We start from the raw sequence: 288358 nt of genomic DNA, 5'->3' as shown, positions 1-288358 counted from the left end.
TTTAAGGCTGAAACTTTAAATTTTGAAGACCTTAGGAACATTTTTATCACACAGTGTTTCTGTGACCAAAGCTCTTGGGAGTCTATTTAAAAAAAAAAAATAGAATCTTCAGTTTACTGGGATGTCGATGCATTTTAGGTGCTTCTAAAAATGTTTTGAATCACAAAGCCACATTGGCATCCAGGATAATGACATTTTTCTTTTGTATGGCATTAGTGATGAGTAGTTTTCACCTTTGAGAATATGCTGAGTTATGTGCAAATTCCGTTAGAATTCTTCTCACCTGCGTGGAGAAAGCCGTTAAACACGTTTAATGAAAGGATTCTCTCTTCTTTCAGTTTCAGTATCTTTAGGTTAAGTTTACACTCTTTAAGTGCACACAATATCTTAAAAATCAGCTATTTAGTGGATTGCCTGTGTAGTGTTCTGACCTGGGCATGATTTCAGAATATTACTGAATTCTTGTTATTCAGTTCATCTAGTTAGATCATGAGATACCTGGCTGCTGTAATCTGAACTCTCAACATCTATCCTGTACACATTCAGGCGGCAGGCATTCCTGAACTTCAGTTACTATTTGAGTTTGAAATAAGATCTTGTCTCATATCCAAGCATCCATTTATAATTTGTTGAAAGGGTGCACTTCAGTTGATAAGCCATCGCTTATCAGAAACCACATGAGCCCAGAAGCAGGAGACTTGTAGGTAAAAGGATTTAAAAATAACCAAGATCCTATTTCCTGCAACTTAACAATCTTTCTGTTTAATAACATCAGCTGCTTTCTGCTACACAGTTCTTCAGGAGAAGGATCAGCCCATCTTTGCAGAAGCTCCCCCAGTCCTTCTATACATTTCTTCCTGTGTGTTGCTAGGCGGTTCACACAGTCATTTTTGGACCCAGAAATCAAATTATTGGTTTAGAGAAGTCTTAAGGTTAAAGTCAGTCATTTTATCAAACAAGGTCTTTGCAGTTCAGCCTGTCACTAGGTCAACACAGCACGTGTGATGTTTTCGTTAGAGCCCGTTTTCAACCACAGCCCCTTTCAAAGCCACACGGGGAGCCCAGCCGTCTTTCAGTGGGGAGGGTGGGGGACCGAAGCTCAAATGCCTGGGGCTGGGCTGCTTGGACAAGCAAGCGGAGTGGGTGGTCTGGACTGCGGAGCGGTGGCCTGCCCTGCTGATAATGGGAGGGTGGCCAGGAAGAACCTGTTTCTGAATGGCGTAGATGTGAGTTATTTTTATTATTCTTTCAGGTGTGTGACTTCCTCACTGCCCGAGTGCCACCAGTCTCTGGAGCCGTGCTTGCGTTCCCTAGGTGCACTCCCACCTGGGAACAAGTGGCTCTGCGGCTGACCTGTGGGGCTTTTGTTGATACAGTGCAGAGACGTGGAAATGTCAGTGCTTAGATGGGCTCATGGAGGCACCCGCCTAGTCCCTCCGCTGCTGGACCCTGAGCCTGATATCTGACCCCTTCATGTCCAGGGTGTGCTTGGAACCACCTCCACTTTTTATGAGACTTATACTGTGTGCTTTCTTGTCTAATCAGATCCCTCTGCTTTCTCTCTTTCTTGGCTCCTGTTTTCTAATCGATTTCCTAAAAAATGTCTTTTCTTGAATGTGTGGACACTTGAGGTGGGGCATAGAGGTCGCAGGAAGTGTGACACCTTGAACTAATGCTCGTCTACTTCTGTTGTATAGAAGATAGCCAAATACCCAGAAAACAGAAATATACTAGCAGCTGTGTTTAAAATAATCATTACTGTTTTTCTTAGCCAGTGTATAAAGACTATTCTGTTTTGCTATAGCATCATTCTGTGTACTTGCTTGTGAGATCTCCTTCAGCCCCAGTTATTCAAAACAAAATCCCATCTGCTTTCTGTATTACATAAATGTTTTAAATCATGAGCTTGCTGGGACATCACCCCTATTTCTCAGTACCGTTAGTGGATAGATTCCCCTTTGAACTTTTATTTTAATGGAATTTGTGAACAGGGGGAAGACACACGTGGATGTTACATCCGACACCTGGATCCAGGAGCTTTTACCACTTCTTGTTGACCTAAATGAACTTGGAGAAACAGGCCCTGAGTTCTTTGGCCCTTGTTCTCTTGGTAGACTTCTACATGCATGATAAGGGCAGGGCGTCCAACTGCACCATTGTCATCTGTTTGAAATCGAGCCAGGCTTTATCGAGCTCCCATCCGAACGCTCTCAGAGATCTCGTCTGATGTTGGCATGTGGGGCTGTCCTGCCAGCCAGACCCTGGGAGCTGCCAGGTGACCCTGGTAACCCAGTTCATGGCAAAGGAGGACACATCGCTGTCATCTGTACACCCCAACTCCTACACTGTTAGGTGTTAGTTCTGTGCCACATCCTGGCAAGAGTTTGCTTTGAGACTGGACCTACTGAATAGGCTCGCTCTTATTTTTCACCTTTCAAGATGGATTTTTATGTGAGATATTTCTGTAAGTAGTAGCGCACTTAGCCTGCAATGCTCTACATACAGCAGGAGCCCCACCGAGACCTTATCAAACAGATGAGCAGCGAAGTGCCGGTGACATTTCATAATCAGTGCTTGCCAGGGCTTTTGAAATTCGAAGTGGGAGAAGAGGGAAGGATTAGAAGACTCTCATTTGGATGACAAGCCTCTGCCCATCTGTAATGAGCTGCTTCCTTTCTCAGCTGGGGGTTTCCCAGGGAATAGCTGCCTGTGACCCAGAGGGGACAAGGCAGCAGCTTTCTCTCTGGCTCCTGTCCCATGAGCAGGCAGCACGCAAGCCTGGGCTACTAGTCAGTCGTTTAATTTTGTTACCTAGACGGGGGAGGTTCCCCATGAAACCGAACCCTCTAAATGACCGTGTCATCAGTCACACATGGCCTCTGCGGGAGCAACCAAGCCAATTAGGCGGAAATCAGGCTTCTGAAAAATTCAGGGAGTGCAGGCAGAGTAGCTCTGGCTTCCATTTTTAGGGGCCAGTTAACTAGGAAGCTGATTTTTTATGGTGTCTCCTTGCTCAGCTGTTGGAAGATTTATTTTTATTACTCTTACCCTGAATCAAAATTTTCTCTGGGTTGAACACTGCAGCATGCCACACTGCAGATAATAGTGTCTTTTGTGAATGGATGGGAGGGAAAGGGATGCACCCAGAGGGGAGGGAAACCCTGAGAGACTTTGTACTTTTGGTCACTATTCAGTCTTTAAAAATTTAGAAACAGGGTTGCACCCTGGAAAACTGTGCAGCTAATAATTCAGTCGTGCAAAAACATAAAACCAGGGACCCACACGAATGGATCTTAAAGGACATAGTCTCACCAGATCATTGTTGGAAATGTACTCGGAGGGGGTGGGCTGGGGTCTTGGAGGACTTGGCTAAGTCTCTTAAGCCTTCTGAGCTTTAGATTTCCCACGTGCAGAGAGGGACGGTGACCCCGGACTTCCTGTGCACATCTCATAAGAAAATAAATAACAGTTCCTCAGAAAAGCTCTCAGATGCAGAGTTTTGAATTGAATGTGAGGTAGCAAGTTGGTATTTTTATACTTTTGTCTTAAAACTTGACACCTAAAAAGTTTGTTGACCCTGGGTCACATAAGCGGTGACCCTTCGTAGCTGTTTCCCTTGCACTTTGAGCTTGTTGAAGTGTTAGTTGAAGCTGAACACAGATGTCTGTAAGAAGTTGATTCTTTTTAATCCCGGTTTCTTCTGTCATGATCATCTGATTTCACAAGTTCAACAGTTAAGGGCTGGGAAATATGGTTAACAAGAGCATCCTGATATTGGTAGGAGTTGAGTTCTTTGACTTTATCATATTATAGTCTACATTCATTTTTTTACTCACCTGTGATTTTTTCTCTTGTGGACATTTTTCTGGCTCAGAGGAAACTACAAATTAATTTTCTGCCTTCTACCTACCTAAATTCTGGTCCTTTCTTAGTTTGACCTCTGCACTTTCAACTTGTAGGGCTGTAGATTACATTATACGGTGAGAACTCTATCTGCCTTGGAAAGTGTATCTGCTCCGCCCAGTTTTGACAAATGCATGGAGTGCTCTGCTCGAAGCTTCCATGTAATCTGTGTTTCCTGTGACTAACCAGGACCACTACTGCAGCTAATTTAAGAATGGTTCTCCCACGCAGCTTTTTATAGCTCCCTCCCACGTGTGTCACTAAGAAAACAATTTAAGCAAATACCGTATCTTGAGTCCCGAGGTGTCTCATTAGAAGTCTTTGAATTTCAAAGGAAACTTCAGTATGAATCCAGATATACAACCCCCCTGAAGTTTATCAAGCTGCAAAAGTGAAAACCGGTTACTAAGCTCTTGAACTTTGAATTAAAAGGCATTGCATTTCCAGGGTCTGCGCACTCTCGGTATGAGGCTCACGACAGCCAATCACAGAGGAGAAGGGAATTCAGTGAGCCGCTGTCCAGCCCCTTCATTGAATGAATGAGAACATGGATCTCGGGGGAGATTGTCTGGCTTTCTGAACATCACACAGCTGGAATCGGAACACACGTGTCCAGCACAGAGCAATGTTTTTCCACTGTTTCATGGAACCCACCTAAATATTTGCTGCTCCATGTGCCAGGCTTTAGGAAAGCTAAGAAACGCACGAGTTTTGCCTGTTTGAATATTTCATTTCCCAATAAAGCCTGGTGTATCTATCATGGAAAAGTTGATCAACCGAGATGTAACTAAATTTGCTCCCCGTTGTGACGTTTAGGCTTGTTGAAGTCTAAACACAAATGAAAAAGTGTAATCAACCTTTCAAATTGTTATCAAATCAAATTAAAGGAAAAGAAAACTTTCCACCTCAATGAACAGCTATGTTAAGAAGTGTTAACTTGAAAATAAATTTGTGAAAAGCAAGTAGGTTCTTCCTGCTCCTCAGAACCGACTCCTTTACCTCTGTGTCAAGTGCATCTTTGTAGCTGAATGACTTTGGGTAGAATAAAGACTCTGATGATTTGTTGAAGACTAAAGAAAATCAGCCACATCTTTGCTTAATACCCAAGTCCTTTGCTTAATACCCAATGAGCTTTTTGGTTAACAAGGGGGTTTTCCTTTCTAATTAATACATCCGAACTTGTGAGAGCAAAACAGGCCTCATTCAACAGAAAATATGAGTAACTGCTGAGCAGTAACGTCAGTAGTCCCCTGTTCATTGTTTGCCATTTATTTATGGATCAAGCCCACAGAAGTTTAGAAATACTTTAAAAACGATTCGGAGGATTATTTGGAAGGTAATTTTTATTTCTACTTGTCTAGAAAGGACAGGTTAATAATGTGGGGATCTTTTTCTAGTTTAAAGATTAAGATTAAGCAGTTACTTGAAGCTGATTGGTAGTAAGTCTGAAATCATACTGTTTTCTGTGGTGGAAGCATTGTGGGGCCGTGGAAGTCACAGATTTGGAATCAGGGCAGCTGACTCAGCATCTTGTTTGTACATCTTGGGAAAGTTACGCACATTCGCTGAGGCTCCCATTTCTCATCCATTCAACTGAGGTTAAAATTCTTATCTACAGAGTTGTTCAGATGATTGCAAGAAAGAAAAGACATAACAGGACCTGGTGCATAAGCAATCAATAAATGAAACATTAATCTAACATAAAAAATTTAATTCAGTAATAAGATGAAGTAAGGAAGGCATAAGGTTAAGATCAAGTAGGTAGTGATGGCAAGCTTTTGACTTTCTTTTTTATTCCTCAGAATGTTTTAATGAGGTTCTATTAAGGTTAAGAGTCATAATGTAGGCATTTTTCATTGGCCACACTGGTATCTTTTGAAATGTGGCTTTAATTAAATGTCTTGGCCTGGAAGTGTGCTGCAAAACTACTGACTGCTGAGCATATCAAAAGGAGAAAAGTCAGAGCTCAGGTAAGAAATGAAGGTCATTCAACTTCTGTCAAGTTCAGGTAGAAGTGATCCACCACAATAATCAAATTTCTAAGAGCTTTCTTCAAAGCAAACCTACAGTAGATATTTAAAAATAAAATGACGGAAAAATGCTCCTTAAAAGAAAATAAAATTAAAGCTCAGAAAATTGAAAGGTAATTAAGCTCAGAAAAAATACAACCAACGTTGGTACAACTCAGCCAACAGCAGAAGTGGGTTTGCCGTTTCCCGGGTGCCTGTCGGCAGTGTTCTTTGCAGCAAGAGCGAGGTCGATGTGGCGGAGCAGAAAGCCGGCGCCATACCTGCTGCCTGTGTCCCTGTAACAGAATTTTTAATGGTCTCTTTCCTTACTAGATCAACTGCTTCTAAGTCTTTGTGCCTACACCTCCAATGCCAATTTATCTTCTGTTGTTTCCAGCATAAATTCTCTACTCCTGTCAAGCCTGTCCTCTCGCATGTATCTTACCTGTTTTCTGCCCATTCTTTTGTGCACGTATTTCTGTTCCCCACCCATCCACCTAAGAAACGTATACTTCCCAGGTCTCCGGTGACATTGTTCAGCCAACTCCAGCCTATCGAGTCTTCTCCTCCTTACCTGCTACCGCATGGTGCTTTCTGTCTGTTCCAGACACGTTGACACATGATTATCTTCTGACCACAGAATTTAATATTTGGATGATATGTATAAACCTTTGCTTACCCACAAACACCTTGAGGGCAGGAAGTCATATCATATATTTAGTCAATACTTATTAAATCATTTTTATTGAAGTGAATAAACAATACAGTTGTATCTTAAAAATCTGGAGATCTACTATTGCATTTCTATCTCTTAATTTCCCAATGTTTTAGTATTTAAAAATGTATTTATGTGCAGTAATAAATAGGTTTTCTGTCAGAATCTAGAAATGAGTCTTCTTACCTCTTAGTAGAAGTAAGTATATCATCAGGAAATGAAGATGCTATACTTGTTGTTTCTTCTTTTCCTTGGGCTTCTCTCCTATCTTTCCTCTATTCCACCTGCCATGTGATATCCATCACACACCTACTTGTCCTAGGCAATTTATTCGTGTGTCTTCCTTATTTTCTCCATTTTCCACAAACTTCAACAGGTCTCTGACATTCTCTGAACCTTAATTGCTCCTCCTATAAAATAGAAAAAACTCTAATATCTCAGAAAGTTAGGGACGGACTAAATGAGATCACCTGGCCCCCTGCACTTGTGGGCCATGAGGCGAAGCACCCGTATAAAACTACGTATAGTCTTTCTGGCTCACATGGCTTCTACCTGAAGGACGAATGAGCAAGTCTATGGAACAGCAGGCACCTAAGGAGACACAGTGCCTTTCTCTTTGCAGTTTCAGAATCCCAGAGAGATTTCACCTAAACTACTATCCACTAACTCTAGGATGAGTTTACTATCGTGCCTACCAAGAGGTGGCCGTGCTGGTCTGTAGCATTAGGTGGTGAACCCATGGCGGAAGCAGGTGAACCTTTGTGCTTTGAGATCCCACTGGAACGTGGGTAGATCAAAGTGAATCACTCCTGCTAGAGATTCATTCAGCTTATACAGTGACTGTGACCAAGGCTTTGTATTGGGTCCATAAATGAGTTTTAGACCCTTTGTGAGCCTCCTTACCCTCTATTCATTTTGCATTTTCCAAGAGGCAGGACCCATGGCTTTCGTCAGACAATCAAAGTGTCTATGAGCCAAAAGTTGTTTAAAATCCTACTACTTTAGGTTTCCTAAGTTATAGGTGCCTTGGAACTTCAGAACCTGACAGTCAAAACATTAAATTTAACAAAAGTATCATAAAGTAAGTGAGGGAAAACAAAGCTGTGATTTTCCAGAACATGGATATTGGTAACATCACCCCTCAGAGATGCTTCAATATTAGATGTAAGGCTGTCCTGTGCTCGGTGAAGAGTGGGCAAGTTAGCCCAAGAAGGCAGACCTCCTAGGGTACGGCTGGCCAGGGAGTTACTGATCAGGGGTAGAACAGCTTTGCGACACTTAGAAAGGGCTCTCTAGTCTGTGATGTATGTTGAAAACGGGGCTGGTGTTTTTCACTGTTATTATCCCTTGTTTTGCCTAAAGTCTGAATATGGGAGATTCATTCTTACCATTAGGAAAGCTGGCTTCTGAAAATCTGTATTAAATTACATTCTTCTATAGAAATGATTCTTAAAAGTCTGTTCTGTGATGTCTGTCCAAAATATGTATTTATCACATGGTAAACATGGCCTCTAACTTAAAAAGAGGAGTCTAGAAGAGATGTAATATTTACATAAATAAATTGAAGTCAGAGTGTAAAGTGGTAAGTACCACAGAAAATTATAGGTTAATGAAGGAGTGCAGAGGAAGAAGGAATTGCTACCTAACTTGGCAGTGGGGCTCAGGTTTTAAGAGTAGGAAGAGAATACGAGAGATGTTGGTTAAAGGATATAAACTTCTAGTTAAGATGAAAAAGTTCTGGGGTTCTAATGTACAGCACGGTGACTATAGTTAAAAATACTGTAGGAATTTCCTGTGAGACTGGATCTTAAGTGTTCTCGACACACACACACACACACACACACACACACAGCTATCTATGTGAAGTGATAGGTTGTTAATTAACTTGATTGTGGTTGTCATTTCACAATGTATATGTATATCAAATCATCACACTGTGCACCTTAAACATATATAATCTTATTTGTCAATTGTAACTCACTAAAGTGGTGGGGGAAAATGAGCATAAGTAGAGGAGACCAGGAGGATAGACAGAGAGAGGAAGCCTATAAAGGAAGCCACATATGAACTGGCCTTTGAAAGCTGCGAGATATTTGGATATGTTGATATTGGGTAAAAGGCCTCTTGGGAAAAGGAAACATAATATTTAGGAATGCTGAGACAGGAAATTTGTGGCATATATGGAGTAAGGTACCCGGGCTCAGGATGTGCCAAACGGACAGCTGGAAGTCATGAAGCTCCTCAGGACTCTTAAGGTGCAGAGCTTTTTAATCCTTCTTGAAGATTCTCCATATAGTCTCCTTTGAGACTCTTGATGACATTATGTCAGCTTGGCTCACCCTCGTGGCCTTTCTGTGCACGGCTCCTTTAACAACAACCCTATAGGCATAAATGTTATTCTGCAGGCGTGAGTCATTGATTTTTAGTATCTGGTTAAAAGATGGAGATAGACATTGGGGTTGCCAGTATTACCAGTTGCTTATAAATGAGTTTTTAATCAGAGCCTGACCTGAGGATTTGAACAAAATGATTGAAATTCCAATAGTTCAAAGGAAGTACTGGCTCTGGGTAGGCTAATGTATGCAGGATGAGGCTGGAAAAGACAACACAGTTTTGTTCAGACAGTTGGCAGAGTCATAAGTTAATTCAAGACATAGCTTCTACTCACTTTGATGTATATTTATAAGGTCTTTCCTCTTTTCTCCCATTAATGGATAAAATAAAATATTTTATTAAATTTCGATTGGACTCAGAACTGGGCAAGGATGATGGTATCTGTTGTGCGACAAGGAAGGCATTTGGAGTTTCAAGCTGTGAATCCTCTGTTTATTTAGGATTCAGCATGTGTGAGATCTTTTTTACTTTTCTCCTAAGAGAAGGTCTTGGAATAGCTCAGATGACTATTTGACCATTGAGTTCAAGAACTTGATGAGTTTAGAGTGTACGAGGATGAGACCCATTTTAAACTGTAAAACATTTGGTGAGAGATTTCGGTTTGCAGAGAGTTTTCTGTTGAAGTCCATTAGTAACTCCCCATAGAAATGCCGCGAATTAGGCCAGGACAACTTCTCCTGTTGGTTAAGAGGAGGAATTGACGTAGAGATGTCAGTGAAGCGTTTATGAGATATGGGACCCAGGAAGAAAGCTTTCAGATCACACGTAGTTCCCAGTCTGTTGCTTCCCTTCCTGAGTTCTGCTTCCTTACTTTGAAAAGTTCATGTAAAACATACATACGGGTTAAAAATAATTAATTATAATTCTCCTTTCAGTTGCTATAGCGATGGCAGTTCCTTAATGCATCCTGTGTTCCTCCATGCCCTTCTGAGTTAATTTTGCACAAAGCAGCTCAATTTTAGAAATAAAGTCCTTTGAAAATAGGTGTCAAGTATTATTATAGGAATTTTATGGTATCCAGATAAGAATATCTACAGACTTACTGAGGGGCCATGACCTGTGACTATGATTAGAAGGTAGAGACTGCTTCTCCACTGGGTCCCTCTTCCCTACTAGGAATGTTCTTTTTTTTGAGAGCAATCGGTGGGAGTACAGATTAAGAAATACATAGAGTAGCATTCAGAATCCTTTTATTATCATTGTACACCAAAAAATGGATTCAGAATATTTATTCTCTCTCTCCGCCCCTCCCCCCCACTCTTTATTGTTTCTTGAATCTTCCTGTTCTCTGGTTATGCCTAAAAGGAAAAATACGAATGTTAAAATAATTTTATTCAAAATGACTTCTGAAGTGCTGAAAAGCAAAGATTATTACTGTTGGCACTTAATGTAATTGTATGTGGTAAATGATGGGCACTCTGACCATTCTAGAAGATAAGCAGCTTTCTTCAGTTGCTAGATTTGTTCCTGCAATATTTCCAGCAGGAATCATGTAGGAAAAGGAATTCCGTGAAATGTAGTCAGCATAGCCAAGTTGACACAGACAAAATCAACACATGTGGTTTGAGATTTAAATACTTTAAGCCTCAGGAATTTTTTAAAGCCTCTAAAATGCCTCAAGCTTCTTGGATTTGATCTTTTTTTTTAAAAAAAAAATGTGATTTAAAAAATCAACCTCTAGAACTATTAATAATACAAAATTTTAAACCGTTGCCAAAATATTGCCTCTTAAAAATAATGATTGAAAACCATATATTGATATAAATCACATGTATATGCTTTGTTATTATTAGGTATTAGGAAATATAATATAATATATAATTCAAGATCTTGAAATTTGACAGTTGGAGGAGTTTGAATGCCGGCTTTGTAAGCTGCTAATTGAGTGAACTTCAGTTTCCTCCTTTACAAAAATGAGACACCATACGGAACTCTCAATATAGCTAGGAGTTTAGTTGAGATAATGTATATAAGCTCTTAGCACAGTGCCTGGGACACAGTAATTGCCCAATAAATTATAGCTGTAATTATTATTTATTGATTCACCATTATTTTGTAAACATTTTTCTGCTTTTACTTGGAACACACAGCGATTGATAGCCCTGGCTGTACACTGCAGAGCCGTGTAGTTCTTATACTACTCTGCCAAAAGGTGAATAGAGAGACACTAAGATGCAGTTTCGATACCTCACTGATTTTTCAAGTCCATGACTGTTAAAATCCCTCGTGTGGAAAGGAGCTTTCTCCTCTCAGGGCTGATTTACCTCGAATCTGGTGGGCAGTGCCGAGAAAAGCACCTGGGAAGCCAGGAAGCAGGTGCAGACTCCTGTGTCAGAGAAGGCTGCTTGTTGCCGGCACGCCCCTCCTTGTCCTCGTCATTCCGTGCAAAGCTGCTTTGTCTGCAGACAGCCAAGGGCCTGAAGTCAGATAATCAGCAAAAGCAATTAGGGGAAATGGGAGACATTTCCATATGTAAGAAGGACTTTCCATCAAGTACTCACTGGCTGCAGAAATTGTCCTTGTTTATAGCAGGACGTAATAAAAGCAAGGAAAAAATTATTCTGGTTCTATACTATAAAATGCATGAGAGAAGCAGTTTGTAATCTTTAGTGGGTCTCTTTCATCTGCCTGGTGAAGAAATATATTGTGCTTGTGTGGCATTTTAAGCCACGAGGATGAACTTATATCCCTCTCCTTTCTGTCAACAGTATCTATTCTTGGAAAGCCATTCTACGCCAGGGAAGCAAATCTAAAATTTGGTTAGGATAGAAATAGAGTTAATAAAAGCCATTCTTACAGTAAGGCATTCTAAGAGCATGGAGCTGTTCAGCATAAGCAAGATGGTGGCGAAAGACAGAATTTTATCCCTTACTTTCTCAGTAAATCTCACCAGGCTTTCCTAAAGAAGTACTTAAAAATATAGGATGACTTCAGAGGTATTTAAGGAATAGTGGAAGTATTAAACTAGGAATCAGAAGATCTAAGTTTCAGCTACAGTTTTACCTTCTGCTATTTTTTAACCTACTACTAGTCTTTTATGATTTTGGACTATGAACTCCTCCACTATGAAATAGGGATGATAACATCTGTGCTATTCATCACATAGTATTGCATTATATAATAAAGTGTTACAGAGGATGTACTGCATGTATGGAGAGACTTAGTGGTATCACTTACTCTATTACTAAGCCAACAGTTAAGAAAACACATGGAGCTAAGGAGCTGGAATAGTCCTAATATAAATACCTGAATTTATTTCAAGGCATATTGCTCTTTGTTAAGCCGGCATTTATTGCATATGGCTAATGGATTTAATGCTTCTTATTAAATGATATTTTTATGTAATACACTATGTATACAACATTATCTATAATAATTATATGTTACTTATGTTGATATTGCTTCATATTTCAGGCTCTGTATGCCTAGGGAATTGTGTTTGAGTAGATGGTAGAGGGGCCGCTCTTATGCTCTTAGTTCAGTATGAGAAATGTTTCTTGACATATGTCTGAACTAATGGTCCAGGGGGGCTGGTACACATACAATCTCAGCTACTGCGGAACAGCGAAAAACCTCTTTCCTTGCTCCCTTCGACGTTCTGGACTGCTTCCTGTTTAGTGTGCTTTTGCATTTGTGTTTTTATCTGAGTCTTCCGCTGGTCCGAACTCCACGCTCTCCATGGCTCAGGTTTGTAGTCCTACAAGCCTGTCTTGTTCTCTGCCTGTGTATCCTGGCCGCCTCCTTCTCCTCTTCACTGTCTTTGAGCAGAGGTGTTTGCTGTGCTACCGAGAAGGTGCAAATAAAACATTCACCACATATTATAAGGTGATAATGAAAGAAAACGGATTTAAAAGATAGCAGCAGAGTCTAACTTTAAATGTAGTTGTGCAAGAATGACTTTGCTAAGTGCTGAGAGATTCCACTGATAAGGAAGGTATTTGGTGTGCACAGAAGATGAGATCAGCTCTGTCTAACAGAGTTAAAAGTGGATAGACAGTCCCTGCTCCCAAAAAGCTCGCAGGTTAGTGTAGTAATTCTCAAACCTCACCGCACCACTCACCCAGAGACCCTTGAAAATACAGGTGCCTGGGGCCCAGCCTTAGAAATTCTGATTGAATTATTCTGATTGAATTAATAGAGCAAAAAGTTTTTGAAATTTCCGCACATGATTTTGAGAAGATTCTGCGAGATTTGAGAATCACGATTCTAATCAGTTCTGGTTTTAGTCTTTCATGTGCTACCAGATCAGAAAGCCACAAAATCTCCTTTCTGAATCAGTGTCCCTGACTCTAAGACATGGATGATATTGTTGGCTTTCCTTTCATTCATTCATTCATGTCATAATAAACATTTATGGAATTCATATTCTGTTAGACATAAATAGGGTCAAAGAGAGAAATGAGTCACAGGGTCCACTAGAAAGGGGTTTCGAGTAAGGAAATTTTAAAACCGCATACCCGAACAGCTTTTGACCCCAACTTTCTGTATACAGCGGACAGAAATTTTGTGCTAATTGATTAAGTTCCTGCACCTGAGCAGCTGAAACCTTCTGGCAAACCTTCATGGCTGTGCTGACAGGTGTCCCTTTATTTTAATCTCCAAGCACACTGCCCCATCTGGCAGTCCCCCTACATGTCCTAGACTAGTGTTCTTCTAGTACCACCCAGAGACTGTTCTCTCACAGTTCCTCTCCTAAAATGCCCAGTGCCATCCCACTCAACTTTCAGCTGTTGATGTGGCTTACTGTTTCTGACAAAGAAAAATAGAAACAGTTAAGAAAGAAACACATTGTTTCCCAAGTACCAAATCTACCAATTTACCTGCATGCATACCCGTGTTTTGCCTTTCTTCTTGTTAAGGTTGTTTCTGCTCATGTGTAATGGTAACAGTTCTCCCCGTGCTCCAAATCCCCCTGTGCTCGCAGCCAGGGGAGCACTTCGTTCACCCACATGCTTAGTGGCATCATCAGTTCATCCCTCTCTGCTGGGTCCTTCCCATCCGCAATCCTGCAGTAGGAGCACCTACTCAATTGCACAGAACTAAGAACATCTTCCCAGTAACTCACACCCTCCCCCAGCTCTCCACGCCACCTCTCGTCTCCTCTGTTCTGTGGGACTCCTCGGAAGTGTCCGCACGGGCTGTCTCTGCTTTCTCATCCCCCAGTCCTCCACCACATTCTGTTGGGCTGTCATCCCCACCACTCTCTATAAGCATCTTTTCGAGGTCGCAGATTACAGTCGCCAAGTCCCTGCTGGTCATCTCAGTCAGCCTCCAGGGGCACTCTGGCAGGTGGCCACACTCAGACACGCTGTTCCCTTCCCTGGGTGTCTGGTACCGCATCGTCCTTGGCTGTCCCACTACATAACCAGTTGCTTATTTTGTGTCTCCTTCCCCCCTGACTTTAAGCGGTGAGCCTCCCAGGGGTCAGCCCTAGGGCTCTCCTTTGGTGTCTAACTGAACCCTCACTTGTCAGCTTTTCTGGTTCCGGGGCTTGATGCCCCTGTTACCGGACACCCCCAGGCGCGTCCACCTTCCTTACAGGCGGGGGTCTCTCCCCACGAAGCTGCGCTCACTCCGTCTTTGGGCTTCTTATTTCAGCGAATGGATTAGCTGTTCCTGTCCTTCAACTCCGGAACTGCATGCCGTCCTCTGTCCTTTCTTTTCTTCATCCTAGTAAGTGAAATGCATTAGAAAGTTCTGCATTGTCTCCGGAATATTCTCAGTCTTCCTCTGTCAGTGCCACCAGTGTGACCCCTTGGCTCAAGCCACTGTCGTCTCTGCCGGGACGTGTCACCAGCCCCCTGGGTCTCACGGCGACCACCTTTGCTTGCCTGCGATTTATTTTTCAGAGTTGCCACCATGGCTTTGTTAAGAAGTAAATCAGAGCACGTTAGTCACTTGAATGGTTTCAATTACAATTTCAATATAATCCATCTTCTTTCAAACAAATCAACTGTAAAAAAAGACATTTTTGAGAGAATTAGGGAAATCTCGATGAGTACTTGTGGCTATGAAAGGACTGTGATTAATTTTGTTTAAAATTTTGCTTAACACCCCCCTCCCCCGAAAAAAAGAAAGAAAAGAAGAAAAACAGAAAAGATAAAGGTGTGTGGCAAATGGTAATTGTTGATTTTGATTAGTTTATTGTTCTGTAATCTGGAGGTTTATTATACTGCAGTCTCTACTTTTATACATGTTTGATGATTTCCATAATACAACATTGGAAAAAAGACAACGAAAAGGTTTCCGGGTCTCCGTCAGGGCCCTCCGTGGCCCTCTGCCCGCCCCCCGGGCCTGCACGCCCCTCTCTTGGGCTCACTGTTTGCAGCTGCACCATCTTCCTCTCCCTGGCACTTTAAGCCTCGGCGGCCTCTGGCCCCTCAGCCTGCTGAGCCTGCTGCCCTCTACCTGGCTGACTTACGTGTCCCTGCGGAGCATTTCCCTAGCCATGCCTTGGACTCCCACCCCCACACACTCTAGGTTTTAAAATTATGCTACTTTGTTTACATGTTTATTGTGTTTTCTTCTGTTAGAATTTCAGCTTTCAGAGGCAGAGACCTTGGGTCCAAAACAGGCAGTGGGTTCCTAATAAATACTTGCAAATGAATGAAGTGGACATTACTATTTACCCCATTTAAAAAATGTAGAAACTCTGGCTATAAAAAGTTAGGTGATTTCTTAATGTCACAGATATTAAGAGGCAGAACTGAGATAATGCCCTCAAGTTTCTTGGTTTGGGGGCCTTTACACGTACGTACTTCCTCCTGGAATGGAATATGCTGGCGGGAGGAAAGGACGTTGGGGAGCACAGTCCCCCACTGATAAAATGAAAGAACTGCCTTTGTAGGATATGCTTTAGGAAGGAATTCGTGGCTTGAGTTAGACTCTCAGAGGAGGTTCGAACCCCAAAGTTTTCATTATTGTTCCTTAGGTTGCTGTTAGATGCTCAACACAACATGGGAAGTTAAAGCTGCTTGCCGACCAACACATTCTGTCATCCAGTCCTGAAGACCCACACTTGTGAACACTTAACATTTTTGGATTTAATGCTTTTTTTTCACAAGCTGTTGGACATCCCTCTGTGCCTCTGTACTGGTCTCCAGAATTCCAGCTTTCTCGGTGGGGCTACAATAACACAGATGCGTTGAAAAGAATGGTTTAAGATGGCGTGATATTTCTCATGTAGCGTACTCCAAACAATTTAGCGGGAATAGAGAGGGTCAAGGAAGTCAGACAGTGCAATGATCATACTGTAGTGTACATATTTACACAGACACATATTATAGGCCATGCATGGACTTGGCATCAATTTGTGTATAATTTTCTCAGTTTCCAATGAATGATCATTTTCATTCTCTTTACTTACTGGGTAACCTGAAACTCACACCAATATTTGAACTTCTGATTATATACAGTCACTTACTCAGCTACTCACAGTTCTTGGACCGTATTTGTTTTCTAATGTTTGAAGGCTGTGTCTCCGTTGCTCCTTTGTACAGGATTCTCAGCCCGGTGATACTGCCGACAGGGACAGCGGATGGGCTTCACATATGAGGAAGCTAACTTTGCTGGTCTGCCCAAAACACTAAGGAGTTGAAAAATGATGGAACACATTATATCACTATTTTGGTAAATTTCTTTTGATGATCAAACATAAAATGTTTAAATTCATATTTTCTAAGCATTTCTAAAACTATATATTACAATTAGTGTAGAAAAAAGAATTTCCAGCACTGTTGTGTTTTTGAGGAATAAAATTTTATATAACATTTAATGAAAACTGTTATATTTTATTAAAGGATAACACATAAGCAAGTTTCTTATTATTCAGTGATACAGAAATGTCTCCAAGTAATGAAGGAATTCAGTAACACTTAAAAAAATTCAGTGCTCTTTCGAAAAGAGAACTGGCTTCTAGACAGAAGGAACAATGTCTTCCACAGATTACCCTGTCAAGGCTTAAGACTTGGCCACAGAAATCCTAGACAAACAATAATATAGTCATTGAATTAATGCAATGATTCTTAGGTTGATAAATCTTTTCTCCACGTTGGGGCATAACATTATCTGTCATTTAATATATTTATAATATATAAAAAGAAAAGTCATCTCCATAATAACTTCTAGTAGCATGAATGTTACTGAAAGTTAATTCACAATGAAATGTTTGTCTTACTGCAGATGAGATTTTAAATCTTATAAAATAATTTTTCTTTCTATTATCCTAATATAATGATAGAAAACACCACTTTGTTTTATAACACCTACATGATTTAGTGATGCTAGAGGTTTATGGACAGAGTCTTTTTTTAAGACTGGCTTGTTATAAATTAACAACTGTATCTTTCTTACCCAACTATATTATTTAACAAGAATGTATGAAGAAAAATATTTAAATATAAATATAATAGCACAAAATTTAGCAAGGGAAACAGATTTGGTGTTGGGTCAACACATGTTTGTGGAAAAAACAATATGGAATCAGAGACTTTTTTTCCCCTTGAATCATTTTAAGACTTGGCTTTTAAGAGGCACAGTGACTTTAAGAATTTCCTGACTATACTGTTTCATTTTGTGAAAGAGTAACTTGGTTCCCCATAAAATTAGTCAGCTTACCAAGGCTTTTTGTAGCACTATATATTTGCCAAACTAGCTTCAATATTAGACTTAGGTACTTACGTAACTTCTCTAGTGAAGAAAATTAGAGATTTTAATGAAAGGCAACCAATTACATTGCTGAATTAATATCACTTGAGCCCACAATTTGCAACACTAAAAATTAATAGACATAGACAGTTCTTATATTTGTAACCATACTTACTAGGTAGGAACATTTAAATGTATACAATACCAAAGATATTGTTTATATAACTATTAGAGATTGTTATTTCAAAAATTTTTGGAAAGTTAACATTTAAATATCCATTTTCAAACTATTGCCAATTACAGTGTTCTTGGGAATTTGTCAGGATCCCTTTCTTACAAAAGATGAACTGAGGGTACTGATAAGCCCTATGAGCTCGGACGGGAGATAGATCTGGGTCAATAGCCTGAAGGAGTCATGCCAGCTATTGGCAAGGTGAGTACCTTGAAGAAGAACAGATGAAGACTTCCTTCTGCATTGTGTTGAGTATTTGCTAAATCAGCACAATCATATGGCAGGAGTGAGCTGGTGACGCCTGAGTTTAGTTCAAAAAAACGATGTGTAGCTTCTCCCGCTGTGTGACCTCCTGAGCAGTTGGAACATTGGCCTGGATAATAATGACTTTTTAAGAAATTATTGAAGTCCCATAAAACTGGTGAGAAATTAAAAGGACATATTTATACATAGCATAATATACCCTGAAAAGGCACATTTTAATAATTATGGCAAAACTGTAGATAATGTTGTTACAGATAAACATGATTGGGAAATCATGTTCATATACATTGAAGAATGACAGATGTATTTCTTAGGTGAACAGAAATACCTCACTTTTTTTCTCTTTCACACAACAGAAATATCTTCAAGCCTTTGCTGACTGTGAAGGTAGTACAAAATTGTAAAAAATTGTATGTATTATTGACTTATAAGAAATAAGAAGTGACAGTCCTTCTTTTAGCCCCAAAATACAAGTTTTATCATTTTAGTGTATATAACCTCCAGACACTTAAATACATGTAACCATATATTTACATCAATGAGAAATACAAAATATTCTGTTTAAAGCCTTTTAAAAACTATAAAATATTGTGTGTATCTTTTTATGTTAATTTACATAAAATTATCACATCTTTATAAATAGTTATGTGATATTCCACTGTTCCCATGTAAAGAAATTAGTTTAACCAGCCCCTAAGGATAATAAACACTTTCTTGTTTCCAGTGTCTTAATATTATAAACATTGCTGCAGAAAACAGGATAGTACTTAGTGTTATACGTACTTGTCTCATTATTTCCATATAAGTTCTTAAATAGAATGGTTACATCTAAAAATGCATAGACACTGAGAAGTAACTGGTGGTTACCATGGGGGAAGGGTTGGGGTGGGGGGATGGGATAAAGTGAGGGGGATAAAGGGGCACAAAAATTCTCAGTCGTAATATAAGCTGGCCATGGGGATAGTACAGCGTGGAAAATATAGCCAATCATTCGGAACATCTTCCTCTGTTGACAGATAGTAACTGCAGTATTGGTGATGAGAATTTAATAATATGGGTAACTGTTGAATCAGTGTTGTATATGTGAAATCGATATAAGATTGTATGTCAACTATACTTCAACAAAAAATAAAATAAAATAAACATCATTAAATAACAAAAAACCCAGAAAAATAAAAATGCACATCCCAATTTTTTATGCATATTGTACTAATGCCCTCAAAACGTTTGTACCAATTTATACACTTACAAAATAGGCATGTCTGTGCATTCACCAACACAGGGCAACCAAAAGATTGAGAAGCATCTTCTTTTAGTGATCTCCGTATTTTTATTATGACTGAGGGAGTTTAAGCACCTTTTTCATAGTCTTTTTTGCTACTATTTCTTTGTGAAAACTCAGTATATATTTGCCATTTTCCTACTGGGGAGATCATCTTTTGATTATTGATTTGTAAAATATTAATTCTTTTCTGTATGTGATTCCAAATATGTTTCCTAGACTCTTTGTCTTGTAGCCTGTTGATTGTGTCTTTTGCTACATAGTTTAAACTATTTTTAGAGCTAAATTTTTTTCTTCTTTGAGGTTTCTGCCTTTTGGTATTCTGTTTCAAAAGGCCCTCCTCAACTCAAATTTTAAAAATAGCTCTCTGTGTATTCTTAGAGACTTTTTAAGTTCTGCAAACATTAAAATCATTAATCTATCTGCTTTAGTTTCTTAATTGCTGTCAGATTGGAATTCTATTATATTGGTATAGATTTATGTGTATGGAAGAATAGCTGAAATTATAAAAGAACAATTGAAAATATGTTTTCTTGCAAGATTTCGTGGCTGGAGGAGCACAAGACAGGAGTGTGGGATTCTATTTCTGTTCTTGAGGAACCTAGTACGTACTTTCACTATGTACAGTTGGCCCTTGAACACAGGTTAGAGGTACCAAACCCCATGCAGTCAAAAATCCATGCACAACTTTTGACTCCCCCAAAACTTAGCTACTAAGAGCCTACCATTGACCAGAAGCCTTACCAGTAACACACTTGATTAACACATATTTTGTATATTAAATGTATTATATACTTATTCTTACAATAAAGTAAGCTAGAAAAAAGAAAATGTCATCAAGAAAATCATACAAAAGAGAAAATACATTTACAGTACTGTGCTGTGTTTACTGGAAACAGTCGATATAAATGGACCCATAGAGTTCGAACCTGTGTTTAAGGGTCAGCTGTTCCTGGTTAAGTTTTTAATATTCCTGCCTCATAATTTTTATTTGCGTGATTCAGAAGGCAATAAGGCTTAGCTGTGGAGATTTCTGTATCATATTAGGTGAGCTGAATTATTTAATTTGACTGACTTATCCTTTGTAGGTCGAACGGGGGCTCCGGATGTGTGTGGACTTTGAGAGCACCCTTGATCATGAGGGGAGCTGGATTGTAAGTCCTGATTTATTTTTAGTATTTTCCCCTGGTGAGAAGGTGAAACATCCACCCATTTGTCATGTATCAGCTCTGCAGCACACCACCGAGAGTGAGAACACTTCCCTCCCCTGTGTCCTCGTGGCGCTGGCTTCCATCCCTGCACCCTGCAGGGGCGGACCACTGCCTCCTGGCTGGCAGCATCCTGTCTGCCACCCGGGTCACTGCTCAGTCTTAGTCTGGCTTGTCTATGCCTCCTCCGTGCACGGCCGCGGGGGACAACAGCTGGGGAGGTGGGCGACACGCAAGCAGCTGTGTGGCCATGACAGAGAAAGCCTAGGTCAGCGAGTGCCTGAACGAAGGGCGCTGCACCCATGCCAGCTGGACTCAAGTGTGGGGCAGCCCAGGAGAGCGTGCCAAGAGAGCTGGTGGTGAAGATGAGGACTGGCCAACAGGAGGGGGTGAGCTGAGAGGAGGAGGATGTGGGCGAGGGTAGCACTGTTCCAGGGAGGGGGAATAGTGTGGGGGAGAGGGCAGAAGAGACCCAGAAAAATTCTTGCCTTCACGGAGCTGACATCTTGGTGGGAGATACACCGAGAAGCTAAAGAATCTTGTTTCATGGTCCCTTTTGTATGATGCATTCATACGTCTATGCTGCCTGAAATTCTAGTTGTAATTTTTAATAGTTTTTAATTTTAAATAAGATAAATAAGGAAAATGTGTTGTATGGTGGGTTACAGTAACTGTTAAGAGAAAACCTAACCTGGAAAGTAGGTGTGTTAGTCTGTTTGGGCTGCTAAACAAATGCCACAGATTGGGTGGCATATAAGCAACAGAAATAATTTCCCACAGTGTGGAGGCTGGAAGTTCAAGATCAAGGTGCCAGCAGGGTTGGGTGGGTGAGGGCTGTCTTCCAGGCCACAGACTTCCAGTTGTATCTTCACACGGCAGGAAGAGATTTAGCTAGCTCTCTGGCCTCTTCGTTTAAGGGCACTGGCCCCATTCAAGAGGGCTCTACCCCTGTGACCCATCACCTCCCAACCGTCCCCATCACCTCCTAATACCATCACTGTAGGGTTTAGGTTTTAACATCTGAATTTGGGGGACACACAAGCATTCTGCCCAGTGCAGTGGGGTAGGAAATTTGGGAACATAACGTTTGGAGTTGAAATAAAGGTGGTCAGGGGAGGTGGTGACTGATAACAGAGGTGAGAGGCTGATACCTAAGGAAGACCAAGACCAAGAGCCTGAAGCAGAGCATGCCTGGCGTTTTGCAGAAACAGCACGGAGACCGGCGTCACTACAGCAGAGTAACCCGGGGACACTTGCAGAGGAAGAGGTCAGGGGGTGTAGAGGTGGGGTCAAAAATGGCCTCATGGACCAACTGTAAGGTCGTCAACTTTTACTCTGAGTGACATGGGAGACCATGGGAGGTGTCTAATCAGGGGTTATAAAAGGATCCTCTCGTGGCTTTATTAAGAATAGATTCTAGAAAGGCAGAGAAGCAGTGTGGAGGCAGAGAGGAGTCCAGGTTTTATGAAGCTTTATACAATTTGGGCAGCTCTCTCTTAAAAAAATGATTAAAAATTACAACTAGAATTTCAGGCAGCATGGACGTATGAATGGGTTATACCGAAGGGACCGTGAAACAAGATTCTTTAGCTCCCAAGTGAATCCACCTGTGGGCCCACATGGAAGAGGAGGTTTCTCGTCCATTTAAGAAGCTGTTGTGACAACCTAAGCAGGAGACAGTGGTGGCCTGGGACAGTGGCACTGCAGCCAAGGAATCATGGTCAGAGGATGCATATATTCTGAAGACAGTGGTGACAGGACTGAATGACAGATTAGATGTGAGTTATGAGGGAAAAAATTAGAAATTTAAAAAATTAAAATTATGTCTGAGATCTGTAAGTGATGTTCATTCCTTGTCTGTTTTAAGTTGTCTCCACCACACTGAAAATACCATAAACTAAGTTATTTATTTACTAACACCCTCATGCACTATGAACAGGCGGCAGACTTTGCTGGGTCTGGCAACCCAAACCATTATGCCCTGTAATTTGACTCCTAGATCTTTCTGGATTCCAGTCATTCTTCCTTAAAAGAAAGTCACACTTAAAAGAGAGGAGAAGGCGTGCCACAGTCACGTCAGAGAGTGGCGAGCGAATCGGTCACAGAAGCGTGGTGGGATTCCAGGGCACTATTGAGACTTCATTTGTAATTTGTGTTCTTGAAGCAAACGATGAGGAAGAATAATGAGAAGCGAAAGGTTGGGGAGTCTGTGAAATCACGTACACTGGTTTGAGCACCAGGGCGCCTGTGCCCCTTCACGCACAGTGGGAAGGAAGTGCTCACGTGGGAAGGCAGGTCGCCAGAGGACAGGCTGCAGTGGGACACGGCTCCCAGTCCCACCTCAGTCCTTCTCTGGCCCTGTGAGCCTTCTTTGAAGATAAAATGGAGACCTGAATACAAAATTCAAAAATTAAGGATTCAACATACTGTATGTTAAGCAGGTGAGTGATGTCCACTGGTGGACAAAAATAGCTAGTGCTGTCTCCATTACAAGCAGTCAGAAGGATATAAATTTAACTCCAAATCCTTTGCCCAATACTTCCAAGAAGCAAAGACTACCAAGAAGAAGTCTGGGGTCACGGTGCACGCCTCTAGCTTGCAGCAGCGTGCTCCTCCCGACACCAGCACCACGCCACCTGTTCCACTGGCCTGATCATTTGGTCCTCGTGGTCCCGTGGGGAAAGAGCAGACTGGGAGTCCTGCTTGCTCGCTGTTCCTCTGTGCGACCACATCACTTAACTCCAATGGCCTCAGTTCCATTGGTGTCCTCAGTGATGGTGATGGTGATGGTGACTGTCACAATTTTCCTTCATCTTCATTGCTCCAGGGTATGAAGCCAGAATTAACTAAGAGAATCCTCTTTTTTTTACCCTGATGGGGTTCATCCTTTCACAAATGATGCCGAGTAGTTACCTTATTTCTGGTTTATATTCTTTTAAAGAACAAGTCTACTACCATGTGGGAAATTGCAAAAAAGAAGGAGTATGAATCAGAGAAGAAAGAGACTGTTAATAGCAATTTGGGACATGAAAGAAAGAAACCAGGCCAGTTAAGCTCTCGGATGCATTCTTTCTAAAATAGGCTATTGTAAAAAGTATTGGAGATACCTGCATGCAGTCAGAGTGAGTGCTACCAAGATACCGAGCCTGCAGACTAAAGACCTCATACAGCAGTAGATAAATATTCTTATTCCTTGTGCTATTTTTAACCAATATTAAAATTCTTTTACAGTTCAATATCTAAGGTTTTAACATTTTGTGTAATCTCTTTGATTGGTAACCGTTTCTGATTGTATAAAGTTAGGCTTTTGAGATAATTAGAAGTTATATTCTGGTTAAAGTACAGGAGTCCTATAATTACCCACTGCATTCCAGTGGGTAATTATCTACAGTTGTTATATTTTTTTTCTTTGTGGCTGAGCAGACCAGCTCTATTATGATATAGTTGGTGCTTAAAATGTTCGCACAGGAATGGGAGAATATGATGAGACTGCTGCCTTCATTTACAGGGGCAGGGGAGGGCGAGGGGATTATTACATGGTGTCTAGATTCCCGTGTCACTGTTTCATATGTGCCACAAATGGCTTTAACATGAACTGTGCTCACTATATAGTTGAGTTCAAGCCCTAACTGATGGCCAAGCTCAGGTGACTCTGCTGTGCTTCATGTATCAAAAGTCATTAAAAGTTTCATTAGGCTTATTCTCAAGCTGTAGATTTGGAAATTAAATGTCAAGAGGCTCAGCATCTCTTTAGGAACAAGTTCTCTTCAAAGTAGTAACAGGTTGGGAACAAAAAGTTTATGGTAGAAACTAAAATGCTTTAAGTGGACATGATTCTCTCCCCTTCCTGGGGAGACCAGAGCCTTTTAGTATTTCTAATCTTATGTATCCACAACATATCGTGAAGACAGCTTTAAAGCGATATTACTGTCTCAGCTTTGAAGATCTGAAGGAGAGGCAGACCTTTCAAGACAGCAGAATCTGGATCAGAATTGCATTGGATTCCTTCTACCCTTGCTGCCATGTCAAACAAAATGCATTTTAAAAACTTGTAAAAGCTAACATGAATGATTCCAAGGGAAATGCTTAGAAGCTACAGGAAAACGAGGCTAGGGTAATTCACAGAGTGTGTCTCTGCACAGGAACCCCATTAAAGCTGCTATACAAAAAGCTGCCTTAAACTGGACTTTCTCTGAGTCAAACTTTTGTGACATGTACTGGATGAGTTTTGAAAGACTTGACTTAACTCTGGGCATCTCTGGATCTGTGTACAAAGGAGACACGCAGATGAGGGGATCTGGGAATGCTGACGCTGCTGTTCCAATGCCAGAGACACGGCCAGGGCTCCTGCTTTCCTGGCGGCACTGCCTGGGGATGTACATCCCCTGTAGCTAAACCTCCCCCTGGCCTTGTCCACTGCAGAGGTCAAGGGGGTCTGGAAAGGCAACTGTCTGACCAGGTGTTGCAACTTTTGCCCCCGTGATGCACAGCCTATAACACATTCTTTCCACTTTGGTCTTTGATGCCTGTGGTACTTTGGAAAACTATTAAGAATAGATGATAAGAAAGACCTTCATGTTTTAGGACCTTCTGTTTAGTAGGATGTTATTACAAGCACACCTCGTTTTACGGCACTTTATTTTGTTGCGTCTTGCTGTATAGTGTTTTTCACATATTGAAGGTTTGTGGCAACCCCGCATAGAACAAGTCTGTTGGGGTCAGTTTTCCAACATTTGCTGACTTTGTGTCTCTGTGTTGCATTTTAGTAATTCTACCAATATTTCAAACGTCTCCATTATTGTTATATTTGTAGTGGAGATCTGTGATCAGTGATCTTTGATGTGACTATTGTGATTTTGTCTGCCGGGGGCGGGCACCACAGACCATGCCCATGTAAGATGGTGATCATAATCCATGAACATTGCATGTGCTCCAACTGCTCCACAGACCCAATGTTCCCCATCTCTCTCCCTCTCCTTGGGCCTCCCTATTTCCTGAGACAAAACAATAATGAAATTAGGCCAATTAACAACCCTACCCAAGTGTTCAAGGAAGAGTCACACATCTTTCATTTTAAATTAAAAGCTAGAAATGATTAAGCTTAGTGAGGAAGGCATGTTGAAGGCCAAAACAGGGCAAAGGCTAGGCCTCTTGCAACAAATAGTTGCCCAAGTTGTGAAGACAAAGGAGAACGTCATGAAGAAAATGAGAAGTGCTGCTCCAGTGAGCACACGAACGATACGAAAGCAGGACGGCCGAATTGCTGATGTGGAGAAAGTTTATGTGCTCTGAATAGAAAATCAAACCAGCCACAACTTTCCCTTAAGCCAAAGCCTAATTTAGAGCAAGGCCCCAATTGTCTTCAATTCTATGAAGGCTGAGAGAGGGGAGGAGGCTGCAGAGAAAAGTTGGAAGCCAGCAGAGGTTGTTTCAAGAGGTTTAAGGGAAGAAGGCGTCTCCGTAACAGAAATGTGCAGGGAAAGCAGCAGGTGCTGATGGAGAAGCTGCAGCAAGTTACCCAGAAGATCAGCTGAGATCATTACTGAAGGTGGCTGCACCAAACAATAGAGTTTCAATGTAGATGAAACAGCCTTCTGTTGGAAGAAGGTGCCATCTAGGACTTCCACAGCTAGACAGGAGAAGTCAGTGTCTGGCTTCAGAGCTTCAGCAGGCGTGTTGACTCTCCTGGTAGGGGCTAATGCAGCTGGTGACTTTAAGTTGAAGTCATTGCCTATTTACCTTCCCCAAAATCTCAGGGCCCATCAGAAATATGCTAAATCTAATCTTGCTATGCTCCACAAATGGAACAGCAAAGCCTGGGTCACATCACATCTGTTCACAACGTGGTTAACTGAGTATTACAAGTCTACCTTTGAGACCTACTGCTCAGAAAAAAGATTCCTTTCAAAACAGTACTGCTCACTGACAATGCACCTGGTCACCCAGGAGCTCTGATGGAGATGGACAATGAGATGAACATTGTTTTCATGCCTGCTGCCCAATATCCATTCTGCAGCCCAATATCCATTCTGCAGCCCATAGATCAAGGGGTCACTTCCACTTTCAAGTCTTATTATTTAAGAAATCATTTCCTAATACTGGAGCTGTTCTAGTAAGTCCTCTGATGGATCTGGGCAAAGTAAAATGAAAACCTTCTGGAAATGAATCACTATTAATTAGATGTCATTTAGAACATTAGTGATTAATGGGAGGAAGTCAGAATATCAACATGAAAAGAACTTGGAAGAAATTGATTCGAAACCTCAGGGGTGACTTTGAGGGGTTCAAGACCCCAGGGGAGGAAGTCACTGCAGATGTGGTGGAAACAGCAAGAGAACAAGAATCACAAGTGGATTCTGAGGATGCTTCGACTGCATCTATTCAAAAACCTGAATGGATAAGAAGCTGCTTCTTACGGGTGAGCAAAGAAAGTGGTTTCTTGAGATGGAATCTACTCCTGGCAAAGATGTTGTGAAGATTGTTGTCATGATGACAATGGATTTAGAATATTACATTAACTTCATTGATAAGGCAGGGGCAAGTTTTGAGAGGATGAAGTCCAATTTTCAAAGTGCAACTGTGGATAAAATGCTGTCATGCGGCATCACACTGAGAGAGTTGTTCGTGAAAGCAGGAGTCCGATGATTTGGCAAAACTTTACTGTTGTCTTTTAAGAAATTGGCGTGGCCTCCCCGGCCTTCAGCAGCCGCCACCCTGATCAGTCAGCGGCCACTGACATTGAGGCAAGATTGTCCACCAGCAAAAATGTTACAACTTGCTGAAAACTCAGATGATGCTTAGCATTTTTTAGCAATAAGGTATTTTTAAATTAAGGTATGTACACTTGTTCTTATACATAATGCTATTGCACACTTAATAAACTACAGTGCAGTGTGACCGAAACTTGTATATGCCCTGGGAAACCAGGAAATTCATTTGACTCCCTTTATCATGAGAAAAAATTATGCCCTGATTCTAAGACTTATCTGGGATATCATTACGATACACATTCTGTGTTTGGCTACAAGCAAAATCTACTTTCTAGTGAGTAATTTATAAATCTTGAAATATGTTGTTTTAATAATCACAAATTATTATAAAAATATCCCTTCAGAAATAGGAAAATAATTTGTTTAAAGCAGATGTTACCTTTTATCATATTTTCTTAATGTTTTCAAGGACTAGTAAATAATCTTCCTCTTTTAAAATCTTATCTTGCTAATTTTTAATTTTTATTAAATGTTCTCATTGATTTTACAAGTATTTTTAACACCCTTCTGCAACAGCACAAAGCAAAGCAGAATGGCCTCAGGAGAGGCATAAAAACCTGGGGTAAGGTAGCCAAAGCTAAAATATTGATTTCAGATAAATACTAGAGAAAACAATTTGGGGACAGTTTTGTAATGTATGAAGCCTTTGTTAATGAACTCTACAGTTTTTAGTGAGTATGTACACTCACACTGCCTTTATCTTACTTTGGTCTGAGTGGAGCCGTTTGTAAGCCTGGTGGAATATGAATGGTAAAATCCCCACCATTAGGAGCACAGGTCAGGACGTGCGTCTGCTGTTACCCCAAGTGCAATACAGTGCAAGTTTGGCAGACAAATCCCTTCTTTCCTGGAGTTAATCCCAGGTCCTAAAGCACCCTGTCAGTGACCACGTGAGTCGGGCAGCTCCTCCAGATGAGGTTTGCTGGGCTACACATTTCTGTCTTTTCCCTGGGGTGTCTGTTGAGAGATTCTCCTGGCCTGCATTAGTAGAATTACGATGATGGGTTCAGCTGTAAAGCACTGTATTTCCATTTACTGTATTCTTGTTTGTCTAAAACAGGTTTTCATCTCAATTCAGGTTTATTATAGTACTTTCATAATTTGTCATAAATATGGGCAAAATTTATATGATTCTCAGAGAGTCACCTTCTTTGATTTATAAAGTGAATTCTCAGGAATACTGTTTTAAGGTATTGAGGATCAAGATAGAATTTATTATTTTGGTTAGATAAAAATATATTTCAACTTATGCTCTGGAATGTAGTCATTTTTCTAGAACTATTATTTCAGGGAACTTAATGAAATTTGTTTGAGGAACACAGTAGAAAATTTCCAAGCTGATGAAGTACCTACTGAAAAATTCTTAGGTCTTGATTTGACTGAAAAGGAAATGAATAAACCTGTAGTAGACTTGATAGACAATGTTCCAAATATACGTATTTAAAAAACATATCTAATTAAATACATCTGCCAATGAGTTCCTCTAATACTAGTAAAAAAAAGTTACCTTCAAATAACAATACAAAGCAGTAGAATCATATGTCATTGATAAACAACAGAGAAAAGTTAGGTGACTTACAACTATTTGAGGTTTATCCTATTTTATTAAGAACTTAAAATTTCTATTGATTTCTGTAGATTTTAGGATGTACCTCTTACACTTAGGTCACCCAAGAAACTGCAAATTGTGTTTAACTCACAAAGGAATTTAGGCAAGAAGATGAAGGAGGAGGAGAGGGAGAAGAAGGAAGAAAAGAAGTAAATGTCTACATTTAAACTAAACTAAATTTTTTCAGTGTTGAAAATTAATTTCTAAATACTTTTCATGTCTCAGGTATAAAATAATATGACTTCCAGATTCCAAACTTAATGAAATTCAATGAAAATTACTTCCCAGAAATGCATAAAAATAGTTTTAAGTGGAAGCATTAGCAAGATTTACCTGGACAAGGCGTGAAGTGTTTACTGAATTTGTTATTAGAGCTGCCATCATTCAATTTAATCTAACAACTCAGCTTTTCCTTTTTCCTCATTATTTTGCCCTTAAGAGACAAAAATGACAAGTCGTGGGGTTCTAGGTAAATAAAGGCTAAAACTGAGATTCAAGCTGTCCAACTAGGGCGAAGCAGATCTGGGGCTGCAACTGCTGTAGGCAGTTCACCAGGCCCGGGAAGGAAACGAGCTATGCCGTCTCCTTGTTCTAGGCTGGCTGTTGGGAGAGGTGCTTTCATATAGATACAATTACTGTTTTCAATTAATCATCACAACTCTGTGAAGTTAAGCATTATTACCTCCATTTATAGTCACTGGAGTAACATACTCAACATTATATTATGTGGAACTCCTGGATGGACTTTCAGCTAGATCTGATTGCATTATGCTTATAATTTTTGACTTATAAGTTTGGTTTAAAAGTGGTTAAAAATGCACATTAAATTCAAACAAAAGAATAGCCAAATCAAAAACTTACAGTATTGGTACTGAAAATCATAAGTATTCTTTTTCATGTACATGTAAGGTTTTACTAAGGAAGTAAATCAAAAGAAAATTACTGGCATTTTCCAACAGTACTATAAAAGCTACAGTTGAATATTAGAATCACACGGAAATTTTAAGAATGCTGAAGTCCGGGTCCCATTCCTAGGTAGTCTGATTTGATTGATCAAGGATGGTGCCTTAGCATTGTTTGTTTTGTTTTGTTTTTAGCTCCCAGAAGTTTCTGATATGTAGTCGTGGTTGAGACCCTGTGCTGCTTACACTATGGTATGACTCATTAAAGCGTTTAGTGTAAGAGAATTGGGGCTGGATGTGTAGCATTCATTTTTAACAGCCCTTTCACGAAATGTGTACAGTCATTTATGTATGATAATTGGTAAAATTCTCTTCATTCCCTCCATTTCATGTTCACACAGATTTATACTTCTGATAAAATATTTGTGCTCCATGATATCTGGGAATTGTTCGTACACTTAAAGATCATGTATTTTTTTCGAAAGAAAGGAGGGGGAATCTTTTTAGAATAATACTGAAGAAAGTGGTTCTTACGTTTTCTCCAGTGCTTCTCAGAATGCTGCCAAAAAGCAAGCATTTATTTTGAGTCATTCAACATTTGTTGGTGTGGGACACACACTAATCCCTGGCTGCGTGATAGCCATTTACATGGGAGAGACATGCACATGGCAATCACTGAAATACTAGAATTTAATCTCTTTGAAATTCTACCTATAAGTTTTAAAATTAAACAATTAACATTAAGGCCTATATATGTGTTGATATTATCTGAGGTGCAATACCTGCTTCTGTGAAGATAAAATGCAGTCCAGTTGTTTTCAAGACGTTATGAACAATGTACTTTACTTAGCCACTGTAGACTTGCCCTTAACCTATCCAGATCTCAGGAGAAACAAATATTTCTCAATTTTTATTATTATTTGTTTGTTTTATGTCACTAAAGCACTTGGTCTTGCTGAAACTGGAGAAGTTATTTCCTCTGTCACTCACCTCTACCCACCCGCAACTCTTCCATGACCTGTGATGAGGTTTGCAGACAATGGGGGAAAAAGTAAGGACAGAAATTTGGAAGCAGGGATAGAAAGTGCACTTAGAGGTGTCTCCCTCTCCTCTGAAGGGAGGAAGTGAAATTAAGCCAACAAAATATTTCAAACACACAACAAAGTATTTCCTCTTATCTGAGCCCTAGTGATAAAGAAAAAAGTTCAGCTATTAAAGAGTTTGCTGCTATGTTAACAAATTTGGAAGTTTTATTGTGGCAGATTCCCCGTATCCCAGTGAGTTTACAAGAAAAAAATTGTAGAGCAATGTTTGCCTTATTTTGGAAAGCTGCAAAGAAAACTGTTGTAAACTTTCAAATTTAGTAAGAATTGCATTTGTTTTTCAAGTGATGGATTAGGTACATTCGAAGAAGAATTGCTAAATAAATTTTGGAAAGGAAGTATAGCTTTGAGTTTGTCTGGACCAGAAACTGACAGAGGGGAAAATGTGTAATATAAGCAGCCTCAGAGGAAGAGAGCTAGACCTGGTCTTTCTCCACCAAAGATCTTACCATTTCACCAGAGTGTAGTTCACACCTCCAGTTTTGGAGAACTGACATTTTCATTGCAGTCGACATATCTTATGACTCCCTGATTTATTTCTTCATGACTTTTTAACCTACAAACTTTGACATTGATTGAAGCTTTGGGGTTAAAGAGTATATTTCTAAGAGAACAAGAGGTTCTCTGGAATAAAACAATTTGAAGACAGACAGAGGCCTTCAGTAGATGACAGGAAGCAAAGATTCTGTAACTTACGACAAGAAGGAGAGAGCATGATTAGACACAATAATCATGGAGCCTTTTGTCCTGCCCCGAGCAGTTAGTCACTAAATCTCTTGAATTATCTAAATGCACCGTGAATGTTCTGTGTCTTTCTCATAATGAGACAGAAAATTGATAGACCTGCACTTAAAAAGAAACATTTTTAGATTGGATTGTATAAAACACGCCTTGCTTACACCATGACGGAGCCCACAGGTTTCTTTTAGTTAAGGCTGGACGACAGGCACGGGTCACTATTTTATTCCATAGGTTCTTCTCAAAGAGCATATTTACACTCTCAGATTCTACAGCATGAAAATGAGATCTTTGTGGTCTGGAGCATGTTTGGCATTAAGAATAGTGTAACATGAAATATTTCAGTATGTGTTTTACAGCAAAATAAGGGATCTGTTTTAAAGTCAAGAAAATTTTCCCCAGATTAGACCTGACAGATGCAGGTTTAATGAAGAGACAACTTAGGAACTTTGCCTGCATTAGATGTAATTAGGGGCATTTTATCCCTTCTTCCGAAACCATAGTGCAATTGGAAATGAGGCAAGTGAGAGTTAATTTAAAATGGTCAACAGCTATATTCAGTATTGACCTGTAATTAGACACACGTTAGAAATATATATATATATATATATATATATATATATATATACAGATATATATAAATCACAAAAATAAGAATCAAAAGTCAAACTGTTTTCAACATAGCTATTGAAATATATGATTGGGCTTTAAAAAATTTACATATTTTTAATTTTATCAAGAACTGTGAGAGAATGAGAAGAAATACATGTTGGAGAAATAGTTTTTCTAAAATTGTTCTTGAAAATGCATCGTTTATAATTTCTAAAAGAGATTACTGCATCTAAAGGAGACACATTGCATCAGTCAAGATAACCTGTGAGCAGATTTTGCCTCTATAAAACAAGGCTTCAGAGGACACACGCATGGTACTTATGGTTATTACCCATCTTGAGCAGCTCAGTCATCTACCAAATCTCATGTTTTTGTTTTGGCAGCAGGCAGATACTATAGTATGGGCTAAGAAGGAGGCCTTCAGTAGATGGTCTAGGGTGAAATCATTCCTTTCTCAAGTGGCTATGAACTTGTCCTCCCTCTTGAGGAGAAAGTATAGAAATTATCTTTCATCTAGAAATGATTTGCAACTACGCTGTTAGCTGGGCATGCAAACTTTATGCATATTCCAATCACAGTATGTAAACTTTATGGAATGTGTTTAACTGAGAATCAGCTCTTCAGTAACTTACTACAGTGAAAATCTTTCAAGTAGAGAGAAGTAATATTAAAACATGGTCAGGTTGTCTCTAACCTCCCTCTCCCCATAAAGAAAAAAAATTAACACTTAAAAAATTCCCACTTCAGGTAGTATGTCTATTGAAATGTTTTTCTTTTATAGGAACAAGACCCTGGGGCATTTGGAGAAGAGTTCGCAGCAATTTCCCGTTCTGCGTTAAGGATTAAATACTTATTGCTGCCTTATTTGTACACCCTTTCCTTCCATTCTCATGTCAGTGGAAGTACAGTAGTCTGAAGTTTGATGCATGAGTATATAACATTTAATAATCGTTCTAGTCTTGGATCTTCTGCCATACAGATCCTAGAAGCCTGGGCTCTCCTACTGAAGGAGAGGCTGAGGGCACGTATGCAGGAGAGTGGGCAGGACGGATGTCCCGACGATGATTTGCTAACAAATCTGTGCAAACTCTTGGAACCAAATGGCAGGATTCCCGGAGGTAAAAGTATTTTCAGAGTGCCGATACATTATTTTGGGGATAAAGAAATAGGCAAATCTGTTCCCCCCACACCCCGACTGTGATTAGAAATAATTTACAAATTTGAATATTTAGTTAAAGAAAAACTTTCAATCAGTTAGCAGAAGGCAAAGGCTGTGTCTTGTCTGAAGATGTGGAATTTAGACAAAGGATGAAACATGGTCCCTGCCCACAGAGAACCAGCAAGATCACAAGGGACAGATTTGAAAGAAATTGAGTATGATATGGGACATCGTGTATTTATATCCTGATTGTGTGGCCTTGGGTAAAGCACAGGAACAATTCGAAGAAAGGCAAGGTCAGTGTGACATGAAATAGGGACAGCCCTGCGAAGGAGGTGGGATTAACAGTGCATCTTTGAATGCAAAAAAGAATGACAAAATCTTAGGCTTCTGATTACTTGGCACAGTTTTGACCTTAGCTTTAGTGCCCGGTTATCTTTTCTTCAGGGAAGAGAACCGATCCCAGTGCTTCACTTGCTAATTAGATTTTTATTCCTAAACCACTGCTTATACTCTAAACTTTTCCCTGTTTTTATCTTTTTGGTCTTGCTGCTGATCACCATAAACCTGAGGTGGCTGAGTTCAATGGTTCATACAAAGGCATTACTTTGATGAGATTAGTGGTTTTTCACTGTAAAAATCTAAGTTTACATCGGATCCTCAGGCTCATCAAATTAACAAGGCACTCCTTTGGGGGCCGGCTGTCATGATTACTCCAGTCCTTAAAGAGGTGAGTACTAGAATTTTCTATCAGCAGTATAGCTATTTATAGCAGTTTACATCAGTGCCATTTGAGACTGACAAACCAGTCCAGGTTTGCCATATTAGCCTATTTTTTCCTACATCATTTTCATTCTTATATTTGAAAATGGTGTACTGACATGTTTTACTTCATATAAAATATACCTCACACTAAGTAAATCTAAGAGAAAATTAAATAATATGTCTGCTCTTCAGAGATTCTGAAATTGGTTTCAAGATAATTTGCAGAAATAGTATATTACACCCCAAAATATATGCCTCATAAAAACAGAGAGATAAAGTCTCCTTCTCATCTCTGCCAATTTAATAACAAGAAAGCTTATACTGAGAACATCAGTTGCTCCATTAGCCTTCGATAAAAAAACAAAATTCTTTATTTAAATCCATTTTTTCCTTCACTTTAAGTCACAAGGAGAGGGGATAACATAAATGTAACCTGAGGGACCCGGGGCTGAGGGCACATATGCAGGAAAGTGGGCAGGGGGCGATGTCCTGAGGGTGATTTGCTAACAAATCTGTGCAAACTCTTGGAACCAAATATCGTGATTCCTGGACGTAGAAGTATTTGCATAGCTGCCTGTTTCTTTTGTCGAATTTCTCTAGCTTTGATGAACTTACCACAGCTACAAAGGAGCTGAAATTGGGCTTTTATGAGATTCTTCAAAGTAACTATATTCCATTTTCTGAATTGTTCATAACCTCACTACTGATGTACTAATCTATGTGTGTGTGTATATATAGAGATACATACACACAGATATACATGCCCTGTCCTTAGTAAGAACTCAAAAAGCTTTTAAAATAAATTGATGCTTCCTGTTTTACATTTTTTCCTAACAATATGAGAATTGTCATTGAGCTAAAATGCTATAAAGTAATTGTGTGATTAGTAATAAAACACATCTACATGTTGTGAGGCTAATCAATATTCTGAAATGTAGAAAACAAAATTAGGCTTTGTTGGAAAATATTATGAACAACATAACAGTAAACTCCCATACTCCAGACAGGAAATATATTAGATTCTCTTGTGCTACTGTATAATCATGTATGATTGACTAACATTGGGTTTTAATGCTAAATAATACAGGATTCAATATCCAGAGGGCTCGATGTATTTTTACTGACATATTTTAATTCAACAAAATTTTTTGAAAAGCCAACTGTTTTTATTTTTCAAAAAAAGCAAGATCCATGTGTGTGTATTCCTTGAAGCATCCTGGTTTGACTTTTATACAGTCCATATTTTAGATATTTTATAGAAAGTAATATAAATCCTTGAACTCAGATTTATATGGTATCTTTTCCACTGGTTTTACATGGCGCCTAGTGCCTTTGACTATATAATTTTGGCTTGTTTCTTTGTGAAAACCTTTGTTTAGAATTGTTTGCTCTTCTCAAAATAATAGAAGTGGGCAAGTGGGCCATATATAGACTGGCCAATATTTAAGATGAGAGACAGGATGAATTTTTATTTTTAGGAGCAGAGAAGACATTTATTCTATGTAACTATTTAAATTCTTAAAAACAAATGAACTCCGCAGTGAAGTTTCTTTACAGCAGAAAGTAATCAAGATCATAATCCATTGAATCAGCCACTTTTCCTTGCAAGAAACAGAAACCCATTTAAGCTAGTGAAGAGTGGGATTTATCAGAGGGATGTGCATGAACCGACAAAGGAAATCTCGTGGAAATCTAAGAACAACAAGTACAACAGCCCTAGATTTCATGGAGAAATTCAGGATTCAATTGCAAAAGTTTGCAAAATTTCAGCCCAGGGTTGTGCCATTACCAAGGCTGAGCATTCGGGGGACCGTCTTTGTTTCACTAACAACCTGCACCCAAAGGATCTCAGCCTGTAATGGATTCTTTGGCCCCAGCAAGAGACTTAGATTTTTTTTCAGCCTTTGTGTGTCTGTGATAAGTGGCAGGCTTTCTCCGGGTTTCATAGTTCATTCTCCCAAGAAATAGAATATTGCTGATCTAATCATCTTCCCACCAGTACACCTGGTCTCGTGGGCCCTATGAACTATGGCCTTGGTGGTGGGGAAGCAATGCGACATCTCCACTGTCAGGCAGTTATTTTAACTGAATCCACTTCTCCCTTGCCTTTACCAGCTCTTGATGAGCACTGATTGCCTAATCTCACCCAGTCTTTAAGAAAGTTTGTGGGAATAAGTTTTGACTGTAAACATAGGACTAATCCCAAACTGGAAGAAAGGAGATGTGATCTGTTCTTCAATTACCAGTTAGTTGTGACTGGGGGAAGTAGTATTAAAAATTCGCCATTCTCATGGTCAGATTATTATCTGAATTAAACCAATGTTTCTCAAACTGTTATTTTGCAGAGGTGTTTCATAAATATCCATAAATTCTTTAATTAAATTTCATTTCTTAATAAAATTGAACTTTCAAAAAGAGTATAGTAAAAAAACTCACACAAAAGCATTAGATACCAAATTTTAACACTTTGAAGCCCAATATCACATTGACTTGTATTCTTTTGATTGACTTTCTAAAAAGTAAATGTGGTTATACAGTTGAGCTTCTGCAATAAGAAGTCTTCATGTGTTTTACATATTGGAGTTTGTAATCTTTTCCTTTTTTTTTTAAACACCGAATCAGACATTTTAGTCATATTTCCTGTTAGTGAATTCCATGGATGTTTTGTTGAATTTAAACAGTAGTCTGGGTTTCAGCTTCCTGTGCCTCCTGAAATGAATTCCTCGTTACCAGGTACGTAACTGGAGGGCTTGACCCTGGCTTGTTCTGTACAGGGGAGCGTCAGGCACCACCTTAGTGGCAGTGGTTTCTTAAAGTTCCTGCTGCTCTGGGTGTGATCCCTCTCCCCACTCATGGAGGATGCGTTCCGGCAAGGCAGTTTGCAGCCAGAGCAGCAGCGGTTCCAGGAACATCCCACCGGGAGACCGAGCTTGGGATTCCACCTTCCTGTTCCAGTGGACCTTCCGGTTCGGCCTGTGTCTCAGCAGAGCTGATTGTGGCTAGGAGGCCAGTGACAGGAGAGGGGCTCCATTAGCAGTGCAGTTATTGATCTGTGTGTTTGTACGTGTGTATGCGTGAGTCAGAGCATGTGCATGTGTGCATATGTGAGAGAGAGAGGAAGGGAAGAAGTTGGGAGTGAGATTAGTCAATGATATATTTGGGCATTTGATCCATTTCCAAGCTGTCGTGACCTAAACATCTTCCTATTATTATTTTTAAAACAGCTATATTTTCTGACTTAAGAATTCTCTCCTAGGTTTTATATGAAGGCTAGGTAAGGGTCCTCAAGCTTATCCATTTAGGTTATATTTAATTTATCATTTTTCTCCCTGTAATCAGAGATTTTTGTCTAGCAAACAAGCAGATTATTAAGCAGTAATAATTCATCTTTCTGTTTTACATCAAAGATTCATAATAGCAAATCAGAACTCCTAATCAGCATTAATTGAAAGTAAAATCAGCTAAAAATATACATCATTATTAGCAATATTGGCTGCCATTTTTGAAAATTTGTAAAGTCCCTAAGGACCCCTCAAACTGGAACTAGATCTGTAGTTTTCAAGGACTAACTTGAATCATAGATCCATTTGAATTTCAAGTTAGTATATTGCTCTTGCCAAGAAAGAAGAGAGGAACTCATCTCCCTAACTTTTCATTTTCTATAGGAAAAATTTAATGAAATAAGTGTATTTTATATGAAACCAAAATGCTTCCCTTAAGGAATTTCCACTGTAACGCATCCTCTCCCAAAGTAAGGTTGTTTTATCACTCACATTGTATAATTTGTCCCTCATGATGCAGTTTTCTCTTGAGAAGTGGTCAGGATCAAACCCTTGAGCCCTGTGTCCATTGTGGGATGACAGGAAGAGGGCACAGGAGTTCAGGATGATAGGAAGAAGGCTCCTGAGAAGTTAAGCTTCCAGCAGAACAGGTTGCCCAGATTATTACTCAAGCTTCGTATTCCTGAACTCCTACTGGTCATACTTTAAAATCAGCTCCCAGGTGCCCAGGTCCAATGACTTTGGCAGTTTCGGTATTGCTCTCTCTGTAATTTGTGGTAGACAAAGAGACAGAGGGCTGCACCTTCAGTCGGTATGGTGTGATCATCATGTTAGCACTTCATGAATTACAAAAACATCTACTCTTTTCCCAGTGGAAGGCTTTGAGAGGTTGTACTATTGCAATCACTTATTTTATTTTCAAATTGAGCTAATCAGAGCAGAAATAGGTTGCTTGAGGATGTTTTTTAAGTTTCCTACCACTGGAAAGATAAACTAAGTGGACATTTGATAAAGATGTTTAAGAAAGAACTCGACATTTTTGTAAGTAGTTTTATGAGAGTTTGGCGTTAGGTATTTCTAACTAAAAATACAATTTTTGCTTTTTTCCGTCAGCCATCTGAATCCTTTCTGCCTAGATGAACAGAGAGAAGAGAGAAGCATCTGGCTCCTTTTTCTGGGATTCTGGTGATGCTGTTGGTAAGTAGACCAACATGTGCAATAGTTGAATTGTTACGAATTTCAGTATGACTTTACTTAAAATTGAAGACTGGGGACCTAGAACAATAAAGTAAGTATAATATGATGGACACTTCATGTCATATTCTGCTTCCCTCAACATTCCTGTCTGGGAACCTGAAATTTTCCTTGAATCTGGCCATTCCTCTGGAGACCATTATCTCCAGGAAGATGATAACAAGATACCCTGTAATGACCTGAGAGCAGAAATGACCTATCTTATTAGTACGCTAAGTAAAATTGTTCTCATTCATTTATTTCCACTTTGGAAGGAGTGGAAATTCCAGTCTTAAGGAATCAAACTTTCCATGGACATTTGTAAGAATTTGGTTCTGGAGCAGAGGTGTCAGACTAGAAGGAAGAAGTGTTGATATGCTCTGGTGAGGAACGTCTAGCATCATTTGAAGAATGACGTATAGTAGGGTAAGAGGTATAGCCTGGACTGAGAAATCAAGTCGAGGCTGGCTAAGGCTTGCTTTATTTATTCATTTATCCCCATTTTTTTTCTTTAGTTGAATCTCAGAGATCAGCAAACTAGAAAAGGCTTTCCTTTCATAGGGAAGATGAAAAGGGTAGAAAAAAAGAGAATGTGAAAAGGGAATATGAAAGTAAATAGAAAGATAAACTTCTAATCTTACCTATGGACAGTATGGCTAGCAGTATCTGTGGCAGAAATTAAGAGAAAGTTCAGAAGCTGCAGTATTTTCATGATAACCAGCATCCTTTTTCAACCTTTCACAGTTTTTTCTTTTCCTCTTTTTTTTTTTTGGTGAATTGCTCCAGGAAGCACTGATTAAATCCCTAGCATTTGAAAGAAATTGTTTTTGAGTATTAGAGCACAGAGATTGAAGTCAAAAGACTATTGGGAGCCAGGGAGAGAGATGGATATGTCCGTCTAGGATTCTGTGTTTGTGCACATGGACAGCAGAGAGGGATTTGAGACGCAGATGCCTATAACGTTGTTACAGTCTATCCCTTCTTACTCAACTTAAGTGTTGAAAACATGTCTGAAACAAAGGTCCTTTCTCCCTGTTTTTCCATATAAAACTAAGGATAGAAAATGAAGGAAAAAGTGGGAAGCAAGGTAAGATGATGAGGTCTACGTTACCATGTTAATTATTTTTTATGTTCCAAAGAGCATCACAAAAAAATGTAGATTTGGGGCCAGTGATACCTCTGCTATTTTTTGCCCAGTAATTGCTGAGTAATTTAGAGGATCCCAAGTGCACGGCTCAGGCCAAGACCTTATGGTCTCGGAACTTAGTTGGTCAGAACTTTAATTGAAAACAATAGTAAAAGATAACATTGACCTTTATTTTCTAATGTTAATGCTTATTTTGCAGGTTCTTTTGAAAAGGAAGAATACGTCTATGGTGGATGCAAATTCAATAATGTAAGTTTAAAGATTCAGTATTTGTTGTGATATAATAGTTCACTTTTGTGAAGAAAAATAGGTTCTAAGGGTTTTAAAAATAAGACGTATTTCCAACTACTGGCAAGTCTGCACACCACACTGTACCCTATACTTCTGCTTATCGCTATCTTTTGTTTAAAATTCTTCTCTCTCTGGAACAACAGAGAGTTCTGAAAGTAAATGTGATTATAAGTGGCTACCGTGGAATTGCTTTGCTGGCGTGTAGCACTTTCATATCCTTGTTTCGCTTCAAAGCCAAATGCCGTATCTATGAATGGAGAGGCCGTGCTAAGCCGTGCCGATCAAAGCGCAGCGTGATCTGAACTGGGTGAGGCGTAAACACAATGGACATGAAAGGCGAAATTTCCTTTGTTAACTCTCAAGTGATCATAGTTTCATTTTCTCTGAATGTTGCTTTCTTGCATAAACTACAGATCTCATTTCTAAAATAACAGTTTGCGTGTTTCTGAAGCTCAAAGATGAACAATTAGCATAGGGTTATGTTTCTAGAAAAAAGTGTGCCTGTTCAGGGCTAGGAACTTCATAGGATTAGATGTCACAGATGATGTCATGTGAGGCCAGAGTGTTCCTTGGCAAATGTGACATAAAGGAGGGATAAATAGGTGGCTAAAATAAATGAGTATAAAAGTTTATAGAAAATTGTCAGTGGTGGTGGTGGTGGTGGTGGAGGGATTCTGTTGCAATCCTTCGTTTAACAGATAAGGAAACTGAGCACCAGTGAAGTTACTTACCAAGGTCATGTACTTTAATAATCAACAGAACTTAGCCTTGACCTTGACGCTCCTGACATTTCACAGGTCTTCCCTTCTACTCTGTTCCATCTGGGAATTAAACATCTATTTATGGAGCTCCTACTAAGAGCTTGAAGTGTGTATTTGCTGTACATACATGCTTATGGATACAGGCCAGTTTGCTATCGTCACTTCTGTAGAGGGAGGGTAGTCCCCCACCCCAGAAGAATTTAATAGCATGTGAAATAGACACCAGAGCTGTGCAATGGGAGGGGGGAGCTCAAGACCTCAGAGCCTCTGAACCCCTCGCTGCGCCTCTGGTGACTTATCACACAGCACAACATAATGCTCTTTAGTACTAGGAGCAGGCGCAGAGTGCCAGATACTGAATTTTCATTTCCTTTTTTGAATGAGCGTCATTTGATATACAATCTTATATTAGTTCCAAATATATAACACAGTGGTTCAGTTGTTATCACATGATTAAATCCTCACCCCAACTAGTGCAGTTACTGTCACCACAGGAAGATGTTACAGAGTCATGGGCTATATTCTCCATGCTGTACCACCATCCCCGTGACCAACTTATATTATGATTGGGAATTTTTGTGCCCCCTTTTTCCCCCTCTGCCTCCCCACCTCCCCCAGGTAACTGCCAGTCACTTCTCAGTATCTATGAGTCTACTGCTATTTTGTTCATTTTATTTTGTTTTGTTTTTAGATTCCACAAATAAGTGAAATCATATGGTCTTTCTCTGCCTGTATTATTTCACTTACCATAATACCCTCTAGGTCCATCTATGTTGTTGCAAATGGCAGGATTTCTTTCTTTTTTGTGGCTGCATAATATTGCATTATGCATATGTACCACCTCTTCTCTATCCATTCATCTGTTGATAGATACTTTGGTTGCTTCCACATCTTGGCTATTGTAAATAATGCAGTGATAAACATAAGACTGCATTTATCTTTTCAAATCAGGGATTTCGTTTTCTTTGGATAAATTCCTAGAAGTGGAATTACTAGGTTGTATGGTATTTCGATTTTTAGTTTTTTGAGGAACCTCCATACTGCCTTCCACAGTGGCTGCACCAATTTACATTCCCACTAACAGTGTAAGAGGATTCCCATCTCCACATCCTCGTCAGCAATTATTTTATTTATTTAACAAATAACTTATGTTCTTTCTTGTCTTTTGGATAGTGGCCATTCTACCTGGTGTGAGATGATATGTCACTGTGGTTTTGATGTTTTCATTTCCTTTTTCAAAATTAAGAAATAATGGATAACAAATTCATTTGAATAATAATCTATTCAAAATTTACCCCTCTCTAATTGAGTGGGATTTCTCTGTAGGGAATTTTGTTGAGTAAATTGTTTGCAATCTCAATCATAACAGTAATTTCTTACTTGAATTTTTACAACTTAAAGAGCACTTTTAGCAACATGATTCTGTTTAATTCTCACCATACTGCTGGGAATAGATCTGTCTGGCCAATGTCACCATCCAGGTCTTAGAGAGGAAGAGACAATGCCTTAGAATTGTGATTGAATCAGACACACCTGGGGGTGCCTGCCTGACGCAAAGCCAAACTCCGACATCAGGAAGTAGTGAAAGACAGTGGACATTTACTGCAGGGAGCCATGTGAGGCAAGTAGGTGGCCAATGCCCAAGGTCCCGGGCTCCCCAAAAGCTTACAAGCTAGGGCTTTTAAAGGCAAAATCGTGGGAAAGAGTTGCAGGGTGTGTGGTCAGCTCATGCCCATCTTCTGCTCGGTCAGTGGTGAGGTGACGGCATCGTTTCAGGAGTCTTAGCTCCCAGTCTTCTGGCTGGCCAGTCTGGGGTCTGCATGCTTGTGGTTGGGAGGTGGCTGGGTCTAAGTTCCTGTACAACACCTCAGGAATACAGGAGTCAAGAGTTTATCGGTAGCCTCGAGGAGGAACTAGGAGTCCTGTGTCTGTTCAGTTTGCTTTAACTTGGTTTGCAAACTCCCATTTTATTTAATTTCTAATTACTCAGCCTAATTCCCACACTCTGTGTCATGACTGAGGGACCCCAGGTTCTCTTTGTTAATGAAAAGTCTGAAGGGCATCACCAAAGGGGTCTGCTTGTGCCGGCACAGAATGGCTGCACAGTTAATAACCAAGTAGCAGGAAACCCAAACCACCCTTCCTTTTCCCTAAACTTCTTTACATTGATTTACTAATTTATTTCCTCTCATCTGTTATAGGAAATCACTGTATGTGTATCTACATCCCCTTTCCAGGAGATGACGACTTTATGTAGGGACTGAAAAAATTTAAATACAACAACCAAACAATTGTATCGACAAGTTATCTACAACAGTTATTTACAACTGTTAAGAGTTATTTGAATATGGAAATTATAGTTTAATTTGACTATCAATGTAATTAAAATATTTCAGTCTTGGGTGTACTACTCAAATTCTTTGACAGTCTCTTAGGAAAACTGGACAAAATTCTAGAAAAATTTAATTAACTTTTTAAGGACTGATATGTAATGAAATGATGATCTGATGAGTAAGATTACTTTTCCTGATCCTCAAAACAAGTCTTTGAAAAATACACTAAGAAGTCTCTAGTCTAGTAGAAGACTTGTGAACCCAATGAAACTGGGTTTCTAGCAAAAGGTAACTTTTTATAAACCCTAACTTTTCAATAGAAAGAATTTTGTTTTGTTTGATTGCCTAAACTTTTTCATAGGAGTAAAAATATTGTAAAACTGTTGATAGTGTTTGTGGCAAAGAAATCCCTGAGCAGAAATGTATGGTGGGAGTCAAGTATTTCAAGAAGCTGTTTAACTTTGCAAACACTGGAATAATCATGTATACTGCATCAAATTAATTATTTAGTAACAACGAGGGTTTTAGGTTAGGGGAAACCAAGAAGGTGAGGTCACAGAGGCCAAGGGAAGAATTTCACGATTTTCATGAGCAGACGTCTGGGTACCTGCTTGGGTCAGTCAAGTACCTGGGTTCTGAGATGTGACCATTGACCTGAGTAAGTCAAAGTCAAAGTGTTGGTGCACATGACTAAGAGGGGGTCCGGTAGACTGGAGTAGGTCTAGGAATGTGAGGAGTAAGAGCAGACAAATCTTTAGGGAGCTTAGTTGTAGGGACTGCAGAGATCAGGCAGGGGTTGGAAGAAATGTGGTCCAGGGTTGTTGTGTTTTAAGATGGGAGCTGTTCCAGCACAACTGATAAGAAAAGTGATACAATAGATAAAAGTTGATAACAGGGGTACGAGTAGAAAAATCTTCAGGAGTGAAGTGGATTTGGGGTGGAGACATGCGGAAGGTCTTTTTTAATGGATTCTCTTTTCTCAACGAAATCAGAAGTGACACCATCAGTTGGATGAGGAGAGGAAAAGAGGGTTGCCCGCTTGAGGGGAGAGAAGACGGCGGGAGGGAGAGGGTTGGAGGAGCGAGAAGGCAGTCGGTGCTTAGCGCCAAGATCCCCTGAAGTCAGAGCAGACACGCGGCTTGGGGTTTCTCCAGCCAAACTGAGCTGCCGGGAAACAGATGGACACCAGGAGGGGAGTGGAATTGAACTGAGGTACGAATTTTGCCAGGGGACTAAAAAAGAGGGAGAGAGGGGCAAAGAAGCTGAAAGATAAGAGAGAATGATGATAACACTGGGTCATGGAATCTAAGCTTGGCAAGGGAAGAAATGAGGACACGCAGGATGTGAGTTACAGGAAAAAATGGAGAGGGTCGGGAGATGAGCCGCCCCAGTGATCTGGGGGATCACCGGAGAGACGGGGCTGGGAAGCTGGCAGCGGGAGGGGGGATTCCCGAAAGCAGCCCCATGCGGGCAGTGTCTGTCAGCCGGGCCCTGGCCACAAGTGTGCTGCACATTTGTGTATTGCGTTTTGCATGTGATTTAAAAACAAACTTGAGGTGATAATTTGGTGACGTCTAAAATCTGTGTTTAGATGTGCCCTCTGAGTTGAAGACAGAGTCAAACACAAATCCAAACCACAAACCCCACTACACTCCTATTAGCATGGCTCAGATCTTCTAAAAACCGGTAATATGAAGGGCTCTTCAGGACGCAGAGGAACATGCACTCTTATGCGGGAGTGCAAAGGGGTGAAACCGCTTCGGAAGGCAGTGTCCAAGTTTCGTGTATAGCTAAACAATGACTTACCATATCACCCAGAAATTACTCAACTCCCAGATATTATTCAACTGATCTGAAAACTTCTGTCCTCCACAAAAAACTTGAATGCAAAGGTTTACGACATTTTTATTCGTAATTGCCAAAAACTGGAAGCAACCAAGATGTCCTTCAGTAAGAGAATATGTATAGCAATCAGACTCAGATATTAGTCTCTAAGAACATTTTCAGTGAAAGGAACCAGGCATTCTTGGAGAAATGGCTGCTTCTATGGCTGGCTAGGACACACAAGATGAATCTGGCGCATAACTTAGTGCCAAAAAGTAGGGAAGTTCTGGGGGAAAAAAAAGACACAATGGGTGTATGTCAAAGGGAGTCAGGGGCCAACTTACAGGGCTCCCAAAGGCAGAAATTGGAGCTATTTAAGCAACTAAACTAATAGCATAGTTTGAATTTTAACCCTAAGTATAAAATAAATGTCCCGAGGTCCATACAGATATAAGTAAATGATTGAATAAATATGTGAATTGGAGAGAAGAGACATCTCTCTCAGAAAGAACAATTCTGGAGAATTTATGAAGTAACTGCCCCTCAACTGTGGGCTGTGCTTAGTGACTTTCTTCCAGAAAGTGTTTTAAGAAAAAGGGGGGAAATAAAAAGTATACAGAGAGGAAGCCTGAAAACACCACCTCAGCCAGGTGATCAGGGTTAATGTCATCAGTGAAAGTGATGTTGATAACACGTTCTCCGCATTTGTTGTACTGAAAACGACACTTCATCCTTTTTGGTGTTCCTCCCCCAAACCTATACTCCCAGTCTAACATGAGGAAAACATCAGACAAACTCGAATGGAGGGATATCCTATGAATCACCTGAGCAGTAAGTACTCTTCAAAACTGCCCTGACCATCAAAATCCAGAAAAGCCTGAAACACTGTTCCACAGGCCAGGGGAACCCCAGGCAGCCGTGGGGACAAATGTAATGTGGTACGTTGGATAGGATCCTGGAACAGAAAAGGCCCATTCGGGGGACGCTAACGGAATCTGATGAAGTACTGAGTCCAGTTAGTAGCAGTGTGTCGATACTGGTTACTGTGACAGATGTGCCGCAGTCCCCGAAGACGCTGCCTGAGGGAGGAGCTGGGTGCGGGGAGCGCAGACACCCTCTGCTCTCACTGAGACTGTTCTCGAAAAGACTTATTTTTCTGTAAAACTTTTCTGTGAAATTATTCTATAATTAAAAAGTTTATGGAAAAGAAAACATACGGAGCCTCACATGAGTTCACGTATTTGCCTGAACTCTGGCATCTACTTCCCAGCAGGAGCCACTGTTCAATCGTCTCTTCAGGTCATTGGCACTCAGCTTCCCATTCATTAAGTTGCTGTGATGCCAGTGTGGCCGCTTGTGACGTCTAAAATCTGTGTTTAGATGTGCCCTCTGAGTTGAAGACAGAGTCAAACACAAATCCAAACCACAAACCCCACTACACTCCTATTAGCATGGCTCAGATCTTCTAAAAACCGGTAACAGAGTGCACTTGTTACAGAGTGGCCGCTTCTCTTAAGCTTGTACACACGGGATAACGATTATGGAAATACAATTATCTTTTTAATTTCAAGAGCTTCCAGCTGTGTACACTACTCTAACAAAATTGCTGTTGGAATTCTCATTGCTTCAGTATTGCATTTGTGTTTGACCTGGGATTACACAGATGTACTAAACACCATGTGGATAGCCTTACTGACACTCCCCGGGTGCCACCCCAGTGTTGTCAGCACAGGATTAAAAAGCTCCTTTGTGCGATCTGTCCTGGGCCTCCTGCATGACATGCATCGTGCTGGCCACTGAGATGTGAGGTGGAGAGACACTGTCTCAGGCTTCTAGGACATTTATACCCTCTTCAGGAAGCCACAACAGGGCCAACTAGGAAAGAGAGGGCAGCTTGCAGTAAAGATCAGGCATCGTGCCCAACTCTTTAAAAGTCGTGATGCCAGCACCTGAGTCCAGAGCCCCAGGTCCAAAAGGCGTTGGGAGAGAGTAAACTTTTCCAAAGCCCCTTACAAAGACGCCGGGAGAGCAAGAGAGACAGTGGGGAAGTTTTCAAAACTCTGTCATGGATGACAAGGGAAAGGGATCAATCATTCTCACTGTTAAGGAACATCTTTAAGGGACACGACCTTCAGAGGTGTTTGATATTTCCAGGAGAAACTTTTCAAGAACTACATAAAACACGTGTTTCTTTTCTGGAGAGACAGACCACACCACGTGGTAATGTGTCACATGCCACCAAGACTCTGCATCCTGACCGTCTCCTAGAAGCAGCCCCTTCTGCTGTGAGCATCTTTCAAGCGACTCTGTTGAATTCCGAGCTCTTTGAGGAAATCAAAATTCCCTCATGCTGCACTTTTCAAAACAGATGTGATTTTTAGAAAGAGAATTATTTTAAAACATATCGAACCTGATCAGCTCACTATCACCTTTAAAATGTTCCTTGAACTATCCTGTGATACTTTCTTAAACCAATCCCCCTGGCCTTTTTGAAACCTGAGATCATGGAACTGAACCACAAAGTCCTTCAAGCAACATCCATCAGTAAAAGCCCATGTGGTTTCTTCAGCTTTTTGCTTCTACCTAGTATGTGTGGCTAGGGTATTTATTTTACTAAAAATAAAATATTCAACAAGAACAAAATTCTTTGGAGATACTGGAGTTGTCAAGCCTAACCATACCTAGGAAACATGACATTAATTAATTTTCAAACATATTCTGAAGACTACCACCTAATCTTAAGCCCCAGAAAATGTAAATTCAAACAAAGAATATATCAAAATAATATTTCCCAGGTCCACTTCCAACCCCAGTGTATGTAATGGGGTAAGCAATATATATCTGTACCACATTGATTATAAATTGCATATATCATATCTATTACATATATGAATTACTATGTCACATAATATTACCTATGTCATGTAATATGATGGTTCCATATATCATGAAATGAATTTCACTGTTAATTTTGAATCAGTTTTCCTTATTTGCAAGCAAAACATGACCCCCTGCTTATTTTCCTCAGTGTCTATATTAAGTTAATCCCTCACGCCGAGGAAAACAAATGACACTGCAATTGGAGGGAAATTAGTGCCAGTTAAGACAATCGTGCAGCTGTAGAAGACGGCATGTTTGCACTTAGATCGCTGCCCTTATGGTATGCTTAATAATGGTGAATCTAACAATATGTAGAAATCAAGGCTTATCATTCTCAACAAAGTTTTAACTTTTGTTTGACAAACTGTGCTATTTTTATTCTGGCTCACAAACCGGAACAGATTTGTGTGAATTATTTAAAATGCATGCTGGAGTGTTCATTGTACCATCACATTTTTCCATTTGCGTTCCCCATTCCATCTGTCTTTTTTTCCCCCTGAGACAATTCTGTACATGTTAAAATAGATCGTTTCTTGGGTGTTATTTACGTACAAGAGAAAACCCAACTGTGAATGGATTATCATCATCAAAGGCTTTATGGTTTTACTCCTGAAGGGCTTTCTTACATGTGGAGTCAAGTGTTTAGAGCTAGGCATACACAGTCATGTCAGTAGTGCGTCTAATATCCTCAGACATTCTGTGGATGGATTTGTAGGTGACTTACACACATACAAACAGGATCCCAAACACTGAACAAATATATGTGAAATGAAATGTTCATGTTGTGTAGAAGTATAGTATAGACTGTTTCTTGAATACACATGATGGCATTTGTGGGCAACCATGTTGAGATAAAGTGGCTCCTCTGGTTGGTAAAAGATTTTGTACACAAGAAAGCTTTCAGAAGGTTTTAAATGAAGAAAGTGATCTTGTTAAATTTAAGGAAAGAATTTGGAGGGGACACAAAGTAGAAGGCAGAAAGCACTTTTGAAGTAGGAAGTGCAGAAAAACTTTGTAAAAGAAGGAAAAGTGGCTTACAGGGAAGAAAGAGGAAATGAGGGCATTCAGGATGATTGGGAAACGGCTTTAAATCAGATGAAAAGGAAGTCATACACCACAATAAAATGGGAAAAATACTGTAACTGCCGTAGGAGTGGGTAAGTTAGGTTTCTTGGATGCAGAGCTCATTGGGATGCTGAGCACGTGAAGGCTCTTGGGAACTGACATGAGACAGAACCAGCATCCCACAAACAGAGCCAGTTCCTAGGCAGACGAATTACTGCAGCTGGAGAAACATCACGCCCTAGCGCCTGCTATTGCTTATGGTCCTGGGCTGTATGTGTGTGTGTCTTTGTGCGTATGTGAGGGTGTAGAGATGCACACCCCCCACAGTTCAGTTCCCTCCACACACGGACACACACAAATGCAGGTATTCAGTGGTAAGTCTGGGGGAATAAATAAATAATAGTGTGTATTTTTAACTTGTGGATTAAAAAAAAAAGATAACGATAGGTATGAACACATAAACAAAGCACAAAGGAAAGTATGGAAAACAGAATTTAGGGAGATAACCAAAGGAGCCCTCGCTGTGATCAGCAGCGTGGTGGCGAAGTGTCGGAGCACGGAGCACCCTGTGAATGCAGAGGTGAGCCGGGTGTCCGATCCTGGTCAATGTTGCCTAAGGGGGTCACCCTAAATCATTTCAAGTGCACCAAAGCCACTCCTCTCTACTGAAGGAGAAAAAAGAGGCAGTGACGTGCTTTTGGACTCGGAGGCATTGCTGGGTTTATTCTCCCATCTTAAGTAACTGCAGAAACAGTCAAAATATTCAAAGCAGTGGCTTTTAGGCAGCGCAGCAGAGGCAGTGCAGGACTGTGACCCCTGAGAGGTAGGAATCAAAGGAGCCGAGCTTTGGGGGCGCTGCAGCCTCCCGCCAGGACAGAGCTTCGGGCCAGGGCTCCCCGAGGGGCCTCAGGCGGACACCCCGAGGCAGGAGACGGGGTTTGGAGGCAGGAGGCAAAGGCAGCCAGAATTTGTAGCGCAAAGAGGCGGAGAGGAGAGGTGCCCTGTCCTTCCATGAGAGCAGCCGGGGACTGGTAGAGTCAAAGAAATCAAATACCATTTTAGGGTCGGAGTTCTTGCCTGCTAATCTACAAATCTAAACCACGAACCGATTCTGATCGAATTCTCAAATACGTCCGTCTTTCCAGTACTATTAAAAGGCACAATTTCCTTTCACTACCGTTCTTCCTCAACTCCAGTTCTGTCGCACCCTGAGGCTGAACGGGGGTCATGACTCGCCGCACGCGTCCCCCTCTTCAAGTCCCGCTGCCCCTTCCTCTCGCCTCCCAGCTCCCAGCCGTCCGGGTGTCCCTGGCCAGCGCCCACATTCCCTGTGTCAAAAGCCCAGCCAGCAGCTAAATCCTAAATGTGCATGAGAGGGAAAGCTGAGCGGCCGAGACTGACTCTGAAGCAGCATTAGAGGAACAGGAAAGGGAGGGAAGGAAATGGCTGCAAAAGAGTAAGTTTCTCTCTTTCACAGAAAGTAAATGGTCATAGATAACTTTCCATCCTCCCTGCCTAGAGTTAAACCACCTCTTCAGCGGGGTGCCCTGAGCAAAGTCACCGAATTCTGGGTATTCTGCAGAACGGCCAGTGTGAATTTGTGATCATAACCTTTCATGCGGACCCCTGTGATCGACTGTTAATAATGCAACTTTGAGTATTCTCAGTCTTCATTTGGGAAAAACAAATTGTTGGGAAAGAATTGTTGACAATTGCCGGGCAAAGCCTGAAAATATTGAATTTCTTTGAAGAAAACAAATTTAAAAGCTGGAACAACATTCAAATCCTCTATTGTTCCTTGGATAACAGGTCATTTATTTTAATCCGATTCTACACACATATACACAGAGACACCACATTCCTCCCCCATAGATTTTAGCAGAAAATAGCAAACTCTCAAAAAGTTCTCATAGCCAATGCCAAGTGAAAAGTACACAGGTGATACTGAACAGATGGAACTGCTAACAGGATTACTCATGAGAATGTTAATCGCTATTGAAAAAATAGATAATCAAATGAGATTGTTGCACATTCACAGACTGTAGCTACTGAGTTCTGAGTAAAATTCCTTGATTGCAAATTTTAAGCTGAATGTTATAGCTGAGAATAACTTAATCAGAATTTTCTTGAGGAAAGAATATTATTGAACAAGAAATAGAAGACCACATTCATATTTAAATTCTTTGATTTAAGTGTTACCAGCCAAAGACATTCATAAGATCAGGATAACCTGTTAATAAAACCTTTCCCCCCTTAGGCCCTTGATTTTTGTCTTAGCATTAAACACAGCTAAGTTTTGCTCCCACCCTGAAGCTTGGATGAACTGCATAAGCAATATCTTATTGCAGAAGTAATAAAGGTAGTTTATTGACATCTTTCTAGACGTAATTTGTAGTAAGATATGTTAAAAACATGGACAAAGGCCCAGTATGGGATCACTTCTGCTAGGCCAAGTCACCAAGCTGTGGCTTAATACCTAGCCTCACTGTAGTTTCTCCCCACCCTCCCACCCCCCAGAAATGTAGCCGTTCGGGAGTTTTCTGGTCTGCATAGATAAGCTATTGTCACATATCGCTGCTCCATCTACAAAGGAAGAAGTGGTCATCCACTAATGAAACCTTGGTCCTTGCCTCTGCTCCTACACTGATAGCATTGGCATCTCTAGAGTGATCCTTTGGGACGCTAACTAGATGTATCCATGCCACACTGCTTTGTGTATTGATAAACATAACCATTCTGCACGTATTCTCCCTGCTGCAGAGAAAGTAGTGAAGATGTCTCCAAATGAGGGGGCTTTGGAGCAGTGTATCAAACCACACTGGTGGCCACTCTAGACCTGGTCCTCAGTAGGACTATGAATAAACTTTATCTTTCTTATATATAAAAAAAGCTGTGCTGATTTCAGCTGACAGGTAGAAATAGGACTTGTCAATAGAGGAAGCAAAGACATTTAAATGGAGGCACTCTGGTTACCTAGAGTGGTAAGTAGTGTATGCCTGAAAGAGGGGTTGGTGGAGTCATTCTTTGAGTGCAGAATAGGTACTGAAAGTTAGAGACTAGGAGAATAGGATTTCCAAGAAAGGGAAGAAAAGAACTAGAAACAAAGATTTGTGAGGCAATATGTTTAAAATGTTTGTTTTCAGATTGTTAACCAGTTTCTCCTCAATGTAATTTTATTGAATACATCTATTTTTTCCCCTCTGATTTTTAGCATTACTTCAGTCATATTTTAAATTCTGAGAGGGCATGTTTACCCCGTGGGGTGGCTGGACCATCACACTCTTGATTTTTCTGCATTAGGGAACCTCCGTATCACTATGTCGATACACTGGCATCTCACGTGTAATGTCGGTAATCTGTTGCTGAAAACCGTGAGTTTTGTGTGAGAACACTAACCAAGAGCCTATAACCCATTATTTTAAAAAAGGAAAATTACAACAACGTTATACCTCACTCCAAATTTCCCAGCAGATTTCCAGATTTCAGCTAACACCCAGTAAATGCCTATATAAATAGCATCCTGTAGTATTAGGATCCACAATGCTTTAAATAAGCTTCCTGTTCCTAGTGATTGTTTTTTTAAAAGAAGCACAACAGTTGCTTTTTTAAGCAGTAACGTGGAAAATTTGCATGAAATACCATGAGAAACACACAAGAAGAAAAGCCAGTAATGAATGAATTTGTCATAAATATGGCAGACAAAAAATAACAATTAAAATCAAACATATTTCCTGTAATACACTTCATTTACCAAGTAAAATAGAGACTTAAAAGTTGGGAATGGAGAAAAGTTTAAATGCAGAAAACACTTAGTATGCTTTTCAAAATGCCTGACATGTTCTGAGCCCAGACATATAATTCTTTATGCGCTGACACCTTCCCCAGGCTCTCCTTCCAGAGCGGGCTGACCCGCTTCATGTCCACGCAAGGATCATTAACCTTGTCCTGGCCTTGGTCCTCTTTCTGGAAGCTGGTTACAGGACTGGGGGGTTGTTGGTTGATAATCTCGGTGTTGCAAAGCGGACACCAGGTGTGGAGGCAACGTGAATCCTCCCGTGGCACTAGGAAGATGGAATTCGCACCTAATTCTGAGAAGCTTCAAGGCCTTCCCAGTTTCTGCCCTCACCCCCGCATTCCTTTGCCATAGTTTGCAACCCCATCCCTCTGCCGGATGAGGCAAGGTGATTTGGCCAAGATCCCCTCCCTTCTCGTGGGCTACCCTTCTGATAATAAAATTTTCTCTGCTTTAAACCCGGTGACTCAGAGATTGACTTACTGCACGCCTTGGGCATGTGAACCCAGGTTTGGGAGTTTGGTAACAGTTCTGACAGTCTACTCAATTGTATACAGAATATAATTTTTGCATATCCTTTTTTATATGTTGTATTGAGTTTGGAGGAAATTAATATGCTTTTTCCACATAAACATTGCCTAATAAAACATGAATTAATATGTACTTGCATTCTGCACATTTGGATACTAACGCTGAAGAGGTATGTGAAAACTGGTAACATATGAATAAGGTTTGTAGCTGAGTTAATAAGGTACCGATGTCAATTGCCTGGTTTTGACAATGTGCTGTGTTATATAAGATGTTTTCAGAGGGGGAGGCAGGGTGAAGTGTAGATGAGAGCTCTACTATTTTTTCACAACTTCTGTGAGTCTTAAACTATTTCAAAATAAAAAAGTATTTAAAACAAGCTATAACTGGAAAGATAGTGTGTGGAGGATGTCAGTACTTTGTTGATGTTACTGACTTCTTGGGCTTAAATTAGGTTCACAGAATTAGAACTATTCGTTTAGTATATAGTGAAGGTAGTTTGTCTCAGAGTTTGGTAATAATATTTTGCTACCATCTGATCACATTACTCAGATTAGGAACTAAACCACTTAAGATAAAAAAAATCTTCAGTAGCATTTGTATGACTTGATTAATCAGAATCGATACAGTGAATGGATTAACAGATTCCAGCTGGAGATATTTCTGTGCTTTATGAGATGTGATGAATTCATTCAAGGTTTTTAAAGTAAAAAAGAATAACTCATATTGCAATGACTAGAATTTGTGTTTCTTTTTTCTATAGAATTTGTGTTTCTTTTTTCTAATTTTTTCTATAAGAGCCTTACCGTCATGAACTGTATGTCAAATTTTAAGGCTGTGGTTTTTCAGTGAACAAAGGAGAATGGAGTGAAGAAATTCATGTTTGTGGAACACCTATTGTGTATCAAACACTATGATAGATACTTCCATTTTCTCATTAAATCTTCCTAATGACTCTGCAAGTCAATTAGTATTATCCCCAATTGAAAGATGGAAAATTGGCTAAAAGAAGTTAATCATGTGTTCAAAGGTTTCCCAGCTAGCGTGTGTTTGGGATCATGAGAACTCCGTCTGCGGCTCTCATTCACCCTCATTCTTCCCGGATGGGTGCGGTGACACTGTCTTGGAAGCTGACTTAGTAATTACACTTGTCAGCAGAGAGAATACATCTTCAATCTATCATTCCTTAGCCTGAAAAAGTATTCTGTATTAATCATTTTGTCCCTCTAAGTTTCTTGTACATATAGGGGATACTTGTTCAGCTATGGATTAATCTCTACTTTAAATATTCCTGGGCCCCTGTGATGCCCTACTGTGTTCTACACAAGGGTTCTATCAGGGTCCTGAACTCATAATTGGCACTGACAACTCAGCACTTTCTCCTCCAGGAACACTGTCTTTGCTCCTGCCGTGTAAGCTAAGCCCTCCTGTGATTTCTCCTATAATGTGCCTCTCCTTGCAATTTAATGTTTACCTGTGTGTTTACTTGATTGTTTCACTTCTTAGGTTGTTCCTTTTGCTAAATATATATTTAAATTTCTTGGCAAAATGTCTACCACATAGTAGACACTCAACATGTATTTTTTAGGTCAGTTACTGAATAAATAAATGAAGATTTAAAGCAAAGAAGAAAAACAGAGTCATCATGCTTGTCACTGTGTTCTAATGAGTGCTGAATCTGAGCAAGTCTCTCTCTATGTATTATCCCAACATAGATTGGAAAAAATATGTTTTTTATTAGTATGCCTCAGATATTGTCTGTAGATCTTTAGAGAATCTATGATTTTGCCCTGCCTCCACTGAAGCCGTGTTGAAATAGACAACAGTTAAATTTTTCTTCCTTTGTTTTTTTGTCTCTTATACTTATTGCTGGGAATGATATATATGGCATAAAGGGACATAAGAATGAACACATATATTCACTTATAGAGCTTTTGCAAGATGAAATTAACAACTACGTCTCCCCAAAAATAATATTTGTAACTTCCTTTTCAATTTAAAAGTGATCTAATATAATCTTACATATGCACAACATTGTATGTAAAAAAATAAGTACTACATCTTTGTTTTGTAGTAGAAGACTAGAAACAACCTAAATGCCACCAGTAGAGACTGGTATATAAGGGACATCCATATAATGGAATACCACACAGCTCTTAAAATGAATGAGATAGATTTCTATGTACTGACATGGAATGATCTCTAAGATAAAACACTTAGGAGGAAAAAAAAAGTGGAGCATAGTGTATATTGTGTGTGTTTATGTAAAAAAAAAAAAGAATAAACACATATAGATGCATAATACAAATTACCTGTCCTTCTTTTTCTACTTATATCCTGTCTCTACTTCCCCTACTACCACCCCACCAGGAAATTAGTTTGGGGATGAAACATAACCTTCCTCATATCTAAGGAGATGAGGGTTTTTTTTCTGGAAAGAAAAATAAATGTGTATTTGGAGGAATAGAGTGGGAATGGGGTAGCAATCATTTTGGTGTTTCAGTGAGATGGGTGATGTTTGACTCATCCTAGCTCTACTATTCTCACATGTGGTCATAGTTGTTTCTTCAGTAAAATGGAGAAACTAGCATCAACTAGTCAACTTCTGAGAGCAAACTTTACAACCTAAAAGCTTATACTCTTTTCAAAACTATACCTTACTTAAGAGTCTAGACAGTGAACATTAATGGCTACGCAAATCACAAGGTGGACAGCTAGAGGCTGTGTAGCTCATGAATGCAGCACACAACACCAGATAGGAAAGTAGTTTTTCCAAACAATTGATCTGAGTCTGATCAAGCGTTCTGCTCTGTCAATTTATAGGACATGTAGGGGACAGAGGAGCATGCAAATTGACACAACCAAGTTGTAATCTGCAAAACTTACACTGTGGAGACCCCTGCAAGACATGGCATAGTTTCTACCATAAATTGCAAGGGTGGGGGGGCATGGCAGGGAGGATGTACACAGAAATAAATTGAGTAGGTATACCAACAAATGGCAATGTGTGGATTTTATTTTGATTCTGATTCAAGTAAATAAACATCAAAAATGTGAAAAACTGAACTATCATGGAAATGTGAACTTCACTGGATATTTAAAAATATTGAGGAGTTGTGGTTAGCTTTTAGGTAGAATGTTGATTTTAAGATTATGTTTTTAATTCCACATGTTTTAGATTCCACGTGCTGAAGGATTTATAGATGGAATGATAAGATGTCTTGGATTTTCTTCAAAATAATCCTGGGGAAGTGTAGAAGGGAGTCAGGTATGGACAAAACAGGACTGGCTTTGAGTAGGTAATTATTTACAATCAGTGATGGGTACCTGGGATTTTTTATACTATTCTTTTTCCTTAAATTCTTTAAAATTGAAGTATCATTGACAATCTTATATTGGTTTCAAATATATACAACACAGTAGTTCAACAGTTACCCATATTATTAAATCCTCACCCCCTCTAGTGTGTTCACTATCTGTCAACATAGAAAGGTGTTACAGAATCACTGACTATATTCTCCATGCTGTACTACTGTCCCTGTGACCAACTTATATTGTGATTGAGAATTTTTGTGCCCCTTTATCTCCCTCACCTTCCCTTTCCACCCACTGCAACCCCTTCCCCATGGCAACCTGTAGTCACTTCTCAGTGTCTATGAGTCTCCTGATGTTTTCTTCATTCCATTTTGCTTTGTTTTTATATTCCACAAATAAGTGAAATCATATGGCATTTGTCTTTCTCTGCCTGGCTTATTTCACTGAGCATAATACCCTCTAGATCTATCCATGTTGTTGCAAATGGCAGGATTTCTTTTCTTTTTATGGCTGAATAATATTCCATTATGTGTGTGTACCACATCTTCTCTATCCATTCATCTACTGATGGACACTTAGGTTGCTTCCATGTCTTGGCTATTGTAAATAATGCAGTGATAAACATAAGGGTGCATCTGTCTTTTTGAATCAGGGATATTTTGTTTTCTTTGGGTAAATTCCCAGAAGTGGAATTACTGTTGTATTAAGTCATGGAGACTTGAGGGTTTATTTTTGCTGCAGCCTATTTAATCTAATATTCAAAAATGGCTAACATAATAGACAATAGAATGGGAACCTAGGAAAGTTTTCTAAATCACTGGACTATAGCCAAAATGATTTTAAGAGAGAGTTTGTGACTTGGCTATGGGTGAAGAGGGAACATTTTTGGACGCCAAGAATAAAATTTAGAACATAGGGAACATGATGAGAGGGCAGATTCCAAGGCCCCAGCACGGATCTTCTGACTCAGAATTTGTGGGAGTGGCAATTTGAGTTTTTTGCAAGTGACCCAGATGATTCTTAATCCATGCTGTGAAGTTTGAGAACCCCTGATCTGTAAGAAGTCTTTAAGACATTATCCAAATAACTAAAATAGAAGACAGAGGCATGATAATTACCATGTAAGACATAAAAGTAAAGTGTTAGGAGAGCAGAAAGTACATTTCTAAGATGTGTTTGTGTCTAGGGCTGTATTAGACACTGGGGATGATTATGAGGGAGGTTTGCATTTGAAATGAGATAAAAGGATGATAAGACTTTGGCAGATGGACATCGGCAATTCAGTTGAAGGAAACAGTACAAGCCAAGAAGGGTAGAGATGGACACTGAACTTGCACCAAAGCCCATCTGATAGCTCTTATTTGTAGAAGGCCCATACGCTTTAGGATTCCTAAATATGGGTCTCCAGTTTTAATCTTTCTCTCAAGATCCTATTACAAAGACAAACATTAGAATTTTTTGTTTCATATAGATACTCCCGTACTTGAATTTACCTACAATACCTTAGAAATACTTTTGAAAATGGCAATTTAATGCTTAGGGAACTAACACCCTTCTGCTAATATTATAGGCTGATTTTTGTTATAAATGTATAATGCTCTAACAGCACAACTTAAATTTATTACTTGTTTAGACTTTTTTCTGTAAATGGATGGATTACTAATCCTTCTTGCCATGACAACTGTTGGATTTTCCTAGCCTTTCCACCAAATAATAGTTTTTAGGACTCTCCTTAGATTCTGAGTCATAAAAGATTTCCAAGATGTGTTAATTAATGACTTCCAATGGGAACACAGAAGGAGTTGTGGGGGAGTGATGGATATTTACATCCTGTGGCACTTGAGTTCAATTATACCATTGAAACCTAGAACAATGCAAAGCCTTAAAGATCAACTTTTCATATTCTTCAGTGTTCTGTGTCTACTTATTCTGGAGAACTGTAGGCTGCTTACAACCCTTGTGGGGAAAAGGCCTTTGTGTTTAAAGGTTGGTGAGGACTCCATATTCTGAGTCTATTATTTGTGATGATACCTTGTCATCTAAAGCTAACACTATGGCATTTACACAGTTTTTCTCTAACTCCTGGTTAGTGAGTTACTATAGAAACACACCTTCATATAAATATATCTTTTGACTTAAAAATCAAGTTTAGCTTAATTTGCTCATTTTTAAGTTTCCTTGAGTCAAATGCAGGGGGTCCAATGGAGCAAGTGTCGTAACATGGAATATAGTGGGAAATGTATTTTTCTAAAGACGTATTCTCCATGGAAATGCTCTGTGTTAACATTTCCTGCCTTTCAAAATAGAGAAAATGTCTTGTATTATTTCCTACAATTACTTGATAGGAACTATATAAAAAGGCACAATGAATTAAACTTTTCAAGTCACCATCTTCAATAAGAACACATTTTGGAATGAGGCCCATTCTTTCCATCTAATTTTAGGCATGGTTAAACTGTGCTACTTAACATCAAAAATGAAAGTAAGAAATAAGAGATTGCATTTCCTCCTATAAGGAGGTTATGAGGTGGGTGGTCCCTGACTTCAGCATCTGTTGGTCATTTGGGGGCCATTTCAAAACCTTGCACGTATGATACTAGCTTTCTCTACCAACTGGCCAGTAAGGTTACATTTTCTGGTTTAAATTCCAAACTTGTTAAAAACGAGTGATTTAGGAACTAGAAAGAAAGGGAGTTATTGACTTTTAGTTAATTTAAGAAACTGAAATTTCTGGTTAACTTAATTTTTGCTGAGTAAAGGTTCTGTGTAAGATGATGGGGAGGGTGGGATGGTTCACCGTTGTTGATATGGCACAATGAGCAATCATTCTGCTCTTGTTCTTCTTCCTTCCTTCATTCTTTCATTAAACAACCAGTTATGAGTACTTATTCTGTACTATAGGTACTGTCAAAGGTGCTGGGAGGACTAGAGAAGTGAATAAGACATGGTCCCTGGCCTCCAGAAATTCATGCAGTCTAGTGAGTTAAATATCACCCTTGCATACAGGGGAGATTTTTAATTGTTGACCATTTAAATTTGGTGTTTGCAACTGGCTAAATCTATATGTGAGCATAACTGCAGGAAATTTTTTCTGGTAAAATGGTATCATATCCTAACCTGTTAATACAGAGAAGAAACAAATTTCTCATTCTACAAAAAACGTGTTCCCCAAAACAACTTAATTTTTTCTATAACTGAACGTTCAGTCTCAAGTCCATGTTCAGCCCAATAGTGGATGCTTAATCTTGGCAAATTTAGGGTGAACTCCATTAACGTACGGTACACTCATCCCATCCTCTCTCCCTAGGTCACCCTGTAATTTTCTTGAGGCTTAGGCAGCGTCATGGCATTATAGGTCCAAAACCTGAAGTTTAATGTGTGCTGTTATCATTAAAATGAATAATCTGTTCATATTTGATGCCTGTCCCTGTGTTTCTGGCCTCCACTTCATTACTTGTTCTGCTATGCATTCCTTGGACATGTTCTGTGGTATTCCAGGACAGTGATTAAGGTTTTGATTTATTAGCCCTCAAGGCAAGAATCCTATCAACTAGTTGACATGGTAATGGTTCTGTGGAATGAGAAACTAGGACACCAGTCAGGCAGAGGCTTCTTATTTGGCATCTTGAGACTAGTCAGTATCCAGAAGAAACATTATTTTTGGAACAGTGGGCTGGTTTGCATGGGATTTCCTGGGTTTACCAAATACCCTAACATCAAGAAGCAATTTGTCTTATAAAGCTATAGAAGACTCGGTTACAGTGCCAACTGGGAGACAAATTCTTGTTGCAGCTGTGGTGCTGTCCTATAGGGTGGCTTATATACTGTGAATTCACTGAACGGTGCATTTTCTCCCACAGTCATTATATTTCCTTGTATGTGTACACCTCTAGGTTCTCTTGTTCACAGGTTTGTGTATACGCAGCGAAGGATGCTTTCCCTGGAGATACTGTAAGAGTTCCATTGAATTGGAAACTGAGTTGCTGCCTGGCACTTTTAGATTTCTATTGCCACTTAATGAGAGGCAAAAACACTCGGTTGGTTTGGCTGATTTAGCCTGACTCTCCAAAGGAAACAGATTTGTCACTACAGGGCGGGGACAGAAAGGAGTATAGATGGAACCGAGGATGTCTCTGGTATACTCATGTCCATTGAATGGAATAAAATGCCTAAGTGGTGGGACTTGCAGGTCATGGTTTCTGACAAACAAAGGGTTAGGCCAAGAATTTAAGGAAGGAGCTCAGGCCAGATTACATGGTGGCTGAATGAAAAGAGGTGTAAATGGATGATTGATGAGATATGGAAGTCCTAAATACTGGCTATATCCTTAAACCAGTTGTAGATACAAAGTAGGGCATACCACACTTTTTTTCTTACAGGTGTTTGCATCCAGAGGCATATTCACAAATTTTAATAGAAGAACCTCACTGGATATTTTTGGCTGCTCATGTCATTATTTCTTCCTCCATTTGGATGATTCTCACTCTGGGAGTTTTGGTGGGAAACATAACCCATTTCTCAGTATAAATGCTGGTAAATTCTGGATGCTCATTTTCCATTGCATTGACAGAATTGGCCCTTTCTCTTGGCCTCTTTTTTTCAAGTAAAAGAGACTGGAATGCTCTCTTTTTTGTGGTGGCAGTGGTGTAAGTGGTATAGGTGGTGGTGGCAATGGTGGAAACGTGGCAGTAGAGGGACAAGTGTTTGGCAAGGACGGCAGTCCAGGCTGTGGTGCTGCACGAACATTGGTTTCCAGGCATAGTAATCAAGGGGGACAGGAGGTGACACTGAGAAGCTCATTGCAGTCACCTTACAGGGGCAACACCTAACCGTCAGCGGCAGGAGTAGTGGTGCATTCCACTGGACCCCTGTCCGGGCGTGATTTCTTGGCACCGTATCTGACTTCACTGCCTTTGAGACTGGTTCTTTTGAGCTCCTAGTGATTCTGGGAGCTACTCAATACCAAATTAATTAGTTGCTTGATTGCTTTTCTGCTTAAATCAACCAAAGTCAGCTTTGGTTGCTTGCAGTTAAGTAAACTTGACTGATCAGACCTGTTGATTTAAAGCCTTCCTCTAAGAGAGAAAGGTATGTGGGGTCAGGGAGAGGTTTGTCAATTTTTCCGACAAGGACTTCATTCTTGCATGATAACATTCTTCCTTTGAATATGAGCCTTGGAATTTCCTTCCTGCTTCTAGATTAAGCTTAGAAAGAAACCGTGTCCTGTAACATTAAAAAAAAAGTGATCATTTAGAGTGACTGTAAGTTACTTTCCTAATTTACATAAATGTAAATTTACCTTAAATATAAATTTGCTTATATGCTATTTTCTGTTGGGAGTCTTTTTTTATTTTTGGTCCTAAATGGCTTACATTTTATTTTTGACCAAGATTTTGGCTCCTTGTGAGAGAGTAAAAAGGAAGAAGTCTATTTAAATGAAACTGGAAAAAGCCCTTTAATTAATTACTGTGTGCTTGGACATTGAGGGACGGCCAAATTTAACATCAGTTAAAAAAGTTAAGCTATGGTATATTTGTTACAGGAGCATCAGTGAAAACTACCTTAGGTTCAGAAATGCTTCGTGCCTCATAAAATTCTTCATGCTTCTTGAAATTAATTTGGTTCTAAAATAAAATAATCTTGTGAAAGATTAAAAAAAAATTTTTAGATACTAGAAATTTATAAGAGAAAATGATAAAATATGTCTATGTTATTTATCTTTAAACTTTTATAGTAATTTAAAGAAAATATGTCTAATACCATTTTCATAGCTTGTATTTGCCTTATTCTGGAGAATTTCATAATAAAAGCCATATCCCTCCTTAGAAAAAATATTCTTCAAAAGAATATTTCGTTCATAATTTTATAGGATTCATGGGCCATTAGAAAATCATTTACTTTTTTCTTAGCTATCATAATAAAAATCTCTGTTCTGCTCTACTCTACAAAAAGCAATTCAGTTGATTTTTTAATTACTTTGTCAGTTTATATTATTTATCTTATGGATGTAATGGCTTTTCTAGAATTTAAAATTAATTTGATCCAAATAATTTAATCTTATTATATGGAATAGCTTAAGTGTAGAATTTGGGGAAGCATACATGTCATTAGTTGTTTTTAAAACAGAATCTTACTTCTATTTGACTCAAGGAAGACTTTAAGTTGACAAAAGAGGAAAAAAAACTTCAGGAAAACAGAAATAATTTAAAAATCCTGAACCTTTTTAGTCACCGCCATTCACAGTAGCGGGAAGAAAAGGCCCTGGCATGTGCCCCCTGCTTGATGGATAGTTTGAACTGTGAATGGTCCTATTATGCTGTGAACATGAGTGAAGAGCCTGAACAGTTGGGGTGTATTTTTACAAAGCCAAACTTCTTGGGAGTGGCCTTTTTTTTGCTTGTTTGTTTTTGTTTCATTTTGTATTGTTTTCAGCTATTCTAAAAGGAGATACAATGTTGTAGCATAACCCTCAAATCAGACTTTTAATGCCTGTTAATAGAATTTGTGAAGCAATATTAGTTACATATTTGAATTAATATCCACTTTCTGCACAAACATAAACTCTAAATTGGGTGCTATTCTTCTTCCTATTTACTGAATCTCCCTTTCTAAGAAAACAGACATATTATAGAAGAATTTTCAATAGAGTTAGGAATAAACCTTGAGAGAAGACTCATCTATTTATCCGCATGTTGTGAGATGGGATACAGACTAAGGAGCCTATTCTGGCCTCTTACAATGAGGTTCAAGGATTTACAGGCAACTTCATGAGTGACCAAGTGCGAGGCCATGAAAGGTGTCTTCACAAATTCTAAGCTGTTATCACATGATCCATGTTATCTGATAATATTGCAATTATTAATAGTAAAAAGGTTTAAAGAAAGCCCTTTAGAGAAAAAAGATAAGCTCCTAAGTAATTGTTTATAGACAAGTTTAAAATGAAATTTCACAATATTTGGGATTGGACAACAATCAAAATACTAAAAGTCAGTACTTGTGGGATGCAGTTAAAGCAGTGCTACAGGAAAATTTATAGCTTTAATCTCATTTATTATAATACAAACAATAAAATATAAGCTAAGCATAAAACAATAAAAATGTAAACAGTATAAAGGCCAAAGACATACAAAAGAGCATAATAAGAATAAGAATTGAAATTAATAGAATAGGAAACAAGATAATATGACATCTAAAGCATGTAGCATCAACAGAGCTAATGAATATGAGCAATAATAAGTGCCAAGGGAGTTCAGAGGAGGAACAGATTAACCATGTGTGCTACAGTGAGAAGAATCTAACCGTTGGAGTTGATTGGAGCCATCTACCATTTACAATAGATACATGATCTAAATAAGTCACTGAGCCTCCCTAAATCTAAATTTTCTTATCTAGAAAAGGAGTAAGTAATACCGATTTTAAATAATTCCTACTTCACAAGGTTTTGGTAGGGATTAAATGATTTAGTTATTAACATTATTTAATATACTTCAATTTTAGATTTCATTGCTCACAGAGTGTTCTGATTTAGTACATTTTATTCAAGACTCTAAAATGCTTAATGTGTACACTCAGTGTACACATCAGCTTAATGCCATTCAGTAGCCTATGATACAAATGTACAATGGGAAAAAAAAAACCCTTATTGATTGAAAATCTAGATTGTGAAAACTCTCTGGATTTCATTATCATGCTGTCTTCTAGTTAACTCTGCCAGGTTTTTTTTAGCCCCACATTAAAAAAAAAAAAGAAAACACCCTTCCATTTGTACTTCATTCAATACATTTTTACCACAAATAGCTGTGTGTCAGGCCCTGGGCTCAGCAGTCAGATGTCTTGGCCCGCTCTCTGCTGATTGATAGACAGGCACAGTCTGTTGGGAGCTGGCTTGATTATTTTTTGCAGACCATTTTGTTTTGGGTGAACTGTATATTCAACCACGTACAATTGCTTCTTTAAGCAAATCATGGTTCCCAGGTAACCACTGATCTGCTACATTTCCCTCTGGGTTAGTTTACATTTTCTAAAGTTTTATATAAGTGAAATCATACATATGTAATATCTTTGCCTGGCTTCCTTCGCTTTTCACTTCTTTCATAAGGCATAATCATTTTGAGATTCATCCATGTCACTGCCTATATCAACAGTTAATTTTTTTTTTTAAATTTTGTGTGCAGGTGTGTGCACCACAAGCTAACAAACAAACGCCAAGGGTCATTTCTCAGTCACAATTTGTGCTGGAGCAAAAGAAAACGTTCTGCCCTTGAACAAAGTCCCAAACAGTGTGAAAGTGAGAACTACTTGGGAGAAAGCATTTCCATCCTATGACTATGACCAATTTGAAATAAAAATTTCAGAATCATAATAGTGACTCTACCATAATTTTCTGTAACAAAACTTCTACTGCAACAGATACGGGAAATACAATAAAGGTCCTATTGTTTCCAAAACAGATTATAACTGAAACAGGGTAATTATAGAAATATTTGTGTAAGAATTGCATATTCAGCAGAACTATTGAAAAATCATTCTTCTCAGAAACTAAGTCTTAACAGATACAGAAGAACTCTCCAGGGAGATCTGAAATGGAAGACAAGGCATATTTCTTCAATCCTTTTTTTGTTGAGTAGTATTCCACTGTGTAGATATATCATAATTTGTTTATTCATCCATTTTTTGTTTCTGTTTTTCAGCTATTACAAATAAAGCTGCTGTGAACATTCACATAAACATCTTTATTTATCTTGGGAAAATGCCTCATAGTAGAATGGCTGGGTTACATGGTCAGTTCATGTCTAACTTTTAAGAAACTGCTGTGCTGTTTTCTGAAGACGCTGAGGGTTTTAATTTCCCACCAGCAGGGTTGGACAGTTCCACATACTCCAGAAGCTTGTCAGCATTTGGAATGGCCAATCTTTAATTTTAGCCATCCTGAGAAGTGTGTAGTGGTGTCTCACGGTGGTTTTAATCTACACTTCTCTAATAATTGATGATGTTGGGCATTTTTTCATGTATTTTTTGCTATTTGTTTATCTTCTTTGGTGAAATTGTTAGTTTTCTTGCCCATTATTTTCTACTGGGTCATTGGTCATTTTTCTTTTTGTTTTAGGGCATTAGTTTAAAATGTTGAATTCTATTTGGTTGTTTTTTTAAAAATAAAATATTTTGAGTGTAACACATGACCACTGGAGTTTGTAAAAGTATATGAACATTTTAACATACGAGAAGAGTGTTTTTAAGTCTCTGGTGACCTCAATAGGAAACTATTGCTGAGTTAAAAATCGGACTTTGAAATTCGAATCTCCTAGTTCACCAAGACAATTTTCAATGACATAGACTGATCAGATCAGTATTTGTCAAGTCCAGAGACACAGTGAGGTCAGTAAATAAGCTGCTTTAATTTCAGTAGACTAAATGTCTTACTTTCTTTTGATGTCTATATTTACAAAACAAGACCACACAATACAAAACTGTGGCTCCAGTCAATACAGTATGTGTGGGTCGTCAGCAGAGGAATTGTCCTGTTGTGCCTCTCCTAACAGCATCAGTGCTGCTTAGCAAAAGTCTCACCTGTTGGGGGTTTGTCCCTCAACATCAATAGGCAAAAACAGGATGATTTTGATGATGTTGAAATTTAAAGATAATTGGTCCATGGACAGCTCTTGGTAGATGAATTTTAACTAAATAAGAACTAAATAAAATGCCATAAATTATCCTTTTGTTAAAGCAGACAATAAACTTCAACACATACTCAGAATAAAGAACTTTAGTCCCTCCTTTTCAGCCAAAGGGACCACTTTCTGTGACCGTGAAAACTTTTCCTCAATTCTAAAAACTAAAACCCCCAATTTATTTCTACAAACCTTACAACATTCTAAGGCACTCACCTGGGAAACACAGTGATTTAATTATTTGAACTTGAATAGAAAATACCCCATCTACTGTGACAAATTCTGGTAAATTTCACAGCAATTATCATGGTTGTGAAAAACCGTTTTGTTAGTTACAAAGTTCTGCCTAAACCCCTTGACCAGTTAGAGAAAAGTCCGGCAGAATTTTAGCATTTTTGTATTAAAGTAACTATTTGCCAATATACCAAAAGCCTGGATTGTTGCCAATGTTAATTTCAGCAAGTTATTAAATACTCAAGATTTAGATTATTTTCTCTGTGTGTGTCTAGTTCCCAAAAAAACTTGTATTCTTTTGCATGGTTGCACATTCAAATTGTCCAAGCAGGAAAGAACCAGAGTAGATTCCGACCACATACTAATGAACACTTACCTGCCCTGCTCTAGGAGGGATCTAAATCAGGTTTGAAAATTAGGCATCGATTCCTCACTTATCAGGCCAGGCGGGGTTGTTCCTGTATGAGGTCCTCAGCTATGCAATTGCATACTTACCTGTTTTCTGCACTGATGGCCTCTGGGGGAGGGTGGGGTTCATGCCCCAAGCAGTAGAGTGGGGCTCGAGGGGAGCTTCCAGGGGAATTTCAGCAGAAGAATCTGAAAGATAGACCTGGAATGATAACTGAAAGGCTTTAGAGGATTCTGCAATATTGGTAACTGCCCAAGAAAGAGAACAAGGCAACACCAGAACGAGGCAGCAATGTGACCTTCGCAGCCAAGGGCCCTTGGCCCACTGGGACCCACTGGGTCTTTCTCCTTAAAAGTCTTTTCTTCCTTCTCCTCAGTGTCTTGATCCTGGAGTTTTTCTCCCCATTTGTCTAGGTGCTTCTTTCCCACCCATTTCTTTGGTGGAATCATTCTTTCCTCCTCCTTTCTCCAGGGCAGCTCCTCATTAGACTTCAATCTTCTTTTTCGTTTTCTTTCCTTTTTTCCCTGGAGTGTTCATACAAATGCATGGCTTCATTACTAACTCTAAGCTACTGACTACACCCAGTCCGCTCTCCACAGTCCCAGATGCCTGCTGGGCATTGCACCTGAGGGCCCAGCTCTCACCTGAACTCAACGTATCAAAGCAGTTGCGATCCTTTCAACAGCCCCTGGCCACATAGCAGTGGCCTCACCTCAGTCAGTACGCTGGGCACAGGAGAGGAGCAGAGAAGAAGGCAGATGGGTCCTTACGCCCCTGAAGCCTAGCAGGGGAAATGGCTATCAAGCAGGTTGTCATGCAATAATTAATCTAATTATGACAGTTAAAGGTAAAAGGTGGTATGACCTAGCCTATTTGGGGACATTTAGGGAGGCTCCGGTAGAAGCAAAATATTTCAGACTCTATAGTCCTTGTGGAAGAATGTTTTCTTTTGGTAAGTTTCAGAGCTCTTAGTCCTACCCTTTCTGATTCATTTTTTGTGAATGGATTTCTATGCTAGCTTTGAAAAAAATCAAACTCTTTGAATTCGCAGATTTAGTGAAAAGGTACTTGGAAGAAACCTCTGATAAATTTGGAGGCTGAAAACATTTATAAAAAGTGGGACCTGTTCTGTGTTTAGTAACTATGAAAATATGACAGGCTCTTTTAAAGGCATCTGGATTTCAAGGAGTATAGTGTTTTGTCTCTCTAGGTTCTTAACACTAACTGGTTATCATTGGATAATCATGTTCAAGTGAATGTCTGTAACACTAGAAGAAATATTAATTGCTGTTTTTCCTTGCTAGATAAAAAAATCTTAGAATTTTATCTCTGATTACTTCTCTGTGCTTAAAGTTAGTTGTCCTGTAGGGTTATTTATTTAAAAGCAAGGTGAAGATGTTATTGCACACTTCCATGAGGAATTGGTATTTTAGATAGGCCATGAGGGATGAATAGGAGTTTGACCAAGTAGAGATGGAGTTAAAAAGATAGTTATAAAATAAAAACTTCTAGTTGGAGAGGAGTATAGTAGGCTAGAATGGTTCAGGGAAGGCCTGGTGACTGAATTATAGGAAATGTGTATCCCCTTTAGTTGTATAAGCTGTGTAAGTAATTTTAAACTAGAACTTGACTACAGGTGGTACTTCTCAGCACTACTGTGGGTAGCTTACATGAGAAGAAGAGCTCGAAGTTTCAAGCATCATCACTACTCTCATTTTAAAAGCAAAGCACTCAAGTTACATTATCTTTAATTTTTGACAACTGTGTATCATTGATGGTATGGTTTTAAAGATACAAATACTGAGGCTCAGAGATACTTAAAGATATAAATACCGAGGCTCAGAGATACTTGGAAAGGCTTCACTAAGGAAGTGACGTCTAACTTGGGACCTGAGGAATAAGTGTCCGCCTGGGGAAGAGGCACAGAGGAGTATTCCAGGCAGAGGGAATGGCATGCATGACTTGGGCCTGATTTTGACAAAACCAAGTTCATGTTTTGTAAGGTGCATTCTTGCTGCAGAAGGGGGAGCAGGTTGCAGAAGGGCATGACCAGAGAGGGAGACAAGGTAGGAGAGGGTTGCATTACCCCAGTGAAAGCAGAGAGCTGACTTGAACTAATGGTAATGGCAGAGGGGAAGTGAAAAGTGAATAGATTTTAGAAATTAGGAAGTAGAAGAGATTGTCAGCACATGTCCGTTGTCTGGTAACCTCTACAGTGCAGAGGAAATGTTCTCCCATCTGCACAATTTCGTAGGGTAGCCACTAGCCTTGGGTGGCTGTCTAGCAATACAGTTAAATTTATTTAATATTCCATTAAATTTAAATAAATTCATAAATATTCATTGTGACTTGTGGCTACCCAGTGGGATTGGGTAGGATTGGATAACTTTAGCTTGACCCTCCTTTTACATATCTTCTTTCTAATTATGAGGTCTTTTAAGATAACCTCACTCTATGCAAATTTGCATACTTCTCTTGTGAGTTGGGTCTTCTCACTGCTGCACAAGCTTATGCAATACTTATTTTTACTTCTATATTTGCTCATATTTCTGCCCTCACCTATATTGCTCTGTCCTCTCCTATTATCTCTTGGAAAATATCAAGTCCCACTTCTCCAGGAAAGTTTTCATGGTTATTCTTTCTCATCATATGTCTTTCTTTGAGCATCAGTCGTGCTGGTCTATACCACATAACCTCATGACGAGTTACTCATTTCTTGTTCTTTCATATTTTTTCTTGGTGTGTTGAGCTGATGTGGGGGTCTCACACTAACTAAGATGCTTGAGAGCAGGGGACACAATCTTTGTATTTTCTCGATTTCTTCCCCCAACTGTTCAACGTGTGGTTTAGCAAAGCCACTCTTGAAGATTAATCCTTGCTTCCTACTGTGAACCTACCCCTTACAATGTACGCTATGAGATTTCTGGTTCCTAATATAGATTTATTTTATTTTTCAAAGAAAACAAATTTAAAGAGGTGAAAAAATTAGATACTTGGTTTGTTTTTCTTTTAAATGAAGGATATATGGTTAATTTAGCAGTAAGTGAATCGACTATTTGTAGTGGATGGTCCCTAAAGATGACTGCTATCAATTCCTTCCCTCCCAGTATGTGCATGTGCTCCATCCTTTAAGTCAGCTCTGCCACCTCCCTGCCCCCTTGAATTTGGGCTTGCCTGGTAACCGGCTCTGACAAACAGGAGCCAGCGGGGGTGACGCTGTGCCAGTTGAAGGCCTAGCGGTTCAGAGGCCTCGCGGCTCCCGCCTCGGCTCCTGGAAAGCCAGTCGCCACGCTGTGAAGTTCAGGCTGGATGGCCGAATGAGAAAACACAGCAGCCTGGGAGAAGGCCGCCGAGCTGCCGACCCGGCTCTTCCAGGCCTGCCAGGCGCTAGCCGGGCACAGTCCTGTGCATGACCCCAGCCAACACCTCGTGGAGCAGAACTACCCGGCTGAGCCCATCCCGACTGCTGACCTGAAAGAACCATGAAAAGTAGTAAAACCACTGTTTTGAGTGGTTCAGTTTTGGACAGGCCATTGCCCATCAATACATAACTGTGATATTATCATTTAAAAAAAGAAGATTCACAGTAAGATGACCACCCCTGCTGTGGTCCCTGTCCTGGGCCCCCTGCCCTCCCCGAACTCCACCAAGTTTAGGGCATCTTTACTGAACAGCCGGTAGATGAGCCAATGGCTGTGATGGTGGAAAACCAAATATTAACCAAACCAACTTCAGACCTTCAAAACACACTGTGAAGTACGTTCTTCTGTATGCTTGATTGTTGAGTGTGAAGTTCTAAAACTGAAAGCACCCTTTAGTCTAAGTGCTTTCTTGAATGTAAAAATTATCAAACAGAAAAAAAATTTGCTGGAGAATAGGTTTATCTAAATGACCATCCAAGATCCCTTAGAAAGGTGTTACTTGATTACAATATTGGATTTAAAGTTCTTGGACAGTTATGCAGGACATATCTTAATTTTGTTATTATTTGTGATATTCTAAAAGTGATGTTTTTCTGACGCCTTAATCATTAGAAAGGTAGTATTTGTAAGATTGGTGAGATATTGATCTTATTTAGTCACAAAGATAACTTTAAGCTAAACATATTAGTAATACTATTTTAATGTCTGAAATGACTGAATTTTCTGCAGATTTGGTCCATTTTAGGTAAATCACCTTCAAATGATTAGCAGGTCAGAGAGCAGGTAGGTACGCAGAGATCATGGCCACTCTACAAATGTCTTCCCTCTGCTGCTATTTTCCCATAATTAAACAACTAGTCCATTCTTTGAAATTATATAAGATTAATTTGTAAATTTTGCCTTCACAGAACAGGTCTAATGGCTAAGGTGATTATACAGATACCTATAGAGGTTAAGTGATGACATAACTATTTTCTTCAATTTCCCAAGGACATTGTGAAGGTGACCATTTGGCAATGCTGGTATTCTCGCTTATCTTGGGGGTAGAATCATGTTGGGTCACATTTTCCAGTGGTGTAGCGACAGCCTGAAGACCTGCTCAGTCCAATTTGTTTTGGATTTCTGTATGCGCTGATGTGCTCCTTGCCAGTGAGCTAAATGAACTTTGTCCTTACATTGTAAGGACATCCTCTTCAGGCGACCTGATTCTATTTTTAACCATGCTATTTTGTAAATAAATGCTCCCCCCAAATAATGGACAGTTTAGTTTACAAACTGAAATATTTTCTGATGTTGTGGAACAATACAATCTCAGAAGTAAAAATAACTCCATGATTCATTCAGTCTTATCTCTACCCAATCAGGCATCGCCTTGCCAGAAGGAGTTTTACCTCCTAGATTTAGCACAATGCCTAGAATACAGAACAGGCATACACTGTTTTATGGCACTTCACTTATTGTACTTCCTAGATACTGCTTTTTTTTTTTTTTTTTTTACAAATTGAAGATTTGTGATAGCCCTGCATTTTCCAACAGCATTTATTCATTTTTCTGTCACAGTTTGGTAATTCTCACATTTCAAACCTTTTAATTGTTATTATACTTGTTATTGTGATCTGTGATTGCTGCTCTTTGATGTTACTGTTGTAATTGTTTTAGGGTGCCACATATTGCATCCACATAAGATCCATATATGTCATGTGTGTTCTGACGGCTCCACCCAACAGCCATTTCCTGGTCTCTCTCCCTTTCCTCAGGCCTCCCTATTCCCTGAGACACACAATACTGAAATTAGGTCAATTAATAATCTACAGTGGCCTCTGAGTGTTCAAGAAATAAAGGAGAGTTGCACATCTCTCACTGAAAAAATTAAAAGCTAGAAATGATTAAGCTTAGTGAGAAGGTACGTTGAAAACTGAGATAGGCAGAAAGCTGGACTTCTTGCACCAAACAGACAAGTTGTGAATGCAAAGGAAAAATTCTTGAAGGAAACTAGGAATGCTGCTCCAGTGAGCCCACGAGTGACTAGAATGTGAAACATCCTTATTGCTGATGTGGAGAAAGTTTGTGTGGTCTGGATAGAAGATCAAACCCGCCACAACATTCCCTTAAACTAAGCCTAACCCAGATCAAGGCCCTAACTCTCTTCAGTTCTAGGAAAGCTGAGAGAGGCTAACAAGCTAAAGAAGAAAAGAAGAACACAGGTTGAGTCATGGGGTTTAAGGAAAGAAGGCGTCTCTGTAACAGAAAAGTGCAGGGGAGGCAGCAGGTGCTGATGGAGAAGCTGCAGCAAGTTACCCAGAAGAACTAGCTGAGATTATCACTGAAGGTGGTTATGCAGTAAGTGACAGATTGTCAACGTAAACAAAAGCCTCTGTTAGAAGAAGATGCCATCTAGGACTTCTGTAGCTAGAGAGGAGAAGTCAATGCCTGGCTTCAAAGCCTCAAAAGAGAGGCTGACTCTCTCATGAGGGACTAATGCAGCTGGTGACTTTAAGTTGAAGCCAGTGCTCACTGACCACTTTGAACATCCCAGGGCCCTTAAGAATCATGCTCCATCTTCTCTGCCTGTGCTCTGTAAAGAGAACAATAAATCATAGATGACAGCACATCTGTTTACAACATGGGTAACTGAGTATTTTGAGCCCACTGTTGAGACCTGCTGCTCAGAAAATAAGATTCTTCTCCAAATAATACTGTTCATTGGCAAAGCACCTGGCCACCCAAGAGTTCTGATGGAGATGGAGCATGAATGTTGTTTTCATGCCTGCCACTCAACGTACATCTACAACCCATGGATCAAGGAGCCATTAGCACTTTTAAGTTTTAATATTTAAGAAACACATTTTGTAAGGCTAGAGCTGGTGAATCATTGCTGATATAAATTAGAGAAGACCCGAATAAATGGAAAGATACATAATGTTCATGGATCAGAGGATTAGTTTTGATAATATGGCAACTCTTATCTAACTAGTCCATAGAATCAATTCAATCCCAATCAAAGTCTCAGTGAGATTTTTTATGCACATTGTCAAGCTGATTCTAAATAAACATGCAAATGAAAATAATTGAAAAATGACAAAAATTTTTAAAAGATCGAAGTTGGAGAAGTCTGGGGGAGGGTGGGACTTCCTCCTCCCGGGAGGCAGTATAAACCCCAGACCCCACAGCCCTCCTTTGGACCCCTCCTGAGCAGCAGCCGTTTTCTCTTCTCACTGATTAAAAGAGCTTTGTTGATTGCTCAGTACTCTTGTCTGCTGGCTACAGTCTTTGTCTCTGGGGCACAATCCTGGGAAAAAGAGCGTTCTCAGATGGTACCATCTTCCCAGGAGCATATATGCCTTAGGATTTAGCAATGGCATGTTTTAAATATGTTCAGTTTATACAAGACAGTTATAACCCAACGAAGTGGAAGTAATTAAGTAAAAGTCCTGTGGGCTGAATACTTTTCTAAAGTTCTCAACTTTCGTTTCTTCAGTAGACTTTTTTACTGGTTAGTTTAAAAAATACACAGAGGTCTCTTCCCCCAAATTCTGGGCAGCATAGTTGAAACGTCTGTGGTTTTAGGACGTTAACCAACAGTAATAAACGACAGTTTAATCTGTGAAAGGAAAAGAGGATAGAATTTAAGAGGTGACGTGTGGTCGGTGGGGGAGACAGGAAGGGATTTGGACAAACGAACGTTTCCCAAGCCGCAAGACCGCGCCTACACAGCCTCGCCGCAGATCTGCAGAATCTCGGGCAGGTGGCTCCGGGGGCATCAAAACGTTACAACGCGCTGCAGGTCCGCGGCCCTGGGAACCGCGCCTCCCGAAGTGGGTCCTGCTGTTGGGGAGCCCAGCGCGTCCCGCGCGCCCCCTGGTGGCGGCGCCCGGAGGGGAGGGGCCGCGGCAAGGGTCGCCGCCTGGGCGCTGAGCGGCGGGGTTCCTCCCGACGCTGGGGCCGCTCGCGCATCCCGCCCCGGGCTCGCTGCCCCAGCATCCGGCGGCCCGCACGGGGCGCTCGGTGCGGTTCCTCCGCGCTTCTCTCCGTCCAGTTTCATTCAGCCATTGCCGGGGGTCGGGGTCGCGGTGGCGGAGCTGCGGGGTAGCGCTGGGACCTCGGGGCTTTAGGACTGAAGTTCCAGGAGCTGGAAAGCGAAGGGGCAGTAGAGCCCCGCCTGACGGGGACTGCCACCCTTGGACGCCCGTGTGCCCGATCGCGGGGATCCCGCACGGCGCGCCCCACTTTAATGCCCACCTTGCTCCCGCCTGGCCCGTGCGTTGATGTCACCTCGCCACCGCTCACAGAACGCTGGCGCTCGTCTTCGGGTCCCCGCACCCCAGCCCTCGGGCGGCCGACGGGGTCCGGGCCCGGGGCCGGGAGCGCAAGCCTCCCGCGTCCCAGCCCGGCGAGTGCTCCGCGGGCCGTGCGTCCTCCGCTGATTGACGGGGGGCGGTGGGGGTGTGCGGGGGGCGGAGGCCGGCCCCCAGGGCGCGGGGCGGGCCGCGGCTGGCTGTCCCCGACGGCTCGGGCCTGGGCGTGCGGTCCCCACCTCGCAGGCCGCTCGGCGGCTACTCAGAGCCCGGAGCCCGGGGGGAGCGCGCAGGTGCCCCGGGGCCGCCGCCGGCCGGGGTGCGCACGGAAGCCGGCCGCCCCGGCGCCCCGGCCCGCAGCCCGGCCTCCCCGCGGCGCCGCCTCCCCCGCCCTCGCCGCGAGCTGCCTCCGCCCCCTTCCTTCCCCTGCCTCCACCCCCCGCCCCGCGCCGGCCGCGCCGGGCCGGAGCCGGGCGCGCGGCGCTCAGTCCGCCCGAGCCGCGCATGTGGGCGCCGGGCCGGCCGTCGGCGCCCCCGGCCAGCATGGACAGCCGCCACACCAGCGCCGCGGGCCTCGGCGACCTGGCGCAGCTGAGCGCGGCCCTCCCGGCCACGCGCGTGGAGGTGTCGGTGTCCTGCAGGTGAGCGCGGCCCGCGCCCGTCCCGGGCAGGCTCCCCGCCGTGGGACCCGAGGCTTCCCCGGGCGGGTGGCGCCGAGCGCGGGCGGGACCTCGGGGCGAACGGGGGGCCGCGGGACCGGGACGGACTTTCTGGGAAATGCTGTCAAAGTTGGCCGGGCTGTGACTCAGCGCCCTTTGCGGGCCCTCCGCGCCCCGGACCGAGCTGCCGGGGGTGGTGACGGGCCCCGGGCCCGGGGGGGGGGGGGGCCTGGGGTGCCGGGGCGCGTGACCGCCGCGCAGGGCCGGGGCTCCGGCGGCCGGGTGTGTGCAGACCGGCGCTCCCCCCGCCTCCTGGAGCCTCCGGCGGGCTTCCCCCACCCTTCCGGGCGTTTTGCCTTAAGCCTGATAGGTAGAGATTTCGGCTCCAGCCCTCCTGGCAGACGAATCTGTGCTTTTCCTAAATTCTGGGAAGTCACGACTTCCCGCCTGCCAGCAGCCGCGTTTGCCTACGGACTGTAAACCGACACCCTGCCGGGACTGTACATGTCAAACTCTGCCGGAGGTTCTCCGGGTTCGTGTCCCTGTCAATACGGCGGCGCGATGGCCGTAGCACAGATTGGAGAAGATGGGGGGACGGCACCAGATTGAAAATGGCAACAGAAGGAGAGAGAGAGAGAGAATTTGCGGGTTGTAACACCGACCCCAAGCCCACTCCCTGTTTTGCACGCGGTGCCCTCTTCTCGTGGTAAACTACCGTCTCACTTGCCCACTTTCTCCCCAATGTTGGTTTTAATGTCATCATTTCTTACCTTTCCTTAGCAAAACTTGGAGAAATTTAATCAACATGGGTGATCTCCGAAGTAAATTAGCCCTAGAACTTAAAATGCTGTAAATCCAGGGGTCCTTCATTTTGCATATTCACAAGACTGAGTCTAAAGCCAGCGGAATCAAATAGTGCGTGTGCGCGGGCGCGCGCACATTCCAGCACCCGACAGCCCCGGCAGGGGTGTTAATTGGCAATAGCGGATGGCCGTTAGCTGTTCTGGAGGCACAGCCGTGATTGCTCGCTGCCTCTTAGCGCTGACCTCAGACTGTGAACACAGCAATGCTGATAATGACGGCCAACACTGAGCTCTTAGCTTATCGCGGCCGCAGCTCTAGGTGCGCCCGGAGGTTTTGTTCTGGCAGTTGAACAGGTGAAGCTATTGGGAAAACTCTTTTTAGACATTCCTTTCTGGGCCTTTTTCTTTCCCTTGACGCTGACTTTGAATGCTAGAGCGAGGTTACTATAAGTGTATGCAAAAAACACATAGCCCAAAGTCCTCCGATCACAGCATCTTCTAGAGTTCTTATTCTTTGCTGACCATCTGCAGCTCCGAATGGTATGTGGCCTGTATGTGGAATGAATATAAAAATGCTGTGAATTAAATCCGAATTTCTCAGAAGCTGTTCAGAGGTGATGGGAAAATTATGCATTAGCTGCTCTTTCTGCCAGTCGGGTTCACATTTCACCTTTTTTTTTTTTTGGTCCTTGCTGTGGGTGTGTCCCCGGAATCCTGAAGTCCTTGGCTTTAAGCCAGTTTGTTTCCGCTTGCTGCTCAGACCCTGGGGATCCCCTTGTACTAGCCTTTTTTTCATACCTTGGACTTGGTGTCTTGTTTTTAATTTTTAAATTCTCAAATAGAATAAGAAGTCCTGAAAGAGAACTCAAGTACTCACAGTCCTTAGATTGTTAAGACCTGAATCTCGTCATCGTAGATGGTAGTGTTCTTCGGGCTGTAGCACAACAGACCTGGTTACAGATTCTGGCTTTGTGACTTTCTCTTGTTTTTACCTTGAAGCCAGTTCTTCCTTAATCTAAGCTTCCTCATCTCTAAATGGCGATAATCATGGTACTTACGTTACATAGAGTGTTCCTGGGGTTTAATACGATGATGTCCGAAAAGTATTCAGAGGTGTTAGCTGTTATTATGGTATGGGAAATAGCATTTATTAAATAAATGTATATAATTTCATTATGGAGTTCTGTAAATAGTCCCTCTCTTCTGAACTTCAGTAAGTGGGTTAAAGATGACAAGGATAGAGGCAGCGATGGGATACCTGTGCTCTTTCCCCTCTTTGTTTGATGTGCATAAAGAGCCTATTTCCTGGGATGTCTGTGGGGACAAGGCACAGTTGTGTGCCCGTCAGCCTTCCTAGGGGCAGGAGGAGCAGGGAATTCCCTTGCCTTCTCTACAGAGGCCTCTGATGATGTGCGGACAGTTAAAAGGCAGCTCAGGAATAGAATCCCTTTTGATAACCTCCTTTCACTGTCCCCAGTCTAAGACTTTTTGAAAGCTTTATGACATTTTCATCTTCATTTTCTGGGAGGTGAGAAACATCGACAATTGAAGTTTGACTAAATATAATCCATGGAAATCATGCACTACTCACCGAGTGGTTGAGTGTCTTTTATACGCCTAGCGTGAGGCCAGGCTCCATGAGAAATGCAAGAGAAGTTCTCTGAAAAACGTTAACCCTGGTTGGAAGATAAGTATTGCATAACGCCCGGTAAGGTGGGAGTAAATCCACAGGTGAAACTCCTGGGCAGGAGGGAAGAGGTCCCTGTGGGATGGAGGGCTTGGAAGGCACTGCAAAGAGGAGATGGGACCTGAGGAGGGGCGGGACGCCCTGCGCAGCGCTGGAGCAGGGACCGTCCATGTATATGGAGGTTTTGTAGTGGCTACACACTTGGTATGTTTGGGTGACGGTACATTTTTAAGCTGTATTTATGTGGGGACAACTAACTCCGACTTCCCTTCTACCCATGATTGAGTTCGTATATTCATTTTTCTTTATTGTGTTAATTCATAAAATTTTTAAAGTCAATTTGGTTACCCAATTACAATGTCTATAGCTGAAATGATGGCAACCCTAAAACATAAAATAATATTTATAATGTTCCCATTTTATTCTGAAAACAGATTAATTAGAATGAGGTATAACCAATGGGAAAAATAACAGGTAGTAATCACCCGTTTGTTTCCTTAGGATCTTAAGTTTGTTGCACTCTCTCTCATACCTGATTCTGTTGATATTTTGTCATTTTCCCTGAGAAATTAGCACATCAATTATAAAAGCAATGAGAGCATTCTGTATTTCTAGACTTTGTAGATTAGCTATCGCATGGAAATCCTTTCACAGCAATAGTCCTATGATGGTGATAAAACCAATTGTCAACACTGATATGGAAGAAAGAATACCAACCGGGGATTTATTGAATGGCTACTTCATGCCAGGCCTTCTAGAAAGTCCTTCCTCACCTGGCCATAACTCTTGTGCCCCATCTCCCATCGCTCCTCATGTGAGCTCTGTGCCTGAACATAGTCTAACAAATACGTTCCAAGCTATGTGCTAAAACTTGTGCCCGATGAATATGGCTGCAAAACTTGAGTCAGAGGTGCCGCCCAAAAGCGTGTGCTGCTGACCGTAGAGTTCTCCTTGCCTGTGTGGTCATGCACATGCTATTCTCTCTGCCCTGAACCTCCCTCCTGTCCCCTCCTCTTCTTGACTAGCTTGTGTTCCTTCTTCAAGACTCATGTCAGGTATCATTTTCTCTCATGACTCCTTTCTCAAGTTGGATTTTGCTGTTTTCCCGAAGCAGCCAGTATGTACCAGTCTCATAGTTACACTACATCACCGACTCTCAAACAGCATGTGGTTACCCAGCCTGGGGCCACTTATATGTGGGTTTGTTTCAATAAATACATTGGAAAAATTTTTGGAGGTGCGTGACAATTTGAAAAAAAACATTTTATTTTCTCTAGTTTACTTTATTGTGAGAATACAGCGTATAATGTGCATATGCATGTGTAACCTGCACAGTACTTGTTGACTGCATTATCAGTATGGCTATGATCAGCATTCGGCTGTTGAATTTTTGGCTGTGCAGGTGGTGAGTACCCCTAAACTTCCACATTGTTCAAGGGTCAGTTGTAATTCTTGGTCTCTGAATTCTCCTTGAGGACAGGTTTTTTGTGTGTCTTTTGTGTCTGTGTATTCTGAGCTTTGGCACAGAATGTGAAGTCAGTGAGTGCTGGGTGCTGTAATTCTCTGAATGAATCATCTGGTGTAGGGAGGGCGGTGTGCCTGTTAACCTACAGCCACTTAGGCCCCTACACCAGATCTATGGAGTCAGATCTCTGGGAGTAGGTCTGGGCATCTCGCCTTTTATCAAGTTCACCTGTGCTGGTTGTAGACATTAAATGTTTTAACCTATCAGCTGCATGTGTAAATGACTGTGGCTGACCTGGATTAGCAATACTTGCCCTACAAAGGTATTATGAGGACAATTTTCAGTGGTGTGCTGCAGCTGGGCTAAGTGGGATTGAGATGAGAATTTGTGTGCCAGTTGTGAAATGAAATGATCATGAGAAATTAAATGATATAAACCTAAAATTAAATAATTATATTTTAAGACAGGTAAGACATTCAGAAGTTATCCCGTCCTAATTATTTTACCATCGTCGAGACTCTTTGCTAGCATCTGTGCTCTATCTTTTTAATCAGGGTGGTGAAAACACTATGTAGTCAGGTGCTAACTGCTCATCTCTTCTCAGTCCATGTTTAGTGACATCACATTGGCAACTTCAAATTGGCCATGTTGGGAATATTTACCTTCTGGAGCCTGGCTGACGCTGCGAATTAGGCTTGATATAGTGTTTTGTCTGTGTTTAAGACATGCTGTGGAGATCCGTTGGCCCTGTGGAATTTACAATAACAACATTATATATGTAATTACTATTTGTAAATTGTGTGCTCAGCTATGCATACTTTATGTCAGTAACATGTATCATAAATTACATGAATGCACACCCAGACATATGCACTCCGCTTTTTGGGGGAGAGCCTGGCGTTGAACACACACTTGCATTATCACTGTTCACAGGCCTTTTGTAAAAGGTAAAGCATCCTGCAAAGGGAAAGGGCAGCTGCTGCTAGACTGTGGCTGTCAGAAATGATGGCATCAAGAGCACTCTCTCTGGCCTTCCTTCTCTCCTGGAATAAGTGGCATTGTGGAATTTTGTGACCCACGAAAGGTTGTGATCGCCTGCAGGTGTACTGTCAATGCGAAAGGAAGATGACTGAAATTCTGTTCATATTCCACTTTCTTCTTTTCATGTGGCCCTCTCCACATCTTCATTCTTCTCTTACTTTGAAGACTTTTTTTCTGTTTCTCCATCACTGGTGGCATGTATTTTGCACATATACATTTTACAGGTCCAGTTACACTTAGCGATTAACTGACCATCTGGGAAAACAAATTCATATTCCGAGAGAGAATCTGATTGGTCCAGTGAGAATCAGCCCAGTTTGAAGCAGGTGCCCATGCTGTTCAGTTGATTTGTGGTGAAAGAGAACCAGTGTTCAATCATAACAGTCAGGATTTCCACCCCAGTCCATTTTGGTTTCTCTCTTTAGCACATTTTACCCTTCTGTAGTTAGATAAAAAGTTTGAAGTTAGTGTGTAAATAGGTTTCCAAATGATGTGGTTAACTGACAGATTGTGACTGTAAGCAAGGTAAGTCCGGATGCCCGTTACCCTGTTGGTGAGGCCTATCACATGTACACCCAGGGTCACGTTGTGGCATGGCCCCAGCAATCCTGTTCTTCTGGCCCTGCAGTTCCTGAGGTCTGTGGCTGTAGTCACCCATCGTGCTTTTATCAGCCCTGTTTGGTTTTGTCTGAGCCCCAGAATTTCAGGAAGATGTATGCTAGAGGCATTGCTGGACAGTGATTCTGGAATCTCAATGCGAGAGTTGCCCAGGGATATGTTAGCAGGGAAAAGCCTTACTCATACAGTCGTTCCACCAATTTTGGTCTGCCCTGTGTTTTTTTTTAGCATTTGGCGGTGTTCTAAATCAGCCTGGAATGTGGAAATTTTGAGTCTAGAAGCAATTCACAAAGCAAGGCCCTGAGAGAGCGAGTGTCCAGGGCTGTTCTCCGTTACCCTACTGTGGTTTAGCAGATAGGAGACTGAATTCCCTATTTGAGTTCACTCCAGGCAGGGGAGAAAAACAGCTCCTCTCAAAGGCATTTTCTTCAGTTGCTCACCCATTTTATAACCTTTAACACATGCTTATTAGAGCCAGTTTTGCTTAGCCTTGAGGCGTATGGGTGTGGAACCAGACCCGCTCTGCCGCTGCTGCTGTAAAATCCTGGAACATTACCTCATCTCCCTGTTCTTGAACTTCCTCATCTGTAAGGTGAGGAAAATAATAGTCACTACTTCTTATATTTCTGTCAAAGTTTAAATAAGTTAATACACCTACATGAGTTAAAACACTGCTTGTCATATTAGTTAAACACTCGGTAATTACAAATGGATATAAACAGAAAATATATATTACCCACTATTCCATCGAACTTGAGCATTTTGTTCATTTCTGTCTCATTTATAACATCACATTTTATAATCCCTTTGTCTCCCTGATGTGTATGTGTGTGTGTGTGTGCGTGTGTGTGCACACGCATGCTCACACACATCGTATAATGGGACCATACTATATTCTATGCAATTTATCTTCTGTACTTTTCTGTTAATATTATGTCCTGTAGATGTTACTATCATTAGTTTCTGAAAATATAACTTCATTTCTGTGTCATAGTTTATTATATGGGTATACTACATTTATTTAACTTTTCAAAATCTACTTGAATAAGTTACTATTCAAAATAATGCTACAGATGAACATTCTTATTCACAAACACTTGCTAACATCCGTGCTTTTTCCTGAAAATAGTTTTCTAGAGATTAAGATATTAGTAAGATCTCTCCTCAAGGGTGTTTTAATAACTTGTTCTGGTTATTTTCCCCTTATTCTTTAAATAAGCAGAGTCGGATCTAAACTACTGTTTGCGCATTTATAAGTACTATATTCCCTTCAGAAAGTTGCATTTAAAGAGTAATGAGAATGTGGGGCAGCAGAGCATAGCAGCAGGAAAATGGAGTTAGGAGTCAGACAGATGTCTTTAAATCCCATTTTTATTCCTTTTGGAATGTTATTTTGGGTAACTTATTTCAACTTTTGGAATCTCATTTCCTAATCAGTATTATGGAAATGATTTAAAAACAAAATTTATAGGATTATCAGAGAAATAAATGAAATAATGTCTGTAAAGTGCCCAGCACTGTGCCTGTCACAAGAAAAGCACTTCATAGCCGTTTGCATTGCCTCAGTTTCTCTTGAGTGTATTACTGGGTGGTATGCAGACAACACAGAAGAGAAGGTCCCTGTACTTTGGGCAAATTTACAATCAGTTTGGGGAGTCATAGAAACCGCGAATTCAAGGAGACCATTGCTAGGCTGCATGTTAAAGACCACACATGATAGCCCAGGTGGAATACCTAACTGTGGAGAGGGTGTGGCATATAACAGTGGTCAGGAAAGTGTGGATTTGGAAATGTCTATGCGATTTATACAGATTCTGCCCCAGAGCTCCCCGCACACCAACCTACACAATCAGACAGGTGGACTTAATGGGATTTAGGAGATAGTGTTTAGGTAGGAGGTAGTGTCGAACAACAAAGTTTTAAAATGAAAGCACGTTCTAGCACATTCTTGCATCTGACCCATAGTATCAATGGGCTGACTTTTAGACAGCTCTTCCATGAAGGACTTGATGACAGATATCAGAGTAGATGTCAGCACAAGATGAAGAAGGGCCAGCCAGGATTTATTGCCAGTAACATAATGAAAGGTATTTAAAAGGTGTCCTGCCCCAAGGGCCGGTGTGCACTGCCTGACACACTGTGCCTTAATAGTTTCAGGCTTATGACAGCCATCAGTGGTAATGCCTTGTCAGCCAGGGTCATTAGCTATCAGACATTCTTTTTCAAATTGTGAGACATTCTGTCAAGTTTATTCTATAAAGAATAATAGTCCAAATATTCAGTGAACTTCCTGAAACTCTGGAGAAACAAAGTATCATTGATAGTCCCTGGGAAATATTTCTCTTAGACAGCAGAACCATTCAAATATAAGCTGTACTAATGAGGCCAAGAAGCGAAAGCTTTGGATGTTTGCTATGCATTTTACTTAAATTAATGTCAAAATCTAACTCTATGTGAGACAATGTGTAAATACATTCAAAATTTATAATCCTGTAAAACAGGTGGTGTGATGTCCTATTTTATGGATGAGGAGATTGAACTTTAGAGGGAGTTTAAATAATTTGGTTTAAGTTGCACATCCGAGCAGGTGGTATGGCTGTGTTGGTGATCAGTGTATGTCTGATTTGTGGGTGTATGCTTCTGACCGCTGGCTTTATTCTGTCACTCTTCCTTAAGGTCTTTGTTTTAGGCTAGAAGGGTGGGGCTCATTCCTATTGGTATGGGTGTGTTGGTAACTGTCTCCCAGTACAAAGCTGGGAGACACAATTATAATAGATGATATCAGTATTATTGCAAAGGAGAATACAGAATTCTTTTGTGTTCTCTTCTGTCCCAAGTTGGTGAGAGCTGTGGGTAAAACAATTCAGATGAGTGGCATAAACTTAAACAATTTCATGTTTAATTTCCAAGTATTGATTCTTATCTTTTTTTTTTGGCTGCTGAGTTACCTAATTAAGCTGTGGGAAATGAAGTAATGATGGTAATATTTAACTAGAAGGCAGCAGGCAGGGTGAAATAAAAGCTAAAGGCTGGAGAAAGGTGATGGACTGGGTCAATGAAACGCAGAGGAAAATTAACTGAATTGACTGTGTGACATTTCCTACTGACCATTGGAGTTGAGGAATGACCTCAAGCCCTATCATTTCAATCCACTTCTTAGTAAAGAGGAAGTCACCACTTAACTTGCTGGCTTTTCAATAAGTTTCAGGGTTTCTTTTCATGACATATATGTTCTTTGGAATTCCATGTAAATAAAGTAATTATTTGGATACTGGAAATGTCACTATAGTATTCTGACTACTAGAACTGTGACATGAATTTGTAGAAGTTATTATTTTCTACTTTGGTAATTAGTTGCTTTCTCTAGGTACAAGTGACAAGTGACATTAATTTTATTAGGAATGATCTCAAATGTCAGAAAGTGTAATGAATCAGGTCCGATTATAATTGTTATAAGTAGTTGAAACCAACACATTTGTCAGCCTTAGCATCATAGTGGTTTTCGAATTATTTCTGAGAAGCTTGTTTCTCACTGCCCGTAGATCCCCATCATTGCTTCACCTCAATGTGTGTAGCTCATTTTTACGAACATTTTCTTTTATCTAATGGCACTCCTAGAAAGGGAGTATCACATTATTGGTGGTTTTCTGTGTAATTGAAAGCACACGTCATTTTTCTTGAATGTCTTCAATGGGTTTTCATGTTGCCCAGCAGGAAAGCAGATTTTGAAAGAGAGAGGACAGAGACCTAGTAAATAGCAGAGTGTGAGACTGAGCAATACCGAGAATCATACCAGAGGGATAGCTTTTTTGCTAAGCCCATCTAAGGTACCTACTCTTTCAGATGTAGCTTATTATCTGACTTAACTTGATATGTCAACTTTCAAATTAATTGCGGAAGCAGAAATATTGGAAAGTTGGTTGTAATTGGTTTTTATGCCAGTGGTTCATCCAAAGCCTCTTTATAGGCCTTGGGAAAAGGAGGCATGATCAATATGATGTTAAGGGTGAGCATTTCTTTTCATTGGTAATTCAAATTAGTGGCTGTAAAAATATTTTTGGAGAAAAGTTTGAAACATACTAGCTAAAAGGTGATTGATTTTCACCTCCAGGTTTGTCTCATGATTTAAACTAAGTAGTTTCAGTTTCTTGGTTTCATTTAAATCATTTTGTCATTTGAATGCATTCGTATGACTTCTTACTTCCGTATGGAATTTGTTCACAAAGTGCAGTAGACGTCCCCGAGCTTTCATTCTTTCTGACATCAACTCTGTGACTTTTGATGATTCTGCCACTTTTCTGGACATTAGTTTCTCTAAAAGGTTGAATCCCTGGACTAGATGCCCAGGGATGTGTCGCTTGGAGCTTGATGATTCTATGATACTGGAAGCAGGGCCTTGAAAGAAAATGTAAACATGCTCTGATTTCAGGAACTCCTGTGATGGTCAGTGCCCATTTAAAAACTTAGGCCCTAATTCCAGGGGTTGAGTTTTTAAAGGGATTTTAAGGAAGATTATTTTTAATGCCCACCACTTGCTACTTTCAAGTCCTCATTCATATTCTCAAGTTCTGCTGTTGTGGTTCTAGGTTTTTCCTCTCTGTAGGAATCTATAGCTTTCTTTCTCCTGAAAGTGAACAGAGTTTAGTATGAATAGATACCTATGCCTTTCCTGTGGTTTACTTTTGTCATATGTCTCCGTTCTCACCATTTGTATCTCTGGCAGTTAGAGTTTATAGCAGAGATGGCAAATGGGTCCAATCTTCTGTTACCTCACTAGCTGTTACCAAGTGCCCCCTGCCTGAAGGAATACTTGTAAGAACCTTTAGGGGACGTCTGGGCTTTACGGGAAAGCCCGCTAAAGTTGACTTTTGAAATGAAATAAGCCAATACTATATGGCATGCATTCTGTTCCTTTTTGATTGTAACCTTTGACTTACAGTGACTGATCAGACTCAAAGTGTTTGTCACCTCCCTTTCCAATCCTGCAGCCACCATTCTTGTTCAGGAAGTTGTTATTTTTCCCTAGACTATAAAAATACTCTGAAATGTTTTATGGGACTCCAGAATTCATGTCTTTGGTCTATTCCTTATGTGTTTTGTAGTTAGTTTCTTAAATAAGAGTCGAATTGTATGATTTTCCTTTTGCAGAAACTTTCAGTGTGTTTCCCTTTTGCTTACGGAATAGAATTCAAGCACTTAAATGTGGTGTTTGGGGTCTTCCCTTATTCTGGCCAGACACCGCTTGCTGGTCACATCTCAGATATGGGCTGTAGCCAAAGTGGAGTACTTACTAATTCCCAAATCTCTCCTGTGTGGCTCACTTCCACTATTGGTTCTTTCCTTCAGTCTGAAAGCCACCTCCCCACCCAGCTTCCTGAACCCCCGGCCTTTCCTCCTGCGATTTCTGAGCCCCTCCTCGGCTGTCACGTACAGGTATACCTTGGAGCTGTGGCGGGTCTGGTTCCAGAGCCCCAGAACAAACAAATATCACAATGATGTGAGTCAGATAAAATTTTTGGTCTCCCAGTGCATAGAAAAGTTATGTTCATACTAAACTGTTCTATACATGCACAATAGCATTATGTGTACAAAAAAAAAAAACAGTGCACATGCCTTAATTAAAATGTACTTTATTGATAAAAATGCTAACTATCATCTGAGCTTTCAGCGAGTTACAGTTGTTTGGCTAGTGGAGGGTCTTGCCTCGGTCGACGTTGATGGTGGCTGAGCAGTCAGAGTGGAGGCTGTTGAAGGCCCGGGAGGCTGCAGCAATTTCTTAAAAGAAGATAACAGTGAAGTTTTGCCAAATCAGGTGACTTTTCTTTCACAAACAAATCTCTCAGTGTGATGTTGTGTGACGGCGTTGTACTCACAAATAGAACTTCTTTCAGAATCGGAGTCAATCTTCTCAAATGCTGCCACTGCTTTATGAGTCAAGTTTATATTCTAAACCCTTTGTTGTCAGTTTGATAGTCTTCACAGCATCTTCACCAGGAGCAGCTTCTGTCTCAAGAACCCACTTCCTCTGCTCATCCACAAGAAGCAGCTCCTATCCACTCAGGTTTTACCATGAGGTTGCAGCGATTCAGTCCCGTCTTCAGGCTCCACATTTAGTTTCCTTGCTATTTCACCACATCTATAGTTTGGTCCTCTGCTGAAGTCTTGAACTTCTCCAAGTCATCCATGAGGTCTGGAGTCAACTTCTTCCAAACTCCTGTTCATGCTTAAATGTCGACCTGTTCCCGTGAGTCACAAACATTCTTTATAACACCTGGAATGGTGAATCCCTTCCAGAAGGTTTTCAATTTACTTTGTCCAGATCCCTCAAAGGAATCACTATCTATGGCAGCTCTAGCCTTACAAAATGTTTCTTAAATAATAAGACTTGAAAGTGGGAATGACCTCTTGATGCATGAGCTACAGAGTGAGTGCTGTGAGCAGGCATGAAAACAGCACCCACCTCCTTGTCCACCCCTGTCAAGCTCTCGGGGGGCCGTGTGCCTTGCTAATGAGAAGTACTATTTTGAAAGGAATCTTTTTTCTGAGCAGTAGGTCTCAACAGTGGGCTTCAAATATTCACTAAACCATGTTGTAAACAGATGTGCTGTCATCTATGATTTATTGTTCCCTGTAGAGAGCAGACTAGATGGAGCATAATTCCTAAAGGGCCCCAAGATTTTCAGAGTCATCAGTAAGCACTGGCTTCAACTAAAATCACCAGCTGCACTTGTCTCAAACAAGGGAGTCAGTCATGTCTTTTCAAGCTTTGAAGCCAGGTATTGACTTAGCTTCTGTAGCTATGAAAGTCCTAGATGATGTCTTCTTCCAAAAGAAGACTGTTTTGCTTACATTGAAAGTCTGTTGTTGAGTGTAGTGACCTTCACTCACCATCTCAGCGAGGTCTTCGGAATAGCTAGCTGTTCCTCTCCGTCAGCACTGTTTCACCTTGCACTTCTATGCTCTGGAGATGGCTTCTTCCCTGAAGCCCCATGAACCAACCTGTATCTGCCTTACCTCTGTCAGCCTGCACAGAATTGAAGAGAGTCGGGGCCTTGCTGTGGATTAGGGCACATTGTGGCTGGTTTGATCTTCTCTCCAGACCACTCGGACTTTCTCCATATCAGCAATAGGGTTGTTTTGCTTTCCTGTCATTCGTTTGCTCACTGAATAGCACTTCTAATTTCCGTCAAGAACTTTTTTTGTATTTGCAACTTGGCTACCTGTGTTTTAGCCCATCTCAGCTTTCGACGTGCCTGCCTCACTAAGCTTCATCATTTCTAGCTTTTAAAATAAAACCAGAGGTGTGTGGCTCTTCCTTTCACTTGAACACTTAGGCCACTGTAGCGTTATTAATCGGCCTAATTACAGTATTGTCTCAGGGAATAAGAAGGCCCAAGAAGAGGGAGAGGGGTGGGGAGTGGCCCTGAGTGGAGCAGGCAGAACACACACCACACACGTGTACTAAGTTTGTGTCTGACAAGGGTATGGTTCGTGGCATCCCAGACTCCAGTAGTAATATCAAAGATCACTGATCCCAGGTCATGGGAGCAAATACAATAATAATGAAAGGGTTGAAACATTGTGAGAGTTACTCAGATGTGACACAGAGACACAAAGTGGACAAATACTGTTGGAAAAATAGGACCGGTAGACTTGCCGGATGCAGGGCTGCCATGATATTTTGCTAGATTCCTGCAACTGGAATTAATCGTTCTTCGTTTTAAGTCCTACACTACATTTCTTATACTTTTATTTTCTTCTGACTTACAATTATTTTAGATTTTTGCATGTCTGTTGCCCCTACCAACTTTATATGTGCATATGTGTTTTGTCATTGATATTCATAAAACCAAGTGTGTGCTTAGCACAGTCAAAGTTTTCAATAAATGTTTGTTGCTTGATGAACCGACTGGAAGATTGAGTCTGGACAGCTGTGAATTTGTATATGTCTATACTCTTAAAAATACTGGTTTGCATTAAAATAACTTATTTTACCAGTACAATTTAATAAAAACGTAGTTATTCAATTTTACTGTTTATGTCAAACATCCTATGTAGCTTTATTTGTGGAGGAATGAGACTAATCAGTAGTTTCAATGAACTTACTTTACTTATTTGTCTATGAGTAACGTAAAGTGAATTTTAAAAGTAGACAATTTGTATTTTCTAAATACCAACAGGTGATTTGCTAAAATCTGGAATGAATAATAGGCAGGAAAACCCCACCAAAGAGTGAAGTATTAGAATCCGTATGTATGATATTCTGTATAACATATCTAAATAGGAAAGCAAATGAGCATAACTTTGATGGAAGGAAGATTCTATCTTAGGGAAAGATGCTTCTAATACATGACTTGGAAACTGATACAACAAAGCAGGACAGGATGGGTTTACTTGGGAATAGTCTAAGGTAAGAAGAGATACTTGGTGCCTGACCTCTTTAAGAATCAAAAGGTGTCTTATTTGCTAAATGTCCTTTCTTCCACATCCTGTGTATTTGTTCCACCAATTTTAATTTTGTGCCACAAAGTAGTAAAACAAAATTTCATGAAAGACTAAATTCCACTGAAAAATAAAAGTGTTGAAAATGGGACGATGGAAGGAGAAACTGCTTTCTAGAGAAAAAGGAAAAAGAAAAAAAACAGCTTGTTTGCACATGCACAGTAAAAGGTGAGCATGTTCACTACCCATAAATGATGTCATTTGTTACATTTATCTGGTTGTAAAGCTTTGTTGCAGTGCCCAACTAATTTCCTGAGTGCCTTTAACACTACTGAAGTATCTGACTGCTCCATCAGGTATATTTAACCTAAGTCGTTACATCCCGCCTGGTTACACCACATGTTTCCTGAGACACTGACCTCAATAGTGGTTCTAACTATAAAATTAGGAAAGAAAGAGAGTTACAGAGATGCTTTGTTTCAATGAGGGCAATAAATGGGTAAATCAGTTTAGTACATGGGGTCATGATGATGGTAACAAGCGGTGAACAGTCCCAGCACACGTATGAAATGCGGGGATTTCAAAATGAAATTACCGTGTGGTGGTTACACTGTTGTTCTGGGGGCATGGTCTACACCGGCTGTTGTAACGAGGGTTGGCATAATCAGAGTGGCATCAGAGACTTTTTGGACCACATATGGGCACTCCTGAGAATTCCCGTCTGCCTTCCTGAGAGGCAGTCTGTCCCCCATTTCCTCTGTGCCCCTGATGCCCAGTGCAGTCCCCGGCTGAGCCTCAGCCCCTGAGCTCTTGCTTCTCTGCTTCTGCTTTATGGCTTTAGCGTGGGTGGCCGGGCACTCCCCTCCTACTGTGTCCAGGCTGGCCGGACCCCTGCAGAAACCGGGGCACAAGGTCCTGGTGCTTCCCATCTCGCATCTTGCTCTGGCCGACCCCGTCCTCCTTGCCGTGAACCCTGCAGAGTGCGCTGCTAGACACCTGTGCAGATGCCATCATACTCTTACCCTCTGGTTCAAAACCCTTGAATTGCCTTTGCAAGGAGCCTATCAGGATCTTCCAAACCCTGACCTAGCTTTCCAGCCTCATCTCCTGCTCCCCATAACCTACCGCCGTCTCCCTCTCCACTCTCCTCCCTCAACTCCGTCCTAAACTCCAGGCCATTTCAGACCACTCGCATTTCGTGAGAGCGTCCCGAAGCCCCTTCACACCTTGGTCCTCGTGGGAGCGGCTGCCTCGCTTCACTACCTTGGCCAATGGACGACGGATGGTTTAAGCATCAGTCCCTGTGAGGGCTTTCCCTGGTCCTATAGACACAACTGATGGATAGTCAATTTCTGTAATCTGTAGTGGATTTATTATGACCTTGCACATTTTACTGCACATACTTGTTTACAAATCTGTTCCCTTAATGGGATATAAATAATCTAGGGCCTGGAGCCCATGTGTTCATATCACAGTTTGCAACACCAAAGCGTTTCTCTGTCATTTAGTAACTTAGTGCTTGTTGAACAAACATTTGAAAGAGCACCAGACAGTTAAGTTAGAAATATCTACAGGACAGGAACTGTGTTTTACTCGCCTTTGTATCTGCTTAGTGTCTGGTCCAATATTCTACATGTAGAAAGTGCTGAATAATGATTTATTGAGTGTATTGTAGAAGAAAGGAGTGTAGAGCATCCCAGATGAATGGGAACTGCGACTGAAGGCGTAATGCAGGAAGGAGTATAACATCAATTGATTTGAAAAAAAAATCAAGTGTGTGAAGGCAGGATGAAGGAGATACGGCTTAACCATTACCTATGCCTGCTTCCCACTGTTACTCTTTGGGATTTGTGGAAGGATATGTAGTGTGGCTGCACAGTTGCTACCGAGATGGGTTTTTTTTTTCTCTAGATCTAGAGGAGTGTTTTGAGTCGGGGCAGATTCCTAGTCTAATCATCTGTGACAAGGACAAGAGATGCGTATTAGAAAATTATTTTCAGCCTCCCTATCTTAGCTGGTCACTTATGTTTACAAACAGATTTTCCTTTCCAGATGAATTCCTTCTTCTGTTTAAATTCTATTGTTGATTCTGCAAAGCTCAGTTTGCTCTTAAGGACATTTGAATCGTTTGATGATCAAAGATATTACACAAGGTATTACCTGAAATCTGGAGGACCAAGTGAAACAAAAAACCCTGCCAACCTAGCCTTACCTTTACAAGGCAGATTATTTTTCTCACTGGCATAGCGTATGCATTGATGGATGAATCTTAAGGAGAGCTGACTCAAGACAACCATGCATAAAAAGGTTTTCTTTTAAAATGTTGAGCCTGAAGATTAATTCTTTTTCCCCGACATAGAAGCAATATATTGCTCAACAGCTCATAGACAAAGAAACAGAAAACCGAGTCATGTGACCAGCATGTTAGAAGTGGTGCTTGGAAGGCGGCAACGTCTGAGCTGAAGCCGGGCAGAGTAGCGCTGGCCTTCAGCCTCCTACCTCGTGTCGTTCGCGGATCTGTCACAGGCATCAGCTCTCGATCCTTGAGTGATGCTTGTCACCTACACACATGCTTCATGCAGTGACTCTGGGAGACGTGATAAACCCTGAAAGACTGTGCATCTAACTACCTGTTTCGACTTTGTGCAAGTTCATAGCCCATCTACTTGTTAGCAGGTGAACTGAAAGTAGTCTCCACTTTAAGAACAGGCAGGAAGAGGATTTGAGGAAAATGATGATATGCAAGCTCAAGAATTATAAGGGAAATGGTGTAATGCATTAAGGAGCAGAGCACAAGTTTAGAGGCTGAAAGATCTGGATTTAAACTGCAGCTCTGGATTTTGCCAACTATGAAAGTTCAGCTATGTTAGTTAATCTTTCCGTGCTTTGGTTTACACATGAGGATAGAACTTCTCATGTAGTTGCTGTGAGGATTGTGTGGTATGACCTCATTCAAGTGTTTAGAAAGTTCCTCTTATTAGCAAGGAAGTCTTATTTTCATATTGGCATTCAACAGAAATAGTTGGCAAACCATGGGTCACATCATGAAGATAACACAGGCTCTCGAAACAAAAAAATCCGTAAGTTTTAGAGAAGTGCTTTGTGCTCATTGTAAAAACAGGAAAAAAAACCAAGCAGCATTGAAAAGAACCGGAGAACAGGTCAGCCCCAAATCCATCCAGACACAGGCCTTATCAACCAGGTATCTCTGTGCATTTATTTAGAGATATAAGGCGCATATCCATTAATGTCTATGTTGCGGTCAGTGACTATGTCCAGTTTTTTCCTTGGACTTTCTGTTCGGATATGAGTACTTGAACCTGCTTTCCTCTCTGCAAGCCTGGTGCCCCGGCCTGGAGAGCAGGAACTCAGGCACTTGTCTCTGCGAATGACCCCAGCTGCCACCCCGTGATTCCCTCTTCCTCCCGCCGCCTCCACAGAGCCTCACCGCCACCACTCAAGGGCCCGGGGCCCGGGCCACTGGGCGCCGCTCGCTGCCTCCAGGGGCTGGTCTCTGTTGATTTATCTGGGCTTTGTGGTTCTGTTTTTATTAGATCTTCCCAAAGGGTCAGCTGTGTTCCTGACTCTGGGCTCTGTATTTTCATCATAAATTTTCCTTTTACAGTACTCAGAATTAAATGAGTCCTAACTCGTGCAGCTAATATTTATTTGTCTATATCACAGGAGGACACTCACTTATTATTTATTTTTTGTGTGTGTCATTTTCTACTATTGAGCATGAACTTCATATGTTCAACGACTAACTGTATTTCTTTTCTTATAAAGCACCTGTTCACTTATGTAGCCCATTTTGCTTTTGGAGCGCTTATGTACTTTTCTCATTAATTTAGAGGATGCTTTGTGTATGTAGAGCTTTAACATTTTAACATTTTATCATGTGTAGCCCATGTTGTATTTTTAACTTTATTGTATCATTTCTGTTTAACATGCATTCATTATCAAATAAATTCATCTTTTATCTGGGCTTTATGTAAAGCTTTGAATGTATTCTTTGTGCCAAGATTTAAAAAAACAGTATCTTACATTTTCTTCCAGTGTTTTCTAATTCATTATTAATATTATATTTTCTTTAATTTACTTTATATTTCAGCAGAGACAGTGTCACTTAGGTGTGCGTTAGACTGTAGAGTTAAATCTGAAGTATTTTAATCAGAACTATGTACTTTGGAGGTGAGGCATTAATATTTGAAGTATAATTAGGAAACATTATGGACTGTTATACTGTTATTATCCCTAACAACACCAGAGGGTTTTGTAATTACTGTGGATGAGAAGTGAACTTTTTTTTTTACTGGTGAATGTATGGTTATCAAATATGTGGATTGAACACTTTACACACTAGACGGTTATAATAAAAAAGAAAGACAATAAGAGGTACTGGAGAGGACATGGAGAAATTGGAAACCTTTCTCCATTGCTGGTGGAAATATAAAATGGTACGGATGCTTTGAAAAACAATTTGGAAATTCCTTCAAATGGTAAAAATAGAGGAACCATAGGACCCAGAAATTCCACTCTTAGGTATATACTCAAGAGAAATGAAATCACGTGTCTGCACAAAATTTACATGCAAATGTCCATGGCAGCATTATTGATAATAGCCCAAAAGTGGAAACAATCCAATGTATAGCATCTAATGAACAAAACGTGGTGTATCTACTATCTGTATAATGGAATGTCATTAGATAGTAAAAGCGAATGAAATACTGATAACTCACTACAACTTAAATCTTTAAAACATACTAAGTAAAAGAAACTAGTCACAAAAGGCTACACATTTTATGATTCCATTTGTAGGAATGTTCAGAATAGGCAGTACATGGACACAGGGAGACAGTAGATTAGTGGTTCCTGGGGCCAGGGGAGGGGGAATAGGGAGGGACTGCTAATGGTAAGGGGTTGTTTTCTGGGTTGGGGGAGAGGGTTGAAAATATTCCAGAATTAGAGAGGGGTGATGGTTGCACAACTCTGTGAATGTACTATGAACCACTGAATTACACACTTTAAAAGGATGACTTTTATGGTGTGGGAATTATATCTAAGTAAAGCCATTATAAAAAGAGATACGTAGATTGGCTGGAAATGCTGCCCAGGGACCAGGTACCTGCTGAGTCATGTGAGGATGCCACTGGGAGCGGTGCCCCATGCCTCCCAGCCCCTTAGGTCCTGGGCACAGAATGGTTAGCGCAAGTGTCTAGACTGTTTTGATCAGGTTAGATGAATCTTCCTACCCGGATTGTCACAGCTGCCTGGAGGCGCTGTTTGGAATGCCGTTTTTGGTGCTGACTGGAATGCACACCGTACTGGGACTTGATAAAGCTTCTGGAGCATGTTGGGTGACTGTTTCGAGCCCTACTTTCTAATGACTGTTTCTTTACCAGCATTTGGTCTGAGAGTTCCTTTCATTGGAACACAGCATTTGGAAGTGAGGTGACTGGAGGAGATTTGTAGAGCCCTCACCTCCTTGAGCAGTTAACTGAAGGTGACAGATAACTTACCAGAAGTCCAAATTGGAGAGGACAATTATTAACAGTTGATATTCAGCAATAGTATTGACCTTTATGTATTCAGCCTGCCTCCAATCACTTTACTGAATTATCTCACTAATTTTGAAAGATTTTTATTAATTAATCCCCTTGGGTTTTTTTTCTAAGTAAAAAAATCAAATATTTTACAAGTCATAATTTAATTTTTCTCTTTCCAAAACTGTGTCTCATTTTCATGTTGTATCTTATTTCAGAGGGCTTCCTAAGAGATGAGGAGTGACAACATTATTTGCAGGTCATTTCTTTTTGTTCCCAGTAATATAGGCAAATAGTCAATATGACTGATACAGAAATCGAAAATCAAAATCAAAATTACAAATCAATCACGAATTTATCAAAGTGCACCTTAAGCTTTTACTGTTCCTGTAACTTTGGCCATGTTATATAACCTCTCTTGATTGCATTATGTCATCTAGAAAATGGATTCTGATAATAATTGCTGCTTATTAAGATTACGGGTTAAATGAAATGATTTATGGAAAGTGCTCAGCACGGTGCCTGGCACGCAGCTCAGCGGTGTGGAATCTGTGACGTAGGCTGGAGGTGGGGTTGGGGCACAGAGGGCAGAATGATCAGGGCGCAGCCGTGGGAGAGGCTGAGAGGGGAATTCACATCTACCGGCAAAATGAGGTTGGTGAGGAACTTCAAGGAAGGGGGATGCTGTGGGCAAAACACTGACGACGGAAATGGGAGGCACAGGTTAGGGGACTGTGAACCACTGGACATGTTTGGAGCAGAGTCTTGATTTTAATATTGATAAAGGTGCAGCTGGAGAGAAAGCTGGGGTCCAGCCCAGGTCAGGGGGTGGCAGGTATTTAGTGCTATGGTGTGGGGGTTAGAGGTTCCATAGGTAGTGGGTTTTATGCACAGGAGCCATTTGATCAAGTTTTACTGTGGGGAACTATCTCTTGGAGGCATTTTGGTGCATGAGCTGTGAGACAGGAGGCAGGAAGGCCGGTTAAGAGCTCTAAGGTCTGAGAAGCAGTTGGATTTGGAAGCAGAAACCAAGGGTGAGGAAGCATTAGGGGAGAGGGGAGATAGAAATGGGGGGACAGCTCTGCACGCTCTCTTGGAAGAGAGTTGGGTTGGACGGCATTGCTGCATTGGTTTTATGTGGCTGTTGTAACAAATTACCCACAAATGTGTTGGTCTAAAAGAGCAGGTTTATTCTCTCATGGTTCTGGAGGTCAGAAGTGTGATATCATTATCTTGGCCCCAAACCAAGGTGTTGGCAGGCCCCTTGCTCCGTCTGTGGGCCATTGATAGAGAACCCATTCCTGGCTCCTGCAGCTTCTTGTGGGTGCTGGCAAGCCCTGGCCTGTGGCCACCTCGGGTCAGTCTGCAAGGCTCTCTGCTCTGCTCATCACCACCATCTTCTGTTCATGTCAGATCTCTCTCTGCCATCTTCCTGTACGGATGTCTGTGGCTGCAGCTCTGAGGGCACTGAGATGATCCAAGATAGTCTTCTCACCTCAGTACCCATAACTTAATACATCTGCACAGGCCTTTTTTCCCCAAATGAGCTCACGTTTATGGGTTCCAGGGATTAGGACCTGATATGTTTGGGGCGCCATTATTCTGCCTCCATGGTCGCCACTGACTGAGTGAGATAAGACACAGAGGAGCTACAGGATTGGGGAAAATGTAATGAGATGAGCTTTAGGCTTTTAAGAAGACCCCTGTCTTGTTCTCAGTCTCTTTTTACCCTGCCTGTTTTTGTTAACATAAATCTCCTATTTCTCTTCTCCAGCTGAAATCATGGGTTGGGTTTTGTACCTTTTTATGAAAGCTTGTATCACCCTGAATTGACCCTATTTTCCTTCATGCCAATGTGTTCTTTTATTTACCTTAGCTCTGACATGTCGCAGTCTGAAAAAGGCTGAGTTGCCTCTCAAGTCATTTCCAGGAATAACAATCATAGGTGAATGCCTCAAGAGAGACATAAAAGCTTTCACCATTAATCATGTGCCCCTCAGGTTTCTTTTTGTATCTAAAGCAGATGCAACACGTGCAAAAGTTGCAACTGTCTTTTTATCAGTGGTCTTTTCAGCTCAGTGGTAATAACTAAATAATTTGAACAACCAGTTTCAGCAAAAACTGAAAAACATAAAGCTTATTTTATTCCCAGTCTTTGTGGGATAATGTGGATCATTTTTTATAAAGCTTCCTTTATGCTCAGGCTGTCAGAGGTGGTGCTGAGCTGAATGTCTGGCTATTTGTGCAACTTCGAATCTGAGAGTGTGTTCCTGTTTTCTTGGAAGTCACATAGTCTTAGGTACCTTCCAGTGACCCTGTTCTTCAGAATTACTTGGTATCTTGTAGTCCAGCTGACCTCAGCTTTTCAGTATGCTTAAGTTTCAAAATACTTTAGTTTTTCACCTCTAAATCTTTGCTTCTGGCCTCTTTACAATCTGTTTCCTTTTTGCCATAGAAATGGTAGTTTAGAGAAAATTTTTTCCCTTAAATTTGCCTACTAGATCTCCAGAGTAATGTTTGTTCAGTAAATAAAGGATGAATACATGAGTCAGAGAGGATTAAATATTGCACTCAAATCACCTCCAAAGATTGGATACATTTCCTTTCAGTGGCTCAAAAAGTTTGGATTTCCTTTTAAAAGCCTTGAAATGAGTACCTTATTTTTAAAAAGCTCAAGTATCCTTTTTATAAAAAGGGTTGTCTTTATAAAAAAAAAATCTCTGAAAAGCCTTTTGTGTCTACGTGCATTAAAATATATATTTGTATTTATAGTTGTATAAATATATATAAAAATACTTATGCCAAGAACTTCCTAATTCCAGTCCATAAGACCATATAATGCCAACCTAGGGGCCCTGGGCACGGCCCTGGACGTAGGGAATGTTTACTATCCCAGTAAAGTGGTGACTCTTGGGTTTTTTCAGTTAATGGATTACCTATTAGGGCAAAGGCCCTAAATGCCACCTTCTTCTTCTCTTCCCTTTTCCACAATAAAACACCTCCCCACACCTAAAGTGACAAAAGGTTGATGCTTTTGATCGGACACTAAGCCCATTCATTCCTGCAGTGGGTGCTTGCTGAGCCCTTGCTGAGGTGCAGGACCTGGCCAGGTCCCAGAGGTGCTGAGACTACCCTGAGTAGCAGGGAAATCCAAGGCCCCTAATCATTTCTTCAAGCTCAGTTAAACCCAGAATTACACTGATTATAGAGACAGAATGATTTTCAGGGGAGACCGTGTGATGGCAGAAGTGTGGGGTCTCTGTCCACATGTTGAAAATTTTTGCTGGGCTGTTTGCCAGATGAGAAGCCTTGTTTGGCTCTCTTTATAGGCTGCAGTTTTGTTCCTATGGAAAACGAAATAGAACAATATTTTATTTGGGTCTATTCAGAAACTGTAGTTTTGTTCTTAGTAAAGATTAACTAGAACTTTCCACTCAAGCTGCAGTAGAGCCCTTAGGTTGTCTGAGCTCTGCTAGCCACTTTTCCTACCTTCGATTTGAAGATTTTTCCCCTAAAACAACTATATTGTATGTTTTGTTAAATCAGCATTTTACAAGGTCACAAACAGTAAAATTGTCTTTACTCGAAAACTCTTAACTTTAAAATTCATGACACACACCAAGTAGGTTTTCTTTTCCAAGTGCGTCTGTGTTAGAATGGCACTTGCTTCTTTTCAAAGAATTCTTCTAAAAAATTCAATATTTACCATACTATCAAAGAATAGTATTTATTAGGCCGTTTCATTTCCTGAGTAGGAAAGACTTAATAGCAGGCCTGCCCAGTTCAGGTAAGTCACAAATCACTTTCACCTTCATATGTTATATGCTCATTTATGTATGAAGAATAAGAAGTTTTAATTTTCCATGAATAAAGCTCATATAAATGCACGGAAAAGGATACTCGAGCTATTTAAAAATAAGGTTCTCATTTCAAGGTGTACATTTGTTTAGATTATTTTAACTATATAGACATACCTATACATTTTTTCTAGAATATTTTAAGAAATAGTTGGAATAAGAACTAATCATTGCACCTGATTTTTTTTTGAAGTTGTAGCTGAAGCAATTTGACTCTGTTTTTGCTGCTCCTTCTCCCCAGAATAAACCGTTATTTTCTATACCATCCAGTATTTCTATTTAGTTATTTCTGTGAGTTTGTCTTCCTAGTAAAGGTCAGGCTCCTTGAACTAAGGGAACATGTCTTTAATATTTGTTGTTTCATGATAGTGCTAGTTAGGTCTTGGGCATAGAGAATTTGATTATAAAATACAGAATTGCACTGAAGTTTAGAGGGAATTGCTATTTCCTAGTTAAAAAAAGACAGGTCTGAGATGTCATTGCACGAGGCTAACTGGCTGTTCAGTGTGGGTCTTGGAATGCCAATCAAGAATGAAAACCACCACAGTCAGGAGAACTGTAATATTTCTCATCAGCACAGGTCTGTTCTACCACACACTATATGAGAAGCTATCTTAAAATCAGAAGGTGACCTCTTGAGCATGAAATCAGAGCAGGCAGTGTTGCCAGATGAGCTAACTGACTATTGTCAGTCATCAAGGGAGGGTCAGACTGATGCGTGTCAGTCTCTGTGTAAAGAAAGGACTGCTTTCTACGAGGATGGAATTGTACAGAGGGGAGGTGGGGAGGCCTTTCTTATGCATGGTCCTGTATAGGTGTTACCAGATTTTTGTCTATCTACTTTCTTATTTCAGGCTTCATGCAAAATGATGCATCTCTTCCATTAACGTAGTATTTCTTCATGCAGGTTAGAGTTTAACTGATTTGGCCTCAGCTTTAGTTAATGCTATTTTGATGATCCTCTTTTAAGTCCCCACCTTTTAATTCGAATTTGAGGATGAGTGCTTACTAGAACAACTCGGGCAATTCACAGGTTAAAACTGCGATTAGGTTATTTCTAATTTATGCACTGAATTGCTCCACAGTTTCTTTCCAGGAATCTGCTTTCTACTTTGTTTTGGCTACATCTAGATTTACAGAATAGAAAGACACATTCAGGATTGTTAATCTAGCATAGACACAGGCGTAAGATTTACAGGCACCCTAGCAAACAACTCCACAGAGGGAAGAGGAACCCCCCGTGTAAAAGCTGATGAGGGGGTACGTGTGTGTAGGTTATTTTCTAAAATACCTCATGCAGAAAACAAAAATAGTTTTCTATAAATAAGTACAGTTATGTTTGGCTTTCTATCCTAGTTCTCTCTTCATTTGTAGGCATTGTCTCTCTTCATGTTAGTCTATGTACAGGAATTTTATTTTATACTCTAGTGGCTCAACTGATAGATAAAAAAGGAGGCCTTCCACATTTCCAGCGCTCATAGGAAAGTAAGTCATTTCTTCTGGACGTCTCCAGACAGTGTGAAATTTTGTAAAGAGCAGGGAAAGGATTGACTCCATTGGATTATTCTGTACCAGGCTGTGTGCTTCTATTCATTTACCTAATGTCTCTGAGCCTCAGTGGAGTTTTTATCTTTCTTCTTTTTTTAAAAAAATAAAACATCCTTTGCAATAATTATTTCATTTTACTTAACATGAATGTGCTTTGTATCTAATAGAAGTTAGGAAGGTAAAAATGCTACATTCTTATCATCAATCCAAACTTTATGATGCATTTTGATATTCATTGGTCTTTTGCTGTGTATCGTGTAAGAATATTTGCCTTGTCCAAACTTTTTTTTTCAGTTTGAATAAAGTCTGTTCTAGTCACATGAACAAAGTATAGATTGAAATCACATTGTTTTCTTTTAAATATGTATTTACCATAGTTTTTGGAGTCCCAGCCACACTACAGTATTTTGTGGTCATCCCTCTTTGATTTTTATGAACTCTGAAATCTGAAAGAGCTGAATTATATTTTTTCATGATAATGAGCAAAAAATTGGAGATACAAAAGAGTTGGGGAATCACCACATGAGGGGAGAAGTGCCTTTGTAAATATATATCACAGTAATTTCTCAAGTGGAAATGTTTTCATTTGCTGTTTACCAACCCTTGTTGGAGTTAGATGAGGTCTGCACTGGCGGCAGAGGATTATTTTAATTTGATTTCTGATGAGTGGTTTTGAAGCTGACTTAATTCCAAATGTAAATATGTCTGATGTTTTCCCTTATTTCCAGGAATATTTCAAGATAATATCTCCTTTTCTGTGTGTGTTGCAGTCTTCTGTTGACTATGTTTTTATTTTCTTAGCACCCAGTGATTCCATGGAAGCAGTAACTTAAGAACCTGAAGTGAGAAAGGATATCAGACTGAAATGAAACAAGGCTTTTCAAATATCGAGGGCAGTACAGATAAATGCACATGAGGATCGGTTCTGGTGGGGCAGTAGGACAGCTTAAACACGAGACTTTTATTAGAAGTATTAACCATAGAAATGTGATTTAACTATTACAAATTACTACCAATTAGTGGAAGATGCATGTGAAGCACAAATTTAGCTTTAGAACCGTCAAGTCGTCATTCGAGATAACCATATTTTTCAGACAAGGATATGGCTTCAAATCACAACTTTTTAGGAAAAAAAAATCAGTTTTAGATGGACCTTTTCCTAACTGACTGCTTTATTAATCAGAGCATATTGAACTTGACTTTTTTTCAATTCCTCAGGGTTATTGTTGTGAGCATAAAGTATAGAACGGCATTACTCTGACTGAAGGTAACAGGACACCCCAATTCCAAAGGAATCCAGACTTTCACACTTTCTGATTCAACATTTTTATTCTGTTGTAGATGTGGACGTGTCTGTAAAATAGAATAAATAGGTGCTAATCATGACCTTGCCTCCCTTTAAAAAATTTTTCCTCTCCTGAAAGAATCTGCAAGGAGTATCTGTACATTCATCTTAAATTCCCGAAGCAGCGGAGCAACTGAACCTCATCAGGGCAGATGCCAGTCAAGAGAAGGCGCTGCCCTGTCCCCTTCTGATTATATGGGCTAATGTGACCACGTGCTGTGCATCCCAGTTTTGAGTTAATAACAACTCACTATCGAAATAGTAATAACAACAATCGAAAAGCATTCCTGAGTATCAACATGCTGACGGATGAAGGGATAAAAGGAAACTTATAACAATTCTCTCAAAGAGATTTTACTCGTAGAATCCGGAGTCTTGTTATTGGCTAACTGCAGTGCAAGACTGAGCAATTAAGTCCCCCGGTCCCCCTGAACTAGTCGTGTTCAGTCTGAATAAGTACAAGCAGATCTTCAGCAAATTTTTATTCAGTTTTATGTACATCTATAATATATACATATATTACATATATATAAGATATAGACACATTTATGTATGTTCATATACATTTATATATTTACGTAAATATTTTGGCCTTGTATTCATCTATCATTTTCTGTTTTATTCAACAGAAATCTTCTTGACAGAGACACGTTTTCTAAATCTGATCCAAGTAAGTATATCTGTTACTTGCTTTTTGAAATTGTACTTACTTTATTTACTTGCTTTTGCAAAAAGTGCATGAAACTCACAGGTCTTGTTTAAATATTTGTTTTGAAGCCTGGAGAGAAGGGAGATGATCTCTAGCCCTCCACTGTCATCTAGCTGGGCCGCACTCTGCCTCAGGAGAGGGAGTTGCTTCGCATTGTGCAGTTGATTTTGGGAAAGTTCACTTTGAGATAAAACCGCATGGTGTGCCACATAGTAGAAACTGTATTTGAAGGACAACCCTTATGAGCCATAACTTAAGGGATTTAATCAGAGACTAATACTTTTCCTTTTGTAAATAAAAGCAATATGTAATGACATGTACCATGAAGTGAAATATAGAATATCTTGGGACAGTTGGATTGTTTGATTCCTAATTATAGAATATTGAAAATTGGAGATTACTTGTAAAACAAAAAAGACAGATTGAATTAGAAAGCAGCAGTATTAATGTATAAATCAACTGGTGGACCCAAACTAGTAGTATCTAGAAATTTATCTCCAGCAGCTTTTCATCTCTAGAGATGTGTGAACAAATGTGGGTTAATTATAGGGGGAAGGTTTTGTCAGGTATTAGAAGAATTCTTGAGGTAGTCATTTGGGAAAAGACATTATAATTTGTGGGTATTAAGAATTCCTGGGGCTCATTTAACCGTGGGTGGAACTTTTAGCCCCTTAATCTTCACCCTAAACCCTTAATCTGCTGTCTTGCAACTTCTTTTCATGGTTAACAGGATTTCGTACCTGTTCACAAATATGGAGGATGTGAGTTGCAAATATTAAATGTAGAGTGTGATTGGCTTCAGATTGTCCTTATGGTGGTTTTGAACATTGTAGGTGTATTAGGAAGAGGTTGACTTACGTCTTATGTCTAGTAACATACTGAAATGTTTCAAACTGCTAGACTGTACTTTAAAAACTTATCTGCCTCTGTAGCATAATGAAGATGAAGATATCAGCAAGTAATTATTACCTATTTTTTGTGCTCAGCTGAATGCATGTTAAAGTCTTAAAATCTGATACAGTTTTTGTTTCTTTATAAAAATTTTTAATCATTTGCTGATTTCCTAGCAATTTTCTGACAAGACTAAAATTAGGAATTAATTTTGATGTAGCTGTTGGACAGCTGTAATATAAATTATATACCCTCATATCTGATGTTTATAAAAGCCATTGATTGTTTTTTATTTCTTTTATAGTTTGTGTCTTATATGTACAAGGGATTGGAAATAAAGAATGGAGAGAGGTAAGAATTAAAAACCTTTGAAATACCACTGTGCTGGGAGATACGGTCTCAGTTATAATTTGATCAAGATGATACTTTCCTGACTTTAGTTATTTTAAGTCTTCCTCAACCCAAAGATTGAATTTTCTTTGTCATTTTATGAAAACACTCTTTGTATTTTATTTTGAATTATCCTCAATGTTTGGCTGATTTATGACTTTCCTATGTAATATTCTAGCCTTGAAACTTGCATTCTCCTCAGTCTAAATGCAATTTAATGTGTTGCAGTCCTCACATAATTGAAGTCTGTGGACTTGGTCTCACTTTTAGAGGTCAGTTGCTGATTTTCACAAAATATTACTTTAAAGGATTTGCAGTAGGGTGCCTGATCTCAACTATTACCTGATTTTTTGCCAGTTAGTAATTTATTATTTGAAAATAAAGTGGAAACTCATTTTCCTAATACAAATATACTCTGTTTAATGAAGTAAAAGCAAGGAGGCAGACATTATTATTTTAGTTAATTCATTTCCTAGAGTATCTCCACGTTCAAATGGGAGGGGAGGAAGCAAGTTAAAATAAAATAATAGGCAGCCATCTGCTCGTAGTTGCTGGTTAGCCCAGGAAGGTAGCGCGCTGTTTAAATGAGGTTACGGTTTCTGGCGAGATTTCCCCAGTGAGATTTGTGCTGATTATCATATATTGCTTAGCAGCCAGCCGTTTTACCAGTGTGTCTTAACTGCAGGACAGAGGGTTAGGGCACATCACCATAATTTATTCTCAAAACTGGGAGCATAAACTGATTCAAGAGTTGCCCCTGCTGATAAGGGGTCAGTGGGATACTGAGCACCAAGTTTCTCATATTCATCTGCTTCTCTACATTCCCACATGGTTATTCAATATTTATCCCTAACTCTACTTATCCAAATGTAAACTCATGATCCTCACCCTATACCTGCTTCCTCTTTTCTCCCCATACAGCTGATAACATGACCAGCCAAAATCTCCAACTGCAGTTTTTGGTTTTCTCTCCCACACCTTCCTTATTTAATCACTTATCAGTGATATCAATTCTCTCTCAATAAAAAAAAAAACCACCTCCCCTCAGAGGAGCCAACTTCTTTGTTCAGACCCATGTTATCTTTTGTCTTCCCTGTTGCAACATTCTCCTATCCAAGTCCATGCCTTTCTCTCTCTTGTTCCTCTGTCTAAATCATCCTTTGATTCTTTTGCTAAAAGACAGGTTGTCTCTTGTCCCTCACTCTAGAGTTCCCTTTGTCAAAGGCCTGGGACAACCCGATGGAAGTGGTGACACAGGAGTCAGGCCAGATGGGGATGGGCATTTACCAGGAATGCTCAGAAAATCACATTCCTTGAGGGACCAGTACAGGAACTGAGATAAGTGTCTGTAACGTGTAGGCCCAGGCATATGGCCCAATGCAAACCCCCTAATGATGAGGCTTTATTATTGCCTAGGCAATAAGATACAAATTTTTTACTGTATTTACAGGGTCTTTCATAATAACAACTAACTGCTATTCTAAGCCCTTTAGATATATTGACTCGTTTATACAGCAACCTTAAGAGATAGATGCTATTATAGTTCTTATTTTACCCAGGAGGAAACTGAAGCCCAGAGAGCTTCAGTGACATGGCCAAAGTTACCCAGTTGTGAATAACAAGGTGGGGATTTCAGCCCAGGCTGTCTGGCTCCTGACTACCTGTTACCAGGGCCGTGTCCCTTTGCAGAATCCTTACCTGATCCCAATCTTCACATTCTGTTCTTATTAATGGAAAGTCCTTTTATAAATTGATCTTTGGGGCTTAATTCTTACTTTCTTAAACTTGACTCTGAATGAAAGACAAGTAGGAGAGGAGGCCTACTATTCAGGGAAAAGGTATTATATTAAAATAAAACAGAAAATAAAGTATTTTGCCTGTTTATTTTTTCTTGAAGGAATAGAAAGAATTAGTACTCATTGGGGGTATAAAAACAAAGTAGAAATTGAGGAAGTGGTGAGAAATGGGACCCAGAGTTACAGAGAGTGGCTAGGAGCAGATGGATGAAGATGGGTAGATACCTGTTAAGAGGCAATTTCAATAGATAGCATTTCAAAGGAATTAAAAGTGTTAAGAACTAGAGTCTTCTGGAAGAATAGAAAGGAAATGCCAGATGCAAGAGACAAGCATTTTGGAGCTAAAAACCATTGTATTTAGCTGGATAAAGGAAAGGAGTAAAAAATGAAATATACTGTATGTATATTGTTAAGTCCCCACAAAACCACTTGAGAAAGGCAGTATCCTTATTTCGAGAGCCATTAGGATGCAGTGGTTAAGGGAGCACATTTCGCCTCTGTTTCCCCATTTGTAACATGGGAAGGGATGATAATAATTCCGGCTCACGACAGGGTTAAATGTGAACCATGATACAGTGTCTGTGCGTAGCAAGCATTATATGACTAAAAATACATTGGAACTCTAAGAGATCAAAAACTTTTATAAGGATAACAAAACTCGTTAGTATCAGTAAGTAAATTTCTGCATTATAAAATTCTGTGATTCTTCATTGTAAAGCCCAGCAGTTGATGGGAAAATGACCTATGGGATTTACTTGGCTGCAAGCGTAGTACGAAGCTGTGATGTTAACACAGCTGTTAAAAAGCTAATGTAATCCGAGGATGCACTGATAGGTGGGCAGTGCTTACATCAAAGAAGATAATGCTATGATGTTGAACTGCATGAAATTGTCATTTTTGTGGGTCAGAAATGGTTGAGTGGTGGCAATTTCATATGATTCAATCAAATACTATTGTATATTGCCCTGGCGGAAGCAAATCTGGAATGTTACTTTTCAATTCTGCATTTGAGGCCATCCAAGTGCCACGTATTTGAGGAGGGCTACCATCTTAAAGAAAGGGACAGAGTTCTGTGCCATATGAATGAAGGAAGGTTTAATCTGGAAAATGCAAAGACCATAACTAGTCATAATAATTGTATTCCAAACTCTTAAAAGTATTTTCACTTGGAAATGTGGGTACACTTACTTGATGTTGAACAAAAAAGAGGAAACAAAGAATCTGGCCCAAAGGCAGTTTGAATATCCTGCAGTAGAGTGGGTTCCTAGGACTGTAGGGGATATTCTGCTACTGGAAGCATTCAAACAGGGACTGGACCCATTGATCAGGAAAGAAATTGAACTCAGTTCGGCTCTAATTTCTTGCAAGTCTGTTATTTTATGAGGCTGCAGAGTTCAAAGGAGTTTTCTAGTCATTTATGAATTCTTCCAATTATTTCACAAGATAATAATGAAAACCACTCTGATAATTACTCTAAGGATATTTGAAATCAGACAAAAGAACATTATTGATGCTTTATTAATAATTTAAAACATATCCAACCTTTTGTCAATTTGATGTATTTATTGTATTCCTATTATGAGGCTGCAGTGGTAGATCAAATTTTTAAATAGTATTTCTTCCTCAAGGAGCATGTAATATAGTTGGAGAGTTTTATGAGCAACTTCAGTGTGTCTATACAATCAATTTACTGATTTAGGTATTACCACTACACTATGTCAGTAGTGTAGTCATTGTGTTTGAATTTCGATGTACTTTGGAAAAGTAGGTAGTACCTAACCATAGGATTTTATTTTCTAGGATAAATTACTTCTAGATAGTAAAGAAGAATAAACAAAGAAAAGAGAGTTTAAAATGTGTTGAAACAAATGGTGCAAATAAAGGGATAGAAAAAGTATTTAAAATTAATCTGTTGAAATTTGCATTCCAAAATTATATCTGACACTCAGAATTACCTGAATATCTTCAGGAAATTCTGTCTAATGACTGTAACCTATCAAAAGCTCTTGAAGTAATTGATTTTTTTAAACTAAAATGGTATTTCACTGCAAAACAATTTTGGAATGAGAAATGATACTTAAGTGCTATGAATTATGAAAACATGAAAACCTCTTAGTGGCAAGTGGAAACAGCAAAGTAACATGGGGTTGCACACTTAACTTTGAGAGGTTCTGAAAATGTTGCAATTAACTTCCTTGAGTTGAATTTTAGTTATATATAGGTAATCTATTTTGTGAGTTACTTTTAAACACTTGAAAGTTCCATATTCCCTGTTAGTATGTGATGAAAGAAAGCAAGTGAAGTTTATATACATATGTATATCTTTGTGGTGGGAACTTTAAAATTCTAATCTCTTAGCAGCTTTCAAATATGCAATATAGTATCATTAATTGTAGCCACTATTCTGTACACGATCTCTCCAGAACTTACTCATCTTACTTGTCTTTCTCAGTCTCACTTAGTTCACTTAGCATATGCCTTCAGGGTTCATCCATCTAGTCACAAGTGATAGGATTTCCTTCTGGTTTTATAGCTGAAAAATCATTTATTGTTTTATCTGTTTATGTGTATATTTTTTCTTTGGAAAAAATATTCGGGTCCTCCAACCATTTTTTAAATTGGATTTCTTTTTGCTATTGAGTTGTATGAGTTGTTCATATATTTGGGATGCTAACCCCTTATCAGATACAAGATTTGCAGATGTTTTCTCCCATTTGGTAGGCTACCTTTTTCATTGCTGATGGTGTCCTTTGCTGTGCAGAAGCTGTTCAGTTTGATGTCATCCCACTTGTTTATTTTTGCTTTTGGTGTCAAATCCAAGAACTCAGCATCAAGACCGATGTTGAGCTTACCACCTATCTTTTTCTTTTTGGAGTTTTATGGTTTCAGGTCTTATTTTCAAGCCTTTAATCCATTTTGAGTTAATTTTCGTGTGTGGTGTAAGAGAGCGGTCGAGTTTCATTCTTTTGCATGTGGCTGTTCAGTTTTCTCACTATTTACTGAAGAGACTATCTTTTCTCCATTGTATGTACTTTGCTCTTTTGTCATAGTTTAATTGACCATATATGTAGGAGTTCATTTCTGGGCTCTCTATTCTGTTCATTGAGCTATGTGGCAGTTCTTAATGCCAATACCATACTGTTTTCATTGCTATTAACTTTGCAATATAGTTTAAAATTAGGTAGCATGATGCTTCCATAGGTATGCATATTTTATCTTTAGTAGATACTGCCAAATCATTTTCCAGAATCTTCTATCTGTCTGTCTCATTGTAGTATATCCTTGCCAGTGCTTTGTATTGTCAGTCTCTTTAGTATTTCCATCTGGTCAGTGTGTAAAGATATCTTGTTTGGATTTTTAGCTTCCTGATAATTAATGTAGCTGAGCACCCTTTGGTAGGCCTAATGGCCATTCAGCTGTCCTTTTACGAGGTACATGTGCAGGTGTTTTTCCTATTTTCATATTGATTTTAGGAGTTATTTATATATGCAGGGTAGGAATTTTTTTGCTTATATGTTTTACAAATATCTTCTCCCCTTTTATAGTGTTTTATAGGAATTTTTACTCTCTGAACCATGTATTTTGGTAAGCAGAAGTTCTTAATTTTAATTTAGTTCAGTGTAGTAATCTGTTTCTTTATGAGCTGTGCTTTTGTTCTGTGTGAGGAATCTCTCTTATCTGAAGGCTGTAATGATGTTCCCCAATATTATATTCTAGAAGTTTTATTATTTCAACTTTCATATTTATATCTGCAATTGCTCTGGGCTTAATTTTTGTATATAGTTTGTGGTAAAATTTACTTTGATTCCCTATGGTATCTAACTGACCCAGGAGCATTTATTGAAGAGATTTCCTTTTTCTATGCACAATCCTATCGCCTTTGTCATAAATGAAATGGCTTTGTATGTGAGGGCCTTGTTAAGGATTCTACTGTGTCACACCACTCTGTTTTAGTAATTAGATCTGGTTGTGCTTTCTAGGTTTTTATTTTCCTTCATGTTTTTCTAGGCCAGTGGTCAGCAATATTTTTCTGTAAAGGACCAGATGCAAATAGGGGCTGAGGAAGTTCTTTAGATTAGGTGGCCCTTACAGCCTCTCCAGTCATCGTGATGTGAAAAGCAGCCATAGATGAGGCATGAATGGTTGATTATGGCTGTGCTCCAGTGAACCTTAATTTAAAAAACAGTCAGCAGGCCAGATTTGGCTCAGGGACTATGATTTTTTGAACCCTGCTTTAGGATGTTCGGCATCTCCACAGAAATTTGGGGATTTATTTGTCAGTTTATGCACACACACATGCTATGGGATTTGAGACTGCACTTAAACTGTAGATACAATTTGAGAGAATTGAAATATGTAAACTCATATGGCTTACAATCTATGACTGTGGCTACCCCTCTCATTATTTAAGTTTTCTTTAGTTTCTCTTCATAATATTTTAGTTTTCTATGTTGAGGTCTTTTACATCTTTAATTGGATTTACCACTAGTGATTGATATTTTTTGATGCTAATGTAACTCAATTTTTCATCTTTTTATTGTGGTATATAAAATATCATTTAGTTTTTAGATAATAACTCTGAAGTGACCTTGCTCAACTTACTTAAAAGAATAGTTGTTGATTTTTAAAAGTTCTCTTCACAAACTATGGTGATTTGCACTTAAGAATTCTATTTTTTCCTATCTAATGATAGTTATTGTACTGACAGATTTTTTTTATTAAGGTATCATTAATATACAGTCTTATGAAGTTTTCACATGAAAAACAATGTGATTACTACATTCACCCATATTATCGAGTCCCCCAATACCCCATTAAAGTCCCTGTCCATCAGTGTAGTAAGATACCACAGAGTCACTACTCTGACAAGTATTTCTTAAATAGTGTTGAATAAAAGTGGTGATAGGAGGCATCCTTGCCCTGTTCCTGATCCTAGGGGTAAAGTTTTCATATATTTGCATCTGTGGACATGATGATATGATTTTTCCTTATTCTGTTAATGTGGCAAATTACATGCTTGGTTTTCAGTATTAAGATAGATGTATTTCTGGAATAAATCCAGTTGATTCATGCTATCATTTTACTTTTTACAATTCTACTTCTTAATATTTGCTACTAAAGCATTCTGAGCTTGGCTTTTTCTTTGTGGGACATTTTAATTTCAGATTCATTTTCTTTCTTACACATATGTCTATTTAGGATTTCATTTTCCTCTTCTGTCAATTTTGTGTGATATGTTTTCCCAAGAATTTTTCCACTTCACTCAAATTTTCAAATTTATTGGCATAAAGTTGCTTATAATATACTCTTTTAATATGTTTAATTTCTTTAGGCTCTATAATAATGCCCCATTTTACTTCCTAATATTTTCCATATATTTACTCTTTCAGGTGCTTTTCATTTTTTCCTATATTTGCATGTTTCTTTCAAAGATCATTTTTTATTCTGTATGAAGAAATCCCTTTAAAGTTTCCAGTAGTGCAGTTTTGCAGTTATGTTATCACATTGTCTCAATTGTTTTTGGAGGGGTGAGTCTTTATTTTACATTCATTTTTCTCTTTTGTTTATAGGAAAAAATACACAAAATGATACCAAAAGATGAAAAACATAGTGAGTTATTATAGGGAAAACACACATATACCCATTAGCAAGGTCAAGAAATAGAACTTTGCCAGCCAGCCACCCCAGAATTTCTTTCCATGGTTCTCCCAATCAGACTACTCTCTGTTTTCAAAGAGTACTGACTTGTGTGTGTGTGTGTGTGTGTGTGTGTGTGTGTGTGTGTGTGTGGTTTTACCATCCAAGTGTACATCTCTCAATATTACAGTTTAGTCTCATATATTTAAAACAATATTGGTATGTATTTTCTGTCTCATTTAATCTACAACTTTCCCTCCATTCCTTTGTTTTTCTATAACTTACCCCCTAGAGAATCTGGACCATCTGACCTATAGTACCACAGTTGGGATCTCATTGACTGCATGCTTAGGGTGTACTTCGTCATGTTTTTCTGTTTTTGTATTTCTACAATTTGACAGATTGAATAAAAAGGTTGATCAGATATAGGTTCAATACTTTCAGCAAATCTGTTGGTGTTGGTGTGAGTCTTCATTAGGAGGCAAATAATGTCCTGTTTTCGTTCTTTTTTTTGGTGTTTAGTACCCACTGATGCTCAGTGCCTCAACCACTGGGGTTTTTCACCTGCTAGTTGGCATGTTGCACTGTGTCAACTGTGTCAGATCAAGCTGACCCTGCAGGCTTTATTGTCTCCCTTTTAGCCCTGCTGTAGTCCTGTTTATATAAGTAATGCTCACCACCACTCCATATGTCAATATCTCCCTAGTAATTTTGGTTAACTAAGCTCAGTCTATAGTAGATTCTTTAGAAAAGTTCATGCAAACAAAATTCCCCTGCTTCTTGTATGTTGATAGCAATTTGTGCCCTTTAAATAAGAAGATATAAAACCTTTGATCATATCAGTTTCTTTCCTTAGGTATGTTAAATATGTTATTCCATTTTTTTCAGCCACGAAGCATTTCTCTCAGAAAAGTCTGATGTAAATCTAATTATATTTTTCTTTAAGTCATATGCTAATTAACTGCAGTTTTTAAGACCTGTTGACTTTTTGCTTTGATTTTCTTCACAGACTTCTATTATTGTATGTTGGCTCCCCTGTGCCTGTATTCAATATTTGCTACTTTCTCTCAACTATGTTCATCCTTTTTTTTTTAAATGTCTTTTTCGTTCTTAAAAAGAAAAATGTTTCCAACTTCCATTAAGGCTTTATGTATTGTGCTTATTTCCTTTTGTGTCCTTATTAGTTTAGGTCCTTTCTGAAATGTCTTATTTCTTTTTACTTCTTTTATTTCCTTGATTTCTATTACCTCCTTTCTCAGTATTGCTAATTCTGATTCTGTTATTCTTTCCTGTCTTCTATAATTTACTGTATGTGTTCGCTTCTATTTGAAATACTGTATTACAGTTTGGGTCTGGTTTTTTAGTATATTTTTTGATAGTCTTTCATTCTTTTAAAGATATTATTCTGCTGTATAATCTGCTTTTTTAAATGGCAGTTTTGTATGAAATTGGACCTGATACTATTAGTTTTTTAGAGTTTAGAAGGAATCTTCTGTTCAGTTGTGAGTCTTAAAAACTTTGACTATTGTTGCTGAGATTTCCTGGCTCTGTTTTTCTCTCCATTTTTATCTGGATTTTCTCTTTTCTTTGTCACTGTTTGTTCCAAGCAAACACTGGGCTCACATTAATTCACTTCCCTTCTCATTTGGACTCTTGGCATCCTTACAACAATAGCAAACAATAAATTTTTGTATTTCATCTACCTTTTCTGGTTCTCAGCAGGATGTTGCTCTGTTGCCAGCATCTCTGTTAGCACTGGAGGCGGAAGTCCTCATGACTGATAATAATTGCTGAACATGTAGAAGAAGAATTAGAGATAACTTGAGACCCTGGATGATTTTTATATTTCTCCAGAGTGGGTTGATTTTTGCTTCTGGGGAGATGGCGGGGCTGGGAAAATTCACCTTAACACAATGAAAGATTGACTGACTCTCAGCTGAGCTCCATTTCTCCTGAGGACTGTCTTCCAATTATCGTTATTCCTTGGTGTAGCCTTTTGGAGTTAGCTTTGAATACGTAAAGTTCAGTATTGCCTACTTTTTAATGAATGTCAGTCAACAACATTTATTGGACATCTGTGTGTAGACCTACTCTTAAATATTCAAGGACTCAGAGTTAGTGCGAATGCATTTTATTTTCAACTGAATTTAGATAATCTAAATAAAATAATCGAATCTAAAATAATTGGTCATATTAAGAATAATCTCAATTCATTTGAAAAATAATTTTGTCTCACATAAATGAAAATCTAACTGATATGTGATAAAATTAACCTATATTTCCTAATAAGGAACTCCTAGATAAATTGTCCACCATTGCTTTCCTCTTCAGATGGTAAAACATCTCACTAATCACAGAATTAATAGTAAACAATGCAGCATGGTGAAAGAAGTTCCTTAAAATATTGTTATTTTTTAGAGTGTGACTTAATATTTAAATGCTTTAAATATTATAGCATATAGGTTTTAAAATCTATAATTTATATTCTGATTTTAAAAATTAATGGCATTTAGTCCTTTCTATGTTTTATGAATAACTATTATAGAGGTGCGATTAAGGTTTCCCTTTTTTTGATTTAGGTCAATTCCTAAAAATACAAGGTCCTAAAAAGTGAGTTGAAAGCCCCTTCTGTGAAATCCTGTCTTAACTGAGAATATTAAGAAGGAAGTTAGTACTCGTGTGTGTGTGTGCACTTCAGATGATCAATTTGTAAAAAAAAAAATGTCTTGAATAAAGAGTTACATGACAGAACTCTATTTCTTTCCCTCAGAGGAAGAGGTCCATGGCTTCTCTGGTAATTCCACTGTTTAACTCCTAAGAGGAAGTGCATAAGAATATAAATCTTCAATTTTGGTTGTATGTGTTCATGTGTATGTGCGTGTGTGTGTGCATGCCTGTGTTTACACTTTGTATCCTTTAGGCAGATTAGATATGTATAGTCCTGAACTGAGGGTTTTTTTTTAATTGAGTTTATCTCAATGCTCTGCCTGTCCCACTCAGTTTATCTAGTCTTCTTGTCTAATCTCTGGAGACAGTCCTCTGTATAACACCAATACTGAGGTTTAATTTTAATGTAATAACTGAATTGAAGATGTGACTAGTCCAGATGACCTTTTTCTTTCATCACTTTCACTTCAGTTGACAAATGAATATGAGCCTGGGTGGTTGTTCTTGGCCTTCAAAAAATACATTATACCTTTCTGAACATTTTTCTCAAAACGGAGTTCATCTGCCAGGTGCCAAAAATAGATGAATGTTCTTTCCAGTACTGCTCCTCTGAAGCAGTTTAACAATTAGTTGATTTAGGAATTGGAAATATTTCCATTCTATCATTTTCTGCAGGATTTGTTCCTAAATTGGAGAAGTCTGTATTTATCCGATTAGCTCAAGCATAAAACAAAGGGAAACTTTCAAAGACTTGATTGTGTATTGTTTTTGTGGTTTATTTTTTGCTTAAAGTTTTATAAGAAAAATGTTATGTTTGAACAAAATTAAGTTTATATACATTTTTCAAATGGCTGAAAACTTTTATACTGGGTGAGTAAGAGAGTATTTTTCTAACATTTTTACTAATTATTAGATGATGAAATATTGTATAATTACGTAAAAGTGCTTGACTGTCCATGTATTGGAATATATTCATTTTGCCAGAGATTATTATAATCAGGCTTATAGGTATTTCTGACAATCCAATTTTGTTGATATTTTGAAAAAGACTTTAGCATACAAGTTACGATTCTTTCAAGTACAGCTGTTTCTGAGTGTTTATCATCAACAAATGTTATTAATAATTATTGTTACTCAATTTTAATCCCCTCTGATTTACATAGAATTATATACAACTGTACATTTTCCAAGAAATTAGAATTTTTTTATTTAGTGATATAAGGCATTAGTTCAGACAAATTTTATTTCAAGTCAAAAAGATTAATCACTTGCATTATAGCTAATATATTCTTGCCTCTGGGAAAGAACCAACATATTTCCCATGAGCTGAACTAGTCATAATGTGTCTGTGGATTTCTTACTATTGCCTGTTTTCACTTGCCATAATCGAATGAATTAAAAAATAGGAACACTACTTACAAGCTTTCTTTCTGGTTCTACATATAAAACATACTCATTGCAAGAAATTAGGAAAACTCAGAAATACATAATGAAAAAAAACCCAGAATAATCTGTACATTCTGGTATACCTTCTTGTATTTTTATCTGTGTATATATGAATTTATATTTTAATCAGAATTGTTATTGCACCAACATAATCATTATCCTTGACTATTGTTTTCTCTGAACAATATATTGCAGGTAACCTAAAGGTAACCACTTATTCAGTTTTGTACAGGTATGAATCAAACAGGCATATATGTCCTGTGCTTTCATGGAGCTTACTGTCTAGTGAGGGAAATACAAAACAAATAGAAGTATAATTTCAAAATACAAGTTTTATGAAGGAAAAAAAACCCAGGTGCTATGAAGGAGGATAATTTTAGGGATGGAGTGCTAATTTTAGAGGGGGTGTAACAGAGCCGGAATGCTGACATTTAAATTTAAGCAGAGGCTTCAAGGATGAAACAAAGTTAGCTATGTGAGAATGGGGTTAAGAGAATTCCAAGAAGAAGAAATAACAGATGCAAAGGCCAAAAGATGAGAAGCGCTTGTTGTGTAAAGCTATCTAAAAAAAAGGGCAGCTGTCTGCAGCCGAGAGAAAGGGGGTACTGGTCCGTGATGAAGCTCAAGAGGTAGACAGGGGCCTGGTCCTATGGGCCAAAGAAAAGAGACTTTTGTCTTTTGAAGTAATATGGGAAGCCGTTTTAAGACTTTTCAGGTGGTGAAATGGCATGACTGTGTTTACACTTTTCTGGATGACAGATCAAAGATTAGCCTGGATGGAATGGAAGGCAGAACAAGGGTGAGCAGAGACGTGAGTTACGAAGCCCTTGAGGTTGACCATGAGAAAGGTGAGAAAACGTGAACTGAGCTGATGAGAGGAGACACGGAGAGTAGACGGCTGTGAGGTGTGTTTTGGAGTTGGACTTGACAGTCTGTGAGGTTGAGATGGGTAGGGCTGCTGGGTTACAAAGGATGTTGAAGAGTATGACTTGCGTGTGCGGCCTAAGGTGTTGAGTGGATGGTGGGCTCAGTCACGGACGAGGGGCAGGCTTGATAAGGACCCGGGATCGGGGTGGGGGTTGTGGTGTACAGCATTTAAAGTTTAGGTGATGATTCTGAAGGGCCTGTAAGGCAGCTGCATGTATAAGCCAAGAAGACAGTTGTATTCATGAGTCGGTACTTGGAAGCGAGTCTGGGTTGAGGATATATTTTTGGAATTTATCATCATATAGGTGGGATTTAAAGCCAAAGGACCAGATGAAATCACTTAATGGAAGAGTGAAGACAGACAGAGGAAGAGGGTCTAGAACTGTGCTCTGACCATGCCGGAGAATCTAAGAGGAGAACAGAGAGAAGGTGGGATCGAAAAGCCAGAGAAGCTGCCGAGCAGCCCAGCGGAGGGTGCAGACATGGCCGCTGCCTTTGGCGATGTTCACGTCACTGCTGAGATCATCAGAAGCGATTTCAGGGCTGCGTGTTGGAGGGCGTATTGTAATAGACGTTCGTAATTTATAGGTGATCAGCTAAATTTTAATGACTGCATATTATCTTCACTTGAGACAGCAGACCTCACTGAGCCGCCTGTACTGGTGGTAAGCCGGTGTCTCCTAAGAAACAAGCTTGTGGATGTTTTGATGGCTCACAGGCCCTGGGGAATTGCAGGCTTGCAACTCGGTGGGGCCGACCCTGGGGATTACACTCTGTTCTCTTCCCTCTAAATGTGAGTTTGGGTTACAGTCCACTCGAGGGTGCTGGGAAATGTGATGGTGGCTCAGTTTCTGAGAATACTGTGCATTTGCCAGTTAGGAGCTTCCTGGCAGTAGAAGGGCAGGGCTCTCCCTGGTTCAGACTGTGCTAACGGACCTCTGCTTTGCCCTGCTGGGGTGCGTGAGCATTGCCAGCCTCTGGCTCCTGGGTGCATGCTCTCATTCCCATTCCTTTAAAGTTAGAAACCATGGCTAGGTTCATTTCGGTATCTTTTCAGTTTCGTTCTGAAATAGAGGGGAGTCCTAGAAAGAATGTAGATTTTGTAGCCCAAGTGACTTAGGTTGGGACCTTCTGCCTCAATTTTCTCACCTATAAAATGGGACTAGTAATACCTACTTTTCAGAGTTATGGTTCAAGTTTATTGTGTGAAAATGGCTTAGAACCAAGTACTCAGTAAATGGTGCCTGTAAGTATTATTGTTCAAAGTAAATGTTCAGTATTTTGGAAATATTAATTAGTTGCCTGGGTGATGGTCTGTCTATATATGGGTCTGTGAAATAAAACATTGTCCAGCGCATAAGCCTCTGCAAACTAGTTCTTTCCTGGATGATTAGTTAGTAATAGCCGTAGTCTATTCTTTGTCATCAATATTTTATACCACAGTGTTATTATCAAAATCTATATAAGTGTGACCTTCACTTCTTAGTAGATTAGCACAGTTCTCTTATTCCTATTAAAAAGATAGGAAAGTATTTCCTTAAACGTTAATAAAAGTTGGTTCTCTGATAAGAGAGCATGCATAATGCTGTTCAGAACCAAAGGTTAAAAAATCCCCTCATTAGAATTCCATGGCGGTAGGAGGGTAAGAATGGCAGCCAAATACAAAAAAGAGATGCAAAGCTTGTATTTCTGCTCTGTCTTTGGAAGCAGTGACAGAAGGCCTTGAAAGGAAGGGAGGACTGGACGTGGAGTTTCTTGGTTTCCACTTACTTCCCCTAAAGATGGAGACACTTATTTCTTCCAAACAGAAGTGCGGTTCACCAGCTTAACATGTAAGAATCGCAGGTCCCATTTTGGTTATCTAGATATAAAAGGAATTAAAACAAAACAATAATAAATGATCGAAGTGTATAATAGGTTCTAAGAAAGCTCTCCCCAAAAACATGGCTAATGAACCCTTTTGTGTAGAGGTCTGCTTGAAGAGGAAAGCTTTGACTCTGATCGTAAGTCTATGTGTTCCTTGCCCTAGTTACACACCATTTACGAAAAATATTTATGATGAATTTAAACTTAAGAGAGAAATAACTTATTTTGACTAGAAAGGGACTTGGCTTTCCAGGAGAGAGACAGGGGGAAGGAAATGTTATGGCTTGTTATATGAATTTTCAGAAGCCGCTTTTCAAATAATTTGAATGAACTCAGTGTTCATCTGATTTCTCTGAGTGAAGAAGAGGCAATGATTTGATCTCTAGAAACATTTCTGAAGGGCTTTATTTTATCAAGGCATTTGGGTACTTATTGCTTATGTTTTCAAGGAGGTATATTAACACTAAGAGCTCTGCTGTAAAAAGTAACCGAGCAAGACTTGATTTTAACCCCGCTCTCTCATTCTCAACAGTTTGGAAGGACTGAAGTGATCGATAATACATTAAATCCTGATTTTGTAAGAAAATTTATTCTGGACTACTTTTTTGAAGAGAGAGAGAATCTTCGATTTGACTTGTAAGTTCTGGTAAAGCTTCCATTTTCAAAAATTTCATTTTTATATGCAGTTTTCATCACATAAGGTGAGGTCCTATGGTTATGCTGAATGCTAGATTCTCTTGGCCGGAAACCTAAGGTTAATTCTGTTAATCTGAGCACTGTGCCCATTACTGCTTTGCATTTTATGGCTGTATGTTTTTTTGGCTGTTTTTGGCTATATGTTTATTGAAAAATTAAGTGGACAATTTAACCATGTAGAAATGTTTTCAGACCATCCTATGCTTCAATAGGTTTCTTACGAATTCTGTGTATACTCCAAGGTGATCTCATCTCTTCCCATGGCATTACCCAAATCTGTTAAATTTCTCTCAGCTTCTTTGTATAATACATGGATCTCTAACAGTGGCTTCCTTTTATCTCTTCATGGCCTCATATTTCCAAGACCCAGAATATGAGAACCAGAAATTTTGATATTTTTAATGTTCTTGTTAATTTTGATGCTGAATCAGACATATTAAAATGTTATCATAAATTCAACTCCCTATTCACAGAGAATCTGGAGTCTGTCTGTTTATAAGATATTATTAATTATTTAGTTTTTGTTCCACAGAGGTAAACTGTGGTGATTGTTGAAGTATCTGTATATTGCTAAATGAAAATTGAGGATGAAAAGCATAATACATATTAGAGTATATGCTAATAGATCAAAATAATTGAAGAGAGTTTGTGAACATCACAAGTATTTAAAGATACAAACATCTTATTTTAAGTAGCTGAAAACAATACAGTATACCTTGCTGTCACAATTTATGAATATTTTTGATAACAAAAGCTCTCAATAGCTTACTTGAAAAAGTCATAATTGCCTCCTAATGTAAAAAAATTTTCTACCATTAATAGTTTTTTGATTAAACTGTGTAGTAAAATAATGGCACTGCTTTTGTTTAAAAAAGAAGAATCTTATTCCAGTCCCTTTCCTCCAAGAATTATAGGAGTTCTAAGTATTCATTATATTTATCAAACAAAATTTATTATGCCCCATTTTGTTTTGCTTCCTTGAAACCCCTTTCTAAATAAAAATGAGGCTCATGAGGAAAGCTTGAAGCAGAATGTAATGATTTTCTGACCACATTCATCATGAAGATTGCACATAGCGTGGGACGTGCAAACAGACCTTTAAATCATGTAGAATGTGGCTTCATTTTCCCATTGTTTAGGGTGGTCAGAGCAATTGTTTTTAAGAACTTTCCTCTCTCACACTGATATGGTACTTGCTTAATTTTCTTCCTCTGGTTTTAGACTTAACTTCATCCTAAAACCAGCCATGATTCCTTGTTCTCTCTCTCCCTCCCTTTCTCATTTATCTGTATTGTTTTCTCTCATTTAAAAGTTATAAATATTCATTATAAGCTTTAAGTATAGGCATTTAAAAGTGAAAGTTCCCCCGTTATTCCAATACCCAAAAAAATCATCAACCAAAAGTGTAAATGACTCACTTGCAGATTCTTTTTAAGATATACATGCATATGGGAATCTCAACATTTTGAAAATCTCAAATATTTTCCTGTTACTTTTATTTTTCAGCTATCTTCCTATGCCACTAATGAAATATTTATTCATTTTGGTGGCTGCATAATTTTCATTGTTTGAAAAAACAACTATTTAGTCAAACAGTTACTGATGGACATTTTGGCTTATTCTGTTTTTACTATTACATATAATTCTGCAGTGAGTATCCTTGTATGCAAATTATTTGTAAATATACTTTTTTCTTTTTGAATTTTCAGAATATGCATTACTCAGAGTCAGATTTTAGGATGAAAGGGTAGGGCAAGCCTACTCCCTGCTTGGTTCTAACCTTTGACACCAACTGAGCAATTCTCTATGCTCTGTTGGTTCTCTGAACTCCTTTGTATTTTAGCTCTGAATTTTAGAAGCATTTCTCTGTTTTGTTCTGGTTGCTCTCTGTCCCCAAGCCCCTGCTACCTGAGTGGCTGCTTCCAGGTGACCGTACTTATCCCCTTTCCTACACTGTTGTCTTTGTCTGACTCGCTCTGTACTGGTTCAAGTCCATGTCCTGCTTGTCATTCTTCACTCAGTATTCATAACTGTGGCTACTGTACACTTGCACAAGTGGGCTGAACATAAAGGAAATGGTGCTCTCAAAAGCATGATAGCAATCAAATGCCTGTCAATAGACCAGTGAGCAAAAATTAAGAGCTAGCAAGTCATTCGGAAGAGAAGGTAATGAACGACTCAAATAGGAGCTCGTGATGACTTACTCATCTTTAGTGACAATGAGCCTATGGAAGCTGATGGATTTTAAAGATCTTCCAGTGCAGCAAGTGTAATTCCACTCCAGTAATTATGTCTACCTTCCCAAGTACCATTCCAAGAATCACAGTGAGTCCAAATGAGACTGTTTTATGTTGGGAGGTGTCTGATGCGTATTTCATGTCAAGCTTACTAGGTACGCGTAGCATGGACACGAGAAGACATAAAGTAGAAAGGAAGCCAGGGCACCGATAGAACTCAACTTACTTCTTAGTATTTGATGATAAATCAATAATATTGTTTAACTGCACTGTATGTGTTTCAGAGAATGAGGAAAACAACAACTAAACTTCAATATACTTACTGGTGGGAATATGGAAGAAAGGAACAATTAGATGGTTTAATGTTTGTTACTAACATCTTCCAGTTATTTACACACTAAATGAAATGATTATAGAAGTTCATGAAGTTTGAGAGTTACTGCTATATAAATTTTGTAAGCCTAGATAAAAAGGAGTGATTTGAGATTCGAATATTACAATTGCTATTTGCAGTTTATGATGGAATCATTGACATTTGTTACTGTATTGAACCTACCCAAGAGATTTATTTTTATAAATGAGAAAACTGAGACCCAGAAAGTGTAACTAATATGTTCAAGGAAACTGTGTTCTCCAAAGTTGAGTCAAATTTTGACTGAAATAGCTTATAACTCAATGGTAGAAATCCTATCTAAAATTTTATGAAGATTAAAAATAATGCCTAAACCTGAGTATTTTTATTTTTGCCTTGGGTATCTAGTACCAATGATAAAAGTATGTATTTGAAATACTCTGCTGTGCATTGAATATAATAATATAATGAAATATATTTAATCTAAGTAAGCAAAAGTAAGAATATCTAGGGAATTATTGTGTTTGATTGGAATGGGAACATGTATTACTTTAGCTCAGTGTGACGAGAGAAACTAACAGAAATTAGTGTAAGTGACTTGATGCCTGTTAACTTCTTCAGCTTTCTCTCTTTTTCTAAAAATTATAGTAGTTCTTACAGAAATTATATAATGTACCAAATGTGAAACCATACTGTGAAACTGAATTGAATTAGTATCATTTTACCTTTTGAATAAATTGGGTTAATTTCAGAAATTGATCCAATTAACATTATTTCAATTTTATATGATCTTTGAAAGATTCAAGCCATTAAGGCCAGAAAAAGGGATACCTAGAGAAGATTGTCAAGAAAAACAACACGCGTATTCTCTTAGCTCATGTGCTGTTTTGATACCACTTCAATTCCTTTGATTTCCTTTTATTAGAATATCTCACATAACATTTCTAACCTGGAAGAGATGGCTTTCTTTTCTCTTTTACGTTATAATTTTCCAGCATATCTACCTAAATAACTGTGGAAAATGGTACAGTTTTTCACTATTATACGTATCTATCTATCCTTTATACATAACTATGACTGGTTTTTAAATTGTGTTAGCAATGTGTTATTCCTTGGAAAAAAATGTCCATTTTAGAATATTAGAAAATAAAAAAAGGGTAGAGTAGGCAATACAACCACCTGTAAAATCAGTCCATCTCACCTGGAGGACTATCGCAAGTACTTCATTTATTTACAGTAACACGTTCCTTTGAGGTAATAATCTTGAAGAATACAGTATTCCAAATTGGCCAACAGATAAATGTAAATGGTTTTCAGAATTGTTTTTTATTTAGGTAATCTGTCCATCGAGTTTACAAAAGTCTAAAAGGCAATAGAAAGGAGGCTTTGGAAGTTTGTGATCTAAGCAGTTGCGTACTGTGGAACATTTGAGAAACGGCTTTCAGGAGCTTTTTAAATGTGACTCTCAATGCTGATTGGAAATTGTCATGATGGGGAGGGAGCGAGTGGGCCAGGGAATGAGTAAGTATGTGTTCCTGGCCCCACGGGCTCCAACTCCTGTACATTCTGATTAATCCACAGGAATTATTGTTGTTGCTGTGATATGCCTGAGATATGTTTTTAAGAGTAGTTTATCAGCTATGAGTTTTAACTTTCAGCCTTTTTAAACTGATGTGTCCTTACTCGTTCAAGAAGCATGATCTCTGTCATCGTGCGTGTGTATGAGATAAAGTCATAAACTTTGGCACTTGCTTATTTTGTTATAATTATCACCCTGATAATAGTATAGGCACCTCACCCATCATTCTGCTCACAGTCACAGTCGAAAACTTCATCACGGGCAGAACAGCGGTACAAAAATGTCTTTGAGCAGGACGTGTGCATAGCCGTATCACTACCGAAGGTGTGCCGGAGAATAGGAGGAATGAGATAATAAGCCTTTTCACTCCAGTTTTTCTACTTAGACTAGAACACCAAGAAGGGAGTTATAAGCCTAGGTTTGACTTACCTAGCAAATTATTTTCCTTTTTGATAAACCGAAGATGATAATTGTGAAATGTATAATGTCATTAAAATTTATTTTTGAACCATCTCAATCCTTGGGGGGAAAAGGAGCCAGCACAGTTACTTCTCGCCTCTGCCGTTCGTCTCCCCACTGGGTAAGGGCTGCCTTCGCACTGTCCAGTGCCCATGTCTTTTGTGCATTAGATGCGCCTCATTGTTACTAGTAGGTACTCTTCACTTTAAAACTTGAATCTCAAACTTCACTCAAAGCTCTTCACTTCCTCTCCCTTGTGTCTCAGCTGCTCACCGGAGAAGGGAGGCGGAGGAGTTGGGAGGGGGAGTGGGTGTCTTAGCGGCACCAGCCTCAGCGGACCCGCATCAGGCACCGCGCTTGTCTCGCTCGTTGCCGAGGGAGGACCGCAGGTGACATTGCTCCTGCCCCTCCGCTCTCACAAGGCCCTGCCTAGGACCGTCATCGCACGGCCTCCTCCGCGGGCAGCGCAGAGTGGGCCTGCAGGCAGGCTCTGTGGCTCAGCAGCACCTGGCTAGGGAAGCTGGTGCTGGCCTCCCTTCAGGCACCTCAGATTTGGGGGGCTCCCCTTCACTTGGCTTTAGGGACAGGAAGGACCCTCCTCCCGCCCCTCAGGAGGTGGGGAACAGCCTGTCTCCTTGTGAGCAGGCTTTGTGGGGAAGGGTCCGGCCCTCGTGAGAGTGAGTGGTTGGCAGCTCTGAGCTAAGCATGAGGTAGGGGTACTTGGCGACTTTTTTTTAGCTTTGGGCCTTAGGTGGAATTCTAGAAAAACAGGGAAAATTCCAGTCACTATCTGTAATCCTCTAATAGAAAACATAGTTTTTAGGATCCACCCAAGTCAGTTACTACCAATTTAGTACTCTAGCAATAAGACCTCAATAGCAGGATGAAGTCATTTACACAACTGCCAGTAGGATATTTAGACACAGTGGGTTGTACCTTCCTAGGAGGAAACTGCTGAGCCTCCTGTGTTTCTGTCTCTCACACACACACACACGCACACACACACGCACACGCACACACACTTTAAACCATTTAGGATGTAGATACACTGTTTATGTCCGACCTGTGAGGGTGAGGAGCAGAGTAGTCTTGACAGTTTTAGAAGAGTTAGAAGGGAAATTCCATTAAAAGAAAGGCCATGGTAATTTCAAAGGTGTTATAATCCCACATACTACCTAAAGCCTGCCCAAGTAGGCTGTCAATTACCCATTTTTAAGGTCACAGTTTTAGAAAGCTTTGTTAAGGGAAGTGCGTTTGAAGATACTTACACTCTTTGTGATGAGAACAAACTCCTCCCTTTTTGCTTCTTTTAGCAGAAATGAACACATCGTGTTGTTTCTGCCCCACCCACACCACGCCCTGGATAGGAAACCGTTTCCAGGACTGACGCCTGGGAAGGAGCCGCCACTTACTTTTCACCTTTGCATTGGCTATAGCTGCTCATTTCAAGCTTACACTTACAAAATGTTGCCTTGATCAAGACAAAATTCTTGCATAAAAAATATATATTTTTTGTACTAACATCTGTAGGTTTTCAGGAGATGCTGGCAGCTTGCTGACTTAAAATTCTAGGTTGCCTTTGTTGACGGTGATCAGAGCACCGATGTGCAGGAGTGTCACGTGTGCACCTGAGGCAGGTGTCTGTCTCCTCACCCAGTTTTAAAGCCAGCTCATGGCGAATGCTCTTTGCTAGGGAGTAAGTGGACCTCTGCCTGGCATCCCGACTCCCGGGGAACTCGTTGCCTTGTATTGACGGAGATGCTTTGTTTCATTTTGAAAACATTCTTATGTGAGAGCAAAGACTTTAACCTTAAGAAAAAAACAGTTAGTTTTCGGTAGGAAGCTCTTCCCAAGGAAGGTGAGAGGACTGAGACTTGGGCAAAAAGCTGGAGCCAGTACAAATATTTTCCTATACAAGAATGCAGCAAATACAGGTTGTTTTTTGACTTTGAGCAATCCTTTCATTTCTACAAATTCTTTAAGGCGAGGGCTAAAGCGGCAGGGAGAGCTCTGTTTTTTTTCGTGGTGTCTCTAAGAAACCATTTATTTCCAGTGGCAACTGGTCAAAAACAGGACAGACAGCAGTCTTATATAAATACATTTCTCTTCCTGTAAAATACACAGGTTCCCCAGTCCTGTGATTGAGGAAAAAAATAATGTCTTGTTATTTTAGCCAAATTTCAAAGTTGACAATAGCATTTAATATATTCAGTAAGAATTAAAAAGTACACGAATGGCAGCCTGTTACCAGCACCTGTTAATTTTTTAATGGTGTCCAGAGAAGAGGAATTGCATTTGTTGGGGAGTTTTGAACAGAATTAGGATACTGTTGATTCACAGGAAGGAGAAATTTTAAGCTTGCCTTATCAAGTAGCAGAACTGATGATTGTGAAAACAGTATGACTTCTACTTATGTTGCAGGAATAAAAGGACTCAGAAATTGCAAAATTTACCATTGGCATATGGACCGCAGATTCTGAGAAACTTGCAAATTTGTTAAGGTTTTCCCCCCATTAGCACAATTTTGATTTATTTGTATGTTATTTATGTTTATTTGGAAAATACTGATATTTTTCTCTAGTTGTATTTTGTGGAACTAATTTGAATTTTATATTTTAATCTTTTAGGTATGATGTCGACTCAAAAAGCCCCAACCTGTCTAAGCATGTAAGTGCATTTTTTTATGTGTTTTACAATGATTGCATAATACAAATTATAATCATGATCTATGGTTGATATTTACACTGGTTTATTAATATTAAAGTTACATGTCATAACTTTTCCTGTAATGATTGCTATAGAAAGTAAATAACATTTTTAAAGGATCCCAGAATAATTTTGGAGGAGCTTATTAAAACAGATACCTTCAGTATGTGAAGAAGGTTGATCTTACTTATTTTTTACTTTTGTTTTTTTTCAAGGAAATGATGTCAGTTCCCTATGATGTCACTTAGAGTCACTCTTCTTTTTGGGTCACTGCCCTGCCTCCTCCTGCCCACTCCCCTTTTCTCATGAGCTCTGCTCACCAGGCAACAGCCTTTCCCTGGAGAAGCTTCCAGGTGCAGGCGATGCAGGGGCATCAGGGCATCCGAATGAGGCAGATGGAGACGCAGAGGTGGGGAGGGAGGGGTGGGAGTGGGACTCTCTGGTTAAGCACTGGTGGTCCTGACAGCCTGTAGATGGGCCTGAAGGATGGGAATTAGGCCAGGCGGCGTCACGGGGGTGCACACAGCATTCTGAAAGAGGTTAACTCGGTTCTCAGTGAAATCCGAGTACATAATCGTAGAGTTGGCAGCTGTGCCAGAGTCCAGGGGCTCAAGAAGATGAGGTCTTCACCTTTCCATTGTTTGTAGGCTATTGACTAGGTCCATGACATATGTCTATATGGTTTTCAGTACAGTTTGGTGAGGGGGATGGTCATAATTCAGAGAAGAAGGGGGATGCACGGCTGATCTCCAGCTAAGACACTGATTTGGGGAAACCAGAATCCTGGGTGTGGTGGCAGAAATGACAATTCACTGCTCCTTTCCTTTGTTGTAAAGAAAGTATGACATTTACCTTTGTTATGAAGCATAGAGCAGAATCGTTTGAAGAAGTAGCCCAAGAACAGTCTTTCTGATTGACTTTTCTACAAACTGAAAAAAAAATGCTGTAATAAGCTTATTCCTCGCCATTAAATAACGTTTTTGCCCTTGCCCCACCCGCCGACTCTTCTTGGTGAGATTTACATAGCATTGTGGCTGGACATTTAAAACTTATTTACATAGCTTTACATTGGAAATTATCCAAGTTTCATTGGAAAAATCAGAAAAAAACATGCATCTTCTAGTCAGAATTTCTCAGTTGCAAGGAATGAAAATCCCTCTACTTTACTTACCTCACATGTAGATGGTTTACTAAAGGATTGAGGAGCATCTCATGAGCATGCCATGTAGCTGGTCCTTACGAGAACTGTTGCTAGGAAACAGGTGTGGTGGGAGGGGCTGAGGATGCGGTGTTCTCTTTCTCTCTCAGTCTCTAAGGCCGCATACTCTGTGCGCTGTGACTCTTCTCTGGGCTGTTTCTCTGAAGACCAAGTTTCTCTGTTTATTTGCACATATGGAGAATGAGTCCACAACCCAGACTGGACAAAGACTTTCAAATGTCCACTGTCCCTGAATGTAATTTCTGTGCTTCTCAGTTCAAACTATTCTTCAGAGGGCATGATGGCTGGGCAGGTGAGGACATCTTCATGGGGCTGGACGTTCTGAGGATCAGTGTAAGGAAGGTGGTCACATGGTCTTTACCGATGTGGTTGCCTAGAGTTCAGGGCAGAGAATAGCGTGTGGGATAGGAAGGTGCCTCGAGCTCGTTAAGTGTATCCTCCTTAAGTAATCAGGAATGACCCCTATTATATAGGAGATACGTCTTCTAGAAGCCATGAATGTACGTATTTTTTCACATATGTTTCTTTTGCAGAATAGCTTATTTTTTTCCTATAAGAGAAGTTCATGTCTCCCTCATGGTAAAAATTCTTATCTTGACTCGACTCTACACTCAAAATCTTTATAGTATTTCTTTTACTGTCTTCTCATCACCATACTCCTCCCCAGAACAGCCTGGGATTCTATCACAACTTCCTTTTAATTCTCTCTTCAACTTACTTTAGTATATTCTGGTTTCCATTTCTGCTTAAACTTTTCTGACATAAGTCAGAACAAAATTTAATGGCCTGTCTTCATTCTTTACCTGACTTGACCTCCTCATTATTTTGTACACAACTGAGTATTTTTGAAATATTTTCTTCCTCTGACTTCCATGAAAACCTCACCCTTGCTTCTCTCTCTACCTCTCTGTTTACTCATAATCTAGCATTTTTTAAGTCTTTCTTCCTCCTCCTAACCCTTAATATTAGTGTTTCTCATGGGCTTACTTTTAATTTTAATCTCATCTCACTGTATAAGCTTTCCTAGGGAGACCTCAACGATTTCCATGTCTTATTGCAAAGACTCCCAAGTGTCTGTCCCTCTCTACGCCTCTGGAAATCCAGGTTTCCAACTGCGTATTAGATACTGCCTGGTGGGTAGTCTGCAGAAGCGGAAATCTCAAATACATTTTACAAAAATGTATGACTTTTTCCACCCTAATCTTGCTCCTCTGCTTGTATTATCTATCTTGAGATTATCATCAACACAGTGTACTTAGAACATTCACATGATTTATTAACCTCTTTCTCACACACTTCATCTAGTGAGTTTCCAAATCCTGTTCATTCTAACATAGAATTTTTTCCCTTCTGTCTTCTTTCCTTTCTTGCTGTTACTGCCTTAGTCAGATTCTCATTACCTTTCTCCTAAAGTATTGCTGAGGTCCCTATAGTTCCTCTAGTTTATATATCACCTCACATTTCTATGTATTCTTTAGATCACTCTCCATGTTAGATGCCTTAAATGTACTTAGTAAGCAATACACGTTAGTTAATAAGTGCCTGAGCTTATAAACAGGTGGGCCATGTCAAAAGAGGGAGGCAACAGTGTTTTTGAATTGTTACAAGAATTGTTAGAGATGACTGCCTTGGATTTCTGTTAGAAATCAACAACATCAAAGGCCCTTGTTTGAAAGCATCCAAGTTCAGATTTTAGGCAAAAGAGCCTATAATGCATTCAATCCAAAAGGAATTCAGGAGGCATTTGGGAGATCAGAGGAACTAGTACATAAGCGAGGTGAAGTGCCTTGGAATACAGTTCTTTAAAAAAGTCTACCTGCCAGTTTTGCAACAGGAAGTTGAAACAAGAGCCTTTTAGGAAAGGCTGTCGGGTGCCTGGCTGGCATGTGGGGTGCTGGACTTATCTATTTTTTTTTGCATTTATCTATATCTATATCTATATATCTATATATCTATCTATATATATATCTAGATATCTAGATATCTATATCTATATATAATATAGAACTTACCTTAGATTTCTAACAGTGCAAGTGAATCCAAGGTGAGTGGGTAAAGGGTCAGTGTGATTCTTTTGGAGATAGAAAAGTTTTTATGTGGAGAAGCATTATGCTCTAGGCTGAATTTTGGAATCCAGGGTCATATGCTTTTAGCAGATTTATCCATTTGATGAGTTTCTGTGGAAATTACTAAAATACTATCCCCCAAAGTGTCAGATCCTGTGAACAAAATCTGGCATTTTGAATTCCAGTTTTGTTCTCCGAATGGCTGCTGAACCCACTTATCTTCATGCCATTTTCAGAACTATGTAGCATACTTTCATTTGCATAATTTAATTGCATTAGTCAAATCATTAATGAAAAGATTTATAACAGGCCTATAATTGGTATAGCTAAGATTCTGCCTTGTGTTCTGGACCAGATGACATCAAAACTGTACTTGGTGTACTAAATTATCATACCCATCAGGCAACCCAAAATGCATTTATCTATTTGGTTGATCTCAGCAGGTACCCACTAAAATTTTCGATTTAGATGTGTCAATGGCTCCCTGGAGTATTTTGGCCACAAAATGCCAGCCTTCAGTGAAGGTGTATATGTTTTCTAAGTATCTTTTGTATAAACTTCCACATGTAGATGAATTATATTTGAAAATTTCATTTGAAAGTTAGTTGTTTGGACCATGAAATGCATTTTCTCATAGGTATAGATTTATAAGTAGGGCAAGATTCTTTCATGAGAATAAAAGCCAATGTAACCCATACTAACAAAACTGAATGTATATTCATACAATCAGGCAAACAATAAATATGTTCCGGGTACTATTCTGTGCTGAGGACTGTAACGATCGATGAGGCAGACAAGGTCCCTCTCCTAAAACAGCTTGCATTTTAGAGCTAGGGCGGTGGGATGGGTGGATTTAGTGAGTAAAAACTAAATGCAGGTAAAAGATTAAGATGACTTCTTAATAGCACTTAATATTAATAATATATTGATACTGAGAGAGAGGAACTGATGAAGCATGTCAGGTAGAAGCTTAGGTTCCCACTGCCAGGCAGCAGCCTTCTATTCCCGTTCTCACCCTGCGTGTATTTATTAAAGAGAAGTATGGAAAATTTAGGGGAAAAGCATTCGGTCTTGGCCCAGCAGGGCAAAGACCTTGAGTTAGAAAAGGAGTAAGAATGTCGGCGTGACTGCGAGTCTAGCTGCCGCATATAGAGCCCTGTGAATGAGGGGAGCGGGGAAACAGTGTGGAAGGCACACAGGATTTAGGAGGTGTTGAGATTTGTAGGCCACGGTTTAAAAAAAATGCTTGGAGGTTTTACCATGTATTTTACTAGGGGATGATGTAATCTGATTTATACATTTAACTAACAGCTGGCTGCTCAAGTGGAGAAGCGAGTTGGTAAGCGAGATGGAGTTACGGAGACTTTGGAGGGAGTCACTGAGAGGATGTAACCGCAGGTTGACCTTGAGCTTGACCTGGGCGGTCAGATGCACCTGACCCCACTCCCCTGTCCCCAGCCCTTGTTTCCATAGTCAGAGCCTTTTAAGGGACACAGCGCTGGGGGAGTAGGGTATTGTTGAGACCCCTTGTTCGGTACACATGGCTGAGCCCAGGTAAGGCCTCTGTCTGAGCTGTAAGATTCCGACGGCGGGCGTGGACATCTACCCATCTGCGGCCGCCCGAGACGAGCCTCTGGTGTGAGTTCCTCGCTTGTTAAACCTGCCCCCACCGGTTTGGATGGGTCGCCTCTTCTGTCCGCCTCTGCTTGCCCTCTGTGTACTGGGACAGTTTCAGATTTCCCCTGGAAAACTCCTGTGGTTTACAAACCAGCAGCCCAGTTATAAGGCTGCTGCAGTTTGGCTCGGCGAACAGTGTTTGGTGATCTAGCCCTTGAGGTGGTAAGAAGCAGTCAGCTTTGGAATCTATTTGGGGGCTATGATTGCTGAGGAATTGGATGTCAGATGGGAAGGTCAGAAAGGTAGAGGGCCTGCCACGTTACTGCCTAGAGTAACTGGTGAAATGGTGATACAGTTCATTGCAGTGGTGTCCACTGGGGAGGAAGAGACGGAGGTGGGGCGAGGAGAGAAAAGTCTGTGGTCACGGCAGGCTTATGTTGTTTAAGGGTCCAGTAAGCATCCGACTGGACCTACTGACTGGGCCGTGTCTGGAGGCCAGAGGTACAGATCTGGGAACCATCTGCCTGTAGGGCTGGAGCTCTGAAGTTACGTGGACAGGAGAAGAGGATAGAGCCCTGAGGCACCTTCAGCATTTAAAAGCTCTGGTGGAAGGAGGTGAGCCAGACGATCATGTGAGAAGGCCGGTCACAGGTGTCTCTCTGCAGTTTCCACCCTCCGGTGCTTTCTCTCCGCACTCCGAGTCCCAGTCCCTCCCCTTCCAGCCCGAAGGGCCCTCCCACTTTCCCTTGAACATCCCAAGTATATTTTTCATCTCGAGGACTTTTGTTTTTGCTCTTTCTCCTACCTGAAATGCTTTTGCGTCAAGTATTCACTTGGTTTTCTCCCTCTCATTATTCAGATTTCTGCTCAATTGTCACCTGAGAGGCCTTACCTGACTCCTCTGTGTAAAAGAGCTCTAATGCCTTGCCAGTAATAAGTTTCTTTTTCTATGTATTGTGCTTTCTGGTTCTTATTAGATGGCGAGAACTACCTTATAAGCACATTTAGGCTCAGGTACTTACGACTAATGCTCGATAAATGGGCTGTTTCCAGTAGCATGTTCAAGAAGTCTTTAAAAAATCTCTTAGACCTGAGAAGAGACAGGGATAATACCCCAGGTAGGTTTGGCAGTGTCCTCAGCACTCACTAAGTTATAGTAGATGGCATTGTTTGCATGTAAACCTGGCCTTTACTCAGGATTCAGTATTTAACAATGATATTGCATGATAATTTTGTATTTGGTATTATTGCTTAGTAATGCTTTCTTTCATATTATGTAATAATAATATTTAGTACGTTTTCTAGTTATTTGGCCTGTCAGCTGTCTCTCACCATGTTTACTAGCAATGAGAATATTTACTTCTTCTGTTAGCATATTTCTTATTTCTTTACCAATGAAAACTAGTATTCTGCATAAAGTGATGTGTCCCCAGAAGGTCAGTATTTTCCATAGATATGTTATAGCTGTGAAAAATATAGCTTTATTTTTAAAGCTATATATAGTATGGCTTGCAATTATTAAATATATGTTGTAGATTATTTTTTTAATTGGCTAATTTAGATCAATAACTCGTTGAGAGTATAATTTTCATTCAATGTCTTATTTATTTAATGGCCTTCATTTGGACTCTTAGCAGGCCGAATACATTTTGAAGATCGGCAGTTGTCCTGGAGGAAAATAAATAAATTCAGCTTTAGAGGATAATTCTGAAATTGTATTTGTAATTTAACAACTGATGTTGAGAACCTTTTATTAAACCCTTGGGTGGTAAAGTTAGAGGTTTTGGTTTGTAGATGGGTCAATCCATTAAAATGGCAGACCCTTGACTGAGAAAAGGAGTTGTATTGTTCTGTTGTTAAAATATGACAAATTGTTTCTACTAAAATACCGAGTCCAATTCTTTCATGTTGAGTTTGCCTTATTCCCCAAACAGTCTATAGATGTGCTATACAGCATATATGGAAAGTAGGAGTTATTCCTGGAGCACAGAAGTATCATGTTCTGTTATTATAAATAATTACCATATTAGTGTCTAATGCATGATGTAACTAAGTCACACTTCAGTCTTTATAATTGATGTGATTAGTATTAATGAATTAAATACAAAGGACATTAACAATATTAGCAGGGAGTACCAGCAATAAAATATTAGTAGATAATGCTAACAATAAATTTTCACAGGTAATACAAACTTCCCTCACCAATTATTTTTTCCCATGATGGTTAGAATATTGTGAAAGCAAGAAATTTTGTATCATTCATTTTCTCTTGCTCTTAACCGGCATAGCCTGTATGTGCTTAAAATCTCTTGTGTAGGCAAATCATTACCTTGTCAAGAAAGCGAATAACTAACTCTTGAAGAGACTGCAGCCAGTTCCTGTGCTGGGTTAAAGCTTAGCTATCAGTAAGTCTATTCAATGTCTTTTAATCTAAATTACCTATGTATTAGAGATATATTTTCAGATGTTCATTGATCACTTTATAAAACAGGAAAGCCATTTACAGATTATCTTTGTCTACTTTTTTGGAGCGAGATGCCACACTGTTGAACACTTATGAAACTGTTAATGATGTTAATGATAAAATATAAGTATTGATTAGCTTTGTATTAGTACAAAAATCATAAATTTCACTTACCATTAGTGCCTGCTGGTTCACTATACCGTTGTTTTTAAAATGTCATTCTTTGACATATGTATATTTATATGTACTAACACTACTTAACATTAAAAGTAAATTGGTGTGTAAGATACATCTGGATTTTATGACACTCAAAATGAGTATTTGTATTGACCACAAGTGTGAAGTGGGTTTGGAAAAGGAAATATAATTTTCTCAGGTAATGATAGTTTCTGCAGTACTAGAATCTTGTGACAAGTGTTAAGTTTTGAGTATAAAGTACTATTTTTTTTAACCCCAGGGAAGTAGGGAGGAGAAGGGAAGAATATATTTATTAGGTGATTATTATCCAAGCCTCCGTTCTTTGGCATCTGTTATCTTATTTGGTCCTCCCAACAATTTAATATGTATGTATTATTTATTATGCCTGTGTATAGATTAGGATACTAAGCATAGTCATTAGTAAATTGTTCAGCCAGAATAAAAACAGGCAGTGCAGATCCTCGTAATTTTCACTCTTTAGGAATATGTTATACTGCTTTGCTAAATAAATAAGTAAATACATGTATGTATGTATATTTAAAAGAACTTTTAAGAAGAATATATTGGAATCATTAATACTGGTACCTTGTAAGCAAGCAAACCAACCAAGAAATAAAACCAGTTCATTTATTGCAAAATAAACAACCATTTTATATGTGTGCAATTTAAGCACATTGCATTCATATAATTTTCATGAACAGAGATAAGTAGTGAGCTATAATATAAAATAAAATGTAGATGGGTGGTTGATCAGCAGAAATTGGAATAAAAGGAAATAATAAGGTAATACATTTGAAGGAATTAGAATTTTATACTCGTACCTACAGTTAGTCAACATTCCCCTGAATATTAATAAGAAAGGGAAGATAAATCATTATATTTGTATAATAACCAGCTGGAACCTGGTGGTATTGAATTTGAGGCAACGCTTCCTTGAATTTTGAGCTCTTATGCTAGTAATAAAACTGGATTTAGATTGTTATGGGAGAAATGCAAACACTTCCTCTGATTTGCTGATTTTTTTTTTTATAACTATGCATTGCTATGCTCTTTGCTGTTTTCTTGTCTTCACTTCCCACTATGAGATCTTTCAGCTTTAATGCCAGCATATTACCTTCAGGGTAATATTTGGATACTTTGAAAGAGTGGCAGACTGCATCCTTGATACTAACAATATGACTTACATACATTTAAATAGATTTCAAAACTATGTTCTGTGTGTTATTTAGATTATAAAGTAATAATTAACTCAGTGAAATATTTATTGATCTCATAGTCAGTTTGGAGAAAGCCCGATAGTTCATACGATTGAATAAATTGAGGCACTTCTCAACTGCTAGCCACTCGAACCTAGATTTGGTCTCAGTATGTGTTTTTTGTGGAAAGGTGCCTGGACTTATTACTGGAAATTTTATTATGACCCGATTATAATGATTCATCAGCTGGAACACAGCACCATAGTAAGAAATAACTAAGGAGTTCATGTTATAGCTAATTTTTATTTCTGTTTTTAACCACAGACCAAAATACCAAAAAATATCCACTAAAGGGTATTTATATTATAGTTATATTACTCGTATCGTGTAAAGTACACAAGAAATGTGGACCATTGAGATGACTAAAGTATGGATTCAGTAGAGCTTTCCAACACAAGGAGTAGGTGACAAATATTACGTGCCGAGTTTTGCATTGTAAGTAGTAAATGTGTTGTTTGATAGGGAATGCGCAAACACAGATGAAAAACAGCTACATAAACGCTGAAAATATTTAGGGGCAAAGTGGGCGGTGACTACAGAGATAATGTCTGAAGATGCACACCATGTCTTTTTGGTACACATTTTATCGGTTTTATTATTTTAATTTCCATTTTGTTCAGCAGTGATGGTGTTTGTGTGTTCCCTGGATGCTAGCGTCTCCCCGCATATGGATATGCTCAAATCTTCTGTTCTCTTAGGTAAACGTGAAACAGCTTTTACTGAGACCTTTTCACAGAGACTATGTTTTACTGAGTGAGACCCAGAAAAAGTCGTTACTCCATTGGCCAAATCCATTTAATACACAGTATGTGCAGCTGCCCATTGATACCAATGTCCTTAGAAAAGAGTTCTGGGTCCCCCATGTGTGCTTTTTGCCGCTGACTCAGAAGAGCAGTGATATGTTCCACATCTTCAGTATTCGACTCTAACTTTCTGCCATGAGAAAGAAATGCAGGGTTTTTTTTTTAACCCATGAACATATTTGTATAGTCTGTTTTGAAATTGGGAAAGACATACTAAGATAGTTAAACATGTCAAGGCTTTAAGTACTTTTTACCTACTTGGAAGCAACATTCAAAATAATTTGCCCTGCTCTGAAGGATTTGTCATTCTGTCAGCTGACAAGTTCCACATCCAGTTATTTTCCAGTCTCTCTTCCCCTCCTCACTGTTTCCTGCCCGCCCCCCCCACCCCCCCCATCCCACAACACGTGCAAGAACAGTTCACACCAACTCCGGTCGCCTTTTTCTGCACTGTTCCCTACCACTTGCTATAGCTTTAGTTGGGGCCTTAACTCATGGCTTTTTGTTAAATGCTCTAGCGTTCTGGTTGTTCCGGCTTCCAGATCTTTTACTCCCTCCTCCACACATTCTGCAAACTGGCACCTGAGTAATCTTAGAATGCACAGTTCCGAGGGTGTCTCTCCATTGCTGAGAAGCTTCCAGTGGCTTCTGATTACCATAGGGCAGCTTTTTTTTTTTTTTGCCTGGTCATCAGGACCTTCCACAGTCTCGGCTCCTTATCTCCAATTCTGCCCTTTACTTAAGGAAGCTCTTTTCTCATTACTTCTTGCCTGTAACTCATCTGTCTTCTGGGACTTTGTGGAGGAGGAATAGTCCTTCTCCATCTACACTTCTAGGTTCTTGGCTGAGACCCTCCAACCCCCTTATTAAAAAGACAGATTAACAGGAGAAAACAAACAGAAGTTTAATAACATGTACATTTCTAAATACCTGCAAGAAACTCAGGAAAACTGAGTGAACTCCCCAAAATGGCTAAAACCATCACCTTAAATACCACTTCTACCTAAGACAAAAGAAGATGTTGGGTGTGGGAACTCAGTTTTGGGAGGTTACCAGGAAATGCCCAGTAAACGGGGAGTGGTGGATATGCAGATTTAAGTCCCTACCTTCTCCACTGATAACAATGGAGTCATCCCCCTGCTTCCTTGTACAGAGGGGAGTTGTTCTTACAGATAGAGATTTCTCATATAAAGGTAAATTTTTCTGATGAAAAGGTAACTTCTCTCAGTTTTCTGAGCTTCTCCTGTGTCTGCGGAGTTTCCTAAAAATAATCAGCCTGAAATAGTCCTTATAACAGGCATATTTGGGAAGGCCAGTTCTACTGCCCTTCAGCCAGAATGTCCAGCTCTCCTCTTTCCGGGATCTTATTCGTGGCTGGCCCTCAAGGCTCACTTCCTTTAGGGAAATACATTCCTGACGACCCTAGTCTATCGTGCTCTTTTTCCCTCATGAAATTCTTTTTTCCTTTTTTCACCGAATAGCATGGTTTTGTTACTGAACCCCCAAATCTGGATTCACATGCTGGATGCACAGGAAGCCAGTCTCTGCATGCCTGGGTTTGAAGCAGAGAAAGCTTTATTATCGGAAGGACAGTCCGTGAGAAGGGCGGGGACCTTTGCCAAATCACCTTACCCAGTGGGGCCATGGCTGGGGGTATATACTATGGCGAAGGAAGTTAGGGCAGAAACTGGAAGGGCCTGGCAACTTCTTGGCATCATGTGCCAATCCCATCTTCCTGGAACCACTCGAGGGGCCCTGGCATGGCTCATGTTGCCTCCACACCTGGTGTCCGCTCTGCAACACCGATGTCATCAGCCAACAATCCCCCAGTCCTGTAACCAGCTTCTGGGAAGAGGGCCAAGGACAAGGTTAATGATCCTTGCGTGGACATGAAGTGGGTCAGCCTGCTCAGGAAGGAGAGTCGCCTGGTGAAGGTAGCACCGAATAAAGAAATACATGTCTGGGTTCTGCTTTTACTTGTTTTAGGCGTTGTGTTACCAGGCAGTGGATTGTGAATTCCTTGGTTCTTGACTTCGTGAAGGAAAGCAGTGGAGAGACCCATGAGAGGGTTAAGCTGCAGGAGGCTTTTATTTAGCCCACCTTAATGGGGAGGGTAGCAGTCTAAGTCATGGCCCCAAATATGTGGCAGGTTGAGTTTGTTCTCCTTGGTTCTTGTCCCCCAAAAACAAAGAATTAAAAGGCAGAGACACAACAGCGAGGCAGAGTGACCTTTCATTTGAGTGCACTCAAGGGAGGAGCAGGCTAGAGTGGAGGTAGACAAAAGCCCCGAACTTTTAGGGGAGGATCTATTTATCACATCCTAGCTGAGCGGTGCCTCTTTGACTGACAGGGTAGGTCACTTGATTGATAGCTCCAGTTCTACACCCATTCCTCTCGGTGCACGTGTCTTTTCCCAGAATGCACACAGTAAAGCCCACGGTGGAGTGGGAGCAAAATGGCACTTCTATTTTAATGAGATTACAATGAGGTGTGTTTTGGGCAGTCCTTAGTTTTGCTCCACACTGTGCCTGTGTTAGGAGCCAGTTGGAGCCAGTTTAGCCTGGACCCGTTAGGCAAGGAAGTTATCTCCCTGCAAAGTCTTTGTTGTCATCACGTGAGACCCCTACCTGGATGTCTTTTTTTTCCTTAAACATTATCTTCCCCTTCCCTGGCTGCTCATGTCTATCTTTCTACCTCAAATTATACATTTTAGTAAAACTTAAAACAATATCTTGTTTGCTGTCATGCCTCTGTTCATCCTTCTTAGGGCTTCTCCTGGGCCGGTTCACAGTACAGTTTAGGGAGGTCTTCCAACGTCTTTCCCAGGACACAGTGGAATCAGCCGGTGAGAGTCTCTTCCTGAAACACCTCCATATTTTCTTGACTCACATTTTTGGGTTGTATTGGAGTCCTTATTTTATTGGCATGTGAAGTTGCATTGTATTTATGATATTTAAATTCTTAGGCAGCATATCAATCTAGAATCAGCCAATCTGGGTTAGTCCTGACTCTGCTGTTTACTAACTGCTTAAGGTGTGGAAAAACAAGCCTCTTAGGTGCTTAGTTTCTTTATATATGAAATGAAGTATCAATAATAGACCTCTCATTTGGCAAGGTCATTCTGAGTCATGAAAATAAGATTCATGTAGTCATACATTAATGAACTTTATAATGTATTATGCTTAACCCACTTGTAGGCACTTAATATTGTTAAAAAAAGCAATACCCACCCAAGTAAATTTGAAGATCTAATTGGCTTTGTTAAGTGATTCATGAATGGGGCAGCATCCCCTCTGGCAAGTAGAGACGCTCCAAGGAATTGTGCAAAATGGAAAGTGTTTATAGGCAAGAGGAAGGCGGCAAGTTATTAGCAAAATAAAAGAATGGGTTGTTTCAGGCAAGTCTCTTTCTCTTAGGGGGAAAGGATGGGATTTTATGATCACATTGTCCCATCTTCTTTTAGGGCAGATGGGGAGGGCTTAGGTGACTGATTATTTCATCGGTGATGCTGACCAGGAAATTCCTGGCTGACTACATTTCTGAGGGAGGTTGAAACTGTAATTAGCTTTAAATATTTGGCCCTGGTTTGGTAACTTGGCCTTGCAGAAGTGACACTGTATTGTGTCTGTGTGCTTTTTTTAAACAATATATATACTCATATTAACTCAGGTGATGGCTCATTGTGTCATGGGGCAACCCTGTCCAGGAGGTCTCCCTGCGTGCTTGCTGAGACCTCAACCCGGGAGAGGTTCTTGACTCTGATAGAGAAAGAATTCTTGGACAGGTCAGAGGAGTGTAGGGAGGGAAGGAATTTGTTGAAGTGAGAGTGGTAGTGACTGGCAGCAGCCACGCAGGCAGGAGAGAGCAAGGAAGAGCAGAAGGAGGAAAAAAGTTCTTTGAACTCCTGCTGGGCACAGGGCAGATCCCCTGCCAACTCCTGGAGCCAGGGTCACCTGGTGTCGAGTGTCCGCTTGCATCTGCATGGTGTGGGAACTAAGCCCCTACCACCCTCAAGATTTGGGGGAGCCACAGAGCACTGGAGGGAGTGAGATTATATTCTGAGAACTTCCCAAAGCAAAGAAAGGAGGTTTTGGGGCAGGCTGCTAATGAACATACTCGCACAGCCGCCATCCCGTCTGGGTCACCCAGGCAGCGGGAACTTTCAAGCCCATTATCAGAGATCTTAGAAGCCCTTCCCTACTTGTCAGAAGTAGTGGGGAGAGAGAGAGAGAGAGAGGACTTATACTTAAGACTAGAAAATTGTATGAAATAGCAAAGTGACAAGGACATTTACCACTGGGAGAGGGGTCTCTTCTTAACCTCCTGGCAGGCTTGAAAGAGCATGGAGACAAAACACAATAAACTGAGCAATAAGGGGGTTTTATTTAAGGCAAAGTACTCACTCAAAGAAAGGGGAGTGTGGGCAGCCTCAGAAGACAGGTGTGCTTAAAGCCTTAGGATTTGGGTTTTTAAGGATTTCAAGAATGGGGTAAAGGGCCAAGGGACTGTGGTTTCTGATGTCTATCTCCAGTGATAGAGAATTAGCATGAGCAGTCCTCTAGATATGCTGTGAGATAAACTTAACAAAAGAAATTTATTGATCCTGTTCTTCTCCAAGACAGTGGTTGCCCTCAAGAAGTGGAAACGTATCATTTAGAACTACTTGCCCTGCCTTAAGATAGAGTCAGTTGTGTTTAAAATGAAATCTTAGCTTCAAGATGGAGTCCCTCCTGTTCTTCTAACTATAGCTCAACATTTTTCACCATAGTCAGGAAAAATGAATCATGGTGCTTGCCCCATGTTCCTGCTTTACCTCACTTGAACCCTCAAAGTGACTGTGTGAGGGGAACTGTCACATGTTAGTGATGGGGTAACTGAAGAGCTTAATGGCCCAGTCACAGGTGTTGGGGAGGAAGAACTTTCCTCTACCCTTCAAGGTGTCTCACCACTGGTCAAGAATCCAATTGACATGAGACAGATTAACAGGAGAAAAAAACAAAAGTTTAAATATGTACATATGGGGAAGCCCTGGGTTCCCAAGACAGTCAGGAAGAATGAGATACATGTATCTTCCTAAACCAAGGAGTGGGTAAGGGTCTGAGACTTCAAAGGAAAAGGAAAGTAATCCACTGGAATATAAAAAGAGTAAGTGTTTGGTAAACAAAACACTTGGTGGGCCACACAGAAACCAGGTAGGGGCACAGAGAGGAATTTGGACAGGCATAGCCCCATCCCTCCCCATCCACCATGCCCCGTGTATGCTGGGAGACAGTTCTCTGTGTTGGTGGCTCTCTTTCTGGAGTGATTCCTCCATCTAAATTCTTTTTATGTGGTTGTGAGGGAGGGAGGGCAGGTCAAAGTTTTCTTTCTGAGTCTTTTGGGTCTTGATGGTTTCTTAGCTCAAAATAATCTGCCTGTCACAATGGCACCTCTCGGGCAGCCTGCCCTTGGTTCTTGCCCTGGTATTGTGTGGTTGTATGGAGCAGACTGGGAGTGTGCCTGGGGGCCCCAGTTGTGACCGCTGGATCACGGCAACCTCTCTGTGAGTGGTAGCCAGTATTGTTAGTTACCTGGTAGTGCTCTGTGCTTCACAGAGTGTCTCCTCAGCCAAAAGTTGATGATTTCAGAGACATGCAAAGGCAAGCCCATGTGAATTGAAATCCTGGAACTTTGTTGAGTTTTCCTTTTAATTTAAAAAAGAAAAGAAATGCATGTTTAAATACCCTCAATAAGAAGCCTGCTCTGTGAGGCTTTGATAGAAGAAGCCTTCTATCAAAAGCACAAACTGTGCAAACTTAGAGGAAAATCACAGCCTAAAATTAATGCACATTGAGCTAATTTTATTTACTAGTCAAAGTTAGAGACTTCAGTATTTCAGCAATGAAAACAATGCAAATATGATATAGAAAATGCATAAAGACAGTTTGGGAACTTATGAGCTTTAATCCTTTTATCTATTGTAGGACTTTCTGGGACAAGTGTTTTGTACATTGGGGGAAATTGTTGGTTCACAGGGAAGTCGCCTGGAAAAGCCAATAGTGTAAGTATTTTTTTAAAATTCCAACATGAAATGTTAACTCTTCTGTTTCTGTTTTGTTGGTTTGGAATTGTCGAACACATGGTTGTAGACCAAAAGTGTGTTTTAAAATCTTATTTGAGACTTTTTTCTTCCCAAAATAATGTTGACATGTTTGTAAAGGATAATTTATATTTCAGCTGTCATACGGCTTGTTACAAAATGTTCACAAAATAGAATGAAATTTAAACAAGAAAATGTGCTGTTTTCTTTTTGGTTATACCAGTAATTCTCAGATTTTGTTATTTCTGAAAAAGAGATTTTACTCCTTTGGGGTAGGGACTATATGTAGCACCACCTTTAATAGTACCATATGTTTAATAAATGCATTTTTAGTGCTTGAGATACTGATAAGTTTTACTGTAAAATTGGTCTGTAAAGAAGACAGTGAGTGTGTAAGTGCCCAGAGAAGGCGGTCACTCAGAGCTACGCCATCCACCTTCTCCTTCAGTTCCTGGGATCGTGTTTTGTTTTCAGGTCAACCCCATGCATGGGACAATTCTATTTTCTCCAATTCCAAAGAAGGCAGACATCAAACTGTAGACATTTTCCCTGATCCTTCCCTCTCCCTGCCCTCCCACCACCCGCTCCCTTATCTCAGTTATTTGGGTTCACTTCACAGCTAACCACAATGTCAGAAGGCTTGGGGGATTTTGAAGTCTGTATCTTCACCAATCTTTTTAAAAATCTTAAACTCACAAAGTAAATGGGTCAAAACTCTCCAAATTTATTCCCCTGGACATCAAATAGTTGAAATGGCCAAGACATCGTTCTCTGTGTAAAACTGAACTTTATACTTAGTGTGTTCTTAGGCTACTAAGAAGTCTATGAATTCTAACTTCTTTTATTTCACTTGTTTTTCTTAGAAAGCTATTACTGAATGTCTGTTTGAAAACTTTGCCTATCAACTACCTTTTAAACATTCTTTCCATACACAATTTTCTTTCACATCTTCATAGAATTTGTAAGCTTATAATTCAAGTATATTTATGCCTACTTTAACAAGTCATTAATAAGTTATCTGTAAAGCAAATGCAAATATTTTATAACTATATAAACTTTTCATGGCATTGCCTAGTCTTTGACATAGGCCACAAAGATTCTTGGAATATCACTAAATCAGCCTTTTTCTTGCTGAACAAAAGAACAGTATATATAATGCCGCCACTAATGTCTTAACACCTTTATGAACTTTGAGGCAAACACAAAAGCAATGAAATACAGAATTTTTATTTCAGAGCAAGAAAACAGAGAACTTTTTGGAACCTGCATCCATATTTTTAAATTGGTCATTTTGCTGGGAATTTTTATCTGCTGTTATTTTCTCCATAAGAGGAAATCATAATTCTAATTTCAGAAATCTCAAATTACCTAGAAATTTTCCCTGTAGAAAATCATTTTTACAGTAGTCTTAAAATATGTTGAAAAGTTGATATTATAACAGTTGGAGTATGTGGTAAATAGAATCTAGTGTAAGATGTGGCCCTTGTTAGTCTGATTCAACAGTTCCCACGGGACAAGACCAACAAAACAAGCTCAGTCAAGGGGTGAAGACGCCTCGCCTAACGATTGGCAGCATATGCAAATGCTAGCAGCATTTGCTGGCCGTTGAGTCATACGCATTTTATGTAATCAGAAAGGATGAGATGCCCTTTAGATTTTTGATCGCCCCTGAGGATAGGGCAGCATGAAAGAGGCCAAAGCTTCAGAAACCTGTTCAGACCACATGGAGCTGTTGTAGCTACATGCTTCGCTCCATCTATAGGATCTTCTTCAGTAAAGTCAAGTTTATTGAAAGTGTTGATATTATAGCTATCTTTTAGAAAAAGGTGCAATTCATTCTGTTTTTTTTTTTAAGTGTACATACCTAATCTTTTATTTAGCCTTTGACCTTACCGAGCAGTCTTCTCAGGCAAATCAACAATAAGGAAAGGGTTAAAAGATGGACTTGCTGTGTGAGCGGTGGGAGATTTTTTGGATCTTTCTGAGTAAGTTTGTTGCTACTAAATGGATAATGATGGTAGAGCTTGAGTGCAGCAAAGAGATCGGTTCCACGAGAAAGAAGCCGAGAGCCAAACTTATATATACTGCAGAGTGGTGACCCGTTACAGGATTCTTGAGGTGAAGAGAGCAGAGGAATGAGATGAGAGAGAAAATCAAATAGGGAAGCAAAAGTAAATGTGAGTAGCTTGCTGGTGGAAGGATATTTTTGATTTATTAATTAAAGCACCCAGTAATACACTCATGTGCTCTCACCTGAGCAGTTACTCCAACCCAGGTGAACCCTGGACTGGGGAAAATAAAGCAGCATTTTTCAGTCTCCCACCCTCTTGCTTGAGAAATTACTGGCTTTTATTAAAAATGCAAACTGTGAGAGAGGCATATATGTCTAGGGACAGGAGGACATGGGGGTTGAAGAAGGTGCGCTGGGCTGAGCGTGCTGTCAGGGGCTCTTAGAAGAGACAGCTTCTATTCACAGGGCCTTTTGCTCTGTTACCTCAACCTCAGTGAAAAGGAATCGAAACCACATGCTTTTTATGTGAAAAAGCACAGTTGGGTTGAGAGAGAGATGTCAGTGCTATTTGTGTGGAAGTTTCATCTGTCTGTAATGTCGACGTGCCCCTCGGAGCAGCTGGTCATGCTGTCAGAGGCACTCAGATTCCACACTCGTCTGTGCCAAGCCCTGCTCGGTGACATCCTTGTCCATGCACTTGATTTTTTAGACCAACCTAAAGGACAGATGGTGGGGAGAGATCGGAGGGTTGGAAGACATGGGACAGTGCAGTGGACAGAATGACTTTGGAAGAAAGGATCGAGCCAGGGACAGTACTGGAGCTGACGAAGGTCAGGGAAGTGTTTTCTTTCCTCCGATGGGAAGCTTGATGACATACATAACTTATAAGATTCCATGTTTTATCACATTGTATATAAAAAATAGTGGAATATAAGAAAGCCTGGCAGCAATGATGGAACTGTGCACAGTGGGGAAATTGGTAGTTAACAGGCACGTCTCTTCCTCACGGTCCTCTCGCCCCCAGCACGTGAGCCCGCCCTGGCCAGGGGCTTAGCTTCCTAGTTAAAGAGAACATTGTAGGAAGGTCCCTACACGTCCTACTGTTTCTCATGGTCCGTTCCTCATGGCTGGAGGTAGAAACCGGATTTGTCAACTTCCCTGCTGCAGCCATTACTTTCGGCAGCCTTGTTAAGGAGGTAGGGGATTTTCCCTCTCTGGATTATATGGGATTTGGAACTGTAGCATAGATACTGTAGGCTTCAAAATTCTAGCACCATGGGTGCTGAAGCAGATAATCTAATCTACCCACAATTAACAAAATTGACTCATCTTGGATTTAGAAAGTTTTCCTTTGTCCCAAATATTATGTATCTCAAATAGCATCATCCAAGTGATTCGGTGCTTATTTATACATTTGTTTTGGAGATTTATTTTCCAATTAGTTTCCAATTTATTTTCTAAGTTATTAAAAAACACTCCCTTGTTATTCTCCCTTTAAGTGGCCTGGTTTAAATTATTTTCTGTTAAGGCATTAGAATAATTTCTTCTAGTTTATGAATTGCAATTGTGTTATAATATCAGAGACATTATATGATGGTAACTATAAAATTTGGAGATTTAAAGCAGACATACTAGAGTTTAAAATTATTTATTATTAACCAAGCCTTTGAAATTTTAAATTATGTTTACTATTACAAAGGAAAAATGGTTTCTTGTTCATAGCCTCATATACCCTATTAAATGATCAGAATTTGGATTTAAACTCATCTTTTCATTTTCTATGTTTCAGTTATTGTAATTTTTAAAAATAGATTTTCTTATTTTATTGAGATGCCCTTTAATGAGAATAAAAATTATTTTCATAAGTATCTTGTAGGAACTGAGGTGAATTTTTTTGAGTTTAATGTTCAAGAATTTTAAATTTACTTTTCTAATAGCAGTTCATGAGTTTCACAATTTCCAGCAGTCTGCTTTCTTGGATTCAGGCTTTGAGCAAACACATTTCTCATATCTTAATTCCATCATACACTTTGGTCTTTTCCCTGAGCGCTCCTAAAATGTGTCTTGTGCTACTTAATTTGCCTGCAACATTTGCTGTGTCTTCCTATGATTCATAGGCTCCTCTCTTTAGATCACCCCATTGTTACTTAGCATTATCCCCACTCAGCAGTGTGTTTTCTCATGCTGTGAGATTGTAGCCAATTTTCTGTGTGATGCTGTCAGAGAGTCTTACTTCTTCTATCTTTAGGGATCTCGGTGATGGATTCAGCAAAGCTTTCCAAAATGCTAGAATGAGCACCAGTTTAAGAAAGATTGTGTTCTCGCCTCCGGGAGCAAAGCGTTTGTTATGTTCCTCAAGTAAGAGACCTGTTTGTTCCTGTTACTCTCATCCAGGCCTGACTGGTTCCGTGGGACAGGATAGGGCAAGGAGGCAGGGGCTGGATGGGATTGAAGGATTCTTACTCCGGGGAGGAGCGTGCACTCCATGGGAACTGAACACCAGCTGTTTGGCTGAGGGAAAAGATCATGTTTGCAGGCTGGCTGTATAGCAGCGTGTGACCCAGGCAGTCCTCAGTCCGTAAGGAGCAGAGGGAGGGTCCGAGAGTGATCAGGCAGTGTCCTGACAGGTGTGAGGAGTACAGGCTCAGGGACCTGGGGGCAGGTAATAATTGCCAGAGCAGCTCGCAGTTGTCAAAGGACAGAGGAACTCGGGCTCTGACCTAGGGTTCAAGGACAGATGGCCCAGTAGATGCTGAAGTTAGAAAAGAAACTTGGGGAGTGGTACAAGGCAGAAAAGAAGCTTCGGACTAGGGCAGAAGATCAAAATAAAACAGGGCTTAAGGGTTGAGAAAAATCTGACTCCTATATGGCCCTGTTGTGAAAGCTATATTGTGGCTGGGAGTGCAAGTAGAGATGGAGTCAGTGTGAGAAGGAAGAGGAGGGAGAAAAGGACAGGAGAATGGTTAGTCTTGAAGGTGAGAAACACAACAACTTACAAAAAAGCAGTGCATGTCTCTATTGTGCAGCTTTTTGCATGTGCAAATATAGTTGACTCTGGGTCAACTGCTGACCTTCAAAATCATCTTGACTTTATTAATGTCCCTGCAAATTAGATTGGTATTATTATACTTTCTGGTTTATTTTACTTGGTTGATTTCAAGGATGACCTTCAGATTTCTTGCACAAGTAACTGGGTGGAGGGAGGTACAGTATTCTGACCAAGGGAAGATTATCCACTACTGGGCATGCACAAGTGCTTAGTAAGTTTTAGGGACAGATGAGCCATTCAACCATGTACTGCAGATTCTGGTGTTCACCCAGAGTATACATATTTGCAACAATTCTTTTGTGTGTGTATTTGTCTCACGTCATTGGGTTAGATTGAAAACTGGTGGAAAATTATAACTGAAGGAAAGAAATCATTAGACCTGGTCTGTGTTATTTTAGAAGATGGGTTCTAAATTAAATGCTACCTACATTTGTTGAATAAACCTTCCTAGTTTAGCTTAGTTTTAATATCATATGGGTTTCTAAAGGGTTACCCTTTGTATAGGCAATGTTTAGAAATCATGTTGGAATAAAGTCTTTCAGAGAAACTACAACTTCCTCTAGAGTGAAACTTATTGCTTCTTTCTCCTCTCTTGTGTAGTATAATTTGCTGATTCTGGGACTCAAAATGCAGGCTAGGAATGTTCTTTCTATAGTTAAGCAAACCAGTAGGTGAGAAAAGACTTTTATGGGCCAGTCTTGGTTGGAGCTCTAACCCATTAATGAGATGAACGTTTGGAACAAACATTTAGGCATTGTCTCTGTTCGTGTACCTACACTCAGTTTCCCACTGCATTTATGATAGAATTCAAGTACTAATACTTGCTTTGTCCTCAAAGCAAGTGAAAGTGAGCCGCAGATTATTTTTTTTATTAATACTAATGGTTAACTTGATTGGGTTCTTCGAATGCGTCCACTGCTATTCTACCTGCTTTACACAGAATGACTTCTTTAACCCTCATGTAACACTGTCATGAGGTAGGCAGGCATTGTTATCCCATTCATTGGAGGAAGAAACTGAGAAAAGGACCCTGGAGAAACCAAGCTTCAAAGAGAGGGCATTTGGCTCCTGAGTCACACGCTTAACCATAGGCACTATATCGCCTTCAACAAATGAATACACTGGAACTTAGTACGGTTCTGAAAGAAATCTAAAATTATTTCATTTCTTATTAATAATGCAAAAGCACTTGCCTAAAAATCAGGAACATCTCTGGGTGGTGAGAAGAGCTTTCCGGGGACACCCATTCATATTTCAAGATGGGGTTCCCTCTGCCCACCTCTGACCCTACAAGTCTTCCTGAGGCACAGTCCAGCACCCCAGTTTCTCCTGAGGTAGAAAGTGCTCATCCCTACAGAAGTTCCTGCTTCTTGCTTCCATCTTGGATCATGAAGACTTGGCTTCCACGGGCTACTCCAGGCTGCATGGAATGTGCACTGAGGATTTCTCTTCCCTGTGATCACTGACAAGACAGCGGTTACCCTGAAGTGAGGGGATGTGTGGCCTTCCAGTGCCAGCCAGTCTCCACCCCAGGGGGCTGCAGCCACTCTTTCTGTGATGAACTAAGTTGAAAGGGCTCTTCTCCAAGTATTTTCTCAGCACCAGCATTTTCTTTTTCTCCCTTTTTAAAATTTTATTTTTATTCTATTTTGATGTCATTAATGTACAATTACTTGAACAACATTATGGTTACTAGACTCCCCCTATTATCAAGTCCCCCCCCACACCCCATTACAGTCACTGTCCATCAGCTTTGTAAGATGCTACAGAGTCACTACTTGTCTTCTCTGTATATACTGCCTTCCCCACGTCCCCTCAGCACCAGCATTTCCTAAGTAGCAATACTATTGGCACTTAAAAACACTTCCATATCTAGTTTTGGAAAGAATTAAGTAGGTATATCTTATTTTTTCCCTGATCTTCTGGACAAGCATCATTTTGAAATCATGGTGTGTTAATAAGGAACCTGCACAGTGTTTTCATTCTTGGTCATTTCTTCCAGTTGTTTGTGCACAATTGCTTACTTCCATTTCTGAAGACACTGGGCTTTTTATCACTTTCTTCCCTTTCAAAATTCAGGAGGGAAAGAGATTAAATATAGTATTGGTAGTTTTATTTATTTTTTTTAAAAGCCTGTGTGTCTTAGCCTCGATCGGGCTATGGTGCCGGTTTAGGTACAGGCGGATTCTCACAGGGCAGCAGGCTGCCTGGAGAATAGATTCTAGTAAGTGAAGAACCTCAATGATCTTTTCAGGCCTCTGTCTGCTTGGACACCAGTATTGATTGGACCCTCTGAGTAATAACGGAGACTGATCAATTGAATCTCAACTCTTTCCCAATTTGCGTAAACTCTGATGAAAGATTCTAAACATCAAGGGCAGTTTAGTAAAGTGACATTTGCAAATACATAGAATCCAAAATATATTTTTAGTCATTTTCACAAATGTGGTCAGTTTTTAACCTAAGTATACCATGTCGAGCTAACTGAATTGTTAGCGTCTCCCAGCATCAGAAGAAAGGTTCTTTCCCCCTTGTCTTCATAATATTTTGTTTATTTAAGATTCTCTATTGTCCATTCTTAAGCAGATCTACTTAAAAAATAAAGGAATACACAACAGATTCTGTTCTGTTCTTCTGAATTCTGTGACCCAGGACAGGTGTGGGTCCCACAGCCTGCTGGTGCAGAGCACCTGAGCGGCTTCCTAAAATTCAATCAGGAGGCTAAATGCTTCCCCCATCCTTTCTTCTTTTAACAATTGTGAAAAGGCTTAAAAAGAAACCATTGTATCCTCTGTACTGTAGACACCTGTTGTGCCTTGTACATAGTAAGAATTCAGCAAATGTTTATTGAACTGAATTTACCAGAATAATAGTCACATGTGTGTTTTTCTTCTTTGTTAACTACACTAAATGTCTCTCCTACAGATTGTGTCTCAGGGTCCTGGGACTTGGAACAGAACTTTTATATTACAATATTGCTGCATTTGCATTTTGCTACATTACAAATGCACAGTATACTTTTAGTAGTACTACTAACCTAATATTTCTGTAGAGAGTTGAATGGATCTAGTTCATCACAGGCAAAGTAGTTTAAAAACCTTTTTTGACATACATGGTACTTAAGAGCTAGGATCACACTATCTTGTCACTCATGGCTTTTAAAGAAAATCTCTATCTCCAAAGATTATGAGCAGTTTACTTTGTTTTAGCTACTGAAAAACTGTGTATCAAACCATTGATTATGCTCACTATGATTCTGTACCATGATAATAATCATCTTGCTTTCCTTTTAATGTCAACATTTATATTCTAACTCTAAAATGTGATCATATTTAATTTGATTATAATGTTAAAAATTACAGGGTAACAGATGGATTTCTTGATGAGCACAGTGTTTCAAATTTTAAACAAAAGTTGCAGTTGCTGTTTTCTGGCGTGACATTTTTACTAGTGAACATAGTGTGTTTCCTTTTGTGAGAACTGGTTTAGTAAAATCTTAGAAATGACATTCTGTTAATATTTTAGAGATAAAACATATTGCAAAGAAAGATAAATGCAACTGATTTAAATGAAATGAGTAATTAGGTTTGAAAAACTGCTTGCATGGGTCCTTTATATTTGCCTTTGGAAATAACATAATTTCCTCTTATAATTAGATCTTGAAAGAAAGCTCATATACTAAAAGTCAGTTCTACTTCACTTGAATGTTAATGTTAGAATTTTCAATTATTGGGCTATTTATGTGGCTTTGATTTTTCTTTGCTTAACAAGAAAACATTTGACATCTTATGTCATCACCTCCTGGTATTTTCCTTCCCTGTGTCTGCATGCATGTGGTCTGAGCCCCACAGGGTCCCAGTTTGGAACCAAATGGTCTGGTGACACCCCGGACGCCTGGGCACCAGCCCAGCTTCAGCCTTCAGTGCTGTGACCCTCGTGGGCATGTTTCCCCTTTCTCCTCATCGGCTTTTCCAAAAGGTCATAAATAACCCTCTTCAAGGCCTCTATGTCATACACTTTCTTCTGATCACTCCCAGACAGACTTGCCTTTTTATTCTCAGAGAATCCAATACCATAAATAATATTAGTTCCTGTATTTACTCAGCACCCTATCAGATTGCACCCAGAGCTTTTGATATATTATAGCATCGGATATTTCCTCAACCTAGCAAAATAGAGATTATTAATTATATTGTACTGATGAGCAAAAGAGGCTCAGGTAAATTCCTTGCCCAAAATCAGGAGAAGGAAGACAGGAGCTGAACTGCTTTTAAAAACTCAGGTTTGGCCCTAAAGTCATTCTTCAGTTTTTTGTTGGCTACAGGTGGGATTGACATTACCCTCCTCCCTCCTGCCTTTGTTGAGCATATGGTTTCTTTTCTTCAATAAACACTTGTGTCCATCTGTGCCCTGGATTCTCCTGCACACAGGCATCGCTCGGGCCCTTCGTTTATCTGTGGCCTCCTCCCGCCACCCCCCAGACACACGGCTCTGCTTCTTTCTCAGGCTGTGAGTCTCCCTCCATTCTTCCCATCATGGCGGAAAATATTCAAGGACTTTTCTTGTACAGCTTCTCAACTACCGCTCCCTCTCCATGCTGCTCTTCCTGACCCCACTCGGATGGCTTGCTCGGGGCCAGGCGCCCTCTGTGCCGCATCCACCGGGTGCTTGCGGTCCTGATCTATTGCGTCTTTCTGTGGCATTTGGTGCTGTCGACCACCTTGTCCCTGAAACTCCCTCCCTTGGCTTCCCTGGCCCCGCCTCTCCTAGTTTCCTCCTGGCCCCCTGTAGAGTCTGCTTCTTTACAGTCCTGAGAATGGCCTCACATGTGCACAGAGTGCTGGGTGACGTTTTTCTCCTGGCAGTGTCCCTCACATTGATTGGAGTGTCAGATGTGTGTGTGATTCACAGTTTAAGGCCTACAGCCTACAGGGTGTGTTACTCTGCACGGTCTCTTTAATGGCCCTGATTTCAGCTATCACCTGTGTTGCTGATGCTCACATCTTATGTCATATTCTCTCCCTGGCCCCAGGGGCATATGTACCTGCCTATTGAACATAGACATCTCAAAGAAATCCCAAACTGAGTATGCCCCGAAAATGAATTTATCATTTATACCATCGAAATTCCTCTTGCGCTGTCCTTTCTCTTTTTCTTCCCACTGAGCTCCTGGAGGCTAGTGAGTGTACGTTCTTCAACTTTATCTGTCTCCACTTCATAGCACAATGCCTATAACAGGGTAAGCAAGCAATACATCTTTTTCAAGTGATTATATTACAGAAGCCTAGAGAGTGCTAGCTGCCATGACTTGCATGTAAGTAGGTAAATATTTGTTGTGTAAACAAGCAAAGGAATTGCTTGTTTGTATTGCAGTTCTGTAAAGCTAAGTAATCTATTTGTCTGTAGCTATTTTGCTATTTGGACCTACAAATACCATGAAGTATAAAATGTTATTTTCATTAGTATTTCACTGTTGAAAGAGCACTTTGACTATCATTTGCATATACTAGTAACATCAGAGCAAGAAATATGATCATAAGAGACTTAAAATATGAGATAGAAGACACATTCATATACTAACCAAGAAAAGACATAGTTTCATATTAGGTTTACTTCCTAGATTAAAATCATTAATATTGATGAATACAAATGAATTTTTGCATGTTTATTTCTGTATTGTATTTTGCATTTCCCTGCGGGGGCACGTTTCAGTTATTTGTATGACGTTTCCCCTGTAAGCTCTAAGCCATTTACCTTCACAATTCAAATGTACACAGAACTGATATGAAATATTTAGGTGCTACCAAATTGTGGTCCAATATTACATAAATACTTCATTGTGCCATGGGCTAACTTTAAGAATTCCATTAACATTTTTTTAAATTTAATTTTTAAAAAAGAGTTCATCTGAACCGTTTGCTTGTTGCTCCAATCAAAATAGATCAACTTAACATGAAAAAGGTGTTGGTTTACCTTTCATCCAGTTAAGAATTAGCCCTTGTTTTAGTCTATGCTTCTTTCCCCAACCCCTCCAATTCGGACGTTTGTTAACTGCAGTTAAGAGTTGGTAAACTTTGTATTGAGGATTATCTCTTTATTCCATTTCCTTTAAGGTAAAACACTTAGAATCCTTATTCTGCCCCTTTAGCTGCCTAACATTCTGTATCTTGGACTCTCCCTTTCTCTGTCTTCAGTCAATAAATGTATTGAATCAGAGAATTAGTATAATAAACAAGTCAGCACTAAGTTTGCAGAGAAGGCATGCTACTGGTTTAATTTGTTACTCTCTCATACATTCATATTGACTTGCATTATTTAGCTAGGGGCTTCTGAAATCACTTTATTAATTGCAATTCACTTCAACAAATGCTTAGAGAACATAAGATACTGTATCTCTTTAGGTGCAGTACCCAGAGCTGGCAATGCAAAATCTCCTCTCCTAGATCTCACCGCAAACACAATAACTATAATTTGTTGAATGCTTGCTCTATGCTACATTTATACACATGGGATATTTGCATTGCAACTGCATTATCTTCATTTCTGAGATGTGGAGACTGAGTTTCAAGAAGATTAAACTTGTTCAAAGTCACAGTCGTTAATTGATGTATCTGGGATATAAACTCAGCTATATGGAACTTCCAAACAGGGTGTCTGTGTGCAGAGGATCAATGTGCCACAGTAGGAGTAACTGCAAGGTAGAGAGGGAAGAGGAATCACTCCAGGTGTGAGAGTCAGAGAGGCAGCATTTGATTTGGGCTTTGAAAACTGAAGAGGAGTTGAAAAGGTGAATGGTCTAAAGATGAATCTAAGGTCCTAAATATTTTAAATGTTGAGAAAGGCTGATGAGGGAGATGTGTTGAGGCAGGAGACATTTTATGTTACCCTTTTAGTGATGAGATATTGCCTCCAGCTCAGCATAAACAGATTAATTTTCTGAAAAATATTAAGCCTGATACAGCTCTTCATAAGATTATTGAAAATGATGTTTCAGTTTTCATGTTCTTCTGCTTACATAACTAAAATTATACTCTGTATATTTTTCTGTGACTTGATGTTTTGCTCAGAATGGCTTGTGAGAGCCATCCTATCCTATGTGATGTGTGAATGTATGAAGCTCTACTTCACTCATTTATTTCAGAACCATGTTTGTGAATTATAAGTACATTTACCTGATGACAAGCTGATGGACTTTTTGTAGTTTCTAGCTTTTTCTATATAAGCAGTGCTGCAATAAAAATTAATATGTGTCTCCTAATTATATGCTTAGGAATGGAATTCTGGGATCCTCGGAGCATGTACATTATGGGAGGGAGAATTTTGGCCCTCATGACCTTTGCCATCTGGTATGTTACACCCATGGTTATGTTACTTATGTGGCAAGAGGAAGTTTGTAGGTGTTATTAAAATTTACTGATCAGCTGGCTTTAGGATAGGGAGATGATCACGAATTATCTAGGTTAGCTCAGTGCAGTCACGTGAGCCCTTAAAAACAGAAGAGAAAGGCAGAACAGGAAGTGAGAGAAGTGCAGGAGACGGGGAAGTCGCAAGGCACGGGAGGGATCTGACCGGCGTTTGATGTCTTGAAGATGTAGGGGCCACATGGAAATCATGAAAAGGATATGAATTCTGCCAACAACTTCAATGTGCTTGAAAGTTAATTCTCTCCCAGATCCTCTAGATAAGAACCCCGGCCAGTGGACACTTGGATGTCAGCCATGTGCAGCCCTTAAGCAGAGTCCTCAGATGCTCCTGCTGGCATTTTGACCTACAGAACTGCCCAGTAAAGAATGGGCGTCGTTTTAAGCCCCTGAATCTGTGGTAGTTACAGCAGCAATAGGAAACCAGTACGTACTTTGGTTGCTGGAAGTGGGATACTGCTATGATAAACACCCAGAATTGGAAAAGTAGCTTTTAAATCAAGGAGGATGAGAGAATTTTGAAAAGCATGTAGGGAAAGCTCAGACTGCTTTGTACACATTGATGACGTAGGCAACTGTCGGCTTACCTAAATGGGAAAAGACCCTCAAAGGAAGAGGTTCAATGTCAGGGAAGTGTACCCCAGAGAAATGATTGAGGATGTGACTCTACAACTTGTGCTGAAACTTCAGGGGGTTGTAAAAATCAAACTACTCAGTCACGCAGAAGTCTCTTTGAAGATGTCAAGTATGTGACCCTTAGGTCCCCTCAGCTGTGTTAGCAGGAGCTAGAAATTGAGACAGATTATCTAAGAATGACTTGTGGAGGAGCTTCTTATCTAACGGAGCGAGTCCCCGTGACATCCAAGAGACCCGCAAAGCTCTCGAGACTTATGCCAGCACAAACACTGCTGGCTTAGACGCAAGGAAAGGGGGAAAGAAGTGAACGAAGGCTGTTGGACTCCCGCTCTCCCCCGCCCCTGCCACACAACCCCATTCCGCTGGCAGAAAGCAGGCTGATAAACTACTCAGTTGCAATCTTTTGCTCCCTTTCATAAAAGATGAAGAATGACCCAGAGATCGGAGCTGCAAGCCATGGAAAGGTACTCGGGCTGGCGATTCCATTTTACCTGATCCCCTCCCCTCTGTTTGAACCAGGACGTCCCTAACTGTTCCATGCTTGCCTCACCATTGTACACGGGGCACAGGTCCCCTGATGGGAGGAGATGTGCTCCGTGATACGAGCACCCAGAGCCTTAAACGCACACGATTTAGATGATGATACTTGGCATTTTGGAGCTGATTATCAGATGCTTATTTAGATGAGGTTTTGAATTGAGTCGATGTTATAATGGAGGAGCCCTCCTGGGACCTGTGGGGTGGGTGAACGCGTTTTCATCTGGGAGGGCGATGACCATGAGGCCTTAAGCGTGGACTGTGGTGGATAAGATTTGCTCCCCGGGACCCTCGCACTCTGTCATGCCTGTGGTTAGGCTATGTTACATGGCAAAAAGAACTTTTCAGATGTTATTAAAATAGCTAATCAGATGACCTTCAAATAGGAAGATCATCCTGGATTTTGTGGGTAGATCCAGTGTAATTATATGATCCCACAAAAGCAGAAGAGAATGTCAGAGAGACTTTGTGATATAATGAGTTCTAAGAAATGCGTATTTGGTCATTCAGATGACCAAATATATATTTCCCAAGTATATTTGGTCTTCATCCACAGTTCCTGAAAATACTTCAGAGCCTTAAAGGTGAAATGGGTGTCTTGTCAGGTTGATGAGAGACTTTGGGACCCAAGGGCAGGGGCTGGAGGTGGAATCAGCCAATGGCCAATGATTTGGTCAATCATGACTATGTAATGAATCCCGCACAAAAACCCACGAGAGGAGCATATCACTCTTTTGTATCTTGCTTCTCTTTGGGAGAGAGCTTCCGCACTTGGGGAACCAGAATTCTCCCACCTGCCCCCGCGCTGGGCCCGCAGCTGCACAGACACACACACACACACACACAGTTGGAAAAAGACTTGTAGGTCAAGAAGGACTCAACTCCTTAGTTGCTAGCTTGACGATGTAGGAGGCCAACGAGAAGGAATTATATTCTACATCTTGACAATCTCAAAGATCCTGAAAGCAGGTTTTCTCCCAGAACCTCCAGGAAAGAACTCTTAAATTTTAAGGAAATTTTGAAAGAATTCACCCCTGAATTTTGGCCAGACCCTAAGTAGATTTCCTTGCTGTGCCAACTGTACTTCTAGCCTCTGTGACTGTGAGGTAGTGAATAGGTGTTGCTTTAAGCTGCTAAATGTGTGACACTTTGTTATGACTGTTATAGCATTTTCAGATTTGTTAGAAATTACCAAATTGTTTTCTAAATGGCCCTTCCAATTTGCCCTTCATGGCAGTATAAAAAGAATTCCATTTGCTTCTACTTCTTATCAAAATTTGATATTTTTTTAATATTTCATTTTTGTCAATATGTTGTATATTTCAAATAGCATTCCTCTGTTTACAATGTGATGTTTGAACATATTTGTGTTTATTGCCTATTTGTTTTCATCATCTTCTGTAAAATGCCTCTTCATGATTTTTGGTCATTTTTTTCCTTGTAGACTGTTTGCCATTTTCTTATTTTAAAGAATTTTTAAATGTATTATTGATACTAATATTTTGTTTGACTTTTGAAAACATCTTCTAGTTTGTGACTTTTTTTCTCTTTCTTTATGGTGTGTTTTGATGAACAGAAATTCTCAATTTTAATGTCAATCTTAGAATGATTTCCCTTTTCATTTGTACTTTTATATTGCTGGTTACAGAAATTCTTCATTATCCTGAAGTTACATTTTCTTCTCAGAATTTTATATTTTTGAATCATGATTTTAAGTTCTAGATTTAAAAATATTATGCAATCTGGTATTCTCAGAATAACTTCAGTTGGCCATTGTTGTATTATTGATTGATTGATTGGCTTATTTTTTATATACCATCTTCAGCATATTAGTGTACAGTTAAGTGATGTTAAGTATATTAACATTGCTATGAAACAGATCTTCAGAATTTTTCCAACTTGCAAAACTAAAATTATACCCATTAAAAAACTTTTCCTCCTCCCGCCACAAGCCACTGGTACCTGCCATTCTTCTTGCTATTTCTATAAATTTGACAACTTTAGGTATATAATGTAAGTAGAATTATACAGTATTTGTCCTTTTGTTATTGGCTTATTTTACTGAGTATAATGTCCTCAAGGATTACTCATGTTGTAGCCTGTGACAGGATTTCCTTCCTTTTTAAAAATGAATAATACTCTATTGTATGTATATATCACATTTTGTTCATCCATTCATCCAATTGGACCTTTGGATTATTTCCACTCTTAGCTATTGAGAATAGTACTACTATGAACACAGTATGCAAGTATCTCTTTGATACTTTGCTTCCAGTTCTTTTGGACATATAACCATAAGCAGGATTGCTGACCATATAGAAGTTACACTTTTAATATTTTGAGGAGCCTCCATACTGTTTCCCCAGCAGTTGCACCATTTCACAATCCCAGCAGTGTTCAGAGGTTCCAATTTCTCCACATGTTCACCAGAACTTGTTATTTTGGTTTTTTGTTTGTTTTTCTTTTTTGATAGTTTGGGGTGATACAGCATTGTGGTGTTGTTTTGCATTTTTCTGATGATTAGTGACATTGAGCTTCTTTTCACATGCTTTTTGGTCATTTGTATGTCATCTTTGGAGAAATGTATTCAAGTCTTTTGCCCATTTTTAATTAAGGCTTTGTGATTTTCCCCCCATTGAGTTGTAGGGGTTCTTTATATTTATTAACCTTTATCATATACTCTGGATATTAACCATTTTATCAGACATATAATTTTCAAATACATATTCCTATTCTATAGGTTGCCTTTTCACTGTTTATACTGTTCTATGAGGTACAAAAGTGTTTAAGTTTGATATAGTCCCATTTATTTATTTTTGCTCCGCTTTTGATGTCATATCCAACAAGTCAACACCAATGTCATGAAGCTTTCTTTTATATTCTCACCTAGAAGTGTTATAGCTTCAGGTCTTGAGCTTGAACATTTAGTCCATTTTGAGTTGATTTTTATGTATGGTATAAGACAAGGGTCCAACTATATTCTATTCTATATGAATATACAGTTTTCCCCACACTAATTGTTGGAGATGTACTTTCCTCACTGAGTGTTGTTGACATCCTTGAAGATCATTTGACCATATATGTAAGGGTTTATTTCTGGGCTCTCTCTGCTTTTTCGTAGGTCTGTTTGTCTATCTTTATGCCAATAACACGCAGTTTTGATTACTGTAGCTTTGTTATTTGTTTTGAAATCAGGCTGTTTGAGTCCTCCAACTTTGTTCTTTTTCAAAACTGTTTTAGCTATTTAGGGGTCCCTTGAGTTTTCATATGAATTTTAGGAAGACTTTTTCTATTTATTTCTGCCCAAAAAAATGCCACTGAGATTTAAAGATAGGGATTATGTCCAATATATAGATTTGTTTGGGTAGTATGAACATCTTAACAATATTAAATCCATGAACTCAGGATGTCTTTCCATTTATTTGTGTCTTCTTTAATTTCTTCCAGCAATGTTTTATAGCTTTTATTGTAAAAGTCTTTCACCTCTGGTTGATTTATTCTTAAGTATTTTATCATTTTGATGCTATTATCTATGAAATTGTTAATTTCTTTTTTGGGTTGTTAATTATTAGTGTATGAAAATACAATTGATTCTCTTAATGTTGATTTTGTATCTAACAACTTTGCTGAATTTATTAGTTCTAACAGTTTTTTCTTTAATGTGGCATCTTTAGGGTTTTCTTCATATAAGATTATGTCATCTTGCACACAGGAATAACTTTAATCTTCCTTTTCAAATTGGATGCCTTTTATTTCTTTTTCTTACCTAATTGCTCTAGCTAGAACAACCACTATGATGTTGAATAGAAGTAGCAGAGGTAAGCCTCTTAGCTTGTTCATGATCTTGGAGCAAGAGCTTTCAGTTTTTCATCATTAAGTATGAAGTTAGTTGTGGGTTTCAATATATCACTGTTACTATGTTGATGTAGTTTCCTTCTATTCCTAGTTTGTTGAGTGTTTTTATCATGAAATGGAATTGAGTCTTGTCAGATGCCTTTTCTGCATTCATTGAGATGATCACCTGGTTTTGGGCCTTCATTTTGTTAATGTGGCATATCAAATTGACTCTGATATGTTGAGGCATCCTTGTTTTCCAGTAATAAATCCCACTTGGTCATGGTGTATATCCATTTAATATGCTATTGTTAAAGCCAGTTAGCTAGTGTTTTGTTCAGAATTTTTGCATCAATATTCACCAGGAATATTGCTCTATAGTTTTATTTTCTTGTAGTGTCTTTGGCTTTGGTATCCAGGTAATACTGACCCCATAGGATGAATTTGGAAATGTTCCCTCCTCTTCAACTTAGAGTTTTAGGAAAATTGATATTAATTCTTTAATGTTTGGGAGAAACTCCTCAGTGAGGCCATTTGGTTCAGAAGTATTCGATTACTGATTCAATCTCTTTACTAGTTACTGCTCTGTTCAGATTTTCTGTTTCTCAGTGATGTAACTGGTAGATTGTATGTTTCTAGGAACTTATCCCTTCTAGTTTATCTAATTTTTTGGCCTACAATTGTTCATAGTATTCTCTTATAGTCCTTTAAATATATATATATATATATATATATATATATATATATGTATGGTTGGTATTGGTTCTAATGTTCCCTCTTTCATTTTTTATTCTATTTATTTGACTGTTCCCAAATTAACATTGCTCAATATAAAATTGCTCAACAAAAGGTGTACTCTCCTTTTGTAGTATGGTCAGTTCTTGCCTTATATGTTTTAGAGCTGTAATATTTGATGGACACAGTATTGTGATTATTCTATCTTCCTAATTGATTGAAACTGGTGTTATTACACAGTATCTATTTCTAGCAATCTTTTAAAATATAAAATCTTTGTTATTAGTGTAGGTACATTGCTTTTCATCAGGATTAGCTTTTTGCCCCATAGTATATCTTTTCATTCCTTGCTTTTGAATTTTCTAAATCCTTAAATTTTGATGTCTAATGAACTTGCTTATGGATGGATTTTATCTTTTTATATAGGATTTCAATCTGGATCATTTAGTTCACTCACATGTACTTAGTAACTATACCTCTGGGTTTATTTCTATCACCTACTGGCTCCACCCTGTTTTCATATGTTTTCTTTGAATTTGTTGTATTTTTCAAACACCATTCCACAGTTTCCTTTTCTAACCTTTAGATTATAAAGTGTTCAGAAAATTGCAGTTTCCCAGAAGTTTTTAAATATATTTACTTCATTCATCAAATTCCGTTTACTTATAGCATATTTTTGTTTTCTTCCTTAACAACAAAAGAATATTGGAAAACTTTAACTTAAATTCTCACTGTCCTGATCAGTGCTGTCATTATCATTTGTACTTGCTATTTCAGTGTTTAACATTACTATTACTGATTTATGGTAAATATTTAATAAGATGCATCCATATTCACCACGTCCTTTATTGTTTCTTCTTTCATGTCAGTCTCTCCTACTGTGATCGTTCTCCTTCAGTTTGAAGTCCATCCTGGAAATACCACAAGCAAGGGTGCTTAGCCAAAAATTCTCTCAATTCTTACTTGTTTGAAAAATGTCCGTAGTTCATGCTTGTTTTTAAAAGAGACATACACTGTGTGTACTCCAAGGGTGACAGTTATTTTCTTTCATACCATTGAAGATATTTTTTAAATTATCATTCAGCCCCAGTATCCCTTCTGAGGGGTCAGCACTAGTTTAATATTGTTATTTTAGTAAGCCATCTGTATTCTCTCTGGCTCCTTTCAAGAAGTGCCCTTTGTCTCAGTATTTGGTCATGTCCCTATCATGGGTATAGGGATAAATTTATTTTTATTTATGCTGCCTAGAATTCATTGGTCTTTTTGAATCTGGAAATATATTTTTTTCCATCAGTTTTAGAGATTTCCTAGCCCTTCTGTCTTCAAGTATTTTTGCATCTTCTCTATTCATTCTCTCTTTCCTTCTGGATTAGATGCATATTAAATCTTTTAACTTTGTCCTCCATGTTTCTAAATCTCTTTATAATAGTTCCCAGGTCTGCCTCTCTGTGCTGCATCGTGGATAATTTCTTTACATCTATCTTTCGGATCACTAATTGTTCTGCAATGTCTAATCTGTGGTTATATGCAACCACTGAGTTTTCTAATTCTATTATTATTAGTTGCTAGAAGTTCTACAACTTTTTCTCTAAATATTCTTGATTATTTTTATAGTTCTTTGCAAGTTACTCATAATTACATTTTCTTTTTTCTTTTAGGTATATAGTACATACTTACATTTTGCACACTGTGTATATTTCCAGTATTCTATGTTTGATTGTGCAGGAGACTCTAACACATGGTCCATTTTTCCTTCAGTGTTTAATGATATTTGAAAAAACTCATATATATTCTTTAATTTTTAATGTGAAAATATTTTGAGACATAGTTAGAAAGCAAACTCTTCCAGAGAGGTTTTGCCTTTACTAAGTACATATGATTGCGTTACTGAAACTGTATTCTTGCTTTGAAGTTTTTGTGACTATCCAGGTAGTGAAAATTAAGGCAGCAAGTTGAGATCTGAATTTTTAGGAGACATTTTTTTCTCTTTCATTCACCACCAAGTGTTTAGGGGCAAGGATTAATTTTGTAGGTTCTTCCAAAGTGAATGTTTGTATCTAATTTCATGCTACAATCAGGCAGTATAGTCATTGTGATTCAAGCTTTATCCTGTGAGTTGGTCATTTATTGAATCCCCTACCTGGGAGTCCTCCCACCTTTTTTGTCTCTCGTCTTTATGCCCTAAGAATTAGTAAAAAACAAGCCCTGGATCAAATTCTCCAGGATCGCCTCTGTGTTTCTGGCTTTCCATTTTCTGATTCTGACAGGCTTTACTTTTTTGTCCTGTTAGCAGAACATTTATAAAAACCTTTTTCAAATTTTATTCATTATTTTAAAGTATTTTCAGATAGATGTCCAGTCAGGGTGTTTAGTTAGCTGTGATGCTGAAAATGTCAATCTGGTGATTCACAAATAGATAGAAGGAAAAAGAAGGGTACAGCTGGATTAGAAAATTTAAATGACTAAAGATGCTGGAAGGATGCTAAAAATGATGTGTACTATTCTAAGAAAAAAAAATGCAAGGATAAATTACTTGATCTCTTGGTCATAAAGACCTGGGGAAAATGGAAGCTCCTGACATGCACAGTTCCTTGAATAGGGGTTAAAGGTTCGAGAAGGCAAGATTTTATGAGAGAGAGCTTCCTGCACATGCTATGGGATGGCACGTTATGCTCAAGACCACGTGGTGCTCCCCAGAAGAAATTTTAGAATAGGAAGAAAAAAAAAGAGTAGAGCAGTTTTACAGTAAGTTTAATTTACATTGATATATTGACAACTCAGAATGTGGTAATTTTCCAATCTCTTCCTTTGTTCCCAGTTACGACACGAAGTCTCCAGTCCCTTTACACGTGGGGAATGGGACTTATGTCTTTATTGCATACATGCTAGCTAGATTATCTGGGATGAATTATATTCTTAAGGACAAAAACACTTGTTGGGCTCTGATACCACAATTTGTAGTTTCCAGGACAAGCAGAAGAGTCTGAACTCTGATTTGTTGTAGGACAAAAGAAGCATGAAGTATATCTTTAGAGCATTAGGATTATGTTTGGAGGATTCTCATGGCCTGTCTCTCTGTACCCTTAAGTAAAGTGGGGAACCATGCACACACCTTGCATTTTCCTCACAGACTTTTCCCTTGCAGGTAGGTGTAAGAGCATAAATATAGCAGAGACACGTAGAAAGAGAATTGGGAGTTTTATTTTGCTTATGTATTGTATATTTTCCTTACATATTGAGCACCTGTTATGTGTAGATACCTCCTTTGTTGGTTTGCATGAGGTTTATGTCATAAGTGTTGCACCTACAGAACTTAAAATCAACTTGAGAAAAGAAAGGGTAAAAACATGCGATTGTAACAAGTTAGGGATAATTAAGTTCTAAACCTGTGGTACTGACTTTACTACAATAGGAGTGGGGAGAAAGCTGCGCTTTGTGTGAGGTTGACCGGGGGGAAGGTTTCCTGGAACAAATGGAACTTCCTTTGGGGATATGGAAAATTTATATTTATGTGGGAATAGGAAATGAATCACACACGATAGTATGTCAGGGAGTGGGAATGGGCACAAAGAAGGAAGAACTAAACACAAAGAATAACTGTATTGATGAAAGGAGAAAGAAAGACTGAAAATCAAGGTTAGAAATAGGCTTTAGTCACATAATAGAAATCTTACAAACCATGGGAGAAAGTTTTATTCTATTATAGACATATTGGTTTGGATTATATTACGTATCACAGTTAATATGAAGCTACTGAAATTCTTGGGCAGAGGACTGACATGGAAGTGATCAAAGTTTAGCTTCATCAGGAAATGTAGACTATAAGATACTAAATGGGATAAATTTATGGGATAAACTTAAGGTCGAAACCTGGGAAAACCCTACCTATGAATAGTGTGCTCTTTATTTGGTTATTTAAAAATAAAATATGTATTAGTTTATATTACATAATTTAAAATATTAATGGGCATAAATGTATTTTTTATGACTTTAGAGGAATTCCAGGGAAGAAATGTGGCATGATCATACTTACAGCAGAGGAATTAAACTGCTGCAGGGTAAGTAAATATTTCTTTGGTTTAAAAAGTATTTCCAGCACTTCCTTGAAATGGTATTTGTGAAACTATATTTAAATGTTTAATTTTTAAGTAATTTTAGCAAGAAATAATAAAAACGATGAGCTCTATAATTCTATTATTTATAAAATACCATTTTAAATATTTAGTACTTTAACCATGGAGGTTACATTCCATAGTCCAAAAAAGGATAATCGGTTATTTTGACAACCTTTTTAATGAATAGAAGTTATTAAACTAATACCTAATGCCAATATCATTTGGGGGGGAGCACTAATAAAAGGAATTGTCAATGGTACCAAACAGTTCAGTTCTTGCAAAAATTCTGAAGACTGACTGACGTGTGATTCTGAAGGTATATTTCTAGTCACTTGACTTTAGCCCTTTTGTGTAACATATTTGTTTTTCCACATTTCTAATTGAGTTAATTCAGAATTTATATAGGATCCCATCTTTCTTTCATTAGCTTGTGAAGCCAACATTTGAAGAAAGGGCCAGCGACCATGTCCAAATGAGGACATGGATTACACAGCATTTTTAGAGAACTGCTATTTTTAGTTGTCATTTGCTGAGTCATCATTGACTCATGTTCAGGGATGAAGCGAGTGGATGGGGGTGACCGTCCACACCGGAAGCAAGGGCGGCTCCCTGAATCTGAAGCCAGTATTGTCTATTTCATGTGGCCCAGTGGATCCCTGGGAATTATTATTTCTGGGGGAATAAAAATGTTTGCCCTAGATCATACCTCTATGGCTGCTCATTTCCAACTTCCACTTCATGATTTTAGAAATAGAAGTTTCCAAATATCAAAAACTTAATATTTTGACATTGGTCACAGTTTTCATGTAGAATGCTGTTATTATCTGAGTTTGTGACTTTAATCTCTAGAGGGTTTCTTTTTTTTTAAGATAACTACTATGGCTTCTGAGCTAGTATGGTCAGAAATCCATATGATACTACTTGCTAGCAAATGGTGGAAAAGGATTTGGGGCCGTGGGTGGTGGTAAGTGAAACAATAAAAGGAAAATATAAGAACAGGCCTGTGGAGGTAATTAAACAAAAATATTAGAATTCAGAGTGTTAAAATGCATTCAGATGGAGGCCTTCCTCTCCTCTCTCCATTGTCTGTATGTCCTGCAGGTCATGACCACTTCAGTCAGTTTTCTCACGTATAAAATGCCCAGAACTACTCACAGTGTAATGCTGCTAATGACCTTCAGACTGAGTTGAGTTCTGATTTTGCTTTAATTTGTACATGGTTTAATCAAACCACTTGACTGCTCTGTTTTACTTTCCATATTTGCAGGGGAGAAAGAAGCCAAGTCAGTAGAATATTTTTTAAAATGTCTCCCAGCTCTTATAATTGACTACTATAGCATTAAATCTGAAAATGTAATGTATGTGATAAATTATAATATGTATCTAAATACAGTACACACTCTTACATTTTGTGTATGCTGAAAGGGCCTTGCAGAATAAAAATACAATTATTTAATTGTAGATATATTTCCTACCAAAATGTTTTTAGTTAAAATGACACAATGATTTCTTTTAATATCATCTAGTCATCTTTTCTACTTCTTGTCTCTGAATGTGTATATGTGTATGATAATATGTGTTTTGTATGATGAAGGAGGAAAGAGAAAAGGATGTTCAAGGTCATTAAGATACATGTTCTTTATGGTGACATTAACATGCTATTTTGTCAAAATCTTGACATTAAGGTGCTTTGTGTAAATATTTATGTGCCAATAAACACATTATTATTCTTTTTCAAAATAGAATCAAGACTCCAAGGGTGTAGATTGAGTATGGCCATGTTGCATCTTAATTATCTTCTGCTTTGAATTCTGTTGTTTTGTTTGAAAGAACAGGAAAATTCTTCTGAAGTTTCCATGCAAGTGAAGCGGAAACTGTTCCTTAATGATTTAGAGGCATTTTACCACTCTTTCTCCTATTAATCCTTCAGAACATCTGGAATTATCTTTTAATAAGTAAACGCATTTTTCTCATTCTTCAAAGTTATAGATCTAATATTTCTAAAATAGAATCTTGATCCTATTCACTAATGTATCCTGTGTTCAGATTTTTAGCCGCAGCCTTTTTGATAATCGGCATCATTATTAAGACAAACCTTGGAATAATACTACTATACTAGTATAGCGGGAGAAACAAGTGTATTCAAAGCAATGTTCATGTTTATTTCAGAAGAGACACTGCCTTTTCAATGTACAGAGTACTTAAAAGTATTAGTGATAATGATCACTTAGAATTTCAGATGAAATCATTTCATTTCACATCAACATCACACAAATTGACATTTTTCTTTCTTTAAAACACATTGTCAGTCATAAACTTGAGCATAAGCTTTGGAGAGTCTGGACACCTCAGTTACCATCTTGTCTCTTTCATTATTCAGCCGAGTGAGGTTATGTTCTTGGCGCTTTTATTTCTGCATTCGTAAAATGCTTAAAGTCTTAATACCTCCCCCAGATGGTTACTTTTCAGAGTAAAAAAGATACGGCATTTGAAAGATATGTAAATTATAAATTTATACAAATGCTTGTTTTTAGTGTGATCATCCTAATTATCTCAACCTACTATTACATAGTTCAATTCAAATGCAACTTTTGTAACGTGTCTAGTCAAATGCCAGAGTCAGAATTAATGTAACCTTGAAGTCATATTAGGGCTGTTTCTTCACTCAGTATTTTTCAAGTAGGTTGAAATTATCCACAAATAATAGTTTCATTCTAATTGATTGAACAATATTCAACTAAGTGTACAATGATCGAGTCCGGAGAATGGCTGCTTGGAAATCCAGTAGTGGGAAATAACAGCCACAAACTCTTCTGGTCCTTGCCTTTAGGAAACATGTAGTTTGTGGGAAAGACAGACGTTGATCAGATGACTATGCAGGTAAATATATCGTGATATTGTACTTAGTGATCAAATAAGGTAAGAGTATAGTGATGAATCTAGTTTATACTGGGGAGGGGGTCCCTGCAGCCCTCTTTGAGAAAATGACATTTAATCTTAGCCCCGAGGAATGGTCTGCCAGCCAAAGGGTAAGAGTTTCCAGCAGAGTGGACAGCTTGTGTAAGGTGCTAAAGGGGGAAAGGAGTGTGTCTGGTGTGTGGTGCAAGGGACCAGGAGGGGTGGGGGATGATGGATGAAAAACTTCACCGAATGAAAGCAGAAAGTGCTGCTTGGAGCCTCTTGCTGTCGGGCGTTGTGCACTATGTTAAAGATTCCGTGTTTACGCTAAAGGCAAAGGACAGCCTTGAAGCATTTTAAGTTAGTGAGCAACATTGTTTCGTGAATGTTCCTCCTTGCGCTCAGTAGAGATTGGATTGGATAAAGTCCAAGAGTAGAAGAGGGAGAAAGGAACAAGTGCTGCCATGCATGTCCTGGTTGACAGACGAGGCTGGCGTGGACTAAGGTGCTGACAAGGTAGCGGGAGTGGAGTGAAGGTTTGAGAACCGTTTTAAAGGTGGAATGATGCAACCCGGTGGTGGACTGCATGAAGGGTCAGGAGAAGCGGTGAGTCGAGGACAGCTCTCTTCACCCTTGGGTGGACGAGGAGCCACTGACTGGATTAGACTGGGAAAATTGCAGGAGAAGCAAGTTAGACTTGAACCTGTCAGAAGAGCCTGTGAAACTTTCTTCAGTAGCAAGTTTCCTTTACTTGTGTGAAGTATTGAAGGATCGTGAAATTCTCACTGTACCAATCATTAAACATAAAGGGGCTAAAAAACACCTTTGCCAGGATGCTTGTGTAATTCTAAAAAGTAAGTAAATGCTTATTTTTTTTCCCCAGAAAATAGATTTCTTTTATTCTTGAGACAGATAGAATCCCTGCTAAGTTATTAACCTGGGTAGTTGCAAAAAATATTTTCCCCACGTTTATATAATGGTGCATTGAAACAAACTTTTATTTTGGGTCGGGCATTTGTTTTGCAAGCCTTAAGGAGTACAATTTGAAAAAGTACATCTTGCTGTTACATTTATGAGTGGTCATACAAAAATTCATGCTTTCTGATGTTTTATTTACGGTTTGAAATATATACATGTCTTCACCTATTATGCATTTCAAGTATATCGGAATGTTTTTTGAAAGCTTGTTTTTTGATCCAGGTGTTTTGGGAGAATGTCTTTTTTTCTGTGGCAAGAACAATGCCCTTTTCCCACGTCCTTAGAAAGGCCACTCTGTCCCCAGGGCATTTTAATATATGTGAAGGTGAAAGGGTGTCTGAAACTAAACCAAACAACACAAAGCCGTCTTTCCTTTTCAGTTTAGCCTTGGTTTTGGAGTTTGGTGATCAGAGAGGTTCTCTCACCACTAGCGTTAATAGATCATAAAGAATGTTTTTATCTTAAAACGTCAAGTCTGAAAAGTGTTCATGGCTGAGGGATTTGAGGTGACTGTCATGAGCACATTGTTCTTGTCTGTGCCCCTGTAATTTTCTTTAAAATGTATATTGTCACTATACCTGCTTGGAAGTGTATTTCCTGCCCTGTTACGAGTGTTTCTCTGGCAGAAGTTGTCACATCTAGATGCTGAATAACAAAGTAAAATGACACAACACCAATGCTTTTGACAACGAGAAACCTAGAGCTGTGAATTTCTTCAAGGGCAGAGATGTCTTTTGTCTGTTGTTTTATTCCCAGATTCTAGCCTGAGTATTGCTTGAGAAATGTTTGCTAAGTATGGGTATGAATTAATAAGTGAAATGATAGGTAGCATCATCTCTTGGATAGTGTTCTGGAATTGCTGACAGGAAATAATGAGAACTTTATATGGGAGCTTATTAAATATTGTTGACTCTGCAAAAATAAAGAAAACAGTGATTAAGAGAGTACCCATTCAGTCTTTGTTAACATTTTCACCAAATAGTACATAAAACTGTGACATCTACTTTGACCCTCTTTTCAATATTGTTAGCATCTCCTTTCAGTTAAAAAACCAAACATACCCAAACACTGGTTTTAAATTTAAAATTACTATATATTTTTTGCCTTTTAAAAATGCTTACCTGACCCAATGTTGAATAATGTTAAACTTCTTTGATACATGGTATTCCAGCTTGTTTACCTTTAAGCTAAACCATTACTTAAGTTTGTAGATTACAAGTGCTTGAGTATATAAATTGATAAAAATGATTGGTTTATCATAATAATTAGCATGCAAATATGTAATTTGAATTACAGATGAAAATGAGAGGGCTATACTTTTATATATGGGAGGCCCCATATATAAAAATAATTTTGAAATGTAGCTATTGAGACATTGTGGTGCACTTTTTTTAAAATTATTTTTTAATTTATGGTTATGGGACTCCCCCCATTATCAAGTCCCCCCTACATACCCCATTACAGTCACTATCCATCAGCATAGTAAGATGCTATAGAGTCACTACTTGTCTTCTCTGTGTATACTGCCTTCCCCGTGCGCCCCCTACATTATGTGTGCTAATCGTAATGCCCCTTTTTCCCCTTATCCCTCCCTTCCCACCAGCCTCCCCAGTCCCTTTTGTATAATTAGGAAGAAACGTTTTTCCCGCTTTGTACTGTGAATGGTGTGATGGGTCTGGATCTGTCTAATGCCTCATCTGATACATGCCATATATCTAGTAGATGCTTATTAAATATTTCCTGAGAAATTAAAAAAAAAGAACTTATGTTCGAAAAATGTATACTTGAATAAGTCAAGATATGAATAAATATAATATTGGGTACTTAGAATGATCTTAACTTAATATCACTTTTCTGTTATAATAGAAAATATTAAAAGTTCTTGAAAAGTAATAGTTCTGTGACTCGAAAAAAGACTTTCAGAGTCAATTTCTTAGGCTCACAGTCCTTTAAAATGCAATTTTATGTGGTTGGGGATTCTTGGCCATACACATTAAAATGGCAAATTTATTTTACTGTCAAGTCTTGCTTGTGATCTGTAGTTTCCAGTTATTCATAACCCTGGTTTTGAGCTACTATATTAATTTTGCTTGTAGGATGCTGTCCTGATGCAATTTTGTGCTAACAAATTGGACAAGAAGGACTTCTTTGGAAAATCAGATCCTTTTCTTGTGTTTTATCGAAGTAATGAAGATGGCAGGTATATTTATCTTCTATGCATTTAAACTCTATGGTGAGGATGATATTTAAGTCATTTTTTTCAGAGAAGCTCATTATATTGATAACAGTAAAATATTTTGGTATTTAAAAAATTGATGTGATTTTTGCATCTCAGTAACTGTAATCTTATAAGGATTTTATGTTTTCTTTGATATTTAAGATGAATGGTATTTGGCCTCATAGAAACATTTCCCTTTTACTTTTCCTAAAGTTATAATATTGCCTCAGTGGTGTGGACAAATTATATTTTTGTGGAAATCTAAAATGCTGAAACAAATATATTTTGTTAGAGAACTGAATTCTTAAATCATTTCCTTGGAGAAGGATATGGATTTTATGGGTTGCTTTTCTACTACTGGGCTTTTACCCCAGTGATATCTAACATTCAACAAAATATTTCATTATATTCTAGTAATATGAGTATTTTTACCAGTCATGACTAGATTGGTTTCTGTGTGGTTAGAAAACATATCCATGGGTTATAGGGTATAATTTAAAATATATGACTGTACCATTAAATGTATCTCATTATTTTTTTCAGTGATTCATTCTGTCAGTATTCATGGAAATGTTTAGGGTTAAAATTTTGGGCTAAGATTCTGTTTCTTAGATTTAATCATGACCTCACTGCTTAATAGCTATGGGACCACAGTGAAGTCTTTTAATTGGTAGGAGACTCAGTTTCCTCATCTGTCAAATGGGTTAATAACCATTGTACCTCACAGGCTGTGGAGAGCATTGAAAGAGTTACTGCCCCCAAAAAACATTTAGAAGCTTGACTAACACATAAGAATAATTAAAATGTTAGCTGTTGTTATGATCGTGGTAGTGTTCTTACTACAGTGTAATGTTTTCCTGATTTATTTTCTTTGTGCATACAAAAATATTAGCTAAAGAGAACATCATTTAGAGATAAAAATGAGAAGAATAGATGAGGAAAAAACCCTCATTTCCGTTATGCTTCTAGTGACTATGCTTTTTACACAACATATTAATGTTATGTAATAAGTGGAAAGTGTAAAAGTGTAAAATGTTACATAAAAATGGAAACTTTGCCATTTCAGGTGAATGCAACTGGGCAGTGTAACATGACGCTCTACTTACTGTGGCGTTTTTGTTGCAGCGATGGGGCAGCTGTTAGTTGTTTTTTTCGTGGTGTCATATTGTCGGATTTTGCTTACTTCCCTTCTGTTTTGGAGGAACATGTCAGTAGCATTTGCATCTGAACACTCATTTTATCCATAAGAGACATATTAGACAAAGAAGAAATAACCATATTTTCAAGTAACTTACAGGTACTGAAAAACTAAAGAGTGGCTTAAATTTCTTGAATCCAGGGTTCTTATGTTTCCTCCTTTGTGAACTACTCATTTCCTGAATTTTCTGTTTTTATTCTTATTAGTCTTCTTTATTTATAAAGATTAGTTAGTTGTACAGTTACAGAATTTCAGTCTATCACACATTTAATGCTACTGATGAGAGTTGTATTACAAAAGTGTATTATGCTTGTGGAAATACTTTCACTTATTCATTGAAATGATATCTAAATAGTAAAAGAGTACAATTAATCCAAAAATCTCAAATCATTTAAAAATAACTATTGCTATGGTTTGGTGAATCTCATTTTAGGAAACTGTCCACTGGTTTTGATGAGTTTTGAATGGTAAAAATGAAAACATTTTCTTTTGAGGGTTAGGGGTAGTATGGAACTTATGAATAGTAATGTGTAATAGTCTCCTGCTTTGACAGTTAGAGGGATCCCTGTGTTTGGAACAATTCATGACTAAGGTCGCAGTGAGAGCTGGGTTTAGGTATTGTTCTAACCAAGATCATTTCAAACATTTCAGAGCTCATTGACTACACATAAATTTATATTGGGTAAGAATGTTTCCAGGGCCAGATTGATGTCTGGAGATTAAATGGTTTGGTGAAATAACCCTGGAATTTGAATCAAAACGGAGTTCAAGGCTCCATGAAAATTCTACTCCTTGCTGTGTTCTTGGATTGCTCTCTTCCTTCTAGGAATTCCTTAGATATATAGAGTCAACAGTTTGGATAACGGATCACATGCCTAGTGGTCTCACTATAAATCCCTGATGCTCATCTTAAATAAGCCCTTGCACCTCTCCAGGAGTCCTGCTCCTTCCGCTAACCCATCAACTCTCTCTCATGCAAATGTGTCGCTCTTCGGCCCTCCTCTTTCTTTGCTGATGATCATGCTTCCTATTTCATAAGAAAATGGGAGCATTTGGAGAATTTCCCCGTGCACGCACCACAGCATGTACCCATGTTCCCTGCCTTCTGCAGTGTTCCTGCAGACTGACTGTCTGGGCTCCCAGGCAGCTCTTCCACGAATTCCCTGACCCCCGTCCACTTTCATCTACTTGAGGACGTTGCTCCAGCCCTTCTCCTCTCTCTCATGCATCATAAATTGTTTCCTCTACATTGGATCTTTTCCTTCAGCATACAACCTTCCTCTTACTCCTTCCGTCTTGAAGAAAAATTAAGAAGTAACAAAACACCAAGCCTTTCTCTTGACTAATCTTTCCCTTTATGCTACCACCAGTCTATCTTTTTCTTTTATAGCTCAGCTCCTCAAAAATGCTGTTTACACACACTGCCTCAGTTCTCATCTCTCCCCTGAACCCCTTCCAAGCAGGTTTTGTCCCCAGCATTCCAGCAGAGCCCTTCTTCTCAGGGTTCCTGGTGGCTTTCATGTTCTTAGCAACCCATGAAGGTTTTTTACTGAATCAATATGTCACCACAATTTATAGAGATTATTTCCAAAGCAGCTTTAGGATTTGTTGAATCTGCAAAAGATCATTTTTGGTAAACTTAGGACAAAAATCTCATTGCTTTATAGTATAGTGGGCTAATCTTCAAAGTTTTAAAACCACAAATCTCCTGTTAAATGACACAGCAGTAACAGAGGGACTGGCGACATTCTGCACAAAAGAAAGAGGAGAATGACTACAATATATCATCAGGGAATCATGATTATAATGGAAAACGTTCCTTTTTTTTTTTTTTTTTGCAGTTTTACTATTTGTCATAAAACAGAAGTTGTCAAAAATACTCTAAACCCTGTATGGCAAGCGTTCAAGATCTCAGTCAGAGCGTTATGTAATGGCGATTACGACAGGTAAAATAAATGGCAGCTTTTCTGAGTTTCGACATTCACTGTAGATTTTGTAGCCAACAATAATCTGTTGGACTTTTTAAAAAGGTGGCTTCTTTGTCTCTGTGTATTTAATGTATATTAACAGATCATGAATGATTTATTCAGAAATTTTTTAATACCTGTATTTTAATCCACAATGAATTGGGGAAGAGGCATAATTTGATTATGAAGGTTTGGTTAAACTGACTGATTTTCTATGAACAAAGATATGCAAAGTGCTTAAAATATATCAAATAATAGTTTGGGTTTTAACATATTATTCAAAAGTCTCCCCAGAATTTTCTTTGCTTCAAAGTTTCCATTAGGCGTTCCCTCTCTGTGGAGCAAGTAAGTGAACAAGAGAAACAAGCTTATGATCAGATATATTATCAACCCTGACATACTTTTGAAAATGCTGTTTGGCATCACTGTTCCCATGGCTTCTGAATCATAAAAGTCCTCGAACAGGGAGATTGGTTGTGGCGTTTTACAAGTAGGTAGATGAGGTGGCCCTGAAGTTCTTGGCACAATATACCTGCAGATTTCTTAATATCAAAGTTATTTTCTTTTTCTTATGAAAGTTGATTGTAAGGATATAGTACAAAAACCCTTACTCACCCCAAAAGGAAATTAAATGAGGTTATTTTATTTTTCTTGTTACTTGTCTATTAGAAAAATGCAAAGCTATTCAATTTACTGATATCATAGAAGGAACAATTGATTACCAATATGTCATTAAATTTACTTTCAAGTTTATCTGGCCCCTTGACTATCATTTTATTCATTTAATAATATCCTAACTTTATTTGCCTGAATTCAGTCTTTCTCCAAGAAAGTGGTTCTTATAAAGTGGTTCCTGAGCAGCAGCATCAGAGTCATCTGGTAAACTTCATAGACATCCAGCTCCGTATGCCCCAGGGCAGGCCTACTTAGCCAGGAACTGTGGGCGTGAGGTCCTGCAATCCCCGTTTGGACAAGGCTTCCTTGTGACTGATCCTTTCTGAGTTCGAACAATCCCGCTCTAACACAGTGTTTTGTTAGGAGTTATGTCAAATTACACATGCTCCTCACATATACTTTCCCTCTCTATTTAAAGAATACAGATTCTAGAAAACTATTTAAAGATGTAAATTGAAGTTAAGTAGTCAAATTAGCAAAATCCACCTGGGACTATTTTTGTAAAACTTACAAGCATACACTATTTTATCTAAGAAAATCTACAACTGATTTTTAAATTCTCCGTCGCATGTCATTTTGATGTACTGAGTAACTTTACTCTCTGTGTTTTCCCCACGGACAGAACAATCAAAGTGGAGGTATATGACTGGGATCGAGACGGGAGGTAAGACACTATGTTTTCTTTTATTCTCACTCTTGAAACAATACACTTTTAAGTAGCAAATACTCTGAAATGAGCCCATTTTTTTTTTCATTTAAATTCTCAGATTGCTTATTTTGTCCTGTTTTTCCAAATGCTGAGGTGCTTACATGAGATTTTAAGAATAACGGTAATGTTTTCAACTTGGAGAATAAAATAGAGGTCTTCCACATTTCCAGCAACATAGTAAAGCCGCTCAGCTTGGACCTGATTTGTCATTGCGTACAATTTATGGATGTTTGTTTCATAGCTGCCGAGCTGTGATTCTCAAGTCTCTGTATCTCACAATCTCTTGAAGATTCCTATAATTTTTCTGTCCCATATTATTCATGGAAACACACTTGAGTATCCCTGAACCTTGCACCCCCGACAACCCCCCCACCAAGAGGGACACACATTGCACAAGTAAATAACAAAACAAAGCCCTAGATTTATGTCAGGTGATTTCAGAGCTGGAAATCTTGGTCTCCCTCTGCAGACCACAGCAAATGTGAAAAACTAAAAGAGAGGGAACACACTCCTTTTCTTATTTCTTCTTCAAGAACTTTCCCCCTGTTTGTACTGCCTTAAGTAGGGTTGGTACTGAGTTGTTCTTCAATGGCGTGAAGCCGTGGGACCCAGAATGCCCACATCTCCCCTCTCCAGGTACTTCCTGAGGAGACTGAACATACAGATGCCGAAGGAGAAAGACAGATGAGAAACCAAAGGGCACTTAATTTCTTTAGTCCAAAATGTTGATCTGTATTTTAATATACAGAATTTCAGTGTGTACTTCTCTGTTACCCATGTGCACAAAAACACCCTCTTTTGATGTCAGCGGAATTGTCAGTGTGTGGCTGACATACAAAAAGCAATATTAAAACTATGATTAAATAATTCTTGATAACCCTTTCAACCACCTAATATTACTTATGAAATTTGAAGGGCACATTAGATGCCAATAGAATGGACATTAGTTTTATAATACAATGATATTATGCACTGTGTGGATTGTTACACAACTTGATATTCCAACTTGTAACCACATGTGGTATAATCACATGGTTATACTTTTTACATGCATTTTTGTTTATCTGACATAATTTCCCACTCTAGATATTCTTTACTTAATCACAGAGGATATGATATGACACTCACTTTATTTCCTGATACAATGAAATTATCAGCAGAAACTATTTCCTATTCTTTGTTTCATTGTCATTTTCAATATTTGTCATAAATCCTGTTCATGTATCATTTTTAAAATTCTCTATTGAGAACTTTTGAGTCTTCCTTTTAGAAATAATTATTTGCTCAGTGGATTCCTTTTTTTTTGTTTGGCAGACCAGCATCATCCAATAGACATCTGATGCAAGTCATATGTAATTTTAAATTTTCTAGTAGGAACATTGAAAAGTAAAAACCAACCAGTGAAATTGATGCAGTAATATATGCAATAATATAGTTTATTTAACCCTGTATGTACAAAATGTTATCATTCTAATATGGGGTCAATATAAAAATATTAGTGAGAAATTTTACATTTTTTATAGTAAGTTTTTGGAACCTGATATGTATTTATGCTTACAGCACATCTCAGTTCAGGCTGGCTACATTTTAAGTGCCCTGCAGGCATCTGGTGGTTGGGCTCTGTATATTGGACAGCACCATGTGGAAATTAATGCAGCCCATACAATATGCATCATAAGTAATTTTATCACTTAATTTGTTTTATTTTAAATCAGTTTTATTTGTTGACATTTAATAGAAGTTTAGAGTGGTCCCCCTTATAAAGTGGGGAAAAAATGGTCATATATCTATATTTTGTGTATAAATTTAACCATAGGAAACCAGTAAAATAATCTAATCCTTCAATCTAGAGAGAATATTTCAGTAAAAAATTCAAGTGAAAGATGCTTGACAGTGTTATTTGATCACAATCACGTCTTGTATTACCAGCTTGGCTACTTCAGGTAATGGAGATGATAATTGTAGTCACAGATCAGGAACTTGAACTTGAGGAAGTGGTGTGATCTTGGGTCAGAAATCTAGTGGTATTTGACTCAGTTCATCAACTTGAAATTAATTCTGCAACAAACGTTTGTGTGCCTGTGAGGCATACAATAATGTGGGAATGCTTGTGAGCAAGTGACCAGCTGACGTTGAAATGGGTACCCTGAGGGAACTGTGAATAGAAGAAATATAGTCATTTGTCCTTTTTATTTAAACACATTGACAGTGGTCTGAGAGTGTAGAGGCATTGTTTCCCCTTGGTGTGGATAATCCGTTTAAATGTACTTAATTTTCAACAAGTTAAACCCCTTTACTAAACTCATCCCCATAATTCCCACCATTTCTTCAAGGGGAGTGAAGGAAGAACATTTAATCGTCATTTTAACAATCGCAAAGCTAAAGTGCTGAGACACTGACTTGCTGGGTTTCACAGCAATCAGTGGCGGGGTATCCTTGAAAACCTTCAGTTGCTTCAAGTTGCTTCCATTGACTCTGTAGAGTAATTTAAAACCCAGCCAGCAGTAATGGAGCAGCTCTGTGTTACAAAAAACCCTGTGGCTCTAACGCGGGCTGACTGTAAATGGGCCACCAAGCAGATCGCTGTCTCCCAAAAAACGATGAACTGATGAAAAGGCTGAGCTAGTGAACTGTCAGTCACAAAATGTGGCTGGTGCCATCTGTTGAACAGAGAAAGTAAAGTCTCATTATTAACCCTCTTCATTTTATCAAATGCAGTCATCTTAAATAGTGAGACTTAATGTAACTAAGTACAAACTTCCTTTATCTGTGAAATGCTAGACAAATCCATCATGTTCTAACGTGAGTGCTACCTTTGGAGATAATATTTGATAAAAAAATTAAATGTTTCATTTCTGCGATTATGTGTCATCATGGTGTGAAATCACAGTGATTCTTCACCCAGTGTTTCATCAAGAACTTGTAAGTTGTCTCAGACACTGTAGCTCATTTAGGAGGAGTGTGTGTAAACCTTTTATATTTTTCTCACCTATTTTAAATTACCTTATTTGTTCTAATTAATCTTTTCCTACTAATAGCCTTCTCTTTGCTGACAGTTGACCCTGAGTATCTGAAATATGTGTTCACTAGACAAGATTCAGTCTCTTTCCTGTTCCATTACTTATTCCTTTTTTCAGACTTTTAAAAGATGTTGATTAACAGAATTTCATAATCTATATATCTTTTTGCTAACATACTTTTTTTCCTTCCACCTGCTGAAAAGTTTGGTTGTGATCTTTTTTTCTACATGTACCTTCTGGGTCTTTGTCCCCTTTCCCCCTTCAATCTGTAATTCCTGCCCTCATGAAAGACTGATTTAATTATCTGTATGTTCAATACCTGGAGTGGTAATCAGTGTTTTACCACGGTGTTTTCTGTGTGTCTTTATTTATTTATGCTCCAGTAGCAATTCCACGAGTTAATTTTGGAAGAAATTGTTATTGAGCATATGTGCTAAACAGTTTGCCAGGTGACATGATTAACAAAGAACTCCAATCTTTATGCAACAATATTTTAGTTTTCTTTAATCTTTTCTTTAGTATTCTTACACTTCTGCATTCATTTTTGCCTGTTGTTCTTTTGCTGTTGTTGTTCAGGCCCAATTTAAATACCATCCGTTGTCTGGAAGCTTTCTTCTTCAGACATCTAAATTCATGAAATTCCTCTCTCCTTCGTGTTGTGTTTACCATTTAGGAATGTTTACTACTATATCTAACACATTGTGACTTAAGCCAAAGTTTTGTTTTTGCTTTAACTTTCATACCGAATTGTAAACTCCCTGAGATTAAGAGCTGTATATTCCTCACAGTGTAGATAATGCCTTTACTCTAGGAGCTTCTTGTTCTGTTATTTCATATTACAGAAAGAAGTATTTGAAATAGCTGTGTTGTCTTTCTAATGAACTCTCAGTCCTCCATCAGTTCTTGTTATTTATCTCCTCATTTCCACCACTCACTTGAATTTATGAAATTATCTTGAATATTAGGGCTTTTATTTCTCTGGTGAAACTTCAGGCAGTGACTGATTAATTCAGCTGTCGTTTTCTCAGTTTTTTTCTTCACGATTTGCAGACATTTTAGATTTTATATTTATCTATGATCTTCTTGTCATACAGATTAATGTCCTGCTTTATTCCATGTTCACATACTGACAACTTTCACCAACTCAACAGAAAAATCATTGAATTCATGTTAACAGACATATTTATAGCATAAACTTTGACTTTTGGTCACCTTACTCTTTAATTCATTTGTCTCCATTAGAACATCATCAGCCAAATTTGGAGTATAAATTAATTTCTAATTTTGGTACGAGGTAATATTAGAGTCCTTAGGGCTGGAAGGGACCTTTAGAGTTAACTCTATTTTCCAAGGGGAAGAATGAGACTATTTAATTATGTCCAAGTTTGAATCAATCATCAAGTTCACCACTAAATAAAACCTTTCCTCTTGTAGGTTTTATTCCATTGTGAGATTACCAGGGGTGATACTCAAAATGTTCACCAACTTTCAAAATAGGTGATACTGTATAATAGGGTTAGTGTCCTAGAAGCCCTTTTTCTCTGCCTTTTACTTGCTGGGTTATGCAATGGCCTAAAGAGCCCAGGGAAGGTCCTTGGGAGCTGGGATAGTCGGAAGGCCCATAAGAGACCCTGAACAGGGGGTGAGTAGACAAATGTTTTTGTATTTTTACATTTACTTTGGTGCTCCTGATTTACACGCCTTGAGAATTATCTCTAGCTATCACCATAATCCCAGGCTTTGCAGACCTGAAAGAGTAAATCGTGTGGACTCCTCCACCATATCCAGTCACTTGCCAGCTCCTCCATCTGTAAGAAAGAAAAAGGAGAATCATACCATTATGGTCGCTAGAATGTGTGCATGATTTTCCTAAATTTAATTCTGTAATTATTTATAATTTCCACTAGATTAAAAGATTAAATAAGTAGATGGCTATTTATGAAAAGAGTGTACATATTTGTTACTATGCTAAAATCACTATTTATTTTGCAAGAGTATCATAATACAACAAAGTACTGGGAATAAATATTTTAAAAAAGTAAACAGATCCTGAAAGAATAGTAAAAACAGACTAACACAACCGTAAAAAATATTACAATGCAGTTTAAGGCAAAAGAAAAGAACTCAGAACTAAAGAAAAGCCTGAATCATAGTAATGAAAGAAATAGAACTTTTACATAGTCACAGAATTTATATAGTCATAGAAAGAGAAGAAAGAGACCATACTATAAAGGACTGTTGTGAATAGGACAAAACATTCTAGCAAGTTCTGAAATCGAGGGCAAGTGGACGGAACTGAGGCTTTTATAAATGTCTGTCAGGAAAGATGTGGGTTGTAAGTTCACCTTTCCAAAATGAATCATTTTATCTTTGCAGGGCCGCCATTGCTGAATGAGGGTTAACTCCTTGGCATAGAAAAGGAAGTTATCTGAACATTTTATTTTTTAATTTGGTCTGTAGACATGGTTTAGTATTAAATTCTATAGCTCTCAGAACCCAACATTATATAGTAGCTCCATCTGAGCCCTGCTGGGGAAGTAGGCTGGTAGGTCAAGGGCACCCATGTTTCTTCTTTTAGAATGAGAATAGAAAGAACAGTAAATTGGAAAATGACCAAGTGAGACTTTTCTATGATTTGACATAATTTATGTATAAGATTCAAGCTAACTAAAGAATGAATCAAAACTCATACATTGACAAAAATAATTTCTACATAAATAGAAAGAGTAAAACATACAGAACATAGAAGACAATGAAATGATCTCTGAATTTAGAAGGGTTTTCTAAACTTAATAAAAAGTAGAACTAAATGTGCATTGATCATAATGCCCCTCAATCCCCTTCTCCCTCCCTCCCCACCCACCCTCCCAAACCCCTCCCCTTTGGTAACTGCTAGTCCCTCCTTGGGTTCTGTGAGTCTGCTGCTGTTTTGTTCTTTCAGTTTTGCTTTGTTGTTATACTCCACGGATGAGGGCAATCATTTGGTGCTTGTCTTTCTCTGCCTGGCTTATTTCACTGAGCACAATACCCTTCAGCTCCATCCATGTTGTTGCAAATGGTAGGATCTGTTTTCTTCTTATGGCTGAATAATATTCCATTGTGTATATGTACCACCTCTTCTTTATCCATTCATCTACTGATGGACATTTAGGTTGCTTCCATATCTTGGCTATTGTAAATAGTGCTGCAGTAAACATAGGTGTGCACAGAAACTGTCTTTAATATACAATTTGTATACAAATGCTCCATTTGAGTCTCCTTCAGTGCACACCTGAAAGATGTCACCCTACGATGCGCTCCAGAGGAGAGGTATTACTTCATGAATGAAGCATTCATGCATCAGAGCAGGACAAGCCACAAGCATGTGTAACTCCAGAATGTCACAGCACAATACATACCAGTTCATAAGCCTATTGCATCTTCACAAGTTACTTTGACCGAAACATCTTTAAAAACTACATATATGGGTCCGAAGTCATATTCTTAATAATTACAAAAACGTACTTTAGTAGTGGCTTCTTTAAGGAGTTAAATACCTCCCATAAAGAATCAAATGAATTCTGTGGGTTTATTTTTGAAACAGTAAGTAGGCATTGCCTCCGATTTTTAGGTGAAGACATGAGGATCCCAAAGTTGGCTGACCTATTCAAGAGGAAGTGATGAGATGGGTTCCGGACGTGCTTGCCATTTGTGCGAATATGTGCAAAACTAGTAGAATGACAGTCCAGAAATAAGAATCCGTTGTCTGCAGGGCAGGCTGGCCTTCAGGAATACCATCAGAAATGCCAACAAAAAACAATATTCTCTGTCTCTTCTTTCTGTGCCTTTGATGTGACTCTGTGGGAACATAGCAGCTATCTTCTTCACTCTCAGAGTGACTTTCAAGAAGAAGAGAGAGTAACAACAATGATGTGGTTGGCACTTGTGGTAATAACGTGATAATTCACAACATTCAGCCATGCCCAGTGTTTACCAGGCCCTGAGGTAGATGCTAAGAGTACTGAGATGAATTTATCACCTTATCTTCAAGGATGATATGGGCTGAGATGAGAGATAGGTAAGCAACAGGAGCAATACAGGGCAGGAAGGGTGATGATGGAGAGATGGTGGGGTTCTTGGCGAGCCGACCGGAAGGCCGTTAAGCAGGAAAATTTTCTTGGAGGACAAAGCTAGGCTGTAGAGTAAAAGATAAATGGTACCGGAGAAGAAGATGCCCAAAGTAGGGGAGGTGCACATGTTTGTTAAGTAGGGACTCGCTTACAACTTTCAGAAGTAAATCTCAATATCCATAATATCCATTTCTCTTAACAGAGTAATATACAGATTTTATTTAACAATTAACCACTTTCCTCAAAGAAGCCTTTTCAAAGCCACACTACTAGCTAGAGAAGTAATCATTTGCTTTAAATATCTCTTTAATTTATGTCCTCAGATTTTAAGTAACATATATACATTGTAAAAAGAATGGGGAAAAAATCAGAGATATAAACAGACACAGATCAGGTGAATATCCTTGGAGTAAACTTTATTTTGTACATGCGGTCAGAGAGACTTAGAACATGGACCAATTAGTTACGATTAAATTAACAGGAAATAGCAAAGTAGTATTATTGAATTACAAGGAAATTGTTGGTTGTGATTTATTATGAAAATCTTTCCATCGTATTTCTCTGTATAGTGATAATTGTTTTAATATGGTGATTGAAAATCATGAACAGATAAAAATATTAAAGCAAATTACATTTTTCTGTTCTGGTCTAGGAAGAGCTGATGATAGGGGAAAAGATTATTGTAAGAATAAATCAGTGAAAACCACATCTAATGCTTTCTTTAAAGTACTTGTATATGTTTTTAACATACAGTTTTTGAAGTAGGACAGGTTAAAAAGGAGACTCTACAAATTTTCATATATTCCAAGAGATCTGTAACAGGCAGCCTGAGAATCCATCAGCTTATCCACCCAAATTCTTCAGATTTATTCTGGAGACAAAGCACCTTTTATCTAGGGCTGGCTGGTTTATTGCTCTGTCCACTTACTGCCTGTGCTGATGACCTTTTGACCAGTATCCTTACTTCCTGATCATCTACTTCTCTGGATCTGAAAAGACACAATGATGTGTTTTCTTTATCTCACAGAAATGTTCTCTTGGAGGCTGAAATGCAATTTGTAACTCAGTACATTTTCCCCTGTACCACACAATGATAGCACTGCTTTTAAAGACATGCAAATTCAGTGTTCAAAATAATCATCCTGAACAAGATTCAGAATGGGGGGGGGTGTATTTATTTATTCTTTTATTTATGTCCTGTCTTATTCTGAAGAGGACCCAAGGAAGCTTGTAGAAATGCATAGAATAAGATGATGAACTACACCCTGTGAGGAAGTTGAAGCCGAGGGGAAATAGGGAAAGGGGTCTGGGAAGTCTGCTGGGCCAGCGTATCACCAAGACATTCTCCTAGAAGTTTGGCTTTAGGCTGTCTAACAACTAAGTCAGGGGGAGACATCAGGGTCCTTTCTGACATTGAGCCCAAAGAGAATTGCACCCATTGTTCATCACTCAATTCTACAGAGAGTAAGAAATTTAACAAGAACAAAACAGCACCAAATATCACAGCGCCGCTTCTTAGAAAGTTTTGCGGTGACTTCAGCCTGGGTCTGTCAGTGTGCAGTGTTGTAAACATGACTATTGTCCCTGGGTCCAGATTTGCCCTCTGTTAGACTGGCCCTCTGTTAGACGGGTATATTACATTTCCCTGAGATTTGATTGAATAATCACACTACTTGGGACCAGTAAATATTGCCCCTCTGTACCAAGATTTTGATGAGTGTTGAGTTGCAGGAATTTAGCATTAAGTAAGCACGGACTGTTGATTTTAAACAGTTAACCAAAGGAGGGTAGGATTAGCACAGTCAGAAAACTACCATAAGGGCTTAAATCCAGGCAGTTTTTAAGCCTCTGTATTAAGTTCCCACCACTAGTTTGGTAAGCTCTGGTTATATAAGGCTTGTCCACACTTACCAGTATCACAGAAGTGTGTCAGAAGTGCTCTAACAGAACCTTTTATTTCACTAGCTATTAACTTAAAATATCTGAAACAGGCATAGGAATGGAGGAGGGTAGATTCTAAAGAGAATCTCTATAGCTCAGCATTTTAAAGATCCCAGTGAAAGATGTCATGATTGTGAGCTTGCACTTCTGAAGGTCAAGAAGAATTGTTTCATTTATTAGAAATGTGTAGCATCAAGTACTGTTTAAGTGATTCTCCCGTGTAAGTTCAGAGCAAGGACTAGGGGTTTGGGTTCATAAATACAAATATATTTATACAGTGTTCAATCCGCTTTGCTTTCACCATTTCCATGTGTGTGGATCTGCTTCTGGAAGTTAAATCTAGAAGAAGTCAAGGCGATCCAGGCGTAAAGGGGAATGTCCCGAATCGCATACTGTGAGATGTGTTCAAGACCTTTGAGATAAGGGAGAAGTGGGTGGCTGGATATCTGAATGAGCTGCATTTCACACTTAAACATTTCCTATTGCAAAAACTCTATTAAAATTAATGGCAATTAGTTTTTTCTACCAAATCGCATCTTCAGGAATCAGTGTTTTGTTGACTAGTTGCAACTTATCTGTTTGTTGTCACTGGTTTTGAGGTCTGTGGAAGGTTTAGGGGTCTTAGTGATTCACAGTTCAGCATTAAACCTACCTGAGGGTTGGGGAAATACCTTTCCTTAATGGGAATGCACACCTTGCATCTGCAACGTGAAGGGTCCAAGCTTAAATTCTGTGACACAAATAGCAGTAACATCCCTTATGTTTGTTACACGACTTGAGCGCCTGCAAATTTTATCTCTTTCCTCGGATGCATCACGTTTCACCGTTGCACTGAATACCAGCGTTTCTCTGCAGTGGTGGCTCAGCCTAGTGGGCCACTAAGCGAGCCCAGAGTGGTAGGAATCAAGTGCCCCCTAAACTGCTGGACATGTAACATGTTTTTTTACAGTTGCACAGGTCAGCTTCAGCAGTCACACTGATAAGGATTTTAGAGGGAGAACGAACACATCCTCATGAATCTTCAGCCCTTCCCCCACTAAACTGAGAAGGCCCCTGTAGAAGGGCTGCTTTCTGAGAAGGCAGTGAGCATTGCTTTAACGTGAAGAAATTCAGGAAAACCACATTGGTGTTAACAATGTACTTCTAAATTATTGTTGAAAGAAGGCTTGGTAGCTATTATCCATGTTTACATGGGATACCTTTTAAAAAATAGTGTCCTAGTATATCCTGGTCATAGAAAAGATGTTTGTACTTTTGTGATAATTGATATAAATAATAAGTTTTAAGTGTTTTAAACTTTCATTCTAATAAATAATTATTTGAATAGCATAGATGATGAAATGTTTTTGTGACATGAGCTATTAAAACTTACATCCCCATTTGAAATACTGATATTGGTGTGATTAAATATTATTTGAATACTAACAAAATGTAATTTTTGAGTATACATAAAGAATATTGAAATTAAATTTTATATATAAAGAACCATGAAATAAAAATTTATTTCAAAATATTATTTATGTTATGCTGATAATATGAAGCATTTTTTTATGATTAATGTATACATTTCTAAAAAGCTTTAAAACATAATTGACAAATGTGTAAAAGCTAATATATGTTCTTTGCCTTTAATTTTAGCCATGATTTCATTGGGGAATTTACAACAAGCTATAGGGAGCTTTCTAGAGGGCAATCACAATTCAATGTATATGAGGTAAGAAGATTTTTATTATTTTCTTCTGGAATAAGTAAATTTATGTTTTAAAAGTATAGATTTCACAAAGGATAATTGCCAAAGGTTAACAAAATACTAATATGTGTAAGACTCCTTCAACTTATTGAGCATACTTGTTTCTGAGATTAAATGATATTTCTCTTCAAGTCACATGGTCTCTTAGATCTGTTTTGAGAGATTTAAAAATTATTGTGTATAAAATTCAGCTTGGATTCAAGTTCATTTTTCCTTGAGCTTCAGGCTTGATATTTTGCCTTCCTACCAACCTCAACCCCTTGGACCCTTTTTCGATAAAAGAGAAAAATATACGTTTTAGTTATGTCAACATGGTGTTATAAAATGAGCTGAGGTCCGCTGTGTGTCTGAACATGTTCACTGTTTCGATGAAGACTGAAGGTCATGACGAGCCACGACTCACTCACTAAAGAAATCCAAGTTCTTAAAGCAAACACACTAATTATTTCTGCCTTAAACCTGCCTTGCCAGTTAACTACCAGATGTGTTGAGCACACAGTATGTTTTAGCACTGTTAATCCTTGAGCTATGTTATCTATACACTGTGTAAATATTTTTATTTAATATACATGGAGAGCAGAGGAGAATAGCACAGTATTTAGTCAATAATGGTAGCTCCAGATTGACCCTAAAATTAATATCTTTAAACTTAAGAGTGGAGGAATCTCCTTCAACCAGCTTCTTACTGGGCTAAAGCAGTTGTATTCGATGCATTCATTCACTCATTAACTTGTAAATGAAATATTTCTCACATGGCTTCTATATTCCACACAGTGCATAGGGATAGAGGTGAATAGAAACTTCAGTGTCTGACGAAAAAGACAAATACACGGAACATGCTGAGTGCATATTGATGAGGGCTGAATGTAGTCGTGTACCCAGGGGACCATTTGATACTGCAGAGGGAGGAAAACTCAGCCCAGGAAAGGACAAAGGTGGTAATGGGTCAGCTTCTCCATCCAGGTCTTCTGGGAAGGATTCCTAAGGCTCTAAGCAGGCATTGGCCATAATGGAAGATGGCTCGTCCTTCTGTGTTTGCCTGTTTTCTCTGCCCACCTTCAGGCTGAGCAGGAGTAACACGTGCATGGTAGTCCTCCTTGTACTTAGGACTCACCTACTGCCTGTCGCCTGTAAGCCTCCAGGGATCAACTGCTTTGAGTTCCTTTGGCATTTATAACGTCTTCTGTTCTTTGGATCTCTCTTCTCCACCAAAGCTAGTTTAATGAGATTGGTGCTACACCTGATGAGATGACAAAGAAGCTTCGTAACAATTACTCCTTAGTAAATACCCTGTATGGATATTTGTGCAATAACTTCAAATATATATATATTTTTATTATACCTATTGTCAATAGAAGAGATCAATCTGTAGAAAGTCTTGGAGACCCTTATGTATTTATATACAAGTAGTTTCAATATCAGCTCTTGGTCCAATTACCTTGGAAACTTCATTTTCTGCACACATGCAAAGGGACTCAGTTTCGTCTGGACAACCATGGGAATCGTCAGCCGCTATTCCCCCAGGGTCCTTCCTGCCCCTTTGTCCTTCCCTCCGTTTGGTGTCCCGTTATGCCTCCATTGTCGTGTCCATGGATCTCTTGGGCTCTGTTCTTTTTTTTCCCTTTGTTCTTTCTCTGTGTTCCTTCAGCTAGAAAAAATCTGTTGACCAGTCTTCCAGATCACCGATTATTTCTTCTGCCAGCTCAGATAGATATTCTGTAAAACCCCTCTGCTGAATTTTTCATGTCATTTATTGCCCTTCTCAAAATGAGAATTTCTATTGGTTCTTTTTATAATTTTGACATACTTACTGATCTTTCTGTTTGGTGAGATACTGTTTCATACTTTAATTCTTGATACATATTCCTTTCTACATATTCCTTATACATATGCCCTTAGCTCTGTAAACATATTTGAAATAGCTGATTTAAAGACACTGTCAAATCTCCTCTCTGCCGGTTCCTGGGGGGTTTCCATGATGCTTCCTTCCCATGTGTGGACCATGTTTCCTGTTTGTTTCTGTGCATATTTTATGTTCTATGTTTTTGATGAATGCTGGATTTTTTAAAAACATAATATAGGAGTGCTGGAGATCAGATCCCTGCCTTCCCCACAGCTTGTTACTGTTGCTTTTATTTAACTAGTGACCAGTTAACTGGGCTAAATCTACAGTCTTGTGTTCCTGTTGCATTGGCCGTTGAGGTCTTCACCTGGTCGGCTCGGGGACGGCACACGGGGGACAGAGACTCGTGACATGGAGAACTCCTCGCGAGCCCCGACCGTGTGAGGTCCGCCTCGGCTTCTACTTGCTGTTTGAGCAGAGACACGACGCCCCGTGAAGGATGAGGGCTTCCCCGGCCTTTTCTGGCCCAGGCCGGCACAAGCGCTCGCCCTCTAGAGCCCTGGCAGCGTGACTGAGCCTCTAAAAGGCCCCCAGAGGTCCACAGACTGGTTTTGGCAGGTGAAGACCTTCTTCTGTCCAGGCTGATGGAACCACCTTAGAATCGCGGCCATGCGGGGTCCCGGCTGGCTTCCGAGCTGTTGTAGGTCCGCAGTGGGGTCCGTGGGGGAGGTGCACACACCCACACCAGGGGGTTAGGCAGGCCGGGGTTCCGTCTGGTCCCCAGGTAGATGACACTGGCTGCATCACCGTGTTCAGGGGGTGGCCCTAGGCCAGGTTTCCTCCCAGAGTGTGCCCTTGCTAGGGTGCAGATGGGCGTGACTTCTGAGGGCCTTTGAGGGGCCCTGGACCGTGCCGAAGGGGGCCTGGGCTGAGCCCCGTGGCTGCTTCAGGTTCCATAGCCCAGACCAACATCTGCAGACCTGGCTCTGGAGGCGCAGATGGACGTGTCTCCCACTAAGTCCCTGATGGAGCTGAACTCATTCCTGACAGAGGCTGGTGGGCCTGGAGCCAGATACTGGGACATTCCAGGGCCCCCGAGGTGCAGTCTTGAGTGTTCCTGGGGGTCCCTGTGCCTGCAGGACCGCTCACAAACCGTGGCTGGGTGGAGCTGGAACCGAGTGTCAGACCCGGTCAGGCTCCACGGGGCTGCAGACAGGATTGTCCAGAGTCCCTGTGGGACAGTTGCTGGATGGCGGCTGTGAGGCAGCTAGAAGCGAGGACAGGGGCCCCCCAGGATCTCCGTGCATGCGGACGGGCGCGTCTCTCGCTGCCCCCATGTGCCAGCAGCCCTTCAGGTTCATCTGATTCATCTCCAGTCTCTGTGCATTTGCTCTCTACTTCCACCAACCTGTGTCAGTTATTTTTCCTCTTTCTAGAATGTCGTATCTGTCTGTTCCTTTTTATTGGAGCCCTAGTTTAGATTAATACATTCTAGTTCAAATGATACTTACTCATTAATTCTTTCACCTTTCTTTCCCTGTCAAAACGCATCCTCTATGTTTTGGATCGGGATGGGCTAAAGGGTCTTCTGAAGGCACTTAGGTGGTTTATTTATCCTATTAAATGAACATTCTTACTCATCTGTGTATTTCCTTTTTCCTCCAGTATCTTGTACACTGTAGAGGTACAATATTTCCTCAAGGAATCGACAGTCAAAATTTCAACCTTTTGTGCACAAAACAGACCTATACCAGTGATTATGAAGCCAGGGTGTCTGGTGGAAAGTAGTGCCGCTGTCAAGGAATTGAGCCCTTCAATTATCACATGTTTGGGTGATTTGCTATGTTAGCATATTTAACCTAATAAAAAAAAAGTTGTAGTTGTGTCTCTTGGATATACTTTTCATTCACAACTTAGTTTTTCTACAAAGCAATCATTATTGTTTAGGACCTTGGATATTAAATGATTAAGAAGAGTATTACTGAAAAAAAGGATTTTTTTTAAAGAAGATGATCACTAGTCATGTTGGCAGAGATGTTTTGTCTGAATGACCATCCAGGAGTCACCTAAAGGTGTTTGTAAATGAATAAATGCCTAAGAAGTGAAGATGCAGGTTGAACTACATGTTTTTTTTAATTTCAGTGTAAAACCTAACACATAATCGTTGTTTTATCTGCTTTTTTAAGGTGGTGAATCCCAAAAAGAAAGGAAAAAAGAAAAAATACACTAATTCAGGAACAGTAAGTCAAATTCTATGTTATTCAGTCAGAGTTCGAGTAGATAAATACAAAAGGTAAATACCATTTTGATCAAAATAGACGTTTATGACAGCTTGAGCAGTTTCACTTAAGGTTTTAATATGAAGGTTTATGATAGAAATATCAACCTGCTGTGAGAATGGTCAGACTGGGGAATACCTTACCGGAGGTAGAGGCCCAGCTTTCTGCAGGTTGTCCTAGGGGCCACATGACCTCTGAAGGAAGCGGAAGTTTTGTTAAGAATTCTCCATTCAGTGGAATACTACTAGAGAGCAGACACAAACACACTTAAGTGGTAATAAGAAATATGATACTCTTTACAGGCTACACTAAACTCTTAAGACTCATGGGATGTGAAAGTACTTGGTTATCGTGCATTAAAATAACTGTAGGAATGCTGGGTTAGATCAATACGGCAAGGTGCAGAGATAAAATATCTGAAACTGTGAAAAATAAAAATCCTCCTATTTCCATAAAAATGTACTGCATATTTTATCTTAAGATTAACTCTCCTTGGGAGACCAGCAAAATCTAACTTCTCTCCAAGTTTCCTTGTACAAATTTCTGTAAAGCATGACATTAAAATATTAGATGACATCATTCTAGGACCGTGACACAAGCACATGTTTCCCCTGGAATGGCTTAGCTCACTGATTCTGAGCTTTCAGTTTTTAAGCATTTTCCAGCTCCCTTTCATCTTCCCTTTTATCTAAAATGAGAAATAATAACACCATGTCCTTGTAGATTATTTTCATCTTGTTCTTCAAAGGAAGTAAACCGGTCATAGACAGGAGTTAGTTAAATATTTTTTGGCCTCTTTCCTTCTGGTGATGTTAAATGTAAGAATGATCAGTCCTAGCAGATTGTAATAAAGAATACTGTATTGATTGTCAGAATGCTGGGAAATACGATTTTCTCTCTACTAATTAGAAAGAAAGTCCATTTGAGATTGCAGTCAGTTCTAGCGGGTAATTCTGCTCTGTTTTCCTTACTTTTCTTTCTTTCCCCAGGTAACCTTACTCTCTTTCTTGGTAGAAACAGAAGTTTCATTCCTTGACTATATTAAAGGAGGGTAAGTCATTCTCTGAAATTGTTCCATTGCTTAAGCATTTCTTTCCATGTGTGTAGCAAATGATATCACTGGGTAATAGGCTGCTGAAATGATCACCTTTATTATATTTTGATGGGCTTTGCACTTTTGTTTCAGACCTTCAGGGATAAACTTATGTGCCAAGAGCTATTACTTTTGGGGAAAATTCGAACTATTCTTTGACTGAGAGAAAAAAACTTTACTGTGTTAGTAATAGTCATAGATAAAGCTATTATATGAACTTTCAAAGACGGTTTCATTTGCCTAACATATGGGATTCCTTAGATATACTTTTTATTATTTTCAAAATAGAAGAAAAGCTTGAGGGCTTGTTGCAAATCTATGTTCTAGCTCCAGAATATTAAAGAATGTATCTTGTCATAAAATCATAATGCAGAAACGCGTGGTGAATAGTCATTCATTTGCTTCCAGAGCTCCAGGCAGGAATACATTTCCAAAAAAAAAATGGTTGTACCCATTCTTGAAATATTCCCAAAGCCCTGACAGAATTGGTCCTGCTAACATACCATGGATTCTTATACCCTAGTATATAAGGAAGTTTTTCCAATTTTGTTCATATTTTTAACTTTGTTGTTCCCATTTTTTACCTAACCAAGCATCCCTAGAAATTGATAAAAATCACTCATTAACATACAGCCTAAAATGTCCACATATTCTAGTTATAAGTTTGCTGTCCCATTGTATTTACAACATACAAAACTGGTGAGAGGCCCATTTGAACACAGTGAGTAACTTCATGACAGGTAACAGCAGTCAGAGACAATACTCCCGTGAACCTCTTCTTAGTTATGATTTAGCAAATTTATTTTCCCAATACTGATTCACTGATAAACTGTCATGAGGTGGAAGAAAGTGATGAGAGAATGAGGGGTCCAAGGAACAGAGATAGTTTCCCAGAGAACAGAGAGCTTGTCCCATTTTGCTCTTAGTAAAGGAGACAAAACAAACATAAATGATAGTTACCCAAGTGGAGAATCTTTTCTCCACATAGTCATCTTGAACCTCTCACCTGACTGCACAGACTCCAAAATTACAGTAGTCATTTCAATAAAGTTAAAGGAAAATATACTAAGTAGAAAAAATATTTGCCAACACTCTTAATATTCCAATGTGGGTGCATATTTTTATCTTTAAAAGATGAGAAAATGATAGTTGAATTTGTCCTAAAAAAATAGATGCTTGCATAAATAAACTCCTTTGTAGCTGTAGATAATAGTTGGTAAAGAAAGATGGTAAAACAGAGGACATCCTTAGCCTACTCTTTCTAAATTAACAAAAAGGTATTTGATATATCTGGCAATAATTGCCATGTTGAAATAATGATGTGAAGCTTCAAAATGTTAAAAATTCCTTTTGCTTTTGCTTTGTGAGCTTGCATAATATGTGTGTGTGTGTGTGTGTGTGTGTGTGAAAGAAATACTCAATATGTTGGGTCAGTATTATTTTCATGTGAGTCTGTCAGTAAAAGACATTTTCACTTTTATTGGAAACATACACATATGCTACAAAAAGTATCATTTATGTTTGTTTTATTGGCAACACCCCAAAAACTCACTTCTTACGGTTAACATCCTTTTGAAGATGCTAATGGCCAATTAGAGGAAATGGGTTTTCTACAATACCTAGAACAATGACAGTCATACCTTATCACACTGTCCTATTTTTCTACATTCTTTTTTTTTTTTTTGCCTTATACTCCTCCTTAGGGCACCACCTGTGCTGAAAGAAATGCTAGTGACCTTTTTCTGCCCGAAGTCTGTATATAAATGAAGCCCAAGTTATGATGTACACTTTGTTCCAGTCCTGCCTTCCCAAGACTTTTATAAGAACTCCTTTTTGATACACAGATGGGGTCTGTGGAAATAGAGTTTGAATTTCAATACATAATTAATCTAACTTGACTTACATCAATTTTTATAAACCATATTCTCTAAAAGACAGTACAGATAATCCATTATTTTTATATGAAGGTAAATGTAATACATGTGCATCTTTGTATACATATTACATTATATTTGTAATATACAGTTATCAATATGTTGTTCCTTTTGATCATGAAATGCAAATACGTATTATGTATCTGTCTTTGCTCTAAAGGACTTGTAAGCAATTGAGCAAACAATTTAAATTGGAATTTTTAGTAATGATATTGTGAGGGATCTGGCTTTATTGTGATACTCCTCATGCTAGATAATGACAGGCAAATAATTTCCTATAGCTAAGTTTCCGTTTCCTGCAGTTCACCTGAATGTCTGTAGTTCTGCACTTCATCTGTAGATAATGGCCTTCCGCCTGATTTTCCAACCCTTTCATGAACTATGTCCCTTTGCTCTGAAGTTATTGTTTATATTCTTAGAGAAGACTGACTCTAACCTACCAGCTTACAGTACAATGTAGTTTGCATATAGTAATCGCATCTGCTGACCACACTTATTATGTGTCAAGCCCTGAGTGAAATGCCTCATGTGGATTAACATCTGTCCATTGGCCCCCTTCCCCTTCTGCTCACCCACTTTCCCCTCCCTCTTTCTCTCATGAGTTATAGTCACATTGATCATTTGCTCTTTCTCTAAAAATAATTAAAATGAAGTTCACTTACTTGTTGGACTGTTAATTTCAGTCTTTGTATAGATATATTTATATCTAATTGTTGCCAGTCAAAACTACAATTTAATTTATGTAGCCTAAGGGAAAATGATGCTTGACATGCAGAATGTCTAAGAATTTTATTATTAGATAGTTATGAAGATTAAAACTGACTTAACTGTGAATCATGCACGTTGAACAGGAGATTTACTTAATAGAATACCTGATGGGCTTTGATAGAGTTTCATATTCCTGTAGTTCTTAAACATCTCTACTGGTATGAAAGTAACAAATGATAGCACTTTGAAAAGAGAACACAAATATGGAAATGTAGCTACAAACATCTAGTCCAAATCTTTCTGTAAATAATTTTTATTTTTCTTGATAGATTTCCTGTTTTTTTTTTACCTGCTTGAGACATTGTAAGCCTTTCAGGCTTTCTGCCTTTACTATTAAGGAATCTCAACCTTCAAGGAGATAAAGGTACTGTAGTGATGATACATCATATTAAAAGCAGACCCATAACTACACAAAATTTCTGAATAATAGCAAAATAGAATAGAATTAGCTGCATTCATTTTAAATTAGAATGAAACAGTAATTGACAGTTATCTATAGTTTTGATAATGACTATTGATTCTTGTGAATGTCAGAATTTCTAGTCTCCTAGAACTAAAAAAATATTCTGAAAACTATTAAACACCCCAGTAATATTTAGTGTTCTCTATAGTAATCCTTTGTCAAGAACCACAGAATACTTGTATCTTATTAGTGTTACATTTTCAGGTTTGGGGGCAAGAAATATTATATCTCCCAGATTTTAAACAGAAATATTCATATTTTGGATTCACATTATAAACATGAAATGTGCAATGGTAAAAAGAAAAATTAGGTAAAAGTGAAAATAATTTGTATGAAGGTAGATTCCCCCATATTCATACTCTCAAGAGATCACTGTTAGAAATGTGTTTATTACCAAACACATAACATTAGTTTTTATAACTGTGGGTCATGTGACGCACAATATTCTATAATGTAAATTTTGTTCATTAAATATATTGTGCACATATATCTCTTTGTCAGTGCTGGTATGTTTACTTTATTTTAACAGTTTCCATTATAAGGATGCACATAATTTAGTTTAAAATTTTCCTGTGATACCCACTTCCATTGCGTCCACATTATTTTCCTCTTTTAAATAGGGGTACATACTTTTCTGCACCTCATTAAACACGTCTACAGGTTCACTTCCTGGAAAAAGTGTGGTTGGAGAAAATGGTATGTGTATTTTGCAATTTGTTAGATATTTCAAAATCGTGTTCCTGAAATAACAATTCACACTTCTAACATTTGTGTATGAAAGCTGACCGTATCCTTACCTTACTGAATAGTGCCGCCTCTTTTCCATTTTTGCTGATTTGTAGATAAATATTATAAACCATTGCCAGTTTTTATATTATATGTGAAAACCTCTGTTTATCGGCTATTGTGATGTCCTTTGTAAAAGCCTGTGTTTAAACAGCTGTGTCTTTGGAAACACAGATTTCAAACCCCGCCCCCCTGTTTTTTTTTTTTCTTTTCCTCCCTTCCTTCTTTCCCCAGTCCCAACACAAGAATTGAGTATTTTCAGCTGAGGATGGGAGGCAGAAAGGTGGGTGGCAGCTTCCCCCGTTAGTGTGGTCACACCTTCGGCTACACTTCCCCAGCATTCACACCTCGGCCCTTGATGTCCTTGCTCTCGGGCACCATCTGAGGAAAGTCTTCTTCCCTCGGCCCTCTGGCCTCGCCCTCACCCTGAGGTTGTGGCACAGGAGAACAGTTCACTGGGCTGCAATCAGCCAAGCAACCCAAAGTAGTCATATTAGGGCATTTGAAGATCTGTGGGATGATCAAATTTAGCTTTTCGAAGAGATGCTCTACCAGCTTTCCAAAGTGTTTTTTTCAGAAACAATTGGAACAATGTATTTAATGCAATGTTTTTAAATAAATCTACTAACTATTCACTCTGAACTTCATATGCTGAGATGTCAGCATTTATTACATCTTTTGGTTGCCAACTTGAGTGACATCGGTTCAGGGACCTGCTCACCGTATCCTTTCTAGTCCTACAGAAGAATCTGTTGTTGAGTTATGCTCCTCATACTGAATCTTAATTGACACATGAAGCTAGTGGTCTTCAGAAAAGGTGAGAAATCATCATATAAAATAGGAGTAACAACATTAAGTTGGTACTCTGGTGGGCTCTGAGCCATCCAGAATAAAGTTTAGTTGAAGTTCTCCTCCTGAATTTCATTGTGTTCTCTACATCCATTTTATAAACCATTTGCCTTAAATGGATGGGTGGGAGCGTGAGAACAGAGATGGGGCAGAACAGGTGACTGACGGGGTACAAGCACGGCTAACACATCGTGATGAAACTCTTAGAAAGAAATTCTTGATTTGCACTTTAAAATTTCATCTCCCTTCTCGTTTCATCTCACAAGAAATGATTGAATAGAAAAATGACAGAAATGTTATTTATTTTCTTGTGAATCTAAGTAGAATTATGCAGAGCTAAGAATGAACACATTTAAGTACTAAACAAAATTGTTTTCATAGTCCTTTAATATCTTTCCATTCAAAGGAATTTCTCTATGGGCCTAATTGTTAGTATTGGGCATTTGAAGTTCCCGTTACTTCAGCCGTCATTGATGTAGATATTTACATGAAAATAAAACCTTGATTGTTTGTGAAACCAATTTGTTAGCTTGTTACTTTTCATTCACTGTCCTGATTCCTAAAACAATGTTAACCGTAGTCAACAGGTTTATGGATTCAGGCACCCAGTGAACAGATGAGACAGATGCATTCTCAGCTAACCAAGATCCGATTTTTATGCAAAATATTCTGTGAAATAAAAATCTAATTTTTAGAAGTCTTTTTCTTTCTTTTTTTTGGTTAAGCAGTACCATGCTTTTCCCAGAGCATAAGGTACATTTTATGACTTGTGGGAGTAGAGTTTTCAAACTAGAAGAATAATATCCACAAAGGAATTTTAACTGTGGAGTGATGAAAACTGACTGTCTTCTGGATGTTGACCCTGGAGTCATTATTTTTAATCATACTCTGTATATTTACCCCAGGGGATACTTTCTTTACTTATAGAGAGATAGCTTTAAATTCTAAAAGTCAGATGTAATTGCCTACTAAAGATGTTTATTCACTAATCCTCAATCCATGGCATTGAGTATCCATTGACCATTAATAAAGATAATGCCAGATTGACTTAAAGTCACAGACTGTTCTGAAATCTAAAATATTCCTTTAGGGTATCACCTCATTATTATAATTTATTATTACTTGTGCAATGGTTTACTGATCTCTACAGATTTGTAAAATACATATTTCCATATTCCCAACAGCTCTTACTGTATCCAAGGGTAGAATCACAAATACCAATTTGGTTTTGTCTGCCCTTCAGTCTCTTGGTATCTTAAGTCTTTGTGAAACTCTTCACTCCCCTGCTAACACGACCAAGCACAAATATCTATAAAGTTTCCCACATCTCTTTGGCAGATAAAGGGGGAAAACAGATCACAAACCCTGCAGAGTCCGTCTAAGCTACCAGAATTTCATGTCAACATGAAGCCCTTGTCTATATTTTTATCACAAAATTGAATGTATTAGAAAGCTGCAGGTCTACAGACTGTCATTTTCTTTCTCTAAAGAGAGCCCAAACTCGTCCGGCTGGTCCCAATGAGCTGCCCACACCCCTATCATTTACATCCAGTGGTTGCTAGTTTCCCTGGGTGTCCTTCTAATTGTTCATTTGCTTGATTTGTCTTCTCAAAGAGACCGGCTCTTTGAAAATATTTTTATAGAGCTGAACACAAGTTAGCCATTGAAAAAATATGGATTAATTAGAAAACCATGTTAAGCCTGACTTTACACGCTTTTCTCCAAATCTCTTAGTGTAATGAAATGTGATAACTAAATAGGACTTTTAAGCAAAGAGAGGGAGAATTCAGTGAAGTGGATTACAAACCTCCGTGTCTGTAATCATCACGGGCTTTATCATCCTGGGACCTTCTTTGTGTGCCTCATACCGTTCCCCAAACAAAACAGAGAGGCCAGGCTTTTTTGGTGATAAGGAAACGTGCTTTTGTGTGGCCTCTGCAGAAATTATTTCATCTTAACTCTATCTGGGTTTCTAGTAACTTGGAAAAAAGACAAGATCAATATTAGATACATGAGCCACTTATTTCCCTCACATCTTAACAGAAAAGGCAACATGAGAGAGGGTAATACAGGAGACGCTTGGTGGACAATTCTGGGGATCAAAATAAGAGGTAAATGTTTCTCAAAAAATCAAGTCAATTGCAAAGACGTGGTTGCTGGTAACTGAGGCAGTGTGTAGTAGTGGCTGAGAGTGTGATTTCAGCTTTACTTGCCTAATTCAAATCCTAGACCTGCCTCTTTTTAGCATAACCTATTTCCACTTCTACGAAATGGGAATAAAAATAATAATGTCTGTCTTGGAGAGTGGCCAAGTGGATTAAAGGCATACAGTTAACCCTCTAAATGCTAGCTATCATTTTTCTGAGTAATTTCAGTTTGTTTCAAGTTCCAGTATATCTTATCTGATTTGATCATCATGATTTCATTGGTGGAAATTGTCCCAGTTATCAGAGATATGGAGAGAGAAAAAAAGCACATTCAAATTCACAAAGTCAATCAAAGTTCATTCTTTGTAGTTCAGTTCTCTTTGGTGGAAAACCAAGACATTCCTCCCATTCTGATCTCGACCCGAACACTTAACCCAGAATTTAAAATTTGTCTGAAATTACAGATAAAAGGTTTATATCCCACTTGGAAGAAGTAAGATGTCTTAGAGAAAGAAAAGAGATACCTACTTATTATAAGTTAATTTTAAAGGCTAAATGGGCTTCTTGATGCAGGCTTATTTTAAAGATGGGTTTGTGATCAACAGACTCCATTAAGATTTTTTTTCCTTAAAAATATTTAAGCAAGTACAGTGATGCTGTAAAAGGTTCGCCTTAGTTTTATATAATTGGTGATATGACATTGAAATGTTGCCTCAGGGATCCCATCCTTCCAGAACGCACAGCGCTGTGAGGATTGCTTTTCCTAATCCAGTTTCTTATCTGACAACTGAATGTGCATATCGAGCATTTTTTATAGTGCATCTCATCGTGGCACCCAAGTGTTCTGTATTCATCAACGCAGGGGAGGGCCAGACCCTGCAGCACCGAATGCGGAAAGAACTAATACAAATAAGGCCGTTCTGCCTTCTATAAATACATTCACAGAGAACGTTATCACACCGAAACTAAACCCATCTAAACTAAGATCTAGAAGAGACGCTTTTGCAGTATATTCAGACTCACCAACATGGCTCTGGCTAATGCTTGTTCTAATTTTTGAACGTGCAAAATTCACGCTTTAAAAGTAGAGATGTCCAGTTTTATCCTTTGAGATTGTGGTTTCATTGCAAGCTTAGGTTATTTTTCAAATGATTTTTTTTCTCTGCTCTGCATTTCAAAGTCCAAGGAAACTGCACGGATGAGTCACCACCGACACTAGTGCTAATGGAGCTAAACTATTGACTGTTTTGTGTCTGACGGTTTGCGTTATGTTTCATGATCAGCCTATATGCTTGTAGCCATGCTGTCTCTCTGGTGGGCAGTTGATAGGTTGGGAGATGGGGGAAGAGAAACAGAGAAACCAGAGTGGCTGACTAAGGGCAGGTGCTGGTAGAGGAGGAGAATTCATCACTGACCCTGCCGAGAATTGCTGGTGTTATGGTGATATTAAAATGTAGATTAGCATGGGAAGATTACATTATTGTTTTTAAGTTTTCTATAGACAGCGCACCCCCTACTGCCTGCTCTGGCTGGAGGCTCGCTGCCCCATCCTTGATACACCGCTGAGTGGCACTATGGGAAGAATAAAGAAGGAATATATGTTAAAGCATAGAAAGGACTGTTTCTTCTGACCCAACAGAGGAAAGGATTCCTATGCATCGGGAGAGGATGACACAGATGGATGAGGACATTAGTCCCCTGGCATGTAGAATATCCATCATGTGCAGGGTTTTATTTCTAGTAATCAGAGGACTCCTTCAAAGTAGCCGTTACCTATATATCATATGAGAAAATTGGGGCTCAGAGACTTGGTAGTTTTGCAAAGCTAGCCAGTTAGGATTCTGGGTTTCAAACCCCAGCCTGTAAGTCCAAAGTTCGTACTCTTTCTACTAGGCTTCATTGCTACCACAGCACCTACCTCACTTGAGTTCTGTATTTTTGGTTTGGGGTTGATATTTTGTTTGTTTTGATTTCATCATTTATGAGATATTTTCTAAACTGGTTTAAAAAAGATTAGTCATCTTGCATAGCTTCCTTGATAAGGAGTTCTTGAGCTGTAAGATCTTGTGAAGTTGTACTTTAGAACATTCCTAGTGCATTAAAAAATGCTGAACTCTACCTCCAAAGTCCACAGAAACCAAAAAGATTTATTGATTTATGAGAACTAGATTTAGTAACCACCAAGAATATTAGCATAAATAGTTGAAGAATCACATCACTTGTCTCTCTGGCTTCTTTTTGTTCTTATTTTTGACATTTAGCGATCCTTCAGAAATCCAGAGTGCTTGGGAAGGATAGGAAGGAAAATGAGGCCGGGGTCAAAGCTTACAACTACTTCATGCAGAGGGATTTTGTTAGAGGAAGCACCCAGGTGACCCCTTCTATCACGGTTAGATTGTTTGTGCTGGCAGCTTGGGACCTTAGCAGCTGATGTGAAGGAGAAGAAACCTGACGTGGGAGGGTCATGTTCTGAGGCACGACCTGAAGCTGGTAGATCCGGAAATTCGATAAGCACCACACCCTCCAGTTGTCAAGGAAATTGCTGAACTCAGGTCCAAAAAACTAGCATCTGTAATGGTGACAGTAGTCGTCATAGCCACTCACCCAGTGCCTACTGAGGGACAGGTGCTTTTCTCATCCTTACAACAATGCCAAGAAGGTTTTGTCATCCTGACCATTTTCCAAGATCACGTTGCTGACGGGTGAAAGAATTTGTATTTGAATTTGCATTGTGCATCTCAGAGCCTGGCCTCATTATAGCAGATCTCACTTGAGGGCTGTTAATCCTGTGAGTAGTTGACGGGCACGGGAAGCAAGAATTTTGAAGATGCAGCAAAATTTCGAATGTGGCAGCTGCCTGTGTTGTCATCCAGGTAGTTGGACAACTTTTAAGAAAGAGGGACAAGGTGGGGCAGAAATGGGTTCAGAGTTAGCCCACGCTGAGCCGGGCAGGAGGATAGTGTCTGAGGCAGGTGACCAGGCGGTCAGGGAAGGTTCCAGAACTGAAGTGTGAACTGGAGTGCACATAAGAAATCAAGGCAGGAGCATCATCTAGGAATCAGGGTGACAAGAAAGAGGAATGTTAGTCAGGGGTGTGTCCAACTGCATTTACAGGTTCTAAGTTCCAGCAGCTAGTGGATCTGACTCCGCATTTGTCAAGATGAATTTTAAACAGGATGGGGAAAGTGTATCTTTCATATTGTTAATGTTCCATTTGTACAGCTGATACAGTTTGAGGTCAGAAAGAAAGTAAAACAATCTTCCTGCACCTCCCCATCACGGGATTAGTTCTCAGTAATTAGTTCATAACGCCAGCTGTGGCAAGTCTAAGATGGTAGTCCTGGGTGTGTGCGTGTGTGTGTGTGTGTGTGCACACGCATGCATGCGTGCACTTGTGCATGCCCACACGTAAATATGTGTAGTTTTTCTGGCCCGAGCATGTATACTTGTTCTCTATGGCTCCTTGCTGTGCTAGTTTAATCTTCCATCTTGACAATCTGATTTCTCTGTCATTCTCGGCTTTTGGCAGAGTAAAATAAGGACATATTCCAAGTATGTATTTTAGTGGTACTAGGACATATGCGTGGAGAATTCTCATGAGATGTTACTACTAACTCATGAAACTTGTCAGGCATGCCTTTTTTCTACTCTGGAGTATAGCACTCCTATCGGGTTTCTTGAAATTCTGCTCTTTTTTGTCTGACACGTAAAATGACAGCTAAAGTAATGCTTCTTAAGCAAACTGTTCTGAGGATCTCTGTGTGATAGTTTTTTTGAAAACGCTGCCAGGAGTCATTTTGTGCAAATTCAGGGTTTTTACTTTGACAGGTGATTGATTTTTTTCTCCAACATCAGGCTTCAAGCAATATTAAAGAATGAAAAAGAAAAGCAGGATTACTGATAAAGGTATTTTGTTTGGTTTATTTCGAGGACAAAAAAAATGAGTTAAGAAATCAGTCTTCTAAAGTTATAGTATTGCTAGCACTTTTAAAATTGTTATTACTTAATATTTTCAAAATACATAGAATGTCACTTGGTATGTAAGCATACATGGTAATAGGAGTGGAAACTCTTAGGAATCATGGGAAAGAATAAGGTGTTATCTGCAGCAAGTGCACAGTAGAGTTTTAGGTTTTGCTGTTGATTATGAATTCAGTGAAAACTTCTCTACTGTTTTGCCATTATTTTTAGTAGTAGCAAAGCTGGAATTGTCAAGGGTAGTGTTTGGTTTGCTCCTATTTTCTTAGCACAGTGCTTGGCATTCGGAAGATGCTCAATAAAAAATCGTTAAACTGTAGTTTTTTTAAGTGAAAAAATCCATGTAGTGTGATAATAGGCTGAGTCTGTTAGAGCCATGAAGTGTTTTATGTAATGAGCTGTCATATTTCTCATCTGACTTCCATACTGCTGGTTCTGAATAGTAAAGGAGTGAGATTCTTTCTGACATGTAGAGTGAAGCAAAGAATTAATCAGATTTTGATGTGTTAACCACCATATATGTATCAAGGATTCTGTTTTACTTGCTGAGATTCTCTGATGCACCACAATTGCCAAATGACCTAAGTTGTGATTTAGTGCTGAATGCACCTGTCTTTCCTGTTCAGTCTGGGAATGTCCTAGGCTTCAAAGCTTCAAAGGGTTTCCTGGAACTGCTTCCCTCTCTCCTTGCTCTTCCTCTCTCCTTTCCTTCCTTCCTTCATTTCTTTTTTTAGCCCTTCATTATTTTCTTTTACCTCATCTACTTGGTTTTGTAATTCATTTTGTTGAGCTAACTAGAGGTTTCAGTAAGGTCTGATAATATCTCCTCTCTTATTCTCATGTAAGTATAGTTCTTCACTGCATAGTCATACCTTTTCTTTGTAGCTTGGCTAGGCACAGCTTTAGCTTTGAAAGGACCTTTGGCTCTCAGATTAGGGCAGTTTTCTATCTGCTTCTAAGAAGTTGGTGTTTATGCTATATATCCTGGGCTACCCTGGAGAACATACTAGAAACAGTCATGAAAAGAATACACTCATTCACCCAGTAAATACAGTGAGGTTTCAATATGTAGAAAGCATCATGCAGACAATGAGAGAGTTGAATAAGAGAGTCTCTCAAAAAGAGAGAGTTGAATCAAGACAAGGTGTCCACACTCTACAACCTAAGGGACCTTGAACCAAGAGTCAACTCCTATATTAGCCCTAATGATGTGCTAAATGAAATAACTGTTCTGAAAGTCCAGTGATGTTTTTCCTAAGGAATAGTCATTTGAATAAAGTAACATAAAAAGGCATTTACACCAATAATTTTGTGATTTATGTATTTGGTAACATACTTGGTTGAAGGACAAATTTGCCAAGCACAAGAATATACCTGTTTCTTTATCATTAAGGATTGTGTAGTATCATTTTTAGGTTTGCAACATAATCATCACTACCCTTTATTGTGTTCTTGTTACAGCCAGGCAGTTTACAAATATTTAATTGCAGAATTATAGTAGTATAGAGTGTACAAATATGGTCTTTGGGGTTAGATGTGAATTCAAATTCCAATACTGACATTTGTTACTTGTGTGGAAAGTATTACATTTTGTGAGCATAGGTTTCCTTGTCTGTAAAAGGAGAATAATAGTGTCGTCTCTTAAAAATTAGTATGATGTTAATTAATATAAGCTATGTAAAAACACATTTTAAATGCATGTGTGTGTATATGTGTGTGTGTGTGTATATAGATATATAAATACATATATAAATAGATGGGTAAATAGATAGAGTTCATGGAATCTTTCTGTCAGTCATTGCTTTATCTGTGCCAGGTGCCTGCCCTCTGAGGGTTTTGAAACTTGTGTAATGTCGCCAAGTTACTTGAATTCAAACCCAGTTCTTTTAGACTCAAAACTTCTCTGTGCCCCCATTCTAATGCACCTTACTGCTCTGTATACCCCAGTCGCTCTCTCACAGCAGCAGAATGCTAAGCGTCCTGCTGATGGTGGCTGTTTCAGTTCCTCCAAGGGATTTATTATCTCAGACTGTTCTCCCAATGTCTCACTGTATTCTCTCTCTCAAGGTTTTTAACTCATTTTCGTTCATAATGGTTAGTGTTATGTTCCAAATTAACCTATATTCTTAGCCTATAAACCCAATTTCTACCCTGCAAAAAAAACCACCATATAGCTATAAAGAGAATCTGTATTCATTTTGACTAAATGTGAAGCACAACAGGGTTTTCATTCCTTAGGGGGAAAAAATGGGGAGAATTTGTTTCAATACCTGAATAGTATTAGGGCTTTTCTGGATGCATTTTTCGACAAGGAAGGAAATAGCACTATACTTTATACTAAGAGGAGGACAAGGGACCCTACGCCGTATTATCCCCGATCAGCATCACCACCACTGCCACCTTGTAAACAGCAGTTCCAGACTTTGAAGGTTAAATCAGTTGCCGGGTGTCAGAAGTAATTTGTTACTAAAAATAATCTAAGCACTCATGTTTTCAAATGCTTTACTCTTTTAATTAAAATTATTTTCCAAATTAGATATGATCATAGGCTATTCCAGCAATCATATCTTGTCACTTGTGTTTTTATGCCTTCTTTGGTGAGAAAGAGGTGGAATTATATACAGAAAGAATCAGGGGTCTATCCAAAGAATGAATTTTCTATACAAGCCATCTCTTTGGTTTGTATAGAAAAGAAGAAAGGAAAAGTAAAAACTAACTCAGTAAGATAATTTTGGGTAGCTACCATGTGCTGCAAATTTAAAGTATATATAACCAGTTGTATCTATATAAACATTTATCTGTCTCTCAAAATGGACACACATATACTCAGGAATGCTGTGATCACTAAGGGATAGATAGCTCAGTATCTGAAACACTTCACTTCTGAGGAAAGAAGAAAAAAAGAAATCCACATTTTCAGGATTGTTGGAAAGAATTAGTTTAAGGAGTGATATTATTAAAAATACATGATTTTATCTATGCCATACTTTTGAGGGCATAATAATTTTACAATGACTATAAAATAGTTTTGAAAGCAAATTAGTAAGAAGTGCTACAGTCTAGCAAACAGTTATTTGAAGTTTGACTTAATAGCTCCCTTACCTAGTTAAAGGCACTATCTCTATTCCTGACACTTTATTTTTATTTTACAGTTGTATAATTTTAAAGGTGTTCTGCCAACCTCTTACCTTGTAAAACTGTCTGGTGCTATGCTGTGTGTACTGTAACATACCTGCTAGTAATTACATTTAAGAAAAATGAGTGATGTTAAAAAACATAACACGTATAGAAATCAAACTCTTTTCTACAAAGTTAATCATTAATGATTCTTATTTACTTTTTATTCTAGAACGCAGATCAATTTCACAGTGGCTATTGATTTTACAGCATCAAATGGTGAGTATTTATGACTATCCACTTGTTTAAACTATAAGCAATTCTGTGAAAAATATTTATTCTCATGAAGTTAGATATATTATTCCTATACTTCTATACTTAAGAAGTGTTTTCCAAAAAGTTCAGTTAATTTTTCTTTCTTTTTATATTGGGAAATAATTCAGACATACAAAAGACTATAAGAAATATAACAAAATGCATAGTAGTTACATTCAAATTTGTTAAATATTGAAATATTATAATTTGTTTCACATACTTTTGAAAAGACAATTAAACATCTAGTTAGGCCCACTGTGTATCCCTGTCCCATTTCTTCTACCCTCTCTTCCTCTCCACACATAGCTATAATTCTGACATGTCTAATTATAATCCCCATTTTATAGTATTTTTGTGTGTATTAATTTATAAAAATATAATGCAGGTGCATATACCTTATGCAATTTGCTTCAATTTTACCTGATCATTTTTAAGAATTACTCTTGTTAACACATTTACATTTAATTAATTCATAGGGATTATCATGTAACATCCCATGTGGGGGTTATTCATCATTCATATATATTATATATATGAAAAAAACTGGTCTTTTATTTTATTTTGAAGTAACTTTGTTTCAAATGGAACAACCATTTGAATTGAGTTCCTATGTATAATAGGAACATGAATCTCATTATTTAACTTTTACCAGAAGTTGCCATCAGTTTATGTTTACCTAGAACTGTTTTTTTCCAAATTGCTTATTGTGTTTATGGCTCTCACATTATATTTCCTTTATCTCACATTTCCTTCACATCAACTATCCCCTAAAATTTCACAAAATAATAGACATAGGTAGCAAAGCATCTTAGAGATCTCTTACTCCAACCACCCTCTTAAATAAATAAGGAAATTTAGGTCCAGAAAATCTTTTTCTAATAAATGCATCTTGGCTTGTTAGTACTAAACCTAGGAGTAGGGATGAGCAGCCCAAACTCTATTTCAGCTCACCTTGGGCTACATGTTTATACTCCACATTATTGCTTCAAGTTAATGATTTTTATTCACATGCTTTATTCAGTAAAATATGGAACATAAAAATAATATCTGAAATCCAAACAGTTTAAATATTATCTTTTGTTCACTGATGAGCATTAGCACAACAAGCTAAAGAGCAAGAATCTATTCAATAGAAAGACACAAACTACTAAAATTGACTTAAAAAGAAATAGGCAATCTGAATAGATCTATAATGAGAGATTGAATTAGATTTTTAAAAAATCTACCCACAAAGTTTATTTGGGCAGCAGCTTCACTAGTGAATTCTACCAAATATTTAAAAAAGAATTAATACCAATTTTTTACAAACTCTTCCAAAAAATAGAAAAGGTAAGAAATGTTCTCTTATCATTCTATGAGGTCAGTAGTACCTTGATAACAAAACCAGGTAAAGATATCCATAAATAAGAAAAACTGAAGATCAGTCTCTTTTATGGATGTAGATATAAAAATCTTCAACAAAATACTAGCAAACTGAATCCAGCAACATAAAGAGAATTATATACCAACCTAGTAAAACTGATCCCAGGAATGCAAAGTTGGCTTAATAGTTAAAAAGCAAATAACATAATATACCAAGTCAGTAGGAGAAAACGTAAAAAACACATGGTCATCACTTGATGCATGAAAAATGTTTGACTAAATCCAACACACTTTCAACATAAAAGCACCTAAACTAAGAATAGAAGTTGACTTACTAACTTTAGGAAGGGAAAGCTTGAAAAACCCATAGCTAACATCATACATAATGGTGAAAAGCTAGAGGCTTTCCAGCCTAAGAGGAAGAACAGATCAAGGATATCTGCTCTGCCACTTCTATTTAACATTGTACTGGAGGTCATGGCCACAGCAATTAGGCAGGAAAAATAAATAAAATATATCCATATTGGAAAAAAATGTATAAAACTGTGTGCAGATGGCATAATCTTATGTATAGAAGATCCTAAGGATTCACTTAAAATTTCTTAGAACTTAAAAATGAGTTCACCAAGATTGAGGGATAGAAGATCAATATATAATCATCAGTTCTTTTTCTATATACTTTCAGTGAACAATTTGAGAATGAAATTAAGAAAATAATTCCATTTATAATATTATCAAAAGGAATACAATACTTAGGAATAAATTTAACCAACATAAGTGCAAAACTTAGATTTTAAGACTATATTCAGAAAAAAATCATTGAAAGAAATTCGAGTTCTAAGTAAGTGGGAAAATATGCCATTTTCATAGATTAGAAAATTCAATACTGTTAAGATGTCATTGTTTCCCAAAGTGATTGGCAGATTCAGTGCAGTCTTAGTCAAAACATTGAAAGGCTTTTTGTAGAAATGGATAACTGACCCAAAAATTCATGCAGAATTTCAAGGAATCCAGAAGAGTCAAAGGAGACTTGGAAAAAAAAGAACAAAGATTCACACTTCCATTTTTTAAACTTACTATCAAGCAACAGTAATCAAGACACTGTGATGCTGGCATAAAGATAAATATGTAGTTTAACAAAATACAGTTGAGATTCTAGAACCATATGTTTAAAGTTAACTGATTTCAAGGAGGATACCAAGACAATTCAATGGAGAAATAATTATCTTTTCAACAAATGGTACTGGAGCAACTTAATAGCCATATACAAAAGAATGAAGTTGGATCTTTACCTCATATCTATACAAAATTAACACAAAGTAGGTCAAAGTCTAAATGTAAGGGCTAAAATGATAAATTATAAAACTATTAGAAGAAAACATAGGGACACATATTCATGACCTCGGATTTGGCAATAGATTCTTAGATATGACACCAAAAACATAAGGAAAAAAAGAAAAATAAATTGAGATTCATAAAATTAAAAACTTTTATGCTTCACAGGACACTATGAACAAGGTGAAAAGACAAACTCCAGAAGGGGAGAAAATATTAGCAAGTCATTTATCTCATTGGGGTCTTGTATCTAGAATGTATAAAGAACTCATAACTTAATAAAAAGACAAACCAATTAAAATGGGCAGAGGATCTGAATAGACATTTCTCCAAAGAATAGAGAAATGATCAATCAGCACATGAAAAGATCTTTGGCATACTTAGGCACCAGGAAGTACAAATCAAAATCATAATGAGATACTATTTCACACCCACTAGAATGGCTGTAATCCAAAAGTCAGAAAGCAGGTGTTGGTAAGGATGTAGAGAAATTGGAACCCTCAGAAACTGCAATTGAGAGTGTGAAATAGTGCAGTCACTTTGGAAAAACACTTCGGCAGTTTTTCACGTTGTTACACATAGGGTTATCAAGAGAGATGACCTTGTAGTTCCATTCCCAAATACATACACAAGAGAGATGAAAACATACATCCACACAAAAAGTTTTACACAAAAGTTTATAATAGCATAATGGACAAAACATGTAAACAACCTAAATGTCCATCAGCTGATAAATGAATTAAAAAATGTGGTGTATTCACACAGTAAAATACTATGCAGCAATAAATAGGATTGAAATATGAAGTGCTATACATCTACAACCTAGATGAACTTTGAAGTAATTATGCTAAGGGAAAGAAGTTAGTCACAAAAGATCACATATTATATGATTCTATTTAGGTGAAGTGTCCAGAGTGGACAAATTAATGAAGACAAAAATGTAGAGTATTTAGTGTTTAGTGCTGGGCTGGATGGAGCGATAAGAGAGTGATAGTGAATAGGTACTAGGTTTCTTTTTAAGGTGATGAAAATGTTCTAAATTTAACCATAGTGATGGTTGCACATATCTGTGAATATTAAAAATTATTGACTTGTAGATATTAAATGGGTGAATTATATCTCAATAAAGCTTTTTGAAAAATAGGCTAGTCAGGTGTGATTTTTTTTATTCAAGGCATAGTGTACCTCTAAAAATCAGATACAACTTTGATAACATTCAGGGCTTAAAGTATTTTTAAAAAACTAAGAGTTATAGCTAAGAATAAGGGCTATGGACTATGACTGCCTAGATTTATATTCTGGTTTTACCAATTATTACTGTGTGATTTGGGGCAAGTTATTTAATCTGAATAATAGGTATAGTAAAAGTATCCATGTCATAAGTTTGTTGAAAGGGATTAAGTGAGATGGGAAGTAAGGTATTCAATACATGTTAGATTCCATGCCATTATAATTATTATTGTTATTAGTTGGGTCCCAATGTCATCAAATTATTGCAAGTTCATTCTCCATATGCGTTGTTATTGATACAAAAGTAGTCCCAGATTCAAGGAGTTGACAGTCAGTGTGGCAATTTTTTAATTGCCAAATTTTGTGGTGCAGAGCACAAGAGCCATAAAAGTAGAAGAGGAAAGACAGTAAGGGCTGGTAAGGGCCGGTGTAAACAAGGAAGGTTGTCTGGTGCAAGTGAAATGTAAGCTGGGGAACAAGAAAGTGAATTTCAGGACAGGGTGGCGACCTGAGAGGTAGCGATAGGAAGCACGATGTCATTAGTGGTGCAGTGAAGAAATTGGTCTGGCAGGTGATGCTGGAAAGAGGCAGCATCTTAGAATCGGTCCTGCTGTGCAGATTGGCCAGGATGTTTAGACAGGTGGGGTGTTAACGATGTTTTCATTTTAAGTATGGTTTTCTTAGTGAAATAGAATTAGGTGCCAGATTGAAACCATTGGGTGACTACTCTTCTTGTATTTGAGAGTTGTGTTCAATAACCACTTAGCCAACTAAAGATATTGCTTATCTGTGGCTCCAGTGGGCTTTTGACCAACTGGCAACATCCCAACTTTAAACGACATGTCCAAGAAAAATCACGACAGACAAGTTCAACAGGCAAGGAAGACTTCATTCAAGACTGTTACCTTAGAGGGCAAGGCTGTTGCGATATAGGAGAGAAAACTGACCTGAACTCCTCCAAAACAGAAGGTGGGAGTTGTGCAGTGAACTAGAGAAGAGTAGCAGGGATCAGAGAGGAGGTGGTCTGTGCGCTTCCGCCAGTTCTGTTTGCTAATTAGCACTTGCTGAAGTTAGACGGCCACCTTCCCACAGAGACTAGCGGTAGGGGTGCTCTTTTTTCTTGTTGATCCCATTTCAATGGGATCCTCCCAGGTCCTTGAGGAAGAAAGACATTCCTGGGTTATAGAGGATATACATTTTAAAGGTTCAGAAAGTAAGAATTTACAATGCCCTAAGGAGAGGGAGGTCAAGGGCCTATAGTCTTGGAGAAACCTTTTGTCAAGGTCAGTAAAGCTGAGGGGAACGTTTGGTCAGGAGACAACTTTTTAAAAAATTTTGTCATGTGGAACCAGCCCTTAAATGCGGGTAACCCTTTAGAAATATAAATGCATTTATGCAATGAATTATTTTTAGGCCAGAAATGTTCTGTGTATAATTATATGTGTTATAAACCTAGGGGAGGTCTCTGCTTTATGTTGTTTCTCTCTCTGCATCTCAAGTGCTTATTTATTTATTTTTTTCCTTATCAGAAAAGAACTATTCCCTGAGGCTCTCCTTCCTCAGGCCATGTTTTAATGTCAGTTGAGCTTTCTGTGCTGTTACAAGTCCCATTTAACTTTCTATTTCCACTTAAGAAACTAAATGGACTTTCAGGCAGCCTTTGTGCTAGTAATTAGGGCAACTCGATATGAATGTCAATGTGCTTGCGCGGTAGCACATATATTACTTTCTCTCTCAAATTCATCCCTATTCAAAGGCGACATCCTACATAGTGTAAGTATATTGAAAATTCAGAGCCGTGTGGATAACCCAGGCAGTAATAACGGGAATAAGTTAAAACTTACATTTCTGTGGTGCTTAATTATTTTTAATCACTTCCTCCCATGATCTCATTTTGTTCCCCAGTAAACACTGTGGTAAGAGTTACTGCAGGCATTTTATAAATGTCCTGCCAATGGCAAAAGCCTTGATTTGGGGCCTTCTGGCTCCTGGCTTAATGTCTAGTGAGAAAAACACCGAATAATTTTTCAGACCTAGATGCTTAATTAGCTTGAATTTGAAAATCACTATGCTCTCCTCGTTTTAAGTGATTTCATTGGGATATTTCTCAAATACGGAATATATGTTCTGTGAAACTGCTTTAGGAAAACCTCACAGTTATGGAAGCCCATTAAGTCAGTTGAGTCCTCTGATTACAAGCGTAACGATTCAAGCTAAAGACACATGATTTTTTTTAAAACAAAACCACAGTAAAATAAGATTAACAGAAGTGCCTGTGTACTTCTGGAACTGAAATCCAAGAATAGCCTATATTAGGTATTAACCATGAGGAATAATTTCTGAAAAAATGTGCATAGGCTTTGGCACATTTTCTACATGCCTGTTAGAATGTAATAAATATTTCTATGCTAATTATCCATCCAAAAAAACCTATTTGACGGACTATGGGTATAGATAGAAACACATAATTCATTCTACAACAGATACCAAGAAAAGTGTTGTTCAAGAAAATCACGTTGTTAGCCTGATCGCTCATGTTGACGTGTTTTTTCTGCCATCAGGCAACCCTGCGCAGCCCACTTCCCTGCACTACATGAACCCTTACCAGCTGAATGCCTACGGCATGGCTCTGAAAGCCGTCGGAGAAATCGTTCAGGACTATGACAGCGATAAGATGTTCCCAGCTCTAGGCTTTGGTGCAAAACTGCCTCCAGATGGAAGGATATCTCATGAGTTTGCTTTGGTAAGAATGCATCATCACAAGGATTTCGTGTTTTGAAAAAAAAAATACTTGGGTCCTTTAATATCAGTTTGCTGCTTATGCTTTTAGTCCATCACATAGTAGCTCTTGTGACTCTAGAACCTGCACAATTTCTAAAGGATTAATTGAGGAGTGTGATATTAATGGGGAAAAGACAGTCACATAGATTGGCCATAAATCTATCTGACACACAGCTGACTTATAAATAGAGAGTCTGTCCTGGTTAATTATTGCCGCATAATAAACGTCCTTCGAAGTTAGACACATCTACCAATACAGTTCCTTATATCCATAACCTGTGGGTCAGGAATTTGAGTAGAATAAAATGGGGAATAATGCATTTCTTCAAGATGTCTGGGGCCTCTCCTGGGATGGCTTTGATGGCCAGAAATGGCTGGACTTGTTCAACTGGAGCCATATGTCTGGGCTTCATTCTGGCTGTCGGCTGGATTCCCCAGTTCTTTTCTGTGTCATGTCTGGGGCTCTTTTGTCCCCTGTGAAGCTTCTTTGCTCGTGTGTGATACCCACGCTAGGATGGCTGCACGCCTCCCCCTCCTTCTACATACAGCCTGTCCAGGCGGTCGCCGTGGGCTTCCCCACAGTGCGGCGCTCCGACGGCAGTCGGGTTTCTTACATGGCCGCCAGCTTCCCGCAGCAAGCCCTCTGCAAGGCAGGGGCAGAACCCGCAGGCTCTGTACACCGTCGCCTGAGAAGTCCCGGAAAGTCGTTTTTGCTTCGCTTGGTCAAGCCAGTCCCTACGGCCAGCGCAGTTTCACAGCAGGAAAGGAACCTTCGCCTCTCAGTGGGAGGGATGCCGAAGAATGTCTGGCTGTCCTTCACCTGCCATCTTCTTAGATGCTATTTCTTTTCAAATTTAAAGGATGAGTTATGGCTAGAATTAATTTTTTTCAAATGTGAAGCAGTGATTATGGTTGGAGTTAATTATGATTTCAATATTACAGAATAGATATGACTAGAGTACATAGTTCTCTAGTTAATGTTTAATTTGCATGGACAGACTCCGTGTGGTTAGATCATATACAGGCAGTGTATTCCACTCTGCCTTCAACACCAAGTCTGCACAGATAGGGCCTATAGGCCCAGCCAGCCTACTGTCACTTGCCCTTTCTGATGAAAAAATGGGAAAACCAATATAGAAATGGGTAGCTATCATTTTGGAAAAAAATTTGACTTTTCCTAATACACGTGCCTCCCTGCCCGACCCTATATATGACAGAAGTACACTCATCTGTCCCCAATATTTTTGTACATCTTCATTTGTTATTTTTATTCGTGTTACAAAAACAATTGATGATCATTATAGGGATTTTTAAAAAAACATTCTATAAGCAAAGGGTAAAAATAAACAATAATACTAAAAATAAAATAGTCTCCAAAATTGATGAAAAGAACAATGATCATTTATTGAATATATTACTAAGTGTCAAGCCAAGTACTTCGCAATCATTTTCTAAGGTAAGCTTCATCTGATTTCCATGCAGCAGGTGTATTGTGTCTGTCTTCTTTCACCACTTTAGCAAATGCCATACCTACTGGAGTGAAACGAGTGCCCCAGGGTTCTGGAGGACAGGATTTAAGACCAGACCAATTCCATTTTAGGATCCATGCTCTTAACCACTACTAAACCACACTTTATAAAAACACCTGCAACCCTGCCTCTCAGATACAAGCTTTACTAACACCACGATGTATGTGTGTATGTACCATGGTGTATATATAATATGATATGTATTATACATACTTCCAGAAGCTTTTATATAATTAATTTCACCTCCTTTAAATATATTTTAAGATCAGTGTTTTTACAGTTTTATTTCTATACTCCCTCTTGATTTTCTATTCCATTGCCCACACAATTTCTGAAAGGTTGCTGGAGGGTTTAATTCTTTCTTCCATGAAATAGCCCAAATGTCACACTTCTAGTGTCGTATAAAAATGAGTATCTGTTGGGATTTTGTTGTGTCTTAGAGTATTAAAATCTCCCAGAAACTTATAAGACCATGAACGTCGTTCATGTGATCCTAAGTCTTAAGTACCTCAGCAAAAAGGTCAGAAGCAATTTTAAAGCCTAAGAAAACTAAATGAGGTTTATTATTAATTTTCCTTCCATTACATTTGTTGTCACCTTTGTGTATGATCTTTTCCCTTTATCCCTCAAATCCTCTCTTTTTTTGCTTTTTTCTACCTCCTTGTAGCCAAAGCTACACAAATATCTACTGCTAAGGAAGGATTTTTTTTTTGCGTCTTAGCCAATTCTTTGAACCCAGTCAAAATACTTAAAGTGCAGAGACCAATACCCATTTAAATATGTGAAAAATAGTTTCCCAGATTGATGATAAAAATAATAGTGATGATGTTGATGATAATGACTCAACTTTAACACTTCCTAATAATTCTATTACTTTAATTTTTTCAAAGCATTTTTGTTTCCTTATATACCTAAGACCAGAGTTAAATAGATCTTCAGTGAGATAGTATATGATTTGATTTCTGCTAAAGTATTCTGTGTTAATCTTACCCTAAATAACTGTTATATATACCATTTTTTAATGTGAAAATGGCAAATTCAAAAACTTAAGTCCCATGTCTATCTGGCAACTAATTTATCTATCACCTGATGTTAGCAAACCTCATATGTCATGGTAAGAATTTGTGGTATTATTCATAATCATTAATCTGTTCATCACACCAAGTTCAAATAATCAGATAGCAAAGGAAACCTTTAGAAAAATTAAGTAATTCCTAGTTGGTGAGTTTTGGGCTAGCACAAAATGTTGAAATGGAGCTTTGCTTTTAGTCAAAAGGGTGTCAGGTACACCCCAGCTATTCACGTGAAATATGTATAAGAAAAGAAATCATGGGAAAATAATTCTATTTATTTTCCGGAAATACGGGAAATATACGGAATGGAAAAGAAAAGGAAAAATGTCCTATTACCACCCCCTGGGCACTTGTGTTGTGGGAAGAGTGAGTCCTGGCCCTCGTCCCGTTATGACTCTTGCTGGTTCCGTATGTTATAACTGAAAATACAACAGAGTGTAGGTGTCTGTTTATTGGACAGAAGGATTCTCTCGGCTTTTCCCCAAGGTAAGCAGCCTCTGCACAGCAGCAGTACATTGCAAAGGCTAAAGCTGTAACTCCTAAGAGCTTCTCTTCCGTGTTTTGTCAGCTTGTTAGCCTTGCGGAAAAGTGTTACAGGCTGTAGGGAGAGACAGGTACTGACAGACGGACATCTCTGCAGAATGAATCCCAGTCCCCAGCGCAGTCCGTCAGGGAGCCGAGCCGAGGGAGAAGTGGGTGAGAGCCAGACACCCCTCACCTCTTCAGGCTGCTGGGGTTATTGCTCGTTTGAATTCTTTTCTTTATACTCTCTGTATGTTCTAGAAGTTAGTGTTCATTACGTTATAAACGGAAAGGTTGTATATTACTGCAAAATACAAAGTTGGGCACCCATTGCCCTCTGCATTTAATAAACAACAAAATTAAATGCGCTTATTTTCAAAAACATCCCTGTGTTTTACTTTTGTGCTATCTCCACACATAAACTTATTTGAACTTGTTTTAACAAGCAAAAACTAATTTCCCTCATAGTAATGTTAAGGAATGAGATTTTAAACAGACTTAACAAATCTTTGTATAACTCATTACAACTTTGTTATTAAGAGGCAAAGCTCATTTTAATAGCTATAAGTTATTTTAAATAATCCTGATAAAATGCAAAACATGCATTGAAAACAGTGTATAGTTTTATGTAATAAAATATTATCATTCAGTGCATATGAGGAAATCTTTAAGCATTTATTATAGAATTAGGATTAATGCAGAAATCAGTGCTTTAAATATTCCATAATGATGACTTAGAACATCCAATGACTGTTTTTCTCCTAAGAAAAATGAAATAGAAAAAATCATAACCTTATAATTTCAATTCCAGAAGATAGAGGAAATATATAGTTTTATAGAAATATAAACCCCCCAGTCAAAAAATGATCCAAATAATGTTAAATATGTAATCATCATGTTAAAATAATGACCCAGAAGTAGCTCAGAACTGCCTTGATTTGTAATTATTCCCTTAAGGCAGATATAAAATACATTTTTATATGCTCAAAATCAATAATGAGTCTTAATTTTAATTAGCTTCATGCCTTATCAAGGGAAAAGAACACTGTAAAATTTTATTTAAAGGAAGGTTAAATGGGTCAGCTCAGGTTAACGTCAAAACCAACCATTAGCTGCTTTGTGCCAAATATTAAACTTCTACATTTTAATTTCAGTCAATTAGTCAATTTAATAACATAAAGAGGTTTTAAAATTTTTTTTAATTTACATGAGAGTAATTAATTAGAAGTTTGATGAAAAGACACAATTAAAAGCAAAAAAATGGGTATAAATCCCTCTCTCACAAATGGCAAAATTGAAGTGGTTGGTAACATCTAGGTTATTTCCTAAAATCTCCAGTCTTTCAAAATGCTCAGGATTCCATAATGTGGTGATACAGAGGTGGTGAAGCGATTGATTGGGCTCTGAAGTCAGACCACGTGAGTTCAAATATTAGCTTTCTCACTCTTGTTGTGTGACTTTGGGGCTCAAGTAAATTACCAGCCTTCCTCATTTTAAAATTTGAAAGATTTTCCTCTGAGAGAGAACCAGTATTGGCTAATTCACCTCCACGCTCTCAGTGCCTTTGTTTTGTTATCTGTAAAGTAGGTGTATGATAGTATTTTATCTACTTTTTTAGGGTTGCTATGAAAAACTAATGTATGTAAATATTTTAATATAAAGCTTGGTATATAGAATTCAATGAATTTTAGTTATAAATTACCGGTCTCTTGTGGCTCAGACAAAAACAGAACATGCTAAAATTACTGCTAACTCTATTTGAATATTGTTACCGTCCCCAGTGTTTTAAAATATATTTACACATATTTTTATATTCTCCCTCCCAGAGGTGGAGGCTCATTACCCTTCCCTTGAGGCTATACCTAGTAACTCATTTCTAGCAAACTGATTGAAATAGAAGGAAGGCACTGAGGCCTCCTCCGGGCTGTCACTCCTGGGTTGCTCGTTTCGGGAGAGTTAGTTGCCATATTGTTTTGAGAACTCTGAAGCAGCCCTGTGGCACGTCCGCGCTGGCTTCCTGCCCGCAGCCACGTAAGTGAACCTTCTTGGGAACTGACCTGGCTCTTGTCAAGCTTTCAGAGGCCCAGGTGGGTGTCCTGACTGCAAACGCAGGGAAGGTTCTGAGGAAGAATGCCCTAGCTAAGCTGCTCCTGGACTCCCAGCACCCCAAACAATGTGTGAGATAACAAATGCTTATTGTTATAAGCCACCAACTTCTGGGGTAATTTGCTACATAACAGTAGGTCACTAATGCGCAGCTTTATTTGTGTTACTTGTGGAATCCAGAGTAGGAGAATTAAATGTAACATTTAATAACAGAGCATTCAAGGTATGAAAAAGATAGACTGTGTCTCGGGGAACCCATTGCCCTCCTGGGTGCTGCCTTCAGAATAACTGGCTGCTGGCAAGCAAGCTCCATTTCCCTTGAACAACATGAATATGTTTCTTTGATTCTTTTCCTTTTCCTGTGTCTTGATATTTCCTGCACCAAATTACATTCTCTCTGACCCTTCTCCAGTAGAGATTATCAATTATGAAATTATGAATTTTACATTTTTCCTTCTATAAGGTAAAACTGAATCGGTAGCATTTTTTCTGATTTCAATACATTTTAATGCAGAAAAATTTGAAAAAATAGAATAGTTTAAAGAATGAAATCAGTCACCGATTATGTAAATATTTAGAGTTAACTACTATTAATATTTCATTTACTTTTTTTCAGGATTTTTATATATTTGTCTCTACATTACACAGACCTGTGTAAAATTAAGACACTATTAATTATAGAATGTTGTGATATTCAGCTTCTCAAGATTATTTAGTTTCCTCCTGAACTTTTTTGAAGTGTCCCTTTTAATGATGGCACATCGTACCATCATATTACAATATAATATAATGTTCTAATCTGTTGTTGACCACTTAACTTACTAGTTTTTGCAATTATAAATATACAAATGAGTGTTCTTCAAAGAAACCTTTATGAGTGTCAACATGTATTATTCTCTTTTTCAGTTGACCTTCACAGACATTCATTTTTACTGTTCTGTGCGTGTAATTTCTACAGAATGGGAATCCTCAGAACCCCTACTGCGACGGCATTGAGGGCGTCATGGAGGCTTACTACAGGAGTCTGAGAGCTGTGCAACTGTATGGACCCACCAACTTTGCCCCTGTGATCAATCACGTAGCAAGGTAAGTGGAAGTAGACAATACACTTATTCTAGTGTGCAACACAGCAAAATCATAACATGATTATTAGCATGACTCCACAGATGGAAGTTGTTTTCTTCTAACTTACATCCAAGAAAATAAGGAAAAAGATCTAGAGTAGAAAGAGTCTTCCTGGAGCTATTGCGATACTTTGTTAAGAGTATCAAAATCTCAAGTAAAGAAATACACTGGATTCTGTTAGAACCTGTATTTGTCCAGCCAGGGAAATTTTTTTGTCTTTGAAAAGACATCCATGAGAGCAATAACAAGATCTATCATGCTCTCCCCTGTGAAAATCATTCAAATCTAATATCACATTCCATAGTAGCATAGAAGTAATAAAAGACTGAATTCCGTGAAGATGGCTGAAGGCTTTCAGTGATATATAGGGCACATTATTTTAACCTGTCTGAAATTAATACAACAGCTAATTTTATAAATTCCCAGAGCTCTGCCTGTATATAGTACATAGTATTGAGATGGAAATATAATTGCTTAGGATTCCAAGTACATGTTCTAGAAAAAAAATTTTAATGCAAAAATCTATGTATACTTGCCTATCATTTTTTTCATTAGTGCCTAAATAAATTAGACACCACTTTAAAAATTCTTAAAAAGTTTGACCCAGTCACGAATCCTATGAGACCCTGCCTTATTATTTGATTATTAAAAAAGCATAACTCTCATATCCTTCTGAACATGTAACCAGATGAAAGTTGTTTTCTTCTAATTTACCTTGAAGAAAGTGAACAAAGGGATATACAGTAGAAAGAGTTGTCTTTGAGCTGTTGTGATACTTTGTTAAGAGCTTTCCATCAAAATCTCAAGTGAAGAAACATGCACTGGGTTTTTTTTAGGACCTGTATTTGTTCTATCTTGAGACAAATTAAAATGAAAACACAACATGCCAAAACTTAGGGAATACAGCAAAAGCAAGTACTAAGAGGCAAGTGCAGAGTGATAAAAACACACATTTAAAAAAGAAAAACATCTCCAATGACTATACCTCAAGGAACTGGAGAAAGAATAAACTAAGCACAAGTTAGCAGAAAGAAGGAAATAATCATGATTAGAGCAGAGGTAAGTGAAATAGGAAGTATTGACAAAACTGAGTTGTTTTCTTAAGATAAAGAAAACCAACAAATCCTTAGCTAGACTAGTGGGGAAAAAGAGATTCAAAATCAGAAATGAAAAAGGAGACTTAACAACTGATGTCATAGAAATATCATAAGGGACTATTATAAACAATTGTACTCAATTTGGTGAATTTATAAGAAATGGATGAATTCCTAGAAGCATACAACCTACCAAGAATGAATCAAGAAAAAAACAGAAAGCCTACACAGACCAATAATAATAAAAAGATTGAATTAGTAACCAAAAACCTCCCACAACAAAGAAAATTCCAGGACCAGATGGCTACATAGGTTAATTTTAACAATCACTTAAAGCAGAATTAACACCAGTCCTTCTTAAACTCATCTAAAAAAATAGAAGAGAGAGGACTTCTAAATCCATTTTTTCAGGCCAGCATTACCCTGATACCAAAGCCATCAAAGATACCATAAGAAGAGAAAACAACAGACCAATATCCCTGATGAACATGGATGCGAATCTCATCAACAAAAGTAAATTGAATACAAAGCATATTAAAAGAATCATACACCACTTACCAAGTAGGATTTATCCCTAGCAAGGAGGGTTCAACATACAGAAATCAATAAATGCAATACACCACAATAATAGAATGAAGGACAAAAAAATCACATGGTTCATCTTGAGATAGAGAAAAAGCATTTGACAAAATTCAACACCCTTTCCTAGTAAAAACTATCAACAAATTAGATACAGAGGAACTTAACTCAACACAGTAAAGGGCATCTGTGAAAGGTACACAGCTAACGTCATAGTCAATGATTAAAAAAAAATACAACAAAAAAGTTTTTCTTCTAAGAATTAGGACAAGGCAAGGATGCCCACTCTCCTAAGCAAAAATGGACACATGGGACCACATCAAACTAAAAGGCTTCTACATAACAAAAGTAACCAACAACAACAAAAAAGGCAGCAGATGGAATGTGAGAAAATATCTTAAACTATTTATCTGATAAGGGATTAATTTCCAAAATACATAAGGAACTCCTACAACTCAGTAGCACAGAAAATGCAAATAACCAGGTTTTTAAATAATGGGCAAAGGACTTACACAGACATTTCTTCAAAGAAGACACCCAGACGGCCAACAGGTCTATGCAAAGATTCTGCACACAGCTGATCCTCAGAGGAATACAAGTCAAAACCACAATGAGCTATGACCTCATGCCTGTTAGGATGGTTATTACCAAAGTCAAAAAACAGCAAGAATGTGGAGAAATTGGAACACTTTTACATGGTTGGTAGGAATGAAATTTGGTGCAGCCTTTATGTAAAACAGTAGAGAGGTTCCTCATAAAGTAAAAATAGAGCTGCCAGCAATCCCACTTCTGTTTATATCTGAAAGAATTGAAATCAGGATCTCAATTTACATTATTCATTATTCACAAAAGTGAAGATAGGAAAACAACCCAAATATCCATCAACAAATGAATGCATAAATAAAATGTAGTATATATGTACAATGGGACATTACTCAGCCTTAAAAAGAAAGAAGCCCCACCATTTGCTGTAACATGAATGGAACTGGAAGACGTTATACTCTGTGAAATAAGTCCCAGAAGGACAAATGCTGCACGATTCCCCTTAGGTGAGGCATCCAAAATAAACACACACAAGTAGAGAAGGGGCTGGTGCTCCCGGGGAGTGGGGAGGAAGGTATGTGGAGTAATGGCTCAGCGGGCATCCAGTGACAGACACAGAACATGAGCGAATCCTGGAGCTCTGCCGTACCACGTGGGTCCATAGTTAACAAGGTGTTGAGCACTTTAAAATGTATTGAGGGTGGATTTCATGTTAAATGTTCTTACCACACACGCACACAAAAGGACACAAGAAAAGTTTTGGAGGTGTTGGATATGTTTATTACCTTGGTTGTTTTGATGGTAACATGGATGTGTGCATATGCTCATACTCAATCAAATTGTACACGTTAATTATGTGCAGCTTTTTGTATACCAATTATACATCAAGAAAGCTGGGGCTTGGGGGATGGGGAGACATATGAACAACAACTGAGATTTTCTCCATAGGTTACCGGAAGCATTGAAAGAGAAATAAAAAGTAAATGCTAAAAACACACACACACACGCACAGAACACCAGTTAGACCACTTGAAATCGTATGTATACGATCGCAAAATACTCAACTTTCTGTACTGTTTCTAAGTCGGGTAGAAATTTGCCACTTTATGAGCATCATTTGGTAAGAAAAGCATAACACCATACTGTTGTACTCAGAGAAGCTTTTCTCACTGCTATTTATATCTTTCCATTAATCACATGAAATCTAAAACCCTATGTTTCTGAAGCAGAGTCAGTATCAAATGCTTTTAAAAAATAATGGTTATTTAAAAATTGAAAAATGAATTCCTGAAGGACATTATCTGGCTTCTTAAGAAAAGAGTTAAGCATAAAATGGGAGAATAGGACCCATAACTGCTTGGGATATTTTCTATTGATTGCGTTCCCATCAAATTAATACAGATTGCTAATGTCCAATATCAGTTGTTCAATACCGTGGGAGTATTTTTGACTATACACTGTGGAACCAGCTCAGCACTATCTTGACAGGGTGTAGACACACACTTACTATATTCTCTTCATCAGTCTATACAATTACCAGTCATTTTATTAGCAGCATGAGCGATTTATAGTTACTCTAGTCTATGGCAAAGTTGTAAATATTTTTCTTGTGCATGTGGTCATTAATTCTACTCTCTAAGAAATAAGTTTTGCCAGGACATATGCTGTTGGTCTGTTCCTGACCTGTTCAAGCTTCATCCCTTGGGACCCTTCAGGTTGTGAAGGAATCTTGTTAGTAATCAATGGAAGTGTTCTTGAACACAATGTTTCTATGATTTACTTGAGGATTTTCAGAAAAGTAGACCAAAAACTCAATGTTCGCTATATACATATGACCTGCATGTTAGTTATATACTAAAAACCATAAAAATTATCCTTATTAAGATAGAATCTAGATACCCAGAATATAGAACAGAATGGAAAAATAATAATAAAATAGACCATATTCCCTCTAAATTACTGAGTATTATTTGGTGAGAATTCTGATTAATTTCAAGTGCTAGAATATATTCTTATTATATGCTTAATTTTAGCCCTTGGTATAGTTCTCCTGCCTATCTTTCATCCATTTAACATGTAGTAAGAACTTGAAATATTGATGTATCAAAAAGTTTCTCCTGTTACACTTTTTTATTCAGGTGAAATTCACGTGACATAAAAGTAACCAGTTTAAAGTGTACAATTCAGTGACATTCCGCACATTCACAGTATTGTCCAACCATCACCTCTGTCTAGTTCAAAAACAAAAAGCATTTATAATTATTGCTACACTCACAGAGCTGTATTATATATTGAGTACTGTCTGTGCAGTTTCTTTATTAACAATGCAAAGGTGCGTTATCTTGACTTTAAAGATAAGAAAATCAAGCCCAATAGCTTAAATAATTTACTGACGATCATGGACATAATGTGTTTCTTAGCCAGCATGTCTGTTCCAAAAACGGTATACATTCCTCTGTGTTAAACATACCTTCATCCACCTCGCCTTTTATTCGTGAATGAATTTGTGAGGCATCCAGGCGTTTCTATGTGCTAGCATGCAGTAATGTTGCTCTTATGCTAGTGTGCTATTTCAGAACAACGTGTATTTGAGAGTTTGCATAATACAGGCTCCTAACACATGTTGAAATATTTTCTTAGGATTAAGGGTTGGTTGGCTATTCCAAATGGTATTTAGCAACCACCACGTAGAAAGGAACCATCTCATATTCTGGGGTATCCTTTACCTTTTCATTGCCTTTCAGATACGCTTCGTCTGTGAAGGATGGCTCCCAGTATTTTGTGCTCCTGATTGTGACAGATGGTGTGATCTCAGATATGGCTCAGACTAAGGAGTCCATAGTCAATGTGAGTAGGGCTTTTCAGTCTTGGGCTGGCGGAATGACAGCATGGTTGAGAAAACTTAGGTTGACTCCAGAGTTGACTTAACGAAACAAAATGCCCATGCCTTTGGAGCCAATTGCTTTCTTAACCTTATTCAGACAACCCGCCCACATTTGTACCATTCATCCATAACCACTAGGCTAAGAGGTATGGATAACTGAGATGTAACAAAAATATTTTCCCCCCAAATACATAAGATCAGTATTTATATTTCAGTTATAGAAGAACTGAGCTAATTCCTATTTCTGTAGTATTGGATAGGGACTGGACTTGATTCAAAAGTCATTCTTCTCATTATAATTCCTAATTATGTGTTTTTTTGTGATTATTTAATTGGCTTTGTTTTTAGACTATAATCAATAAAATCTACATTTACTAGACTAGTCTATCAGATGATACCTGTTTTTACTCACCATTCTATATCCAGGCTGAGCAATGTTTGGCACAGAATGGGTTGCATGAGAGAATTGTTTATCATATCTCATGATTATTAACAGCATGAAGAAAATATTAGCTGTTTGGTGTGAGATAAAAATAGCTACAGGTGGGGTTAAGAATCAAGTGCTTTATAAACATATACTTAGAAAAAAAGTAAACAAAATTCAGAAGGCTTATACATTTATTTATGTTTAACTAGACACTTGGGTTGAATTTATCTTGCTGTCCTTTATGTTCTGGTCAATGGCATTAGTGTGCACTTTAAAATATGGACTTAATAGTTTAGGTTTAAACTAACCAGACATGGTGCCCTGAGGACCAATTATTACTAATTCAGTGACCTTCAAAGCTGAAAATGTGGCTACTGTCTCTGTTGCCGGGTCCCACATTGTCGCCGTTATGTTATTTAAAGTGATGGTTTCATTTAACTGATACAGATCATAGAAAAAATGCTGCAACATCAAGTATTTCAGTATCTCTCCCAATCATGGATATTTAATACACAAATTAATCACACTAATAATAACTTTCTGTAATTACAGTTGCCATTCACTTATTTACTGTAAAAATTGCTTTTCCTAACCTTGGGCATAAAGGAGGTCGAGTAGGGCACTGATATTTCACAAATATGGTACATTTTTTTCCACTCGAGCAACTGGAAGATTTTTGAGAGGAGAGAGAACATGAATAAAGAAGCCAAATTTACCCAAAGTCAGCTTAGCAAGATTTCAGCTGAGAATAGCAAGTGAAGGCAGATGCTCAACACTTAAATTACCCAAGGCTGGTCATTCCTGAAGACACTACCACTGAATTAGTGTACGTATGGAGTTCGGAAAGGATAAGAGTGGAATCAAGTATATTATTGTGTTAATTTTAAATAGTTCTACTTTAATGAACATAATCTGTGAAAAAAGAACTTAATAAAATTCAGAATGTTATTTTCCTCTTAATTCTTAACTCTTTTCTTAAGAATTCCATTTCTTAATTGTGAACTAATTATGTATTCTTTTTGAAGGCCTCAAAGTTTCCAATGTCAATAATTATAGTAGGTGTTGGACCAGCAGAATTCGATGGTGAGTACTGAAATTTCAACAGTATTCCTTGGGGATTTGTTCAATGTAACTCCTCAAGCTGTTAGGTTTCTAATCCCTTTCTGCTTATAATATGTGGGTATGAATGTGGATTTGTATATAATGTTCGTCTACGCAGAGACACAGCTATCTCGTGAAGACGAGGAGGGTGAGCAAATCAAAAGATTGGTAAGTGGGACATTATCTCTGCATTTTTCTGAAAAACATGTAGCTTTGCATTTCATTAGAGATGGTTTGTACCTCAAAATAATATTTCTTAAGACTGGCAGAGTGATAAATTGACTTTTTATTCCCAAGGCAAAACACACTGTGGGCTCACTAAAACCCTTGAAGGATGAGCACTAAATCAGTAAACCATTAGGTTATGGAGATGTTAACACTAGCATACTATACTGCTCTAATGGGTTTTTGGACTGTGGCTAGCTGATAGGCATTGTAAATACATAAGTTCTGGCATATGAAGGAGTGAAGTAAAATGAAAGTGGAACTGACCCTCTGAGATTTCATGAGACTTTATATCATTATTGGCTTACTGGGTAGTTTTCTGTTTGGGCTCAGGCCTTGTTCAGAGGCCAGTTAAGTAACAGCTGTTGGGGTAAATAATGATCTGGGTTAAACCTCTCTAAGGATAGTCCGTCCTGGTCATCTGGTGAACTCCTTTAAGAGACCTCTGTGCTGGACGGCAGCTGCGTGAGCCCAGAACGTTCCCTGGTTCAGGCGTTCCCATGAACAATACACTGATTTTAGCTTGAGGCCTTGGAAATGAGAATTTTAGAGTATTTGGAACAACCTTTGGTAGAAATTAATTTAGGCACATAGGTGGATAACAGGTAATATGGCCATCGCTGGGGCGACTCTTGTTTAACTCTGTGAGGTTTGTATAGATGTGTCTGTCTCAGGTGATGCGCCTCAGGCTTTGATCGCTGGCCCTGGTCACTGTCTCCCTCCACGCCCTGCTTGGCTGGTCATCCTCCATCGGCATAATCTTCTAGTTTTCTGAAGCAAAAGTCATTTAGCCCCGACAGCGGCTGCTCTCATTCTCTGTGTCTGAATATTCGCACCTGTTTGCACTGCACTTCGGGTATGAATTTGAGACGCATGTCTGGAGTCAGGAAAGCTAAGATACGTCTTTCTGGTTAATGCTTTGTGTTACTTGATCAGCCACACCAATCAAGATACAATGTAATTCACAAACTTCAACATTTCCTGCGTTAAAATAACTCATGCTTTCTTCTTCGGTTATGGATGTGAGAAAACAAAATTCAACCAAACAAATTTGAGGATCTAATTGGTTTTACTAAGCGATGCATGAATTGGGCAGCATCCCCTCTGTGAGCAGAGAAATGCTCCAAGGAGGTGTACAAAATGGAAGGTTTTTACAGACAGGAGGGCAGGGCAAAAGTTTATTGGCAAAAGAAGAGATTAGGGCTTGTTTAATGTAAGGTCACCCTCCCTCAGGACTCGGGGGTCTTAGGCAGATGACCTCATGAGTAATCAGGCAATTCCAGAATGATTGGCTAAAAGTTCCCCTCCTGGGAGAGGCAGACACTGCAGCAATGCTGGGTATTAAGTGGCCTTGAAGAAGTGACCCCGTGTTGGGCGTGTCTTTCTCTTTTTAATATTAATTTGCTTTTGCATCTCAAGGGTGCACCTGTCCTTGGGGGCATCCCAGGTCTCCCAGACTCCTCTCTGGAAGTTCCCCAGTGCGTGTGCCCATACAGGTGGTAAACCTCCGCCACTTGTCACTCAGGGACCCGCACACATAGTGTGTGACTGCAGAGCCACCGCCCCTTCCTGTGTGTATTTCTGGTGATGTATTTCTATTCAGAATAGCAGGCACAGCTAATTGGGTACTGCCCTCATCCAACTGCCACAGCTGTTTATTTTCTTCATTTCTTTTGTTCCCAGTGAATTATTTATTCGGGTTTTGAGGTATGATAATTCATCATTTCCCTCTATGACTTCTTGAACTAAGTGAAAAGGAAAAATAAAGGCAGGAGCCACTCAGAGACTAGAATATGAGCTTTGTTGCTTACAATACAGGATCGGAGAACTTGGGTTAACCTGTACACAGAATCAGACTTCCACCACATTTTCTCCCCAAGATTAAAGGACCTCCTACCTGTCTCTGGGCCTCCTCCATACAAGGGCAAGCTTGGCCTGCTAAATATGCCATAGGAAGAAATAATTGCATGGCACCTGAGGGTAGGCTGCTCCAAGAGAGAGACAGAGTCAGTTGCTTCTCCCAGTCTCAGTAATCTTACCATGAGAAAAGTGAGTGAAGATTGCAGACAAAGAGGGAAGTTGCCTTCCCAGAATTCCCTCCTAGGAAGCAAAGTGAGGCTTCCCTCCGGGGAGCATGTGAACAGGGAGTAAGGGTCCCGCAGCACCTGGTTTCTGCTTTCGCCATGATGGGAGTTATAATAGAACTGTTCCCCCAGGAGACAACAGATGCTTCTCTAAAGTATTTCTCTCTCTTTCTTCTCTCCATGGCTAAGAAGAAAAGGACAGAATATTCATGTTTAAGATAGAAAAATCTCTTGACTTACAGTCAAATTGCTGCTATCCTATCAGAAGAGCATTTCTCTCTGCACTTCCAAATCTACCATAGAGTAAGTTTACACATCACATATAAACGGACGTAGGAAAAGAGTGAAATAAAACTTGTGAATTTTATCAGTTAACCCCCTCAATCCAACATCCACACATTTTTAATCAAAAATACATTATTTGCAGGGGCAAGAAGAAAGGCAGTATTTAGCTATCCATTATTCAAAGGTAGAGGGAATAGGAATAAATGATTCGATTAATGAGTATTCAAATTTCTTACCTCTGAATTTCATAAGAACAATTTAGAACTCTCTGTATAATTTTCCCCCAGTGCCTCTTTACTCCTCTATAAAGCACCTTCATTAAGAAGAAAGGTTTCTTAAGGCAGGATTTCTTTATTCTTAAGAGGCCAAACGTAAATTAAAGCAGCATCTTATTACCTGCTTTGATCACCATTAGGTGAGAATTAAAAGAGGTTCTCATGTCATTGTCTCTCCCAGGGCTCAAGAGAAGTGCAGGTCGGCCTCTCATACACCTTGTTCCCCAGGGGAGGAAGTGGGGCTCACAGCCTCAGGGCCCATGTGCGCACGGTGACCTGAAGACCCTGCAGAGTGAACATCTCCTGCCACCATGTCCATGCCATGTCCTTCCTCTTTGCTCTGAGACATGGAGCCTCCAGTGCTTGGTGCCTGCACCCCTTTAGCCCAAAGGACTCTGAAAAGTGGGAGACATTTTATAGGTTCACATTCTGATTCATTCCTGCCTGTATAACTGTCATTTTCTTTAATTGGAATGAAACAGTCACAAAGACCAATGGAGATTGTAGAGGATGGTGAAAGGTGAGAACCAGATGATGATCTAATTCTTGTTTCCCATCACAGAGGGAGTGTAGGGTAATTGTTAGGACTTATTAGCATTCTGGACTCTAAGAGACAAGTTCCTGCAGTCACCTGCCCATCACCATCACTATACATTTATGTCTCGATGTATTTGAGCAAAATTAATTCTCTTATTTGCATCCCTAATAAGTAGAGGAGAAAAAAATCATTTAATTACCTTATTATTGGTATTGTACACATTTGCTTAAATTATGACATATATGGTGTATCTAAGCAAAATACTGAGTGGTGGCTCTCCATCAGTGATGTGGACTAGCAGGGTCTCAGCCCAGGCATTGGCTTGTGAACATGTCTAGAAGTAAAACTTAAACCAGTCACACTAAGCCAAATGCATTATCTAAGCAGTGCAAACAAAAGTGAGTGGGTGAGACTGAATTCTGGCTGAACAAAACTTTTTGGAGGGTGAAGAGCAAAGATTGTTAATTGTAAGCCATTCTGTGGAGTCTGGTGAATGTCATGTGTATACAAATTGAATTATCAGTAACAGGATTATACTTGGAGCACAAACTGGCATTCCTCCTGTCACTAATGTTTTAAAGAATTCCCACTGAAAACTTAATAAACTCTGGAAAATGTTCTTAATTGCAGCATAACATTACTGCATCACCAGCTGTCTGTCCCATTATATTGCAGCATTTGCAAATACCAGCTGACCTACGTAACATCAAAATTCTTCCTTCCTTTTTTTTTTAAAGCTACTGAAATTAAATTTTTAAAAAAACTACTGGAATAAATGGTTGCTCAGACCTCTTCTAATTCTGGTTTCTTTTTTTTTGGTATCATTAATCTACAATTACATGAGCAACATTATGTTTACTAGACTCCCCCATCATCAAGTCCCCCCTCACATACCCCATTACAGGCACTGTCCATCAGTGTTGTAAGAAGCTTAGCCAACTAAACAATTATACTTAAGAAAAATCATAGTTTATCCAGTCAATGTAAGGGAAGAGCAAAGGCCTCTTTGTCTTTAAATGTATTTATGAAGTGGGAATTGGGCAATATGGACATACAGCTTTGTGGTGGTTTCAGTGGGAACAAAGTTCAGATTGTTATTGGAAATTTTGTGATGGTTGGTGCCAAGTTTCTTAAGTTAGAAATAAAAAAAAAAAAAAAGAATTAGCATCCCTTGCCCAATCAATCAATCAATCAATCAAGTAACCATATAACCCAGAACTGAGAACCCCCAGGATGGGGCGAAGCGCACCGGGTCGGCTCCGCACTGCGTCGGCTGTCCTCATCTCAAAGGGTCGCGCGAGCTCTCGGCCTGCTTTCCTCATTTGTACTCCATACATCTTTGTTTCCTTTTTGCCTACATTGTTATAGTACATGGATAATGATCCTGGATATGCAGTGGATAATGATCCTATTTTATTTTCAAGCAATGGTTGAACTGGATGGAGATGATGTAAGAGTCTCTTCCAGAGGGAAATACGCTGAAAGGGACATTGTGCAGGTAAGAAATTGAATGCAAATTATTTATTTGGTTCATTGTGAAGGGCACATGTTAGCTATGATCTGTAAGTGGACAAATCGAAATCAGGAGTTTCAGGTTCTGTTTAGTTTCATCAGCTGATTCTCTAGGAGCTTCATTTTATTATTTTTTGTAATAAGGTATCATTGATATACACGCTTATGAAGGTTTCACATGAAAAACATTGTGGTTACTACATTCACCCTTATTATCAAGTCCCCCCCCAACACCCCATTGCAGTCACTGTTCTAGGAGCTGCATTTTAAGTAGAATCTAGAAAAAATGCCCAGTTACTCTCCCCTGTATCTCAGGTTCACCATATATAAAATATAAATGTTAATAAGTGTCTTTTCCTACCTTAATATTATCGAGATCGTTAGTAAAATTACAAGCTAGAAACATAGTGATGTTTATTCTTAATGATGTTTGGTTCTTAATAATGTTTATTCATTGTTTAGTCCTTAAGAAAGACCAAATACTTTTAATACAACTGATTACCTATTTAGAGTAAGTAAACTTAGTAGAAATCAAAACTATAGATATTTTCATATTTCCCCCATGTATGGTTAGAAAAGTAGATAAATAGTTCTTAAAATTACATATAGAACATTTAAATCATATATAAAAATGTATATGTAAATGTATGTTATGACATATGATATAAAATAATATAACAATTATTATAACTATTAGTTATAAATAATTCTGTTAGAATCAAGAAAAATACTTAACCAAAGCCTCCTCATCCCAGAAGTGAAGAGAAAGAAAATAAAATCAGCAACCAATAAATATAGTTAAAATTTATCATTGAAAGCAAGGTGTTAATTCAACTGTATAGCTATGTATTTTAGAGTCGCCGTATCTTTTAGGATGTCACAAGTGAAAAAAGGCTGTGAAACACACATTTTTAATAGGAAAGTAAAGAAGGTCTCAATACCATTTAAGCACATGATTTATTAAAGTTTTGGAAGAGCACACAATGGACTTCAATATTGTCTCCTAAATATTACCTATATAATCGCCCATAAAACAGTCATTAAGAGAATCTTATTTGAAATCCAACAAAATTTGGTTCAAATCCTGGATTTGATATCTTCAACAAGATTAGTATATTTCAGTGTTCTGGCATGTTGTAAAGATTAAATAAGAGAATGTATATAAAATATATTTCTGAAATAGGACTCAATAATAAACAACAAAATCAGCTAAAATAATTTGAGAAAATAGTATAAAATAATATAACATAATTATTAATATAAAGATAAATCAAAAAGCACTGTTCTTTATTAGCCAGCAAAATTGTTTTAAAATAGAAACATCTGTATAATGGTTTTTTAAAAAGATAATTAAATATGATTTAGACTTTTTAACCCAACGATCTTGGCAGAGTAAAAAGTACACACACACAAATGATTAGGTTAAAGGCAGCTGAGAAAGGGAACATGGTGATGTGGTCATTTATTTAAGCATCCCATGGTGTTTTGTTTTCATAATTAAACACATGATTATTCATCTTAACCTTATTAGCATAATTATAGGCCTAAGTAATTACCCTTTAACTGAAAGCTCTTCATAATGTCTGGCTCACATTTTCCAAAAAATCAAATTACTGAAGGGAAGTAGAAATTCAAAGTCCTTTAGAATGTGTTTTGTTGCTGTTATAATGCATTTTTTTACAGTCAGCAGAGGCAGCCCCACAGCGCCTAAGGGAAACTTGATACCGTTTTCCCTTAAGTAGTTAAGGTTGCGCACATCACCAAGGTTTCCTTTAATAATCCTTTAATATAGCATATTAGAGCTAATAAACTAGTGACAAGCAACATTCATACCTATCACATTTATAAAATAAAAATGTCCTTGATCATGAAAGTCTTTAGTCTCTCGATGGATATATACTCCACTGAATAGAATATTGAGATAACACCCAGATCTATGAAATTTTAAAGTTGTCACTCTTATCTTGAACAAATCGATAAATTTCTCTGAGCCTTTATTTCATTATTTCTGCTCATTAAATTCCTTCATCTCTATACTTTCCATGACATTCTGAGTCTTGGAAGAAGTAACTCATGAAAACACTTCAGTACTTATCAGTATAAGGTGTCTATTAGTATAGTTATATCTCTCCTCTCTTTGGTAGAGTCCCTGAGAGCCGTCTATCACCATAAAGTGACACTGGGATCCCCAAAGATTTTGAAGTCTCCTGGGGATATAGCTCAGGGGTTTCTGGCACATAAAACTGAACTGAAGGAACCGTAGGATCTTTCTTACAGATGCTTATTTGAAGTTATTATGTCCCCACAGAATTAGTAACCTCCTGAGTGACAGTGACATCTTGACTTACATGCCTACATTTAGTTCAAAAAGTTGATGTATCCCTTTCTAATTCATGGAGAAGTTCCCAGATGGTGATAGGTCTTTTAAAAATAGTAAGCAAAGTATCCCATTATGTGGACGAATTAGCATCATCTCTCACCTTGAATAAGGTTTCAAAAACATTTCCACTGTCACAGTTTTCCAGTTTCCACCATCCACTAAGACATTTTTTTTTTGCACACTATTGGATTCATTACTTTATTTCCACTTTGGGTTTTTAATTTTTCACTTACAGCTACACTCTAATCCACTCACTAAGACATTTTTAAAATGAGTTATATTCAAGAATAACTTTTTTGCAGGGGCTTGTCAAGGATGATAATGACTGTCAGTTTTCCCATTATCAGAAATTACCCAAGCCATCCTAATTGGCGCTGTAAACACTGCTGGCTAAAATATTATCAGAGAATAGGGTCTGGTCAGCTCTCTTTCCCTTTTGCTACTAGCAGTTTCTCATGTGATGAAGCTAATCGTGTTAATATGCTGCAAATAAAACCCCAGTTCCTTAAGTGGACAAACAAAAGCCTAAGGTAGCTTAATCTCAGCAGAAAATTGGGGGTAGTAGATGGGGTTTTCATTATCATGTCAAATTATAAGTGGCTTCCAGGTTCTTTATATAATAATAATATTTAATAAGTCCTTGGTATGTTAGGCAGCTAAGAACCATAGTATCAATTCATTCAATCCTTAATGTCATGAAGCAAGAACTTAGCAGATTTTACAAATGAAGCAACGAGGTTCAAGTCCACTTGTCTAGTCACATAGCTGGTAAAAAGTAGAATCAGTATTTAATCTTAAAATGCCTGGTTCTAAAAATTCTTAACAATATTCTGTATAACTTTGATTCTGAAACCTAAATGTAGCATGACCTGACCCCAGTCTTCCTCTGATAAACACACACAGATGCACACTCACACTCACACACATACACGCACACATTTTGTATAGACAAATAGGGCTACTAATTGTCTTTGCATCAACATTTCCACTTCTTTTTATTTTTCTCTCACCATTTTACCAGGAATGCCCTTCTTTCTCATCTGTACTGACAAAAACCCTACATTTTGCAATTTCTCATTATACAGCCTTTCGCAAAGCCCTCTGTGCACATCTGAACCAATTTCCCCTTTCATTGTACTCACATAGCACTTTAAGTCTGCCTAAAAGTACTGGTCGCTCTTCATCTCATAGTAACTTAAAAATAGGAATCTGAGGCCCAAGATGGGATGTTAAACAACTTGCACACAATTGTTTAGGTTGTAAATTGGTGAATCCAAATTTCCAACATACTGCTGATCCCAAAACCTACGTTCTGTCTGCTATGACACACCTACTCTTCTAAACGGTGAAAATCCTAATGAAGATTGTAAGACTGTGTTTCCCTTTTCTTATTACTGCAGTGGTTCTTGTATCAGAATCAGGTCTATTTGGATTCAAATAATGACTTTGATACTTACAATTCTCTGATCCTGGATAAGAGAATCAAACTGTTAGATTTCAGTTTCCTCTTCTGAAAATTCAATATGTGGATAATGCGCTTATAAAAATAAAATGAGATATTGTAATAAATCTTTTAGCAGATGCCCCCCCACCTCCTAGTTGCTCAATAAATGCATTAATATCAGTATCAGTTGTTATTATTAGTTAATATGTTGGTATAGTCCACGAGGAGGGCATTTTTTGGTCACTGTTTCATAGTAGCTGTTCCATGACATGATTCTGCACTCCGCCTTATTTGTGATTATTTTCATTGCCTCAAGATTCAGTGTCACTGACTACAGTGTAAACAGTAAGCAGGATGAGACCCTGTGGGCTGTTATTCTGAAACTTAAATGGCTCACTTTCTTAAATCACTATAGGTAAAGGTTTTCTATTTGTTTGTTTGTTCTATGGACTGGCCATTGTGTATAATGCAATGTCATTTCTCCTGGCTGCATACAGTTACTGGCCAGCCTATCATTTCCTTAAAAATTATATTTTATCAAATTTTCCATTAAAAAGAGAATAATAACCTTGGAGGCTTAGGCTTGAAAATCACTAATGGAGCTCTGCACAGTAGGAATAATCAAGTAAAATCGAGCTGAACAGCAACTAAAAGCCCGCTTGCCCAAAGTGATTCAAGCTTATTTTCACAAATAGGTGAAGCCAGCTGTTAGAGCGTCCGTGTGGAACATTTTCCTTGCACTAGATGAATGCTTAAAAAAAAAGCATGTAAAGCATCAAGGATATGGTATATTTCTACAGAACAGGGTGCACTTACTGGTATTCTTCAGATGCATGTGATAAATTAGTACAAAGTGAAAATTGATTGATTGCTCTAACCTGACCATTTTAAGGGTTCAAGTTCATTTGTGGTAATAGCCAGGGCTCAACAGGGATTCACAAATGTGTGGCGTTATTTTTCCAGGAGGTCCCCAGGTACTACATTGATCAGAAATGACTGATTAAGAGACAATAATCTCAGGGTCTGAGAAGTTGAGTGCAAAACTGACGGTAGGAGGATATGAACAGTGGTCTGAGAAGAAAAAGGGCACAGTGTACATTGTCTTGCAGACTGTAAGGTTTGACATTAACAGAGGTAAAGGGAATGAAAAGGCAGTCTGTCCTCTGTCACTGAGATAGTATTTCACGACATGACTGAGGAGAATAATGTTCCTTTGGAAAAGCCTAGATAATTGAGGTTAGTGAGCAAAAAGTTCTCAATGTTTTTTTTTCCTACTCCCAACACACAGTAGGATGAGGTGAACTGCTGTTGATAAGAGTAACTCCCTGTGATAGTGATTGTCAGCCCTGGGGCAAGGCCCCTTCGTACCCAAGGGCCTACTCAGAATCGGGGCTCCCACTTAACAGACCTAAGTGAAATGTGCTGTGTACTTCCCACCCCAGCTGGAAACTAAGGTTTTGTTCTTACCCATTATTTATAAGCATGTTTTAAAGATGAGTAGTAGAACTGTGTGCTCTCCGAGAATGGTGGTGGTGGTGAATCCGTTCTGATGTTTCAGAATGTCCTAGCATCCTTAAACAGGAATTTTAACTCACTTCAGTAGAAAAAGTTAGCACATCTTAAAGCATTTGCTGGAAAGGAGAAACAGGATGTGTTCAAATAACGAAAACCCCAGAAATTGCTATTTCAGATTACAATACATGTTTCCCTATTTAATACAACAACCTCATTTTATAGAAGAAGAAACTGAGGCAAAGAATGAAAAATAGCTTGTCCAAGATTATGCAGCTAATAAGTAAGAGAACCAAGCTCCCAGCCTGGAAAGTCTAATTCCAGAGTGTGTGAGAATAAGTGGGTGGTAAAAAGATGAGTGAGTTTGCCGTGCACGGTGTAGAAGAAAGGCAAGCATCAGACACGGCGTAAGAGCAAAGCTGGGGTAGGAGAAACCCCCAAGCAGGTGAGGGCCTCCCTTTCCCTGCAGAAGGATCAGCTGTTGTCAGAGGCACCCTTCTTTCCTGAAATGTAGGTATTAGCTATGAATTTTTAAAGAACTGAACTGTCTTGAAAAAAAAAGTTCCCAAAGATACTTTTATGTACACTAATTGTAATATACTGATATGCTACGTAATACCAACATTACAATCATACAAATACTTCAAGTGTTTATTTTAAAATACTTTGCCTTTTAAAATAAGGATGAAATAAACTGTAGCTGCAGTTAGATATCTTTTTCTCATTACTCCATAACTATGTTGATTCCTTTTCTTTTGCTTTTCTAACTATAGCTTCTAGGAGAAAATACACCTTCACTTTTTTTTGCACCTCTTTGATTGTTCTGTTTAAAATGTCAAGTCTCGTCCAAAGGTAGATACTACAACTTCGTAAAAGTTCATATCCCCTTATGTCTCTTCTCAGCTAAAGATTATATTTGCTCTGTTAGTTTTTTCCTGTCTGTCCTCAGCTAGCTTCAGGGTTAAGAGAAAGATAGGTCACCTTTATATCACACTTTTCTAAAAGCTGTGTTGAGATCTCCTCCTGGTAGCAATGCAGAGGTAAAAGTATAATTGTGTAGGCATGCTTCTGCCTACAGTGTGTATTTTAAAAAGAAAGGAGTAATTTATTAATTACTTGGAAGAGACTGCTTTCACTGCATAGAAGGTATTACACTATCTAATTTTTTAACATTTGACTTGATTTCACCTATAGCGACCTGCCCATTTTAAAGCCTGCTTCCTAGTAGCAGTTTTCTGAAACCACATCTTGAGTAACTGCTTAAATCAAAAGTTAAGTTTTTCAAAATAAATTGAAGACTGTTAGGTTCCAGGATGAAATGGGAGCGTGCTCCCTCTTTTTCTGGCAGAAAAAAATGATTTAATTCAAACTTTTAAATATTATACTTAGAAACCATTTGGCATCCTTAAATGTCTTCACTGTGCCTTTCCTCTAAGACTGAAATTACTTGTTCCCGAACCATCATAGTAGTAACTGCCATTCATTTCCAAGTGGCTTCAAGAATCACCTTGTGTCTAAGGGGAAATTGAACCAATGCCCTTCTACAGCACGGTGTTTATAACTTAACGGAGCCATTATAAATGAGAGCAGAACCAGGCAATCTATTGCCAGACAGCTCGGTGTTGAGCTGATGAGGACTCTCACGTAATTGCTTATATCAGAAAGTAAGATCACTACGTGATGTAAAAATAAGAATGATGATATTTCAGGAAGACGTATCCCAAAATCTCATGCTGAGTTCCTTTCTTGCCTTTCCAAATAACAGATTGGAGAAACTAACATCTGGGGCAAGACTCAGTGTACTGGACAGTTGAGGTTCCTTCTAATATGAACTGTGGTGATTCTACATTCATTGTCCATGTGATTTGATGTCCTAGAAACTTCATTACAATTATTTCATGGGTACTGAGGACCCTTTAACAGTATGCACTATTGTTTTCACCCTGCAGTGGGTAGTATTTCTGCATGGAAAGTGGAATTTGGCAGGAAACTGAGGCCTGAAGAGATTGATGCTCCGTCCCACTGGCGGCAGTCTAGGTATAGAAAAGCTGCAGAACACACTTAGCACAGCAGGACCAGGACACCCGAGTGACTGGGAAGAAACAGAGAAAACAGTGACATCCCTTTTTAGATAAAAGTAAATGTAGTAGAAAAGCCTGGTCACTGTAGTAGCTGTTTGTAACGACTCCAGTCCTTCAAAATGCATAATAGTTATTATCCAACTCATGGGTACTGCAGGCTTCTCGGATGCCCCTACAGCCAACGTTTTACATGTGTTGACTTTTGCGTCTATGAAATAACGTGCTGAAGTCTGCGAAATAACTTTCTTTCATCTCTGTTCTAGTTCGTGCCATTCAGGGATTACATTGACAGAAGCGGAAACCACATCCTAAGCATGGCCAGGCTGGCTAAAGACGTCCTAGCTGAGATCCCTGAGCAGTTTCTCTCCTATATGAGGGCCCGAGGGATCAAGCCATCCCCTGCGCCTCCCCCGTACACCCCACCTACGCACGTATTGCAGACTCAGATATGACTGCTGTGCCCCAGATGCTAGCGTTACTGCCCGTCACTTGCAGAGCGTCACTGCTCCACCCCTGGTGTCCGTGGGGAACCGGGGAGAGACACGCTGGTCTCAGCCGGGTTTCAGCAGCCCTCGTTAGTACACTTTCTTGGATCCAAAATTAATTCTCTTCCTAAACCAAAACTGTAAATAGGGTTGTTGCATGAGCAACAGGAAAACTGTTTAAATGCTTGAAGCAAAATATGGATGTCTTCTCTGAATCTTTTTATTTGGACAGACACAGCTAATTTCCAATGTACTGTTGGGAAAAAGCACAAACTGTTTTTAAAGTCAAATATTGTCCTCGACTGCTGTGTGTATAGGAAAGCAGTCTCTCTGTATCGATGTTTACATGTCACTACTTTTTAAATTTCAATACTTTTATAACCGTTCTTAAGAATAAGAGTTTTGAATATTGAATCCTTTGTCTTCTAAATTGCAATAGCTACAATCACAAGAGCAATATCTCTTTGAATGACTGTCTGGACAAATGCAATTGCAAACAAGGAAAGGGAAAGATACTTTCATGCTTTCAGTGAATGAATTGTTTTAGGAAGGTGTATCTGCTTAGTAATCAGTTCCTCTGTGCTGTTCACCAGGCAAGGGAGTGTATGCTTCCCAGATGTGTATCCTATAAGAACATGCAGTTTTCATGGAGTTTGGGTTCTAAATTTAGGCAGTTTAAATGCAGTCAGTTTGTTTTGTACTGCTAAGTAGAAATAACAAAAAGTCAAACATCGTGAACTGTAAATGCACAGAAAATTCTTTGTGTACAAAGTAGCATCTGTATATTATAATGCTATATAAAAAGACTAAAACCCAGAATATTTAACTGTGAACTATGTAGCAGAAGTTTTAAACTTTTTATTCCATTATACCTTGTCTAGATGTTTTAATTCAAAGGGATACTGGTTCTCTTGGTTTGGATTCCTTGTTACCACCTTTCCACATTGCCACACAGGTGCACAGGCTGGAAGTTTTTTTGTGAAATTCCCAGTTAAATATACACAACCATGTGACTTAGTGCACAACACATTTGTGAAATAACCTGCTCCTATATACTGACCTGCCTGTCCACAGTTAATTGTAAAGTTTCTGCATGTACAGTTTTTACAAAAATGAATAGTTCTGTGATGTTGTGTCTAAATTAAAGCATTTCTTTAGAACAAATGGCCTTAAATTCTCACAGAATTCCTGGAAATGATTGTGAATTGCCTTCAAATAATAGAAAAGTGTATTTATTTTTTTTCTTTTGTGTCAACAATGTAACTGCTTTATAATATTTTTCCTTCCTTATACCCCTACTTACTACTTGGTTTGTTTCTACTGTATGTTGTTCTCTTTGTTCCAGAGTTGATGTAGGGTGACTTTTATAAGCATGAAACTATTTTACTGAAAAGAACAATATATAAATCCACATATCTAACAGAATCAATGTTATATAACTGTAATACTAAATTGTCCATTTTTAAGTTGTATTAAAATCTTCAAAAGGATCACTGTTTGCTCTGTAAGTTTTATGTATGAATGACTTGGAGCCTGATGATTCATTTTACTGATCTTAAATATTTATGCCAGTATAGTTTATTAACCTACAAATTTCTTTTTATCTACCTTCAATTATCAGTCCAAAAAAAATAAATAAAGAAGATCAATATTCTTTCCTTTTTGTCAAACATCAGTTATTTCTCTTTGAAGTGATCAGAGAAAATGAAAGATGTGCACTTTCTTAGCTAAATGACAGGTGCACAAACCCAGTGGGGGTAGATGGCTGAGAATAAAACAATCACAGTTACAAACCTTATCCTCTATATGGCTGGGCATAACTGTCAGAACCATGTGTGATGTTAATGCTGCAGGTAAAATTAGAAAACACCTAGTGTTATCTCTTCATTGCGTAAATGAAGAAACTGAGATTGTAGGGGCTGAGTGGTGTGTCCAAGGTAAGATAACCAGAGCACAACTGTTTACCATTATGAAAATATCTCTTTACATTTTGTGAGTTGCAGTGAAAAATCCCAGAGGCATATTCCATAAACACAAATGCATATCGTAAGTTGCACATACAGACGAGGTTTTTATGAGAGACTTATCTGTTTAGGGCATAAAGAGATTTCTTGCCAAAGGATGAGGTTCATGTGGTTGTTTCTTAAAGAACCAGCAACTGCCAAAGATTTTGCTGAAGAGCATGTCTTTTCCTTTCAGTTTGTGTGTATCGTAGCTTTGTATTTTATTTGAAACAAAATGACAAGATGCTTAAAAAGAAAAAAACTCACTGATTTCTGTCCTTGGCACAAATCAGGTACACTTCCTAATAAAGAAAGTGTTTTCTTTGGGTGCAATGTGATACCACTTAATAAAGAAGGACACAACAGATATCTGCTTATAGAAAGTTACACTTAGGTAGCCCTTTCTCTCCCATCCATGTTTCACAGATAGTTCACAGGTTGTGCTATACTGTACGGGTACTCTTGGGCACGTTGGGGTACATGGAGCTCCCAGGCTCCAGCGTCCTTATCAGCTAACATCAGGATATCTTACAAATAATTCTGTTTTCAATGTGTATCTTGACTGAACAGGGCAGGAAAGTCCTGCCCTACAGAGATTATCCCTTAACTAATCTTTGCTTACAACAGTCTCTGCCTTCAGTTTTTTTTCTGCTTTTATTCCCTAGTATATTTATATTACTATGAAATTGAAAGATGATTCCACATGCAACTCCACGACATATCTATTGGAGAGAGCAAGGTCCCGAGGGTAAGCTATGAGTGTCCTCCATGAGAACCTCAAGGTTACATTAATCACCTAAATGTAATGAGTGTACATGATTTTTTTAATATTGAATTACAGAATTTCTGAGAAATATTTCTTGCCTTCTCATTCACAGAAAGAGTGGATTCTTTTTTGTGTTTATCACTGGATGACTCACAAGACAGCAAAGCATAAAATCAAGAGGGTTCAAAGTTGTAGGAACACAACTCTAGGCGGCTTCCCCTCCCCCTCCCCATGGCCACCAAAGACCCCTCTGTTCTCTCTCCCCCACTTCTTCTGCTAATACCTGAAAGTCATTTAACAATAGGAAAGAAGACTTTCTGCAAAATACAGGGAGGTTCTGAGGTGAAGGGCATGGAACTTCTAAGGACTGATGAGCTCATTTTAACGACATGCTGACACTTGCCTTGACCAAAAATTTTTTTCTCCTTTCTGAAAGGTGTTTCATCATCAGATCTTTTCTTAAGATACGATTTTGATGAGGGCAGACTTGGGGCATCGTGAGTACATAAGTGCCGAAAACAGGTTCCTCTGAAGCTCTGAAAGGGGAAACCAGAGAACCAGCAACCACAGCCTTAGGTATGTTTATCCCTCTTTTCATAGATGATCGCTCCTCCTAGCCATGTTCACAACAGATTTCAAGTTTCAAGACCAGAGTAAGGAGACACCAAATAGAAATATTTGTTCAACAAAGAGTAGTGTACATGCCCCAAAACAAAATCATTTTTCGTTAAGTTAATGTGACCCCCAACAACTGTTTTACTGCATGGAAATACTGATTTGTAATTAAAAGTATACTAACTAATACACAGAAGTTGCCCAACAAAATTGTCATACTAAGATTATTACTTAAAGACACACTAGTTCTGATTCCTGTCGCCGGCTTCGGCACACTTTCAGAGGCAACATCTTCAAACATCATGAATCAGGGCTTCACTTTACTTCGCACTTCGTCAGGCCATCCTCAACCCCCTTATCTGCCATTGCTCTTACTTCCCGGGCCTTGGAGAGTGAAATCTAAGAGAAAGATGACCCCTGGGCTGTTCCCATGGAAGGAGAGAAAGCAAGCTGATCTAAAGATTTGCTCATTTAGTTTAAACTAAATGATTTAGTTTTAAATCAACAGTGGCCATGACCTCATGATTTTCTCATCACAAAGTCATTCGCTAATTTAATTGCCATGAAACAGGACTGCCGAGCATCCCTAATGTATTTAGAGAAGCTGATTTCATACAGATAGGATTAGCTATTAAACAGAGGTGGGTACCACTGACCTTATAAATTAAGAGAAAGGATGAAGGCACAAATACGCTTGGGGTTGGCTTAAAAATAGCTCCTCTCAGATCTCCTCACCTTACAATGTAAGTTAATTAACTGAAGTTGTAACCTGGTTCAGCAATTTTGACAAGAGAACAACCAGTTTGATAATTTACAATTTCCACAAGATAACTGACAAGATTATCAGATAGGTAGACTAAATAAAATGTCTATCAAATCTTTTTTTAAGAAAATTAATGTGAATCTACGTAAAATTAACAAAATTATTTCACTATTTCATCATTTTCAACAAGAGCAAAAAGGTATATTCTATAATTTAGAGATGGGCAAATTTGGCATGCACTTTCGATAATAATTCTACACCTGAAGATTTAAAAGTAGGGACACCCTGAGACAACAAAACGTAATTACTAGAAACCCTTTTGGGTTCATCAAGAACAAACTTTCAAGTCCTAAATATTATAGGAACTGAAGCAAAGAAAATAAAAATTTATGATGTTAGTCTTCAAATCCAGAGTTAGGTCATCTGACAGCGGTCTGAGAAGATGAAAAATTATAGGTAGGTTTTCATTTATTTTCTGAGGATGCATAGGAGTTTTAAGTCCATGATTTTAAATATAAATCCAAACAATTATATATGTGCAGTGGCCTCTTCTAAAGGCTGGTTCTAAAATTGCTAGAAGCTTCAACAGAAGGAGCAGAACTCATTACTATGCCATATACCTGTCTCGGTATCTGATTTTAGAAAAATAGCACTAAAATAGCCATCCTCATTTCTGTCACCCATACAATGGTGTGATGTTTCCAAGGGTCCTTCGAGCACTCTCCTTGCATCTCTCGGTGACAGAAGTGACCTTGATTGGAGCACACCCTGAGGCCTGCCGGAAAGAGGTCATTGAATGAACCTGATGTACTGAGCTACCAAAGGGCTCTGAGAGACAGGTCAGCACGTGAAAAAGCTCAGCTTCCTATGCAAAGAGGCAGGTTGTTAGCTTATTTGTGTGTGCTGTGTCCCTGCTCTTATCCCCCGGCATTTATCATGTTTGTAATAACTTATCTGTGATCTCCTTTGCAGGTATGACCATGAACTCCACCCCAGCAGAAGGCAGGCAAGTCTTGCTCTCTCTCCTACCTCTTCCACATAGCACAGGGCCTCGATCTTAGTAGGCCATCAATTGATTTACTGAAAGTGAATTGAATCAAAAGATCGATCACTGAAACTATTTCATTAGTTACTTGGTATTTTAAGGCAAGCTTGAATCTCAGTGTGTGTGTCCACACAGAGATCAGTAGAATCTTAAAACAGCACATAACCTTACTTTTCTTATATTTATGTATCCCTCCTCTAAACCAGAAACGAGAGAGGGAGTGGATAGAGAGCAACAATTTCTCTTTCTCCACCTGTTCTCAGCAGTGAAATGCTCAAAAGGCAGGCAGACAGCAGGAGGCAAGAGACAACGAAGCCTTGGCACAATCTGATGGCCACAGGCCCCGACTCAGGATCGCATGAGGAGAAGGTATTCACAAGTCGCCAGGGTCTTATATTATTTCTGTTCTGAAATTTCCTTTGACCAAGCATGTGAAACAAAACAAAAGCCTCTTTTATACATTTTGGCCTACATTTTACCTGAACAAGGAAAGTGGAAGGAATTTATACTGTTGGTACTAGAGAAGTGAGCTGTATCATCACTTTTGCACGTTATCTGTGCTTGGTCTATTTCCGAGTGGGTTGTGCCCGTGTGTGTGTGGTGGGGGTGAATATATGCCTTCACTCATGCATGTACCTGCATATATGTGTAGGCAACAGTCAATGTGGGGACAGTAAACAAGGGCATTGGGGGAGAAGAGATGACACTTTATAAGCATTTATTGCCTTTTCTGGTGCTGATTATCTGTCCCGGGGGAAGTATTCGCAACCTGCACAGAATGTGGACAGAACACAAGGTTAGAACTTTGTAACTGCATCCATAATAGGACAGATTGACTCACAAATCTACTGTGCTAATATTTATAATTTTTAATGTATTCTTGCATCCTCTGCTTAGCAACAAAGAAGAATTTAATGAATATGAATTTGCCTGTGGAGGAGAAATGTGGAGGACTGTAGTTATTATGTATTGGCATTTTAGCTCAGAATCCCACCCACCATTTGATAATATTGGATTCCATGTAACTTTCTCAGAAGGAATAAATAAATAATCAAAATCCTACCTGCATCCTCCATGAGACAATCTATTTCCTATAACTTTTTCCTAAGCCATAGGAATGACTTTGGTTTAGCATTTAATTGCTTGCAAAACATTCTCTCAAATGTAACCTCTGTCTATACCTATCAAACCTCTGCTCACCCACAGGGCTTCAGCTCAAATTCTGCTTTTCAACAATGCTTTCCTGCAGCTAGGTTATGAGGAATCAGTGCCTCTTTTTCTCCAGTCTGTATATGCATATCCTGCTCTGCCTGTCTAGGAGCAGGCTGTGATTGCAGTGAGGACGTGACACTGTGGGGTGGCAGGGGTGGGGGCAATCTGTCAACTGCTCCTAGAATGCAGTTTTGCAAGGTTTTCCAAATAAGATTATAGGGTATTAACCAGGGTCTATCCTTTATGGCAACTCTGAAATCTAAGTTCTGTTTCCTTAGCACCGTGGGATTGCTTAGTGCTTATCGGGATTCTCTCTGCATTTTATCTAAACTTCTGCCAACCTAGCCAAGAAGCAGCAGCTGCCCCAAATGGAAAACAAATCCATGAGAATGTTGAGCTTGACCAAATCAGCATCCTTTCTCTCCAGGGCCTTGGACCCTCTTTAGTCTGCAGCTCTCGCTCCATTTCCTCTCGGACCCCTTCCCTTGCCCTCCAGCGTGGTCCCAGGCCGTGCGCTCCTAAGGTCTCCTGGGCTGAGGATCCCTCTCAAAGTCACGCACTTGGCTTCCAACAAGTCCTCTTCCTCCTTCTCCCCCCACTTGTTCCTCTTCCTTCTCTGCCTCCACGTCCTCTCAGTATGGATTTTCTAGGTTTGTTTTTGTATATGTGTGAAAGTATTGGTCTGTCACATAGTCCTCAGTCTTAGTTATAAATGGAAGCTCCTAGAATTATTAACATATCTGTATTCCCTACTATAATGAAAGTTCCCTAAAGAAAAATAATATGCCCTTTTTATGATGATTAGATTAATATGTGCTATTATTGATGAGGAAGAGTTTATCTTTACCTGAACGCTATTTAAGGAGAGGAATAGTTGAGTTGATGTTCAACATTCACTCATTCATTCAAATATTTATTGAGTTTCACAGTGCTGTGTGACGGTCAAGTAAGACAGGAAAAGCCGAGGCCTTGCAGAATAATCTGAAATCCGAGGACATGGATGAGAATTCATTTGCGTTTTCTCCTTCCTTGGTTCATACCCGAACATGGAATATTTCAAGACCTGGCTTCTGTTCCATTTTTTAGCCTTATATTTTATCACTTCCAGCTTCACTGCATGGGCGTCAGCATATTGAACTTCTTCCTGTGCCTTGAGGCAGTCACGTTCCCTTCCATCTGCAGGCCCCTTCACGTCCTCACTCCTGTCCTTCAGGTCTCACCTCAGATACCATTTCCTGGAGAATTTTTCCATGATCTTCCAAGACTGGAGCCGATGTCCTATGTGCACAAATCCTAGGGGTCCAGTACTCAGCACTCCTACCCAAATCCGAGTGCTTGGCGCTCATGTCTTCTCACCTGCAGACCTGTCTTCTTCACCGTACCGTGTGCTTCCCAAGGATGGGGACGGAGCTTTGGGTTGGTTCGTCACAGCCAGCACAGGGCCTGATGCACAGTCAGTACTCGGTAAGTACCCATTAAACCAAACTGGGTGTCTAGTGGGTTGAAACAATTGAAATAGTCTGGCACCAAGTGCATAAAATTTAACTCAAAGGAAAAAGTGTATTGTTTCACCCATCTAGGAACATTTCCAGTGTTCACACTACTTTGACAAAGTCAGTAGAGCAAATAACCTCACAGACTGTTTCTTTTTCCTGTGACATAATGGGAATCATTTCCCCAGTCTCAGCATAGAGCAGTAAGCCAGCAGAGTGATGTCATTTTGTGGCACAAAGTATTATTATAGGTTAAAGAAGAGAAGCTCCGAAGGCCTCATGCTGTTTTCTTCGGTCCGTGATTCTTCACCCTCGTGTTAAAATAAACTCCAGGGTGAATGCTGTAACCTGCCAGTCACCAGCCAAACCTGCCTTGTTGAGCTGGCTTCTGCTCTGCCTTGCACCTAAGGGTTTTTCCCCCATTTCCATGGCAGCAATATGCAGACCCAGCCAACCAATTTAGTGATTTCAGTAAATTCTTACTTGCTCTTTGTCTAATAATGTCATTGCTTCAGTTACTGTTTCCTAGATATTTTAAGAAACTCTCAAAACCATCTTCCCCGAACATTACAATGCTCTCATTCCTGTTAAAGACCGAATCTGCAATATTTTCCATCAACTACTGGAAAAAAAACCTAATGTGTAAATAGAGTATGTACATCTACTTTCTATAGCTCCAAAGGGGGAAAAAAATCAGTATTCCTCATAAAGTTCTAAAAGAAGCATGTTTTCTATCAATATGAGAATTGTTTTTTAAATTAGAACCCTTCAGCTACAGAGCGGCTTGAAGTGGGAAGTAGAAAACCTCTTACGGACCTGTTGTAACAAGCAGAGCAGGATGACCTCTCGAAGATGTAGAAAGTTTTCAGCAAAACATTTTTACAAGGTAGCCTTAAAGTTTTCATTCACATGAAGTCGTTTCTGTTACGATTTCGTTCTCACATAAGGCTTATAATGTATATATGGTATTTCTGTATATGCAGTGCAATGAAGAAAATAAACTCAGTGACATGATAGAAAGTCTTTGGGTGCTTATTATCGATTGAGGAGTCAGGAAGTCAACTGAAATCTGCTGATGAAAAGCAGCTGCAAGATCTAGGAGAAAAGAGCATCCCATGAGGAGGAAAAGCTAACAAGGGCTGAGGAGGAGCAATGTATCTCAGCGGAACCTGAGGAAGGTCCTGGAGGTGCAGATGTCACCGAGGAGAGCAGGGGCTCCGTCCCCAGGAGTCTGAGGTTGGCCAGAGACCTTGATGTGTTCAGGAAGATTCCACGTCACACTCTTCACATCTCCCCCTTGTTCCTTCACCGAACCAGGGCTCCTGGGTTCAACTTTGTCCACGTGCATCACTGACTCTCTGCAGGTAGCCGGGGTCTTACTGCCAGCGATGGAGCCACTGTGTTCCAGAACTGCCCAGTGTCCTGCCGCAGCGTGGAGGAAAAGAATCCCCCTTCCCTTTCCACGGGAGAGTCTGCTACAAATTGGGCAACGTTCCCTGTTACCTCGAAACCAGCTCTTTGGGTCTCTGTCAAGAAATCAAATGATCTCATTCAATAAGTATTTCACTCAACAAATCTTTATTTATAGTCTGGCGTATCATAAGCAAAAAGCTCCTGCCTGAAAGTCTGACATGGGGATGGGAGAAGCAACAGATCTTTGGTTGACGTATTCTAGGTTGACGTCGGAATCATGGATCTCTCTGCTAACATGTTTTTAACTTCGTAAGTCGGGATATTTCTCACTGCTGCCTCCTCAGAATGATTTTTCTCAAAGAGATGCCACATTTCCTCCTCTATAACTAGCCTTCAGTGGTTCAGTCCACCCATTCGTCAGATGCCCTCAGGTTGTTTGAGCCCGTGGTAGACCTGGCCTGCATGTGATGTACTTCTACCTTGTTCAGTGTATTAAAGCTCTCAAACACCTTGGTTCTGCCAAATAATAAACTTAACAAATCATGGGCAAGTTCTAAATGTTCTAAAATCCAGTTTGATGTGAGGATAGCCGCACAGTTGTGTACATTTACTAAAAATCAACGGGTGAATTTACAATGGGTGAATTTAATGTATATAAATTATCCTTCAACAAAACTATTTTTTAAAGATCTAGAAAAGAAGTCATCTGCTGTGATCCATAGGAGCCAACAGTTTGAGAGAGATTACTCTAAAAGAATTACCTCTTTTTTCAAAACCTGCATTCAGTCTCAATGACATTAGATAATATAGGAACATCAATCATGCTTCACTTTGTCTGCGGTGACCACTTCCAACAAATTTATGGTGAATAAATTTCTGAAACATAGAGCAACTCATCCAAAGTCTGTCTTCAACCCACTGCTCTTATAGTTGGATAATTATCACACGACTAAGTGATGAGTTAATCGCAAGTCTGCAAAAAGCAGCATTGACCAGGGGGTTCTGGGCAGGACCCTAGCAGAGAGAGCCACATGCTGCCTATGCTCAGGAGTAGAAGGAATTAGGGAAGAGGTAAAATTAATAAGAAGCCTGACAAACATTTATTAAGTTCAGAAATATGGTGAAAAGCAAATGTATTGAGATAAGCTACTTGGATTATTGGTCAGTCCACAGTGTGCATCCCCAGTGAGTTTTCCCTGTACTGGTATATTACCTCCATGGGCTTCCAAAGTTCTTTGTAATTCTTTACTATTTTTCATTTGTCTCCTAAACATCTTAGGTGTATCCTTTTATTATTAATTTTTTATTTAAAGCAATGAAATAAAGAAAAATCAAGTAATCAAAGAGACATTAAAAGATAGGGGATTAACAATTTTCTCATATATTTCCCTATTTGTCCTAATAGACTTTCAGTCGATTGGTCCTGCTATTCTTGTTTGAAAATATTTTCATAAAATTCTTAATTTTATCACTTACTTGAATAAATGCATGGAATTACTAGAAAACGTTGTTTGAGTATATAGCCTGTACTGAGGGCAGTTGTCATCATTTTAATATATAAGTTCCTCCATGATTATTAGAGTGTCACTGTCTGTCAACTAGATGTCACTTGAAAGTCAGACCCCACTACTTCAGATGTTTGTGCCCCAAAACAGCGTTAGTAGGGAATCATCGTGTCTGGAAGTGTTCCCCACTAGCAATTAAATTTGAATGATCCGTAAAACCCCAAACTCCTGTAGTTGTTTTATTCTCAGGGCTTGAGATTAACAAAACCACAGGGCGTTTCTGCAGATTAAGGACTAATAACAGTTTCTGGTCAAATGAGCTTCAAACCATTTACTTCTGCTACTTATTAGCAACTGTTTTTCATATATATATATTTTTACATTTTGTCTTCCCATTGGGAAGACTCTTCTTTCTTTTTCTGAGCCTAAATCTGCTCCACTGTTAGAATGATTCCCGCTGACGCCGCGTATCTGCTCTGCTTCCGTTAGGTTGTCATTCATCAAACGGCAACCCACGCATGTTACTATATTTGGCAGGTCTTTGCAAACACAGTTCCCCAGCTCCTCAGAACTGCCTGCTGCCAATTCATGTCTGATCACCAACTCCCCTAACATAACGCCAAGTGGATCATGTCACTTCTCTGCTTGAAATCCCCCAGTACTTCCCCATAGCTTCCAGGATAACATCCAAACCCTCTGGGCGGGCGTACACAGCTCTCAGTGACACGCCTGCCTCCTGCCTGCTGTTTCAGGCTCCCTGCCCACTCTCAGCCCCACGCAGCCTTTGTTTTCCTTGCCTGGAACATCTGTAGTTCTCTTGGTCATCACGCTGTGAGCCTGCCATTTTCTCACATGAGGATTTTCTTCCTTCTCGCCCCACCTCATCATCTAATTACCTTTTCTTACCAAAGCAGAGCCTTTTTCTGCTGTTCCTCTGCCCCTTCGTGATCACACGTGTACGACATAGTGCTGTCATCATGGGGGTTCGTGGATGGTTTAAGGAAACTTCTGCTTCTTGAGAGAAAGTGCGAAATACTATTCGTCTCTAAACACCAGAACATGGCAGTGTTTGTTCATATTGAGTATTCAGTGGGTGTGTGTCAAGTAAATGGAGGCAGGAAAAAGGGATACTTGTGCTTAGCATAATTAATCAAACAAATGGTTTATCAGCCATTTTATAGGATGAAAATCTTGACAGTCACTCTCAAGTCTTAGAAAATGATTCTATGACATCAGTTAAATCTGCATTTTTCCATATGCCTTGTAGCTATAGCCATTCTCTCAATAAAAAATAGATCAGATTGCCCTCTTCTCTCCTCTCCCCCTTTCTCATCTGGCTGTAGAAATCTTCTGTCTCAGGTTTAAACCCAACATTCAAATCATAGAATTCTTGAATGAACCGGAAGTTAAGTAGTCGTGGGTCAGACCAATACTTCATTTTATTATTTGTTGAAATACTAAGAATATTCTGAAGCATAAGTATATACAAAGTCAAGTCAGTTTAATTTGTTATTCAATGCCTGATTGATATGAATTTTTCAAAAGGATTCCCCAGAGACATCTTTAGCTTGAAATACATAGTGAAACAGGAAGCTATTCATAAAAACACGCTCACCGAAATTTGCCTTGTTCTCCTTTGATCTTTAATTGCCTTAGTCAACCCCACTTCTTCATACACTTAATACGTCAGGCTGATTTGTCAAAGGTGCAGATAATTTATTTGCCGTACCCTGGCTCCGTTTTGAACTGCCATCTGTCCAGGAGTGGTGGCCCTGTCCGACAGGCAAGGGCATATTCTGAAGGTGCGCTGCTCACGTGTGTTCTTCCCTCTGGAGGAGGCCTAGCTGTGACTTTGGGGTTAGAATAGCATCAGTTCTCACCACTGCCAAAATCAAGGCAGTAATTCCTGGCTAAGCTCTGTAAACAGTAACACACACATTCAATCCAGAAACCCAGAATCACTTTTAAATTTTCTTTCTCTTCACCACATTTTGCCCCTCAATCCGTCCTGTCTAATCTGTGTCATAAATACCTTCTACACCCCCAAGTCTCTCATTTTCCACTGTGTGCTCTCTCTGACCTCTCTGTCACTTCCCATCACTGCAAGCCTCTCCCCAGGCGACAGCCCGAGATCTCCACCGATCTGATGGCGCTGCCCTCCCTCCTTAACTCTGTCAGGGCTTCTGTGCTGCCCTTGGGGACAAGTCTGCATTTGTTGTCATGGCTGATGGGTTCCGGTCGATGTGTCCAGCTTCATGTCCTCCCCAGCCTCCCTTTCTTCCCTAATTCCTTTTCAAGCACATGTATGCACACCCTCCTCCGACCTCAGCCCTCAACCTTCCAGTTCCTGGAATGCGATACACTTTTGCATCATCTCCCTTTGCCTGGCTACTTTTTCCAGATATTTGCACCTGGGAAACCTCCCTGGCCCCCCACACCCTGTTCGGTGCTTCTGAAATACGCTGTTACACTGTACCGTAACATCCTCTTTCTGTTTTTAACCACTGAGTTACAGAGGCCTGTCAGGGCCTGATACTGGCTAGGTACTCAGTAAGCCACTATGGAATTAAAAAAAGAATGATTCTCTTCAAGGTTCAGAATCCATACAGGTTAGAGGACTTCTCATAATGAAGCATACTTTCTACAGTGCTATTAAATTGATTGAGCTAAACAGAACAGTTAAGTTGGTCTCTTCTATGGCCACATAACACTTTTTCATCTACGCACCCAGGGAGTTCAGTCATAAATTACTATGGAGGAAGTGATCAGCAGGCACCCCCATTAACATTTGGCATCCATCTCCCATGAAGAGTTCCACTTCAACAATTCTTGGTGTAAAATTCAATTTGCTGTTGAGATTTTTCATATGTATCGTGCAGTCTCTGCTTTGGAAGCATCCCAAGTATGATCTATTGAAAATAGGTCTCGATCATAGAAATCAACAATGTGTGAAGTTCTGGGATGACTTCAGAAGGTCCTGCAGTACCTCCACATGCCAACGTTAAATTAGAAAAAAGAAGAAAAAGAACTGACCTTCTCAACTTAAGGAAAGTGATGTAACAAAGGTGAACAAAAAGCCCCTCGAAGGGACTAGTAGAGGATGGTTTCTGCCGCTCTCCCCAGTACCCGGCCCCCAGGACTCTGCGTCATGCATTCTAGTTATTCAGCAAAGTCTTACTGAATTGAAGGCCATAGTATATTCAAAAGTGAATTTTTTCCCCCCAGGAACCATTGTAATAAAGTAATTCTTGCTTCTGGTTTTTTATTACATGTATTTTCCCAGACAATTCTGCTTAATACTCCTAAAAATATCTGATTGAAATTTTACCCCTCTAGTCTTGCCTGTTTGGGACTGCAGAATCCATTCCAGAAAGACAGATAAATAATCTAAAATCATAACCATGGAGATATTAGAGTAAAAAGCATTATGTACGTTGTTTGCTCTATTACCTGTTTACCCTTCTTGGATCATTACCTGTTTAACCCTATCGGGCTGGCTGTTGCCTTCCCTTCTATACCTCTTATCCCCAAAGATGGCATTCATTTACTTAATAAGTATGTAATGACACCTTACTATTTGCATGAAACTGTACAACATAATGGGTAACCCACCAGTGAACAGAAGATATAAAATGCTTCTGTTCTCATGGAATTTATTTCTCAGTGGGAATGACGGAGAACAATAATTAATTTTATAGAACTAGTTCCCTACTTGATCCATTTGATAGGGTATCAGGTGCACACAGTCATTAATGTTTGTACAGTTAGATTGTCAAAAATAAAAGAATAAACTAGATAACTAGGTGCCGGAGAAGAGTAAATTTTAACTGACTTATACAAACACTCCCTTAACATCCTTTATTTGAGAGCTGTAGATTTTTAAGATTAAAAGAGTTTACCTTTTGTTTGCAGGGTTACAAAGCATTGTATCAGTTTTAGCATTTTAACAAGAATTCTATATACGTTATTTTTCCTTAAAGCAAATAAAGTCCATCAAATGTTTATAGCTCAAGCATTTTCCTGAGTAGGAGGAGATTTATGTGCGCAAGTAGAAACTGTCCTTTTCAAACCAGTACGAGCGTCACGTAAAATCTACGATGGATGACTCAGAGCCAAGACGTTTTCCTTCCTTCACGCAGGCCACTATCTGTGCCAATGCAAGACTTCGGTAATTGCTATAAAAGCACTCTTATCTTACTCAGCCTCTTGGGCGAATAAAAATAGGACACATTTAACTCAGGTGAGTGAGAAAAATCTTTAAACTTTGAGGTTTTAGTGTTTTTATGTGTGGGAGGGCACAGAGAAGGGACACGGACTCTCAAAAAAATATTTTATTGATAAGGAAATGCTATTTTCCATCATCATTGAAATAGGAGACAGTGTCTGTCTTTCCCTCACAGTCATCTATGAGAATGACTGAAAAATTTCAGCAGCCATCAGGTGTACCCATATGGATAATTAGAATCACCACATTCCTCATGCTATGGATGGTTGCAGTAATCGTCTGTATTATAATGGATTTAGCATTGCACCCCCACCCCCTGGGATGTCCTTGTGGCGTCTGAAAATAGGCAGCCTGGGAAGGGGCTGGTACACTGAAAGATGTATGAAGCTTTCCCATTAGAATGTTCTCATCACGGATGTATTTTCTCAATATGTATTTCTTGAGTGTCCATGTAAGGAAACACAAGTATCAGTACAGGAAAGCCTCTTGGCTTCCTTAAAATAATCAAGCCCAGATCCTCCGTGAAGTAGAAGGATGTTCACATTTCTGTTTCCCTTGGGAATTTCTCCCTCACTCTGCTGTCACTACCGCACTGACCTTATGATTTCCTGACAGACTAAATGTCAGACACTATAATACACTAGAGAGTACAAAGATAAATAACAAATGGTCCCTGCCTTCAAGGAGCTTATTTTCTAGAGGGAGACAGAAAGAAGAGGGCTGGTAATTTTACAAAAGTATATTCACAGGAGGATTAATAGAGCACAAAATATCTTTTAATTTAGGTGGGTCAATATGGCTTCGTAAGAGGGACACTAAAACTACTTTGTAAAAATGGGTAGGAAGGAGGTAAGGAAATGAGGCAGCCATTCCAGACCAGAAGGCTGAGTATATGCAAAGGCACAGAGGCAGGAGAACACCCCGTTCCAGGAAGTGCAAGTCCCTAAGTATGGACTGAGTAAATATACGGAAGGAAACAAGAGTAAGACTGACTGAGAGCAGAGAAAGTGTATGAAAGACTTTACATCTTAGATAGAGGAATTTGGATTTTGTCTTAGCTTTATGGGAGGACTACTAAGGATTTTGAGCAGGAGAGTAAAAGGATCAGATTTATATTTTAAGTATTTTTTTCTGGTAGCTGTGAAGAGCATGGACTCAACTGGGATGAGCCCAGAGGCAGGGAAATTTGGGTTGGAAGGTCTCTGCAACCATTCAGATGAGAAACAATGAGCTCCTGAAGGCATGAGGGGACTTGAGGATTGTTGGATGGCAGAGGACAGAACAATTTTGTAAGCAATCCGGAAGGCATTTGTGATTTGACTGGGTTTTGGAGGTGAATGAGAGGGAGGGGCATCAAATGCTTTCCTGGTTCAGGTGGGGAACTGGGCATGTTGATGCTTGGGATTGGAACAGAGAATAAAGGAAGCAAAGCCAGTATTTCATTGTCAAGTTTGAAACGCCTGTGGTACGCCCACGTGCAGATGTTCAGTACACCCTTCACATCACACGTCTGAAACTGAGGAGGAGGTTCTAGGCCAGAAATGACCCTACCAATATTTAACAGCTTTCAGTGCCTCCTACACTGTTGAAAAATGTTGTAAAATGTACAGTTTAACCAAACAAATGTGGTATCATGTTAGAATTACTGTACAATATTTCTAGACCTACTAAATCTAAGCACAGTGAATTAAATTAAATGAAAAAGAAACATAATTTTTATAACTGATGAATCTGAAATGTGAATATCTTTAAAACTTTACACAGGACCACACTTTAATACCATTAGATCAAATTATGGAAGAGTCTGTACTTTGAGACAAGACAGAACAAGTGGGAAAACTACAGCTTTTCCTTCCTTATAATTTTATCAGGTATGAGGCGCAACGGGCCATTGTTGTCCAGCAACCAGTTAGCGCTCTAGGAGCACAAATGGCCTGGATGTGGTGCCAGGGAGTTTACATTTTAAGCAGATGGTAGGGAACCCTTTGAAAGGTTTTTACAAGGGAAATAACATGACCAGGCTTAATAAAATTAAATAATAAAGTTAATGCTACCAGCAGTGGGAATGATAAGGAAAGATCGGGGTCAGGGAAGTTGGAAATTCATTTCAACAATCCAGATAAAAGTTTGAATCAGACACCCACAATAGGCAAACAGGTAAAAATTCCAGGAATTGCTAATAATAATAGCATTAGTGGTATAAAGAGCAAATAGTTATTGAGGATTTTTTTAATGTCCCAGGCACTTCCCAAACTTTTACATGTGTTATTTTACTTAATTCTCTTTGCCACCCTATGAAGTAAGTATTAGTATTTTTTCCCATTTTTATATGTGAGGAAACCAGGGTACCAGGGGACTAAGTAACACATCCAAGATGATGCAGCTAGTGGTAGGACTCAGAATTAAACACTGTGATTCTAGAATCCTTGCTTGTAACTGTTACTGCCTCAGAGGAACCCCCTTGCCAAGAAGAATGGACGGCTGTGGACCTTAATGCACAGGGCATGGGCAAGTTAGGAGTCATCAACTGCAAATTAAAATTTCATCCAAACCATTCATCTAGATTGTCAGAAAGACCAGGAGGAGAAGCAAAATAGTTATCTGTCTGCACCTTTAAAAATGACTGGCTTTCTAGCACCTATTGTATCCAATGTGAATAACACTTGACTAGGAGTTAGAAAACACAGTAACTGCATCTCTGTCCTACCCGAGCCAGTGACCAGACTATAGCTGAGTCTTGGGCTTGTAATATACCAGATGACATTATTTTCTGTGTCTTTTCCAGGTCTAACATTTTGTGATTCTGAATGTCAGCCACGAGGGTGCAGCAAAGCAGCTATTGGTTTGTCTAAGGGGGTCAGAAACCCTTGAGCAAGACTGTCCTCTGTAGCCCAGGCAAAGCCTTGACAGTGGTAACATGCTTGGCAGATGCTAGCTTGCACTGAGCACTCAGGGAATTCATCTGTTCTCACCAAGAATGAATTGCCTTACCCTGTGGTCACCTCCAGCTCAGGCTATAGATGAGTTTGCCAGGGCTGAAGCTGTTAGAGAAGAAGTGAAATTTTAAAAGTCAGGGTCAGTCTCTGCAAAAGCATGCTTCACTGATGCAACTTATAAGTAGTTTTAGGGCCAAGGGAAAGGTCCACCAGGCATGAGGATCTAAATAAATCTAAATAAAATATCTGGACATTAAGCATTAGGCCATAGCAGAAGAAACCAATGTGTTTATTTGCCCTTTGGAGTTTTTCAGTTCCTTTTTTTTAATTTCAGTAAGACTGTACATTCCAGATAGGTTAAAAGTGAACAGTATCTCCGCCTCGTATCTCCAATTCCTCAAGTGTCTCTCCTTGGGGGAAACCACTATTTGCAGTTTCTTTCATATCATTTCATAAAAGCTATTCCTTCACAAGCGTCTATGAGATTCTTTCCCTCCACATATACACGTTTGATTATATTATACTTGTTTTTTTCTGAAACTTGCCTTCATTAATGAATATATTGGATATCTTATCTACATAGAAATAAATATTATTTATTTGTTTACAGCTTCTGCTGAACCATAATTTATTCTCCTTACCCTGTTTTCTTGGTTGCTTGGCTATATCACAATGTAATAAACAATCTCTTATTAATCAGGATTTAGATTTATTTCAGATTTTGGTTATTACAAATGCTTCAATGAAGTTAATTTGCACGCCAGGTTTGTGTATATAGGATAAATTCCTAGGTGTGAAATTGTGGAACTATTGTTAATTTGAAGAGTTCTTTATATATGGAGAAAAGTTGTGCTTTGACTATATATTGCAAACAAGTTTTCTGGATTAAAAAATAGTTTATGGTATTTGGCCATAAAACTGTGTATGCTATAAAAATGGTTATTCCCTTACTTTAGAGCTTCAGTTTCTTTCAGGTAGATGGGACTCTATCCACTTAGAGATTATTTTCTTTGCTTTGTCTAGTATTTTTCTAATATTTAAACATTTGATCCATGAAAATTTATTTTGATATAATAAATGACAAAGGGGAATCATGCTTATTTACTAGCTATTTGTCCCAACAGCATTTATTAATACTTCCTTATTTCCCATTGACAAGTTACCTGCTAAATTCCATAACAGTATATTTATTTCTGTTTCTTTTGTATCTTATGTTTCCTTACATCAGTACCAATCTCCTTTAAATGAAGTGGCATTTTAATATGCTCAGACATCTTGTATGATTATGTTCTCTCCTTCTTCCAGTTTCTCTTTCTCTTTTTACTTTCCTCTCCCTAAAAAACATCAGGTTAAAGATAGTAGAGTTTTATACTCAGTTGATACTGAGCCAATAGATGAAAATTAAAATTATTTCTAAAGCTTGAGACTCCTAGATGGCCAGTTAGATCTACAAGCAAATCCAAACATTCTGTCTGTATTTGTCTGTTATGTAATATTTTATCGTATGTCATTTGTGAACTGAAGGATTATGTTAAAACTTCGGTCTCCTATACTTTTGGAAGATTTCTGTCAGCAAAACACAGAATGGTACCTTCTTTGGCCAGACCTTATGCTGATAGAAACCTCAAATGTGTGTACAGTGTGAACACATATCTGTATACATATATAGAAATAGTACATATATGTAAAAGTTCAAATAGTGTATAGCTTTGCTTCTAAATAATTCCTGATTTTCAGCACTTATAACTATGATTAATTTTCCAGAGCTTGTTATTTAAATTATATGTAGTATTTACCATATCTAGCAGACTTGAGAAATTTCTGCATTTGAAAAGAGATTTTTTTTATTTGGTAGGTCCTATAAGATGTTCTGCTTTCTGTTTGCTTTAGTAACTGTGTCTCTGGTGGTGATAGGGAAGCAGCAAATGTGAGCATCTTGATGTTTTTAAAAATGCCATCAATAATTACATTTTGATTACTAATTTAGCTCCTAGCGGTAGGAATTTTCTTTATGTTACAAAATTCAGGCACGTATCCACAGAGAACTACTAAGCTGCCAATACCAAAGGGTTAAACCTTTTATTAGCACAGTAAATGAATCTAAACCGAGCTTAGACTCTGCTGCACTTCTGCAATTACCTGGTACACTTTGGAAATAAGTAAGTGGGAATGCAATCAACATAATTATATGGCCAAGCTCTGGGAGGGGCAATTTTAGAGTTAATGTAGAGCATATTTGGAAAAGAATAAATATAAAATGACCTGAAACTACAAGAAAGATAATTGCGTGAACAAGTCACTTGAAATATGCAACTAACTGAATTTCAGATACTTCTGGAAAATAGTAGATATTGTCATCGTGTCATTCTGAGCTTAAATCAGAGACAATCTAATATGGATTCTTCTGAGTGCCAACAGGGAAGCCACTGAGAATATCTACAGCGCTGCTCCGCCAGCCTGGGCATCCTCCCTACCAGTTCTGCAGGCACTCGACTACTTAACTGAGAAAGAATTTGGAGCTGCCCCTTGGAAAGGTATGCAGAGTGGTGGTCTACATAAAAGTGAAATAATGTTTAAGGAGAATGGGGAACACCAACTGGGAGCAATAAGGGATTTTTAAAAACCTGGACAAGAAGTGGATTCGATGAAAAGAGGTGGGGACTCATACTCTACAGTTAGAACTTTATATATTGGATGGTTTTTGGTTTTTTTGAAGGGTTTTCTATGCCGTTCCATTCCCCCAGATGTGGGGGGATGGTGGATGGTGGGTGTAGTAGCATCGTGGGAACTTAGGTTGGGTACAGAGGTTAATGTTTGGCTGTGAAAGCACGGGAAGTTGAGGCAGATGCAGGGAGAAACCAGACAGAAGTCCAGCCGAGCGTTCACGGAAGGTCCTAAAAAGAGGGACCTGTGTATAAACCATCAGAGGAAAGTGGAAATCTGAATGAGATCCAAGATGGCAGTGAAGCGTTAGTGATGGAATATGTATAATTTCCCTAAATCCTTGGGTGGCTGACATGACTTTTTATTAGGAAAAATTAATGACATGGACACTTCCCTGTGCTGATTGAAATGTCTAATTTCTACTCGGCCATTCTGCCATGTACTATCCCAAATTCTATCCATCCTTTATCAGCTGGGTTTTGTCACACCTCCGCAGCAGTCTTTTGTACTGACAGAAGCCCGTTGTTCTCACATTAGAGTCTGTGATGAGTTTTTTAAGTTTGTTTTGTTTTTAATTCCAATGCCCATATCTGGCCCCAGACAAATTATAGCAGGCTGTCAGGAGGTGGGATCTAGGTTAGTTTGGAGTAGGGCTATTTTTAGAATTTTCCCAAGAGCAGCCAGGGATAAAATTAGATCTCTTTGATCTCATACTACTTCAAACTCCTAAAACTAAAAATACATACTGTAGAATCTGATCAAAAAGTACATTTTCTTTGATAATTATGTAGTTCCTCTTATGCTACTAATCAATTTAAAGTTCATTTCTTCCGAGTCATTGTTGGGCTCTTTTTTTTAGTAATATAGAATGAGGTTGGGTGTGATTAATACTAATTAATACAAGGAAGAGCTATTAGCCTGTGTTTGAAGATCCTGATCAAGCAATCTTTTCAAAAGAAAGAGTGTATTTTAAAATCATATACCCTTAGTGTAAATGGTGTTAGAACATGTGGCAGAGATGGCTGGTTGAATCTTAATATCCATTTCTCTCCATTGGCTAGGATAATACAATCCCTCATTTTTAGCTGAAAATTCGTCTCTGCCTTGAAGTAAAGATTGCATTTCCCAGCTTTTCGTGTAGTTTTGTATAATCATGTGACCAAAGTCTGGCGAAAGGTGCTTAGGCAGAATGTTGTGAGAGATGTTTTAAGAGACTGCAACCTATTTTCTTTGCCTTATCTTTTGGAATCATCCTATATTTTGCTACCTGGAATACAAACACGTGAGATTGGAGATATGCATGGACATGCAACTTGATAATAAGATGGCCATATTAGCCTTAGATCATCTTCTGGGTGTTTTATGTAGGAGAGAAATAGACTCCTGCCTTATTTAATTCTATGTTAGTTTGATTTTTATTTGTCACATCTAGATAATCTGAATTCCAAATTAAAAAATTTTTAACTTCAAGGTAGGGTGCCACACACCGCAAAACCTAAAATACTGGTATTGGTTTTGTCAGCTATTAAGTAAGAAAAGTATGGACACTGTAGACTAGAAATATTGTGACCCTTATTATGCTATGGCAAAAAATAAAATGAAGTTAGTTACACTGTCGCCAATGATGTTTTAAATGGCAGTCCACATACCCACCAAGAAACACTAGAAAAATTCAGTGTGTTGTCTATGTTAGATGCTTCTTTCTGATTTCCACAAAATAAGGAAGGGAGAAAAGATAACTCTGCTGACAGACACTTACTACCTATGACCTGCATTTAAATTGGTAGAAGGGCCATAATTTGGGGCTTTGTATGGTTAAAATACAACTACTCTATACTCCAAATTGAAGCAGTTGTGATAACTAAAAATGTGTGCTAGGTAATGAAGATTAGAGTGGCTTTCTAAGTAGCTTCCTTTAAGAATTCTCTGCCAGAAATGGAGAAGCAAAAAGCATATTAAAGGTTTGCCTTCCTGTCCAAGTCTATGGTTTCAGTTGGTCTCAAGATATGCTCAGTTTAAATAAGACAGGAGGGAATGGGCCAAGCCCAGTAGTCAATAACGAGAAGGCTGGAGTTTCCAGGCTAAAAAATGCTGTCTAATGAGATATCTGGATTTGCTTACTGATACATGGAGCTGAAGCAGGAGCAAAGACATCAGAGGCTTACTGTATTTTTGAGGGAATCCTTTTGCTAGAGAAATCCAAGTTTGGTCTGGAATAGCCTGTTTAATTCCTAAAGCAATCCTTAATCCTTAACCATACTACACTACTCTATTCCAAATGTGTGCAGTTTGCAAAAAAGATGTCCAGAGAAACTCCTACAGGCAAATCCAGGGACTGTGGAGGTCAATAGACAAGGAACTTCACCCAGAGCATGAGCCAGAAGCTATCAGATGGGCTTTCCAAAGACATTGTCTCAGGAGAAAGCCTGTGATGTCTGCCATAGAAATTTGATGTCAGTTAAGGGTAATGACAGCATATTATCCCGTTCTCCTCTTTTCCACATACAAATTTTATCTCCCTTTTGTTCTGACTCTGCCATACTATTAAAAGTAACAGAGAAAAGACTGAGTGTGATTTACGAGATAGATCAGAAAGAGAGGCTGTTGAATTGAACAGAGAGGGACATGCACCACCCCCAAATCCTGGGTTTGGGTCTGGGTGCAGTAAGAAGATAGGACATTGAGATGTCTTATTTTGTCATGTGAGGAGAAGGAAATATTGCTGAATATTCTGGAGCCTAAAGAGGCTGATTGTTCCGGAATCCAGCATTTGTTCCCCAATACCCATTATCTAGCTTTTTTGTTACTAGAATTCCTGATTTTTAGCCAGGGCTGCTTGAATTAGAGACTGTTTCTTAGTGTCCCTTTTGCCCAGGTATTGCCATGCAGCCAGTGATGCGCAGGCAGGAGTGTGTCCCCTTCCCCTTAGCATGCTCAGGTCTTCCTCCATCCTACTTCCCGGCTCACTGACGGTTCACTGTGGGCCCTGAGGTCACAGCTATGCACAGGGCTTTAACAACATAAAGATAGTGGGACCTTGAAGCTATACCCAATCTGGACCAATTTGGGAGATGTTTATGTGAGATAATAATAATAATAAATACATAAATAAACCTTTTAAATATAAATAATAAATAAACCTATATAAATAATAATAATCTTGCTTAAACCATTATTATTTGGGGAATACCAATATGTATAGTTTATACTAATATACTAATATCAGCTAAACATAATGCTAACTAATGCACGAGGCTTAGACAATCCACAGGAAGTTTAGCTTCACGAGGGAGAGGACTTAGGTTTACAGCTTGACTTATCCCCAACACTTAGTCAGCATTCCATAAACTTAATTAAATTGAATGAATAAATTAATGAAGAGACTTTACACTGCATACAGAATTCTGTCTATTATATCAGTAACAAGGAGTAATACAGAATGTGGTACAGTGTTCAAGCCAGCTTAGCCCTGGTAATCTTTTTCAGGAATCTGAATAATATTGCCTAGTTGACGTCCTATAGAAGATGTCTAGCTTTGCATTCAGCACCCTGGGTGTGGGTAAACTGAGTCTACAATGAATCTACCACACTGCTATTGACCCAGACTTTACATCCATACTATTGCATTTTAAGAGAGTGCAAGGTTTTCAGAGTAGAGGCAAGACATTGCATCCTAGACAGCATAAAATCTCAAATTTCAGAGAACATCAGAGAAAATTGGTATGTTTATTAAAAATTCTCAATTGAGGGCTCCAATCTCAGAGACCCTGATTCTGTAGATTTGGCACATGGACTGGAATTCAGCATCCTATTATCCACGGTAATTCTGATATACTAGACTTAGAGATATACTTCTATATAGAACAATTTTTAATAGAGAAAGTGTTCAAATGTAGCATAAATATTTAAAATATTTTAACACAGTGGAGAATAATAAATTCTTCCTCTGTGCTTTTTCCATCTCAAAGGACTTATGCGTAGGGTTGCGTGACTGTGGTGAAAGGCTTCTCTTGGAGCCTTAAGCATGTTTGTCATAACATCTGTTCCCTGCCATTGTCCCCTGGATCATTAAAACAAGGAGCAGAAAGTAGCAGTTAGGACTATTTGAACCATACTCCCTGGATTCAAAACCTGGCCTTGACCCTTCCAGCTCGGTGATCTCAGACCTGGTCTTGCTTTTGCATTCCTCTGTCCTCTCACTTGTAAAATAGGAATAATTATAGTGCCTATTTCTTCGGACTGTTACGGAAGGTAAATACGTCCGTGTTCATAAAGCACTCAGAGCAGTACCTGTTACCTGGAACCTATAATAAATAACTAAATACATAATTAAAAGGCTCCCCAATTCTGCATCAAACCTCAATTTTTAGGGAAGTAGAAAGGATTTACTTATTAAGTAATGTTTAATACAGTTCTATGAACTCAATTATGCAAAACTTGGATGAATTTGCTCTTCACTTCCATACATGTAGTAAATATATTTAAACTCACCAGCATGCAGTAGCTCCTAGAGTCGGAGAGCCAATGATATAGGGTCTATGTAAAAAGTACATAAAAAGACTGCTTCGGGCATCCTTGGAGAAGATATTCTTTTGTAACTGACTGGTGCTCCTAGAGAGTCAGTGCTCAAGCAGTTCTAGAAATCCTATCTTTTCCTCCTCTAACAAGACATGAAGCCAGGCTGCTGTTAAGCAATCAGTTTGAAAAAATTGAATTTCATCTCCTTTTTAGACCCGGATTTGTTAATGAACACTGGAGTAGCCCTAAGGCAAAAAGCCAGAGAAATAGGACAGGAACAATCATAAGAAAGAGAGAAAAAAGAAGCAACAAAGCGGGAGAGGGAACGGTGATGAATGACGGCTGTGGGTCGTATCACAGACTTAGGTAAGCAGGTCTGGAGTTCGGCAGACTCGTGTTAACTGTGGATCGTCAGCTGTGCGTAAGCTGGGGAGTCTATACCGCATGGCACGTAGTAGGACAGGAGTCTTGAAAGCAGACACAGATGCTTGAATTTATATATAGAATGGTGAGGAAGTCTTTAGTTTAAGGAATTACCCTAAAATAGAGCCACAGGTTTTAATATTCTTCATTCTTGACATTGGTTCCATTTAACTGCTTCATTCCAAGAGCAGAAATGTGCTGAAATGTACAAGTCGATGGACAATCCATAAAACTTCATAAAACAGGATTCTTAACCTGAAGTCCATGGTCCACAAATGGGATTTATAGAGTGGTTTGTACACACATGTAAGCACGCCCCCAGGTGCATTTCACAAGTGGGGAGGTTGCCTGACTTTCACTGGATTCTCCAAGTGGTGTGCAATGTGAAAGGAAGTGAAGAACCTTTGCACAAAAGAGATCCTGAAGATGTACACGACGGGTGCTATCATTGGTGATGGAAAAACACATTTAAATTACTCTTGGTCTCAGGCTTTGCTGTAAATGATAAGGTGTTATCAATTCTCTCATTTCTTGTTATTCACAAAGTAAATGGCAGTCTGTTTACCTGGTGGTAAACCTTAAAGGTTTTCAATAATATGCTTTTATTCTTCTGTGATCAACAGAATCATGACTCCCCAATGCTACCTGCATCCTGTTACCCAGAATCTATGGATACGTTACCTTGTGCAAAAGGCAATAGGAATTTGCAGACATGACTAAGTTAAGGGTCTGGAGATGGGCAGAGTATCCTTGATCACGCAGGTGGGCCGCATGTAATCACACGTGTCTCATAAAAGAGACAGGAGAGTCAGAGAGAGGAGGAGATGTGACACTAGAAGCAGAAATCAGAGAGAAAGGCAGAATCAAAAATGCTCCATTGCTGGTCTTGAAGACGGGGTAAAGGAATAAAAGCCAAGGAGGTAGATGTCTCTGGAAGCTGACAAAGGCCAGGAAATCAGTTCTCCCCCAAACCTCCACAAAGAACACAGTTGCGCCAACACTGTGATGTTCTTCCTGTTTAAGACGCATTTCTGGCTTCTATCCTCTGGAGCTGAAAGATGATAAATCTGTGTTGTTTTAAGCCACTGAGTTTGTCATCCTATGTCATAGCATCAATAGGAAACTAACACATCTCCTGCACAGTGCCAGTAATACATAGAAGTGTCTACTGCACTTCCTCCAAATAGTCCAATGGATGGGCTTTGTTTAACTTTTAATCCCCAGTACATTTTATACAATTTAAGACTGTACAAAGATGCCATCTGAAATACACATTTTCCAGATGAGAGGATTTTCCTGGACTTTCCTATTCTTTTAATTACTCTATTTAAGCAAAATTGCTTCAGTTCCCTTTAAAATTATGTTCTCCTAGTCTACCAAAATTGGTCAGGATTTATCCGTCACATGAAGACTCTCCGGAATAACCTGAGAGATCAGCCTGACAGTCCTGGCTGCCACTTCAACAAGTCACTTAACCAGTCTGAGCTCTATTGACCAAATCAAAAGTTATAAGACAGTTCTGCTTGGTTTGACCATACGTGTACCATGAATCAGGCAGTGCTGCGTTCCCTGTAACACTATAGGGACCTAATTAAACTTGGAAGGAAGCAGGGAGACTCTTTTGTGGGACTGACAATCAAATTAGTTAAGCAATTGATGGCTAAAGGCAGTTGAGCCTTCCATTATCTGTAGGAGTAAAACTAGGACTTTCAAATAGAAAACAAGGTCAATTTTCTTCAACTTAAAATATATCAGATCTCCTCTCCAGAGACCACAAGAAGCAGAAAGAAAGTGCTATTAGCCACTTGGTTCTACTGTCAGTTTATGAAGAAAACTTTAATTGTAAAGATGATGGAGCTGGTTTCCAATGACTGTCATTGAGTGTTTTTCCAGAAAAATTCACATTAGGAATTTACTTATTTCCCTCTTTTGTCTCTCAGAAATTTTTGTCTTGAAGGTTGGCTATTACCCTTAGGGTTTTATAGGTTGTATCTTCCTTTATGTTGGTTTGTTGGTTGTTTTATTTTGTTCTTTAAATTTTTTATTCTGCTGCTTCTGGAAGTTCTTAGTTATATCTCTATGTCTATTCAGTCTCATGGAAAAATAAGCTGCTTCTGAGATGGAAGAGAATTCTGGAAGCTTTGAAGGATGCTAGGCTGCCTCAGCTTTGATAAGCAACTCTAGCTCTGATGGCGTTGGGTGCACTTCGGGGAGTTAGCACCACACATTTCCTCCAGGGCCTTCACCACATTTGCTGCATCCTTCCAAGACCGAAAAAGTCATGTTTCTCAGGGTTGACTTTGTTATTATCCACTAAGCACCTCAAAATAGAAAGAAAGCAACAAGAAATAGAGAGTGGTGTCTGTTGCCATCACACTGTTTCCCTGAGACCACAGTGGTCTCATTTGGAGAGACGGTGCTAGAAAGGAATCATGGATTAATACAAGATTTTTCCATTTTGCTATTCATACCTGTTAAAAGCAAACCTATAAAACCTATTTCCAAAAAGCAAACCAATCCTTTGATAGAGCTAAAACATTGCCCCTATACCTGCCCTGCAAGTGATAGAGAAAGGAAAATTGTGGTGATCTCACACTTACTCTTTCCTTGACTATTGTTCTTAGAAGAACCTTTGGCTCTATTTTTGGCTTTGTTATTATTTTATGTATATCCTTGGCTCTTTTTCTACTGAATGTGTGAAAAAATTTTATAATGCAGTATTTTTGTGAGAAAACATATATGACACAGAAATACCAGAAAAAAACAAAATGTCCAACCACAGAGATTTAGTTGGATAAATTAGGATAAAAATATAATCAGTCATGAACCAGTAAAAATTATACATATGAAAGACATACAAATATTGTTAGCTATTCAGTGAGTTAACTATTAAGTAACTAACTATTAAGTTAACATGTAGTATGTTAACTATTAGAGGAGGTTATACATGGCAAGCTTGTTAACACTGTTAGCTGTGTACTATTAAAAAAATCTCGTCTTACAAATATGTCACATTTATGGGAAAAATACAAAATTCAAAGAGAAATACATCATAAAAATACATGGCCAAATTCACTAGGAGGAAAGAAATGGGATTTTTCTCATTGCTGTAGTTTAAGGGGAAACATAGAACTTGAGGCTGTTACTGCAGTGACTCAGAGGTTCTGGAGCTGGGCTAGAGTTGACAGCTTGGAGTATTACTGTTGCTCACGTTGGAACAGGAGCCATGGTTTTGGCCTTACATAAGGTGGTTAGCTGGAATGGAACCCTCTGGGAAGGAAAAAAAAATGGGCTGCTTTTGCTGGTTACAGTGTCTGTGGAAATTTGATTAGCAAAGCCACAGATCCAGGCAAGCATCAGGAGATGTGCCACTCATCCATAAACGGAAGAAAGTAACCTTGGAGAAATTCAAATCCCAATTCCGTATCACATGCTGGAAGTCTGAATGTTTACTACTCAGGAGGTAGGAAGCCGAAAGCTAGTAAATTAACACTGGGCTCAGCAGAAGCTGCAGCTCACAATACATGATTCCCATAGAGAAAATCCACCTTTAATGAAGATGAGATACAATGAAAAAAAAAAAACCCTTCAAACAACACATGAGAATTGATTATAGTGCAGAAAGAGTCAAGAAATGCAACAGATGTGAAAATTAGTATCTGAAAACCTAGGGATAAAAAACACTGTAAACATTGATATCAAATATTAATGTTTAAAGTTATTAAAAAGATATAAGAAGCCCATAATAAGAGCAATATGGAAATAAAAAAAAACACACTAAATGTGGAACAGAGCCAAATCAAATCCTTTAGAATGACAAACAATAATCAAAATTAAGACCACAACAGACATTACATGGAACATTAAATTCAAGGGAATAGGGATTGTAAATTGGAAAATACATTTAGCAGTTTATACAGAAGAAAATGCAGTGAGATAAAGAAGTGAAAATACAGAGATGAAAGACAGTGAATGAAATTCTAACACATAGTAATAGGAATCCCCAAATTAGTAATAAAAAGAAGGTTGGAAAGATGATAGTCCAAGAAGAGAGAATGGCTGATAATTTCCTAATACTGAAAAGTGTTACTAGTTTTCAGATTGAAGATGCTTAAAAAGATGGATAAATGAAAACAGATCCATTCTTATGCATCCCCTAGTGAAGGATAAAAATCATATTATCTTCTCAATTGATGGAGAAAAAGTGACACAATTCAAAGTCCTTTCATAATAAAAACACTCAACAAACTAGGGATAGAGAAGTCACCTTAAAACAGTAAAAACCACTTATGAAAAACCCACTAGAATATCAAACTCAATGGTAAAAAACTTAAAGCTTTTCCTCTAAGATCAGGAACAAGGATCCCCACTTTCAACAAAATCTTTACTAGTTAGAGGTCTTCAGTGTTGTTTCTTCATGATTCGTTCTTGGCGGGTGGTGTGTTTCTGGGAATTTGTCCATCCCATCTAGATTGCCCAATTTGTTGATGTACAGTTGTTCACAGTACTCTCCCATAATCCTTTTTATTTCTGTAGAATGAGTAGTAATGTGCCCACATTAATTTCTGATTTTAGTAATTCAAGTGTTCTTTCTTTTTTTCCTAGTCCATTTATCTAAAGGTTTGTCAATTTTATTATTCTTTATGCAGAACCAACTTTTGGGTTGATTTTTCTCTATTGTTCTTTTAGTCTCTATATCACTTATCTTTGTTCTAATCTTTGTTATTTCCTTCCTTGGCCAGCTTTAGATATACTTTGTTCTTTTCCTAGTTCTTTCAGTTGTAAATTTAGGTTGTTGATATGATAGCTTTCTTCTTTTTTAAGGTAAGCATTTATAGCTATAAAATTTTCCTTTAGCACTGCTTTCACTGTGTCCTGTAAGTTTTGATCTGTCATGTTTTGTTTTTATTCACTTCTACGTATTCTCTAATTTCCCTTGGAACTTCTTTGATCCATTAGCTGTTTAAGATTGTGTTGTTTAATTTTGACAACTTTGTGAATTTCCCTCTTTTTTTTCTGTTATTGATTTCTAATGTCATCCTGTTGTGCTCAGTTAACTTATTTTGGATGATATCTTTTTCAATCTTTTGAGACTTAATTTGTGTCCATATGGTATATATATATATATATATATATATATATATATATATATATATATATATATATTGGAGGATGTCCCATGTGCACTTGAGACAAATGTGTATTCTTTGCTGTTCGGTAGAGTGTCCTGTACTTATCTGTCACATCTGCTTGTTTTATTGTGTTGTTCTGATCCTCTATTTCCTTACTTCTCTTCTGTCTATATGTTCTGCCTATATGAAAATGATGTGTTGAAGTCTCCAGCTATCATTATAGAACTATTTCTCCCTTTAATTCTGTTAATTTTTGCTTCTTATGTTTTGATGGTCTGTTATTAGGTGCATATATGTTTATAATTGTTATATCTTGATGTATCAAATGCTTAATTAATATATAATGCCATCTTTTGTAAAGTTCTTTGATTAAAGTCTATTTCATTTGATATTAGTAATATATACCCTTGCTCTCTTGCTTATTATTTACATAGAAAATCTTTTTCTGTCCTTTAACTTTCAAATTATTTGTGTCTTTGGATCTAAAGTGAGTCTCTTGTAGACAGCATAGTTGGATTATGTTTTTTTAATCTATTCTTCCAATTTTCTGCCTTGATTGGAGAGTTTAACCATTTACATTTAAAGAAATTACTGATAAGGAGGGACTTACTGCTGTCATTTTGCTATTTGTTCTCTATGTGCCTTATCATTTTTTTGTCCTTCATTTCCTGCATTTCTGTCTTCTTTTGTGTTTAGATGATTTTTTGTAGTGAAATGTTTTAATTTTCTTCTCATTTCCTTTTGTGTATATTTTATAACTGTTCACGGTTACCATGGGGATTACATTTAACATCCTAAAGTAGAGCATTTTAATTTAAATTTAAGGCAGCTTAACTTGAATAGCATGCAAAAACTGCGCCTATACCTCTCCAGCCCTACCACCCTTCAGTTATTGATGTCACAAAATTACATCTTTATACACTGTGCCCAAATCATAGGCAAGAAACTGTTTTTTATGCATGTCTCAAATGCATAAAATTTTTTTTGTATGAACAGAAAATGAAGTTACTAACCAATTTTGTAATGATGCTAGCTTTTAGATGACTAATTTCTTAATATATTAGTCTATTAAATAATGTAGAAAACCAAAAGTAGAGCTACAAAACAAGGTCGCAGTAATGCTAGCTTTTATAATTGCCCATCTACTTGCCTTTACTGAGACCTTGATTTCTTCATACGGTTTCAAGTTCCTGTCTCATGTCCTTCCATTGCAACCTGCAGCCCTCCCTCCAGCATTTCTTGCAGGCAGGTCTAGCAGTTATAAACTCCCTTATCTTTTATTTATCTGGCCATGTTTTAATTTCTCACTTCTCAAGGACAATTTTGCTGGATATAGGAATCTATTTACTATTGTAATGCTTCTGAAGATACTTTGGAATCTATAGATTTGCACCAAAAAACAAAACAAAACAAAGAAAACAAACAATCACCAGGTAATATGGTTAAGTGATGCTGGCACATTTTCATTCTTGTTACAGTCTAAAACAAGTCTTCAGTGATAGGGATTTCAGGACTCGATGCCAGGCTTTACAAATCTGGGGTGAGCCAAGCTGTAACTATGTGTATAGCCCATGTCCCACAGACCTGCTGGGTCTCATCAGCAATGTGTTCCAAACAAAGGGCTGAGCCCCAGATTTTTATTGATCCCTATGGGAGTCAGGATTGACAGTTGAACAAATATTTGTAAAAATTCGAGAACCAGTCATTTTTGGAGAGAATAGGAGAAGACGAAGAAAACACCCCAAATGAGAATCTAAATATATTTACCACTAAATTCTTAAAGGTCCTGGTGGTTTGTTTGTAGGGCTGACATCAATTTGTAAACCAAGCAAGGACTGGAACTGGTCACAGTTCATTTCACCCCAAACATTCCTCTGCCCTTTCGTTCTGACTTGGTGGGACACCCAACAGATCAGCAGTTCAGAGCCAGAATAAGCACAATAAAAAGGTAAACGCTTCTTTTTTTTTTAAACCCGAGGCATTTATTTTTGGTGATTATTTCCACCTGGCAGAACACAAACATCTGTGAAAGAAATAAATCCTACCGCTGCTAAGACCAGTTAGCTATGACAGCTGTCAAAGGTCACAGCCATGTGGTTTCTTTCATTCTTCCTTTGTTACAGAGGAATGTGGATCTCACATTCCTCAAAAGATGTTATTTTAATGATTAAGAAGATGCATTTTTCAACTTTAGACTTTAATATGCTGCAAGAGAATATATTTAGGAAATTTCTCTGTTTATGGCATCTCTCACACACACACACACACACACACTCAAAGCATAAATTCAATAACATTTCCCTCTAATATGACAAATCTTTGTTGCATAAATTACCAAAGGGAAAAGTTCCAAATCTATGAATAGCATAATAGGCTTTCACCTCCCTTGTCTCTCAGTTAGAACCTTCCGGTGAACAAAGGAAGAGTGAATGGTCAGCCCTGTAAAAATAGGAAACCTTGTAATCTCTTCAGGCTGATTTACTTTTTACTATGATAGGTAGAGGAACAGGAAATTATTATGCAAACTCAAAGAAAGTATCTTATTAATATACTCCCAGGGACCATAGAATTGTTTAATTATCATTTGTGAGAATGACTATAATACAAAAAACATAATCATCTGTAGCATTCCTCTCAATGTAACCATGTAAAAGAGCTAATGGTCATGCACTTTACATTCAAACAGAAATGCATTATTAATGAGTGGTGAAAATGCATTATTTATTGGTGAAAATAGCAATCTTTTATAGAGTACTTATTCAGCACTATATGTACATTCTCTAATCCACACAGGACCTTGTAATATATTATAATCATCATTTTATAGTGAGGAAACTGAGGCCTCCTCAAGGTCATATAATTAATGTCATAGAAATATTACAGGCAGGAAATAGCAAATGTCAAGAAATGTTACATGCAGGAAATAGATGACATGTTAGGTGTTTCCAGCAGAAAGAGAGTCAATGGAAAAATAAAAGTGATCACAAAATTGTTGGGAGGGTAGGAGAGACGCAAGTCTGGGGACTCCCAGGGACAGCTGGTGTGCAGGTCACCCTGGAGAGGAGGGAGCTGTGACTGGCGCCTACCACCGCTGGCGGCGTAACTGCCTCGCATCCCGTCACACGCTCAGTGTTAGCAGAACACTGTAAGATGCCACAGCCACGGCAGGATGGCCCCAGCTCATTCGCCTTCTCCAAAACCTATGCTAATAAATCTCATTGGCAAAATCTAAAGCACATCCAGAATTCTAGCTGTAAGGGAAAGTCCTTTACCTATCAGCCCCTGTAACACGGAGGTGAACAAAGAAGGAAGTGAGACTAGGTGTGCCCCCACTGTCAGCTTTGCCCAGCATTCATGCACATGCACCTATCAGTAAAGTTCTCAAGGCCAGCAATGGGAAAAACAAAAATAAAGAACCCTCTTAACTAACATAATGCAACTCTCCCATGCAGCTTACACTGTCCCCGACAGGAAGAGACAAAAATTCCATCCGTCGCTGTATTTTATCTCAGAGGGATGTTCATTCTTATTCTGTCTTTATTACCATTGCACCTTGATACCCTATCTTATTAGGATTAAATTAAAAATTCTATCATTACAGGCTTCCTTCTGTATACATTGGTAGGGAAAAGGGGAAGAGGGGAATATGTTTGCAATTACATCTGTAAAACAAGAAACGAATTATGAGTAGCCCTTATATTCCTTGATTTTGCAACTGAACACTAAAGGAGATCAAACTTCTAAAAATAAGAGTATCCAGTGTGATTCAGATATGGAAACACAGCAGGCTTCTTGGCGACAGTGTTTCTATACCTTGGGGACACCGTAGGAAGCTATCTCATAACCATACACACCGGACGGTGTGATGGAAGGGAAGACTCCCCCAGACTTATTTCTAGAAGACATTCCTGGGCCCACATAGCATCAAGAATTGAATTTAGAGCCAAAACGATCCTCTATGCATGCAGGCAGGTCCAAAACAAAAGAATGATGGGCAGAATTCCCTAGGCTTAGTTATTCTCCAATTCCAGTCTCTCTTCATCTGGGGAGGACTGAATCAGAAAGAATGGTGGAAACTCTCTTTCCAAATGAGGAATTAGTGCAGATGAGGAGAGGATGATTCTTGTACATCAACTGTAAAAGCAAAATTTCACATGCATGTTTTTAAGGCAAATTATCCACTAATACCAGTAGCAGTATCTGCTAATACTAGCTAATATCTGCTAATGCCATAAATAATCAACTGAAGGGAGAACATGGAGACTCTCTGAATTGAAACTCTCCTGTATAATAAAGATAATTAAAATCATTACTTAGCTGGTGTTAAGACCACAGAATAAACACTATATTGTTAATTAATTTTTTTAATCCAGAAATAAATAACCAAATTACATTTATTATAAACCCCTTTACCTTCCACAGTAACCTAGAATACTTAGGGTACAATCTTAGTACATTAAGGCAATTTGAAATAACATTAAGTTTTAAGAGTCTAGATCATTATAAGATTTTATTTCACAAATAAATTTGCAAAAGGTGTTTATAGGTGCCCAATTAAATATGGCGGCGTGAAAGGAGAGTCAGAGGCTTCCTCCTAAAACTGGATACAATTAGAAAATTTAATTGGCACAACTAATCCTGAGAGAGCAACAGGAAAGAGGACAGTGCCAGACTGCACACACCTGGAGAAAAGAGCAGACCTTACCGAACGGGGTAACATACCAGAGCTGTGGCTCCCGGGACCCGAGTCCCTCCCCCACCCCAGCTCACCGGCAGGAGGAAGAGAAATGGAGCAGGGAGGGAGTGGAAGGCCTGGGCCTGCTGAATACCTAACTCCGGAGATCTGCGCTGGGAGCACAAACCTACATTTCATGGTGCTTTCATGAGACTCGCATGACTACTGGGTTGGAAAGTTAATACAGGCAGAGTTCCTGGGGAGACTGGGATTCTGGCTGCTTGTGGAAAGCAGGGATCCATATCCGGCTGCACTGGGACAAAAACTTACACCTGTGTGCCCGGCCCACTGGCTCAGGCAGTGGAGACAGGCACAGCAGCCGGGAGGCGGGGAACAGCTCTTTCCTACCCCCAGTACCGCTCCCCTGCGACCCCCGACATTGCTTCAGGGGCTCAGCAGCTCCAGAGTAGAGCTTCTGGACACTAGAGGGCGCCATATACAAACATGAAATGCCAAAGGAACCTTGTCCAGAGTAAAATTGTTAATACAACTCCCGAGAAAGATTTACATGATACGGACCTCGTGACTCTTCCTGAAAGGGGGTTCAAAATAAAAATCATCAACATCCTAATGGAGGTACGGAAAGACATCCAAGAACTCAGGAATGAATTCAGGCCAGAGATCCAATCGTTGAAGAGCACGATGGAGGGTATTAAAAGCAGGCTGGATACGGTGTAGGAGACAATAAATGAAATAGAAACCAGAGAAGAGGAATTCAAAGAAGATGAGGCACAGAGAGAAAAAAGGATCTCTAAGAATGAAAGAATATTGAGAGAACTGTGTGACCAATCCAAGCAGAACAATATTCGCATTATAGGGACACCAGAAGAAGAAGAAGAGAGAAAAAGGGATAGAAAGTGTGTTTGAGGAGGTAGTTGCTGAAAACGTCCCCAATCTGGGGAAGGACGTAGTCTGTCAGGCCATGGAGATCCACAGATCCCCCTACACAGGGGACCCAAGGAGGACAACACCAAGACACATAGTAATTAAAATGGGAAAGATCAAGGGTAAGGACAGACTGTTAAAAGCAGCGAGAGGCAGAAATAAGATCACCTACAAAGGAAAGCCCATCGGGCTAACATCAGACTTCTCAGCAGAAACCCTACAGGCCAGAAGGGAGTGGCATGATGTATTTAATGCCATGAAGCAGAAGGGCCTGGAACCAAGATTACTTTATCCAGCAAGAATGTCATTTAAATTTGAAGGAGGGATTAAACAATTTCCAGATAAGCAAAAGCTGAGAGAGTTTACCTTCCACAAACCATCTCTGCAGTCTATTTTGGAGGGACTGCTAGAGATGGAAGTGTTCCTAGGGTTGGATAGCTGTCACCAGAGGTAGGAAAACCATGGTAGGGAGGGTGGAGCAGCTGAATGTGAGGCAAATGCAAAATTAAACTGACTATCCCCAAAGTCAATCAAGGGATAGACAAAAAGTTGAGTTTGATACCTAATATAAAAAGAATGAAGGAGGAAGAAAAAGGAGGCGAAATAGAAAAGAACCTTTAGATTGTGTTTGTAACAGCATACTAAGTGAGTTAAGTAGACTCTTAGATAGTAAGGAAAGTAATCTGGAACCTTTGGTAACCACGAATCTAAAGCCTGAAATGACAATAAGTACATACCTATCAATAGTCACCCTAAATGTAAATGGACTGAATGCACCAATCAAAAGACATAGAGTCACTGAATGGATAAAAAAACAAGACCCATCTATATGCTGCTTACAAGAGACTCATCTCAAACCCAAAGACATGCACAGACTAAAAGTCAAGGGATGGAAAAAGATATTTCATGCAAACAATAGGGAGAAAAAACAGGTATTGCAGTACGAGTATCAGACAAAATAGACTTCAAAATAAAGAAAGTAACAAGAGATAAAGAAGGACATTACATAATGATAAAAGGCTCAGTCCAACAAGAGGATATAACCATTCTAAATATATATGCACCCAACACAGGAGCACCAGCATATGTGAAACAAATACTAACAGAACTAAAGGAGGAAATAGACTGCAATGCATTCATTTTGGGAGACTTTAACACACCACTCACTCCAAAGGACAGATCCACCAGACAGAAAATAAGTAAGGACACAGAGGCACTGAGCAACACACTAGAACAGATGGACCTAATAGACATCTACAGAACTCTACACCCAAAAGCAACAGGATACACACTCTTCTCAAGTGGACATGGAAAATTCTCCAGAATAGACCACATACTAGGCCACAAAAAGAACCTCAGTAAATTCCAAAAGATTGAAATCCTACCAACCAACTTTTCAGACCACAAAGGTATAAAACTGGAAATAAATTGTACCAAGAAAGTAAAAAGGCTCACAAACACATGGAGGCTTAACAACATGCTTCTAAATAGTCAATGGATGAACAACCAAATTAAAATGGAGATCCAGCAATATATGGAAATAAATGACAACAACAACACAAAGCCCCAACTTCTGTGGGATGCAGCAAAAGCAGGCTTAAGAGGAAAGTATATAGCAATCCAGGCATATTTAAAAAAGGAAGAACAAACCCAAATGAATAGTCTAATGTCACAATTATCAAAATTGGAAAAAGAAGAACAAATGAGGCCTAAAGTCAGCAGACAGAGGGACATAATAAAGTTCAGAGAAGAAATAAACAAAATTGAGAAGAATAAAACAATAGAAAAAAATCAATGAAACCAAGAGCTGGTTCTTTGAGAAAATAAACAAAACAGATAAGCCTCTTGCCAGACTTATTAAGAGAAAAAGAGAGTCAACACACATCAACAGAATCAGAAATGAGAAAGGAAACATCACGATGGACCCAACAGAAATACAAAGAATTATTAGAGAACACTATGAAAATCTATATTCTAACAAGCTGGGAAACCTAGGAGAAATGGACAACTTCCTAGAAAAATACAATCTTCCAAAACTGACCAAGGAAGAGACACAAAATCTAAACAAACCAATTACCAGCAAAGAAATTGAAGCAGTAATCAAAAAACTACCCAAGAAAAAAACACCCGGGTCAGATGGATTTACCTCGGAATTTTATCAGACATACAGAGAAGACATAATATCCATTCTCCTTAAAGTTTTCCAAAAAATAGAGAGGAGGGAATACTCCCAAACTCATTCTATGAAGCTAACATCACCCTAATACCAAAACCAGGCAAAGACCCCACCAAAAAAGAAAATTACAGACCAATATCCCTGATGAACATAGATGCAAAAATACTCAATAAAATATTAGCAAACCAAATTCAAAAATACATCAAAAGGATCGTACACCACGACCAAGTGGGATTCATCCCAGGGATGCAAGGATGGTACAACATTCGAAAATCCATCAACATCATCCACCACATCAACAAAAAGAAAGACAAAAACCACATGATCATCTCCATAGATGCTGAAAAAGCATTTGCCAAAATTCAACATCCATTCATGATAAAAACTCTCAGCAAAATGGGTATAGAGGGCAAGTACCTCAACATAATAAAGGCCATATACGATAAACCCACAGCCAACATCATACTGAACAGCAAGAAGCTGAAAGCTTTTCCTCTGAGATCGGGAACTAGACAGGGATGCCCACTCTCCCCACTGTTATTTAACATAGTACTGGAGGTCCTAGCCACAGCAATCAGACAAAAGAAAGAAATACAAGGAATCCAGATTGGCAAAGAAGAAGTTAAACTGTCACTATTTGCAGATGACATGATATTGTACATAAAAAACCCTAAAGACTCCACTCCAAAACTACTAGAACTGATATCGGAATACAGTAAAGTTGCAGGATACAAAATTAACACACAGAAATCTGTGGCTTTCCTATACACTAACAATGAGCCGATAGAAAGAGAAATCAGGAAAACAATTCCATTCACAATTGCATCAAAAAGAATAAAATAACTAGGAATAAACCTAACCAAAGAAGTGAAAGACCTATACCCTGAAAACTATAAGACACTCTTAAGAGAAATTAAAGAGGACACTAACAAATGGAAACTCATCCCATGGAAGAATTAATATTGTCAAAATGGCCATCCTACCCAAAGCAATATACAGATTTGATGCAAGCCCTATCAAATTACCAACAACATTTTTCAACAAACTGGAACAAATAGTTCAAAAATTCATATGGAAACACCAAAGACCCCAAATAGCCAAAGCAATCCTGAGAAAGAAGAATAAAGTGGGGGGGATCTCACTCCCCAACTTCAAGCTCTACTACAAAGCCATAGTAATCAAGACAATTTGGTACTGGCACAAGAACAGAGCCACAGACCAATGGAACAGACTAGAGAGTCCAGACATTAACCCAGACATATATGGTCAATTAATATTTGATAAAGGAGCCATGGACATACAATGGCGAAATGACAGTCTCTTCAACAGATGGTGCTGGCAAAACTGGACAGCTACATGTAAGAGAATGAAACTGGATCACTGTCTAACCCCATACATAAAAGTAAATTCAAAATGGATCAAAGACCTGAATGTAAGTCATGAAACCATAAAACTCTTAGAAAAATACATAGGCAAAAACCTCTTAGACATAAACATGAGTGACCTCTTCTTGAACATATCTCCCTGGGCAAGGAAAACAGAAGCAAAAATGAACAAGTGGGACTATATCAAGCTGAAAAGCTTCTGTACAGCAAAGGACACCATCAATAGAACAAAAAGGTATCCTACAGTATGGGAGAATATATTTGTAAATGACAGATCTGATAAAGGCTTGACATCCAAAATATATTAAGAGCACACGCACCTCAACAAACAAAAAGCAAATAATCCAATTAAAGAATGGGCAGAGGAACTGAACAGACAGTTCTCCAAAGAAATTCAGATGGCCAACAGACACATGAAAGGATGCTCCACATCGCTAGTTATCAGAGAAATGCAAATTAAAACCACAATGAGATATCACCTCCCACCAGTAAGGATGGCTGCCATCCAAAAGACAAACAACAACAAATGTTGGCGAGGCTGTGAAGAAAGGGGAACCCTCCTACACTGCTGGTGGGAATGTAAATTAGTTCAACCATTGTGGAAAGCAATATGGAGGTTCCTCAAAATGCTCAAAATAGACTTACCATTTGACCCGGGAATTCCACTCCTAGGAATTTACCCTAAGAATGCAGCACTCCAGTTTGAAAAAGACAGATGGCCCCCTATGTTTGTCACAGCACTATTTACAATAGCCAAGAAATGGAAGCAACCTAAGTGTCCATCAGTAGATGAATGGATAAAGAAGATGTGGTACATATACACAATAGAATATTATTCAGCCATAAGAAGAAAACAAATCCTACCATTTGCAACAACATGGATGGAGCTAGAGGGGATTATGCACAGTGAGATAAGCCAAGCAGAGAAAGACAAATACCAAATGATGTCACTCATCTGTGGAGTATAAGAACAAAGGAAAACTGAAGGAACAAAACAGCAGCAGAATCACAGAACCCAAGAATGGACTAACAGATACCAAAGGGAAAGAGCCTGGGGAGAATGGGAGGGTAGGGAGGGATAAGGGGGGGGGGAGAAGAAAGGGGGTATTATGATTAGCATGTATAGTGCGTGGGGGGGCACGGGGAGAGCTGTGCAACACAGAGAAGACAAGTAGTGACTCTACAGCATCTTACTATGCTGATGGACAGTGACTGTGAACGGGTATGTGGGGGGGACTTGGGGTAGGGGAGAGCCTAGTAAACATAATGTTCTTCATGTAACTGTAGATTAATGATAACAAAATAAATTTAAAAAGTAAAAAAAATGTGTTAAAGTCACTTTAAAAAGCATTAGGAATAGGTCTCTTTTACTTCACAGTTCTTTAGTTTAAATTCTTTGTATCTCTGAACCAATGTATTGAAAATCATTCCCAGTCTTTAGTTCATCATGAAAGTTTCTAAACATGCACACTAGTTGGAATCCTGCCTTTCTCCATCCCTGGGTAAAAAAAAACTCATCTTGGAAAAGCTTTCCTCACACTCCCTGTGAGCAGAGGCTGGCAGGCCCTTGTGTACTCTGCTTTTTCACTTACTCTTGAGACCCAGTCCCCATTCTCCTTGACTTGTATCCAAGCACCCAGTGCAACTTCTTGCCTTCAGGTTCAGTACCTTAAACAGCTACACTGGTAATATCTGCAACACCCTGCCTGCAGACTAAGTCCCTTCTTTGACACTCGCGTGGATGCTTTATGGTCTGGAATTACGGCATCTAGTGTAACCATGTCCTTACTGTTTATTTTAAATGAATGAGACACAAGCAGAGGAATGATGGGAAAAGACGCTTTCAGTTCTTGATTGCTAATGTCAAGAAAAACAAAGTCATACTCTGAAGCCATGATCTCTACCTTCAATTACTCCATTTTGTTGCAGATAAAAAGAGAGATGAAGGTTACAGATAATAATGAAATCAATTTCTTTACACAGCTCAAAATAGGAAATACTGTAAATTAACGCCTCTCATCAAGGAATAATTCTGGTACTGATGAGATATTCTTGTATTTCCTCTTTGGATTCCCACGTGGTGCTTTGGCTTTATCATAAGCGTTTATCTGGCCCTACCAAGCACTCTGTGCTGCCACAGAGAGGCTGCGGCCGCCACCACGCAGTTTCAAAGCTTTGTTGATTCACACCATGTGCCAAGCAGCCACAATACCCGCCAAACAATCTCAGTGTTTCTACAGCCCTTACCTTCATTCTGAGTGACTTTCCTGGGCGACGATCACAACAAAAACATCTTAGAAGTGGACTGCTCAGAGAAAGCAGGAAGCAGCGATATAGTTTTAAAAATAGATAGATAGCTGGCTACCTTGATAACTAGATGGATGTATAGGGAAGTAGATAAATTTCATAGGTAGATAGGAGGGCAGGTAAGTAAATGCATTATATGTGCATATTTCCATACATAGATTAGGTATATATACTGGAGAAAACGTCACTCACCCAAATTTAATGGAAGATATCAGTAAATTTTTTTTAAAAAGAAAGATAATAAACTATTTTGTATAGATGGTGACATGGTCAGAGTGTGAGTTAATTTCCCCCAGATACGCATTTTCCCCTTCTTTCTTGATACCAGAACCCTCAGGTTTTAACTCGACTAATGGTTGCCTGGAATCATTTTCCAGGTTCCCTTCAAGCTATTGTGTGACCAGGTGAGAAACACTGGTAAGTGCAATTAAGCAGAAGTGTTATGTGCAATTTCTTGGAAAGATTCTTGAAGAGAAGTGGAAAAAGTCAGTCCTTTCCTTTGTCACTTTCTCCACTGCACCAGTTGGAATACAGATGTCCGGAATTCTGAGCAGTCACCTGAGCATCGAGTGGGAGCTACATACGGAGGATGGCAGAGCAGTAAGTTTTGGGAATTTTGGTGACTATCGCCATGGCATACTCTATGGGATGAAAATTAGGGATTTTTCTAGTGAGAGGAGGAAATAAATTTGTATGTTGCTTAAGACCCTGCTATTGTGGGTTCTCTGTTAGAGGGAGTATGGTGGAAGCCTAACTAATATTGTGGGTTACTTAAAACATACTCAAATAGCAAAATGTGATTAATAAGCTGTCTTCTAAGAGTAAGAACTTCTCGCCCTGCAAAAGCAAGGGCATCTTCGCTGAATTAACTGCCACGCACTCAGATTCTCTTGCTCTTGGGGCTCATGGATGAAAGACACAGAGAGTAAGACAAAAGCCAAAGGACAGAGAAGGCCTAAGACGAAGCCAGGAGGTAGAGGGTGGCACGGGGTCTAGAGGCAGAGCTCACCAAGGTCACAGCGATGGTGGTGGAGTGAGGGAGGTCTTCCGGGGAGCTCGCTGTGTCTGGAGGACACTACGGTCACTGCGGTCATCTGAGTGATGTTCCCTGTTTCGTGACGTCTGGAGGTGCAGCTCCTAATGTGGTTCCTTGTTCTGTCTTCCCGCAATGACACTCTGAGTGAAGAGCATGACTCTGTCAGTCCCAAATGGACTAGTACATGTTATTCACACCTCACTGTGCTCTTTGTGGAACATTAGCTCGGAGGATACTACTGCGCTGCATGTTTTTCTTGTGAATCTTCATACTAACATCAAAGCATTCGCACTGTGAAGTTTGGGAGGACAGGGCCAATCTCTGGCTAATGCGAAATGTGGGATAGAGTGGTATATCTGTATACTTACAGGTTTACTAAATACATGGGCATTTTTATTATTTTAAATGCTTTTATTCTTAGATAGCTGTTACTAAATGGACACATTGGTATGAATAATGCATTTCAGCTTGAAAGAAACTATTATTCAGTTAAATAGCTGGCAATTTTTTAACTAAATACATTCTCCCAAACGGTGTTTTTTCACAACTTTCTTAGTACGTTTTTAAATAAACCCAATAAATTTTGGGGGGGGGGGTCAGAGTATGGAAAAATTGTTTGATAAGGATGTTTCCCTAATGAGCCAAATGTGAAGGAAAGGACTATTTAACTTATATCTGCAGATCAGAGCCAGGAGGGAGACCTATTATTATTGGCTCCTTCAACTCCTGACCACCTTTAAGCCAGATGTTGCTTATGAGTGAGGCTAAAAAAAGTTTACACTACCAGGTATGTGATGCAGTGACTCCCCCAGCCCCCCCAGAGAAGTCCACATCCTAAAGCCTGGAACCTATGAATATGTTAGGTTATGTGACAAAGAGGGATTCAGGTTGCAGAGGAAGTGAGGTTTTTAACCATCTAAATTTAAAATAGGGAGATTATCCTGGATTATTCAGGTTGAATACAATATAACACAAAGGTCCTTGACAGCAGGAAGCAGAAGAGAAATTCAGAGAAACAGATGTGGCAGTGGAAGCAGGGTCAGAAAGAGGCTGTATTGCTGGCTTTGAAGAGGGAGGTGGGGGTCATGAGCGAAGGAATCTGGGTGGCCTCTAGAAGCTTGAAAAAAAAGCAAGGAAGAAGGTTTTCCTCAGTAGCCTCCGGAAGGAATGCAGGCCTGTTACCACTTTGACTTTAACCCAGTGAGGCCTGTGTTGGACTTCCAGCCTACAGAACTGCAAGATAAGCAATCTGTGTTGCTTTAAACCTTTAAGTTTATAGCAATTTGTTATGACAGTAAATGCACCAGGCTCCACAGTTAGATAGTAATGCTTTGCTATTAGAGTATTTGTGTGGTGTGTTGACTGGCTATCTTCCCCTCAGTGGGAGAAAATTTTGAGTGCTGGGTCCCTCAGATATTAATCTTAAAGTCAAGATTTGCATCAACAAAGAATGGTTTTAGTTGGAAATACAAAGGCACAAGAAATATGAAAAGCTACTCACTGACGTGTGATAAGACATATTCCCATGTACACGAACATCCAGCATCCCCATACACCAGCTTCTCTGATGTATGCCAATGTCAGCTCTCCTGCACAGCTTTTTGACCGCAAAACTGTTTTTCTATTGTTCACACTAATCCACATTATTTTGAGAGAGAACCCTTATGACTGGGAGGTTTGCACTGTCTCCAAGGCTGCTGCTCTTTCAGTGTCGGGGTCTTGAGCTGTCCTCAAGTTGGTCCCATCTGGGCTGTGGATGCTGTCTCTGCTTCGTCAGATACAAGACCCCTTCTGTTCATTAGCTCTTGGGTTTTGTGTCAAATTTATACCGCTGACAATGGAAAGTGAAGTCATTTTAAGCTGTTAAATAATACAGCATGCATGTATTGACTGCTACCTGTGAAGCCCGGTGCTGTCAGGAGGAAATACGTCATGATACATTCTATCAAGGAGCCCAAAATTTAATGATGGGGGCATGCAAATTATTTTAAAATTATAGAAGTGGGCTAATGGGGGCTTGCACAGTGTTGTTAGTGGAGGGAAACAAATGAAATAGGAGCAATGAATAAGCATTCTTCCGTTGGACCAGGGGAAGAGGCATTCAAAGCTGCAGCAAGTGCACATGCAGTGGGGTGGAGGCTTGTGTGAGCACGGAGGGTTCGAGGAACCAAACCCGGCAACAGGGTGTGCAGTGGAGATGGGGAAAATACCCAAAAGGATTCTGAGTATCTTTACTTCTTTCTTACCTTGAAAATCCTGTGAGGTTACCCTCTGTAAGTCCAGGGAGAGGAAATCCCAGGGCAAAATACCTCTAAAAACTGAAATCAGTCAAAAGGAGAAACAAAGTTTAAAATCCACTTGTTGTGTACAAACTGCAGTCTAGGGCCATTTCTCTCTTTCTAGCTCCAGCAGAAAACAAAACCAGCCTCCTCTCTCCTCTCAGGTACAGATAAGCCCTCCTTGCCCAGGTAATTACCTACTGATATGGAGATGAACTTCTCTCCACCCCTGAGGAATAATGCAAATGCACTAAAGTGATATTTCTTTCCACCTCTGAACACCTATTGATATGTGGATGTACTAAAGCCAGGCAAGATACTCTGGAAATATTGCAATTTTACCCACACCCTCCCTGTGAAATTCTATTGACTACAGGCATCCCTATGTTCAAAACTGAGGTTGACTGGAGAGGTCTAAATACCACATGCTAATTTCTAAAAAGGATGAAGTGAGTCATTATTTGAAACCATTCTATTTGTGCATCTGACTTCAGCATCTATTGCTTTTTCAGTGAAATCACTGCAAGACAGTCCAGTTCTTTAAAATGCAGGTTCTCATTATAGTCTCCCTAGAAATTAAGAAAGTTAATGAAATTAATATCCTTTTATGAGGCTCCATTCCATAATAGAAGATAATTATTCCTTTTTAATTCTTCTAAGGAAAGGTAATTTTCTCCTCAATTGAGAAAATGGGGAGAGTCTGTGTTTATTAAGAATGATTTCAGCCTCCAAATTATGTAATATATCAGAAAGAGTTAGGTTTGATGTTCTTTAAGAACTCTTAACACTGTGAGCCTGTGGTTTTTTTTTTTTTTACAGATTAAAAAAAAAATTGAACCAGTCTTCTGCAAAAAGGACAGGACTTTCAGGCATTTTGAAAATCCCAACTAAAATGTAAATTGATAAACAAGATTTTTTTGTTACTTGCCACTATTTGTCAACCATATACTAGGTACCATTTAATGTTTTGTGGTTTGCCATTTATTACGTCATGTAAACGTCACTGCAGCTGAATCAATTTCGTATTACTCTTCCAGTTTTAAATAATACACCTAGACAAGAAAAAGGCTTTCTTATTGGTAGAACCAACACTTGAACACAAACTTTTGTATGATTTCAAATTCTTTCTACTACATTGTAGCAACATGTTTGGTTTAGTTCCATAAAAACTGTCTTTACCAACAAATAGTAATGTGGTAAATAACAATGATTGTCATCAAGGTTATTTTCAATAACTCGTTAATTATCCAGGATGATGAACAGGTCACGAGAAAAAAAGCAACTTTCTTACTGCAATGATGACTCAGTCCTTGTATGGCCTAAGTTTGCACCACAATACATTCCATCCTTTGGACGATTAATTCTACAAAGCTTTCTCTAAATTTGGAATCTAGATCTTCAAAAGATATTGACTGACAAATTGACATTGACTTCATTAGGTGGTGACATGAATGATTCTGAGAAAGCAGGTGCTGACTGACAACCAAGGAATTATGGAGATGGAACAGAAATGATGACTTGATTTGGGGCTGGGATAAAGTGTACATGCTAAGTGCAGAGGATGCATGCTGAAAATAAAGAGACATGAGGCTGAAAAGACTGAGATTAAATTATTTGGGATGTTTAAAACCAGGCGTGATGGACCATATATATAGCATAAGTTATTGATCAAGTCGATGGCAGAATGAGCCTGTTAGCAGTGTTGAGGATAATCCATAGCGGAGAAAGACGAGCTAGAAACTCCAGCTAGGAGACTGATCTCATCTTTAGTTCCTACTCCTCTCTGATCTAGACAGTCTCATTACAAATGAAGATCTACATCTTTGGTCTTTGAAATCCCTATTACTTATTTTTTTTCTCATTCTCAAACTATGGATTTTTAAAAGCCCAATTCATTCCTTTAAAAAAATAATTTGACTTTGTATTGTCCACCAACACTTTATACATACTTTAAAAAAGCTACCAGCCGTTTACAATGTGTTTCACATCTGCTTTCTAATTTGAGGCAGACAGAGAAGGTATTGTGGGGGGCCAAAGGTAGGCCACCCCAAAACGTGCCACTTAGACAGATTATTTCCAGCTGAAAACAATCAAGGCCCAAATGACTCAGAAAGAATTTTTGGCCTTTCCGTTAACTGCCTAAAAGGATGTAGATGGAGGACCTGCTTTAGGAGGAGAGTTATCACGAGAGAGAACTGATTATAATGTGACCCAGGGGTGGTAGACAGGGAAGGGTGTAACAAAGTCTATTTGGTGAATCTCCTCTCTATGTTGCATTGTTTCTCTGTGGCCCAGCAAGCATTTGCTATACATTTACTCTTTCATATTCCTGCGACTTACCTTCTTCCCTTTGAAATCACAGACCCTACCCTTTTCTCCTTGGTTCAAGATGACATATATTCCATTTGCCTGACCATCTTTGGACTCTCATATCTGTGTGGATTCTGCGTGCATATGTAATTAAATTTGATTTTCTCCTGTTAATCTGTCTCAATGTCAACTTGATTCTTAGACCAGCCAAAGAACCTTGAAAGGTAGAGGAAAAATTTCCCTTCCCATCAGTATCCTCATGCTCATTTTAAACTAACGTAATCAAGAGTCAAAGATGTTAAGGGGTGAATTGAGGGTAAAGAGACAGTCTTCTGCCTTTCCATCTATCACCTGACAGTATCTTCATGGTAACAATCACTTTGGAAATGAAAATAAATTAGTCACGCCTCCACTTGGCTGTAACGTGAGCTTGGTGCTCTCTGTCAACCAGCTGACTGTTGGACCTGAAATCCTGAATGCATTTTTGTCAAGGTTAACAATGAATTTTGTTTGGTATTAAAAAGACTACTTTCTCTTCTATTACTTGCATTCTGGCCCTGGTTTATCTTTTCTTTTAAATTAGAGTTTAACCTATTGTTTATGAGGTATCTTTAGGAAATGGGAGTTCCTTCCATTTTCCTCATAAGAATTGAAGACATAAAACAAAAGCCGGCCTGACTGTGAGCTCACACACAGATGGTTTCCTTGGCAACACGTATGTGAAAGCCTGCAGAACCTCCCCAATTTCCACTCCTGCTTTCGCAGATGCTGTTCAGACTGCTACACGGGTGCGCTGGTGTGATAGCAGCTGTTCTGCGTGAGAGTAAGTGCTTATGAGACCCAGGCTGAGGAGGAGGGCTCCCCGTTCAGCCAAAAGCGAGAATAGAAGTCAACTCCCAACACGGAGTTGGGGGGGTGGCACATGAACCCAAGAGAATCCTATTTCAGTTTTTACAAGCGAGATGGAAGGGACACTTAAATGACTATAACGATACATAAAGAAAATTATGTTGTTTCTAAAATGAAGGTCACAACCCAAATCTGGGTGTTTCCGTTCTATTGTTTGTCTTATTGAAGAGTGGCTGTGCTCTGGGGCTTACTCAGTAGTAAAATCACTCTTCAGAAGTTCATGAAGCTTTTTACTCCCACCTATGCATTCAGAAGCTCATGCCATGCTGATAATAGCTGGTATTTCTGCATCTATGTGCCCAGGGTTTTATATATATTCGTTGGGGAGCAAGAATTTACCATCGAAGTTCTTGTATCTGGCTTAAGAATCAAACCGACAAGAGACAAAATGACAGGAAGAAAAAACTAAACGTAATTATGTATGTTCAGGGAATCCACAGACGCAGATTGCAAAGACAGTCAGGGAGAATGAGGCATCTGTCATCCTGAACCCAGGAGAAGAGGGCAGGGGTTGGGACTTCAAGGGAAAAGGGAAGTAATTCACAAGAATGTGAAAGAATAAATGTTTGGAAAACAAATACTTGATGGGACACATGGAAACAATGGGCATAGGAATTTTAACAGACTAAGCCACATCCTTCCCTGTGTACTTCCTCTCGATCACATTTTGTTGTAGTTATCTACGGTGAGAGCTCTTTTCCTGGATTCGTTCCTCTATCTAAATCCCTTCTAAGCAGTCAGGTGGGGAAAGTCAAAGTCTCTTCCTAAGTCTTTTGGACCTTGATTGTTTTCAGTTCTGACAAACCTACCTGACAAATTGGCATATCTTGGGGCAGCCTGTCCTTGGCCCCTGCATATTATTTCAATTAATATCACAGTAGATGTCACAATAATCTCAAGAGGAAAATGATCCATTTTTCAGACAGAATAACTGAAGGTAGAGAGGGTGAGGCATTGGTCCAAGATCACCCAACCAGGATAAGCTGGGGTCAGGATTTGAGCCCAAGTGTCTGACTCCACAGCAACATCCTTAACCCAGCAGTAGCATTACTGCCCCAAACTGTGATTATGGTGATGCCAGCTAAAGTGAAATACCATGTCCTTGAGGTCTATGAGATTTGTTTCTGGGTACTCTCTAAGATCTTACTAAATATTCGAATGAATAAAACCTGATTTGCTATGATTATAGAGTCATAACATCATAATTAAGCATGTTCTTTTTAAGCTAGAGGAGGTGGCTGACAGATGAGATTTATCAGGATGAGAATGAAATAAATTATTTCTTGAGGTATTGGAAAGGACAGAAGGACAAGACAGAGTAGAACTCTTTTTTTTTAAGCAGAAGAAAAGATTCATGGAAGCAGGTGGAACTCACGTTGGAATGACCAGATACAAGTAGGAAAGAGATTACTGTACTCTGGCTTTGAGGGCAGAAGTGGAGATTATACTAATCTAATTAGTTCTGTTTCAGGTTGAGTTTCCTCTCATTGGTTCTTATCCCCTCTGAAATAAAGAATTGAAAGGCAGAGACACAAAAGCAAAGCAGAGCAGAAGTTCTACTTGAATGCACCACAAGGGAAGAGTGGGCCAGAGTGAAGGTAGACAAAAGCCCTGATTTTTTAGGGGAGGGTCTATTTATCATGTCCTAGCCGGGAGGCACCTCTTTGATTGACAGGGTAGGTCATTTCATTGACGGCTCTACGTTCTACACCCATTCCTCTTGGTGCACCTGTCTTTTACCAGAATGCACACAGAAAAGCCCATGGGGACGGTGGGGGGCAGGTGCAAAACCTCAAATTTATTTTAATGAGATTATAACATGGTGCGGTTTGGGTGGTTCTTAGTTTTGTTCCATTGTACCTGCTTTGGGATCTGGTTGG

General features: G+C 38.9%; 1 protein-coding gene and 2 long non-coding RNA genes across 6 annotated transcripts; all 3 read left to right on the top strand.

Moving 5' to 3' along the window:
- The first annotated feature begins 32533 nt into the window (after positions 1-32533).
- LOC118914490 (uncharacterized) lies at positions 32534-40223 on the top strand. Its single transcript, XR_005025624.2, has 3 exons — positions 32534-34276; positions 38706-38789; positions 40172-40223. It is a non-coding gene; the product is annotated as an uncharacterized LOC118914490 (long non-coding RNA).
- Positions 40224-75212: 34989 nt separating this feature from the next.
- CPNE8 (copine 8) lies at positions 75213-239397 on the top strand. Of its 4 annotated transcripts, XM_036889385.2 has the most exons (20): positions 75219-75431; positions 102428-102468; positions 103703-103749; positions 118660-118763; positions 126078-126117; positions 141743-141819; positions 164076-164139; positions 170169-170272; positions 173330-173434; positions 174753-174794; positions 185548-185623; positions 189689-189742; positions 190771-190832; positions 205149-205195; positions 211720-211901; positions 218128-218255; positions 223255-223357; positions 224847-224904; positions 229754-229827; positions 237522-239397. In XM_036889385.2, exons 1-20 carry the CDS (start codon positions 75295-75297, stop codon positions 237708-237710), a joined length of 1734 nt encoding a protein of 577 aa, XP_036745280.2. In that variant the 5' UTR covers positions 75219-75294; the 3' UTR covers positions 237711-239397. The 4 variants fall into 4 exon arrangements, with proteins under 4 accessions (XP_036745281.2, XP_036745280.2, XP_036745282.2 ...); XM_036889386.2 differs by lacking the exon at positions 237522-239397 and having other exon boundaries at positions 75213-75431; positions 229698-229782; XM_036889387.2 differs by lacking the exons at positions 75219-75431; positions 102428-102468; positions 141743-141819.
- Positions 239398-239974: 577 nt separating this feature from the next.
- Positions 239975-248397, top strand: LOC118914552 (uncharacterized). Its single transcript, XR_008993788.1, has 2 exons — positions 239975-246526; positions 246624-248397. It is a non-coding gene; the product is annotated as an uncharacterized LOC118914552 (long non-coding RNA).
- Positions 248398-288358: the final 39961 nt, after the last annotated feature.

The sequence above is a fragment of the Manis pentadactyla genome, chromosome 14, assembly GCF_030020395.1.
Source record: "Manis pentadactyla isolate mManPen7 chromosome 14, mManPen7.hap1, whole genome shotgun sequence".
Taxonomy (NCBI): Eukaryota; Metazoa; Chordata; class Mammalia; order Pholidota; family Manidae; genus Manis; species Manis pentadactyla.
The sequence above is the reverse complement of the archived record's forward strand: the minus strand, read 5'-3'. Positions and strand labels throughout refer to the sequence as shown.

Bases quoted from the DNA above. Each gene is read 5' to 3' on its own strand.
- CPNE8 (XM_036889385.2), top strand. From the start codon at position 75,295: ATGTGGGCGCCGGGCCGGCCGTCGGCGCCCCCGGCCAGCATGGACAGC. The intron at 174,795-185,547 runs GTAAGACACTAT...CTTTAATTTTAG, and splicing joins GACTGGGATCGAGACGGGAG to CCATGATTTCATTGGGGAAT. The intron at 189,743-190,770 runs GTAAGTCAAATT...TTCTTTCCCCAG, and splicing joins AATACACTAATTCAGGAACA to GTAACCTTACTCTCTTTCTT.